At 41.3% G+C, this 288,358-nt stretch overlaps 4 protein-coding genes and 1 pseudogene across 5 annotated transcripts; 2 read left to right on the forward strand and 3 right to left on the reverse strand.

Annotated features, from left to right (window-relative positions):
- Nucleotides 1-6,629: 6,629 nt before the first annotated feature.
- On the reverse strand, nucleotides 6,630-17,615 carry FEM1B (fem-1 homolog B). Its single transcript, XM_068965669.1, has 2 exons — nucleotides 17,275-17,615; nucleotides 6,630-8,400 (listed from the first exon to the last, which is right to left on the reverse strand). The coding sequence occupies exons 1-2, from the start codon at nucleotides 17,520-17,522 to the stop codon at nucleotides 6,765-6,767; spliced, it is 1,884 nt and encodes a 627-aa protein (XP_068821770.1). The 5' UTR covers nucleotides 17,523-17,615; the 3' UTR covers nucleotides 6,630-6,764.
- A 39,566-nt stretch (nucleotides 17,616-57,181) lies between these two features.
- Nucleotides 57,182-72,547, forward strand: CLN6 (CLN6 transmembrane ER protein). The gene is made up of 7 exons (XM_068965927.1): nucleotides 57,182-57,304; nucleotides 63,351-63,465; nucleotides 66,938-67,036; nucleotides 68,269-68,457; nucleotides 68,735-68,790; nucleotides 70,218-70,340; nucleotides 72,143-72,547. The coding sequence occupies exons 1-7, from the start codon at nucleotides 57,222-57,224 to the stop codon at nucleotides 72,411-72,413; spliced, it is 936 nt and encodes a 311-aa protein (XP_068822028.1). The 5' UTR covers nucleotides 57,182-57,221; the 3' UTR covers nucleotides 72,414-72,547.
- An 8,421-nt stretch (nucleotides 72,548-80,968) lies between these two features.
- On the forward strand, nucleotides 80,969-90,233 carry CALML4 (calmodulin like 4). Of its 2 annotated transcripts, XM_068965945.1 has the most exons (5): nucleotides 80,969-81,035; nucleotides 81,130-81,160; nucleotides 85,462-85,602; nucleotides 87,162-87,350; nucleotides 89,995-90,233. In XM_068965945.1, exons 1-5 carry the CDS (start codon nucleotides 81,033-81,035, stop codon nucleotides 90,090-90,092), a joined length of 462 nt encoding a protein of 153 aa, XP_068822046.1. In that variant the 5' UTR covers nucleotides 80,969-81,032; the 3' UTR covers nucleotides 90,093-90,233. The 2 variants fall into 2 exon arrangements, with proteins under 2 accessions (XP_068822046.1, XP_068822047.1); XM_068965946.1 differs by lacking the exon at nucleotides 81,130-81,160 and having other exon boundaries at nucleotides 80,980-81,035.
- Nucleotides 90,234-96,293: 6,060 nt separating this feature from the next.
- On the reverse strand, nucleotides 96,294-222,001 carry PIAS1 (protein inhibitor of activated STAT 1). The gene is made up of 14 exons (XM_068964770.1): nucleotides 221,987-222,001; nucleotides 183,075-183,519; nucleotides 140,496-140,580; nucleotides 140,194-140,241; nucleotides 136,419-136,509; nucleotides 135,628-135,762; nucleotides 127,556-127,661; nucleotides 116,822-116,895; nucleotides 107,113-107,273; nucleotides 105,280-105,410; nucleotides 104,398-104,578; nucleotides 99,287-99,429; nucleotides 97,268-97,305; nucleotides 96,294-96,647 (listed from the first exon to the last, which is right to left on the reverse strand). Exons 2-14 carry the CDS (start codon nucleotides 183,514-183,516, stop codon nucleotides 96,354-96,356), a joined length of 1,929 nt encoding a protein of 642 aa, XP_068820871.1. The 5' UTR covers nucleotides 183,517-183,519; nucleotides 221,987-222,001; the 3' UTR covers nucleotides 96,294-96,353.
- Nucleotides 189,843-190,218, reverse strand: LOC138095666 (small ribosomal subunit protein eS25 pseudogene; annotated as a pseudogene).
- Nucleotides 222,002-288,358: the final 66,357 nt, after the last annotated feature.

Raw genomic sequence — 288,358 nt, forward strand, 5'->3', positions numbered from 1 at the left:
TGGGTCAAGAAGCTCCAAGCCTACCCAGGCTCTGACACCTGGTCCTTGCGAGACCTTGGATGAACAACTCACTTCTTTGTGAGCCTGTATCTTCAACTGTAAAGTGACAGAGTTGCCCTAAATGGTTTTTCAGACAGCTATAAAGGGACACCCTAAATCAAAATGTGAAAGCAAACAGTTGCAGAAAATGTGCTCTCATATCACCCTTTACTATTCTTCTGGTAATCCCAATGACTATATTAGGTAAAAGAAACAAATATGAGGTATGAATACTGGAAATGAGAAGGCAAAATTATCATTTACTTGTAAATTATGATTAGCATACCCAGGACATCCAAATGAAGCAACTGAAATAAATGTTTAAAAAGGGAAATCCATTAAAATGTCTATATCGAAACATTAACATTTACAAGTATATACAAAGGAAGAAAGGCTCCTATCTACATCATAAACAAAAAAACTAACAATATTTTCAAGACCTTCTAAAAATAAACTGCTAAAAAATTTTCTGGCTTGGGGACTTCCTTAGTGGTTCCACTGGTTAAGAACCCACCTTGCAATGCAAGGGACGTGGATCAATCCCTGGTGGGTTGATCCCAAATGCCAAAGAGCAACTAGGCTGGTGTGTGAAAACTAGCATTTGAGTGCCCTGACTTCTGAAGCCCACGCACTCTGGAGCACGCACACAACTAGGAAATCCATGTGCCACAGCGAAAAATCCTGCATGCCACAACAAAGATCGCTCAAGCCGCAACCGAGAGCTGACCGCCAAATTAAAAAACCTTCTCTGGTTAGAGAAAAAAAAAGACAAATGAAGAAACATCAGCCCCACGAAGATTACTTAACATTTACCAGGCACCTCAGTTTTAGGCACTACATTAAGAATATTAATTCTCCCATTTGCTCACTACAACTTAGATGATATTATTGTCCCAATGTAGAGAAACTGAGGCCAACATCGAAAAGCAACTTGCCTGAGGTCACAGAGCCCAGACAATACTCCTCAGGGTCCCACCCACCACACTGCCAGGGCAACACAGTAGAACAGAGAAGCCAAAAACAGATCCAATTACTTTATGGGCATTTGAATTTTTGATTCAAATCAGTGGAAAATAAAACAGCTCTTGGCTAGCTGGATCCTTAATCAAAATAAATTCCAGGTAGATAAAAAGATTTAAACCGAAGAACAAGAGGAGAGGAGGAGGGGAGGGGAGGGGGGGGGAGAGAGAGACGTGGGAGGGAAAAGCACTAGGAGAGAACATGGGTAAAAAAAGATGAATGAGCTTGGGATGGAGAAGACTCTGCAAGCAAGATACAAAACTCAGAACATGTAAAAACTACTATACTTAAAAACAAACTACAAGCTGTGACGTATGAGGGAAAACTTCCAATTTCTAACACACAGCAAGAAAAAGACCACAGCCCAAAAGCAAACAAATTTAAAAGGTCAGTAAATATATGTCAACCTCATTCATAATAACGGAACTCAAATCAAAACCATGAAATAATATTTTCCATTTCCATCACTTAGCAAAAGCTGAACGATGAGATAACGTCTGATGTCAATAAGGATGTAGGGAGATGGAAGGCAACTGGCTCACCTGTCAGGATTTTTAACACTCAGTTACTAAACCAGAAGTTCCAGAGCTAGAAATGAGTTTGTTCTATGAAAAAACAGTACACAAGGATGTTCACTGACTGAAATAGTATTCAGAATATCAATGAACTGAAAACCTAAAAATCCAACAGGAAGGCCTGGTTAAATAAATTTTAAGTTCATACATAGAATTAAATGCTATAAATTTGTTCTTTTAAAAAATCTATACATACCAAAATGAAAAAATGTCTTAAGATATACTCAATGAAAATGACAAAATGCAGAATAGTGTAGGAAAGTTAAAAGTCCATTTACATTTTTAAAAGCAGGAGAAAAAAACACATATATACACACAGAAAAATTCTGGGAAGCTACTCAAAAAACTAGTGAGTATCCTCTGAAGAGTCCAAATGCGAGGCAAAGAAAGATGAAATTTTTTTCTTTTTACTATTTGAATTTTTCTTAACTATCTGAATTTTTCCCCCATGTACAACTTTCACAACTTTTAAAAAAATGAATTTGACAAAATATCATCTCAACACTGAACAATAAAGACACACACTTCAAGGCAGTTTTTTTCAAACATTTACTGAACACAAACACCATTTTTTTCTTTTTACACAGCAATATTGTTAGTTTCAAATTAGCTGGGCTATTAAGACTATCAATTACTACGAAATTAAAAATGATTCTACATGTCAAACTCAAATAGAAAATGCCATGCAATATATAAATCACTAACAGACCTCCGGTGCAGTCAGCAAGTTTACTATGTTTATTAAAGTCACGTAAATGGTTTGACAAAAGTGCACAATAGGATGACATCACTGGTTTGTTATGAATCACAGTGAATTACTGGAATACAACAGCGTAATTCTTCTATGTGGAGGACTGCAGGATGAGGTGAGTGTTACAAAAGATAGGCTCTTTCACCATGTTAAGCCAGTCAGATTTTACTCCTCAGCTATGGACGTCTGAAAAGACTGGTTAGCAAAGCTAAGATTTTTCTCCCTCATCTTTTCTTCTCTACCAATTACTAAGCAACAACAAAAAAGGCCATGCACAAATTCTACAACACCTGATAAAAAACAGATACAAAACCTTGTTCATCACTTGGCAAAGCTTGTTATCTTCGCTCCTTCATTTTTTTGATTAGGCCACTCAACACGTGACTTACCCCTAAATGAAAAGCTGTTAAAAATTTAGCGAGTCTCACCCCTGCACACACATCAAGATACACTCCTCGTAACCATCAAGTCAGTGTTCCTTCCCTACACATTAACACAAACGAACACACCACAAACCTAGGACTAGACATTTACTTTACAGTTTTAAAAATTAATGTATCTATCGCCACTATCCACGTGGTATTTATTTCAGATCCCACATTTGGAGAAGATACTGTACTACCCAGCCCATCTGAAGATTTGGGCAAATCTGCCAGCAATGTATGAGAAAGCCCGGCAATGTGCCACACACATTAGGAGCTCTCTACCTTCCAGAGAGGGTATCCAGAGCAGGGCTGTGCATTTTCAGAGCAGGAGTAAACACACAGCTTAAAATCTTATGGACTAATAACTTTTCATAGAACAAAAGGCAGAGTTTTGTTTTAACCCATTTTAATGTTACAGTATAATCAGTGAGGAAAATGGAATAGTCATCGGTACACTGACACATCTGGCTAGCCTGAAAGGAATACTCAAGGTTTTTACAGAAAACCTACCTTAAAAGCAAGTCCTTTATACTTTTATCCATCTCCTCTCTAGTCCAATCACTGGCTGCTTCTAAAGCCAGCAGAGGAACCCAAGGCCCACTAGCTCACTCCTCACCCTGCCTCTTTCCCCGAGAAAGAACTGTTTCTGCTCGAATAACCAAAAGCAACCTTATTCCTAAAGCAGCTGCCTCAGCTGAGGTGGAGACTGGTGACAGGCTGTTGTTCCCTTGGGATCTAATTTTCAAAACCACTTGCCAAATGCAGAATTGATACTTAGGCAGCTGCTGACCCCCAATCACATTTTACTTCAAACAGTGCTAGCAGACCTAAGTTTCTCATAATTACCAAGTTACTAATCAACTATCAGTGTAATGAAATAAAACCCTTCCCAGAAATAAACAAGACCAAAGCTTGCTTTTTCATTGGCTGGTTGAAGTTCACACAGCAAAAAACCTTGTGGACTGTGGCCTGTGAGAAAGCAATCCAGGGTAGACGGAAAACAATGTTGTTTCAGAGCTCTTAGGCCAAAAATTTCCCCTTTATCAGTCTAAGGATGGATTTGTTGGCCCATTCCTTGAATTATACAGTTACCTAAATTCAAGAGATCGATTTTACCAATGCTTAAGTGCAAAACCCACCCAGGTTTCACATGGTTTGCCCAGGCATTCATCCACCTGGGTCTCTAATTCAAGTTTATATGACAATTATTAAGCAATAAGTTTTGATTGAATTTGTAATTTATCAAGGAAGATTTATAATCTAAAACACAATTCTACCAATAAACACAAAATGACAAAAGTGGCTAAAAAAACAGCAATAGCCCAGAGTTCTCAGAGAAGCTGAGACACAGAACTATCACCTTTCTTCCCTATTTATTTCCCTTTAAAAAAAGAAACTTAAGTTTGGGAAGGGTTTTGCTAAACACATTTTAAAATAATTCTATCAAAAACAAATTTAAAAAAAAAAAACAGGCATGTAGATCACTTGTTTCAAGAATGGTTTTATACAGGTGTTTCACAATACATATTTGGATTTGTTTTACAAGACAGAATTAGATCCTTAGCAATATAGTGAACAATGTACTGCTATAGAATAGTTTAAAAAAAAATCTGTTACCATTAGCAAAATTCATCATCTATCCCACTGTCTTCAAAGTCAACTTTGTCAGCATCTCAATCAGCAGTTTTACTCTCCCCAGCATTCGGTCCCCCCTTCTCAAAACACTGAGTACCATTATATTTTGTTGTCTGAATATGTACAGATAATCATTATTCTCATTTAATAAGTACGTAATACCTAAAATAGTTCTCATCCTGGGTAGCCAAAGGGATGAAATGTTTTATAAAACATGCAACATTATCTGATATTTTAAGTTCTGATGTTTAAAAATCATATGCATTAATAATGGAACCAAGTAAATACCAAGTATCACAGCTATTCCTCAGACTGTCAAGTAAGCAGGCCTTGAAGTCTGAAAAATACAGGGTCTGATCAGAGCTGCGAAAAAGGTGTGATTCACCCACCTGGAGGATGGGCCTTTTCTCTTTCAGGCCATGAGAGTTGCCAAGAGCAAGGTACACTAGCTCCTTGATTCACACCAGGAAGATCAAGGCCAGTAATTTTCAAATTAGGGATCAAATACCTCCCCTTAGACCATCTTAAAAACCTTTCTTGTAAAATTCCCAGGTCAGGAAAACAGAAGTAGATTACTATGGCAGAATTCACCATCAAAACATTCCTAACTGAAGCAAGGAGACACGCAAAGCATAACTACAGCAACAGTAAAAGTACCCTGCATTCTTGGGGGAATAGGTTTTAAAGTCCCCCATCCATTCCCTCCCATCCTTCAGAGTATCTCATTTCATGGGGTATCTCTATTTTATTTAAGGCCCTAGGTGCTGATTTTGGCTTGGTCACTCTCTTTTATACTGATCCAGCTGCAACCTTTTTCTTAGACTTCACAAAGCAATATCTATACATAAAATGTTAACTGAAATCTTGTTGTTAAATTTTATATTTGATGTTGCTACACCATTATAATGCTTTTCATTAAAGAAAAAAAGCTGCAGGTCTTCACTTACAGTACCATGCACTATGAGTAGCTAAGGCATTCATTTGGCACTAGAGAAAAAAATACAGATATAGCTAATTTTACTTATCATTTTTAACATTGAAAGAAATAGGTATGTACCCTTGAATTTCTGTGATGCTTAAAGATAATCACAGAATATTCTTTTAGTCTGACAGTCAAAATGTTGCCATTAAAACAAAACCAAAACCATAAAGACCTCTGTAAAACCTGTCGGAATAAGTTATTTTCTGGTTTCAAAATTTGCTGCCCTCAGAGAAATAACTTTCAAAATGGCAATGAGAATTATTTTCATCATCAAAAACATTGAGTCAATACCACTCTAGTGATTTTTCTACTTCTTATCACAGACTAAATGAAGAAAGTGAAAAAAATATCCCAGTTCCTTTTTACCTGTCATAAAAACCTTAGGGAGGCACAAATAATGCCCTCTGGAAAAGGAGTTTTCAATTTGAAAAGATACCACACAAGAAGAGAGGGAGAAGGGGACAAAAACAGAATGCATAACTAATCTGACAACTTGTTTCATAGGAGAAAACACAGCAATCATAATTTTTACATGTCTGTGAGCTGAATCAAATGTTGACTGCTGGAATTTAGATTAATCACATCAAAACAGAGATATCGATGCATTTTAGAATCCAAGCCCAAAGGCAAATAGTCCATCAATATTCTCTGAAAAGTTGCTTAAGATTACTATTTTGTATGTATCACGGAGCATAATTCAACAATTTCAATGGATTCAACTTTACGAATTATTAACTATTATTAAGTTAGCACATTTTTCAGATTAATCTGCAGCTATCCTTTTAAAAAATCCTCCCGATGTCATAATGTGTTGTATCATTTCCCATAAATAATGGAAGAGTGGAAACCACCTATCGCAGTTTGGCATGTGCAGAACATCTGGATATTTCATTACTTTTAATGCTTCTTTTAGTTGTTTTCCTTCATGAAATCCTCAAAACTGCTGCAAAGGGGAACACGCTGACACAGGCTTAACAGAAATGCTTTTCTAGGCAATTTTGGTAAAACATTTATCAACTTTAAATCATAAATGTCCCTTGTTATATAAACAAAATATTTTATATTCCTTAAAAAAAAAAGAAAAAAAATAGCTAAGTGACCAATATCCAAACACCTTAAGATTATAGTTACACTAAACAATGTGGCTTTGTTTAAAGTGTATTTGAAATCAATAACCACATGAGACAAGAAGACCAAATACAAAACTAAGGAAGGATACGTAGGGAGGAGGGGTAGTGGAAAGAAAAGTAGAATTTATGAACACATAATTCTATTGTCTGTGATTAAAGTCCTTTACTTTTTAGCACCACATTAAACGATTTTACATATCCAGTCACTTAATGAAATCCAACAAACTCTTCAAGAGTTCTGGGAATCTGGTCTTGGTAGTTAATGTCATTAGCCCGAACTGCCCGGGCAGCCAGGCACTTGAGACTCATCTTCATTTGAGTTTTAAGTAGTATTTCTGATACCCCAGTTGTACTTTTGTCTAGCGGAGTTTTATTCTGTTTATTTGTCATGTCAGTGTGAGCGCCAGCTTCAACTAGACTAATGATGATAGAGTGCAAGGTCAAAAAATCACTGATGGGCCTGTTGTACTGCACGATAATGTGAAGAGCACTGTTCCCTTCATTGTCCACAGCATTCACCTCAGCACCACAGTCCAGCAGGAGCTTTGTGACAAGCGCGTTTGGAAAGCTGCAAACGTCATTGGTGTGAAAATCATCAACCGGGGTATTTGAGTTGACAGCTAGATGCAGCAGGGTGAAACCTTCACGAGTTCTGGGGTCCAGGTGAATCAGGTTGTAGATCTGCTTGTTAATTCTGCACTGATCTTCTTCACTGCACTGTGTTTTGGTGGAGATGCACACTAAATACAGAAAGGTATAGAGGTTACATTCATAATTGTCCATAGCACTGTGGACATCAGCATCTGGAATATTTTTTACTCTGTTCATACTCTGTTCTATTTCCAACACACTGCATCTCAAAACACATTCTATGTCTGGGGCCTTCACAGTTTCATTTAAATGTATCATCTGTGAAAAAACTTGGGCAAATCGAAGAAGATCCTTATGGGTATTTCTGTTGCCTTTCTGTCTGAGGTGCAGGGCATGAAGCCACAACTTGATACACTGTTCGAATTCCATGTTATCTGCATAAACAGCTCCCCTGTAAATGATGGGATGGGAAACATCAATGTTGTCGGCACCTAAAATCCGTTCCCGAACTATAAGGCCTTCCATATGAAGAGCATCTCTGTCTTGCCGAATGGATTCCAGTTCCTGAGGATTTCTACATTCAGTTCTATTCCCATAAGCATGGATTGGTGGGAGAACCTCTTTCTCAAGAATGTTATCACCATCTTGAAACCTCTCCAACATAGCTAAATATAAATAGTGATATGTTTTCATGATGTCGTAGTTCTCGCGATCATTTGCAAAGGAGGCACCCAAGAGCTCCAAAGCTTCAATCCGACTTCTCCGGTCACAATCAGCATGAGAGAGCAATAGTTCGACAACATCAGCTTTACAGCTTTCAGCAGCTACTTTTAATGGCGTCATCCCATGGCCGTTCACCACTATAGCAGCACGCCATTTTATCAGCTCCTTCACAATATCTATGTGCCCAGCTTCAGCTGCAAAATGCAATGCTGTGGCTCCACAATGTGCTTTAGCATTCGGATCAGCACGTTGTTCTAAAAGATATCTGACCACGTCAGTGTGTCCCTTATAGGCCGCAATCATTAGGCAAGTGTTGTCATACTTGTTGGCAATGCTGATGTTGGCATTATTTTCGACCAAGTATTTCACAATGTCCAATCTGCCATCAAAGCATGCTGCCCGCAGGGGGGTTGAGTTAGTTACTGTGGTGTGGTTCACGTTGGCTCCATGACTGACTAGAAGCTTAACAACTTCAAAATGTCCCGCTCCTGCTGCACACCAAAGAGCAGTGGCACCATCGATGACATACCTGTTCATGAAAAGAGCAAACAGTTAGAAAATGGGGGTCACCTGCCCTAGCATAAATTTAAAGGATGGAATCATTTACACTGACCCCAAACCTCAGTCTACAGAGCATTAGTTAAACATTAGTTTTGGTGAAAATAAAATCAGGTAATTTAAGTAAAGCACTCAGCATAGTACTTGTACCTAGTATGAGCTCAATAAATGTGAGCGATTATTAGTATTTCCACAGTATAAAAACTTAAAGAAAAAATAAAAAGAGTCACTGATTTCCTACTAGCAGAAGTACATAAATTTCAGAAAACAGAGGAAATGTACAAAGCTTTGTAATTTCTTTACCACCAAGCTGATTCCCTGGCTCTTAAGAGGAGCACAGAATGTTCCTCCCTCCCAACACCCTCAGGTACCATAGTTTCTCTCAGTATATCAGTAAGAAAGCCACCACAATCTCTGTATTAATGTTGTTAGACACTGCGTCAAGAAAAGTATTTGAGCAGATAATTTTACCTAGGATTATCTAAACTACTAAGTATGTACATACTCTACTAAAGCAATGAAAATGAAATAATTACTGCTCCTTACAACACGAATGATACAACACAGGTCGAATTATATATCCTATGAAGTAAAAAAAGTACAATCTCCTTGGTAAAAAAAAAAAAAAAATCATAGTTCAACCCCAACTATCAATACTGTCTATCACTTCTGCTGAAAATAAAAGCCATACTTTATAAACATCCAAGCAATTACTTCTTTAGTTTCAAATAATGAAGCAAAATTTCTATAAGTAAAAGCATTCTCAGTAACAGCTACCTATATGGTTATCTATGGGGGGAGTGTAGGATTGATTCGGAAGGGGCTTAAAGCTACTAGCAATGTCCTATATTTTGAACTGGGTAGTGGCGACATGGGTGGATATTTAGGGGGAAAAAATTTATCAAATTGCATAAGAAAGATCTGTACATTTTACTGTATGGAAAACAGTCCTCAAAATAAATTTGAATACTTCTGAAGTTTCTTTTTAAATTTTCACTTTTAAAACGTCATTTAATTGTTAATTAATTTTTTAAACTAAAGAATCAATCAAGAGGGGGTTCCCTGGTCATCTAGTGGTAAAGAATGCACCTTGCAATGCAGGGGACACCGGTTAGATCCCACAAGGGATGCAGGAAGATTCCACAAGCTGCAGAGCAACAAAGCCTGCGCGCCACAACTGCTGAGCCTATGCTCTAGAGCCCAAGAGTCGTGACTGCTGAGCCCCAAACCACAGCGACCGAAGCCCGGGAAGCCTACCTGGAGCCCACACTCCCAATGAGAGAAGCCACTGCAATGAGAGGCCCGCCCACCACAACCAGAGAAAGCCCACTACAGCCATGAAGACCCAGCGGAGCCAAAAGAATAAAAATACACAAACAAATCTTAAAAAAGAATGAATCAAGAGAATGAGACATACATCAGTTGAAATGATTCGGTGGTTGCCAACTGTAGCTTTTGCAGACAATTTAGTTTAATTAAAATTCACTTATTACATCTTTATTGTCATGATTATAATCACAAAATTCAAAAATGTTTTCTTAAAAAAGAAAAAAAGTTTTCTTTCAGTCAAAAAAAAATACAATTTACAAAAGCACCAGAAAATACCAATGTCTAATAGTAAATCTAATGAAAAACGTACAAGACCTTTCATTCCTGAGATAAATCAAAGACTTAAAGAAATGAAGAAATAGTCCATGTTCATTGTTTTGGATATTCAAGAATGTTAAGATGTCAATTCTCCGCCAAAATAATCTACAGATTCAATGCAATCCAAATCAAAATCCCAGTAGGCATATGTGTGCGTGCATCCACATGTGTGTAGAGATTGGAAAGCCAACTCTAAAATGTACAGAGTAATACAAAGGAAGGACCCAGAACAGCCAAGATAATCTTGAAAGAAAAATAAAGTTGGAGGGCAAAATACAGTGAGATGGTGTGTCACTGGCACAAGGATAGATAAATACTAATCAAAAGAAAACAACCAAAAACCCCACCCTAGGAACAGATTCACATATACAGGAACACAGATTAATGACCAAAGGTCCACTGAAATTCAGGTATAAAGTATGGTCTTTTTAATAAATAGTGAAGAAGCAGCCACTAGACATCTGCTTGGAAAATAAGTAACCTTGACCCTACTCACAAAAATTTCAAAGTGGCAAAGACCTATAATATGTGAAACAAAACAATAAAAGCTTCTTGAAAAAAAAAAAAAGACTATCTTTATGACCTTGGGGTTGATGATTTCTTAAACATAATGCAAAAAAAAACCATAAAAGAAAAAAACTGATTAGACTTCAAAAAATTTAAAAAAAAATTTTTAAAGAAAGTGACCAGCAATCCACTCACTGGAGATATCTACAATCGATTATCTGATAAATCACTAAAAAAGCAAACAACTGCATTTTTTTAAAGAATGTGAAAAGACTGAAGAAGTATACTTCAAAAGTATATATCCAAACAACCAATAAACATATGAAAAGATGTTCAAGATAATTACTCAGCAAGGAAATGCAAATTAAAACCAGGAGTTACCAATACACATTCACTAGAACAGATGAAATTAATAATACTGACATGACAATACCAAGTATTGGCCAGGATGTGAAGTAACTGAAACCCCTCCTGTTGATGGAAATTTTTAGTGGGAATATAATCTGGTTCAACCACTTTGGTGGTTGACTGCTTGAGAAAGTATTAAACATACACCAACCCTATGAGCCAACAGTCCCACCCCTTGGTATATACTTAAGAGAAATGAACGCAAATTCCACCAGAAGACATATACAAACATGTTCATACCAACGCAATTTATAATAGTCAAATACTAAAAACAACCAAAATATCTGTCAACAGGATAAATAAACTGCCATACATTCATATAACATAATATTATAAGACATTTTAAAATACTTATACAATGCAACTCAGTGGGTGACTCTCATAGATACTGTCTTAAACAAAAAGAAGCCAGACAGAAAAAGAGTACACTGTATGACTCCATTTATAGGAAGTTCAAGTATAGGCAGAACTAATCTACAGAGATAGAAGTCAGAATAATCATTGCTTCTGGGAGGGGAAGGGAGAGGAAATGACTGAGAAAGGGCACAAGGGAAACTTTTAAAGTGACATCAATGTTCTGCCTATTGATCTAGAAAGTGATTACATGGATGTAAGCAAATTAAAGTTTTATAACATTTATACACTTAAGATTTATGCACCTTACTTGATATTATACCTTAACTAAAAATAGATATAATTTAAAAACAAAAGAGGCACAAGTCAATTTAAAGAAAGAGTTTAAACACAGAGTTAACAATGTCAATGTGTCAGGCACTGTACTAAGCAATAGAGCACATTTAATTCTCATTATAACCTTCTCCCAATAATCCTATAAGGTAGATAACCATTATTAAGCCCATTTTAAAGACATATAACTAAAAGGCTTACATGAGATTAAAAATACAAAAATCTTTGGAAACTATCAGTTCAGTTCAGTCGCTCAGTCGTGTCTGACTATATAATGCATCAAATGTGAGGAAAAAGTACATGTCATTGTTCAAACATGTTTCCATTTAAAAAGCTTTTTTCCCCCAATCTGCTTATTAATGTAATCTACCCAAAAAATTGATACATAGTTAAAACAGTTATATTTACATAGTTACAAAAGTTTCCTTGCACTTCTTAAATATAAAAAATTGTTACATGCCAGGAATAGGAACCAAAACTAAATAAAACTCAAGAACTGCTGTACTAAAATAAGCATTCACATGTATTATCTTTTGCAATAACCATATAAGATAAATAGGACCCCCATTTTAAAATGGAAAAAAAAAAGTGATTAAAAATTTTTTTTCTGGCCTCAAATTCCCCACTACTAATGACATAAGGGAGAAGGAAATGGCAACCCACTCCAGTACTCTTGCCTGGAAAATTCCATGGATGGAGGAGCCTGGTAAGCTACCATCCATGAGGTTGCAAAGAATCGGACACTACTGAGCGACTTCACTTTCTTTCTTTCTTTCTATAGTTCCTTTTGGAGAAGGAAATGGCAACCCACTCCAGTGTTCTTGCCTGGTAGGCTACAGTCTATAGGGTAGCAAAGCGTCAGATACAACTAAGCAACACACACACACACACACACACACTCACACTCTGACATAGGATTAAAAGTTAAATTACAAGTATACACTTCACTTGGGCTTCCCAGGTGGTTCAGTGGTAAAGAATCTGCCTGCAATGCGGAAGACGCAGTTTCCATCCTTGGGTCAGGAAGATCCCCTGGAGAAGGAAAATGGCAACCCACTCCACTATTCTTGCCTGGGAAATCCCATGAACAGAGGAGCCTGGTGGGCTTCAGCCCATGGAGTCGCAAAAGAGGTGAACACGACTTAGCAACTAAACAACAACGTCACTTGGTTTTTATAATCATTTAATACTTTTTTCCAATGTAATCTATTAATTTCCATTTTCCCTATGGTGATATGACAGAGCCTAGAAAAAGTTTCAATTATCTATTTTTATTGAGGCAATAAAAATTTTGAAATACTTAATGACAAAAATATTCACTGCAGAATGTCCTTCAGGAACATTACCCTTAGTAATTTTTAAATTTCTACACCTTAATCAGCATTAAAAAGATTAAAGGGACTAATAATCCTAATACTTATGACATTTTTTGTCCATAAAATACAGCTAAAGTTATAGCTGCATACTGCCTCAAAACAAAATACCAAAAATATTTACTTTCTATAAGTATTTCTAGAAAGTAAATAAAAATATAATCAAATGCCAATATTTACTTAATGAGTATGGGAAAAGCACTATAAAACACTGATCTTTCTGGTCTAAAATTACAAATTTTAGGGGGTCCCTCACAGCTCAGTCGGTAAAGAATCTGCCTACAATGCAGGAGACCCAGGTTCGATTCCTGGGTGGGGATGATCCCCTGGAGAAGGAAATGGCAACCCACTCCAGTATTCTTGCCTGGAGAATCCCATAGACAGAGGAGCCTGGCAGGCTATGGTCTATGGGGTCTCAACCGTCAGACACGACTAAGTGACTAAGCACACACACACACACACACACACACACGTATTTCATCTGAAAAATCAAGCAACATTAATCTGGCATTCGCCTTTTAAAATAAAATGTATAAAAATAACATTTCTGATCACAAACCTAAACTCATCTATTGTCTGGTTCAAGCATTTGAACTGAAAATAAAAATTCATTCAGTGTAAATGATCAACAGTTTATTTTAACCGAAGTCCTAAAATCATTTATTAGATCATATGTACTTCTTTGAAATATACACTGGAAATGACTTTCTAAATGAAGTCAAGTGACACTGTGCCCCTACGCCTTTCCTCTATCTGGACATTTAAAGATTTGTACTAGCACTGATTTTAAAAGAGCACTCGACAAAATTCCCAGAGGTCCTGTTCTCCTTCCTATCCATGTCAGCAAACTTCTTCTAGGACAAGAGTTCCCCACAAACTCTGGCACTGCGCAGTCAGGCCCTTAGAATATTCCAGCACAATATTCCAAGATCACGTGACGCCTCTCCTTTGTTCTGGTCCATTTTTGTAACACTCTTAACAGCTTCCCATTCTACAACTAAAGGTTCTTCTTTCATTTCTATTCATGTAACTTTTCTTCTTATCCCCTCATCTATGTCAACTTTAATCTTAACAGAGTAAGCCATAAGTAAAATAATCTCAAATGTTACTCCTAAAAATTAGTACAAGGACTCAAATACCAGGCTTAACCTAGGTGGGTGGCTCTTTCTCCCTTGAGGCTCTATTATGAATTCACTTTAGTTTTCAAGGTTTTATAGATGTTTTTAGGCAGAATATAGACTTTTTAAAAGAAGTTATTGTAATATCTGTGCATGTCTCTCTCTCACACACACAAAGGATTGTATCAAACCCATTATCATACAGGTGCTATTGCTTAAGACGAAGCTAAGAAGTGAGTTTTTTTTTAATATTAGGAAAACAACAGGATAAGTGATGAACAATCTGGCAAACATCTGTGAAGATGATACATAAATTACTAAAAATTAGGAAACACTAAGCTAAAGCCCACAGAGAACCTGTCTGTCCCTATCTGGCCATGGGTCTCAAGTGAAGGGTTGGCTAAGTACCTCTCAAAACCCAGTCCCTGAGGGGTGAGTGAGCTTCATATTAACACCTCATTCAGACTAACATTTTCACAATGTCTGGAATGAGTGTAAAGTGAAATCATGACATTTGCAAATAACACTTTCTTCCTCTACTTCTGAAATGCCTAAATGACTGGAACAAACTGCAAAATAATCTCAGAATGGTGTGAGTCGGCAGAAAGGTGGCCACAAATTTCAATTCTTCTGTTAATTAGTTTGTAAGCTCCTCGAAAGTAGAAACTTTGTATTTTTTTCTGTATCTTCCACAGTATGTGTGGGGCACAGTGCCAGGCCGATCACAGTCATTTAGTAAGTTTTAAAAAACTAAGCTACCTTGACAGAGCAGCTAATGAATCCATAATTGTAATAATACATAAACAAAAAAAGACAGATTGAAGAAGGCTCAGACAAAATGTCGAATGACAGAAATGTTTGCAATTCCAGTCTCACCAGTCTCTTGATATTTTACATGACAATCACCAAAATCTGGCCTCCACCTCACTCCAGTCTCCCACAATCTCTTTCTTGATTTCCCAGGCTTGAACCCCTCCCTGCAGCAGCACTGAAACACTTATTGCGAGTGCACCATGTTGCTGCTCCCCTTCTTTACTTTCTTTCTATCCTTTAAGACTGAGCTCAAACATCACCTCAGCTGTGAAAACTTCCCTGCTTCTCCCAGGCAAACCTGAGCACTTCCTCTTCCTGCATGCCCTCAGTAGTCCAAAAGATTCCTGTAACCCTAAATGGCATGGCAGCTATTACTCATTTTCGCCAATCTTTCCCCTACCCACTGCACCTTAATCCCTCCCACCCAGCGCCACCTGACTGTCTTCCTGGGAACCGTATGTTACTCATCTCTGCATACCCAATCCCTACTATAGAGCCTGGCACACAGTAGGTGTTCAAAATATGTTTGCTTACTAAACTTAATTTCACTGGTCAGTGCAAAATATGGGGCAAGATAAGCCACTATGAAGGCTCAATGCTACATTCCTTATCATTTCAGGTTCTCTTAATTGCCACCTCAAAATACATCTCTCTTTGACAGTTAAGAAAGATAAGCAAAGCTTTTTCAAATGCTTTAGAAAAAACTATTTTTTCTTGCCACTATTCTCTCCTCATCAAAACAGGCCTCAGCAATCTCCTTAGCAGCAGTGGATCCAGCAGCTGTTACTGCAGAGATTCATAGCTCAGTGGATGCTTGTGCTTATACAACTGGAATGGTGCTCGAAGTTCAGAGGTCATTCTACTTCACTCCTCCTCTGTGTATAGGAAAGGCTGTGGGAATGCAGAGAGTTACAAAAAGGACACAGAAGCCAGTAAAGGAAAACAAACAAGAATCAGGTTGCCATCTGTGGTTAATATGATAAAGACCAACTCCTTAATGTCTACAGAGGTGGTACTAGACATTAACCACCACTCATGGGCTATCATTTCAGTAAAATGTAATACTCTGAAATATTTCCCTCTAATCTGAAACAGAAGAAAAAGCTCTTCTTGTTCCAACTTAAAAAAAAAAAATCAATCAAAATTCAACAATGCCCTAGTCAACTCAAAGAATTGTTTTTTTCAATCAAGTTTTATCCAAGCAGTATTCAATTATCAAAACTAAAGATACGTATCTTTATACTTGGATCACATCTATCTCAAAAGAAGAAAACGCTAGAAGAGCTTACCTACTGGCACAAGTCAACAAAAACAAATGCAATCAATGAAGCAAAATCTTCATGAAGTTGTAATCTGTAAAACAGGTTATAACCATCCACACAGAAAAGATAAATGTCAAACCTGACAATTCTGCATTCAACAATATGACACCTCAAAATATGTACAATTCAACCTAAATGGCAAATTTTAACTATGACAATATGAATTTTTGAACTCCCCACGTGGAATAACAGCAAATTATCAAGCTTCCCCAGATGATGGGATAACAGTAATTTTACATGGCATCATCTTCTCCCACACCAGGTTCTATGCCATTTTCGCAGCCAACATGTCTCTTTCCCAGCAATGTGTAAGTCAGAATAGTGTCTGGGGATGTCTGGCTGCATGACAATCCCACAAGAGGCTGAAGCTGCTGCTGGTTCTAGGGGCTTCTTTTGACATTAAGGTCCCATAACCCACTAAAGGCTTTATCAGACACTCAAAGAGCTAAAATTGGGCGGTCAAATAATTCATCGGAGGTTTCCAACGTTAATTGCTGACCTTGTTAATTTCTGATTTCGGTTACAAGTCCAGTCCTGACACGGGGAAAACCTGAAACGCCGCTCCGTCCTCCATACTGCTTGTTCATACACTATCTAGAGAAGCACTGGTTTTTGCCTGCGTGCTCAGTCGTGTCCGACTATTTGCGACCCCATTCACTGAAGCCCGCCAGGCTCCTCTGTCTCTGGGATTTCCCAAGCAAGAATACTGGAGAATACCTATTAGATATTAAGACAGAGGGTGTGGCTATTTACCTATAGAGGGAATAAGGGGTAGAAGCGATAAGGATGGGCAGCAAAACATGGAATGGAGTATCCGCCCTAGAAGATGAAGTGGTTATTAATGCGGCAGGTCAGGAGATACAAAAATGGGAGAAGTGATACCTCCATGAAGTGAAAGAGTGGGACGGGAAGATCCATGAGGTGACAGGTTCGCACGCGTTAGAGGAGGCAGGAGCTGGGATGTACCTACCCGTCGAAGCGGACGGTGCCAGTCTGCTGAGTCTGCACCCGGTAATGTTCTAAAAGCAAGCGCACCACCTTAGCGTGCCCATTGCGAGCTGCGATGATGAGGGGCGTGGAGCGCTGCCCTCCCTGCTGGCTGACATAGCCAAGCAAATAGCGGATGTCGCTTTCAGACCGGTTGAGAAGCAAGGCGGCCAGAGTCAGAACCTTGCCCTCGCTGGCCGCCTTGTATACATAGCCAGCCAGGCCCTCCATGGCCGCCGCCAACTCCAACACCCGTTTGGTCGCCACTGCTGCTGCTGCCTTGCGCCCCCGGAGGCCGCGTTCGCCAGCGCTTGAAAACTGGGCCCTCACAGCCCATTCAACAGGGCGCCGCCGCCGCCGCCGCGCCCAGGCAGCAGCGCGGCCCGGGGAGGGCTGAGACGCAGAGGTGGCCGAATGCCGCGGGGGGCAGGTCTGCGATCCAGCCCGGGCAGGCAGGAGGGCGGTCAGGGCCGCCCCCAAGGCCCCAGGCGCCGGCCCTGGGCCGAGGGGATCTCCATGGCGGCCGCCGCCCCGGGCCTCAGGCCGGACCCCTCCTTCCTGCGGGCTGCGACAGGCGCGTGCCCGAGCTACGGGTCGCCGGTGAAATCCCAACAGGGCCGCGCGCGCCCCGGAGCGCGAAGGACGGCCGCGTTTCACCCGACCCGGCCCGGCAGGCCTAAGGCCTGAAACTGCCTCGTCCTCCCGCCTCCGCCCTCCGCCCTCCCCAGGAAACCCGCAGGCCCTAGCCCACTGGAGCTCAGAAACGCCAGACGCAGTCGAAGGTTTCAGAGGTCCACGCCTGGGAAGGCCCTCGGAGCGAGGGGGAACGCTGCGGCGCCAGCAGCCCCGGGGCTCGGGACAGGGAGGAAGGCGGGCCTCTGCAGACTGGGCCGAGAGGGGGAGGGAGCGACCAGGGGACGGCTAAGTGGGGTGTCTCTTCCAAAGCCTACCGGCTGGCAAACAAGGCCCAATGAAGAAAGGTTCTGCTACGCGAAGGCGGCCCGTACCCAGTTCGGCCCTGATGTCCTCATTGCCCTTGCTGCTCGGAGCTTCCAACTCGTCCCCATTAGGCCCTACGGGTCCCTAGCCTAGGAGTGGTACAGAGTGAGACCACTGAACCGTCACTACTGGGGGGTGAGGGGGCGCGACTCGGGGGCCCTTCCCTTTTTGCCATAGACCTTATGGGACCCTTCACCCGATTGGGGCCCGGGGAGGCGAGTACGCGGACCTGGCAGGGTCCACTTTGAGACCAGGGCTGTGTCTCTGAGTCCTAGAAATAAGGGAGGACTTCGGGTGTCGGCACGAGGCTTTGAGAAGGGACTGGAAGTCCGGCCTGTCCTCCCTGGAGAGGAGGATGAAGTGTGTTGAGAAGGGAACAAAAAAGGGCTCACGCTGGGACGGAAGGCAAGGGCTGTGTTCTCACAGACCAGGACTCTAATCCTGAGCCTGATGGAGCCTTCCATCAGGAGAAAACTAGTTTTCTCCCATATCTCACAAGATTGTTAGGATTTGAAAAGAGCATTCATCCAACGAATTTTAGAGGTCTGCTGTGTGCCAGGCTCTGCTTGGCTCTAGGGATTCCGTGATAGACCAGATGAACACAGTGCCTCTTCAGGGACTTTGTTGTTGTGGAGAAAACAGACAATAAAATAAACAAATAATAGGCAAGACTGGTTGAGTTTATATCACTATGATTTTGCTGTGAAGCAAGTAAAATAGAGTGATGGTGGGGTGGTGCTAATTCACTGCATGTGGTCGGAGAAGACCTCCATGACAGGTAAGGAGAAGGGATATTTTAGGCACAGCGAAAGCTAGTGCAAAAGCCAGGAGAGGGAACAGTCTTGGTGAGTTCAGAAACAAAGGTAAGAGTGGCTTCAGCCGAGTAGGCCATAGGAGAGCGACAGGAGATGAAAGCTGGGTGCAGGTCTTGTTAGGGCCCAATTACCCTTCTCAAATCTGATGGGGGCATTTGAGTAGTTTTAAACAGAAACGTGACAAGATATGGCTTATATTCTTTAAAAGATCAGTCTCTAGTAGGCAAGAGGCAAGGCAGGAAGGCCACTTAAGAGGAAAGGTCTGGGACTAGGATGGTAGGAGTGGAGGTGATGAAGCTGGTGGGGCAGTCCCAAAAAGTCCAAGTTCATTATGGAGGTCACTCCCTCCACACACACACAAAGGATAGTATCTACACCACTGCCCCTAAAACGCAAAGGACAATATCTAACATAGAGGAAGAGAAAATACATTTATTTCGTCCCAAGGGACCAGGCTGGGCTCAGTTCACATAAATTATTGCCTGTGAACCCCACTATTCCAGTCCTGGTTTGAAGGCCTCATCTCAGTTGCAGAGCTATTGCTGGGGGTTTGGGCCACTGCAGCACAACTTTACCTATTTTCAGATCTCTATACTTTTTTTTCCCATATTAGACAAAAACAACATTGGAAATCAGAGCTGAAGATAGGGTTCTACTAGTAAAGTCTCTGAAGAAGCTGGTGGAAAAGAAGAGGAAGCTGGTTGTTCTCATTCTGGGGCTTCAAGATTGGAAAAAAATTCCAGTTCTTGACAGGCTGACCCAGGCTTTTTGGCCTCTGGGCCAAATGTGGAGTGTGGGACCTGGGGGCTCCCTTCCAACTGATTTCATTCCCAGGCTCTGTATAGAAATACCAGACTCCTCCTATTCGCACCCCCTCTCTCTGTCTCCTTCCCTTCTTCCCTCTCTGTGTAGCCCTTTTCCCTGCATCATTCTTTTCAAACTCAACTTTTTGAAGGTGATTTAGATTCTTCCCTTTGGTTTCATTGTCTGAAGGAGACATGATTCATCCAACTATATATTCATTGCTGAATCAGAAACTTTCTTCTTCCTCTTCTTGCCTTTTTGAGATGAAGTAGGGTTCTTCCTTGGAAAAGGAAATGGCAACCCACTCCAGTGGTCTTGCCTGGAGAATCCCAGGGACAGGAGAGCCTGGTGGGCTGCCATCTATGGGGTCGCACAGAGTCGGACATGACTGAAGCGACTTAGCAGCAGCAGCAGGGTTCTTCCTGGTGCTAACACCTCACTTTGGTGGTATAACTGGATGAGTGCTAGGAGGGGTGACTAAACCGAGAGTCACGAGAAGGGCTCAGAACTTGCACTTTGGGGCCTCCACCCCAAGATGGGAATATCCTTCTGCTCCTCAGGAGCCTTCTTTGTTTATCACCATTGCCTAGTATAAAGTTCTGGGCTCACTGGGTTGCCCAATAGCCATTAACTGACTGGAGGCTATTTGGTTGCCTGTATTTACCTGGGCTTGGAGGATGATGTTTCTGTGGTCAGGTTGTGCAAATTGGAGAGAAGATGTATAAACACAACAAGGCTGTTTTTCCAAAGGCCAGTGCCCAGAAATAGCTCCTTGTTTTTCTGACCTATTCCCTTCCACTTTGACAGAAAACCACTGAGCAAATGATCAGTAATAAAATATAACTGAAAACAGTTGTATCCAGATGGGAGATTGATTTGCTAATGACAGCAAATTGCAGCCTTCTACCTGGACAAAAGACAGGACCAACCTCCAGTGCTTTGCTTTCTGGGGATTGGAGGTGACCTGTGAGTGGAATTAGCTGTACTTTCCATAGGAACATTCATTTTTCCAAGCCAGGTTGGCCCAGCCTACAGCTCCAAGTCAGTGGTGTTTCTCAGATTTTGTTTAAAGCGCATTCAAAATGTCGTTTTTCAAGCACCAGTAAAGACACTTGTTTTCGTCCTATAAGTCTCCCACATACTCTAATGGAAGAGGATAACTTTGGGTATTGAATAGATCTGGGTTGGACTGCCTTCTCTGTACATTAGCCATGGCCTTGGGCAAGTTTCTGCACTGTACAGTGGAGGTAATACTTTATTTGTAGGGCAGTGTGATGCTGATAAGCAAGCCCCTCCACCCATCCTCATCCTGTGAAGTAGCGCCTGTCAGTACACGTTTCTCTTCTCCCTAGCTCCCACCCTGGTCATACTTCTATTGTGCCATTAACTTGTTCAGGAAAGGACTTCCGGGACTTCCCTGGAAGTCTAGTGGTTTAGACACTGCCCTCCCATGACAGCAGAGGGCACAGGGTCCATTCCTGGTCACGGAGCTAAGATCCTGCATGCTGTGTGGCATAGCCAAAAAGAGAAAAAGGAATTTCCAGCCCATCTGCATTTTTCCTACAGGCATGTGTCTGTGTCTGGACACATGGAGAGCCCATATGCAAGGGGCTAGGGAGAAGGAAATGGCAACCCACTCCAGTGTTCTTGCCTGGAGAATCCCAGGGATGGGGGAGCCTGGTGGGCTGCCATCTAAGGAGTCGCACAGAGTTGGACACAACTGAAGCGACTTAGCAGCAGCAGCAGCAGCAGGGAGAGTAACTGACAAGAGGTTGGAAAGTCCAACAGAACCACCAAAGAAAGATGTCAGAAATCAATGACAAGCAAGAAACCACTGATGACCAGTCTCTATTAGCCCATTTTCAGAGGAAAATGTTGACCCACTGGCCTTTGTCTCCTTGTCCTCTCTCTTCCAGCCTTCCCCGAAAAGCAGATACAAAATTGTCAAAGACCTAATGTGGAGGAGAGAGGGCAGCTGGTCTGTGTCATTTCCCAACCCAGTTCACCCCTGCTGGTGTAAGTTTACCAGGAATGTAGACTGTAATAGGGGCTTCCCTGGTGGCTCAGATGATAAAGAAACTGCCTGCAATATGAGAGATCCAGGTTCAATCCCTGGGTAAGGAAGATTCCCTGGAAAAGGCAATGGCAACCCACTCTAGTATTCTGGCTAGAAAATTCCATTGGTAGAGTGAGTTTGGCAGGCTACAGTCCGTGGGGTTGCAAAGAGTAGGACAGGATGGAGAGACTTGACACTACTGCTACAGACTGCAGTAGACACAAGTCTTCTTTCTTCTAACCTCATTCCTCCCTGGATAGTGGTACCTCCCAGTCAGGTACCCTGGGATTATAATAACAGAAATAACAATGGTGAGCTCATGCTGCGTGCTTACTGTGTGCCAGGTATCACAGTAAATACCGTGTGCAGATTAGCATGTTAAAGTTGTGCAAGCCTCTGAGGGCCAGGCCACTGTTATCATCTTCATTCTTCAGGTGAAGCAACTGAGACTGCGATATTGTGTAACTTGCTCACGGCCTCGTAACTAGAGTGTGGTAGAATGTCAGGATTTGGATGTCAGCTGTTTGATCCCCACCCCCTGACCCTGCTACCAGCCTTCTGTTCCCTCTTTATCCCCACTGAGTGGCTCTCATCCCGCCTGTTCTCTGCAGCTAGGATCTCAGCTAGAGGTCCCCAAGGCTCTCTATGGTCCTAATCACTTTGCTAGAGCCTAGGTGCCAATGAGTTAATCTGATCATCCATTCTTTGCTAATGGGGGAATGCTAGCAGAAACTCTTCCCCACCTGGCCACCCCCCATATACCCTGGACATTCCTCACTCCTGCCAAGAACACAGGCCCATGTCCAAAGCAAGTGCTGTCTCATCCTAGAGACCATCTTTGTTTGCCCTGAGCTCTGTACCACTTTATACCTTTCCTGGGACCCTTATCTCTTTCGAATGATAACTCCTGTCTGTCTAGCACTTAATGGTCTACAACACTTTCCAATTTGCCTAGCCCAGCCCCCACTTCCTAGGCTTCTTAACCATTTTCTATAGCCCAGGTGACAAGAGAGCATGCACTTTAGCATCCAAGGTCCACCACTTGCTAGACAAGTTACTTATTGACTTCTTCACTCCATTTTCTTATTGTGAAATGGGAGAATAATAGTGCTTGTTTCTCGTTGTTGTGAGGGTTGAATGAAGTAAACACAGAGAGACACATAGAAAAACACACCAACACACATACACACACAGCAAGTAACTCATTAAGTGTTGGCTGTTGTTATCATTATTTCATTGAATCCCCAAACCCTGTTGGAAAAAAAATCAAAGCAAATCAGTTCTTGTCACCAGTTTAACTCAGCTCTCTAAGCTCTCTGCTAGCTCTGTCAAGCTCTGATTCTACCGTGAATCACGGTTATTTATGCACACAACTTAGTTCTATGATGTAGCTACTCTGAAGGCCCAGCCCTTATCAGAGGGCCTTGTATAGGCTGTCCCGCCAGGTTGGGAGTTAGCATGTAACAATAGTCCCTACCTCATCCAGGAGGTGGGAGGAACTAATGAGAAATTTCTGTAATATACTTTTTAGTATAGTGCCTGGCACTGAGTAAGCTCCTAATAAACCAGAGTCACTATTGTTCCATCTTACAGTGAGACTCCCAAACATGTTCCTTAAAAACATAGACTCTGCAACCATACTGTCTGGGTTCAACTTAGTGCTAATTCTATTAGACTCTAAGTTAATTAACCACCTGGGCCTCAGTTTCCTCATCTGTAAGATGGACATAATAACAGCATGTACCTAAATGAGGTTGTTCCATAGATCAAATGAGTTAATATAATAAACACACTTAGATGTGTGCCTGTCACATATTGGTATATGTGAGAGCTTTTCGTCACCATTTATAGATGAGGAGACCCAGGCTCAGAGACCTCAAGCAGTAGTGGAGCTGGGATCCAAATCTAACTGAGGCTGTCTGAGACCAGAGCCTCACTCTTACTATTAGGATATCTTGCTGCCCCAGATGATCCATGTATATTTTAACAGGAGCCTTCTCCTGTGGTGGAGATGTCAAGAGTGGAGGAGAATAAGCTGGCACCAGAGATCTCTGGGGTAAGGGAGACCACAGGATGTCCTCAAGTCAAGCCATAGAGGTGGCTTTTCCTCACCTGTGTCTGGCCATATGATTTTAGCGTTCTATCAAGTCTCAGACCCAGAAGGCCTAAAAATGGCACCACCCATGCAGACCTCTGACCCGGAATCTGCAGCAAAACTCTCATTATTGCACACTGATGTCACACTCAAAGATGGGCTCCTGACTTTTAACACAAAGAGGCCCTAGCCTTGAGGCATTTTCCATTTCTGAGGCATGATTCAGCCTAGGAGACAAGACCAGACAAACTTGTTCCAGAGGAAGGAGGCCTGGGTGGCGGATGGAGAGGGAGAAGAAAAACAAACAGAGCTTAGAGCTGAGCAAGTCTCACAGCTGCTGGGCTGCAGGGGGATGGAGCAGAAGCGAACAGAGGTAGCCTGCCTGCAGAGAACGGGGTGCCCACTGACCAATTCATCTTTCCTGAAGTCAAATGCATTGATTTAAATAGGAATCCAGCCCATGCTTCTAAAGCCCCAGAAAAACACTAATAACATTTCACAACTGTGAAGCACAATATGATTGCCAAAGCATTCCACATAAGTAAGCTCAATTTTAGCTGCTTGTTAAAATAATTTGCATTTCTTATTACAAAGCATCAAGTGCTTATTGAGGAATACTAGGAAATGTTTTTAAATGTAAATCTTAAAATGTCAAGTATGTATATATTGCACCACTAGTAATAACATTTTCAGTAAATTTCTAACTATTTTTTTCCGAGCCAATGTACATACAGCAGGCATTTAAACAAAATTGAGAAGTACTATGGAGTTTTTTGTTTTTGTTTTTTTAATTTATTCAGTCATGCCATGTGGCATGTGGGATCTTACCAGATCTGATCCCACAGACCAGAGATCAAACCCATGCCCCTTGCACTGGAAACACAGTCTTAACCACTGGACTGTCAGGGAAATCCCCGGAAAGCTTTAGATCTTTTCTTTTTCATGTAACGTAAAATCACAGGGATTTTCTAATGGTGCCAAACGGTTAGCTGTAACAATTCATAATGACTGCATTTATCAATATAGACGTGCCACGTTTGCGGTAGCCACACCCTAATTCCTGGACATCCCAGATATTTACAAAAGTTTAACTCTTTAAATAATACTGCTGTGAACATCTGTTTACTTACATTTTTGTCTATATATCTGATTATGTCCTAATAGTAACTTTCTAGTAATGAAATTACTAACTCCAAGGATTTTAATATTTTTGAGTACATATAGCCAAATTACTCTTGAGAAAAATGTATTCAGTTTACCCTCTGACCAGCACCGTGTGGCAATTACCTCTCACTCTCTGATTGAGCCAGTGAGTTAGGTAACAAGCATCTCACAAATGTGGAAGACTGGGATTCATACAACTGAAAGTCAAACTCTAGTGCCCTGGATTTGGTGCCGGGGATCTTCCCACTCTGCCTTCTAGACAAGATGAACTCTGAAAAAGATTTTCCTGAGTAACGGAGTTGTAGAAAATTTTATTTTTATATTCTCATTTATTGGTGAAAATATTTTTTTAAATCTTCAGTTTCTTGACCTTATTTGTGCCATGGGCCCCTTTGGCAGCCTAGTTAAACCCCTGGGGCTTCCCTGGCGGTTCACTTCTAATGCAGGGGGCAAGGGTTTGATCCCTGGTCAAGGAACCAAGATTTCACATGCTGCAGGGCACGGCCAAAGAGAAACAAAGGAAAAAGCCTACCACCCCCTTCTCAGAGTAATGTATGTATATGCATTTAACTCAATTATATTAAATATAAAAGCAAAATGGTGATGGAGTAATGCTCCTTTATGACAAGGAGCATTAATGACAGGATCTAGAACTACATGGAAGGAGAGGTAGCCCATCAGGCGTCCTGAGTGTTCCTGTACATTCTAGCTGAGTTTGCTCTTGGGATATCAGCAGCTTCAGTAGTGGGACACTTAGACAACAGAGTAGCTTATTCCCTGCTTTCTCAAGAACTGCTGGGCCTTGGTTCTCAATTCTTCTTATGTGACATAACTTACTACATGTGCTCCAGTCACCCAGCCCTCTACATTGCGCCGTGGGAATTAGCGCTGAGGGAAACTGCATAGACATGCTGACACCCTCCCTACCCCTTTTAATATGAATAATGAAATCTTACATCTGGGATCTACAAGTTTTGTGTCTTCGGTCCTTATCCAGGAAACTGTAGCAAGCTGGCTGAGCTTGTAGGGAGGGTAAAGTCTGAACGCCTTCACAATTCTGACCCTACCATTCCTTTCAAAGCAGAGTCGAGTGTAAATGATATGTTGAGGTGTATGCAACAGCTAGAAAGCAGATCAAGAATACGTGTAGTTTTTACTGGTGCAAAAGTCACTGTAGTTTATTGTATACATTCAGCTAAAGGTTTCTGAAAATGTCAGGTTTTTTTTTTTTTCCTCATTCAAGTTCACAGATTTTTAGAACTCTTGGCTGCTGCCAACACCTCAAAAGAAGACCAGAAAATCCTGTTGATCAAGCAAAGCAAGTCTAAGTTAATTTGATATTTACTGCAATAAGGGAGAGTAACACCTTGAAAGAGACTTGGTATAGTTACTAAGAGGATTTCAAGAAAGGGTGTTTACAGGGTGTGGAGGCCTGGGCTCAAGTGGTTTAAGGTGGTTTTTCAAAGCAAGAAACTGATGGGGATTGGGCACAGTTTATGATATTTAAGATAGCTTGGGATTTGCAGACACAGAGAAGCAGAGGTCTAGAAGCAAGTCTCCTTAAATAAACTTGGTCGTATATGTGAGCTCTTGGCCTGTGTGAGCGGTCTGTGGTCCTGACAGTCATCTGTCCTGTCCTAGATGAGGAAACTATTTGCCCAGATAAATTCATTTCTTGAAGCAAACAATTAATCTACTTATCCTCCTGCGTAAGAATTTCTCTGGGATTTCCCTGGTGGTCCAGTGGTTAAGCCTCAGTCCTTCCACAGCAGGAGGCACAGGATCAGTCCCTGGTCAGGTAAGCTAAGATTCTGCATACAGTGCAGCACAGTGGAAAAAAAAAAAAAACAAGAATTTCCTGATTTTTGAATTCAGTGATTTTGTAAATCCTTCATGCTGTCTTAGAACTGGAAGAAATATTCCATTTGGAGTTAGAATTGGAAGAGGATCATCTAATGGAGAAATCTTGGGCTTTGGAATCAGAAAAGCTTGGCTTTTAATCCCTGATTGATCAATCACTACTGGCGTTGTCATTCTTTTCATCATTTCCTTCATTAAAGAAATATGTATTAACCTCCTATGATGGGTTCTAATAAATTATCTAAGTTCTTGGAAGCTCAGTTTCCTCTTCAGTAAAATAAAGATTAAAGTAAAAAAATAAAAATAAAAAAGAACTTCCTGGAGCAGTTGAGTCAAGTTGACACGGGTGGTCTCAGTTCTTACTTGATAAATCGTGTCCAACTCTTTACGACCCCATGGATCATACAGTCCATGGAATTCTCTAGGCCAGAATGCTGGAGTGGGTAGCCTTTCCCTGCTCCAGAGGATCTTCCCAACCCAGGGATGGAAGCCAGGTCTCCCGCATTGCAGGGGGATTCTTTATCAGCTGAGCCACAAGGGAAGCCCTCCTGAATAAGACCAGCTTCTTAACTGAAATCCCCTTTCTCATGGAAGTGGAGGCCTATTTTTGCCTGTCTTTGCTGTCTGTCCTTTCCATACTGTGAGTTCACTGTGGGTGGGGGCTAAGTTTTAAACTCCTAGATGTAGGATTCATTTGTTTTCTCTATGTTTACCAAAAAAAAAAAAAAAAAAAAAAACCAACCCCACTCAAATACCTCTTTTAATACACAGGGGATTTACTTAGTGAGGAGTCCTTGTGCTGTACACTTTTCCATATATGTAAGAACTGAATAATTAAGGGTGTTTTTTTTTTTTTTTGGTAATACCCTTCTTTTGACCCTTATAGCTGTTGATTTTTTTTTTTTCCTTTTTACATCAAAATTCAAAAAAAGAGCTATTTGCACTCATTGTTTCTGATTCAGTTCAGTTCAGTTGATCAGTTGTGTCCGACACTTTGGGACCCCATTGACTTTTTTTTTTAATGAACTTTTTTATTTGGAAAATTTCAAACATAAAAGAGAGAATTGTAGAGTATGAATCATTCAGCGATCATCAGCTCATAATCAATCATGGTTCGTCCATACCCCATCCCACACACATTCCCATTGTATTATCTCGAACCAAATCTCAGACGTTGTTATCATTTCATCAACAATTATTTTAGTATATGGCTTTAAAATATAAGACTTCTTTAAATCTGAAAAAAATGTCCCATATTATCTAAAATATCATATTCTAAAACAACATAATAGCATAATATCTTAAAATCAACAATTAATTCCTTAACATTATTAAATATCCAATCAGGGTTCACATTCCCAACTGCCTCGTAAATGATAGAACATGTTTTTCTCATTTGAAACAGGATGTGAATAGGACCCATATATTGCATTTTGTTGCTATCTACCTTAAATTTAATTTAGAGATTTCCTATCCCTCCCCTCCTTTTTTCCTTTTTCTTTGTTTAATTTATTCATTGAAGAAATTATCACTTTTTCTGTAGAGTTTCCTACAGTCTGAATTTTGCCGGTTGCATCTCCTTGATATGTTAAGATATTCTTCCTATCCCTGTATTTTCTGTAACTTGTTGGCAGTTAAATCTGATGACTTGATCAGATTCAGGTTTGAATGTTTAGGCAAGAACAGTTGAGAGGTAGCATGGTGGTCTCCTGTTATAAAGCATAGATGGATGTCTAGTCATCTCTTTCTCATTTATCTCCATCTCTTTGTAACAATTGATGATTGTTGCCTTTAATTTCCTTAGTGCTTGCATGAGAATATTTTTTATAAACAGATACTTCCTCTTGTTCACTAGTTAGCTATCCTGGCATACAGTTTACATAGACAAGGCACGTCATTCTTGAGTCTTTCTTTTTGTTTTCATTTGTTGGTTTCAAAATAATGAATTGTTTCCCTCAGTTCAGTTCAGTTCAGTTCAGTTTAGTCTCTCAGTCATGTCCGACTCTTTATGATCCCATGAATCGCAGCACGCCAGGTCTCCCTGTCCATCACCATCTCCTGGAGTTCACGCAAATTCATGTCCATCGAGTCGGTGATGCCATCCAGCCATCTCATCCTCTGTCATCCCCTTTTCCTCCTGCCCCCAGTCCCTCCCAGCATCAGAGTCTTTTCCAATGAGTCAATTCTTCTCATGAGGTGGCCCAAGTACTGGAGTTTCAGCTTTAGCATCATTCCTTCCAAAGAAATCCCAGGGCTGATCTCCTTTAGAATGGACTGGTTGGATCTCCTTGCAGTCCAAGGGACTCTCAAGAGTCTTCTCCAACACCACAGTTCAAAAGCATCAATTCTGCGGCGCTCTGCCTTCTTCACAGTCCAACTCTCACATCCATACATGACCACAGGAAAAACCATAGCCTTGACTAGACGGACCTTAGGCGGCAAAGTAATGTCTCTGCTTTTGAATATGCTATCTAGGTTGGTCATAACTTTTCTTCCAAGGAGTAAGCGTCTTTTAATTTCATGGCTGCAATCACCATCTGCAGTGATTTTGGAGCCCCCCAAAATTAAGTCTGACACTGTTTCCACTGTTTCCCCATCTATTTCCCATGAAGTGATGGGACCGGATGCCGTGATCTTGGTTTTCTAAATGTTGAGCTTTAAGCCAACTTTTTCACTCTCCTCTTTCACTTTCATTAAGAGGTTTTTTAGTTCCTCTTCACTTTCTGTATCCTCCAAAAGTAAACATTTTGGGTTTCAGGGGAAGTTTATTGTATTACTACAAACTCATGGGTTTAAACATATTTCACATGTTTCTGTTCATTCTTATTAATGGAAAATTTTCAATCTAGCACATTGTGAAAGATCAAAAATTCTGAAAACATACAGAGTTGGTGAAGCTGTGAAAAATGGTACAACATCTGTGGACAGCAATTTAACAGTATTTAACAAATCATAAAAGGCACATTTCCTTTGACACAATGATTTTATTTTCCGGAACTTATCCTACAAATACACTCACACATATGCAAAGTGATGTATGTACCAAGTCTAAATAAACAAAAGCAGTGTTGTTTATTTTAGCAAAAACAAAGGTAAAGAGATACTTATGCAGAAAAATTAATAGCAGGATTATTTACAACAGCAAAAAGTGGAAGCAACCCAAATGCCTATTGCTGGATGAGTGGATAAATAAAATTTGGTATACACATACAATGGAATATTATTTAGTCTTAACAAGGAAGCAAATTTCTGACACACACTGCAATATGAATATATTGGTTGCACAGCAATGTACATTCTTGAAGCTAGGAGCTGATTAAAATGATTAATAAGATGGTAAATTCTGTGTTGGGTATTTTGCCACAATTAAAATTTTTAACTTAAAAATATAAAGTAAATGAAAATTTAAAATTATAATTATTAACATGGGTTTTACCTTTCACCTTTCTACTGTGCAATGCCAGTTTTAAATACAAATATCATAGTATTCGCACACGGAATTACACAATACAGAAATCACACAATTTGTGAGTTATGATTTGCCCCAGGGGTGTCTTGAACTGTCCAGAAGAGGTAAACGCTAGAAAGACAGAGGAAGATTAGAAAGAGGAAAGGAGTCCTCCCAATCCACCCCAAGCTCAGAGCCGAAGTACGCGGCGCTCCAGGGGCAAGCGGACACTCTCTCTCCAGGACGGCCCCGCAGGGCGCATCCCTCCCGCAGGCAGGCAGCAAAGAAGGCCGGCGCCGGGCTGTTGGGTCCAGCTCCTGCCAGCTGCTGACCGCGGCGCCGCGCCCTCGCCGGGCGAAGTCTAGCGACTTCAGGCCAGGTGTCTCTCCTTCCCCAGCGCCCGCCGCCCACATCGGGGCAGACAAGCGACTCCCAACGGTACGGAGACCTTAGCGTCGGTCACGCTCTCGCCCCTGGACCCGGGTGAGTGGGTGACCCTGGGCAGCCAGGCAGGGGAAGGGATGGCCACAGTTACAGCCCCGCCGCGTCTCACAGCCGCGCCCAGAACCCAGCCGGGGTCGGCAGGGGGCAGCAGGGCCAGGGACACGGAGGCCGCGGAAGGCAGGATGGCGCAGGAACCAGGGCTTCTAGCCCCTGGCGCATGCTCCATTGTTCTAGGAGATTTCCTTCTGAAATGTAAATTCTGAGATACAGTTAGAGGAGGGCATCGCACCCAACCCAGTCCAGTATTCTTGCCTAGAGAATCCCAAGGACCGAGCGCTGGCAGGCTACAGGGTCACAAAGGGTCAGAAACGACTGAAGTGACAGCACGTAAGGTACAATTAAGGTTATCAAGGCAGTGACGGCAGAGCCTTAAGTGAAATGCACGGCACTTCCCACCGTGGGACGCCCCTGTTCCACTGCACTGGCCCACACCCATGAAGCCGGCCCTGGTAAGTAGGGACCGCAAGTATTGTGACATCTAAAGCAGTGTTGTCCAGTAGAAATAAAACGTGAGCCGCACATGTGAGCCACATTATGTAATTTTAAATGTTCTAGTGTCCAATAAAAAAGGTAAAAAAAGACAGATGAAAGTAATTTTAATAATATATTTTATTTTCCCTAACATATCCAAAATAATACTGAGCAGGGCTCTGTGGGTCTCCTGGGCACAGGACTTTCTGTGTCCTCCGTTTCTTTGATTTTAGGAAACAGCTTTCATTCAGCCTCCATGACCTCCCCTGAGTTCCAGTCAGATTCAAGCAGCTGTTATTTAGGGAAGAGAAGGGATGCCAGACGGGGAGAAACAGTCAAGAGCACCCTTTGGGCAAGGTCCTAGTTTCCAATCAAGGAATACATACAAACAATTCATATAAAACTTCTCACTGTCTTCCCCAAGTGAGGACACATGGTTTGAGGGCTTTAGCCCACTGTGTCCCCCTTTGCCTGGCAAAGCAATAGAGTTATCCTTTTCTGCTTCACCTGAAACTGTCTGCAAGATTTGGTTTGGCACAAGTGTACAGAGAAGCTGAGCTTTTGGCATCAAAAAGTATTATCATCTCAACAAGTAATCATTATTAAAATTACTGAGGTTTTTTTTTCATATGAAGTCCTCAAAATTCAGTATATATTTTACACTTAGGGCACATCTCGTTGCTGCTGCTGCTGCTGCTGCTAAGTCGCTTCAGTCGTGTCCGACTCTGTGTGACCCCATAGACGGGAGCCCACGAGGCTCCCCCGTCCCTGGGATTCTCCAGGCAAGAACACTGGAGTGGGTTGCCATTTCCTTCTCCAATGCATGAAAGTGAAAAGTGAAAGTGAAGTCGCTCAGTTGTGTCGACTCTTAGCGACCCCATGGACTACAGCCTACCAGGCTCCTCCGTCCATGGGATTTTCCAGGCAAGGGTACTGGAGTGGGGTGCCATTGCCTTCTCCAGCACATCTCGTTACAAGACCTCAATCGCCACATGTGTCTAGTGGCTGATAGAGTGCACAGTGCAGGTCTAGAGCATGAAAAAGGAAGTGGCTGGCTGAAGACTCTGTGTAGTTGCCTCTGGGTGGCATAACATTAACTGCTAAAACAGAAATACCAACTTGTGTCAGTCACTTCCTGTGACTGGTGAAATTTGACAGCAGAATTCCTGTGAGTGATTTTGATGACTGTCATGAATATTGAGTCGCTATTTTAACACTGTTACTGAATTTAAAATATTCCTGTATATTACAGGACAGACATTCATTAAAACAGTGGTTCTAATGCTAATGCTACAAAACAACTCCTATTCGATAAATATTAGAAGGGGAAGTTAGATGTGTCAATTACCAAGTTGTCGTTTTAGTCAATAAGTGTGTCTGACTCTTTTGCGACCCCATGGACTGTAGCCCACCAGGCTCCTCTGTCCGTGGGCTTGCCCAGGCAAGAATCCTGGAGTGTTGCCATTTTCCTCTCCAGAGGCTCTTCCGTTAACCCAGGAATTGAACCGCAATTCCTGTATTAGCAAGCAAATTCCTTACCACTCAGCCACTAGGGAAGCCCCATTGCCAAGAGGGAAGCCAAATAACCAACCTTATGCTCCATTTGTTAATTTAGAAATGAATACTTTGGGAAATATTGGAAAGTTCTGAGACATAAAAATTAACATTTAAGAAGGTACACTTTTAAGTTTGCAAAAATGGCTACACAGGCAAAAAGGAAGGAAAAACAAAACCTGGCCACATAGTTGCAAGCTCCAGGTCAAAGTAATGTGCACCTGAGCTGCTCTGGTTGTGCCTGTAAACACTCAGAACAAAAAACCCTGTTTTATATTTTGCATGTGTTTCTATAGAAGGAATTGTGTGCTGCGAAAACTGTGTCATTAAGTAGGGTTTTATTTTCACTAGCCTTTCGCATTCAGGTAAAGAATCTCCCTGCAATGCAGGAGACCCAGGTTTGATCCCTGGGTCAGCAAGACCCCCTGGAGAAGGGAGTGGCTAACCACTCCAGTATTCTTGCCTGGAGAATTCCCCAGACAGAGGAACCTGGTGGGCTATAGTCCGTGGGTTCGCAAAGAGTCAGGACACCAGTGAGTGACAAACACTTTCACTTTCCCATTCAGAAGTTACAAAAGTTTACTGGCAGACTAGCCTGCCATATAGTGGTAAGAATAGGAAACTACAGGCCATGTTAAAAATATTTAATACGAAGTATTTGATATATGGAAATAATAAGTGCACCAGAAAATAAACACCTGGAAATGCACCATCCAACTTAAGAACTAGAACATTACCTATAATGTATCCATCCATTTGTATGCCTTTTTCCTATCTTATCCTGCCTCACCAGAGATAATACTGGCTTGACTTTGATGTTGACCATTTTCTTGGTTCCTTAAAAAAGGTTGTTTTATCATTTCTGTATGCATCCCTAAATGAAACATTGTCTAATTTGCTCATTTGAGCTTTATAAAAGTGGCATCATGATTTTATGTAGTTTTCAGCAACTTGCCTTTTTCATACATTTACTTGACCATGTTAGATGTATACCTGGAGTTGATTCACTGTGAAAAGAGACAGCTATTTATTTATCCATTTACCCATTCTCCTGTCAATGGACATTTCATAGCCTCCAATGTTTTACCATCTTAACAATACAGCAATGCATTTTTATGCATTTTTGAGAATTTCTTTGTAATATGTCTCGTTCAGTTTTACAAAATACATGTATGTAACCAAAGTGTCTTTCAGAGTTGTACCAATTTACACTCCATTTGTTGTATATAAAAGGTTCCATGATTTTCATCTTCAGCAGTACTTGGTGTTACTAAATGTCTTCATTGTTGCCGATGGAGTTATTGGCTGTGCTGGATCTTTGTTGCTGTGCAGGCTTTCCTTTGGTTCCCACCAGTGGGGGCTACTCTCTAGTCACGGCTGGGCCTCTCTTGTAGGGCACAGGATCCAGGACGCGTGGCTTCAGTAGTTGTGGTTCCCGGGTTCTTAGTCGCTGTGGCCCGCAGGCGTAGTTGCTCTGTGGCCTGTGGAACCTTCCCAGATCAGGGATCAAACCCATGTCTTCTGCATTGGCAAGCAGACTGTTCACCACTGAGCCATCAGGGAAGCCTGGAAAATCAGTTCTTATCATGGCATTGACTTGTATTTTCCTGGCTGTCAGTGAGGTCAAGCATAGTTTAATTTAAATGGGCGACTTATGTTTCCTTTTTCATAAAGTGCCTATTCACATCTTGCCCATGTTTAACTGGTTTGTCTTTTTCTTATTTTAAGCTTAAGATCTTAATCTGGAAATATATGTATGTGTGTGTGTGTAGATATATATATATATATATATATATATATATATATATATCAGTTTCTAGGTTTAGCAACTTTGGTGAATTGTATTTAACAAGTTTGGTTTGGTAAACTCTCTGATCAATTGTCGTAATTTATCCACAGATTCTTTGAGGGTTTTCTGTGTATACAATTATGTTAGCTGCAAATAATGACAGAGTTGTTTCCTTCTTTCTCCTATCTGCCTTGCCCCTGTCTTGTGGAGCAGAAGAGGTGATAGCAGACAGTTTTGTTTCATTCTACTCTTAAAGGAATGATGCTTTCAATGATTCACCATTATAAATGATGACTACTGTCTTCTTTTTCTTCTTTTTTTTTTTGCTTTTTGGCCATACTATGCGGTATGTGGGATCTTAGTTCCCTGCTGCTGCTATGTCACTTCAGTCGTGTCCTACTCTGTGCGACCCCATAGACGGCAGCCCACCAGGCTCCTCTGTCCCTGGGATTCTCCAGGGAAGAATACTGGAGTGGGTTGCCATTATCCTTCTCCAATGCATGGAAGTGAAAAGTGAAAGGGAAGTCACTCAGTCGTGCCCAACTCAATGACCCCATGGACTGCAGCCCACCAGGCTCCGCAGTCCATGGGATTTTCCAGGACTAGGGGTCAAACCTGTGTCTCCTGCAGTGGTGGCTTGGAGTCCCAACCACTGGACTGTCAGGGACGTCCCTCCTGTAGGCTTTTTTTTTTTTTTAAGATTACATTTTAATGTTAGGAAGTTTTGTTTTATTCCTGCTTTTCTAAGAGTTTCTTTGATCAAGAATGGATGTTAACGTTTACTGACTGCCTTTACTACATCTATTTAGATAATTATACAACTTCTCCTTTAACCCATTAATGTGATGAGTTAAAGTTATGGCCTTTAATGTTAAATGATCCAAATATTCTTGGGATAAATCCAGCTTAGTTATGATGAATTGCCCTTAATATAAGCTGTTGGACTTGATTTGCTAGTAGTTTGTTGATGATATTTCCGTCTATGTTCGTGAGGGATTCTGGTCTGAATTTTCTTTTTCATACAGTTCTTGATGGATTTTATTTCAAGGTTTTACTAACCTCATATGAGTTGAGGAGCAGTGCTTTATTTGATATTCTTTATGTGAAATTAGAATCATTTGTTCTGTGAAAATCTGCTAGGAATTGCCTGGAAAATGGCAAGGCTTGTTTTTTGTTGTTGTTTTTGTTTTTTAAGACATTGAAACTGATTTAATTTCCTTAATACTGTTGGAAACTCAAGCTTTCTTGTAACAGCTTTGATAAGTTGCATTTTTCTAGAAATGTTTCCCTTTTTAATAAGTTTTTAAATTCATTGATGTAATGTCCTTTGTAGTATGCTCATTTTACCTGTTTAGTCTCGTCTGTATTTGCAGCTTTCTTCAGTTCTCTGTTCCTATTATTACTTGTTTATGCATGCTGCTTACTACCCTCTTTTGTAATGAATCTTGCCAAAAGTTTGTCTGTTTTATCTGGCCTTGGCTTGTTGATCATCTCTATTGTATATTTGTTTCATTTCATAAATTTTTGCTCTTATCTTTATATCTACTCAAACTTTCTTTGTGTTTATTCTATTGGGTTTTTTTTTTTTCTCTTAGACTAGCTCATTAATTTTCAGCCTTTTTGATTGTAAATATCTAAAGCAATAAATTTCCCTGTTATTACCATTTTTGCTACACCCACCAGTTTTGATATCTACAATTTTCATCATGTACCATATAGTTGTTTCTATACAACTTTTAATTTCTATTATATCTTACTTGACTCATAAATTATATAGAAATGTACTTTCTAATTTTCAAAACTTAGAGGACGCTGTCATTTATCTTTCTGTTAAAGACTTTTAATTTAATTGCATAAGCTATATCCATGATCATAGGTCATAAAATGTGATTTATGTGAATCAAATTCTTTGAAATTTGTTGAAACCGGCTTTATGGCCTTTTATATAGTCAATTTTTGGAAATGTTCCATGTGCACTGGAAAAGAATGTCTGTTCCTTGATTGTTGGATGTAGAGTGATTTATAAAAATCCACTAAATCAAGTTGGTTGATTGTGTTATTCCAATCTTTTTTGACCCATTAGTAATTGAGAGCTCTGTATTGAAATCCCCCACTATGTTAGTGGATTAGTCAATTTCTGTCCATAGTTCTGTACATTTTATCTTGTGTGTGTATATTATTTTAGTAGGCACCCACAACTTTAGAACCATCATATTTTCCTGATGGATTAAACCTTGTATCATTAAACTGATAAATACATTTTTGCTTTATAGTCTATTTCATCTAATATCCATATAATCACACCAGCTTTCTTTTAATTAGCTTTTGCTTTTGTTCATCATTTTACGTTCATCCTTTCTCTGTCTTTTAATTTTAGGTGTGTCTAGATTTTTGAAAAAATCTAGATCTGAGCTCTCTTAACTGTCTGTCCCTTTTATACTTGTGGTCCCCCCTACCTTTTTTTTTTTTGATTGGCTGTTCTGGGTCTTCGCTGCTGTGCGAGGGCTTTCTCTAGCTGTGGAGAGCAGGGGCTATTCTGTAGCTGCAGTGGGTGGGCTCTCCGTGGCTTCTTCTGTTGCGGAGCACAGGCAGGCTCTAGAGCAGGTGGGCTTCAGTAGTTTTGGCTTAAGGGCTCCAGAGCTGGGGGGCAGTAGTTGTGGTGCACAGGCTTAGTTGCTTTGGGGGCATGTGGAATCTTCTCTGCGCGGGGATGGAACACTGTGCCCCCTGCGTTAGCAGGCAGATTCCCAACCACTGGACCGCCGGGGGAGTGCCCTACTTGCTATTACGGAAAATATTTCTACCATCTTAACGTTTATTTTTCATTTGTTCTCCTTTTCTAAATTTCTCCATTTTTTCCCCCCTAAACTGACTTTGTTTTATTCCTCTATTTTCTCCTCTACTGGTGTGGTGGTTATACTATCTCTGTTTTTAGTAATTACTCTTGAAATTTTACCAGGTACGTTTAACAAAGTCTAAAGTGATCAATACCCGAACCTTTCCAAGAAGAACTCTGAGCAATCTTCCTCCTCTTACCAGCCTTACCTCTCTTTCCCCACCTATAAATTATTATTGTCCAGTATTTGTGCCTGTCCTTTTCAACCCCACACATTACATGTCATCACCATCTTTCATTAGCAGTGTTTTGCAGTTATTTTAACTGCTATTTAACTGTTTATTTAAATAAATAGTTTATTTTACTGTTATCTGGGTTAGCAGTTATTTTCTCTCTGTACCTGGAAGATACCTTTCTGTCCTTTAGATTCACTGTTACTGTTACTGTCCGATTTGTGGTTTCTTTGTAGGCAGTCTTTCTTTTCTCTCTGGCTGCTTTTAACAATGTTGCCTGTAATGCTCTGTGCTTTCTCTGCAATATGTCCCTGTGCATGTCTTTTTTTAACCTGCTGGATGCATGTTCTTTTTCTCCTGTCCGTGTGTTGGTGTCTTTTATCAGATCTGGAAATTCTTAGCCATTAGCTTTTCAAACATTGCTTCTTCTTTATTCTCTCTATTCTCTCCTTCTGGGATTCTGATTGGATATATTTTAGACCGTCTCATTCCATCTGTTCTTTCCTTAACCTCTCACTGATATTCCTCATCTCCTTGACTCTCTGCGCTGCATTCTGGTCATTTTCTCAGATCTATCTTCCGGTTCATTAATTCATCGTCCAGCTATGCATAATCTGTTGTTCAGTCTGTCTATTGAGTTTTTAATCTCAGTGACTAAATTGTTAAGTTCTGTTTGCTCCCTTTTCAGATGTGTCTCTTCATTTTCAATAGTCTCTTTGCCTTGCTCATTTTAAAAAAATAACAGCTCTACTGAGATATAATTTGCAAATAGTAAGATTCACCCTTTGAAAGCGTACAATTCACATTCACAGAAGTTGTGAAATAATTACCATAAATTCTTGAAAAATTCGATCTCCCTGAAAAGAAACTCTATACTCATTAGCAATAACTGCCAGTTTCCTTCTACCCTTGTCTCCCAAAAATCACTAATCTATTTTCTTTCTCTTTGGATTTGCCTAGTGGAGACAATTCATATGAATGGAATCATACAACATATATATAACCTTCTATAACTGTTTTTTTTTAATCTAGCAAAACGTTTCCAATTTTCATCCATATTTTAGCAAATATCATTACTTTGTTCCTTCTTGTGGCTGAATAATATTCCACTATATGGGTCTACCATATTGTGTTTATTTATTTACCAGTTGATGGACATTTGGGTTGTTACTACTTTGGGAGTATTATGAGTAATGCTGCCATGAACATTTATGTACTTGTTTTTGCGTGAATATATATTTTCTTTTCTCTTGGTTATATACCAATATATCTAAGTTATGTAGTAGCTCTATTTAACAGTGTGAGAAGTTGCCAGAAGGTTTTCCCGTGGGGATGTGCAGTTTTCCAATCCCACTAGCAATGGGATTGTCTATTTTTGGGTGTGCTGGGTCTTGTTGCTCATGTGGGCTCTCTCTAGTTGTGGTGAGAAGGGGCTACTCTCAACCTGTGGTGCGTCAGCCTCTCATTGTTGTAGAGCACGGGCTCTAGAGCTCACAGGCTTCAGTAGTTGGTGGTGCGTGGCCTTAGTTGCCCTGCAGCATGTGGAATCTTCCCGAACCAGGGATCAAACCCATGTCCCCTACATTGGCAGGTGGATTCTTAAGCACCGGACCACCAAGGAAGTCCCCACCTTTTATTTCTTTAAACATTTCCCTTCTAGTTATTTATATCTTCTTCTATCTGAAAATTGCAGTATCTAAAAACCATAGAGATCTATTGATAAATGTGTTTATTTTGTCTTCTATTCATGGTAGCATATTTCCTTCTATATTTGATGGTATATTTCTGTGAAAATATAAGGTAGGGTTTTTCTTCTGTTCATTAGTTTATCCCCATCATCTAGAACTATGACTGATACATAACAGGAGCTCAACAAATCTGTTAAATGAACAAATGAGTCTTCAGGATCTAAGCAGGAAAGTAAACCCCAGAGAAGAATGCATTTGTTTCTGCTTAGTGCCAAGATCGGAGAAGGCAATGGCACCCCACTCCAGTACTCTTGCCTGGAAAGTCCCATGGACGGAGGAGCCTGGTGGGCTACAGTCCATGGGGTGGCGAAGAGTCGGACATGGCTGAGTGACTTCACTTTCACTTTCTACTTTCATGCATTGGAGAAGGAAATGGCAACCCACCCCAGTGTTCTTGCCTGGAGAATCCCAGGGACAGAAGAGCCTGGTGGGCTGCCATCTCTGGGGTCGCACAGAGTCAGACACGACTGAAGCGACTTAGCAGCAGCAGCAGCAGCAGCAGCAGTGCCAAGACACCTACAGACCCAGGGCTATGGTTAGCCTCTATCAGTCAGGCTCTCCTTGGAAAACAGAAGCCAAATACTCTATGTATTGTACCACCGAGTGTACCACCTTTGTCCAGTCAGAAAATGGAAACCACACAGTGATTTAAACAGAGTATGTTTAATATCAAGAGTTACTAAGCTAAGATTAAAGAGTAACTATAAGATATAAAAATAACTCTAATGCAGAGACTCCCCTGGTGGTCCAGTGGCTAGGACTCCACACGCCCAATGCACAGAGCCCAGGTTCCATCCCTGGTCGCGGAACTAAATCCCATAAACCACAACTAACAGTCGGCATGTCACAACTAAAGATCCTGTTGCTGGCCAAAATCTTGGCCTTCTCTGGCCACCAAAGCTGAATAAAAAACATATGGAGAGTTTGGAAGAAATAGAAAGGTGGCTTTAGTTCTCAGCAGGTGGAGAGGGGAACAGCGTAGGCTCAGGCCTCAAGAACTGACCCCTCCATGAGGAGTCTAGGGGCTTACATAAGGCAAGGGCTGGCTGTCAGGAGTCAGTGACAAGGAACAAAGATGATAGGATCTTGATTTCTTCCTCTTGCATTATTTCAAAGACAGTCATACGCAGGATACAGCATGATTGGGGCTGGTGCATGGGGATCACCCATAGAGATGTTATGGGGAGGGAGGTGGGAGGGGGTTTCATGTTTGGGAACACATGTAAGAATTAAAGATTTTAAAATTTAATTAAAAAAAAAAAAAAAAAAAAAAAAAAAACAAAGACAGTCATAGGCTGGTGTCAGTAACACAGTAATTGAGTCTGGCAGTTCCCTGTCTCTGTGGCCTTGTTTCTGATATGTAACTACAAGGGGAAGGGTGTTGTAAGGGTAAACACCAGATAGGGAATGTATTTAGCATAGAGTCAAAGCAAAAATTCTTAAAGAGTTGGGAACACCAGAATACCTTACCTGCCTCCTGAGAAACCTGTGTGCAGGTCAAGAAGTAACGGTTAGAATCGACCGTGGAACAACAGACTGGTTCAAAATTGGAAAAGGAGTATATCAAGGCTGTATGTTGTCACCCTGCTTATTTAACTTATGTGAAGAGTATGTCATGCAAACTGTTGGGCTGGATAAAGCACAAGCTGGAATCAAGATTGCTGGGGAAAATATCAGCAACCTCAGATATGCAGATGGCACCACCCTTACGGCAGAAAGCAAAGAGGAACTAAAGAGCCTCTTGATGAATGTGAAAGAGGAGAGTGAAAAAGCTGGTTAAAACTCAACATTCAAAAAACTAAGATCATGGCATCTGGTTCCATCACTTCATGGCAAATAGATGGGAAAACAGTGACAGATTTTATTTTCTTGGGCTCTAAAACCACTGTTGACGGTGACTGCAGTCATGAAATTAAAAGATGCTTACTCATTGGAAGAAAAGCTATGACAAACATAGACACTGTATTAAAAAGCAGAGCCTTTACTTTTCTGACAAAGGTCCATATAGTCAATGCTATGGTTTTTCCAGGTGTCACGTATGGATGTGAGAGTTGGACCCTAAAGAAGTCTGAGTGTCAAAGAACTGATGCTTTCAAACTGTAGTGTTGGAGAAGACTCTTGAGAAATCAAACCAGTCCATCCTAAAGGAAATCAACCCTGAATATTCATTGGAAGGACTGATGCCGAAGCCGAAGCTCCAATACTTTGGCCACCTGATGTGAAGAACTGACTTGAAAAGACCTTGATGCTGGGAAAGATTGAGGGCAGGAGGAAAAGGGGATGACGGAGGACGAGATGGTCGGATGACATCACTCACTCAATGGACATGAGTTTGAACAAACTGCAGGAGATGGTGAAGGACAGAGAAGCCTGACGTGCTGCAGTCAATCCATGGGGTTGCAAAGTCAGACATGACTGAGCGACTGAACAGCAACAAAGGAAAAAAATGTGACTTGTAGCTCCTGCAGAGTTAGAGGGGAGAAAGCAAACTTAGTTACAGACATTCAGAATTAGGAGCAGTTAAAGTGAAAAAAAAAAAAACAAACTAGGAATGTTCAGGCCTGCTCACTGTTCTCTTTATCGTCTTTGTTCTCAGGAAAGGGAAAGAGAAAAACTCATTCCTCTGTTTTCCTTTTCGCTGCAACAATCCCACATGCCATTAACGAAAATCAAAGATCCTGCCATAACTAAGACCTGGCACAGCCAAATAAATATATAAAATATTAAAAATATATAAGCAAAATAAAACAGGACCATTATTTTAAAAAGGGGGGAATATAGTGCTGAGAGAAAGTACCTAAGGAAGGACAAACTCGGAAGGGGAGCTCCCTTCCCAAAGCTGGGGTTCAGACCGCACTGGAGAAGATGTGGTTGCAGACCACTGTATGGCAGAGAAGTTTGAAAGGTAGCCTGGGCCAGATGGGCAGCCTGTCCTCAATGTCTGAAAAGGCAGAAGCAACCCAGTGAAGCACAGGTGAGCAGTGCCCAGGGCGCAGGCTGTCAGGCATGCAGGTGTGCAGAGGGAATTTAGCACCACTGTAGGAGGGAGGCCTGCAATCCACTGTCTGTGTCTGAGCGCCGTGGGAGGTGATCACCAGACCAAGCAGGAGCTGGGAGGTCACTGAGAGATTGTGTGTTCTTGGTGTGTGTGTGGGCAGCACATCACCCAAATCGCTCCCATCCATACCACCCTCCAATGTACAGCACCAGTACCAGAAGGAGAAACCTTTCCTCCTCCAGTGTCCTTCCAGTGCCATCTACTGAAAAACTGAACATCAGGCTCATCCATGATCACAGAACAGGTATTGAAAAGTAAATTTGGAACAAGAGAGAATAAAGTGATAGCTGGCATGCCAAGCATCTCAGTTTTGGATACAGGAAATCGGAGGTTTATTATAACCCTTGGAAGCCTTGGGGAAGCAAAGGTAAGGGGACCTTCAACTGCAGCTTCAGTCTGTAGCACCCCCGAGGGTGGTTCTCAGGCTTGCCTGAAGGCCACCCTAATCTCAAGAGCCTCTGGGAAGCGGCCCTCGCCCCCACCCCTCGCCCCCACCCCTCGCCCTCTCAGGCTGCAGCATGTTGCAGGGGAGCCTCAAGAAGCACATCCTGAAGCTACCACGAACTCATGCCTTTTCACGAGTCTACAACTCCCCTGGAGAACTGTGCCCTCCCTCGCACCTGCCTTCGGAATCTCTACCAATGGCCTCTCGCGTGCAGCCTCTGCGGAAGCAGAGGGTTCTGGGAAGTGTCGTTTCCGCTTCTCCTCAGTGAGGCAGAGAAAACCTCCGAGGTGGAAAGTGGAAGTGAAGTCGCTCAGTCTTGTCCGACTCCTTTCGGGCCTACCATGCTCCTCCGTCCATGGGATTTTCCAGGCAAGAGTACTGAAGTGGGTTGCCATTTCCTTCTCCAGAGAATCTTCCCGACCCAGGCATCGAACGCGGGTCTCCCGCACTGTAGGCAGATGCTTTACCATCTGAGCCACCGGGGAAATCCATAGAGGTGGAGCCAGTAACAAAAGAGGATCCCTTAAACTGAGCTAAGGTGGAATCCTGAGGCAGATCCCTTATGTTGCCACTGGCCCAGGGGCAAGCTTCCCAGAAGCAGCTAAAGTGGGCATTTGCCCTTAGGGCTGCCCAATCTTCGCTTTCTAACCAGTGCCCCTTCCTCCAGTCTCAGGCCCATGATTTTTGTGTGTTTAATTTTAGTGGTGAGGAAACGATGACTTCCTTCACTATCTGCAGAGCCAGCAATGCATTAAAATTTTTTTTTCTTTTTCAAGATCCAGTTGTTTTATAGGCAGGGATCCCTTCTAGGAATCAAGCCCATTACACCACCAAGAGGATCCAGGCTGCTTTTTATTTTTAAATATGTATTTATTTGACTGCCTCCGGTTTTTGTTGCAGCAAGCAGGATCTTTCATTGTGACTTGTGGCATGTGGGTGTTAAGTCACATCAGTCATGTTCAGTTCTTTGCAACCGCATGGACTGTAGCCTGCCAAGCTCCTCTCTTCATGGGATTTTCCTGGCAAGAATACTGGAGTGGGTTGCCATGCCCTTCTCTAGAGGATCTTCCCGACCCAGGGGTTGAACCCACATCCCCTGTATTGGAAAGTGGTTTCTTAATCACTGGACCACCAGGGAAGTCCCCAGGCTGCTTTTTAAAAGAATGATTCCAACTCAGCCAGGTTCTAAAGTCAGTGGAACAATTTTAATGCCACTGCTCACAATAGAAGAAACACTAAGAAATAAGTGATTCAAATTTGTGGCTCTATCACAGAGGCTTGTGAAGATCTGATGAAAGCTAGAGGCTCCACAATGTATTTGTATCCTCAAAACATGTTGCATACAATTTCAGGTGGTGCGAAGTCCCCTGAGGCCCATCTGTGGATCCTGTCCATGGAGAGTAAGAACTTGACAAAAGAGAAATAAGATCCATACAAAATGTTAGTCCAGCTTTTATAAAGAGGGCAAAGCAGTTGGCATTTTTCTCCCAGTGCGGTTCTAAACATTATAAAAGCATTTCTAACTATATGTTCACTGCTCACCATTTCTAGCATATTAGTTTTAAATCATATTAAAGGCATAAAGTTTTTCTTGTTGCGCAAGAAAATTTGCAGTGGAAGAGGGTTCCTTGTGTAATTAAGGTCTACAGTGGCTCTGTGGCTGTTTCATAAGGACTGAGCAGGGTTTTACTAGCAAGTTATTATAAAGATTTGTTTGTAATAACTTTACTTATTTTCATTTTAGATTTTCATCATTTAATTTATGTCCGAGCCTTAACCAGGAACAAATTCCCAACTCAAACCATGTTTTATGGGGAAAAGACACTTTAATGCCGTGGTCAATTTTTTTCAGGAATGCCCTGGGGAAAAAATTGGATTGTCTTGTTTCGTGTGTTTTAGCCTCGTCTCCCCACCCCGACCCTAAACCCCAACTACCTTATGGGTTACCCAGGGAAGGAAAGGCAAAGCTGGGAGACCTGGAATTCATCCTGGCTTCTGCTGGGTAACCTCATATCACATCTTCAAGTTTCTGTTGAATCATCTGTCAAAAAGTAATGACAGTACCCAGAGTGGGTGGGCAAGAACTGTAAGGTTGTGAGAAATATCGGTTCCATGTCCACTATTCCGGTACAGTTCAGCAAATGCTTATTGACTGATTGGGTAACTGAGAATTGGCTCTGGTTAGACATCCAGCTAAGAAAAGGGATCCCGCTTTGTCTGCTGGGTCTATTCAGCCTTATGCCTTGCCCATTGTTTGATGGAGGATATTGTAGCCAAACTAATGAATAATTAATTAAAAGTCGGGCAGCTAGGGCTTTTTGCTTTGGGTGGAAACTTAATTCCCAGACAATATATACATTATGTATAGACTGCCTGTACCTACCTCTGCATGTGGCACTCAGGCCAGAGCCCCGCACAGGAAGATGATGGAAAGACAGGGGAAGATGAGACATCGGATGGGGGTGAATTACCCAGTTTAGAACTTCCCTCTCACATCGCAGGGGTGAGGAGACTCCAGGCCATGGGAGCGAAGCGTACAACTTGATTTGTCATCAGGGTGATACTGTCGTGGTTACCTCTGCCGTTGTCCAGAAGGTAGTCTTTTTTGAGGCCTACTGCTAGGCACAGTGGGTTTCCCAGGAGGCCAGGTGGTGTAGTGGCGCAGAATCTGCCTGTCAGTGTAGGGGGCGCAAGAGACACGGGTTTGATCTCTGGGTCGGGAAGATCCCCTGGAGTAGCAAATGGCAACCCTTTCTAGTATTCTCGCTGGAGAATTCCATGGACAGAGCGTGCAGGGTTACAGTCCATGGATTCAGAAAGAGTAGAACATGACTTAGCGACTGAGGATGCATACATGCTAAGCTGAGCATCTGAAGCTTTTTAAGATTAAAGATCATTTGAAATGGTATTTCTATTTCCAGTTTGCAGTTTTTCCTTTTAAGATTTTTTTTTAATTTGCAACTGTTTTCAGTCTTTATTGAATTTGCTACGGTATTGCTTCTGTTTTATGTTTTGGTTTCCTAGCTGCGAGGCATGTGGAATCCTAGCTCCCTGACCAGGGATCAAACCCACACCTCCTGCACTGGAAGGCTAGGCCAATGCTGGACTGCCAGGGAAGACTCTGCTGTTTCTTATAAAGCTAAAGGTACATTTACCACTGAAGCCAGCAGTCCCATTCCTAGGTGTTTACCTAAGAGAAATAAGATAGTCCACACAAAGACTTGTATGTAAATGTTCTTAGCAGCTTTATCACAGTAGCCCCAAAGTGGAAACAACTCAAATGTCCCTCAAATGGATCAACAAACCATGGTACATCCAGACAATATCATTCTACTTGTTAATAAAAAGAACTGAATTCTTGAAATGTACCCAAATACAAATGAATCTCAAAAGCATCATACTGAGTGGGAAAATCCGGATAGAAAAAGCTAGATGGTTCCATTTATATGAAATTTAAGAAAATACAAAACTATGGTGACATAAAGACGATCAGTGGTTGTCGGGGTTGGTGATGGTAGAAGGGAGGGACTGAAACCAGGGCCTAGCCCATACCAATTGTACAGTAGATGTTATCAGTAGTTGTTAAGAGTGAAAGAAAAGGACCTGAGTTCCTTTCTGGTAGTGAACCCATGGACTCCCAAAGCAGGAAGCACCACATAAATTCTGGTTTTAGAAGCTCACATCAGCCTTTTCCACCATAGGCTCAAGAGCATGTCCTTAGAAATTCTTCTGAAGGAAGATTTTTGAGCCCACTGACCTGTTTTATAAAATAAGTCTAAGGTGAAACTTAAGTAAACTTTACTAATATTCACATAAGAGCCAGGATGTGGACAGTGGCAGGCCCTGGTACCCTCTCAGCTTTGCCCAGCTCTCAGTGGCAGATGCGGGGTCGGGGGGTGTGCGGCAGTGGGGAGGCTGAGAATAATTCAGCTCTGGGCTCCAACGGGGAGGCAGACTTCCAGACAAGGTTTGAGTTTACAACAAATGTAGAAAAGAATGATCTCTTCCATTAAGGCATGGAAGAGCACAGACTCTCTTATTTTAAGGCTTTTGCTGAAGCCCGAGGTAATGAACCACCCGCTTCTTCCCTGGCCTGTCTGGCCAGCGAGGGAGCAGCTGTGACTGCAGAGCATCCGGCCTCACTGATGGGTCCGGGGGAGGCACCTGCCTCAAGCTGGTCCAACCAGAACCTCCACGAGAGCTCAGCATTGGGCCCAGAAGAGTCCAGGCTGACTCTGCTTGCCTCCTGGATGGAAGCGAGGTGAACTTGGAAGTTGCTGGCTGAGGCCATTTGATGCCGACGCTCGTTAGGGCACAGGGAGCGCCAGTTTCAGAGAGAGAGAAAGGGGCGGAACAGAAGCAGAGTTGGAGGGAGGTGGCTTCCGGGGTTCTCTGAGCCCAGGTCCTGGTCTCATCTGTTCCCCAAGGCCCAGAGGCACCCTGGTACCTAGATTCCTTAAGATGCCCGTGCCCCTATAATATAGAATCGCTTTTTGCCTTTGACCTGGCCCCAGGTGTTTCTAGCAGTCACAGCCACACGAATCTTAATGAGATGGCCCTAGCGTCCGTCATGTGTGCGCAGTCTCGCCCCCACGGACTGTAGCCCGCTCAGCTCTTCAGTCAGTGGGATTCTCCAGGCAAAAAATACTGGAATGGGTGGCCATTTCCACCCCAGGGGATCTTCCCAGCCCAGGAATTGAACCTGCATCTCCCTTCATCTCCTACATTGGCAGGCGGATTCTTTACCACTGAACCACCTGGGAAGCTCATAGTTAGTCATACAGAGTGAAGTCAATCAGAAAGAGAAAAACAGATGTTGTATTACTAACACATATATGTGGAATCTAGAAAAATGGTGCAGGTGAAACCATTTGCAGGGCAGGAATAGAGATGCAGACGTAGGGAGGACAGGTGGACACAGTGAGGGAAGGAGAGAGTGGGACGAAGTGGGAGATTAGGATTGACATATATACATTCCCATCTGTAAAATAGGTAACTCGTGAGCATCTGCTATAAAGCACAGGAAGCCCAGCTCAGTGACCTGCGATGATCTAGAGGGGTCAGATGAGGGGGTGGGAGAAAGGTCAAAGAGGTGGGGGATACATATGAACATAGCTGATTCACTTCACTGTACAGCAGAAACTAACGCAAAATTGTAAAGCAATTATATTAAAAAATTTTTTAATGAAAATAATTGGAGGTAATAACCTCCTTCTGTCTCTTCCCCCAGTGTGGTCACCCTTCAAGCTTCCTTAAGGATGACTTCAGCCTGGAGGAGCGTGTCCTACAGGTGACACCAGCTGGTGGAGAAAGCCAGTCTCCATCTCCTGTGGTCCCTCTTCCCTAGGGGTCTGTCCTCATGCTGTAACCCCTGTCTCCCACGAGCAGATGTCCCTGAATCAGGCCTTTCCTGCCCGCCTTTCTCCCAGCATTACTGCACCTTTCCTGCCCCATTTCTCTCCGTCTGCCCTCCTGTGTCCCAGCTTCTGAGTTTAGAACTCCGTGTGTCATGCCTCCCAGGTGGTGGCTACAGTCTAACAGGGGACTTAAAAGCCTTCCTGAGAGATGATGAATATTAGCTGAACCTATTGTAATCATTTCATAATATGCTTTAATCAAACCATCATGCTGTGTGCCTGAACTTGCGCAGTGATGTATGTCAGTTATTTCTCAATAAAACCGAGTGGGGGAAGCCTTCGGGGTGGGGGTGGGGGGCAGAGTAGTGTGGGAAGATGTTTTGGGAAAAGAAATATTTTCAGAAGTCCTTATGTAAACTTGATAGAAAGATGAGGATCCGTCTCACCAGATTTGGAGTGAGAAGCCTAGAGTCTAGTCCTCTTTGCTTCTAACTCTGTGCGTCCTCAGTGGCAGGATGGCAGAATTGAATGAGAGCAAAGGCTTTGGGGAGCCTTGCGAGGGTGCCTCGATCATCGCCTTGGAACTGGCAGGGGGAAGAAAAACAGATGACACCTGGGGCCCTGTTTCTCTTCACTTAGGGTGGCCTCACTTCTATCTGTTTTATACACTGAACATCCTTCTCAAGTGTTACCTTATCTCCGGTTTCCAAAGAAGCAGATCTTGAGGCAGAAGTGTACGTGCCAACACTTTATGGGGGAGCGTGATGCTGAAGAGCCAGACCTGAGGGAAAAGCCAGGTGAGAAAGAGAAGTGGGAGAGGCCGGAGGGCTTGGCTGGCCCCCACACATCTCCCCTGATGCTCAATCTTGTGGGACCTTCTTCAAAGAAACTGTGTGAGGCTTAGGACAATCCACTCAGAAAGAGGAAGAGAAAGGAATTCATCAGCCAACCCTGCGCCGTATTGGCCAAAGGTTCACCCCATGGAGTGTCTGACACTCCTGTACTCTGAGGCCAGAGTTTGGGGGCGGGGCGGGGGTTGCCATCGGCTTGTGCTAGACTGAAACTAGTGGCAAGACCGGGAAGACAGGTGTGGCTGAGAGGGTCTTAGGTGAGGCATTAACGAGGAGCTCATGGGACTTCCCTGGTGGACTGGTGATTAAGACTTTGTGCTCCCAATGCAGGGGGCACAGGTCCTATCACTGGTTGGGGGAACTGAGATCCCATATGCCGTGCAGCACAGCCCCAAAATAAAAATAAATAAAAATTAAAAGGAGCTCATACTGCTCTTGTTGGAAAAGAGTGAAAACATCTGCTAAAATAAAAGTTGAAACCACTGGACCATTCCAAAGGACCTCCCCAGCTGCAAAATTCCTTAATGCTGTTCACTGAAATTGCAGCTGAGACCATTTGCCCCTCTGGTGGGCAGGAACCATGGCTCCAGAGAGTTGTAGGCAAGATCCCTGGAAATGTGTGCCGCTCAGAGCACAAGAACTGGTGCCAGCTTTGCTCTATCCCCCACCCCAGCCTCACTCCCCGTTTCCATGCAATTTGAGAGCTAACGCAGATGGTGTTTTCAAAGTCCTGATGGGACAGGAAAGGGAGAGGGGGCTGATAATCCCACCAGACTAGGGGAGTTTTCATTATGCTCATTCAGAAAGTCCTGGCCTCTCTGCCAGCTTGGACTCCCCTCCACTCAGGGGCAGTTGTCAGCCCCAGCCAGAAGGCAGATTTGTTGGTATTTAAGAGATTGGAGGATTAAGTGATCCAGAGAGGCCCCCACTGCACAACTTCATCCTCTGATGACTGGCCACCCACTTCTGGGTATTATTAAATGATAATTACATCACAGGCCACTGTATGTCCCTTCCTTCGGAGCCCAGCAGGCTCAAAAAGGCAGCAGAGAATGAGATTGGGGTCAGAGTGGGAAGCCTCAATCCTTCTTCTCTGGTGTAGGCAAAGAACAATCTGTAGATGGAAGATCAAACTCAAAATTAAATCTGGGATCCAGTCTGAGTGTTGTTGTTGGCTGACCTCAGATATACTGGCTTTCCCTGGTGCAAAGCAAGGACATCCTCTGCTTGTTGATGACATGGTGAGGAGCAAATGAGAGAAAGGGAGCTATAAATGTGCCCTTTAGTGAGGCTGGGGTGGGTGTTGGGGTGTGGCCTGCGGGCTGCTGGAGCCCAGAAGGAGTTGATGGGAAGTGGCCCAGATGCACGTACCAGCCATTGCCAAGATGGGATATCTGGGCTCTCATCAAAGGGATAAGGAATAAACCCAACAAAAGTCTCTCAAGAGAAGAGATAGAAAAGAAAATAGGACAGAAGATACATCATGGAGGCACACCTCAGGTCCAAAGACAGACTGTTGTACACAGCAAACCCACCAGTGCCAGGCTCTATGTTAAGCGCTTCATGTGCGTTGTTTCATTGAATCATCCATGCAGTGGTTGCAACAGGCTTGTTACAGATGAGTAAACTGAGGCTGAGAGAGGTTGAGCAGCTTACCCAAGGGTCATAGCTAGTTAGCAACGACACCAGGATTGAAATTCAGGCAGTCTGCCTTGTAAAGTATTCCCCAACCTTTTTTTTTTAATTGAAGTATATGATGATTACAATGTTGTGTTAGTTTCTGGTGTACAGCAAAGTGATTCAGTTATGTATATATGTACGTGTGTATATATAAAACATATATATACACAAGCATGTTCAGTCGTGTCCAACTCTTTGAGACCATGTTAAACTGTAGGCTTGCTAGACTCCTTTGTCCGTGGAATTTTCCAGGCAAGAATACTGGAGTAGGTTACTATTTCCTTTTCCAGGGGATCTTCCCGACCCAGCAATTGAACCCGTGTCTCTTGTGCCTCATGCATTGCAAGCGGATTCTTTATTGCTGAGCCACTGGGAATTTCTCATACATGTGTGTATACATATATATATATATTCTTTTTCATATTCTTTTCCGTTGTGATTTATTACAAGATGGTTGTTCTATTTTGTGTTCTTTTCTATTTCCTACTATGGTTAATATAGTTCCCTGTGCTGTACAGTAGGCCCTTGTTGTCTGTTCTCAGGCTTTGCCGTCTGTTCTCTTTTCTCACAGGGAAACTGTCTCCCCAGGCAGCCCCTAAGGTTCTAATTGTCATCTATATTCCTGTGACTCACAAATCTGTCTGTCCAGCTCCCAGGTCTGATCTAAGTTTCAGATCCATGGGTCCATCAGCCTTCTTAACCCACCTCAAGTTTAATGTGTCCAAGGATCAATTCTCATTTAGCCTAAACCTGCTCTAACCCACTTCCCAAGGGGCACCTCCACCATCCACCCTGCTGCAGAACCTGCCCACTGCCTGAGCTCTTCTCCCCTCACCCCTGACATCCAAGTCACAGCCTTGGTCCCTCCCACACAACTTTCTTTGTGTGTGTCTGTACCAGGTATTAGCTGCAGGATCTCCAGTCTTCATTGTAGCATGCTGGATCTTGAGTTGCAGCGTGGGGATCTAGTTCCCTGACCAGGAGTTGAACCCCAGCCCCCTGCATTGAGGGCACAGAGTCTTAGCTGCTGGACAACCAGGGAAATTCCCTCCCACACAAGTCTTGCTCTTACCAATTTTCTCCTTCCACTATGTAGCCAGTCCAGGACCCTCACTAGAACAACTGAGCCCCACATTCTCCATCTCCTGGTCTCTCATCCTGCCTCCTCGCATCCATCTGCCCTGCATGCTGGGAGGTCTAAAACTCACAGATGACAGTGCTCCCCTGCCTCATAGCTCTGAACTGCTGCCCACTGTTCCCAGGATAAAGGGTCTCCTCTTTAATTCTGTTGCCTTTCCCAGGTCAGCTCCTCTTGCTTTTCCTCCCTGCTGTCTGCTGTTTTCACTAAGCTACTTTCTGTTAGTCCAAACATTAGGGTCTCTCTGAATGCCAGGCCTCCTGGTGGGCTATTTCCTCTGCCTGGAACACTCTTCCCTTATGTGTTTGGTAGACTTCTGCTTGGACTTCATTGTTCGTTCAGAAGTTCCAAGTCAACTAGGATGTCCACCTGCAACCAAGTCCCTCTAACCGAGTTCATGATTAATATCTCTCTCCAAAACTTTATTCCCTTTCTCATCATCTCTGACCTCTGTCCTGTGCTAACTGAACACTAGTAAGCCAAAGTCAGATGATTGAAATTGCTGTTGATAGCATTGTTAATGTACTAAAGTTGCTATTAGAGATATCATCATTAACATAAAAACTCCTGTTGTTTCTCCAGGGCAAGGTGAGTTAACAGACGTCCCCCCCCTTTACTATGGGACCATCTGGTTGAAGAATCATAATCAGAGATACTTTGGCTCCTGAAACAACAATTAACGAATGTCGCAAGACAATGGTTAATCCCAGCCTCTTCATTCCTCCTCTTTAAAAACCCTAACTCATAGACTAAGGTGAGGTAGATCTGAGGTTTGTCTCCCACTCCCTTGCTTAGAACCTGCAATAAACGCTGTATTTTCCTTCACCAAGTGAACAACAAAAGAATTCTTGCCCACCATCAAGCCATCAGCCACTGCAGCTGCCCTCCAAGTGCACCCTTAGGGGCATTCCGGATGGAGAGAAACAAGATACTGGCCCTAGATAATTAAGATGCATCTCAAAGGTCAATGCGCCCAGACTCTTGCATCTTCCCACACACTAAAATCATTAACTTGAGATGTCTGTTTTTTGTGACTAGCAGTTATCTTCTGATGTTTGACTACATGTTTTGCAGCAAAAACTCCTATGTATCCTGGCTCCTAATGGCAGAAAGTGAAGAGGAACTAAAGAGCCTCTTGTTGAGGGTGAAAGAGGAGAGTGAAAAAGCTGGCTTTAAAACTCAACATTTAGAAAACTAAGATCATGGCATCTGGTCCCATCATTTCATGGCAAACAGCTGGGGAAAGAATGGAAACGGTGGCAGATTTTATTTCCTTGGGCTCCCAAATCACTGCAGCAGTGACGCTTGCCCCTTGGGAAAAGCTATGAGAAATCTAGACAGCATTCTAAAAAGTAGAGACATAACTTTGCTGACGAAAGTCTGTACAGTCAAAACTATGGTTTTTCTAGTAGCATGTATGGATGTGAGAGTTGTGATGTAGGAGATAGATGGGCTCCAGGTTAGATATTTACAGCTGGCCTCCTGTTTACATTTCATGGGGCACCAAGAAGTAGGCTTCAGGCTGGGTACTTAGAACTGTTAGCATTTTAGCATTTTCTGAGACAAGAGGTGGGTGGGCTCCAGTTAAGACATCAGACTTCTGTTTGCCCTCTGAAATGCAAGGAACAGCATAAACAGGGTAAATAGGCCAGTGTTTCTCTCTTGTAAGCACCTTCAGGTAATAGTCAGGGCAAGGACAAAAAGGAGCAAAACCCTGTTTCAGTAAAGGATTAAGGGATCTCCCTCCCCCACCTCTTTTGGGACAAGGGAGACACTACACCTGCTCAGAAAGGCTCCTTGTGGGCCAAAAGGCAGAGAATAACACCAGGCCATAATGAGTCTTGCTCCTCTCAGGAAATCCATCTTGGCTGAGGGGTGCCTGTGCGCCCAAGGGAGGGTCCCAAGGTAGGTCAGGTGAGGAAAAAGAAACCACATAATTGGCCTGAATGGAAACAAAGACCTGGAAGAACTGAGCTATATAACCTCTTTGCTTCATTCCTCCTCACAGGGAGGACACCCACACCCTTTCTCTCTGGGTGTGCATCTCTGCCTGTCTTCTGTTTTAACTAAACAAACCATTTCTCTGTGTGCTCTCCCACTTGCTGTTAGGCTGCATTTATAGTTCTTGCCTCTGTGATAAATGCATTTTTTCACTGGGGGCAAAGATCCAGGGAAAAATAGGTTCTAGGCTCTAGCCCTTGCAGGTCTGGTGGCTAGGATTCCTGGTTCTCATCCAGGCCACTCATGTTCAGTTCCTGGGCAGGGAATTAAGATCTCACTTCACACCACACTCACTGCTGTCTCGCCAAGATCAGCTGGACCATAAAGAAGGCTGAGTGCTGAAAAATTGATGCTTTTGAATTGTGGTGCTGCAGAAAACTGTTGAGACTCCCTTGGACAGCAAGAAGATCAAACCAGTCAGTCCTAAAGGAAATCAATCCTGAATATGATTGAAAGGACTGGTGCTGAAGCTGAAGCTTCAGTACTATGGCCACCTGATGTGAAGAGCCAACTTACTGGAAAAGACCCTGATGCTGGGGATGATTAAAGGCAAAAGGAGAAGGGGGCAGCAGAGGATAAGATGGTTAGATAGCATTACCAACTCAATGGACATGAATTTGAGCAAACATGGATTGCTGCAGTCCATGGGGTTGCAAAGAGTTGAACACGACTTAGCAACTGAACAGAACATCCTGGCTTCACCCTTATGTCTTTGGAACAATTCGTCAGAGCTATCTGAGAGGTTGTATACTGGTCAACAGCACTCAGTAATGTCCCCAAATAAAACATAATTCTCATCTTTTAGGTTGTGCTTTTTTTCAGCAACCACAACTCCTCAGTAAATTGGCTGTGCTCCACCTCAGCAAATGTTCAGTTCCCTAAGCTCTCCTCCAGAAGCCTTGTCTGACACCACCCCCTCCAAGTCTCCAACCTCACAGTATTCAGTATCTTCCCCACCTCCACCCCCCTCCCCCCACTTTCCAGTCCCCCTGTTACTGAAAGGTATGTGTGTGGGGTCTGGTTTCTTGCCAGTCAGAAGCCAAAAAACAGGCCAGATTGGTGGAAAGGAAAGTTTCTTTAATTCAGATGCCGGCAACTGGGGCGGGGAGGGGAGAGGACATTCATCCAAAGGCCGACTCCCCCCACCCCCCACCATAAGCAGGAGGTGAGAGTTTTTATAGACAGAGTGAGGAGGGACACTGCACTTTTGCCAACAAAGGTCCATCTAGTCAAAGCTATGACTTTTCCAGTAGGCATGTATGGATGTGAGAGTTGGACCATAAAGAAAGCTGAGCACTAAAGAATTGATGCTTTTGAACTTTGGTGTTGGAGAAGACTCTTGAGAGTCCCTTGGACTGCAAAGAGATCAAACCAGTCAATCCTCATGGAAATCAGTCCTGAATATTCATTGGAAGGACTGATGCTGAAGCTGGAGCTCCATTACTTTAGCTACCTGATGCAAAGAACTGACTCACTGAAAAAGACCCTGATGCTGGGAAAGACTGAAGGCAGGAGAAGGGGATGACAGAGGATGAGATGGACATGAGTTTGAGCAAGCTCCAGGAGTTGGTGATGGACAGGGAAGCCTGGCCTGCTGCAGTTCGTGGGGTCACAGAGTCAGACATGACTGAGTGACTGAACTGGCTGACTGAGGAGCAGGGCCTACACGCAGAAATAGCAAAGTCATCTCTGACAGTCATCTTCAAACTGGTCATCAGTGGTCTGACCAGTATCATCTTGATTGTTTTAGGTACAAGTAATCTTCAGTTCCAGGGTCCATTTGTTCCCATTTCTTTGTGGTCAGTTCTCGGAATTGTGGCAGCTCATGTCCTGGGTTCAGCCTGGTCATCACTAGTTAACCTCTCTACCTCGTGTTTTAGTATCTATAAGACAGCTCACAGAATATGGCTCCAAACATTACCTATAGCCCTGTAGAAGAAATTAAAGGTCCTTGACCATGCTTAATGAGAACATTATCTGGTCTCTTTTGACGGTTTTCCTTTGTTTCAGCATTTCTCGCTTCTGTGATTAAACTACAGTTTTCCACAGGCCAGAGGCAGGCAGAAGATACGGTGTGTGTGTTGGGGGGGAAGGGGGTCGGGGGGAAGGACCAGAAGAGCCTGCTCCGTTTCCTCCCCACCTAAGTCTTACTGGGGTACTGGTCATCCAGTCTCGATGATGAGGAACTGCTCAGGAGTTAGTACGTTTGAATGGAAGAGAAGGGAAGTAACTTTTATGAAGCCACAGAGTCCAAGAGAGTGACAAAGCCAGAATGGGAATCTTGAAAAGAATTCGCTCTTTCATGCGTGCTACCCTTATCCCACTGGTTTTTAATTCCCAGCGTCAAAGGCCACAGAGCTGACATTTTAAGGCGTGCTAGCCACTCCAGTGTTCTTGCCTGGAGAATCCCAGGGACTGGGGAGCCTTGTGGGCTGCCGTCTATGGGGTCGCACAGAGTCGGACACAACTGAAGCGACTTAGCAGCAGCAGCAGCAGCTTCCATCTGAGGAAGGTGGCTAACACAGCTGGAAGGGACATGAGCCCCTCCCCCAAAGCCTTCAGGTCCGCAAGGACAAGGGAAATCCAGTCTCGGCTCCTTCCCAAGAGAGTATTTAGGTCGAACTGGCCTTTCCCCACGCCCCTAGCCCACCCTAGACTACTATAGAGGTTTCGGGTAGCCTAGGCAGAGCCCTGCCCCGGGCCACACGCGGGAGCGCAGCAGATCCCAGCCCGAGTAGGCCCCACGCCGTGCGCCCTCCCTCCGCCCCTCCGCCGCGCCCGGCCCCGGCCGTGGGCCCCTCCTTCCCCGCCGGGAGCTCGCCCCGCCTCCCTCGCTCTGCGGCGCGTCTCCTGGTCCCGGCCCCCGCCGGCTCCACCCCCGGCCCGCGCCGCTGGGCCGGCGCTCTCCCTCCCGCCCGCCCCAGCCCGCCCCCGCGCTGGATGTTCGCTTTCGCAGCCTTCGGCCAGCGGAACCTGTTTGCAGCTACCGGCAGCGGGGCGAAGGGCCTGGCCGGAAGGTTAGCCATGGAGGCGGCGGCGCGGAGGCGGCACCCGGGAGCGGCGGGCGGCTCCGGCGCGCAGCCGGGCGCCTCCTTCCTGCAGGCCAGGTGGGCGCGCGCCGGCGGGCGGAGCGGAACCGCGGCCCCGCCACGTGATCGGGCGGGCGGGGGGTCGGGGCCGCGGGCCTCGGGCCGTGGACCCCGGACCCCGGGTGGGTCTTCCCAGCGCTACGCCTGCAGCTGTTTCCTCGCCCACTCGCTTGAGCAACGCCTCCGCGGCTTCCTGGGAGAGCCCTCGGGACCCAGGGAGTCTCAGCCACGGCGATCAGCGGCCCTCATGGCCCGGCTGGCTCCGGGACGATCGCTCATCTGGGATCCAAGAAACTCGGAATGGGGGCGGTGGCGGCAAGCCCAGAGGACACTGCTACTCACTAGGGCCCCCAAAGCGCCTGCAAGTCCCGGGCACCAACCCAAGTTCTCGGAGTCCTTCTAACCATGACTAGAATTTGGATTCTGGTGTTAACGGGAGGCTCACTCCTTGCTCCGAGGAACCCAGAATGTTGGCAATGCTAATAGAAGAGACAGCGAAGTGTGGAAACTCCCCTCCAGAGAAAGAACGAGGAAGGGCTTTACCGACACTGTTGCTGTTCCCTTCTCTCAGCAAGGGGAAGTTACTGATTTATGTATTGATAGTTGAGGTCAGGCACTTGGGGCGGAGGAAAAGGTACAGAAGCCGCCTTTTAATCTTCCACTTCACTCTGTCTTCATTCCGTTTTACAGGTCACAGACATTCATTGCATAGAGCAGGCATTCATTAAGCATCTCTGTGTGCCCCAGCGCTGTACCAGCGGTGGGTAAAGTGAAGCCCGGAGGGCCCCACAGTCCAGTAGGACCGGGGAGGAACAGAGGCCAGGAGTTGAGAGATCGACTTGGAGGGCTTCCTGGAGGAAGTGGCGCTTAAGCTGCATGTCAGAATACTCAGTAGGTGACAGAGGAATAAAGGCGATTTCAGCTCCTGGAAAGCTTGGGAAAGGCAAGCAGTGCAGTTTTGCTGGCACTTTCTGTGTGTACAGTGGCAAGACTGAAGGGCCTTTAATGGCAGCAGAACTGGGACCAGAGTGAGAGCGTAGAGTGCAAAAAAAATTTAAGGGGAAGCTCACTCTTGGGACACTAGTGCTCAGAAGTCCTCTATGGCCCACCTGTGCCTCCTTAAATGTTGTGTCCTACACGTCTCACTTGCCTCACCCTAGTTCCTGTCCTAAGTGGCCGGTTAGGGGTGCAGCTTTTGTTCTGTAGGGCACAGGGGAGCCATGGAAGGTTTTCCAGCACTAGTGTGCTCGGAGTCAGTTTTAGGAAGTTTGTGGTATGATTTGGGATAAGGGAGGAAATCTGAGAGACTCATCTGAGAGTAGCTCTTCCTGCTGCTAAAGCACATCTGGGTTCTGGATCCCCTACAAGGTGGGAGTCCTTGCCTTGAACCGTGGCAGTCCAGTTAGAGCCGTCTGTGAGCATCAGATGTGGTCACCACTTTACTTGCGCAGTGTCTTACTCAGGCTTTTCATATTTTGTTGTGTGCAAACCGAGACCTGGAGAGGTTACGTCATTTGCTGGCAAGAACCAGGGCTTAAACCTAGGGCTTGTGGTTTCTGTTCTTATTGCTCCACTCTGGCAGCTCAGGGGTGATGTCCCTCTCTACTCCTGCATGAGCTCCCCACCAACCAGGATGCTCCTGGGGATTGCATAAGGGGCTGGCTCTCTTCCAGGGTGTCTCTGCCCACCTCCCTGCCTTATTGCCCCCCTGTTCTCAGTCTCATTACTGCACAAGACAGTAGGCAGAATCACCCTGTCCACCTCCTAGGATGCTTGGATTTCCTCTGCTCCATCCAGGCTTTGCTTACACACCTCTAGTGACAAAGTGCTCACTCCCTTTTCCAGTTTTCACGTGCTCTGTTAACAGTTTTTTGTATGATAATCAAAGTAGTACATGCCCATGATTAAATAAAATTGCACAGACAGGCTTAGAGTAAAAAGCAGTGGTTCTTTTTCACCTCTCCCTAGTACCAGAGACAACCATGTTAGCTTCTTTTAGCTGTTTCTATCAGAATTAAATTCATATCTCTAAATAATAGTAACAAATACTACATACATACCACTTTCTGTGGACCAGGCCCTACTCTTAAGTTTTTGCGTTAAAAAATGTTTTTGCGTAATTTAATTCGACCACAACTTTTTTTTTCCCAACCACAACTCTTGAAGTAGGATATACTATTATCCCCCATTTTACAGATGAGAACACTGAGGCCCAGGAGGTAACTTGCTCATGATTTGGTTAGTGATAGAGCTGGGATATGAACCCAGGCAGGCTCCAGAGTCCACACACAAAAGCTACACTCAACTGCTATTTCTTGGTTTATCAATTTTTAGCCTCTGAAGCTAATGTTGACCTACTAATTATCCTGTTATGATTTGGTTTACTCATACCTCTTCCATCTTCACAAGACAGTTCTTTTTATGACCATTTTTAGTTTTGCTCTTTGTTACTTCTGTAGCCTTAGGAAATACGTGATACCATTATTTCTGTTTTGGTCAACTATAAAGCAGTATCTTTTTAAATAAAGTTTATTTATTTATTGAAGTATAGTTAATTTAAAATAAGGGCAGTATCTCTTGATTCCTTTTCAAAAGGATACTGTTAGACTCCTACCGTTAGTTTTAGCTTCTGTCATCTATAGTTTTACTTTCAAGTTGTCAAGGTTGACAGTATTTACCTGCTGTATTTTAACCATAATTTTCTTCCATGTTTTGTTTGTGAATTGACTCTAAACTTTGAAAGTCAGTATACAATGTTTTTATTCATTAAGCCATGTAAATATTGTTCCCTACAAAGTTCAGTAAGTTTAAAAGTTACATTTACTTTCTTATACTGCTTTTGTTTTTCCTGGAGTTTCAAATTGCCTTTCCTTTTTTGCTCTTTTTTTTTTTTTTGCTTTTGTTTTCTCATTTTTTGTTTAAAATTCTCATCATGTCAGGTTATTTCACCATTGTGCCTATAGAACCAAAATCAGTCCCTCTATAGTCCCCATTCATAGGTCCCTGCTTGACTGCACGGTGGCTGAGACACCTTCCTTTTCTGCCAGGCAGTCCTGCAGGTACTGCTGACTGCTTTGAATGTTTCATTTGCATGTTATGCGCTGTATGGTATGTACTCTCCAACTGTCGTGGTATCTGTTTTCCTAGATGGTAGGCTTGTAAAGCTGTGGAGGAGAGAAAAGGCCCTCCGTGTCTTGGGTTACCTGCCCTTGTGCTTCCATCGTTCTCAGCAGGAGTTTCTGATGATTGGGGCCTAGAGCTGGCAGTCTGGGGGCTCCGTGTCTGAGGAGTCAGGTACTTGGGTTAGCATGAGGATGCTCATCCCCAGGGCAGGGCTGGGGGAGAGGATGCCTTCCCTCTCCGTGATCTGCCTCGTGTGCTCAGAGTCCCAGCAAAGAAGACAGACGCTCACCAGTCTTGATTCCCAAACTGGGTGTCAGCCTTGCACCTGCCCTTTTTCTTTCTGCTCTTCTCAGCCAGGCTGGACTCATGGCAGGGATCCCTGTTGACTGAGGTGCCTCCTGAGGTGGAGGAGGAAACAGTCATCGAGCCCTGACTACATGCTTGGTATCCACAGCTTCCAGAGACTCACACTAAGTGCTTCCCGGACTTGCAAAACGCCTTTTATTTTCTCTACCGAACATCCTGCTCTGAAGGTTTCCAGAACAGAACACTGAGGACCTTTTTTTTTTTTCTTTAATGTTTATCTATTTATTTATTTGGCTGCACCAAGTCTTCATCGAGGCACACTGGATCTTCATCACGGCATGTGGGCTCTTTAGTTGTGGCATATAGGATCTCGTTCTCTGACCAGGGATTGAACCTGGGCCCCCTGCATTGGGAGCTCAGAGTCTTAGCCAGTAGACCACCAGGGAAGTCCCAACAGTGAAGACTATTTCCTTCTTCCTCATCGAAGCTCTTCAGGCCTGGAGGTTGTCCCTGCCTGCTTTTTGAGGCCTTGCCTTGATGGTCGTGAAGGGGAAGGGCACAGGGGGACTTGTGCACCAGTCACTCATTTCGTACTCTATCTAGACTGTCCTCACGGTTAGTTGTCTCTGAGTATCTGCCCAGTCTGAAGGCCCGGCAGCCCCTCCTTCTCTTCCTTCCACTAGTAAGCCAGGCATCTCAGCTCCCTGCAGCGCTTTTCTCACTCCCACCTCCAGGCCTTTGATGCTGCACTCTCGCCGCTTTCCTGCCAACAGGAATCCACCCATCCATGTTTCCAGGCTGCATTCCTTCCTGCAGGCTTTGCATGCTGCTCCAGGCCACACTAGTCCGTCTGTATCTTGATCTCCTGATATATTCTATAGCTGATAGTAATCAGCAGCAGAGTAGCAAACAACTTAGAGTATAGGTCTTGAATCCATATAGACCCTGGTTTGAATTCTGTGCGCTTCAGGACTCCTGGGTTGCGGAGTGACAGAAAGCCAGTGTGAACTGCAGCACCTTTAGCAAAAGAGAATGTCTGGGCTCTTGTGGCCAAACTGTTGCCTTGGGGATGCCTGGAACTGGGAATGTGAACCCTCTCGGGCCTTTTTCTCCTCTTTTTCCCTGCTCTTCTCTGCAGGGCCACTTCATTCTCATCTGACTGTCCCTTGAGGCTGGTACTTTGGCCACAGGCAGCCCCGGGCTCGCGGGCTCTCAGGAAGGTGCTCTTTTCAACTGTAGTTAGAAAAGTCCCACTGGGCCATCCTGGGTTTTTGGCCTTCCCTCTATCTCAGGGAACATCATCTTTTACCAGTAGGAGGAGGGAATGGGAAATAGTCTGACAGAGGAATAGTTGATGCAGCTTCTTATTAGGGCACGCAACCTTGGTTAAGCCTCAGTTTCCTCGTTTGTAAAATGGGAGGGTAAGAGTCTCCTGGTATTGCTGTGGGGCTTCATTGAGATGGTGCTGGTGACGCTTCTAGCATGGCACACAGTAAGTGGGCACTGAGCAGAGGGGGTGGACAGGAAGACTTAGCTGACCTGGACAAACCCACTCCACCCATCCATTCTGCCACCAGAGAATAATGAGATCCCCAACAGCTTGCCTTCCTGGGTCTGAGTTGCTCTAGCAACCCAGTGTGGACCATTCTTGGAATTGGCTGAAAAGGATCCCAGAAAATTACCGAAGCAATAGCAGTGCTGATAGAGGGAAACCTTCATGGCACCTCTAAGCTAATGTTTGATTAGCCGCTGAAATGAATGGGTAGGTGCCTGCTAAGTCACTTCAGTCATGTCTGACTCTTTGCCACCTCATGGACTGTATAGTCCACCAGGCTCCTCTGTCCATGGGATTCTCCAGAATATTGGAGTGGGTTACCGTTTCCTTCTGCAGGGGATCTTCCTCAACCAGGGATCAAACTCACATCTCGTCTTGGCAGGCAGATTCTTTACCACTGAGCCACCAGGGAAACCTATGACTTTAAGACTAGAGGTTAACAGCAGAAGCTCTGAAACGTAATCATTTGAGGCAACCCGCTCCCGGATTCTTGCCTGGAGAATCCCCATGGACAGAGGAGCCTGGTGGGCTACAGTCCATGGGGTCGCACAGAGTCAGACACAACTGACTACGCACAGCACAACAGCACTTAACGTCTTGGGCTCAGTTGTTTCACTTGTAAAATGGGGGTAATAGTGTAACCTCAGAGGGTTTCTGTGAGGATTAAGAGACTTAAATGAAATGGTACATGTAAACAGCTGGAGGAGTGCCTGGAATGTAGAAAGTGTTCAATAAAGCCTAGCTAGCATCATCCATCGCCATGTTTCATGCCTTTCAGCCATGTTTGCATCCTCTGCCCCATCCGATCTCCCCGTCACCTATAGACTTATAGGTGAGAGCCCAGTGTGATTGTATCTGTTGAGTATTTTCCTTCTTGAATCCTAGAGAGGCAACTGTCAGGGCAGACGGAGTCCGTCTCCGGATCCCTTCCCCCAGGCCCCAGTACTTCGAGCCAAACCTTTTCCTAGAACTTAATCATGTGTGTTTCCTCCTGCCCACAAATTCCTGTGGCTTGTCCTGGTGGGGAATCTTCCCATGGAGGAGAGGAGGGCTGACTGCTTTCGTTTACTTCTTTCCCAGGCACAGTTCCGTCAAGGCTGACGAGGCTGCTGGCACGGCTCCCTTCCACCTTGACCTCTGGTCCTACTTCACTCTGCAGAACTGGGTTCTGGACTTTGGCCGCCCCATAGCCATGGTGAGCGTGAAGCTGTGGATGGAACCCCCCGACTGGCAGTGTGGAGACAGTGTGGTCTGAATGATCAGAGTGACCTCAGACAAGCCCTTGCCCCTACCGGTACACTGTGAGAATGCGGTCCCTTAGTGCTGCGGCTGTACCCAGTGTGGCAGCTGCCAGAGTGGGGGATCCGAACAGCCGTACTGTGACCCCACCACCTGCCCCAGTATCTCGCATTCAGGGTGAACCGAAGCACCAATTCAGACAGTGGAGTATGGGAAAGGATCCCACCAGTCTTGCCCACAGCCTTGGGATAGAATTGTGTTTTCTGGAGGTGAAGAGTGTGGGCTGAGTGTGCATGTCATATGTGCCTTGAGCCTTGGGTAATTTTTAGTGTCGTCTGGTGAAACCGTCCCCTTCTCTCCAAGGCCACCCCATGCCCCAGCGTACAGTGGTGGCCTCTATGGAGATTAACACTGCAAGAGCACCAAAGCCCCTCACTTGATGAGCAGCTAGACAGCTAGATGGATAGACAGATAGGTAACAGAAGGCCAGGCATCACCATGTACTGAGGTGTTAATTTTTGCATATGGGTGGTAAAAACAACAATATCCAGCACTGAAGCTGACACCTTGTGCATGCTAGTGACATTGCAAAGTAGCAAAGTCCTTTGGGAAAGCAGATGGTCAAGGTGATAACTGGTACTTAGATAGTGCCTGGCAAGATACATTCCTGTCCTAAAGGAATAACAATAATTACAGTAAGCTAGAAGTAGCAGTTAAGATCTTTATGCGTTTAACCTTCTTTAATTCTCCCATCAGTGCTATTGTTAATCTCAGTTTTGTAGATGAGAAGACTTTGGACAGAGAGGGTAAATAGCTGGCTCGGGGTCACCCAGTCAGCAAGTGGAGGAGCCAGCATCTGCCACCCCTACCCAGGCACTCTGGCCCCAGAGCCCACCCCCTACTTCCATCATGATTATATTCAGAACCCTAATCTGTTCATCCTGCCTGGCTCAGTACGACCCTTTCCTAGAACCTGCCCTGAAGATGTAATCACAGACGAGAGCCCGTGCCAAAGGTGTTCACTGCAGTGTTGCTTACAATAGCCAAAACCTGGAAGGGACTTGAGTGTCCAGCAGTAGGGACTGGGTAAATCAGCTTTGCTCTATGCAGGATAGAGGATGCTGTCTGGGCAGTGAACAGGAATTGTGGGTACTATAGAGCATTCTGGAAGGTGTAAGGAGAAAACAGATGCCTGGGTGGCATGCATATGAGCTGCCTGCCAGTCAGTAACGGCCCAGACGATCTTATATACATGGGACCCAAGACTTCACGGGGATGAAGGAAAGCTGCTGGCAGTGGTTTCAGGGAGGAGGTATGGTGGGTGCTGAGTCTCCTTCCTGTAGGCTTTTGGTAAGGGTTACAAGCTGTTTTTTAAATGTAGGTGAAGAAAAGGGACTGACCCAGGAGTCAGGGCACCCAGTCAGGTTTGTAGGTGATTTGGGGCAAGTCTGTGTCATCTGTGGAGAAGGCAATGGCAACCCACTCCAATACTCTTGCCTGGAAAATCCCATGGGTGGAGGAGCCTGGTAGACTGCAGTCCATGGGATCGCTAAGAGTCAGACACAACTGAGCGACTTCACTTTCACTTTTCACTTTCCTGCATTGGAGAAGGAAATGGCAACCCACTCCAGTGTTCTTGCCTGGAGAATCTCAGGGACGGGGGAGCCTGGTGGGCTGCCGTCTATGGGGTTGCACAGAGTCGGACATGACTGAGTGACTTAGCAGCTGCAGCAGCAGCAGTATCATCTGGGCTTTGGTTCTCTCATCTGTAAGAAGACTGGTTGGACCAGCTGACCTGAGCCCCCTTGCAGCACGAAGGTTCCAGGGGACAAAGGAGCTGCCCATCAAACGGGTGTTCCAGGGAGAGGGGAGATGAGGCCAGGGTGGCTCATGGCTCCCCTCACTCACTAAGACTCAGCCTCATCTGGCCTAATAGGGCTCCCCAGTAGGGCAAATCACCTCCCGCCATCCTGCTTAGAGTCGCTGTGGCTGCTGTAAGCCTAAGTGGGCTCAGGAGGAGCATACATCTGACAAGGTCTAGTGTATACATGAGCTTTTCAGATGTATACATGATAGTCTCAAATTTTTAATAACTGCAAAATAAAACCTTTTACAAGCTATAAAAGTAGTATGTCATGGTTCTATAACGAGTGAGTTCATCCCCAGTAATATAAAGAAGTGTGAGACTCCCTTTGCAGTCCCACTTCTGACTGTTTGGGGTGCATCCTTCCACTCCTTTCTCTGCTCATGCAACACATGTGTACATCTCTTTTATCCCCTCTAACCAAAATAAGATTTTACTTTATACCTTAGTCTACAGCTTGCTTGTTTTACTTTAGACTGTTTCATGGATAGCTCTCCATGTCAGCACATATGAGGTGTCATCTCTGTTCATGGTTGCTTAACCTTCTGTAATAAAGAGGTGCTGTAGTGTATTCAAGTAGTCCTGCTTGGTTGAAGAGTTGGCCTATTTCTGATTCTTTGCTATCACCGAGTGTTTCGGCCAGCTGTATATCTTGCTGTAGATAAAGCTATAGAGATGCCCACACAGCAAGTAAGAAAGAGATTGAGACTCCTGTCTCCTGGGAGATTTATTTCTGCAGGTTGGTTTTATCCAGCACAACATTTTGTAATTAAAAGAGATAAACATTTAAAGTTTTGATTGAAATTTATGATCGTTACAGGTGTTCTCCATCAGTAGATTCTAGAGGTACAGTTTGGCAGAGCAGGGATTGGAAGTGTTGTGATCTTGTATAGGTGTTGTCACACTAACCCTGACAAGGCTGGACTCACTGGGGTAGACCAGTAGGAAGAACATGGGAAGTCCAGACAGAGGAATGGCCCTGGCCTGTCTCAGGGAAGGTAGGAAAGGAAGCACTGAAACTGCGTTTAGAGCTCACTTATTTTCTCGTTTGTTGCAGAAGGTATAGTTCCGACCTGATTTGGAAGTGGTCCATCTGCTCAGTGGACAGAGCGTTTTTCACACCTGGGTGGTCAGCATTTCTTGTCATCATTCTAAGGAGCCAGATCACTAAGGGTCCATGTAGACCATCTGGGCCACATTTCGTGTTACAGATGGGGAAACTGAGGCAGGAAGAAGGGAAGAACTTGCCCTGGGGTCACCCAGAAAGTTTCTGGCATGCTTGAGTCCCAAAGGATCTTCCAACTCCCAGGCTGGTGGGTACCAAGGGACCTTTACTTAGTATCCGCAGGAAGAGGGACACAGGATCAGACTCTGGGTTTGCACCTGCTATGTGACTGGGGACACGTCTACCTTCTCCGGGACTCAGTTTGTCTGGAAACACCTTCACCCCAGTGCTGCCAGGAGGATTCCAGGATATCACAGAAAGAGCACAGTGTGTGCAGAGGCAGTTCTGAGGGCCGCGTGGGTCAGGCCTTGTAAACTGCATTCTCCACTTGCTCCCCAGCTGGTGTTCCCTCTCGAGTGGTTTCCGCTCAACAAGCCCAGCGTGGGGGACTACTTCCACATGGCCTACAACATCATTACACCCTTCCTCCTGCTCAAGGTACTACCCCAGGCCCCTCCTCTCCCTCCCTGCCCTCGTTCCTTTCTCTGCTCTGCCGCTCAGCCCTGGGAGTGCCCTGAATCAGGCCGTCCCCTTGCCTGACTCTGGGGGCCGAAGGCTATGGCAGAGGGGATGTGTCAAGGGCCTGAGGGCCCCAGGGGAGGCAGGGCTGCCTCTGCCTGGGAGGGATGGAGCAGGCTTCCCCAGGGAGGGGCATGTGATTTGGGCCTCCACCTGATGTGCCTGGGGGTGAACTGGGAGAGACCTTCAGGCGGGAGTATCTGAAAAGAAGGCCGGGCTTGAGGAGCCATGTTTGGGGAGGCTGAGGCGGAAGGAGTGGCTGGCTTGCTCAGGAAGAGGTCAGGGACCAGTTGGGCAGGCAGGTGGGGGCCGGAGGCAGGAAGGGCAGCAATGGAGGGTGAACTCTCTCCTTCGGACCGAGAGCCCTGACTTTGAGGCGCCACTGGGAACAGAGAGATGTCTCCTAGAGGGCTCTCTGCTCTGCTGGCTTTGCATTTTGCCAAGTAAAGGCTCTTAAAACTACTGCTATTTACTATCCCCATCCTTGTGTTTTTAGAGACATTTCCGAACTTCCTTGGTGGCTCAGATGGTAAAGCGTCTGCCTATAATGCAGGAGACCTGGGTTCAGTCCCTGGGTCGGGAACATATCCTGGAGGAGGAAATGGCAACCCACTCCAGTATTCTTGCCTGGAAAATCCCATGGATGGAAGAGCCTGGTAGGCTACAGTCCATGGGGTCATAAAGAGTCGGACACAGCTGAGTGACTTCATTTTCTTTCTTTCACAGTAGGGAAGGTGTAATCTGAATTCGAAGGGGTCTTTAATTAAATAACTTAGTTTCAGAAACACCTGCCCCACATTTTTGTTTGCGTGGCTCAGTTGCTCAGAAATGGGAGCAGCCCAGCCTCAACAGTCCAGCCCAGTCACCCAGAAGTAGAATTAGGGGTGGTGGGAGGTCAGGGCCTGGCTTGCCTCTGTGGAAGGCCTGGCTGTCATCTCCAGCAAGGGTGCTCTTCCCCAGCACCTGCTGGGTTCACAGGCATGGTGTAAGATGATGGAGGCTGGACTGACTCCCCTAAAGGGAACCCGCGTGAGAGAGGCTTCCCGGCTGGTGGCACCCATCCCACTCCGGGTGTGAGGGGGGCAAGCAGAGGGCGTCTCCGGTGGTGATGGTGTCGGGGGTCATGCTGTGGGGCCTCCCTCTGACCTCAGCTCATCGAGCGGTGCCCCCGCACCTTGCCACGCTCCCTGATCTACGTTAGCATCATCACCTTCATCATGGGGGCCAGCATCCACCTGGTGGGCGACTCAGTGAACCACCGCCTGATCTTCAGTGGCTACCAGAACCATCTGTCGGTCCGTGAGAACCCCATCATCAAGAATCTCAAGCCAGAGACGCTGGTGAGCCCCCACCTCCGCTGTGCGGTCTGTCCTAGAGGCCAAAGACATTGCCGACCCATCACAGGTGCCCCAGAGAGAGCAGGTCGGCCCCCCACCCCCCCTCAACCCCCAGCCAGGATGCCCCCACCCAGCTCCCCTCCTCCCCATAGGGAGGGACTAGGGGCAGTTAAGGGAGACATGGGCAGGCAGGGCGAGGGTAGCGGGGGGCTGCGCGGCCCGACACCCTTCCTGAAGCCCCACCCTCTCTGCCCCCCGCCTGGCGTCTGCTGCCCCCCAGATCGACTCCTTTGAGCTGCTCTACTACTACGATGAGTACCTGGGCCACTCCATGTGGTGAGTGATGGGGCCCATGGCCCCGGCCAGCTCTGCCGCTGGCCATAGTGACGCTGAACAAGGGGCCCTGGGGTCTCCCAAGTGTCCCGCCCAGCCGCTGGAATGGCGCGCTCTTCCCCAGCAGGGGGCGCTGTCGCTCCTCTGGCTCCCGCCTCGCCGCCTTCCGTGTCCACCGGCCCGTAGTGTCCGTGGCGGCCACTAGAGGGCAGCGAGCGCCCGTCCGCCCAGGGCCGGGGCTGCAGCGCTGGTAAACAACTCCCCCCACCCTGGGGATGAGGATGAGGACCCAGAGGCAGGGAGGGAGCTGAGGAGGGCCGGCTGAACCAGGCTGGGGGCGAGGTGGGAGTAGGGTGCGCCGCCTCCTCCGAACTCCCCTTGGAGCTCCTTCCTCCCACCCCTTCACCCCACAGCGGAGGAAACCTCACAGATGTGGGCTCAGCCACAGGAGATGCGGGGCCAAGCTGCAGGCAGTCGTCTGTTCCAGAGCCCACTTTATCCCAGGATGAGCTGAGGCCGATGGGAGGGGCTTTGCCCATGGGCTGACAGCTAGTGCCAGAGCCACCCCTGGACGTGGGTGGCCCCACTCCCGAGTGAGGTGGGCTCACTCGTGTCACGCGGGCCCTGCATTGTCTTTCTGGGTTCTCTTTTGGGGCCTAGAAAGTCAGGGTGTCCTTGCACACACAGGCCTCTTGCCAGTTCTCCCTGGCCTGTGCCAGGAGACCCTTCCCATGGAAGGCTGGGGAAGGGAGGAGGAGAGATGAACAGGGGCCTGGAGAAATGAAAGGGCAGGACTCGGAGGGTGTGGGGGCCACTGAGGGGAAGGTGGGGAAGGAGATGAGTGGGGGTGGGAACAGAAAGGGGGTGTTGTGCGAGCTGGCACAGGCGTGTGGGGAGCAGCGTGTGTGTGTGGAGAGGAGAGAGGGTGGTACTTGGGTGAGCTTTGAGTGGAAGGGGGTGAGGCTGGGGGCTGAGTGTGAGTGAAGGAGCTTCACAGAGCTCCTGGGAGGCCCCCAGCAGGTGCTGTTCCTCCCCTCACCCCTTTTTTCCCCCCAGACTGGGACCTTGGGCCTCTCCCCCCTCAACCCTGCAGGGTGCACCCTTTCCCAGGGCAGTGAGGGGCTGGGGGCTGCTGGTCTTGGGGTGAGTGTGGGGCAGAGAGAGTGAGAGAGACATGCGTACACACGGGGAGTGAGTGAGGTGGCTGGGACAGTGTGGGAGGAGGTTGGCCCCACGCCCCTGCCCATGGCTCGGATCTGCAGGCCTCATCTTCCTTCCTAGACCCCCTGCCCGGGAGAGGCTGGGAGTGCCCTCACCCAAACGAAGTGAGACCGCACAGGGTGGTACAGGCAGACAGTCCTAGGACGGTCGGGAGGGGGGGCTGGCCGGCCGGGCGGCCAAGCAGCTGAGCACCGGCTTCCCTATTGCAGGTACGTCCCCTTCTTCCTTATCCTCTTCATGTACTTCAGCGGCTGCTTTACTCCCACCAAAGCTGAGAGCTCAATGCCAGGGGCAGCCCTGCTCCTGGTGGTGCCCAGCGGCCTGTACTACTGGTGAGTGGATGGCGGACCTGGAGTGGCAGGGAGGGGGCCCCCTAGTGATCCAGTCAGTGGCAATGTTCTTCTGACGCAGAGCTGCTGTGTGAGCCCTGTGAGCCTCCCTGTTGGGGTCCCTGCTCCCTCCTCTTCAGTGGGCACTGGGACAGTGCCTCCTGGTGGCCTCTCCGTGACCAGGAAGGCGGGCCTGAGTGTGGCCTCTCTACACTCAGAGAGTAACCTCAGGGCCCATAGAATCCACATCGCAGCATAATTTCTGTGTGTGCTTAGTTGCTGAGTCGTTCTAACTCTTTGTGCGCCCGTGGACTGCAGCCCACCAGGCTCCCCTGTCCATAGGATTCTCCCAGGCAGGAATACTGGGGTGGGTTGCCATTTCCTTCTCCAGGGGATTTTCCCAACCCAGGGATCGAACCTGCGTCTCTTGTGTCTTCTGCGTTGCAGGCGGATTCTTCACCCACTGAGCCATCGGGGACGCCCGGGGAGGGCTGTAGAGCGGAAGTCTGTAGAGCCTGGCAGGGTGGGAGGGGTGGGGGCTGAATGTCCCCCTCTGTGAAATGAGGGTGATAGCAGGCTGTCTCCCTTTTGGGACATGGTGAGAACCCAGAGGGAGAGAGAGGGGCTCGTAAACCATGAAGCCTCATGGAGACGACAAGGATACTTACGGGGGAATTCCATGGCTTCAGGGCTTCCCACCTGGTTTCCTCTTCCCATTCCAGAGGACCAGGCCTCAGCCAGGCTCTTCCCTCTCCTCTGTCACTTCTGCTCTGGAGACAGGCTCCCCAGGGATTGTGGGTGTCTTAGAAAGGGTGGGTGTCCTATCCCTTCTCTGGGGGGAAGCCTCCAGCCAAATGAAAAAGGCCTCCTCTCCTGGGGCCTTCTCCCCCACCTCCAGGGGCTGCCCCTGGCCAGCAGTGGGGGTTCATGAAGGTGAATCCACGTGCCCACTGAGGACAGGATTAGAAGGAATGGGTGACAACCACAGCTGGAGGGAAAGAGATGAGAAGTGAGAAGAAGTTCAGCCCATTCTTACCCATGGTGTGTCAATGCGGTGACAGCTACAGGGGGCCATTCACTGAACAATGTGCCTTTACAAGTACAGAGTTCTCATCAGTAACCTCGAGAGCTGGGGCCGTTTATGCCCCCTTTATAAGTAAGAAAACAAAGGCTCCAAGATGTCATGTAAATTCTCAAGGTGACCCAGCCACTCAGTTGCAGAGCTGTGCAGTTGCTTGAGTGGGATGGGTCAGCATGGAGGCAGGGGAGTGGATGAGATAACCTCTGGGAAGCCCTCCAGCAAGTGTTACTGCATTCTTGGCCATATGCCAGGTACTGCCCTGAGAGCTGGAGGGAACCCTGGGGAATGAGACTGTCCCAGCCTTCAAGGAGACAGTCATGACAACCCCATCACTGAAACTGCGTCCCCAAACTCAGATGCCTTTCGGAACTAAACTGCTGATAGAAATGTATCAAGTAGGCATCAAGTGAGGCAGTAGGGAGTGGTGGGGACTGTGGCAAGCTGCGGGACCATGCTGTCTCTGAGCAGCTGCTTTTTCCTTGTCAGTTACTGTCATGTGGGAATACAAACCTAACGTTAGCAGGGAAATCAGAACGCCACTGTTTTTGAAAAATAGTAATTCTAGAAGCCAAATCGGAATGCTGTGTACTGGCCATGGCTCGGAGCGGAGCCCCTCACTTGACGCGCTCTTCTGACCGGCTGGGAGGGCAGCCTGGCGCTTGGTAGAGGGCAGAACGCTGGGCAGGAGGGGCCCCCACCCCTCACTGCGTGCCTGCCTCCTCAGGTACCTGGTCACCGAGGGCCAGATCTTCATCCTCTTCATCTTCACCTCCTTTGCCATGCTGGCCCTCGTCCTGCACCAGAAGCGGAAGCGCCTCTTCCTCGACAGCAACGGCCTCTTCCTCTTCTACTCCTTCGCCCTCGCCCTCCTGCTCGTGGCGCTCTGGGTCACCTGGCTGTGGAATGACCCCGTCCTCAGGAAGAAGTACCCGGGCGTCATCTATGTCCCCGAGCCCTGGGCCTTCTACACCCTCCACGTCAGCAGCCGATACTGAGTCCTGGGCACAGGCCCCTGGTGCTCTGTGGGCGGGAGATGGATGGTTGAGAGTGTCGGGAGTGCGTGCGTGTGTGCACCCACTGGGGACGGACGGCCGAAGGTGTCTGAGTGTGCGGAGTGTGTGCCTGTGTGCACCCACGTGTGTAGCCCACAGCTGAGAGTGTGGGTGAGAGTATGCCTGGTGCCTGTGGATAGGGGGTGGGGTGGGGGTGGGGTGTGTGTGTGTGTGTGTGTGGTTAAGTTTCCATTCGGTTTAGCTTTTTTTCGTGATGGGATATAGTCTGAGGCAGTGTGTCCAGACCAAGAGCTGGCCCCGGCCTTCCCGTGCACGCTGGAGTCGGGCCTTCTCACTCTCACTGCCCAGGGCTGTCTCTTCCTCCTGGGTGTCTCCTGGTAGCCGCAGGGGAGAGGCCTGGGTGGGGCAGAGGTCCGGAGGGAACTTAGCCTGTCCCTACCACCCGGCTCACCCCTCAGACCACCTGACCCTGAGGCCAGGCCGCAGGGGTTCCGTGAACCTGCTGTGTACTCATTTGCAATGCACCCCCTTCCCTGGGCCATGTTTGCAGCAGACGGGCGGACAGGTCCCAAGTCGGCTGTGGGCTGGTTGCCGTCTCCTCTCAGGGCAGCCTTGGGAGGGGTGAATGGTTCCTCCTTGTCCCTGCCTTCTTCGACCCTGGGAGGGGTATGTGCACCCCAGATCCTCACCCCGCCGCAGGCTGCGTGGGGTTGGGAGCCAGAGCCAGCCCTCCCCCAACTGCCGGCCTGATCTTGGGGTCTGGCAGTGGTCGTTCCCAGCCACCTTCCTCTCCCGGGAACTCGGTCTCTGTCCCGCCTTCAGGATCGTGGCATCCGCTTTGTTCACCTGCCCAAGGTTTCTGAGCAGCCGCTGAAGGCAGAGTTCTCAGGTACTTGCACTCACTAGAGGCAGACATCGTGGGGCTCTCGTCAGCGTGTCTCAGCCTGAATCCACACCTGCCACCAGCGGCCCTGCTCCCAGGAAAGGGGGCCTTGTTCTGGCAAGACGCCCCCCACCCCAGCACCAGGGCCAGGCACACAGCCTCGCTTCCTGGCATTGCTGGCCTGCATGCTTGCGAGGGGCTCAGGGGGGCTACCTCGCCTCCCTGCCCTCCTCTCCTCTCCTGTGCTCCCAGGGACTCTGCTTCAAATCCTCCTTTTATGTAGGGGTCCCCCAGCCCCGTCAGTCCCTGTCAGCTGGCAGCATCAGGGGTGAGCAGTGTGAATAAAGGCAGTGTGGAGCCAAGCCCCACTGGCTGCTGCTGCTTCCTTGGGGTGTGAATTTGGGAGGCAGGAGGAGGAGGGACCCTGGAGCAGGGGAGTGGCTGGTCTGGGGCCTGGCAGGAGCCCTGGGCTGACCCCAAGGGCCTGCTCGGCCCTGTCTGGCTGAAAGCAGGTGCTGCCACTGCCCCCTGGCCATCTGTGCCACTCAGGATCCTGAGTTTGGGGGTCCCAGCTCTCTTTGGAGGAGGCTGAGGGTTGCGGGGCTGGGGCCGGCAGAGGGCATCTACAGATGGAGCCCCCAAGCCATGCTGCTAGCGCCTTCTATAAACTGAAGCAGAGAGGGTGTCCTTTGGGTGGAGGTGGGGGCAGGTTTTTGAGGGGCTGGCACTTAGCCTTGGGCAAGTCGCATGACTCCTGGAGGCCTCAGCCCTTAATCTTTGAGGGTCTCTGCCTCACCACCCAACCACCAGAAGCTTTATAGTCTCCTGTTCCTAGAACCCACAAGACATCTGCACTGGACAGGAGACACACAATCGTAGGCTGTACTGTGACGAGAAAAACAGCTTTTAAGGAAAGCAGCTTTGTTCTTCAGAGTTGCTGCTGAGGCATTTTACAGTGTGGTAACCCTCCTCACTGCACAAAAAGACTATACAAAAAAGATCTTCATGACCAAGATAACCATGATGGTGTGATCACTCACCTAGAGCCAGACATCCTGGAATGTGAAATCAAGTGAGCCTTAGAAAGCATCACTATGAACAAAGCTAGTGGAGGTGATGGAATTCCAGTGGAGCTATTTCAAATCCTGAAAGATGATGCTGTGAAAGTGCTGCACTCAATATGCCAGCCAATTTGGAAAACTCAGCAGTGGCCACAGGACTGGAAAAGGTCAGTGTTGATTCCAATCCCAAAGAAAGGCAATGCCAAAGAATGCTCAAACTACCTCACAATTGCACTCATCTCATATGCCAGTAAAGTTATGCTCAAAATTCTGCAAGCCAGGCTTCAGGAGTATGTGAACCGTGAACTTCCAGATGTTCAAGCTGGTTTTAGAAAAGACAGAGGAAACAGAGATCAAATTACCAACATCCACTGGATCATGGAAAAAGCAAGAGAGTTCCAGAAAAACATCTATTTCTGCTTTATTGACTATGCCAAAGCCTGTGACTGTGTGGATCACAATAAACTGTGGAAAATTCTGAGAGAGATGGGAATACCAGACCACCTGACCTGCCTCTTGAGAAACCTATATGCAGGTCAGGAAGCAACAGTTAGAACTGGACATGGAACAACAGACTGGTTCCAAATAGGGAAAGGAGTACGTTAAGACTGTATATTGTCACCCTGCTTATTTAACTTATATGCAGAGTACATCATGAGAAACGCTGGGCTGGAAGAAGCACAAGTTGGAATCAAGATTGCCGGGAGAAATATCAATAGCCTCAGTTATGCAGATGACACCACCCTTATGGCAGAAAGTGAAGAGGAGCTAAAAAGCCTCTTGATGAAAGTGAAAGAGGAGAGTGAAAAAGTTGGCTTAAAGCTCAACATTCAGAAAACTAAGATCATGGCATCTGGTCCCATCACTTCATGGGAAATAGATGGGGAAACAGTGGAAATAGTGTCAGACTATTTTTTTGGGCTCCAAAATCACTGCAGATGGTGATTGCAGCCATGAAATTAAAAAGACACTCCTTGGAAGGAAAGTTATGACCAACCTAGATAGCATATTGAAAAGCAGAGACATTATATTGCCTACAAAGGTCTGTCTAGTCAAGGCTATGGTTTTTCTAGTGGTCATGTATGGATGTAAAAGTTGGGCTGTGAAGAAAACTGAGCGCCAAAGAATTGATGCTTTTGAACTGTGGTGTTGGAGAAGACTCTTGAGAGTCCCTTGGACTGCAAGGAGATCCAACCAGTCCATCCTAAAGGAGATCAGTCCTGGATGTTCTTTGGAAGGAATGATGCTAAAGCTGAAACTCCAGTACTTGGGCCACTTCATGCGAAGAATTGACTCATTGGAAAAGACTCTGATGCTGGGAGGGATTGGGGGCAGGAGGAGAAGGGGACGACAGAGGATGAGATGGCTGGATGGTATCACTGACTCAATGGACATGGGTTTGAGTGAACTCCAGGAGATGGTGATGGACAGGGAGGCCTGGCGTGCTGCGATTCATGGGGTCGCAGAGAGTTGGACACGACTGAGTGACTGAACTGAACTGAACCCTCCTCACATCCAGAGTGTAGACGTGAGGACTGGAGTTCAGGATACCTGCAACAATTTCCTGCTTTGCTTTTCCCAGGCACTTTCTACACCCATGAGAGGTTAGTGACCTCTGCCCCCACCGCCTTGGGAGTAACAGATGCCTGCTGTCCTGCTCAATAGCTCCTGCTCAGGACCTGGGATGAGGTTGGCCCTTCTGGCTCGTCGGGCCCCCTGGCTTCCGGGATCTGAAATAATGAATTTTGTGATTTCATATTCTTGGTGGGGATGTATAGAAACTTATCTAGTTGCTAAGTTGTGTCCTACTCTGCAACCCCATGGACTGTAGCCTGTCAGGCTCTTCTGCCCATGGGATTTTCTGGGCAAGAATACTGGAGTGGGTAGCCATTTCCTTCTCCAAGGGACCCTCCAGGCGATCTTCCTGACCCAGAGATTGAACCCGCACCTCTTGCGTCTCCTGCGTTGGCAGGGAAGCCCAACTGCCTTCAATCAAAAGGACTCCATGGGTTTCACCCCCCCAGAGTGGGAGCTGGATGCTGAAGGTGCTGCCTGCCGCCCCCCCTCACTCAGCAGGTCACAATCTGCACAATCTTAATTCAGTAAGCCAGCTCCAGCCTTGGCCTCTCAAAGCACAAGGGCCCCCACGTCCCCAGTAACCTCAATTCTCCCCTACGTTGATTTCATGTTTCCTCCAAACCCTGTCCCAGGCCCGTTCTCCATACAAGGACTTAATGGATATCACCTAAGTGGGCACACATCTGATTGTGGAGTCTGAGGCTTACACAGTTTTGAGTATGCTTGATAAGAAAACTTCTAAAAAAGTGAATAAAATTAGATATGAAAGAATATTTAGAATGGAAAAGATATCAGCAAATTATTGGAGCCTTGGCGATTCCTATCCCTCTTGACGGAGATCTCTTTGGGAAGTTTCCTGAAAATGTTTCCCAAGAAATACAGGAGAGGTTGGCCTTGAGAGGCTCGGCACACTGATAGGTGGGTCTGGGGTGATTGTGCTGGTGGACAGCAGTGACTGGCCTGTATCCAACAGCATCTGGATAAATCCAGTGGAAACCACGAGAGGGCTTGCTGATGGCTGCACGCCCATATGGGGAAAGCGCTGCAATAGCGACCAAGGAAACCAGTTTATGGGCCATGAGACTCAGGAGCTGGCCTGTAAAAGATGACATAGACACTGGCATTTCCACCAGCCCTCCAGCCCTCCTCCCCTGCTGCCGGGCTAAGGGGAGGATGGATGGACTACTTAGCCAGCAAGTGAGACAGGAAATCTGCTCTCTGACATGTGAACTAGGAGGCTAACTTGAGCCTTCCACATTATAACTGAATATGCCAGGAGCAATGGACCCAGAGACTACGCCATGGTAACCCCAAAGCAACTAGTCAGCACCATCCAAGTCCAACTGTTTTTGTCCTGACCACAGGATCTGCTCCCAGTGGAACACAGTATACCATGGCCTGGGACTGGCAGGTAAGTTTCTGGTGGTGTGGGTTTGCCACTTCTTGGGGAATAGGATTAGAAAGGGTCTTACAGACTTCACCTGTCCTCCACTCAGCCCTACCTGAGACCACTACTGAGGTCACTAATCCAGGCCTCCCCTGGAGAAAGTCACCATTCTATGACCCCTACGATCTGTTAGACACCCCCTGCTCCAGGTTTCGGCGCCAGCTGTGGGGACTGCAAGCTGGGACGCCAACCACAGGCTGGGGTGGTGTGACCTCAGAACACTGTCGCTGCCTGTGTGTTGCTTCATGGCCACGATCTCCCCTGTACTGTGCCTGTTAAGCATCTTATGTTTCTCCCTAGCCTGAGCAGAGGGAATCTGTTTGGGGACCGGGTGACAGTGGTGGCCTCACCACTTTGTTGGTTTAAGGCTGCGCTGTCTGCGTTGCGCGCAGGTTTTCTCTGGTTGTGCAGAGTGGGGCGGCTCTCTAGTTGCAGAGCGTGGGCTTCCCACTGCAGCAGCTCCTCTCGGTGTGGAGCACAGGCTCTGGGCACACGGGCTGCAGCAGTTGCAGCACAGGGGCTAATTAGTTGTGACTCCCAGGCTCTGGAGTGTGCAGGCTTTGGTAGTTATGCTGCAGGGCTTGGTTGCTCCGAGACATGTGGGATCTTCTGGGACCAGGGACCAAACTCGTGTCCCCTGCCTTGGCAGGTGGACTTCCCACCATTGAGCCACCAGGGAAGTCCTGGCCTCACCACTGGCGAGTCTGACTGCAGGGCCTCCCTCCTCTGGACTTCCATGAAAAATTCACCCAAAGTTGGCTCACGTCTCAGGGAATTACTATCTAGCATTCTTTGTGTCTTACTCTTGACTGTGTGTGCACTCAGTCGTGTCCGACTCTGCGACCCCCTGGACTGTGGCCCGCCAGGCTCCTCTGTCCATGGGATTTCCCAGGCAAGAATACTGGAGTGGGTAGCCACTTCCTACTACAGGGGATCTTGTGGACCCAAGGATCGAACTGGTGTCTCTTGGGTCTTCTGTGTTGGTGGACAGATTCTTTACCACTGCACCACCTGGGAACTCTTGGTATTCTTCTAGCTACTGTTACACGGGGTTGCAAAAGAATCGAAAACAACTTAGAGACTAAACAGCAAAAACAACAATCTGTCATTATATTTGTGATCTGGGGTTGCAACGCACCTCTGCATACCTGACCCCAGGGATATCTCAGAAGAGGGGCAGGGCCAGGATTATAAGAGTCGTGCAGGATGTGTGGGTGTGTATGGCCAGGCCACTCAAGGTGGCTGTTCACTTGCTGTCTGTGTATCTCCTGCTCCACCAGTCCCTACTTCACACACAGGACTGTCCAGTCCTGTTCATCACAGGCCTTTTATCTGTGACTGTCCACACGCCTGCCCCTGCCCCCAGCTGGTTTCCCTGGTAACTGATGAGCCTTCTGAAGTCAATGCTCTCTATAACTGGTAGCCGCCTCCTCCTCCAGAGCAGCAGAAGGCGCGCCGTGTCCTGCCTGCTGTCTGCCGTCCACAGTGGGGTGTTGCTCCAGGATGTGGCTTCAGATCCGTAAGATTCCCCCATCTGATAAGTTGTTGTCTGTCTCTTGACTCTTTGGTCTCGAGGCTGGGCTACTATACGGCTTGCAGGACCTCGGGGTACAGCCCAACGGTCACATCTCCCCCAGGAGCCCCTTTCCAAACACAGGGTGATTCCAAGTGAGCCCGGGCCTGGCTCTGCAGGCTTCCCCTCAAGCATCCGCTCTGTGCCCCAGGCCCTGCCAAGGCCCCGCCTGATGTCCCCTCTCCTCTTCTTCCTGTAAGTCTCATAGAAACTCCCCTCCTTTCCTGCTCCCACCAGCCTTTCCTCAGCCCCAACTGGGAGGAGTCAGAAACCGCCAGCTAAAACTTTCTGGGTCTAGAAATGGGTGTGAAGTCAAGGAAAAGAGAACCTTTCACAAGAAAATGGTCAGGGGACAAAGACAGCCCCCCTGCCCTGATCCATGTAACTTCTACAGATTACCACCAGCTCCCTCTGCACGCATGCAGCCCTTTCCAGGCCCCCAGACCAGGAGCCCTAGTGCAGTGCACAACTGGTGTGGCCGTACCTGCCGCTCCCAACAGACTGGGTGGGCCCTGGAGTCGGGGCCCCAAAGGCAGGGCAGCCACCAGCCGTGGACACAGGATACAACAGGGATCTGGGAGAAGGAGGGGGAGAACCCAGCTGTGCCCAGCGCTGCAGCTCCATCCCCCGTTCACTTCCTCAGTGGGTGTGGGGAGGGGTGGGCTGGGGACAAACCACTGAGAAATGGGGAAAGTCAGCAGCTTCTGCTGGAAGGGGTGGGAAGTGCAGTGGGGAGTGGAGGGGAAGGAAGAAAAGAGGGAGCCTTCCTGACCAGGAAAGTCACTTAAGAGGTCTCCCTCTGAGTCCCCTGAGTTGCCTGTGGTGGGGCCAGAGACCCCAGCATGGGCACCTACCACACCCCCAGAAGAATGGGAAGGAACTGACTCATGCTGAAAATGGACCATCTGGCCATTAACTCTCAACACAAGGCCAGGATGCTGAGGCACAGAGCTGTGGAATGGGCACCGAGGTCTTCCTCAGAGGGGCCTTTCTCTCCTGTGTGTGGCATCCAGGGTTCTGGTGGAGGAGGTGGCTGTCACTGGGCTGTGGTGTCACGCAGGGTTTCCTTCCCATATTAAAAAGCAGAGACATTACTTTGTCAACAAAGGTCCGTCTAGTCAAGGCTATGTTTTTTTCCAGTAGTCATGTATGGATGTGAGAGTTGGACTGTGAAGAAAGCTGAGCGCCGAAGAATTGATGCTTTTGAACTGTGGTGTTGGAGAAGACTCTTGAGAGTCCCTTGGACTGCAAGGAGATCCAACCAGTTCACCTTAAAGGAGACCAGTCCTGGGTGTTCATTGGAATGACTGATGTTGAAGCTGAAGCTCCAATACTTTGGCCACCTGGTGCAAAGAGTTGACTCATTTGAAAAGACCCTGATGCTGGGAAAGATTGAGGGCAAGAGGAGAAGGGGATGACAGAGGATGAGCTGGTTGGATGGCATCACTAACTCAATGGACATGGGTTTGGGTGGACTCCAGGAGTTGGTGATGGACAGGGAGGCCTGGCGTGCTGTGGTTCATGGGGTCGCAGAGTCGGACACGACTGAGCGACTGAACTGAACTAATGAGGTGGTGTGTGACGTGCCTAAAGGGGATGTGCAAAAGTGCCCAACACCTAGGAGGAGACTCTATTTAGCCTCTAATGCAATCCTCAGAGAGAAATACCCCTGAAGGCAGGCCTGAGGGGACCCAGCGATCCCCTCTCTGGGTGACCCCTTCTTAGTGTCCACAGAGGGCTCCCAGGAAGGAACAGCGGCCCTTGTCCTCTGGCTACAGAATATCAGCTTCCTGGTGCAGGACCAAGTGCCGGCGAAGCCCTCGGGCAGCTCCCATCTCTCAGAATCCAGCCTGCCACCACCCCACAGCCAGGCATCCACAGAGCACAGGAGGCTGGAATCTGACCCCTGGCGGCGGGCCTGGTCTCCATGGCAGCCGGGGATTTATTACCGGGGCCTCCACCCGGCTGGGCGGACTTTCGACTTGAAGCCGGGAAGAAGGGGAACAGGAAGGCAGTTCTGGGAGCAGCGAGCCCACGGGTGGCAGCTGGAGGCCCCGAGATGGTGAGGATCTGTGTGGCCTGGTCAGGCTGCCCGGGGCTGGGGAGGCAGGGGGCTTTCATGGAGTCCCTTCCTGACTGTTCTCTCTCTGCTGCAGGCCAAGTTTCTTTCCCAGGACCAAATTAATGGTAGGTTTGGTTTGTTCTTTCATTAGCAACTCACAGCAAAATATGGGTCTCATTAGGTAATTTGCTCTGCTCATGTTTTGTTGGTGGGAGAGCTGGGCCCACCCACAAGCCAGGGGCTGACTGCTACCAGGAAGGGCCTGGTGGAGGGGCGGGGGATAAGGCTTGGAGGTAAGAACTGTCCGTAGTACAGTCAGTGTGATTTGCAAGAGGGCCTGACAGGAGGGGGAGCGCTTCGGTTCTCCTCCAGAACCTGATGGGGGCGGAGGGAGAAAGGGGCTGGTCGGAGAGACACCAACTGGTTGTGACTGAGAGCCCCAGCTGAAAAGGGGGCTTTGTAACTGGCTGAGAAAGAGAATAGGGCCCAGGGCTGTGCTCTCGGAAAGGGTGCTTTGTTTAGGCTGTGGGCCTCAGTCTCCCCATCTGTAAAGGGTGAAGGCCAGTGGAGGTGGCCTCAGAGATCCCTCTGCCCTGACGGCAAGCCTAGTGTTGGCATCTGGGGCACTTCATTCCGTGAATCCCCAAACCTGCCCCAGGCAGCTTCAGTTTCCCACAGTGCCTGGTTCTGTTTCCACGAGGCCAAGCCGACAGAGTTGGGTTACACAGAAGCCAGGGGCCAGACCCGGCTGGGGAGGCTCAGCTGAGCTCAAGCAGGGAGATGAACTGAGGGTTGGTTACCTGGGCAGGACTTGCAGAGTCCTGGTTACCAGCAGCGTCTATAAGGCAGAGAGGGTAGGTGGGTTGCAGGCGCCTCCACGTAGGCCCCTTGATATTCTTACCCCTCAGTGGGGTCCAGAGCAGGGACTTTTAAAATCCAAGGCCCAGGGTAAGGGCCTCTCCTACCCAGTCTTAAGACAAGGCTTGATGAGTCTCGGGGCTGGAATCCAGCTATCAGTGTTCCCCCACCAAACCCGGTGCTGGGGCTCACTGGCCCTCCCTCTGGGGCCTCTGAATCTCCCAGAAAGGAAGAAGGTACGTTTCCCTTTGTATCCTAAAGTCTGACACAAAGAAAGGGACCACAAACGTTCAGGAAAGAAAGACTGCTTGAATGGGAAGACCAGGGACCTTGGAGGCAGTGGACCTGGGCTCCAGTCACCTCTGAGCCTCGGTGGTCTCATCTGTGAAGTGGGAATAATGACACTGCCTCATCAGGCTCCTGTGAGCGAGAGAGAGCAGGTGGCAGGCACTCACCTGACTCTGTGCCTGGACGTCACCCAGATGTAAGCCGGGGCCAGCTTGCTCTTGCTAGCATGAGCTACGTGGTACACTTTTAGGAATTTTGTGAACCATTATTAAATAAAGGAAGATGAAAGAATGTCCCAGTCCCTTCGTCTATACAAAAGTTTTTTTAAAAGATAGCTCTGTTGCAATTAGGAGTGCTGAAGATTTGAAAGACTTGTTTAATGGATGTAATTTGCACAAAGGTGAGGAATAGTTTAACAGTAGATCACTCATCAGATGTAATGACAGTGTAGTCATTGGGAAAATAGTTGCCTTCATTGGCCTGCAGCTTACCTCACTTATGGTTAAATCAAAATTGTAGGTTGGCAATGGATACAAGAGCTGGCAGAAACTCACTTGTGATAATCAATTGGCTAGATGGGATTTATAATCAAAGTATTCTTACTACTTGTAAGTTGGATGCTATACATCCTTAAGTCTGTACCATGTACAGATGTCATCAGAGTCGGTTCCATTCCCAGCACATCCTGGGTCTGGGGAGGATTCTTTCTTGCCGTGGGGCATTTGCATTTTCAAAGGGAAAACTTAAAGGGGATTTTAATCCAGTTTATTTAACCCAATTTGTTCTTTCATTCAACAATTATGAGTCCTTTTTTTGTGCCAATTATGAGTCCTTTTTTTGTGCCAGCCCCGTTCTAGGGATTAAAAATACAGCAGTGCACAGCGGAGCCCCAAATCCTTGTGCTCACAGGGTTCACCTATGTGGGGAGGTGGGGACACAAAGGAAAGGAGTGAGCAGGACATTGGATGGCAGGCAGGCCTGGCAGGAGAAGGGCCTGGCAGGGAGAGCACGGAGGTGTAGAGGTCATGGAGGCGGGGCAGGAGTAGAGAGAGAAGAGCCCTACTGTTTCAGGGCTGGCCTCCAAGTCCAGAGGACCCCCCAGATCTTTAAAGCAGGAAGACACATTTTAGGTAACTGGGGAGGAGATGGGTCCCCCGTTGACTCTAGCCCTGCTGATACCAGGGGCCATGGGCCCCCTGGTGCAGAGTATGGGGGAGGCAGTTTGCCCCCTGTGGAGTCTGGTCCATCCCCGGTCCCAAGAGTGTGCTGTCCCCACCCGGCTACTGTCGGAAGGTGCTCAACTGTCATAGGATGGGGTCCCAGGAAGGTAGTGGGCCCACCTCTTGGGCAGAGGCAAACCCAGACGGAAGGTAAGCTCGGGTGGCCAAGACAGGTCCCCTGGAGCTGGGCGGGGGGCTGAGTTCAAGTCCTGCGTGCAGGGTGGCCCCCTGTCCCTGTCCCCACTGGCGCTGGGCCCTCTTAGAGGGATCGGGTTTCACAGGAACCAGTGAAGCCTTGCTTCCCTGGGCCACTCTGGGTCCTGCTGCTGGGTCCTGTTGGTGGTCTGCCCCTCCAAACCCAGGCTCTGGAAAGTTCTGAAAGGGCGGGAGGTTCCCCTTCAACCTCTCCACAGGCATAAAAGCAGATAATTGTCTCTAAACCCCCACCGCCTGGCCTGCCTTTGATTAGCAATGCCCCTGAAACCCTAGGCTGCTGGGAGTGGCCCTAATGAGGTAGCATGAAGGGGCCCTCGGCCTGGGCGTCCTCTGCCACCTCTCCCGCCCTCTGGTGGAGCTCCAGGGTAGCCTGGGCAGAGCTAGCTGCCCACTGCCCCCACTGCCAGGAGCCCTTGGCTGCTCCAGCCTTCCTCGCTCGCTCGTCTGTACCATGGGACTAGGGTCCCTCCCCACAGGGCCACAGTGAGGGTGACACAAGGGCCTGGGGGAAAGCGCTAGTAGTGGGAGCTGCTTTTGCTGGCTTTGTTACTATCCGCTCAGAAGCTGCTGGTCCAGGCCTCTGAGGAGCCAGCTGGCTGTGGGAAGTGTGCAGGGTGCTAGGGAACAGTGCAGGGCCCGGCATGCTCCCAGTGGGGCTCAAGCTGGAGCTCTACCTCATGGGTCCCGGGGGCTGCACAAGAGGGGCATTTGGCCAGTTCCACCCCCACCCTGTGGTCAGGGCCTCTGTGAGGACCCCTTATCTTCCCAAGCTCCTGGCTGGCCTCCCTGTACCTCCAGGGCTGGGGGGTCAGGGCAGATGCAGGTGGGGGCTGGTTCCACTGGGCTGGGGAGCTGTGGCTCTGCAGGCCACTTCACCTCCAGAGGGGAGAGAGGGTTCAAGGAGAGCAGTAAGGAAGATCTCCGCGGAGCTGGGAGGACGTCCGGGCAGTGCCTGTTGAAGTCTTGAGTGGGGCCTGGGCCTGTGTGAGAGCGCGGCTTGAGAGCTCAGCAGCCCGGAGACCGGCGGCTGCAGCAGTGGACTCAGAAGCTCCCAGTTGTGATGTCTGTCACCACGTATGATGGCCTCTCTGCCAGGCCTTCCCAGAGCGGGTTTCTGGTCCTCCAGCAAGCCCCAAGGCATTATTGTTCTGTTTCCCACCTAAGTTGTCATTTGCTGAGATCCCCTAGGAATTTGGTGCCCTGCTGTGGGCTCCTGGTCTCCCTGGGCTGGACCTGGAGCGAGATAGCGAGCAGGTTTTCCTGTGTGTGCTAAGTTGCCTCAGTCACATCCAACTCTGCCACCCCATGGACTGCAGCCCACCAGGCTCCTCTGTCCATGGGACTCTCCAGCAAGGATACTGGAGTGGGTTGCCATGCTCTTCTCCAGGGGATCCTCCCGACCCAGGGATCGAATCCACGTCTCATGTCTGCTGCACTGGCAGGCGGGTTCTTGACCACTGTGGTTTTAGTCAGTTGAGGACAGGAGCAGGGAGGGAGGCGGCAGAAGGGAGGTCAGGAGGGAAAGGGGATGGGGTTGACAGGATGAAAGGCAAGAAATGCAGGTAAACATACATTTCAGATAAACGACAAATACCTTTGTAAGCATGTTGTTGTTAAGTCCTGTCCGACTCTTTGTGACCTCATGGACTGAGGTTTATCTGAAACTCAATTTACCTTGACAGCCCTGGATTTTTTTTTTTTTTTGCTAGGTCTGGCCACTCTAGGAGGGGAGGCGGACTGGGAAGCAGGCAGAAGGAAGGGGAGGGGCAGAAAGTGGAGAGAGGATTGAGAAGTTGGGGGAGGGTGAAAAAGCGACCCTGATTCTCCCTTCTGGGCTGTGGCAGAGTACAAGGAATGCTTCTCCCTGTACGACAAGCAGCAGCGCGGGAAGATTAAAGCCACAGACCTGCTGATGGTGATGCGGTGCCTGGGGGCCAGCCCAACGCCTGGGGAGGTGCAGCGGCACCTGCAGACTCACAGGATAGGTGAGTGGGCCCGGCTGGGCCAGCTGCCACGGAAGGAGGAGTCTGGGTGAGTGGGTGGCCCTGAGCCCTATAGCTCTTGTCCCAGGGACACAGGCAGGCAGGCAGGTCGGGTGTGACCAGCTCAGAGGTTTGAGAGGTCCGTGTTAGCCAGAGCTCTCTGGCTGGGTGTGGAGGCACCTGGCCAGGTGTGCTCGTGGCAACAGGTGACGCCCCATCTCAGGGGACCGGGGGCTCTAGACATGTCACCACAGTTGTCGCAAACCTGCAGTCCAGACGGTGCTAAACGATCCCAAGGTTGTTTTGATGGAAGTGTCCCTTTACTTAGATGTGTCATGTGCTTAGCTCAGCAACACCATGAAGGAGGCACTATCCTAATCCAAGTTTTACAGATAAAGATCAAGATTCAGAGCCCAGCTGGTAACTTCCGAGCCCTTAAGCCAATGGTGGAATCAGATTGGAACCAGATTCTCATTTCTAAGACTGAGCTCCCCAAAATTGTTCAAAATGGGAATAAAACATAGAGGAAAACCCACCCCAAACGTTACCAAGTTGTCCTCTGCTGATGTCATTATGGGTGATTCTTCATTCCTCTTGTTTCCTGTTTTTGACGAAGAAAACATATACTAGTTTTACAACCAAACACGAGTTGCTTTTTGTTGGTGGTGGCAACTTTTTAAAAAAAAAAAAGATGGAGGAATGTCAGATGCCAGGATGGCTGTTTGCATCGATAGCTGGACACTCAGGAAGGAAAGAGGAAGGAACACTTGATCAACAGCCCAACTGGACCTCCGTTTCCCCATCTCTCAGTCGGGTTCCCACCCTCTGCTGGAGTTATCCCAAGGCCCCATCAGAGGGCGACTGCAGCGGCAATGGGAGCTTGTCCTGAGGCTGGGCTGGGGGTGGCCTCTGAAGGCCCCAAGCCTGGTGACGGGGAGCTCAGCCACCGAGAACCCCTGCTTCTGTCTTCAAAGCGTGCTGGTTTCCTTTGGTTTCCGTCTCCTTCAGACAGGAAGCTGTGGGCAGGGGCACTTCCGATTTCCTGCAGTTGGAGTCCAGCCTGGGCTGAGGGCCCCAGGCATGCCTGGAGGAGGGGTGTGGGCTGGGGTAGAGGCTGCAGTGAAGGGAAGGGCAAGTGAGGGAGGCTTGAGCCCCATCATCCACCTGTCTTTGTAGATGTGTTGCAGCGACTGTCAAAGGGGGAGGATAGACATTTTGGTGCACTTCCTCCAGTTCAGGGCAGGAGAGAAGCATCCAGAAGGGGTACAGGAAGCGGTGCTTCATCCTGGTCTTGTCACTGCTCTGAGCTTCTGTCTCTTTAGTGGGCAAAATGAGATGTCCAGGCACTGAGGGTTGTTGGAAAGATTAAATGAGGCATATCCATGGTGGGAACTCAGCAAGACAGGCTGCAGCCTCTTCCCCGTGAACACAGCCACCACCACGGTGCTTCCTGAGTTGGGTGGCTCTTGAGCTGGCCTTGAAGGCTTGGGCAGGAGGCCAGCTGACATCCCCAAGAGAAGCCTTTTCCTCCTTGCTAACTCTGCTGTTTGGGGGTTTCCTAGACAGAAATGGAGAGCTGGATTTCTTTACTTTCCTGACCATCATGCATATGCAGATAAAACAAGAGGACCCAAAAAAGGAAATTCTTTTGGCCATGTTGATGGCAGACAAGGAGAAGAAAGGCTACATCATGGCGTCTGAATTGCGGTCAAAACTCATGCAACTGGGGGAGAAGCTCACCCACAAAGAAGGTAATGGTCTGGGTCCCTATTTCCCAACAGTGGGAGGTGACTAAGGGGTTGGGGGCACACCAAAGTCCAAATCATGCCACCTCGGTTACGTAGGTATCGCATCTGATGGCATTTGGACGTTGGGACTAGATGCTGAGCTTGGCAAGGGTTGGGACTAGATGCTAAGCTTGGTGAACTCTGGACTGGAACCTGGAAAACTAGGGAACTGTGAGTGGCAGAAGTTAGCCAGGGTGAAGGGACAGTAAGGAAACCCAGTTAGGAGCTACTTGGGCATTACTCCATGTCTTCTAACTTACACTGTGGGCCTTCATGACTGCGACGCCTCTAGGATCACCAGTGTCCCTCTCATACCGATTAAAGAAACAGGTGCAGTGCACGGCCTGTGACGAGCAGAGCTAGGCGCTAGACGCAGGGCTAGCAGACACCGGGACCCCCACCCTCCGAACTCGCTCAGGCACTCCTCTCACCACAGCTGTCTTCTGAAGTTGCTGCTGCCACCAAGTTTCTAAATTGAGATGTTACTTTGCTCCCTTTTCTCATGAGTCAGCCAGCTCTGAGCTCTTCCAGAAGGAATGTCCTGTCTACCTTCCCTGTCTTCCTGCCTCAGAGCCAGATGAGGGGCTTGGGCCTTCTGGGAAAGCCGGATGTTCATGGTGAGGGTGACCCCAATGCTGAGCCCTTTGCAGATGTCCTCCCAGCCGGCCTGACAGGCCCCTGGGTCCAGCCACAGCGGCCATGCCAGGTTGCCACCCGAGTCCACACTCCCCAACCCCAGAGGCTGCAATTTCTGGGTAGGCCGCCGGGCTCACCTGTGATTGGGGCAGGAGGACACGGTCGGTGGACGAAAAAGGCTCCGGTAATGACGGGCCTTTAGCCTTTGGTGAAATCACAACAGACTTGAATCCTGGCTCCCCCTCCTTCTGGGGGAGCTCAGGTGAGTTTCTTAACCTCTCTCACCCTCCTCAGTTTCCTCGTTGGGAAATCAGGTTACACTAGGCAATCCCTCAGGACCCTGCAAGAGCTAACATTCTATAAAGCAGTCTGCTAAGATTTTATCTGCAGTCACAAAGGCACAGTGCAAAGGAAGTAAAAATAGCGCTAGAGAAGGCAGATGGAGCTTCCCCCGCTCTTCCAGGCTGCCAGCTATCACGATCCCGTCTTTCATCGTGGCTGTTTTAACGTGAACAGGGAATCACAGGCTATGCTTCCCTCCCGGGCTCCAAGGACACTACTCAGCCTTTTAAGGATTAGGTGGAGTGTTGGCAGAGAGGTCAGCAGGGGCCTTCATTTTTGCGGTTAATGATCCGTCTAAAACAATACTATGGTCCCCAAACTTAAACATCTCTCTCATTTGTTTAACCAGTAAAGAAACATTTCAAAGAAACTGGCAGTGTCTGCCAGAGACTGATGTCCTTTTCCTCTGGCTATGGGAGATAGAAAAGGTAATACTGGAAGTAAGACTCCTTTACCTTCAGTGATAGAAAGAAAAGTTGGTTTACTGCAGAAGCATCCTTGGAGCAGCTGAGACGGCTGTGAGGAGGCCTCCTTTGCAAACCGGTTCTCTGTGGTTTTTCAGGGAACTGCTATTCTAACCAGAAGGTACCATCAGATTCCAGCTGCCCCTCTTCTGGACAGCTGGAGGCTGCAGTGACCAGTACTGGACTTGTCCATTGGGACAGTTTTAACCAAGTGGTTGATGGGTAGACACTCCTCCATGAAATAAGATAAATTACAGTCTCAGTGTTCTACAAGTACTCAGAAGTACTATCAGCTCAAACGCAGTGCATAGCAATTACGATTTTGAGGAGGATGCTTAAGCAGGAAGTCACAGAATGCTTTTTCACTGTCCAGAGTTGTGTGGCGGCTGTCTGCGGCTGGCAAAGTTGAGACAGAGCAGTGAGAGAGTTTTTCAAGAGGGTGAGGAGGGTCCTGAGAAGCCACCATTGAAAAGTGTAAACTGAACTGGCTCTTCTTGTCAACTCCTGGGACAAGCTTGTATTTTATCCCAGGAATCCAGAACCAGTAAATGTACGTTTCTTTCTTTTTTCTGAGCAACATTAGAGAACAGTGGCAGTTTTTGTAGGCTTTGAGCTTGGACACAGTTGAATTTATTTTCTCTTATACTATCCCACCTCCAAAACACTTTCAGAAAGAGATGACAGTGGCAGATACCATTTGTCACCAAGCCCCCTCTTGGGGTGGGGGGATGTCATTTTGGAAGGCAGGCCATAGGCTGGGCTAGGGGCCCCAGGATGGAGCTGCAGGGGTGTCTGTTATGGAGGGCGTCTGAGAGGGCGGGCGGTAGAAGGTAAAATCCATGCCAACACTTTCTGGAAATACTGGCACAGGAGCCAGATATTTTCTGAAGGAAAAAAAAGGTACAAGGTGGTTTCATTGACTGAATCCTTACCAGTACACCCATTATCCTGGGCCCTGCAGAAAGCCAGATGAACTCAGAACTGATTCCATGGTCTCCAAGGGGGAGGGAGTGGGTTGTCCTTTTCTGTTCACTGGCTACTTCCTCACCTATGGAAGCAGTCAACTGGAGGTTCAGGGAAGACCTCTGGGGAGGCTCAACCCCCAGCTGGATGCCTTATCATATGACACTGAAGCCAAACTGAGAAATTACTGTGATTTATCGCAGTGGAGGATCTCTTCAGGGAAGCAGATATCGAACCGAATGGCAAAGTGAAGTATGACGAGTTCATCCAGAAGCTCACCATTCCTGTGCGGGACTACTGAACGAGGAGGCGAGAGAGCCGCCCCTGGGCCTAAGCACTCAGACTGTGGGTTTTGGAAAAGAAAGTGTTTCTTACACTTGCGGGAGATGGCAAACACAGCAAGATGACAAACCTAAGCCCAGCAAGAGGACAAGGAAACAAAATTATTCCAGCCACGGTATTAGCATGTCTTTAATAAAACTTTGTACTGTTTTAACGACTACCATTAGTCTAGCCCTTTATAGCCTGTGGTTTAGAGGTGGGCCAGGGGTCTAGTCCCAACACTGCCATTTCCCAGCCAGGTGATTCTGGGCAAATCATTTCACCCCTCAAAGTGAGGGATCCTCACTAAAGTGGATTCTTGCTTCTTACCTCACAGAGCCTATTGAGAATGGGCTTTGCTTTCGCAAACTGTAGAACACTATGTAATCCTGGGTTGCCATGATTGTGCTTTTCCTAAAAAGGGCAATTTACAGGAAGACCAATATTCTGTATCTGGGTGCTGGAACCATCTTCCACATTTTCAAGATAAAGCTAGCTGGGAAACAGCAACAAGCAGAGAGCTCAAACAAACTACGGCAACATTTCTTGCAGCACCATGGGGTCATGTGTAAATTCTCATTCCCAGTGCATACTAATGTAGTCCTGGATATTCATTCATAAGCAGAGTATACAGCAGGTTAGAACAAGGCAGCATCAGCCAAATGTTGGGAAGAAGGATCTGACTACAGCCGACCAAAGGGGACCAGGTGTGACGAGCTGCATTCACTGCAGCCTTGCAGACCCCGAGAAGACTCATGGTGGTGCTTCTCTCAGCATTTTGAGTTCTTCCCTGGCCCATTATCAGAGGGGTTCATGGGACTAGGATGGGTTTGCTTAAGTGGGTCAGACTGATGATGGCTTCAACCTGTTTCCTCAGGACTAGAGGCAAGTAGTAAGGGGATGGAACAGACCACAGCCGTGACACAGCAGGAGCCCTGCAAACTGTTCCAGGGGTACTGGTCCTGCCGGGAGCTTTTCTAGCGCAAGTGGCTTTTTAAGTTAGTTATGAGTCAGCACAGTCCTAAAAAGGGCTGGAGTCACACATCAGCATGTTCAGAGGGGAGCCAGGCGGAACTCAAAGTACAGAGATTTTCATCCTTATATGTATCAAAATTGTGCTCTCTGGGCTGTGGCTTTTGCTAATGGTGCCTTAGTGGCTAACGCAAAAGAACACCAAATTAAGAGGGAGGTGTGTCTCTGGGGAGGTTTACACAGGACACAAGTTTGAGGGCGAGGCACAAGGGAAACTTCAGGGGACAAAGCAGTCACAGTCAGTGTAACTATCTCAGTAAGGATGCGTGGCTTCAGACCAAATGGAGGTCCTGAGAGAGAGTCACTTTTGTTTTCCCAACAGTGTAACTGCCCATTAAGTGATCAGGAATGCCTAGGAGCTGGAGAGAAGGGTTATATGGGGGCAGGCAGTTATGTGCCCCCCACCCACCCACCCTAAACACCAAGTAGGTGAACTTGTGATTGTCTAGCTGGGGATCTCAGGCTCATACAGTACAAGGGCAGATCCAGGTTTTGTGAGATCTGAGGGTTATACAATTCGGCAGCCTTCCAGAATAATACAAGAGAAGTACAGAATTACTAAGAGCTGCTCCCAGGACCCTGGAAGAGGCCAGAGCAAGTGAGGGGCTCTTGTGCTTAAACTTCATTACCTTCATGGTAAATTCATCTGAGGCTGGTTAGATGCTGGCACACCGTGGAGAACTGCTGTATTTCACTTTCAGGCAAGGCTCAAGGGTCAAGCTCCACATCAACTGTTAACCCCTCATGGACATGAGGAAGTTAGTCTTGCATAGCCAACCTGGAATGCCAAGGATTAGACAGTAGATACCTGGGATTTAGATGGACAGGAAAAGGAAGTTCTGGGCTATAATAGTAAATGAGGGTCCAGTCCCTCAAAGCTTGGCCTTTATACGCTACTGGGTGGTACTCATATGGCTTCCAGGCAAGTTTTATGAATCTCATTTGTCTAACAGCAATCTGAAGTATAACTTCCCAAAGACACCTAAGTGGTATGTACTGGCCATTAGAACCTGGGGCTCATGTCCACTGACTCTGTGTTCTAAGGGTGTTCAGTGGGTAGGATACCAAGATTCTGGGATGTGTTCTAATTTAAAAATATACCCCAGATAAGGCTCTCACAAGGACCCCATGCCTGGGTTTCATGCTCATTCCTGACATTGGTTTACCTAGTGCCTAGTATGGTTTGCAAAAAGGCCACAGTGCTCTTAACAGTCAAACTGCAAATTAATTAAACAGATTTAAAACTAAACCAATGCTGTGGTTCACTACAAAGCTAGCCACATTTCAGTAAGAAAGGGGGGGAATGACAGCTGTATATTCATGACTTACCTCAAAGCATGTTGCAAGAGAATAAACTACTTGTCATGCTTTGAAATCTCTGCATCAAAGGGGCTATGGAAGCACAAAGCACTGTCACTTTTTCTCACAGGGACTGTCCCCTTGTATACCCAGCAGTGTACTTTACAGAAGACAAATTAACTGAAGGTTTTTCTTTTATTACATCTAAAGAGCTCTACATAAACAGGTAACATTCAATAGGTAAACAATTTTTTTTTTCCAATGCATGTAATAAATATTTTCACTTGGTACTTTTATACAAACTGACATTGGTCTACTATACATTTTTAAAAGCCATTTTACTGGTTTGGCATGCGGTATGGAAATTCTAAGAGAGAAAGTTTTAAGGCAATGAATCACAGATTTAAGTTCATGGAATTTATGGTAACTTTTATATCTGTTTATATACATTTTTCCCCTTTGTTAATTAAACAGTTAACAGCAGCACACTCTGGAACCACCAGCTAGTCTCCCTCCCTCTTTCTGAAATCTAAGCTTTGTGTTTTCTTTTAATTAAAAAAACAGAATCCAACATGTATTGAAAAAACAAAATTCTTACTAACATCTTACTAAAATAATTTCAAATGTGCTTTAAAGTCCTAAAGATCTTGAAGTGTTTTATGTGTTTAAAATTGTTTAAAAACAATGTTCTTTCTACAATTAGTAATTTAAAATTGGGATATATTTCCATTCAGTTTCAGACATTTGACTCAAAGAAATATCTGCCAAGAAATCACATTTCTCAGAAGCTTAAGTATATCTTTTCTAAGTCAGTAATAGAGAATTGTGATAATGTCTAAATTAACAGTAGAAAAATTTTAATGCTCAAAATAAATTAGTCAACCAAGCGTGGCATGGTTAAGGTCCAGATAGTTTTAAAAACGTGTTCAGTAATGCCCACAAAGTAATTAAAAGCCACTTCAACCCTGCTAGTCAAACAGCTATTATACTAAAGGTGTGTGTGCGTATACACACACCCCCACAGTTCTGTACAGAAACACAAACATAGGCACACCTATTATGAGTGACCAAGGCAAGGGGGATGGTGGTAACTCGACTAAAGATTCTGAGAATCGTCATTTGTCCACAGACAGCATGTCAGTGTTAGCACTATGCCAGGGTAGGGGGTCGGGGTCGGGGCGCGTGGTAGTGATAGTTGGCTAGGGAAAAAAGAAACAACTGTGCTTAAAAAAAACACAAAACTTAGAAGATAAAGATGCAGTGCATTACTCCACTAATAATTACTATGGATCATAAAAGTCTGATTGATTAACATCGGCCATGAGACCAACAGAGTAACAGCTACTGCTACTGCAACATTTGAGAAAGTTAACAACTGAAGGGAACAAACTGCTTAGAGTGGAATGAACTAAAATAAAAAGACAACTGAATGGTTAGTTGCTCCTGTGGAGACGACCAAAGCTACTAGACAGACATTTATTTCTCCCTGTTACCTGTTCTTCCCTTAGATTGGTATAACGCAAGACACTGAGGGAAAATAACTCTCTCCAAAACTGGGCTGAAGAAAGTAGAGGGACGGGTTTTCAACTGGATCATTCAAACAGTTCGTAATTCAGCATCATACACAAAGTTATTGATCAGAATTCTGAGACCACTAACAACGACAAAAAAAGAAAAAAACAAAACTATTCATTTTATCTTAGGTAGCTGAATTAATAGAAACATTTCCTATTACAATGTGAAATAAGAAGCAACTCCCTACAATTTAAGTAATTTCTATCCCAATCTGAATTAGACACAAATTATAATACTATTAGATATTAGCCTAAGTTAACATGGCAATGAGAGTTCTAAAGTGTTTACTCACCATAACACCAGATTCGTTTAAAAACTTAACTATTTCCTGTTTTAACTGACAATGAATTTTTTTTTTTATTGCAAGTTGTTTAGTGACTATAACTCAGCCATGTATGTGTGGAATACACATGCGTAGGGAAGACTATATAACTCACTTGTTACTCACACACACTTGTCTATAAATACATATATACACACACACATATACATATCAATACCAACTTGTTTTTCAAAATTCAAGTCAACAATTTGGTGGCAGAGAGATGCTGTAAAAACAGGTATTTTTAGATGCCACACAGTCATGTGAGCCATTAATTTTATCATACAATTGAAGACATAGCCATCTTGAATTCTAACTGGATTAAAGTAGGTCAATTTGTTACCACTGCAAGGTTTAAAATATGACAATTTTATACACAAAGGTGGTCCTTCATCAACTCTGAGAACAACTCTGAGAATATTAACAGTTGTGATATAAAAATCCAGTTTGGAAAACTGGTAATCATTATGCCCTTTCTTTATCTTTTCTGTTAAACCTGCTAAACCTTTCAATCAGATAAAAAATATTTTTGACACCTTCAGATATTACCTGAAGAACGTTAATACCTTCTCTGACGAGGATTTTGGAACACAAGTAGAATCACTTTTTCCTTCCCTCCAACCCTCACTCATTTCCTGAAAAACAGTTTTCAATATATTTACATGTTCCATTATTAGTAAGGATAGATCAGACTGATCCATGAATTCTTAAAAGAATCTGACTTTCCTATGTCATGCTTGTATTTAAAAAGTGAAGAAAAAAAAATAAACAAGATTACTAGGCTAAAATTAAGTACAGTTAGAACCAGAGAATGAAAATGAATAAGGATTAAGCCCATTTTGAATTTCAATTATTTATCAGATGATAGATTTCTACAGACAGACATGTATGGTGCACTCTATTTTCTGAAGAGAATTTACTTTTAAGGATAATTGACTGTCTGTCTTTCTTTTTTGAGGTGATGTAGCCTTACCTCTGTCAGCTGCACATGATACCCAACAGGGATTTCTATGCTATTTTTACTTCCTACTTTGGTATGATGATCTTACAGGAAAATTTGTTACCCTGTGGCCAAAATAGCAGGTGTTCACAGACTTGGTTTAAATACATAATACTGGCAATCCAAATTTAGAATAAAGAACTAGACTAAGCCTACTCCTTACCCAGACAGCTTTACTCCAATCTCTGAAACATATTCTCAGGGGGCATCTAGCAATTAAGAGAGAATATGTGATGGAGAACATGCAATTGGGACAGTTGATAAAGACGCTCATATGTGAATTCAAGACCTTCAAAGCACTTTGAAAGAAGCAGGCAACTGGTTTATCAACTGAATGCAAACTCGGGAGAAGGAACAGTAATGACAGAGAAATACACACAGACACACACACTGAACACACACACCTACAAGCTATGTCCTGAAAATACACAGGGAATGCAGAGCGACAGATGAGATTTATAACTTAAGGCTGAATAAAATATGCACACAAAGAGAATCCAAGTCTGTCATTTTTAGAAAATGGAAATTAAAACTATCCCCCCCCCAGCCCCCTCCCCACAACAAAGAAAAGCCCACAATTTAAAACTTCATACATGCAATTCCTTTTCTGTTATTGCAAATAAAATAATGCCATTGAACTAAAATAAAACCAAAACCATAGGACAAACGATGAAAAAAAATCTTCAGAATCCAGAAAAAATGAACCGAAGGTGGTTTGTGGGTACTTGTTTTTTTTTTTTTCTTTTTTTTCTTTTCTTTCCTTTTTTTTGTTTTTTTTTTTACAAGTGTTTTTTTTTCAGACAGGCAGTCTTAGATTTATATACAAAAGTAAAACTGAAAATATAGTTTTGTTCTCTGTACATTTCTTTTAATTTTTTCCCTAAAAAAAGGAAAAAAAAACACGCTTGTGTACTTTTCTAAACAGAATAAGGTAAAACATAGCACAAAGTTCTCTTCTTTCTGCCAAGTTCCTTTAATCTGGGGTGGGGATGGGAGCAGCAGGGGCGTGGGGATCAGTCCAATGAAATAATGTCTGGTATGATGCCAAAGATGGCTGCTGTGTCCGTGCTGCTCCTATTTGCGACAGTGTGGCCATGGCTCTCCCTTAGGCTGTTGGAGGACACAAGGCTGCTGTTACTGCCACTACTGCTTCCGTTGGTGGTTGGCAGAGAAGTACTGCCTCCTGCACTTAACTGATCGAGAAACATCTGTGAGGAGGCATACGGAAAAAACCGAGACGAGTGTAAGAGGTCTTGATCATCTGAAACTGCTGCTGCTGCAGCAGCAAGGAGGGAGGTGTTATAATGCTAGGGAGGAGGAAAAAAAGACAGAAAATAAAGTTAATTATTGTCATAAATTAATAAACTCTCTTCTCTCAGCAGAACAAAGTCCTAAATTTAACATATTCTAAGTACCTGGTGTTTCTGAAATATTCAGTAAAACATTTTGCAAAATCAAATGGTGTTATATAATGATCACATCATTGACCTTTTTTATTTTAATTTTTATTAGCACATCACTGAGGCATTTTTGTATCTGAAACTGGGGATGGGGATCAAAATATTGGTTTTTGTTTTAATCTGTACTGCAAGCAATTCTCATAATGCTATTCTTGAAGAGGCATATGCAGGAAAGAGGACAGACTACGTCCCCTCCTGGAGATATCTGGCTAAGAAATTTGTCATTCAATATGACCCACTGCCCTGTTTCTTTATAAAAAGTACTGGAAAACAGACACTGTACTTAATATATTCAGGCACAGTTGAAAGAAAGGGACTTTTATTTAAATTTTTAAAACCTTAAGAATAATGAGTATAACAACTCGGAATTTTCTAAGGGAATTTATGTTCTTTCTCTTAGCTACATATTATACTTTTAAGCATTTTAATGTAGAATTAAAAGAACAATTTTTTTTCATATAACATACCTGATTGTCTCCTGATAAGAAAGGAAAGAAATCTATCCCTGCAGAAGAAAAAATTATTTTAGTTGGGGAGGAAAAAAAAAAAAGAGCCTCCCAAATGCCCCAACACTACAAAAATAAAGACAATATCTTAAAAGCGAATTCTAAATTCATTTAGCATTTTATTTAAACATGAAGAGTTGAGCTGAATATTTTAGATCTCTCCCATCTCTAGATTATAAAGCCTGGAGTCCAAGTTTCAGCAATGGTGTGCACTCCCGGTGACGCCATCTACGGGACTTGGGCCACTGCTGCCCCATTCAGATCCAAACACCAACCCCTTAAACTGACTGAGCACTTTGCACCAAACGCTCTCACTGGCTCCCATGAAGTTACCTTTCAATCTAACCTACTCCACACAAGGACCTCACGAGGTATGCAATTCTATTCGGTCTCATTTTGCGGATGAGAAAGTTTGAAGTTAAAAGACGTTAAGCAAGTTGGAAGACAGATTGGCTTCCTCAAATTCCTTCACTTCCCACTGTCTGTACTGGATTCTAACTCAGAGACTAGTGACACAAGAGGGGAAGAGACCCAAGGGAGTGTCTCGCTGGCGTGGAGGACCAGCTCTCATCCCTGGCTGCAGGGAAGTCACTGTAAGCTGGCCCCTTCCAATTCACATTCTTGTCCACATTGCCCAGTGTGTAATGTGATGAAGAGCAAGTAAACCAATGTGAATAAAATCCCTCAGTATGATATCTAAACTTGAAGAAAAGTACAACACACAGATGTAGATAAAAATATGACAATACAAATACTTTAGGGATACCTCCAAAGTATGGCAGGTATCCCACTCCATTATTCTTGCTTGGAAAATCCCATGGACAGAGGAGCCTGGCAGGCTATAGTCCATGGGGTCACAAGAGTCAGACCTGACTTAGTGACTAAACTACCACCACTACCACTATCTACACTAGAACAGATTATACCATAAGGATCTGAAAATGTATAGAACTTTGGTTCTTGACAGAGAGTTTGGCAATGGGCAGTGAGAAACAGGGTTACACTGACTAACAGAGTAGCTACTAACCACCTAATGTGGCTATTTAATTTACTAAGATTAAATAAAATGAAAAACTCAGTTCTTCAGTCACACTAGCCACATTTAAGTGCTCAGTAACCACATGTAGCTCAGCAGCTACTGTACTGGCCAGATTACATCCCCCTAGTTGCAGAAGGTTCTATTGCACAGAGCTGAAACATGGTTTTCACAACATTCACTAAGAATTCACTCAAATATCTCAGCTCCCAAGAATCCTTGCCAGTGACCCTGAATTTTACTGTAGAGAAGGGATGGAGAGAAACTTCCACTCTGTGTTTTTGTATTATATTTTCTACAATGAGAAAATATGGCTTTCTGTAATTTAAAAAATGTTCTTAGATTATGTGGCTAATATACAAAATTATTAAATTGCAAAGATACATGACAACAGTAATTCTTTTTGATAATATAAATGACTATTATGAACTCAAAATACATTGTAGAAATGATTATAATGACATTTCAAATTACTTTCAAAAAGAAGAAACCGGGTTCACCAGAACAAAAATTAAAACTTTCCAATGTTTCAATTCTGCATTGTCTAAAAGATAACACATCATAGCTACCCACAATGTGTGCTGCCTTATAACCAGATTCAGGGAACAAAAATAATTTTCATTAATATAAAAATTCAAAGCAACATAAGCAACATCCTGGAAAACATTCAAAAGCCAATTGCCGACTACTCTGAAGTACAAAAAACCCAGAGATTATTTCTTTATTTTTACCACTGGTAGTGAAACACTGGCTATTGATGAAGGTACTAATAGGAAACAGAGTCTGTATTTATTTACGTCTGGAGTATACATTTCTCCCACCTTCCTAGATTCCAACCTCCTCTATCCCTGATCTTTCAATCTTTCTTAAACTTATCCAGAAGAAGACTATATAGATCAAAGGCATTTATAATGCTATATGGCAACACAGAATGGGTAACTCACCTTGTAAGTCATAAGGCATGGGTGTCATGTGGAAAGGATGTCTGTAGTCTTGGATGAGGGATGTGTTAATATAGCTTGTGTCTACAGCAGGGAGGCTTGGGGTACGGGACACTGGAGATGCTTGATGTGGAAGACTCAGTATGCTAGAAGAAGAAAAGGTTTGCAAAATTTTCATGAGTCAGTTGAACTTAAGTTTAATAAAAGGGCAGAATTTCACAATGAGTCCCAGTTTTTGTGCTGAAAATAACAACAAAAGCAAAACAATATATAATTTAGACTACCATGATTATTAAGAAATAATTTGTATACTTAATAGCAGCTTTCAGAGGCTATAAGGAAAAGAGATGGATGCAATGGTATCCAACATTCATAAATCACATGTTGTCTTCGGAACACCATCTACACTCTTAGAATGCAGGCCGAAGGCATAGTTGAGCCACTTCAATGAAATCTAAGTGAAAAGTATAGCAGACAAAATTCTAAAACCTTTAAAAAATAAGTACTAGGGTGTTGGCAAGTAAAAGAATAGGTAAATCCTCGCAAAGAAAACACATCTAACAAGACTAGGGGAATGAAGCAATCTGAGCAGTGAAGAGTTAACAGCTGGCCCTCAGACTTGTAAGATTTATGAGACTAAAAACTAGGTACTGTTTATCTTGGAATACCTAATGCCCAGCACAGTCACGAGGAATGCTGTTTGCATAAAAGGTCTGCTGAATGAATGAAGGCAGCAAGACAAGGAGTAGAGATCCTCCAAAATGAACAGGTGATGGAGTGTTTTTAAAGGGAGGACAGTAGAAATGGAAAAAGAGAAAAGAACAAAGAGGGATTCGGGGAGAATAGAGGGAAATGTTTAAGTAGCTGAGTAGTTAAGTACTTTTTCTTTACCAAAAATTAATGAAAAGCAAAAAGGGGGATGTAATAAAGGAAAAAGAAAAGGGAGAATTAAAATGATTTTGAAAAGAAAAAGGATTCTCATAGTCCTGTGTGAAATCATAAGGGCCATAAGGGCCATATGCTATCCCAAACATATAAGAGACCATCAGATATGTTATAGAAAACAGAGAGACAGACAGAGGCTGTCTTTTGCATTTAAAAGTTCATGTAAAGTGCTGGGGGTATGGAGATGCAATTTCAATGGTAGAGAATATCTCTAACGATGCCAAGCAAGGCTGGATTTCCAGGAACAGCGTTCTAGTTATGATGCGCTACCTTGTTTTTATGAATGGGATATGAAGTATAAAATATACTCTCATCCATCTCATAAAATTGTTTTGTCTAATGGAAACTTAATTAAACTTCTTACATCTACAGAAAGTACCATTTTCCATTAGCTATTTCCTCTGACAATACTCAAGGGATTATAAAGGATTACGAGAGAGACAAAAGCAGTTGAAACGCTAGTCTTTGAAAAACATCTTGGTATACCAAACAGCAAAGGAAATTTCTGGAGGAATACTAAACACTCAGTGGCTGAAGACGGCAAAATATTTTACATTTACTAATGTTTGCCTCTTTCTACTTCCTGGCTGGCTCTTTTTCTTCCAATTTTGTGACTGTATTCTAAAATGATTTCCACCTTCACACTGCACAATAACATATCCAATATGCTGGGTTTAGGTTTCTATTTATAGGCTAGTCATTACTGAAAAATGGGCACTGGTATTGAATATGGTGTTATCCTACTAAAAAAAAAATCATAAGCTTTCAGGTAGCTTGTTTTTAAATCTGAAAATAGAGAAAGGTTTGGCATTTGCAAATACTCTATCTGGGTTCAATTAGTCACTGGGAAGCTCAAGAAGTAGTTAATGCATCTAATGTAATTTCCCAAACATAATAAACAAGCTATTTTTGGAGAAACAGCACAGCAAATATTCAAAGAAGAAATATTAGATTTCTAAACACTCAAAAAACATTTCCTTTAAGGAAAAATGTTTACCTATATATGACTACTATCAATATCCTTAAGAGTAGAACTTATGTATATATAATGATGCACTTAATCCATGAAATATTTATACATCCAGATTTATGAAATAAATTTTAATAGTGCTAAAATGGCATTTAAAGTAATAAAATAATAACGTGTTTTTGGTCATACTGGAGGGCTATGGTCCATGCAGTCTCAAAGAGTCGGGTATGACTAAGCAACTAAGCACATGTTAAATATAATATAGTCACACCATTTAAAAATATGTATTTAAGTATAAATTAGCCCACTAGGCTCCTCTGTCCATGGAATTCTCCAGGCAAGAATACTGGAGTAAGCTGCCATTCCCTTCTCCAGGGGATCTTCCTGATAGAGGGATTGAACCCTGGTCTCCTGCACTGTAGGCATCTGAGCCACCAGGGAAGCCCCGTAAGTATATATATTAAATATAAAATCTAAAATAAAATCAGAAATCAAAATTCGATATTTGTTCTAACTATGCTGCTTTCGATAATCTGACTCCCCACAACACCCCCAGATTTTAAAAAGAAGCTGGTGTAATAACAAGGTCAGGCTTGTTGGCTAACAGCTGTCAAGGTAGCCTGCATCAATGGTGAATGTTTACAAAGCAGAATATAAAGTAGAATTAGTGTTTAAATACCCATTTCATTTAGAATAATGATACTGCTTTTAATATCTTTATTCCCACCAGTATGACGAGATAAGCTACTCTAGAGTGAAACATCTACCTGTGTAACATGTTTAGTTGTATTATAAAGATTCCTGAAATAGCCAAAGTCCTTTAACAAGAGAGGAGCTACATTTATAACAACTGTACTCTTTTAATGTTGAAATTTCAACTTTCCTGTAACTACAAATATACTCAAACAGAAGATCTTTTCATTTCATGAAATATCAAGCCTGAAAATAATCTGACTGCAAGCATCAAAGTACCTGTTCTTGGTCTGGTGTTAACTTTCCCTCTTAAACCTTGAAATCTGTATCAATGCTTTCTGCAGACTTTCCTCCTCTCACTTAAATTCTTCCTTCAGGCACTAGTGTGTTGGAATATTTTCTAAATAGCTCCTATTCAATTACATCAGGCCACATAACTCTCCTGATATATACCTAAAAGGGGTCACATCTATTTCTAGATTTACCTTTTGTGTGCTACAACTGTGCCTCAGCAACACAAGACGTCCTTTGCTGAGAATCTCTGAAGTGTCTCAAGAGACCAACAGTCTGTTTAAGAGTATGGCTATAGAGTCCGCTACTTATTTTACCATCCTCTTCAAAATGTTAAACTCTTTAAGGGTGGGACTGTACTAACTCACTGTATTACCACTTATGTTTAGCACAGGGTGTTTTACATAACGCAGATAACAACGTTTCATGAAGTGAACTGAGGCATAACCAAGGTACATTATTATTGACGTGAGACTAATGGGAAGTATGGGAAATGAGCCTGCAAAATAGAAAGCACTGTGTACTCCAGCATAAGTCTTGGACCACTTTCATTGCCAGTCTTGCACATCCTGAGGCAGGTTTAAAGCATTTACCTGGTACTTCTCTGCATTTTGCTTAACACACTCAACTTAGGGTTAATTTCACAGCATACACTTTCTAGTTTGAGTAAATATTTAAAATCCTATGACCAGCATTAGGATCACCTGAGAACTCATTAGGGCTCAGACGGTAAAAAAAAATCTGCCTGCAATGCAGGAGACCCAAGATCAATCCCAAACATTTTCTGTTCCTATTCCTGAATCAGACATGGAGGTACAGGAGAACAATGTGTTTTAATAAGCCCTTCAGGTGATTCCGATGCATATTCAAGTTTGAGAAACACTGTACTAGAACCATCTTTTGGTATGATGAATGTCATATCCAAGTGACCCCTTCAAGGCATTATTCCAGCCCCTTAAGAAAAGCAAGAGTTCCAGAAAAACATCTATTTCTGCTTTATTGACTATGCCAAAGCCTGTGACTGTGTGGATCACAATAAACTGTGGAAAATTCTGAGAGAGGTGGGAATACCAGACCACCTGACCTGCCTCTTGAGAAACCTATATGCAGGTCAGGAAGCAACAGTTAGAACTGGACATGGAACAACAGACTGGTTCCAAATAGGAAAAGGAGTACGTCAAGGCTGTATATTGTTGCTCTACTTATTTAGCTTATATGCAGAGTACATCATGAGAAACGCTGGGCTGGAGGAAGCACAAGCTGCAAGTAAGATTGCTGGGAGAAATATCAATAACCTCAGATATGCAGATGACACCACCCTTATGGCAGAAAGTGAAGAAAAACTAAAGAGCCTCTTGATGAAAGTGAAAGAGGAGAGTGAAAAAGTTGGCTTAAAGCTCAACATTCAGAAAACTAAGATCATGGCATCTGGTCCCATCACTTCATGGGAAATAGATGGGCAAACAGTGGAAACAGTGGCTATTTTTTTGGGCTCCAAAATCACTGCAGATGGTGATTGCAGCCATGAAATTAAAAGACACTTACTCCTTGGAAGGAAAGTTATGACCAACCTAGACAGCATATTAAAAAACAGAGACATTACTTTGTCAACAAAAGTCCATCTAGTCAAGGCTATGGTTTTTCCAGTGGTCACGTATGGATGTGAGAGTTGGACTATAAAGAAAGCTGAGAGCGGAAGAATCGATGCTTTTGAACGGTGGTGTTGGAGAAGTTGAGAGTCCCCTGGACTGCAAGGAGATCCAACCAGTCCATCCTAAAGGAGATCAGTCCTGGGTCTTCATTGGTAGGACTGATGTTGAGGCTAAAACTCCAATATTTTGGCCACCTGATGCAAAGAGCTGACTCACTGGAAAAGACCCCGATGCTGGGAAAGATTGGGGGCAGGAGAAGGGGATGACAGAGGATGAGATGGTTAGATGGCATCACTAACTCAATGGACATGGGTCTGAGTGGACTCTGGGAGTTGGTGATGGATAGGGAGGCCTGGCGTGCTGCAGTTCATGGGGTCACAAAGAGTTGGACATGACTTAGCAATTGAACTGAACTGAAGAAATAAATACACTGAGAACAATCCAACTCATTCTCTGTACTGTTTACAATCGTACATTACCATTTTATTTGGCAGATCTTTTAATCCTATTTTCAAAATTAACTGTCACAATGACTTTTTTTATAAAAAGATCTCAGCACTTACCCTTTATTATTTAGTGGCGATGTTGGAGATAGGGAAGGACAGGTTCTCTTGGCAGATGGCTCTTCCTCTTCTTCATCTGATGAACTGTCTATAGTTAGATCAATCACCTCTACTTTCTTACTTTTATTTGAGGACTGGTGATGAGAAGCCACTTGGTGCTCTAATGTGGAGCTTAAGCATCCTAGGAGGGAATAATTGAAACACAAGGCAAAAAAAAGGCCTGTGATATCTCTTATTTTTTCCTCAGCCTATGGATTAGTCTATCAGTTATAGTTTAGACTTCACCAGTTATATTGCTGGGGCCTAAGAAGAAAAAAGCAATAGTGGCTCTGTTCCTCTAAGCTCAAGACTACTAGTATAGATTGTCAAGGATTTTTTTTTTTAAACAATTCTGAGTTAGAAGAATCAAAATGTTACATCCGCCTCACAATAAAAACAGTCTGAGAGCAAATTCACATATTATACATTTACCTGTACATTACCTGATACACAGAGAATGTTATGGTAACACTTTAGCTTCCTTACAGCAAAAATATACTAGAAGCTAGAGAAAAATGCAAATGAAAAAAGAACATTCACTAACCTATATCAAGTCTGTTAAAAATTTAAAAGGATACCATGTCAAAAGCATGACTTTACAAAAAAAAAGCTTATTAAGTTATGTTACTCTGAAACCTCATACACAAAAATATAAAACCCTGCAAAAGGTGAATTTAAAAAGAGCTTCACTACTTCTGAACATTTAATCAATAATTTAATAAGAGTTATTGTGCTATCCATAAATTACTGAATATTCTTTAAAAAAGTTGAGTTTTAATATTGAAAACCAGGCTTTAAAAGAGCAAGGAGACTGCACCATCCTTTTGGAAAACTAACACTCACCATCAACTCCATTGTAAGAGGCAGAAACTTCCTGTACTTCCTTTTTTGATCTCATAGGTGCCCAAGAGCCGTCCTCCTTAAATTGTATTTCATCACAATCTGTACAGTACTTTAGGATTTCCATAAACAAGCTATAAAAAACAATTTGTCCTTTGAATATCACATTCTAAATTAAGACCTATTAGAATTACTGTTCAAAAACATTCAGACCTATTTTTTGTACAAGTATATAAATGAGAAAGTACAAGGTATTATTTGTTCTTAAAATCTAGGGCTAAATAGGAAAATAGTTACTTATTATTATGGTAGGTTTATGCAAGAAAATATTACATAACTGAAAAATGAGGTTTCCATAGATTTAAAAAAAATAACATGGGGGGGGTGTATGTTCACAGCAAGTGGGAAGAGGACAAAGAAAGAAAACTCTGTATTTCAAAGACAAAATTCTGTGTGTGAGTGGTATATAAATAGTGGTTATTTCTGAGAGGTAACATGGAAGATATTTATTCTTTTTCTTTAAACTTTTCAACATAATCCAAATTGCCTACAATAAGCACATCTTATTCGATAACTGTAGAAATACATGTAAAAATATGTACTGAAAGATAGAACTCCTTGATAAATACCATGCGGATACTAAAAAACGAGACTTGCCAAAATGTGTAACATGAATGATCAAATTCTTAGGTTATGTTAAACGAAACCAAAGGATAAAAAATACTGATATTGTATAATCACAATTATGGGAAAATAAAAATTAGAAAATAATACATCTTTTTATTTTCCTGCGTTTTCCAATTTTTCTTTAGGAGTGTGGATATTATAATAAGAAAGAAAAATCCCAACTGATGGGGGCATCTAAAGTTATGTAATATACAGAGTTGGTAAAATATTATTCAATTTATTAGTGATCACTGACATCTCTGAAAAATTCAACATAAAACATCTAAGTTACACGTTTACTTCCCCTCATATGACTGGTTTGGCATCTTGCAAGCTCTGGGTTACACCTGTGTTGCTGAATGTATTCCATTCCTTATGTTATACCTTCTGGCTCCTTTGTTTCCTCAAATACTATAGATAAGATACATTCAGCATTTTGCTAGAGCGCACAGGAAATATCAAGAATATATTTTTTTTCTTTTCACAATTTATTTTTGTTCAGAGGGAAAAAGGGAAAAAAAAGGAGGCTAGACAATAGGAGAAAATTTAAAAAGATATTTGAAGATGTGTGGAAGGACAGATAAAACACTGGAATGTCAGGAAAAAAAGAAATAACTGTTGTGATGCTGTAGATGGAGAAGAAAGACAAAGACAAGTATTTTAGGGGAAACAGAAACAAAGAAAGCTGCTATTCAGTGTGTTGATCACTTTTAGGAGCCCACACAGCAGGGAGTAGACCCATATAGTAAATGAAGCACCAGAAAATCTTCAAAAACAGCCCAACTTTTGGTCAGCTTAGGTGAACCAGAGTTTCACAATTCTTTCATTCTTCCCCTAGAAAGGTCTGCATGTCTAGGGACAGATGGATTCATGTTAGGAAAAGATGTAAGCTATACCCTGCTCAGAACCACTGGTCCTTTAAAATGGTAAATGTCAGGAGGCACTGACAGTGAGGCATGTATCTTTAAAACAAGAAGACATAGTTAAAAAGGGAAAATGTTCACAATATTAATTTCTTAGAAAAAATATAATTTCTACAGTCATGAATATCCTACAAATATATAACTCAGAAACCACTATCTATAGAATTTTAATCCCAAACCTGATGGGTAACAAAACTGTAATAGATGGTTACTATGAAGTACAAGGAAAAACTTTCAAGTGACATACCCATCAATAATAAGGTGTTCATATGGGGCCTTCTTATCACACACAGGACAAACCCAAGTTGGTTTTTTCTCATTCATCTGAATATAAAGAGTTGCATCAAAACACTGCAGATGAGAACATGTAAGGGCCCGACATGGAATTGTCAGCCGCATTTTACCAAGCTTTAAAAGAGGGAGACAAAAGTTAAATATTAGACAACCATTGTTAAAAGTTTTTCCTGAAACAAGCACAATGTGCATGTATTCTGATTTAAAGCATATTGTGTCTACTTTCAACACACTTCCTGTGAAACATCTACAGGTTAAAAATTACTATTATTTCTTTGGATATTAAAATATAGAGACTATGGAAAATCTACAGCAGAGGTTATTTACCCTCAATTCACAGCTTACAGATCCACTTTTAGGGGAAAGGACCATGAATCCCTTGAAATTACACACAAAAATCTTACAAGTGTGTGCATTTTTCCAGAGAATGCTAAGTTGCTTCAGTCGTGTCCGACTCTGTGCGACCCCACAGACGGCAGCCCATCAGGCCCCACTGTCCCTGGGATTCTCCAGGCAAGAACACTGGAGTGGGTTGCCATTTCCTTCTCCAATGCATCAAAGTGAAAAGTGAAAGTGAAGTCGCTCAGTCGTGTCCAACTCTTAGCAACCTCATGGACTGCAGCCTACCAGGCTCCTCCATCCATGGGATTTTCCAGGCAAGAGTACTGGAGTGGGGTGCCATTGCCTTCTCCTTTCCAGAGAATGCTTTTACCAAATTCTTAGGGTAGTCCCGAATCCAGAAAAGAACCACTTTACCAGGTACTGGGAAAGGAAAAATGAATGCCTTACTAAATGCTCAAGATACAATCAACCTGATCTCTGAATGAGAGTAATTCACAGGTCAAAACAGAATAAGCACTCCCGTGTTTGGCATAACTGCCAAATGGCAGCTCTGAGCAAAGCCAGTTGTTCGCACTCTCTTCCCTCACTGGGTACCATCACAGGCAATTCAGCAAACACCTCTGGACCTCTAGCATCTCTGTTATGTTATGAGACTTGCTCTTCTTGCCCTGCAAACAGTGGTTCTGCTGACACAGGTCGAGTCTGTCCTATGAACAATGAGATCTGCTTCATTTGGTCTGAACTGCTAGCTTTGGCCCAAAGCAGAAAAGCTGTCCCAAGACCTGCCCAGGGAGCTACCATATCACCACCTCCTTGCATGGAGGACACTTCATACAGTTCAGCCAGATAACCACTGCAGGGTCCCCAGAGGTCACAGTGCCCATATAGTATAGAAGTCACCTACTCTCAATTACCATATTTGTTTTCACTAAACATTAGGAAAAGATTTTCACACATACTTGCGAGCTTGAAAAATATAAAGGTTTGAAAAGTATAAAAGTTAAATAGGAAAAAAAAAAAAGATTCTTGGCTTTGAATTTCAGGGAAATGTGCAATTTCCTAGTCTACCAAGGAAACTGTCATTTGGGGTCCTAAATTATTGTTCTGGCACCAGTGACTTACTGTGCCTCTAGGAAAGGCGCTTAACCCTTGCTGGGCCTCTCTTTCTATCTCTGATAGAACATGTTTCCCCCTTACTTCAACAGGATGTAGTGATGAAGAACAAACAAGGACCCAGAATGTGCCATCACCTTGAGAAAGGAGAAATGCCAGTGTATAGTATCAGAAGTATGAACAGGATACAGAGAAGGATACAGAGAAAACTGACAGTTTCCTCCTCTGTGCTCCCACCTCCACCCTGCATATGATCACACTATTTATTTATGTGTTTCTCCTCCAAGAAACACATCTGGCTCATCTCTTTATCTTCAGCACTAGGAAATGTACCTGCTACATAAACAGCAGGAAGATGGTCCTGTGTACTGATGAGGCTTCAGGTGTGCATGCTGGATAGTTTCTAGGAGGCACCATTCACTTAGGCTGTGAATTTTGGATGTTATTTAGTCTCTCTGAGCCTTAGCTTTATAAAATGGGGATAAAAATAGCATCTATACCATAAGACTGGGGGTCTAAATTATATTCATTGTACAGGGTCTAACACATAGTAAGTACTCAATATATGCCCCCCATTATTAATTAAAGTACAGAAACACATTTACTTGAAATCACTTTATGAGCTAGTAGGAGACCCAATCAAACCTCAGCCTAGTCAGTGTTCTCTTCTATGCTCACACAGTATTAAACGATTCCGTTACTTCCCTTCTACACTTCTATTTAATTTTTATGATTTGATTTACCTAAGTACCTGATGAAAAGGCATACACATAAACAGAACTAGCTCTCATAACAAAAAAATCACCTATGCCAAGACATACCACATTAATCTAGAAATATTTTCCCAAAACAATCTAGTTGGTGGTGCTAAATTAAATTTTTATGTCTAAAGTTCAGGCCTTAACTTATCTGGGAGGTGCAAATTTCTACTGAGTAGGTATATTTACCACTGCCTTAAAACTAAGTAGAGAGATCCTAGATGAATACAGCGATCACAGACGTGGTTCAGGTAATTCCATAACTAGTAGGCTACTTCTGACAGTTTATGAAGACAGTGGATAAGAAGATAAGATACAAAGACTGTTACAGAATCCAAGCAAAGGCTGTAGAACTTATACTCTGAAAAGCAATTATTCTCCAAAGACCATCATCTCACATACCTTTAGCCCTAAATTCCCAGCTGTCAGTTCATCTTTTCATTGGGAGAGCAACTCTCAAGCCCTTATGATCAGCCACACTGACAAGTTTACCTACAGAATTTTTAAGGAACACTGCTACATGAATGGCACAGGAAGGACATGTATAAACAGGTACAAGAAAGAAGTTCAATTTGAAATGCATTTTATTAGCTGTCACACAAATGTCTTGTTTCAAAGAATTACAGAGTAATTGTTACGTGATAACTCTCATATTCCTGACTTTTAAAAACAATCACTAAATTCTAAATACTTATCTAAGAGTGGACACTGAATTCTCTAACTTCAGAGAGGAAGCTGAGCTTTGAACATTTTCATCTTGTAATTATAAACCCCTTTTCCCTATATGGGATGGGATGGATATTTGCATCATTTGCAAATAAATACTTTGAAAACAACTCCCAAATAAGTTTTCTAAAGCCACTAATCTTATTATAACATAATAGTAATTGAGGATACTGCAAGAAAAAAAGAAATACCCTACTTAGATATAAGTTCAAACCAGCTTATACCAAAAGGACTCTAAAAAACATCAACAATATATGTACTTTTCCCTTGTAAAAAAGAAAACAACAGTGTGAAATTGGGACTTTTACAACTTTTTCATCATTATCATAAGTATTTCATGAATAAATCTTCAAAGAGTTTCTTTTTCCTTTTCTTCTATCAACTCCAAGTGATTTGCATTTGAGTTTACAGGTCTAGGGAGTACCTCACAAAGCAGGTTCACAAATATTCTTCCAGTTCTATTTTTAATAAATCAGAACTAAAAAATTCCCAAAGAACAAAAGCATTTTTAATTATTTTCATTGCCTTTAGCTAAACAGCACACAAACAGAAACTCATTTATTTTGAGCTGTGTATATCACAACAGGGCAATTCAAATGCACAGTCAGACATCATATTTACATATTTCAAAGAGAACAAATCTCTTTTATTATTCTATAAATTTGATATATAGATGAGTTGTCATTAAAAAGTTTTACTTTTTAGAGTAAAAACCTACCTAAAATATAAGCATTACTGTTCCAGGATAATTGTAAAGGCATTGTTTCTTAGGTCAAATAGAAATCCATAAAAGTATTATAATTATGGATTATATATAGAGAGAGTTGTTTTTCCTACAATCTGAATTTTGAAAGTGTAAGTCAATTTAAAATGAATTGCTATAGTTGCTGAAAATAAAAAAGGGGATATGGAAAGAAAAACTTAAAGTTGGCTCATTAAATTAAGAGGTACAAGGAGCAAAACATGATTAGCATTTTGTAATAATACAAAGATCACCTGAACTATGAAATTCAAAACTAGTTCTATAAATAAGAACATCAAGATTTATATTGTAGTGCTTTTTTATACAAATAAATGCTTCATCTAAATGTTAAATATAAATATCATATATATTAGCACAACTGTAAACACTCTTAAAATGAGAATGCAAAAAAACAAGACCCTTTCCAGTGATTTAAATGGAAAATGAAGCTTATGCACATTCCTAAATTTCTCATATTCTCTAAACTGGTATTTTATAATGGACTGGGGTGGCAATAAATCATGTCAAAGGGGAGGGTGGATAAATAGGTGTTTGGAAGAAAGAGGGTATGATAGGTATACAACTTAAAAAAACTGTCTTCTTACCCTTCACTAACCTGGACTGTGAACCATTTTTCTAAATGTTAAAAAATACCACATTCCTTTACACCATAGTCTATTATAACGTCTGATCAACTTAAGAACCCATCCCAGGTCCCTCCAGTCAATAACTTTTATTGTACAAAAAAATTTAACATTAAATCTACCATCTTACCCATCTTAAAGTGTACAATTCAATAATACTATGTTCACACTACTGTACGACACATCTCTAGAACTTTTTCATCTAGCACCACTGAAACCCTCCCCCCAGCCCATAGTAACTGTCTTTCTATTTTCTGTTTCCATGATTTTCACTACTTTAGATACTTCATGAGTGGAATCATATGGTATTTATGCTTCTGTCATTAGTTTATTTTGCTTATTGTAATATTATCAAGGTTTATCCACCTTGTAGCATATGACAGGATTTCCTTTTTTTCATGTTGCATACATAATATATCATATTTTATTTGTTCACCTCTTGATGGACATTTGGGTTCCCTCCACCTCTTGGCTACTGTGAATAACACTGTGATGAATGTGGTTATGCAAATTATTTCTTGGAGATCTTACTTTGAATTCTTTTAGATATATGAATTGATGGATCACATATTCATTTTAACTTTTTGAGGTACCTCCATACTGTTTTCCATAATGGCTACAGCATTTTATATTCCCATCAAGAGTGCACAAGGGTTCCAGTATCTGTGGCACACTTACTGACACTTGTTATCTTCTGTTTTTTTCGATTGGAGCTATCCTGATGGGCATGAAGTGACTATCTCATCTGTGCTTTTGATATGCATTTCCTTAATCATTAGCAGTGTTGAACATCTTTCTCTGTGCTGTTGGCCATCTATGTATCTTCTTTGGAGAAAGGTCTATTCAAGTCCTTTGCTTATTTTTAATCAGGTTTTTTTTTTTTTTTTCTGTTGGGTTGCTTGCCAAATTCAACTGAAGCTTTTCTCCCATGTTTCTTTTCGGAATGGAACAATTAAGGGTATTACAGTTTAGATCTTAAATCCACTGTGAGTTAATTTTGAGGGTTCAACTTCATTATTCTGCATGTGAATATCCAGTTTTCCCAATGCCATTTCTTTAGAGACTTTTTCCTATTATGCAGTATTGGCATTCCTAGGTATTTGATCATATATGCTATAAGAATTTGTTTTGGGGCCACTGGTCTATATCATCTATTAATATCATTATGTCAATACTATACCATCTTAATTACTACTTCTTTCTAGCATGTTTTGAAATTAGGGAATGGAAGAGCTCAAACTCTGTTGTCATTAAAGTTGCTTTGGTTACTCAAAGTCCCTTGAGATTCCATAGAAATTTTAGGATTTTTTTTTCTTAATTTCTGTAAAACATGTCAATGGGATTTGATAGGAACAACAATGAATCTGTAGCTCACTTTGGTAGTATGGACATTTTAACAATGTTAAGTTTTCTAGTCCATAATTACAGGATGTTCGTTTATTTCTATTTTCTCTGAATTTTTGCAATGTTTTATAGTTTTCAATCTCCTTGGTTGAGTTTATTCCTAAATATTTTACCCTTTTTGATGGTATAGTAAATGGGAGGCTCAGACGGTAAAGCGTCTGCCTACAATGCGGGAGACCCAGGTTTGATTCCTGGGTTGGGAAGATCCCCTGGAGAAGGAAATGGCAACCCACTCCAGCACTCTTGCCTGGAAAATCCCATGGATGGCAGAGCCTGGTGGGCTACAGTCATGGGGTCACAAACAGTCGGATACGACTGAGCGACTTCACTTTCTTTCTTTCTTTGTTTCCTTTTCAGTTTGGTCACCTAGTTCCTTTTCAGAAAGACAACTAACTAACTTTTTAAAGTTCTAGTTATTTATTTTTGGCTGTGCTGGGTCTTCGCTGCTGCACAGGCTTTCTCTAGCTGGGGTGAGTGGGGGCTGCTCTTTGCTGCAGCATGCGGGGTTTCCATTGCTGTTGCTTCTCTTGTGGAGCACTGGCTCTCGGGCGCACAGGCTTCAGTAGTTGTGGCTCCAGGTGCTAGAGCACGGGCTCGACAGCTGCGGCACACAGGCCGAGTTGCTCTGCAGCATGTAGGATCTTCCTGGATCAGGAATCCAACCTGTGTCTCCTACACTGGCAGGTGGATTCTGTCCACTGAGCCACCAGGGAAGCCCAAAAGGCCACTAACATTTGACTGCTATTTTGTGTCGATTTTGACTATAACTTTGTTAGTTCTAACACATTTTTTGTTGGTTTGAGGAATCTTAGGGGGAGTTTACATAAAAGATCATGTCATCTGAAAACAGAAGTTATTTCACTGTTCCTTTCCAATCTACCACCAGCCCAATTGTTCTGGCTAGAACTTCCAGTACTATATTGAATAGCAGTGGTGCAAATGTCCATCCTTGTCTTGTTCTTTACCTTGGAGGAACAGCTTTCAAGAAGTCTTTCCACACTGAGTATAATGCTCATTGTGGGCTTTTCATATGTTGAGGAAGCATCTTTCTATTTCTAGTTTGCTGAGTATTTTTATCATGAAAGGGTGTTGAATTTTATTAAATGCTTTTGTAATTTTTTTCTATACTGATTGAGATGTGGGTTTTGTTCTTCATTTTGTTAATGTCTCTATTACAATGATTTATTTTTGTATGCTGAACCAGTCTTACAATTCCAGCTATCAATTCCACTTGGTCTGGTGTATGATTATTCTAATGCACTGGTGAATTCAGTTTGCTAGAATTTTGTTGAAAGTTTTTGTTCCATCAGGGATACTGGTATGCAGTTTTCTAGTTTGTTTGTTTCATTTTGTCTTGTCTTGTGTCTTTGTGTGGTTTTGGGGATCGGAAGGAAATGGCAACCCACTCCAGTGTTCTTGCCTGGAGAATCCCAGGGACAGGGGAGCCTGGTGGGCTGCCATCCATGGGGTCGCACAGAGTCAGACACGACTGAAGTGACTTAGCAGCAGCAACACTATCCTCAAAGAATGAGTTTGGGAAAAGGCTTGGTGTTAATTCTTTAAACGTTTGGTAGGATTCTCCACTGAAGTCAAGGGGTCCCAGGCTTTACTTTGTTGGGAGGTTTTTCATTGTTCCTTCAATCTCCTCACTAGTTACAAGTCTGTTCAGATTTCTCCATGATTCAGTCTTGATAGGTCATATGCTTGCAGGAATTTATCTATTTCTTCTAGGTTATCTAATTTGTTGGCATAACAGTCTCATAATCCTTTTAATTTCTGTGACATCTGTTATAATGTCTCTTCTTTCATTTCTAATTTGAGCTATCTGAATCTTTCCTCTTTTTTTCTTAGTTTAGCTAAGGGCTTGTCAATTTTGTTGATCTTTCAAAAACCAACTCTTAGTCTTGTGATTTTTTTTGGACTCTTTTTCTCGTCTCTATTTCATTTATCTCCTTTCTAATCTGTATTTCTTTCTGTGTGCTGACTTCGGCTTTAGTTTGTTTTTCTAGTTTCTTGAGGTACAAGATTAGGTTGTTGATTTGAGTTCTTTCTTTTTCAATGTAAGCATTTACTGCTGTAAACTTTCCTCCTCCTACTCTTCTGCTGCATCTTGTAAATTTTGGTATACCGTATTTTTATTTTCGTCTTCAAATATTTTCTAAATTCCCTGTGACCTCTTCTTTTGATTCATCGGTTGAGAATGTATTATTAAATTTCCACGTTTGTGGATTTTCCTGTTTTTTTCCTGTTACTGATTCCTGGTTTCATCACATTGTGATCAAAGAAGATACTGTATATGATTTTAATCTTAGATTTGTTAGGACTTGTTTTGTAGCCTAACCCATGCTCTATCTTACAGAGTGTTCTGTGTGCCCTTGAGAAGAATGTATATTCTTCTTTGTTGGGTGCAGCATATCTGTTAGGTCCAACTGGTATACAGTGTTGATTAAGCTCTTTGCTTACTTACTGATCTTCTGTCTGGTTGTTCTATCAATAACCAAAAGTAGGGTATCAAAGTCTACTACTATTAATATTATTGTGTTGCTGTCTATTTCTCCCTTCAGTTCTCTCAACTACTGAATCATATACGTGGGAAAGAATTTAAAATAATTATACAGGGACTTCCCTGGCAGTCCAGGGGTTAAAACTCTGCCTTTTCAGTGCAGGGGGGCACAGGTTTGATCCCTGGTTGGGGAACCATGTGGCATGGCAAAAAAAAAAAACAAAAAACCCAAAACCCAAACAAACAGGAAAATCCTGGAGTCAAAATATTTTCCCTATAAAAATGACTGGCCATAGTAAGGGAAAAAAAAGATAGAAGGTTATATACAAAATAATAGGTTTGGTGGTTTTTCTTAATTTCACTGTATTTTTTTTACAGATGCTTAATAGTGAAGAGCAGTTCTCTTAACAAAAGTTTTTTTTTTTTTTAAGCTATGCAACATATTGTATTATAAACTAATTCTTGAGCTACAGACTTTTTCATTACTTTTTGTGTTGAGGTGTATTTTTCACTTGTGTTGAGGTTTTATAAATTATAAGAGACTAAGATATAAGACAAATAAAACAATTTTTGTTTAAGAATAAATTAATCTTAGATTAGTAGGATCTCAGTATTAAAAGCCTTCAATATCAGACTTGCCTGAACAATCCCAGCAAATGAGGAAATAGCTGAGTCCTCTTATTTTTCATATTTTCTCCCCAATTTAAATATGATTACAAAAGGCAATCAAAATGTAACTTACTTTTAGATTTTCACGTATTTTTGTATGAAAGCATCATTCAACTACCATTCCTACTACTGGTAGACCTAATATCAAATTAGTTAAAAAGCAAACCTTAACAACGCATTTTTGGAAACATTCACTACCAGTTTTCACTTAGGTATTATATTTATTTTATACAAATGAATGAAACTGATCTCATTTTCTGGTTTAAAAATATGTCTAGTTGATTTTTATATGCATACCAATTCAATTATTCAGTAATAATTCAATAATTATTCAATTATTATTAAACAATAGTTTTAAATTCTTGTTATAGTCATTGCTGACAAAGTGGTTAAGCTAAATGTATGAGTAATCATGGCCAGATTTTTATTCAGAAGCATACTATTTAATAAAATGAAATTTCAATAAATACATTGAAATGATAAACATGCCTCATTTGGAGATTTTACACTTAAGTCTGAGAGACAGTCATCTAATAACCATAATCAATATTTAAATATAACTAAGAGTAGAAAAATTTTATAGACACAAACTTGTTTACATTTCAAATCCTAACACTACATAATATCTTTTACTTTTCATAAACTCTTAACAAGTGGGTATGTTTCAAGGTAACAGAATTTGTTAAATACTAGAAATACTTAATAAAAAAAAGAAAATGTGTATTAAACCTCCTGGAGAGCAAATATTAGTTAGCACTTACTGGACATAGTAGAGAAACCCTCAGGCTGGTTGTAGCTATTTCACTGTCTGGATCTGCAGTCAACTTCTCTTTAACTGACATTCATCAAAGAAAAAACAAACAAAAGAAGTTTATTAAAGATGTATCATTGATGCAACACAAGAAAAAGAATGAGGAATTTTAAAAAATGGCACTAAAGAATAATCTGCTCAATTATTTTCCAATCAACTGAATGAAAAAAACAATTTTATAGTTTATAATCTCTACAATAAGCAAAGGAAGGAAAATGACCGTATACCTATCTATAGACTAACTACATTTCCTGTAAGCTTCCTATTTCTCACCGACAAAACAGAAGTTGCACTGCACTAACATAAAGGGAATTTATACAGTTTACCATAGTCAACTGATGGCAGACCCTTCTTTTGTAACTCTAAGAAACTGGATAAATATCTTCTTCCTTTTAAACTATGACAATATTATTTTAAAAGAAACTAATAAAAACTACAAAACATGTATAAATTTTTACAAAGCTCAGATAATAAAAATATTTACTGTAATTCTAATTTCATACTGTAAAAAGAAAAAAGTTCAACTGCCTTTTTAAAAACCATATAATTATTTGAGTTTTATATTTATTTACCCATAACCTGATTAGTTACACTATCTTGGGCAAGTCAATCCTCCTCTCTGAGATTAACTTCTTGGAAAATAACAACCCACACTAAATAATCTCTAAGTCTTCTCAGTTCAAATTTCCTGTGGTTCTTAAGAGAGGCAGCACTGGTAATTTTACTTTTAAAGCTATTCTGTTACTCTTGGTCAGTCTAATACAACAAGGATCTTTATACTTCTCATCTGCAAACCAGCAACATTCAGGTTACTTCTGAAAACCCTAGAACTTCAATTAAACTTTAACACAAAGTGAGCCAGGATATACCTAAATGTAATATTCAAATAATTTTAGAAACTGTTTCACAGTAACTTTAAAGTGTATTTGTGTAAGGGGGACCAAGCGGAGTAGTTGTGGACATAGTTAATCACAGAATTTCAGACCTGAGGCACAACTGATTGTGACCAGACAACTGACTGACAGATGGGTAGAAGCACAGATATGCATAAATACACAGAGAGAAGAAAAGGGAAAAGTACTTGGATAAAGAATTTCAGAACAGATGTCTATTGAACTAATAGCCATTTATAAGAATTAAGAATCCTGCCTTTATTAAGCTTGATGAGCGTATAGTCTGGATTTTTTTTGAAGTGGTCCAAATCTTAGATACTCTATACAACTGTCTCCATAAACTAACTAGTGGATCTCAACTAAGATGCACGTCAGAACTACCTACAGAGCTTTCTAATTTATAATTGCCCAATGAATCAAAATAGAGAAGAGGGATACAAATGAGTAGTTTTTTAATAAAAAGTTCCAGATGTGATTCTGATGACATACTAAAAAGTAATTTTATGGCCTGGAAATTCTGAAAATTTAATGTCTACTTAACTTGTAGGCTATCACATCTAAAAAGGCATACAATCCATGGATTTTGTCTGGAAAATAGTTATCATATCACTTATGCTAATTAATTATATAAGTAAACTATGAAAAACATGCTTTTGCCATTATAGACCCAATCTTAATCCTTTCTTAAGATACATTTAATGAATAGTATCTGCTTAAAGGTGACAACTGCCATATGATAAATGTGATTACTAACCATTTTACAACCACCCCTCTTAATACCCACACAGCAAGACAAACAGCAATGGGAACAGTAACTGACTTTAGGTTTTGTCTATATGAAGTTCAGTGTTAGTACTCTGAAAAGAAATGAAAAAGGAGAGGCAACCTGAGGCAGTGGTTCAGAGCAAAGAATCTAGAGCCAGCCTAGATTATAATTCAGCCTTAGTCACTTTTCTGTGCCTCAGTTTCATCATGCTGTAAATGAGAACAATACTAATAGCTCATAGCATTGTTTTAAGAATTAAATGAGTTAATACAAACAAATGCTTTAAAATAACATTATTCTCAATAAATATTAGCTATTGTGTGGATGGGGAGGGAGGTGGGAGGGAGGGAAAAAATATTAGCTATTGCAACAAAATAAAATATGATTTGCATGTTCATTTTCTTTCAGAGCTGAAAGATTTTTCTGAAATTATTTTAGAATCAGTTTGTCACTTTCTTTTACAAAAAGCTTTGCTTTTTCACCTTTGCCATTATAGATTCAATCAATCCTTTCATGTAGAGATACTTTTTGAGGATCTTGATTGAATTGAATTTAACCTACAGATCAAACTGGAGAGAAATGACATCTCTCCAGTAACAATACTGAGTGTTCTGACCCATTAACATGATGTATCTCTCCGATATTCAAGTCCTGTTTTAGTTACTCTTACCAGTGTTTTATAGTTTTCAGCATACAAATCTTGCACATATTTTGCATAATATATCCCTAAGTACTTCATTTTTTTGATGTTACAATGTTTATAAACTGACCATATAAATTCACACATTAGCTCAAGTAGCTTTTTCTTGGGGAGATTCTTTGGGATTTTTTCCCCTACACAATGATGTCATCTTCAAATAAAGACAATAATTATTATTCATTTCTAATCGGTTTCTTTTTTCTTGCATTATTGTGCTGGCTAGGATCTCAAGGGCAATGCTGAACAGACGTATTAAGAAAGATATTCTTGCCTTATTTTCAATCTTAGGGGTGAAGTTTTTACCATTTAATATGATATTAGCTAAAGGCTTCTTATAAAATACCCTTTCATACATTAAACAACCCCCTTGTCTCTACTTTGCTGAATTTAATCATGAATGGATATTGAAAAAGTGACCAAAGCTTTTACTGAATCTATGGTGATGATCATATGATTTGTTTTCTGTTTAGTTTGCTGAGGTGAATTATAATGACAGATTTTTAAAAACACTTAATGACCCTAATATTCCTGTAAAAACTATTTGATCACTATCCATTACCTTTTTATATACTATATTTAGTCAAAACAATTCTGAAAAAGAAAAAGGTAGAGGACTACCCGATTTCAAGAATTACTATCAAGCTTTAATTAGTAAGACTGTGCTATTGGTATAAAGATAGACAAATAGGTCAATGGAAGATAATGAGGGAGTCCAGAAATAAATTTATATACCTATCATCAATTGGTTTTTGACAAAGGTGCCAAGGTAATTAAATGGAGGAAAAATTAGTATTTTTGACAAATGTTATGGAACAACTGGGTATCTATATGGGAAGAAAATGAACCTATAAGTTTACCTTAATTTCTGATAAAGTGTAGGGACTTCCCTGGTGATCTAGTGGTTAAGAATCCACCTGCTAACGCAGGGGGCCTGGGTTTGATCCCTGGTCTGGGAAGAGCCCACATGTGCCATGAGTCTGTGCTCTACAAGAGAAGCCACTGCAATGAGAAGCCCATGCACTGCAACTAGAGAGCAGCCCCTGCTCGCTGCACCTACAGAAAGCCTGCACGCAGCAACAAAGACCCAGCACGGCCAAAAATAATGTAAAACAAACTGCAGACCTAAACTAAAACAATAAAACTTCTAGAAGTATAATGTTTGTGAACTTGGATTTGGCAAAGATTTCATAGTATACAAAAAGCATAAACTATAAAAGAAATGGGAAAAATTTGAAGAGACATCTCATCAAAGAAGCTGGAAGGATGGATGGCAAATAGGCACATGAAAAGATGTTTAACAGCATTAGTCATTAGAAAAGCACAAATTAAAACCACAAATGACATATCACCTACACAGTAATCAGAACAGCAAAATCAAAGCAGCCTGACAATACCTACTGCTAGTGAGAATGGGGAAAAACTAAAAATTTCAAATCTTTTTGGACAGAATGCAAAAATGGAACATGCACTTCGTAAGAAACTGCCAATCTCTTTTCCATACATTTATCATGTGACCCAGCAATCCTAGTCCTGAGTACTTACCCAACAGAAATGAAAACATATGTTCACAAAACTGAGATATTCATATGCAAAATGTAAATGTTTCCAGAAACTTTATTCATAACGAAAAACTGGGAACGATCTAAATGTCCATCAACTGACAAATGGATAAAGAAATTACAGTACCAATAAATGGAACATTACTCAGTAATAAAGAGCTCAAACTACACAAATGAACCTAAAAGGATTATACTATGTGAAAGAAATCAGAAATGAAAGGCAGGGGGTGGGATGAATTGGGATTAACATATATACACTATTGATATTATATATAAAATAGAGAACTAATGAGAATCAATTGCATAGCTCAGGGAACTCTACTCAATGCTTTGTGATGATTTAAATAGGAAGGAAATAAAAAAAAGGGGGGGATGTATGTATATGTATAGTTGTCTTACTTCGTTGTACACTAGAAACTAATTCAACACTGTAAAGCAATTATACTTCAATAAAGTGTGCGTGTGTTAGTCGCTCAGTCGTGTCCGACTCTTTGCGACCCCATGGACTGTAGCCCACCAGGCTCCTCTGCCCGTGGGATTCTCCAAGAAAGAATACTGGAGTGGGTTGCCATTCCCGTTTCCAGGGGATCTTCCCAACCCAGGGATTGAACCCAGGTCTCCTGCATGGCAGGCAGATTCTTTACCATCTGAACAACCAGGGCAGCCTTCAATAAAAAATAATTTTTAAAAAAAAGGCTACATGTTGTGGGATTTCAAATATCTGAAATTCTGGAAAGGGAAAAACTACAGAGACAGAAATCATATTAATGGTTATGGGAAGTAGGGGAGAAGAAATGAGAGGAACTGTGAAGGTCCATAGAGGAACTTTCTGGGGTGAAGAATGTTACATGTTTTCATTGTAACATGTGGTTCATGATTGCATATGCCTGTCAAACTCAGAATGTACACTTAAAAAGGTTAATTTTTACTGCTTGTAAACTTTGATAAATACAACCAAAATATTGAAGAAGAAAGATAGGGGATGGGAATCACTATGTTAAATTTCAGAAGAAAGTATGGAGGAAAGACTAAGTAAAGTATTCATCGTTTGTGGGCATGGGAGTGAAAGATAAAAACAAGACATGATATTTATCCTGCTGCATCAACCAACATGTGATAAGTCTTCCAGGAGTTCAAGTTTTCTTGTGTCACTGTGAGCTGCAGCAGTAACAGTATTTCCTTTATGACCCATAACAAAGTTACAGTTAGCCACATTAAAAATTAATCTTTGAAAATCCCTGTTGTCTTGTGCTATGAGAGTTGGCCACTAGTCACATGTGGTTATATTTAAATTTAACCAAATGTAAAATTCAGTTCCTCAGCTGCAGTACCACGTTTCAAGTGCTCAGCACAGACATGGCACTGGTGGCTACCACACGGGACAGGACAGTGCTGATGCAGAGCATTTCCATCATCACAGATGGTTCTATTAGTGCTGTTATAGGTTTAAAAAAAAATTCTATCCCTTTTAGACTTTTAAAGCTGGAAACAACTGAACATATTAACCACGTCCAACATGTCCATTTTATAAACAAGAAAACAAGAGGCACAGAGATGTGACCTTTCACTCACGATCTCTTCTCATCAGTTTACTTAACAGAAGTCTTAGGGTCTACTATGTGCCAGACCCTGAGCTAAGCATTAGGAATTCAAAGAAAGATAAGATTAAATTCCTGCCTAAAGGAATTCATAGTCTAGATGGGAGCAAAGATACTTAGTTGAGAACATCTCTAATGCACTGTAATGGAAACTGGCTGAAACTCAATGCATTAACTCTGGGGGTTCTGAGATGCCTCTGGGAAAAAGTGAAACATGCAGGACAACTAGAATCAGGCAAAGGAGGTAACAGAGAAGTTCGAGTCACAGAGAACAATACTGACACAGCACTGAGGAAAAGAAAGAATTCATTATTTCTGGAATATAAAGAATGAGAGAGGAGTGAATACACATGACAACCGAAAGTAATAAACAGATGCCACACCAAGGAAAGCTATACGTTTCCATCATCCTAACAAAGTTGGTTTTAATTTTTAAATTTCTATTTATTCTTGGCTGTGCCGAGTCTTTGTTGCTGCCCCAGCTTTTCTTTGGTTGTGGTGTATGGGCTTCTCTTGTTGAGGAGCACAGGCTCTAGGTGTGCAGGCTTTAGTGGTTGTGGCGTCCAGGCTTAGCTGCCCCACGGCATGTGGGATCCTCCCACTTGGCTTTGAACCCATGTCTCCTGCATTGGCAGGTGGATTCTTTACCACTGAGCCAGGAGGGAAGCCCTCAAAGTTAGTTTTTATTCCATTGGTGTTAGCAAGCCATGGATTGCAAAAAAACAGATAAGGCTGCTGCTGCTGCTGCTGCTAACTCGCTTTAGTCGTGTCCGACTCTGCGTGACCCCATAGACGGCAGCCCACCAGGCTCCCCTGTCCCTGGGATTCTCCAGGCAAGAACACTGGAGTGGGTTGCCATTTCCTTCTTCAATGCATCAAAGTGAAGTTGCTCAGCTATGTCCGACTCTTTGTGACCCCATGGACTGCAGCCCACCAGGCTCCTCTGTCCATGGCATTTTCCAGGCAAGAGTGCTGGAGTGGGGTGCCATTGCCTTCTCCAGGTAAGGTTAAGTCATATTAATCATTTAGATTGCTATCAGAAGAGAGATAGGAAAAGGGGGCGCCAAGAAAGAAAAGGAATAAATAATTCAAGAATAGGTTTTTCAAATAAACTTAGGATATAAGAGCTTAAATGAGGTCAGTGATGGTAGGGAGAGAAAATTTGACAAGAGTTGAGAAATATTTAGGGTTTATGTCTGATAGAACTTGTGAGTTTTCACTCCTCGAATTAAAGGAAACAGTGGTATGTTTCAGTGAAGACAGCTACATGTATCTACACTTGAAATTCAGGGGAAGGCCTGGAATGAAAATATTTGTTTGGGAGTTGGTGCTAACTTAAACCACAAAGGTGAATGTGATAATCTCTAGCAAAAAGTATGTAGAGAAGTGGACCAAGGACAAAAACCCAGGGAAAACAAACATTTAGGATGCTTCCCTTAAGAGAATCCATTGAAGGCAAATGACTGAGAAGAGAGACAAGAATTTCAAGGGGAAAGTTGTTAGCACGAAATGTAGCAAAAATACCTAAGTTATACATTGAAAAAACAAACTTTAAATTCGGCAATCAGATTGTCACTTGTGATATCTGCAAGAGTAGTTTCAGGGGGATGATGGGAGTTAAAAGTTCACAATGGTTTGCAGTGAGGAGGTAGAAAGGGAAGTGTCGACTACTCTTTGAGGAAACTAGGATGAGAATAGGAGGAACACAGGTTCCTAGAGAGTACCTTGCTTTTGTATTATTTAAAGGATGAAAAAGACTTGACAGTGAAGGTTGACAGAAAGACCCGGTGGAGAGGAAGGAACTGAAAATATAGGACAGAGAGCAGACAAGTGAGCAGAAGGGCCTCATAATACTGTTTGTGAGCATCTCCATCTGAATGCCTCACAGGTATCTAAAATGTCAAAAGTCCAAGGATGGACTCTGATCTTGCTCCTGCAACCTGATCTTTTCAACGCTGTTTTCCATCTGAGTAAATGGCACTATCATGTAAGCTGGTGCTTAGCAAGAAACCCAGAACTCCTTCATTTCTTTTTCTTCGCTCCCCACACATAATCACCATTCTCCCCTTCAACGTCTCTCAAAACATCAACTTCTATTTTCATCATTATTACTCCAGTTTAAGACAACATCTCTGTACAACTGGGTTTCTAACGGGCTCACTTATATCAGCTTAGCCCCCCTCAGTTCAGTCTAAGTGATCTTTTCATTGCCCATATCCGGTCATACTGCTCTGCTTAAAAATCCTTTAAGGGTTTCCTGTCATTACCTTTATATCACCTGTAAGAACTCACTCCATGGCTATCTCTCTGGCCACTTTCCTCCTTTGCCCTCTCCACTCCAACCCCCCTAGCCTTGTCTCTTGATACATTCTCCTCCTATCTTGGGGTTTAATTCCTCCTCATCCTTATCATCTTGCCTTAAACATCATAGCACCAGAGGACTATGTTATCCTGCTGTCACCTCCAGGGTTCCCTGTCTTTCTTCTTTAAGACACATGTCACAACTGTAATTCATTAGTGATTTGTGCAATCATTTAATTTTGTCTTTCCCATCAGACTGCAAACTTCTCAAGGATGCAGAAACAGCATATGTTTTGCTTAATACCATGTTCTCCTGTGCCTGGGACACAGTAGACTCTTAAACAATTTCTTGAATGAGATGAATGAATCAATAGATTAATATTGGGCAGGAAAAGGGACATTTCCTCCTGAGATTGAAGAGAATAAATAAGGATAAGTACGAATAAAGTTACGGTGACATTAAGGAAGAAATGGACAATTTAGAGACGTCATATAGCACCAGTTTTCTTACACTGACAGTGTGTTGAAAGAGAGGGAATATTGTTTAAGCATGGCCAAGGTTTAAAATGTCTGCTCAGGAGAAAAAGAAGCGGAGACAGGAGCCTGACCAAGAATTAGTAAAGGACTCTTGTGATAGTTATGAATGGAAAACTCTACATGAAGGTGGAAACCACAATACAAAAATCTACTAAATCAAATGAACCAGAGAGTGGATTTCTCTGTGAAAAGCCTAAATACTATTGACTTTATTTCAGGAATAATGTCCGATTTATTTCTGCCAGTAGAATTTATTGATGAGAATGACTTAAAATGAACATATTTGGAGGTAATTAGAGCCTTCAAAATATCTGAGATATCCACCAACATTTTCTTCTGTCAAGTTGTTTCACAGAATCTTTTAATTACATAATTAATGTGCCAGGAAAGTTACTTCTTTAGAGATAGCATAAAGGCAAACAATCTGTTCTTCAGTCAATCACATGTTTTACTGGTAGGATCCAGTGAATGTTTTGTTGGTTCCCCAGGCCAATTAAGATAAGACACAAAGTGTGATAAAAATTCTACCCAATCTCCTACTATTCTCCACTTCCAGGATGCATCAGAGATGAAATAAGCAGCTTTTGAGTTAAGTAGCTTTTCCTGCTTAACAGTGGCTAACAGTGGTTTGTGCCGGTAAAGAAAGTAACTCTAGGCTCACGTTTCCACTCCCCCTCCAGGTGGTGCTACAGCTACAAGTGGAGAAGAGTTTACGCTTGAACAAAGAGAGCTTGCCTTATTATTACTGTTGTGCCACTTAATAGCTTCATCAGCTTTTAGCTTTATTTCCTGGTCTGACCTTTTCCACACAGGCTCCCATAATTTAATAATACTTTCTGACTAAATGAGAGTCTAATATTATGTGGCAAAATACCAAGATTCTCAAGAGAATGACCAGGAATGGAGTGTGAAAAAAGAAAAATTCTTCATGTTCCTTCAAAGCAGGTGTCGGTCCCTTCTCTACTTTTAGGGTCTCTACTATCTCCCTGGCCTTGGCAAATGGTGCTTCCACTCCCTTAGACATCAGCCAGACCACTAGCTCTCCACTGTCTATCAAGGAATGCCAAAAGAGGCATTAGCTACCAGTGTGCTCCTCTTGACTCAGAATATTTGCATTTTTAAAAGAGCCTCTTTTAAATAGAAAAATCCTTCAATGAACTCTGAAGGGTATACTGATATTCAGAAGTAGTGGGATCGTTTACTCTGGTATGAAAACAGGTTAGAACAAAAATAAAAGCCATGCCACAAGGGGAAAGCAAGAGGAAAGGTGGTCTTACTGCTTTAGTTTTTTTCTATCAGAATGTTCCTAACTACAAATCTGATAGGGGCTCATTAATCAACTCACATCAAGAATGTCCTTAAAGGGTAGCCGTCTAACCTTCATCTGTAAAAGTTTTATTTTCCAAGTGCCCATCTCCAGATACCCACAAATTCATTTATGAAGAATCTATCTCTTATAAAGAAGAGAATAAAGGAAGAACTTAGTTTACTTCTTTGGAAAGGCCATCAACCTCTGGGCTTAACCCTCACTGAGGCCAGAATAGTCTAGTTGCACCTTTCTACCTCTCAAATTCAACAGAACAAAAGGATCGATCCTTTCCACCAAAGAATGCAGACTTTGGAGGAGTGTTAGATTATCACGTGGTATAAACTTCTCGTTACAGATGAGGAACGAGCAATTCAGAGGAGGTAGACTGACTTTCCAAGGCCACATAGTTGACTAAAAGCAGAACTTATTTCATCATTTTATCTACCACCCCACTGACTTTCCTTTTACTTTGTTAATGAAGGGATGCTGTCATCACATATCCTTGGACGTTTTTCCTAGATAAACCTTAAATACACAATAATTGTTGTAAAATATATGCCAAGATTTTCTTTCCATCTTCTAGAATTCCTGAACATTTATTTTTAATGAAGCTTTGGCAAAATATTCTGTGTTCATATACTGATGTTACAAAGTTAATTTTAACATCAATAAAATATAAATTATACAATATAGGTCATGACAAAGATATTAAAACTTTTTTTTTGGCCATGCCATGCAGTATGTGGGATCTTAGTTCCTCAACCAGGGACAGAACCCATGTCCTCTGTAGTGGAGGCATGCAGTCTTAACCACTGGACTGCCAAGGAATTTCCTAAAACTACTGTTAAGTCTTGAATTACTCTAGCTCACAAAACAAGGTTTTCAGTGTTTTAATCCACTCTGACAAGCTCTAGTTAAAAAAAAAAAAACAACCCTAAAATTTCTTGAGTTGAGAAAACACTATTCTAACTTTTACCAAAACAGTTCAGCTGCATAAATAAAACAAGATTATCATACGTACTTAAAGCTCTAGAATGATCCGGGTTCCTTATTCCCTTTGCTCGTAACCTCTGAAGAAGAACTGTTGAGGACAACTGTTTTACAAGATACACTGCCATGGAATAGTTCTGGAAAAAAAAAAAAAAACGATGTAGAAAACAAACAACATATGTAAGTAAACAGATACATCTACTTTAACCCCAAAATGATAGAGAAAGAAAATTAACACCTGTTAAAACACCTACTGTGTGCCAAACACTATCTCAGGTGTTTTCATGAATGGTAATTCATTTAATCTTAACCAAAAAGCTGCCAAGGAAAGTGAAGTGTACAGAAGTAAAAGAATTTGCCCTAATTTTGCAACTTTCAAGAGATAAAGCCAGATCTGTTATGCTTCTGTATTACCTGACTACCTATGATTGAAGCTAACCATTTTAGGCACTTTTGAAAAAGAATATTATTTAAAATAAATATAAACCAAGGCCAGTAAGATGCCAAAGTCATCATAAACCATATTTAGTAAAGGTAGCTATTCAAAAAATTACAAATTACAAATGGTAATTTATACCATTGAATCTCTCTCTATGCTTTTAACTAGTTCTTGAAAAGACCCTACTTCGGCTATTACCACAAGAAGCAGAGGGAATACTAAATATTCCAAGAGAAGCTACTGGTTTGGCAAGTGAACAGATGAATATCCATGACCAGCAGAGGGATTACCCAGAGATGGAAGCAGGAGAAAGGGAACAAAGAAAAAGTTGATTAACAAGGCAAAGGAAAGGGTACATGACTGGATAAAAGGAATAAAAGAGGGCTGAAGCTTATGAAGGGTAAGAGAGGTAAATGAGGAGGCCCACTTCCCACTTGGTATTGGAATCAAGAAGGAGATCAAGAGACTGCGAAAGAAGCAAAAGGAAAAATAATTATTGCCATCTTCTACTTATTAGCTATACAGAGCTTTGTATGCACTCTTAATGTATACTATCCACTTCATTTAAACCTCAAAGAAGGCCTGTAAGAGATATGTAGGGCAAGTACTTTTCTAAGTAAAGGACTGATGCAATGGAAGCACACAAAATATTCTTTATTTAAATTTTAAAAATGTATGTAACCTGCTCATGATCATGCTCCCGCTTGGTGACAAAGGTGGCACTAGAAATCAAGAGGAGAGTAGGGATATCAAGACAAAGGACTCAAGGCCAAGGCCAGAGTGGCTCTCTATAGATCTTAACTTCACACACCATTTGATTTGACCCTCCTAACCTAGTCCAACGTACACTCCAACTTTCATTTACGTCCACTCTCTGGAAAACACAGTCCCCTCTTTTGGCAAGAGGAGAATATATACTATAATACACTCTGGAAGGTCACATTTTCATTTATAGTTCAGAAACTTATTGGTGCTCACATATTATACATTTTCCGGGGGCAGGGTTGGGGGGAGTACAAAATAAGCTAATGTGAGAAGGATAAATTAGGAGTCTTGGATTAACATATACACACTTCTGCAATGCAGGAGACCCTGGTTCAATTCCTGGGTTGAGAAGATCCCCTGGAGAAGGGATAGACTACCCACTCCAGTATTCTTGGGCTTTCCTGGTAGCTAAGACTATAAAGAATCTGCCTGCAAAGCGGGAGACCTGGGTTCAATCCCTGGGTTGGGAAGATCCCCTAGAGAAGGGCATGGCAAACCACTCCAGTATTCCTGCCTGGAGAATACCCACAGACAGAGAAGCCTGGCAGGCTGCAGTCTATGGGGTCACAGAGTTGGATGTGACTGAGTAACTAAGCACAGCATGTATATAAAATATATAATCAACAAGGACCTACTAAATAGCACAGGGAACTCTGTTCAATATTCTGTAATAACATAAATGGAAAAGAATCTGAAAAAGAATGGATATATATACATGTAAAACTGAATCACTTTGCTGTACACCTGAAACTAATACAACATTGTAAATCAACTATACCTCCATATAAAATAAAAGTTAAATTTAAAAAATTAACAGCTAATTTACTTTCATTAGACGTTTCCCTGGTGGCTCAGACAGTAAAGAATCTGCCTGCAATGCAGGAGACCCAGGTTCAATCCCTGGGACAGGAAGATCCCCTGGAGAAGGGAATGGCTACTCACTCCAGTATTCTTGGCTGGAGAATTCCAAGGACAGAGGAGTATGGCGGGCTACAGTCCATGGGGTTGCAAAGAGTCAGACATGACTGAGCAACTAACATAATTAAACACAATTATTTTTAATAGTCTTTCTAAAATTTCATTTATTTATTTATGGCTGTGCTGGGTCTTTGTCCCTGTAAGCAGGCTTTATCTCTGGTTGTGGCGAGTGGGGGCTACTCTCTAGCTGCAGTGCCTGGGCTTCTTGTCGAGGTGGCTTCTCTTATTGCAGAGCATGGCTCTAGGGTGTGTGGGCTTCAGCAGTTGCGACTCCGGGCTCCAGAGCACAGGCCCAATAGTTGTGGCTCACCAGGAATCAAATCCGTGTCTCCCGCATTGGCAGGTGGATTCTTTACCACTAAGCCACCAGGCAAGTCCCAAATCTTCTGATTTATTAATGAGAAGCAAATAAAACTTGCCAAAATTTTAGACTGACAACAAACATACCAATCTAATATAAAACTAAAACGCTTCTTTTGGAAAAAAAAAATCCTACTCATCTTTATTATTTGATTAATGCTTCAAGTATGACAGAAACTGAAGAAATGTTAATTAACACTGTGAAATCATCTACTGACAGCTTGAGTATTCAGCATCACCTAAGGTTTTATATAGATTTTTAAGGAGAGAGCAAGTAGAAACCACAGGTACAAGTGAAAATGTATGTTCACTCTAGCTGAAACACATAACAAGCAAAAAAAGCAAAGAGATGGTCAGCTGTTAAAAAACACATGTATTGATAATATAGAATTAAATTTTATATCACATGAAAGATTCAGCAGCAACTCCCTACTCCAAAAAAAACCAAAAAAAAAAAAAAAAACACCACCTTCATAGTGGTATAGTATCTCTTCTAGGTGGATGGTATCATACTATTCCAGCTACCCCTTCAAAGTGCTATCTAACTCCAACTACTGAAATACACTGTACTACACTAATGCTTTTGTCAAATGCTCTTTCAAAGGGTCTTCAAATTGTCTAATGAGTTCATAGGACATTTTCTTCATTATTAAGATATGATACACACATTAAGTATTAGTATTTACACAAGTATCTAAACTTCTCTACAATGACAGTTTAATAAATGCTAGATGCAGTGATTACTCTGAGGTAGGATGAGAAGTTATAGTTCACTTATTTCCTTCAAGCACTGTAGTAGCTTTTTCTAATTTTTTAATTGACTTATAACATTGCATAAGTTTTAAAGTGCACAACATGTTGACTGCAGAGTTAAAAAATATTGGAAGATGGTTACCATCACTATGGGCTTGCTCAGTTGCTCAGACAGTAAAGAATCTGCCTTTAATGCAGGAGACCAGGGTTCGATCCCTGGGTCAGGAAGATCCCCTGGAGAAGGGAATGGCAACCCACTCCAGTATTCTTGCCTGGAGAATTTCATGGATGGAAGAGCCTGGTGGGCTATAGTCCATGGGGTCACAAAGAGTCAGACATGACTGAGTGACTAACATTTCCATTCACCATTCACCACCTCACCGCATTTATTTCCTTTGAAGACATAACAGTAACATTTCTCAATAAAAACTTAATAATATAGAAATTAATCCCTCAAACAGTAAGAGATCCTACATGTACTGTTTAGAGTATCTTCATGAGCTGAGTAAAACTAGTGATCAAAAACCAAACTAAGAAGTTACTATAGTGCTATATTATCAGCAACCACATTTCCCTCCTCTCCCCCAGTTTCAGATTTTTTCACGGTTCATAGTAAACACCCTGGTGTTTATACACTTCCCAGGCAGGTTATACTCTCACACAGACAAACCCAAAATACCTGCAATACCTTCTTTAAAAAGGAGGAAAAAACAAGGAGCCCAAGGTATACCAGAAAAAGATCATTTTAAAGGATTGAAACCTAATAGTGACATATTGATTAGGTAAAGGAAAGAAGATGACCGTGATAGATGTCAAAAAGGATTTTGATAAAATATAAAAATTTACTGGATATTTCTCTCAAAAATATCCAGTAAAAAAGAGGATCATAGGATTATGTTATTAATGCAATTAAGTTCTATCAAGAATTAATGGTCATTATAATACTTAATGCTGTGACACATCTTCTCATTCATATAAAGAACAAGTCAAGTATGTCTATTAGTGTTCACATTATTTAACATTGTTCTGAAGGCTGTAGACAGTACAACAGAACAAGAAGAAGAAATTATGGCATAAGTATTAGGATTATCATTATTTATATAATGATACTTCTCAGACTCAAGACTGCTGGTCTGGAAACACTAAAACCCACTAAAACGTTATCAGAACCCACTAAAAAGTTATCAGAACCAATATAGGAATAGTAAATATTCAACAATAACTAGGTTTTAAATAAGTCAAAAATAAAATTTTAGAAAATACAATAGAAAAAGAACTATTTACAGAAGCAGTAATAATAATAAACAAGAATCAAAACAATATGAAAGATTTATGAGAAGAAATCTATTAAATTACAGGAACATGAAAGAAGATTCGAATAAATGGAGAAACACGGTTCCTGAAATAAGGACACTGAATATTGTAAATAAGTTAATCCTCTCTAAGTTAACACACAAATTTTAAGCAAGCTCATTCACTTCCAGAAAGATTTTGGGGAATAATGCAAGGGAATATGTCTTATTCTCTGTAATTACTTTTCCAACATTTCACTCTTCTCAAGGCCCTGATTTCTTCTCTCATTCTCAGCGGCTTCTCTCACTTCCTATTTCACAGACATACCCGAAGTCATCAGATCAGAGCTTAACTCATCTCTCCAGTAATAATCTCTCTCTTTCTCATACACACACACACACACTTCTTTTATTCCACTAAATAAAGAAGCTGTCCCTCTTAGCTACAATGAGTTATTGTGAAATTTACTACTGATTATTCTTTCTTCCTCTTGTATATTTAACTTCTTCCTCTCAAGACGATACTTGCCATCATCCTTTATACATGTTTAACACTCTCCCATTAAAGCAAACAAACAACTGTCATCTCACATTTCCCTCCAGCTTACCTGTAACTATTTCCAAAGCCACACTTCTACAACTCACGATCTCCATGGCCTCCCTTGCACCTGGTCACAATCTGGCTTCTCCTCCCACTATCTGCCAGAGCAGCTTATGCTCTATTTTTAATCCAAAAGGTATTTTTTTAGACTTCAAAAAATACTTATTTCTCAACACCTGTTCAATACTGCTTATCCTCTCCTCCTTTTTTGAAATTCTTCCCTTGGTTTCTCATATTCACCCTCGATTCTGTCACATCTCTGGTACTATTTCCCCATGCCCTCTTCAGGTTCATTCTCTTCTACCCAGTATTAAATGTTATCTAGTTCCTCAAGAATAAGTCTTCAATGCTCTCTTCTTCTTACTTGACACATTTTCCCTGAACAAAGTCAGCCTGCTTTTATGGCTCCAATAATCACCAATATGCAGATAATACTTTTTTTTCCCTCTAGCCCAAACTCTTTTCTGAGCCCATATGCCCACCTATCCAGAATATCTTAAAGGCATCTCAAACGCTAGCCATTCTCGCTCCTTTTCAGTTTCTTAAAACAACTGGCTCTGGGGTCAGGCCAGAAGAGTGGCCTAGGTGTTTGCCCACCCCACTAGAGGTGCTGAGTGCAGGGGGCATGCTCAGCACCCTGCTTTTGCTTGCAACACCCTGTTTTTGCTCCTGGTTCTTCAGAAGTGGCCGTGGGGTTTTTTTGGTCTTTTCATATTGTTTATCCAGAATTTGCCCCAACTGCACATGTCCGACCCCTCAACACACCCCTACCCTCACCCTGTGTAAGGCACAAACTTATCTCCCCTTAGGGAGAAAGGAAACAAGGGAACCTGTTGTTTGTTCTTGCTCCTCCTTGCTGCAGCAGGGGACCCAATAAAGTCTTGCCTGAAAAAAAAAAAAAAAGAACTAGGCTCACACCTGCCAGTGGGCTACTCTGAAGACCATTTGCTCTGAATCTTTCACCAAACTGATTCCTTCTACCCTTCTCTCAACTCTTAGCTCAGTCATTACATCCTCAGGGAAGCCCTGCCTGACCTCTCTCTAGTTCAAAGTGCCCGAATATACTCTAATATCACCATGCACCTCTTCTTTATATTTGCTGTGACACCGTTCACATTTTTGCGTGTAAACTGGATTCTGGCTCCAAGTCAGGGCTTTTTTTTCTCACTATGTTACTGACAGTTTTCAGTATCGTACATGGAATATAGCATAAATTCTGTAAACTTCAAATGAATTTGTGAATATACAAACTCATATAAAATTTTAATAATCAAAAATATTCTAAAATTGTGCCAGAAAAAGAATGCTAGGCTAAAAAACAATACAGCAAAGTGCAGAAACACACACAGGATAAATAAAACTCAAATATATAACAATGGTTACTTCAGAACTAGCATTTGTCTAGTTAATGGCGTTAGAACTGGCTATTTAAAAAATTAAATTTTTATTTCACATGTAAATTTACAATGGATTAAATATGTAAAGATAAAACAAGAAATCTCAGAAGTCGAGAAAAAATAAACAAATATTTATGTAAGATTGGGAAGGGCAGATAAACTAAATCCAACAGAGGCTGAGTGGAAAGACTATAAAGAAACAAAACTATGCAACTAGAGATTATCATACTAAGGGAAGTAAGTCAAAAAGAGAAAGAATTGCCATATGGTATCATTTATATGTGGAATCTAAAATATGACACAAACCAACTTATCTATGAAACAAACAGAATCAAGGACATAGAAAATAAACTGGTGGTTACCAAGGGGAACGGAGATGGGAGAGGGTAGGAGCAGGAGTTTGGGATTTACAGATGCAAACCAGTATATACAGAATGGACAGACAATAAGATCCTACTGAATAGCACAGTGAACTACATTCAATAACCTGTGATAAGCCACAATGGAAAAGAATATGAATAAGAATGTAAATATACATATCTATATATAACTGAGTCATATATCCTTGATGTATAGCTGTAATTAACACAACACTGTAATTCAAGTATACTTCAGTAAAAAATAAATTAAAAGAAAAAAAGAAACAAACTGGTTAAAATTTGGCTCCATAATAATTTAAATCTTCTACACATTAAATAATCACATAAATGAAAAGGCAATAAACTACAAACAAACATTTGCAGCATGTGAAAGGTTAAATCAGTAATGTAAGAACTCATAAACAATAAAAATAAGAAAAACAGCAACAGAGAAACAGATGTTGATGTATTTTTAAAATGTGAATAATCACAAATAAATTTGTTCAATCTCACTAATAATAAAAGGAGTACTAATTAAAGCAATCTAATACCACTATTTACCTATAAAAATTAGTAGAGATTTCAAAGAAAATAAAACCCAAGTGTTATCAGTCAACAGGCATATGAAAAAACACTGAAAGTCAGAGAATAAATTTGTACAACATCTTTTGGTAAGGCAATCTGCCAGTGAACACAAAATTTCTTTAAATTCTGATGGTCTTTGATTCAGCAATTCCACTTCAGGGAATTTACTCTAAAGAAAGTACTATGTATGCATGCAAAGTTAGAGCTATTAGGATAGTCTTCAAAATGTTCTTTGAAGTAAACAATCAAATAAATAAATGTTTAACAATAGGGAATAGGCTAAACTATAGATACTTGTATTGAAATATGATGTAGCTGTTTCATACAGATGAACGTGAAATGACATAGGAAGATGTTTATGAAAATACTTAGTGAAAGTTATCGTTATAAAATATTGAATATTACAAGATCCCATTTTTAAAATGGGAACATGTTGAAAATTCATTGTGAGACAAAAATAAATCCTTTGGTAACTCATTTTATACCCATTTTATTTATATATAAGCTCAAGTAGCCACAGAGCTTAACCCTTCCTTATAAAACAAAAGTCTGGAAGAAACAAAAATTTACTCACTCTTCCAATTTCTGCAGTCCAAGAAACAACAATGGTGTTTGGTACAGTTGTAGACAATCGGACAAGTGAGGTGATATTAATTGGTCGGCTGGGTCGCTTTGGTTCCACACCATTTTTAGTAGGTGGAAGATAACCCTAAGGATGAAATATAACATTTCTATTTATTACTTCCACAACCATTTCAACTTCCATTCCTTAAAAAAAACAACACCCTACAAACTACATATTAGAAAATATGAGTATTTCCATTTAAAAGTGGAGAAGCAAACATTTGTAAGAGTTTTCTGTACATGTCTCTAAACTACCCTACAGTCTCATTAAAGTAAACCTGAGAAAAATATTGGTGATAGAACTTAAAAATCTCTAAAAATTTAAGAATCATGTTGAATTCATAAACAACTTGGATAAACACATAAGGACTATTTTAAAGGTGAGCAACAATAGCCCCCACTCCTTCATTAAATGCACAGCAGTCTTCAAATCTCCCACCTACCACAAGGTTTCAGACACAAGAATACATCTGAGGTTTGATGAAACAATCTCTTCATCCCAAAATTAAATAAAATACTAAAAGCTACCACACCCAACTCCAAGTCCTAGACTATGTCTCCATAGCTAATGTCACAGCTGTTAATTGGACATAGTTGGTACAAGTGTTTCACTCAGTCACATGAATATACATCCAAAATAAAGACGTTTTCTTAATGAAAAACTATGATTAACAACAGCTGTGATGACTTATTTGCTAGCTATGTTGGCAACGCACTGGAAAAATAGCTTTTAGGACTTACTGGAAGGCTGCAAGGTTTTGTATTCACTTTCACACAAAGATTGGGTGGGAAGTGATCTTCTTGTGGACAACTGGTTTCTGATAAACAGAACCTAAACAATAAAGAACAAATTTAACTTCCTTTATTAAAAGATGATCTCACTGATATTTTTGTTCCATAGCTAACCTAAAAGATGGGCAAACTTAACAGCAACAACTATTAAAACTAGACATTTCATATTACGAATAAATGCATTTAAATAGGATCAAAATAAATAATTTTGTCCATGTAGAGTTTCAGTAGTCACAACTACTAACCTGTAGTTGTCCTCATAATATTTCCAGTCATTTGTTCAAGCATGCTGGCGGGGGTAGGGGTTGGGGGGTTGAGGTGGGGTGCTCTGGGGTTGAATACATTTAAGAAATTTTGGAGAGTAACATGGAACCTTATATTACCATATGTAAAACAGATAGCCAATGGGAATTTGCTGTATGACTCAGGGAACTCAAATCAGGGCTCTGTAACAACCTAGAGGGGTGGGGTGGGGAGGGGGTTCAGGAGGGAGGGGACATGTATATGCCTATGGATGATTCATGTTGATATTTGGCAGAAAACAATGAAATTCGGTAAAAGCACTCATTCTTCAATGGAAAAAATTCAATTAAGTTTTCTCTGTACAGAACATCTCAAAGCTAATAAGGACTGTAAATTTTTAAGAGGGAAATGTATGTGTGTGTGCTCAGTCGTGTCTGACTCTTTGCAACCCTATGGATGGTAGCCCGCCAGGCTCCTCTGTCCATGGGATTCTCTAGGCAAGAATAACTGGAGTGGGTTGCCATTTTCTCCTCCAGGGGATCTTCTCAATCCAGAGGTTGAAGCTGTATCTCCTGCACTGGCAGGCAGATTCTTTATCACTGTGCCACCTGGGAAGCCCGATATAACACATGGTATTTCCCAAACTTATTTGTCTATAATACATTTTTTTGGTTCTCAGCAGAATATACTGAAAATGCTAGAAGTCAAGCTCCAGGATCAAGTTTTGTCCACCAAGTTCAAGTGTTCCATTAGTTCCTGAAAACTGAGGATGTTGAATAACAACATTATTTGTATTATATCCACATGTTTAGAATACTATTTAGAAACTCACAAAAATATTTACTTCTAAATTAAATGCGTAATCTTTCAGGAAAAACCAAGACAGCTACATAATTTGTACACTCTCAATCTTTTCATTCTATTTTTTTTTTTTTTTAATTTGGCTGCACCAGGTCTTAGTTGTGGTATGTGGGATCTAGTTCCCTGACCAAGTACCGAACTGGGCCCTCTGCACTGGGAACGTAAAGGCTTAGCCCCAGGACCACCAGGGAAGTTCCTTACTCTATTCATTCTTACATAGATTGAGAAATAGATTAATCTGCTATTTAAGACAACAATTCTCAATTACTTCCTTGTTCCCAATCCCACCTTTACAGAATGTTTACAGAACTTTTTGAGTTATATGTTAAGTATGCTATCTCTGAATTCTATGAAATATTCATTGTTTTTACACAAGTTTTACACAAGAAGCACAAGTATCTTCTCTCAGTAATCTGCCTGCCATGGAATTTGTGTGAGGGAAGGTCCACAAATGGGACAATTTTCTATATAAAATTTTATGGGTACATACATGGTCATCTTTAAGCAGGGACAATCTATAGTTTCCATTACATTCTCAAAGAGGTTAGAGAGTCATAGAAAGGTTTAGAATTACCAACCTACAAAGATTTTCTCAAAATATACTTAGCACACAGATATCAACACCCACAAGATCATCTCTAACCCCAGCAGAACCTTCTATGATAGGCCAGTTCTTCACACAGCAAAAGTCAGAGGATGCTCCAGTTTCAAATCAATTATACCAACGCTGTGGGAAATCAGAAACGTGGACCTGGCTGCCTGAAACCACCGAAAACCAAAATCCATGTGACAAGTTGACCCCTATTCAACTATGTGAAAAGTGAAAATCTAAATCATTCTTACAAACCAAAGGTTTTTTAAAAAAGGAACAATAGCAGAAAGCTTCTATACAAATGCTCAGGGAGGTGGAGAGGGGAAACAGATAAATGAAAACAGATTAGGAATCTAATAGAGAAAATACTGATCTTAATTCTGACCAAACTGTTTTTCATGTTTTAGATAAAGACTTATAATTAGGATAGTAGAAGGTATACGCTCCAAACTTAATACCCTGGGATTGCTGTGGGGGATGGGCAGTGTAAGGATGAAAACAATTTAGCAAAACACAAAGAACCACATAATAATTCCCCAGTATAATACAAAATACAAAACTTTTTCCATTAAGTTCCGGAGATAATTTGAATTTAAAATAGCTAAGCCACTCCAGTATTCTTGTGCCTCCCTGGTTGCTCAGACAGTAAAGATTCTGCCTGCAATGCAGGACACCTGGGTTTCATCCCTGGACTGGGAAGATCCCCTGGAGAAGAGAATGGCTACCCACTTCAGTATCCTTGCCTGGAGAATTCTATGGACAGAGGAGCCTGGCAGGCTACAGTCCATGGCGTCTCAAAGAGTTGGACATGAATGAGCAACTTTCACTTCAGAAGCCATTTTTAACCATCACAATTCCCTTAGAATCTCTGAGTTGATCTTAGAAAGAAAGAAAACCTTCCTTTGGAATGAGATCAATACCTCTTGCTGCTTTAAAGAATGCATGTATGGTAATGCTAAGGATAGCAGGTGGATCTTCTGTTCTAGAACTATGGTTTGCAAATTTAGTCTTGGGATATTCTCCTCAAACGAAAACTAACCCAGAAGTCAAACATGTAAAAGCAGGCCAAAGCAGCCCTACTTTGGTTCAGAGTGTGTATGTGTGTGTGTCAGGTAAGAGAGTTGGGGTGGGGGAGAAAGTGGAATGATAGCCAGAGAGTAGACCCCAAATGGTGGCTTCAAGCAACAGTCTGAAAACCACTGTTTTAAAAGACAAAGTCACATACCAATATGAACAAAATGTAAATTGAGGCAGGAAGTAAAAACTATTACAGCAATATGTAATTATTTATGAAGGCATCAAATTTTAGCCCTTCATTCAGTCATCATCATCATCTGCCCCTGACAGAGGATAAAGCACCTTTCACACAGAAACACCTTTGTCAGTGCCTTCCAAAACCAAGACCTCAATCTCTCCTTTGCTTTCTCAGTTTTCATCACACTATTTCTAAGTCTAGATCAGAGGTTTTCACGTTATTCCATGAAGAACTGAGCTGGTTCTTTAATCTCTTTTCTGATCTCTTAGTATGTATATAATCTGTACATACAACTTAGTATTTGATTTTGAGACTGGGCTATGTGTTTGACTTATCCTTCCTACTTTATAGGGAAAATAGCTTCCGGAGGAAAACAATCGTCTTTATTTTCTCTTCTATCTCTATCACAACAAGAACAGTGTGGGGCACTTAGGTCTACACTACAATAGTCACTGAGTAAAAAGAACAGCATAAGATGGTTTATGTAAGCAATGAGAGAGACATTAACATAAAAGATGTCTTAGATACTCTTAGAAGAAATGGGCTAAGAAAAGAAACTGAATATGGGACAGTACCACGTTGGAAAATTTTCATTTTGCTTTTCAAATTTATCAAGAGATGTCTCACACAGAATCTAAATTAGAGAGTATTTAAAAGTTAATGGCTTAAATATAGGACACAGAAAATACCTATTGAAAATTAGAAAGATTTTAAAAATCTTTAAGAAATATTGACTTTTAAACTTTGAATATATACTGTAGTCAATACTTTACCTTAACTGGACCTGCACTGTGAAGTCACATTTGGTCCCAGAAATATCCCTAGAAAAGACATGGTAAGAACTAAAATTATTTTAAAGACATACACAGGAAAGCTGATTCAAAGACACAGCTAACTCCAGAACGTATATCAGAAATATTAACAGTTCTTATGGTAACTAACACTCTAATAATTTTTTCAGTACTAATACTTGCATGACAATAATACTCACTCCTGAATATACTGTTTCAAAAAGTCACTTATTACAGACAAAACTACAAGGTCAAACTACAAGTTACACTCAAAGACAACTTACATGGAACTACTGATCTGCTGCACTTGTTGTGGTGTCAAGGCAAATGCAAAACAGGTTTCTCGAAAGCGCTGACTGTTGTCTGATGCTAAAGAAGAAAAGAATTATATTTTTTAATTACCTTCAAAATCATCAATATGGAACACAATAGCAAACAGAACAAAAACTGTAACCATTCACAAGCCTTTAATTAACTAGGATGGATGCTAGCTTTTAGATAACAAGTCAATTATGGCATTTGAAAAATAAGATATGTGCTAAGTGTCTGATCATAGACCTCTGCATCTAAAAAGGACATGTATAAAAACATGCTGATATTAATTTTAGTTAAAACAATACAAAGCCATTTAAAGATATATGTTTTTTGAGCTAAGTAACAAATATATACATACACCTTGAGATCTGCATGGGTGAGACAACAGTTGGACTTGAAGGCAAATTAAGAATTTTATCAACCCCCCCAACTAACTATACCACAAAATTTTTATAAAATAAATATCATATATGATTTGTCCTATCCTTAGATGAACAGACCTCAAAATATGCCTGTGGTTACTATCTCAAAGGAGGAAAGAAGTTACAAGAAGAAGGGAAAGAAGGGAATAGAGAGAAGAGGAAGGAAGGAGAGGTGAGGAAAGAAAAGAATATATTTTGAAATCAGTGGTAAATATCTTTCTTGTTTGCTATATTTCTGCACTAAATGATTGTTGAATGAAGGAAAGACTGAAAATGAAGGAATAGCAAATTAAATTATTTAAACTGTCCTTTTCCAGGATAATTTTCTAGAACAAATGGATCACTTTCAATACCAAAGGATTCCCAGTCTGCGGGCCACTTTAACTGGTGCAGAAAAAGTAGCTGAAGTTAGCCATTTCTTACCTGCAAGCAACACTTCCTCCAAAACTACCACCAAACACAAATGTCCAAAAAAGCTGCACAAATGAATGAGAAAGGAATCCAAAAGAGTACTGTTGGATCTACAATTTCAAGTCAATGACCAACCTACACAGCATATTGAAAAGCAGAGACATTACTTTGCCAACAAAGGTCCGTCTAGTCAAGGCTATGGTTTTTCCAGTGGTCATGTATGGATGTGAGAGTTGGATTGTGAAGAAGGCTGAGCGCCCAAGAATTGATGCTTCTGAACTGTGGTATTGGAGAAGACTCTTGAGAGTCCCTTGGGCAGCAAGGAGGTCCAACCAGTCCATTCTGAAGGAGATCGGTCTTGGGTGTTCTCTGGAAGGAATGATGCTAAGGCTGAAAGTCCAGTACTTTGGCCACCTCATGCGAAGAGTTGACTCATTGGAAAAGACTGATGCTGGGAGGGATTGGGGGCAGGAGGAGAAGGGGACAACAGAGGATGAGATGGCTGGATGGCATCACCGACTCGATGGACATGAGTTTGATTGAACTCCAGGAGTTGGTGATGGACAGGGAGGCCTGGCGTGCTGTGATTCACGGGGTTGCAAAGAGTCGGACACGACTGAGCAACTGAACTGAACTGAACTGATAGGAGTATCTCTTCACGTCTACATTTGTATTTCTGCTTTCTGTGATCTGGGAAGTTTTTTTTCTTAAAAATTAATTATTTTCATCAGAGGCTAATTACTTTAAAATATTGTGGTGGTTTTTGCCACACATTAACATGAATCAGCCAGGGGTATACATGTGTCCTCCATCCTGAACCCCTCTCCCAACTCCCTCCCCATCCCATCCCTCTGGGTCATCCCAGTGCACCGGCCCTGAGCGCCCTGTCTCATGCATTGAATCTGGACTGGCGATCTATTTCACATATGGTAATATACATGTTTCAATGCTATTCTCTCAAATCATTCCCCACTTACCTTCTCCCATAAAGTCCAAAAGTTTGTTCTTTACATTTGTGTCTCTTTTGCTGTTGCGCGTATAGGGTCATCGTCATCATCTTTCTAAATTCCATATACATGCATTAGTATACTGTATTGGTGTTTTTCTGACTTATTTCACTCTGTATAATAGGCTCCAGTTTCATCCACCTCATTAGAACTGATTCAAATGCATTCTTTTTAATAGCTGATTAATACTTCATTGTGTATATGTACCACAGCTTTCTTATCCATTCATCTGCTGATGGACATCTAGGTTGCTTCCATGTCCTGGCTATTATAAACAGTGCTGCGATGAACATTGGGGTACACGTGTCTCTTTCACTTCTGGTTTCCTCGGCGTGTATGACCAGCAGTGGCATTGCTGGGTTGTATGGCAGTTCTGTTTCCAGTTTTTTAAGGAATCTCCACACTGTTCTCCATAGTGGCTGTACTAGTTTGTATTCTCACCAAAGGTGTAAGAGGGTTCCCTTTTCACCACACCCTGTCCAGCATTTATTGCTTGTAGACTTTTGGATCGCAGCCATTCAGACCGGCATGAGATGGCACCTCATTGTGGTTTTGATTTGCATTTCTCTGATAATGAGTGATGTTGAGCATCTTTTCAAGTGTTTGTTAGCCATCTGTATGTCTTCTTTGGAGAAATGTCTGTTTAGTTCTTTGGTCCATTTTTTGATTGGGTTGCTTATTTTTTTGCATGAGCTGCTTGTATATTTTTGAGATTAACTCTTTGTCCATTGCTTCATTTGCTATTATTTTCTCCCATTCTGAAGGCTGTCTTTTCACCTTGCTTATAGTTTCCTTTGTTGTACAAATGCTTTTAAGTTTAATTAGGTCCCATTTGTTTATTTTTTGCTTTTATTTCCATTACTCTGGGAGGTGGGTCATAGAAGATCCTGCTGTGATTTATGTCAGGGAGTGTTTTGCCTATGTTGGCAAAGTTTTTTCTTAAAGACTCTATCCGCAAGAAACAGTTAAGATAACCAGAAAGCTATCTTAATTATGAAATATCAACTTGGCAAAAAGCAGATAACCAAGGACCAGAATGTAGAAAAGCAAACAGTTTCCTCTTTCAGGCAATGAAAGTAACTTCTTTGTTTCTGACTTAGGATATGTCTCTCTCAAAATTTTAGTCCAGTAGGCTTGGCCTGATTTAGATTTCTGGCTCTGTTGTAAAACAGTACTAAAATAAGTTTCCAAGTATCAAAAATAATATTATTCTCTAGGCAAAATTTCAGATTCTTTTAGAATATATGAGTACAGTAAGTTCTGGACACACACACACAGACTTAGAAAAGATAGAACTAAAATAACGAGGTTGCTTTTTGAGCCACACATAGAAATCAGGTTTATTTCTTAATAGTAACCCCTTTATATCCTCTTATATATATATTAATAGTAGACTGAACTGTTCACAGGATTATTAACTGGCTACCTGGAAAACCATCTTTCATACTATTTGATTTTCAGGTTTAATTTTGTTATGAATGCCAGTGAATTTATAGTTTTGGTCTTAGGTAACAGACCATTCAAAATTTCTTCTAAAAGTTAATTAAGCTATCATTATTCCTTTCAGAAAAATTCAGGCCAAACAGAATCATGGAATCTTATACTGAAAAGTAAGCCTTACCAATCATCCAAAACAATGACCTCCAATGTTGAGGATACGCATCTAGGAGATGCATAGGTTTTCCATAAAATCTAATTCACAAAAATATCTAAAATTTTATGTCAAATCTTGTATCATGCTAAATTATTTTTCTGAAAGGGTACAAATGATCAAATGAGCTTGCAGACCACTGATCTAAATTCAAATTCTAAATTCAAATTTAGGAATTCAACATTCCTTCCCATTCTTCCATTTATATACTTTGAAACATTTTAGAGATGAGGGAAGAGTGGTCATTACTCTTGTCAGACAGAAGATGACTAGTGATGTACAGTGTAATTATAAGAAAGCTTGCAGCCAAACAGAGTAGCAAGTATAGTGGGAGAGAGATGAGATCACACAGACATGGATTTGAAACAGGTTTTACCACTTATTTGCCATGTGACCTTAGGTACAGTTTTCTCCAATACTTCAACATACACAAACACAAAAACCCTCATAGGATTATTTTAAATATAAATATAAATGAGGTAAGATATTTAAAAAGCACCAATTTCCTTTTCTGTCTCCCTTTCTCCTTATGACCTTACACTGAATCAAAACATAATGCTCTAACTCCCACCCACTGATGTCATATAGTATAGCCAGTTACAGGCACTCTTCAAATATTTTAGATAGCAGTAATGTGCCCCGCTCTCTCCATTGACTATTTCCACTGTATTTCAGGCAAGATTTCAGAATTACTCACCATTCTGATCTTTCTCCTCCAGACATACACCAGACTATCACACTTTTTAAAGTGACAGCACTGAACACACTCTTTGTCATAGCATATATTATTTTTCCCAAATATTTGCTGCCCCTCTGTACTGACCCCTTCCCCAAAGGAGGATTATGACACAGTGTCACTGTTGCCTTGGTCAATGAAATATGAGTGGAAGTGTACCACTTCAGAGCAGATCTTTAAGACCTGTCCACATCTTTCCTTCTAGTCTACCTTGATTCTAAAGTGGAGAGAACACAGAGCAGAGCCACAGTCAATTCACAGATAATAAGTAGCGTAAGTGAAAAATAAATCTTAGTTGTTTGCCGCTGAAATTTATGATTGCTTTTAAAAGCTGACTGACATTATTCCAAATGTCACTTGACAAGAACAATATTTCTATCAACAACTGCAATATACTATTAATCCACACAACCACCATAAACAAAGCTTTTCTCAGATTTAGAAATTGAGGTTCTGAGTAGTTATGTAACTGTCAAGGCCTCATACTAGGTAAGGAGAACCCAAATTAGAACTCAGATCTACACACTTCCAAAGCCCATGCTCTTCTCATAACATAGGACTATTAGCTTCCCGATCTAAGTACTGTACTTCTATTAAGTACAGACTAGCATTATATTTGATCACAGAAAACAGGAAGTTTCCCACTATACCCTCATAACTGCTTGTCATTTCTACATATTTCTTACCACTTAAATTATACATATAATTTGAAAGCTTGCTTTAAAAAAACTACTCATCACATTTTCAATTATAATCTCTATTACCATATTTAATTATTGCATTGTATTCTATCTATGGGGTATATGAAAACTGTAATTACTCGTTTGATTAGCCATTTAGGTTTCTTTAAGTTTTCATTATTTGAAAACAACTCTGTATACAGGATTTATAAGTTCGCTTTTTGGAAAGAGGGGTGTAGTTATTATTTTCTTTGGATCAATTCCCAGATGTAGGTTTTCTGGGTCAAAAGGTATTGAGATCTTTTAAAATGAATTTTATCACAAGAGTAGTTTTCAAATGCTTGTAACACTATATATATATAGTGTATATATATAGTGTATATATATAGTGTATATATATATAGTGTGTGTGTATATATATGTATATATATATATACACACACATATATGTGTGTGTATACATATATATATACACACACACTATATGAAAGACCATTACCAATTTGTGCATCTACTTATTGCATTTTACTCTGGCCTGCCTGGGAGTTGCTGTTAATTTAATGGGTAGGTCTGTGTAACTCCTTAGTAGTTTAAATTGTATCAAAAATGTTTTTCCTGTTTTCAACTTCCTATTTAGTTAATTGCCCAATCTTGTCCTATGCCTATTTTTACATTTGCATAGAGTTTCATATATTAAAAAAATATTAACCTTGGAAATTTGCTGAAAATATTTCCCCTTGTCTGTTATATTTTTTCATTTTGGCAATATTTTTGGATAATTCAAAGTTAAGTTTTATGTCATCTTATCTGTCAATCACTTCCTTTGTTAATTTGTGTTGTTTCCCTCCTTAGGTTCATTCAGTACACAATTCATTTCTTTGGCTTGTTGTTTCCATGTAATTATCAATCCATCTGGAACATATTTTAATATGTAATATTTTTTAAAATATAAATTTTTGTTTCTCCAAATTGCTTAGTTATACTAACACTATTTATTAAATAATCTTTCTACCTTATGGATATGTGTGCTTCCTTTATCACATATTAAATCCTTATATCCAACATGTTCCATTTCCAGGCTATTTTCTCATTGGTCTTCTTTATCCTGGTGCTGGCACCCTATGTTTTTAACTGTTACAGTTTCACTATGTTTTGATATCTTCTATTAGGTTTCTCTCCATTTATTCTTTTTTCAGAACTTTAACATCAACTCAAATGTTTTATCAAGATGAACTTCTGAATCCTTTTGTCATGATTCTCAAAGTTCAATGGTATTTTGAGTAAAATTATACCCATGACTTATTTTAAGAGCTGATATCTTTATATCTTTAATCTTTCTATGCTGGAGTACTGTACCTGTGTCCATTTATTCATATCCTTATGGTTTTACCATTTTTATCATCGGATTCCCAGGTAAAGAATATGCCTGCCAATGCAGGAGGTACAGGTTCAACCCCTGGGTCAATAAGATCCCCTGGAGGAGGGATAGCAACCCACTCCAGTATTATCACTGGGAAAATCCCACGGACAGAGAAATCTGGCGGGCTACAGTCCATGGGGCCACAAAGAGTCGGACACAACTGAGCACACATGAATGCATTTTTATCATAAAAATTAGTCACATAGTTTCCATTAAGATTATTCTTACACAAACTATCAATCAATAGGAGAATGACTAGGCATTCATGTAACAGAACACTCTAACAAAAAAAAAAAAAAGAGAGAGGACAATCAACACCAGAAGCTACTTTCTTTTGAAGATCAATAAAACTGATAAACCTCTAGCAATACTACTAAGGAAAAGAAGAAAAGACACAAATAAGAATAAAAAACATGAAGTGACATCACTACAGAGTTTATAGATAATAAAAACATATAAAAGAATATCACGAACACCTTTCAGACTAGAACTGACAACTTTAAAACTCTTGCCCCTAAATTAAAAAGAGAATATTTCTCAACTCATTCCATGAAGAGAGTATTACTAAAGTACCAAAACAAGACAAATACATTGAAAGAAAACTACCACTGTTGCTTCTCATGAACATAAATACAAACATTCATGACACAACTTTAGCAAATCAAATCCAATCATATTAAAGTTAAAAAATGACTATATGACTATACTACATGACTATGTTTAAAAAAGGGTAACATATCATAACCAACAGAGACTTATCCCAAGAATGCAGGGTTGGTTCAACATTCAAGTCACTAGGTTAACAAACTAAAGAAGAAACAACATAATACCATTTCAATAGATATAGAAAAAGCATCTGACAAAAATTCAACATTCTTGATTTTTAAAAAAACTTACAGCAAACCAAGTATAAAAGTGAACTTTCTCAACCCAATAAATGATTTCTATGAAAAATCTATAGTCAACATTATACTTAAAGATGAAAGACTAAAGAATTAGAAACAAGGCAATGATATCCATTTATCAGTTCTATTCAGCAATATACTGGCAATTCTTGTCAGTGCAATAAAGCAAGAAAAAGAAATAAAAAACATCAGGATTGGAAAGTAACTAAAATCATCTATCCACAGACAATATGATGATCTATGTAGAAAATCTCACAGAACCTACCAAAAGGTATTAGAATAAGTGAGTTCAGTAAGGTAACAATAAAATATAAAAACCTGTGTTATTTCTCTAAATTAGCAGCAAACAGTAAGAAATTGAAATTTTAAAAACACATTTATAGTAGCATCCCCTCAAAATGAAATACTTAGGGGTAAATCTGACAAAAGAGGCGCTAGACCTGTGCAGTGAAAAACGCTAAATAATGCTCAGAAAAATTAAGGACCAAAACAAATGAAGAGACAGTGTTTATGGATCAGAAGACTCAATTCTGTTAAGATATCAGTTGTTTCAAACTGATCTACAGATTCAATGTAATCTAATCAAAATCCTAGCTAGTTTTTGCTGTTTTTTTTCTTTTAAAGAAATTGACACGGTGCTTCTAAACTTCACATGGAAATGCAAAATACCTAGAAGAGTTAAAACAACTCTGAAAAAGAACAAAGCTAGAGGACTAACCGGAGAAGGCAATGGCAGCCCACTCCAGTACTCTTGCTTGCCTGGAAAATCATTTCCATGGGCAGAGGAGCCTGGTGAGCTTCAGTCCATGGGGTCGCTAAGAGTCGGAAATGATTGGGAGACTTCACTTTCTCTTTTCACTTTGATGCACTGGAGAAGGAAATGGCAACCCACTCCAGTGTTCTTGCCTGGAGAATCCCGGGAACAGGGGAGCCTGGAGGGCTGCCATCTATGGGGTCGCACAGAATCAGACATGACTGAAGCGACTTAGCAGCAGCAGCAGCAGAGGACTAACACCACTTGATTTCAAAACTTATCATAAAGATACAGTAAGACACTGTAAGACACTGTGATGCTGGTGTTAAGATTAAAAAAACAGATCTATGGAGCAGAGTAGAGAATCTTGAAATATACCCACATATATATGAACAACTGATTTTTGACAAAGGCACAAAGGCAATTTAGTTGGAAAAGAATAGTCTTTTCAATGAATGGTTGCCAGAACAACTGGAAAACCATATGCAGTGGGGGGAAAAGTGCTTTGAATCATACAGCACACCATATGTAAAAATTAACACAAAGTAGATCATAAATAACAACAGAGAAAATGGTAGAGTAGGAAGCTCCAGGAGTTACCCCCTCCTCCAAAACAACCATTAAGCTGGAGAAATTTTTTTAAAAGATCAGAATTAATGATTTCAGAACTTTAAACCTGATCAGACACTTCAGAGCGACCAGGAGGAATGCCTGATGAAGAGACTGTCGAATATGTTGAGAGGGCTATGTGAGAGATCTAGCAATCATCCCCTATTCCTCGGCCCCACCATAGCTGTAGGGACTGTGACTTGCCATCTATTACAAGACTTAAAGAGGTGTACACACTTTTCACACCTTAGGAGGGGGCAGGGTGAGAGCGTTATTGGCTATTTGTAGAAATCTCTGTCAGATCACAGGCTGACTGAAGAGAAATGGCAGAGAAACTTCACAGACCACACCAAAGGAATACAGCTAGCTCCAGCTTATCCCTGAGGGTCACTAAGTTGCTGACAACCTCTTTGAACTCTGCGTCCACCTTCTCAAATCCATGAAAATCATCAACAAACTGTGGGAAAAGGTTCTTCCAAATTCCATTCATGATGACAGCTGAAACCTCAGGCCGAGCAAAGTCAATGGGATTTATGGCCTTGTAGATGTTATATTCCTTCCAAAATTGTTGCAAGACTGTTCCTGATTCATCTCTCGCCTTTACTGCCTGATGAAAACTGTGACACAAATAGTATTTCTTGTTAAGTCCCTGGTTCATGCTGAGACGTAGTACTTGGTGGCAGATGCACCTCTTTGACGTTGGCGTGAAAGTCATCCATGAACAGGGCCTGGAGCACTGTTGAGCAGCAAAAGAATTTTGAATGGGACATCCTTCTCCAGGCAATATTTCTCTACCTCCAGGATAAAGTGGTGGAAAAAGCAGTCCTGGAAAATGGCCTGTGCACCCAGGCTTTGGGGTTACTCTTTCATACAACAGGAAGAGAGTCCTTCGCTATGTTTTTAAGGGTTCTTGGGTTCTCTGTACGATAAACCAAGAAAGGCTTCAGCTTCACATAGCTGCAACCATTGCCACCAAACAAGAGTTAGCCTATCCTTTGCTGCTATATAGCATGGCATCAACTTTCCCTACTTACTGATATAACTTTGGTCTGGATCCTCTTCCAGTATAGTCCTGTCTCATCCACATAAAAAGACCTGTTCAGGTAAATACTTGCCTTCACCAATAATAGCTTTTAGGGTTTCAGGAAATTCCCAGGCAGCTACCGTATCTGCAACGGCTGCCTCACCACTTACTTTTACACTGTGAAGGCTGGCTCTAGCCTTTAACTGGTGAAATCAGCCATGTTGTTCACTTGGTAAGTCATGTCCGAATCTTTGCAACCCCATGGACTGCAGCACACCAGGGTTCCCTGTCTTTCCCAGCCATGGATGGCATTAAAAGATGCACCCTCTGATTTCTCACCATGTTTTTACTTCAAGTCTTCATAAAGACTTTGAGCTTTCATTAACTCAGCATTAAGCTGAGCTGGAACTCAGTACTAAGGCTGATCTTGCATTCACACACTGAGAAGTTTCTCTATCTCCTCCATTGCTTTTCCATGCTTCTTCAATATTATTGTCAAGATCACCAGCACAGCAGACTTCACATGTTCCATGATCTTCTCCATGTTCTTTAGAATTGGGCCTATGCTTGAATGATTCATGTTATAGGAACAAGTGATATCTACCATCTTTTTACTTCACTGCACTCAATTATTTTCATTTTTGTTTCCCTTGTTATCACCTGGTACTTCTGAGCACTATCAGCTACATCACCACTGCTTTTACACTTGCTTCTGGACATCCTGGGCTTGATATAAAGATACGTACTACTGTATTCTATACAGTAAAGTACATAAAAACACAACAGTTTGTAGAGGAAGCACGCACTTGACAACGTATGCCAGACACGTGAACTAACTTACGTGACTGGACATGCAAACGTACATTCTCATCTTTGAAAGTTCACAACTTGAGGTTCATATGTAGGGGACTTACTGTACACAAAACCAGAACCACTTCAAACTGACTAGGATGGCTATAATTAAAAACAAAACAGAAAATAACAAGAGTTGGTGAGGATACGGAAAAACTGGAACCCTTCATACACTGATGCAGATGCTCTGGAAAACAATCTGGCAGCTCCCCCAAGAGTAAACCACAGAATTATCATAAGATTCAGTAACTCCACTTTTACGTATATACTACAGCAAAGAAATGAAAACAAGGACTCAGACACCCAAATGCCAGTGTCCATGACAGCTTTATTCACAATAGCCAAAAGGTAAAACGGTGTCCATCAACAGATGAATGGATAAACAAAATGTGGTTTATCTGTACCACAGAATATATTATTCAGCCATTAAAAGGATAAACTTCTGACACATGCTACAACATGGATGAACCTTGAAAATACTAAGTTGAAATAAGGCAGACACAAAAGGGTAAATATTATATGATTCCATGTATGTATCTAGATTAGGCAAATTGATAGAGATCCAAAGTAGATTAGGGGTTCCTAGTGGGTGTAGGGAAGGAGGAATGGGAAATTACTGCTCAATGGCTACAAAATTACTGCTCAATGGCTACAAAATTACTGCTCAGGGTGATATAAATTTGGAAATGTAGTTATAATCATTGAACAACATTGTAAATATAATGAAACACACTGAATTATATACTTTAAAAATGATAAAATGACAAATTTAATTTATATTATATACATTGTGTGTGCTCAGTTGTGTCCGAATCTTGGCGACGCCATGGACTGCAGTCCACCAGCCTCCGTCCATGAAATTTGTCAGGCAAGAATATTGGAATGGGTTGCTATTTCCTATTCCAGGGGATCATCCTGACCCAGGGATCCAACCTGCGTCTCTTGTGTCTCCTGAATCGCCAGGTGGATTTCTTTACCTCTGTACCACCTGGGAAAGCCCTATATTATTACAATAAAAAGATTAACAGGTCCTAGACCTAAATGAAAAACCTAAAACTACAAAATATATAGAAGAACACATAAAAGAAAATTTTTTGTGATCTTGGATTAAGTAAAGGCTTCTATTTTTTAGAATGTATTTTATTGTAGTTGATTTACACGTTGTTTTAATTTTGGCTGTACAGCAAAATGATTTAGTTATACATATATGTACTTATTTTTCATATTCTTTTCCCTTATGGTTTATCACAGGACACTTTATTCCCTGTGCTATTCAGTAAGACCTTTTTTTTTTTAAGCCATTCTATGTATAATAGTTTGCAGCTGCTAATCCCAAAGTCCCAGTCCAGGAGTAAGTTGAGAGTACAGATTTCTTTAGAGATACAGTCCCAAAGTACAATGTTTTTTTTAACTGATGAACTGAACTTCATAAAAATTAAGAACTTATGCTCTTGGAAAGACACTGTTAAAAAGAAATGAAAAGAGAAGCCACAGACTGGGAGAAAATATTTAAAACTCACATAACCATTAAGACTTGCAGCCAGAATATATAAAGAACTCTACATAAAGTCACCAACAAAAAAGCAAACAACATAACAAAATTTACAATGTGAAAAGATCTAAACAGACGCCTCACCAAAGAAGATAAATATATGGATGACAAAAAAGCACATTAAAAGATGTTCAACATCCTTAGTCTGTGGGAAATGCAAATTAAAACCACAATGAGACACACACCTATTAGAATGTCTAAAGATCTTTAAAATGATAACATCAAGTGTTGACAAGGATGGAGAGCAACTGCAAAGTTCATATGCTGTAGGTGAGAATATAAAATGAACTAATACTTAAAAAAAAAGTTGAGCAGTTGCTTACTAAGTTAAATCTGTATCCACTAACCCACTCGTTCCACTAAGTAATTTATCCAAGAAAAATATAAGCATATAATCATTTGAGCCTAAATTCTGAGCCCAAATTTTTATAGCAGCTTTCTCATCAGCCAAAAATTAGAAACAACTCAAATATCTATCAATGGGTGAATGAATAGTGTTATATCCACACAATGAAATACCACTCAGCAATAAAAAGCAATAAACTATCAATACAACATAGATAAACCTTAGAATATAATCTTGAATAAGAAAAAAATCAGACCTCACTACCCACTTCAAAAAAAAAAAGATTATATATTTCACGATACCACTTATAAAAGTTTAGAAAATGCAAACTGATCTATACTGACAAAAAACATCTAATCTAGGAGCTGGGTGGGAATGGAAGGGGCAGCAGGGAGGAATTACTAATGGGATGAGAAAACTTTGGGGAGTGATAGATATGTTCATTATTTTTATTATGGTGGTAATTTCACATAGTTAAAATGTATTATATTGTACCTTTCAAGTATGTGTAGTTTATGGCACGTCAAGGATACTTACATAAAGTTGTTTAAAAAAAATAGTAACTAAAGCAAAATGATGCACACACACACCCACATGCAAAAAAAGGGCAGATGGTGAGGGGGTAAGAACAACAGAGCCATAGAGAACCTGTACCAAATTTAAGGCTCAAGTCAAGGAATAAATGCCCAGAAATTCAGAAAGAAAAACAGAAGGAAATGTCGTCCTTGATATCGAAGGAAGACAGGATTTCAAAGTGATAATGTTAAATGCTCAGAAGTCAGGATAAGAATTCAGAATTAGACTTAACTAGCAACTCATAGGTGATCTTGGCTGGACCTGTTTCAGTGGAATGTGACTGCAACAAATTCAGGTATGAATGGTTACTGATTTTAATACTTAAATATGAGATGTTTGTTTTCATAACTGCAATAAGAAATTAATATCTCAGATTTCTGAACTAATTATCATTGTTTTGAATTATTATAAGCAATCTTGAAGACCTCCCAAGTTCTATAAATTGAAATTTTGCTAAGAGTGTTTAATATGAGCATTTTCAGGATGTAGGATGAGTGTCCTGGGTAATAACTCAGCCTCTCAATGTGGCCTAAATTGTTGTATACTTGCCAGTAGCTCTTGTAGACAGTAAAAAGAGTCATTCAGATTTCCACCTTTTCTATACACCGATTTAGAGAAAGGATGAAATGTTCTAGTGGAATTACCTACAAAGATCGTGAAGGATATCTCTTGAGGATATTAAGGGCATACTATACTCAAAGGAAAAGATTTTCAATAATCTCCCCGTAAGTATTAACTTCTGTTTCAATTGTGAGAAAGAAAAGCATTGCTCATAATAAGCAGAATATAATTATCATTCAATATATAAAATGTGCAGAGAAAAGGTTAGGGTTTTAGAAACTTCATTTTTTAAAACATTGATCTATAGAACGATGAACTAAAAACAGAAAGAAGACTCATGTGGCAATTTACATAAACACATGGAAGGTAAAACCTAGATACATAAAATAAACAGTTATTGAGATTCTGATGATAGAAACACTGAGCTAATCTAAGTGGTTGTACTTTCAACTGCTCTAAAAATATTCGTTATTCCACCTCACCAGCAGAAAGAAAAGCTAAAAATAGTCATCTTTCTGTTATAGAGTATTTCTCACTGTCTTGGGGAAAGTGAAACTTATCTACAAACATCAGTCATAAAATCTTTAATGAGCATATTGGTTTACTTCAAAAACAAAAACAAAAACCTGGACAACTGGGTAATTTTTAAAAATATACCTGAAATTACATAATTTTATCATTAGGCTGCTAACTACCATTAAAACATAAGATTGCAAAAATCTGTTCCCCAATAAAAGGCATATAACAAATCATCAACAAACTTACTATCTATCTTTAATATGGGAAATACTTTAAGCAAACAAAATATAAAGATCTAAGAACATAGTCATAAAATATTAAGGTAAAAAAGGCCAAGATATAAACTCGAAATGTACAGCATAAGTAGAATTTATATATACAGATAAATATATATGCATTGAAAGATCAAAAGAGGCAGCAAAACTGATTACTTTGTAACTTAAAATTTTTTCCATATTGAGTATGTATTGCTTTTATAATAATTTGTTTTATCTTACCTAGAAACCAATATAATATCATACATACACATTAAACATACAGCTATGATGTTTTATTGCAAGATTTTAAGAATTCTAGGGTGACAAGCATTTCACAACAAAATTTGACTAAAGTTCTTTAGGGGGGACAACAAAAGCTAGACATGAATTTTTCCACTTACATAGAACAAAAAGCACTAAGAAGTGGGAAAGAACATTGGAACACGCAATTCTAATGGACTCTAGCTGTGTAAAACCCTTTGCTTTCATTTTATCACATCCTAATTGTAGGTTCCTAATAAATTCATTTTCAGTAAGCTTACTATGCTTTTCACCGTCTTTCTCCTCTGGAATTTAACTCTACCTGTCCTATTTGTCTTTATAATTTCTCAGTTTACTGAATTAGTTAGCTGGTCTCCTGCAAGACTTAGATCCAATGAGCCTATAGAGACCCCTGAATAACTTTAGAACTAAAAGTATGGTAAATATTATATCTGGTCTATCTATTCTTTCACAGGTGACAGGCCATCAGGTCCATTTAAGTCCAGTGGGGTTTAAGAAAAAAGACTGGGTCAAACCAAGCCAGTCAGCTATGAACCAAGTTTGACGCTCAATGTTTAAATGCAAAAACAGAAAAAGGAAGAAGTCTATAATTGGAAAGGTGGGTTTTTTCTTTCGCAAAAGTTTTTCATTTTCTTCTTTTTCTGATGTTGGGAATACAACCAATCTAATTTAGGAAAGTTTGGCCACCTCATGCGAAGAGTTGACTCATTGGAAAAGACCCTGATGTTGGGAGGGATTGGAGGCAGGAGGAGAAGGGGACGACAGAAGATGAGATGGCTGGATGGCATCACCGACTCGATGGATGTGAGTTTGAATAAATTCCAGGAGTTGGTGACGGACAGGGAGGCCTGATGTGCTGCAATTCATGAGGTCGCAAAGAGTCAGACATGACTGAGCAACTGAACTGAACTGGTTAGGAAAAAAAACAAAATTCTGCTACTTGAGAGCTAAAATACATTTGGAATACATTCTTCCAAGCATTCAGATGCTGCATCTGAAGCTCCAATACTTTGGTCACCTGATGCAAACACCTGACTCATTGGAAAAGACCCTGATGCTGGAAAAGACTGAAGGTAGAAGGGGGCAACAGAGGATGAGATGGTTGGATGACATCACTGATTCCATGGACATGAACTTGGACAAACTCCGGGAGAAGACAGGGGACAGGGAAGCCTGGCATGCTGCAGTCCATGGGGTCAAGAAGAGTTGCACATGACTTGGCAACTGAATAAGAACAAGCATTTCATTGTTGTGTGTATGTACATTCAAGAGTGTAATATACACAATGTTTTCCATAAAAATTGCTCTAAATACTTTTCGCAGTTAAAAATGTATAATAAAAATCTTTCCAGGTCAACAAACCTTCTGTCACGGTATGCCAGCACACAGAAATGTGGTAATTTAACCAATCACCCATTGTTAGGATATTTCAGTTGCTTTCAGTTTTCCCCTTCAGGTTGTTTCCAATTTTTCCCTTTTGCAAACTACTCCTTGATGAATCCTTTCCTCTTCCATGTTGAGTGTGTATACACATTTGTGTGATCTTTATTTCCTTAGGACATACTCTCTTAGAAAAGGAAGGGGTGGGTCAAAAGATATACATATTTTTAAAGCTTTTGTACAACTGCCCAAACTACTTCCAGAAATGCTGTTCACTTGCATAAGTAAGTGGTATATGAGAGTTCCCTGCCAACACTGGGCACTAGATGAAAAACATCTTATTGTCTTTAATTTGCATTTCTTTGGCTGCTCTAAGCTGAATACTTTTCATACCCTTTTTGGCTTTATGTTATGAGCCACTCTTTCGATGCCTCAAACCTGAGAAATGATTTGCTTTTACTGTCATAATGGTCACTGACGACCTAGATAACAGTGGTTTCTGTAGCATGGGTTAAGTGAAAATCTACTTGGAAAGGATTCATGATAGAAAAGGGAGGAAAGAAATCAAGAGACAGTGAATTGAAACACTGCTGGCAAGGAATTTTGTGGTTAAGGAAAAGAAAATGGGGGTATTGCGGGAGGGAAATTAGGAGAACAGTAGTTTGTTTTTTAAGATTGGAAAGTTAGCACAAAATTGTATATTAAAGGAATGATATGGTACGTAGGAAAAAAAAAACACTGATGACATAGGAGAGAGAAGGAAGAATTAATGAGCAATGTCCTTGAATAAGGAAGTGAATGGGATCTAAAGGACAAGTGTTAAGACTGGTCTTAGTTCAGAGATCAAAGAATTATCACATACACAGCATAGGGGCAGAGATGCAGGTAGGTGTGTATAAGTTACTTGTGATGGTGGGAACTTTTAGCAGTTAATTTTTGACTGGTTCCTTTTTCCTGGTAAAGAAGAAATAAGTGAAATCATCAGCAAAGAGAGTGGAAGAATAGCTGTGTGAGAGAAAATAGTGTGTTGTGCGAGAATAAGATTAAACAGTCATCTAGCGTGGATCAACTAGGTAACACTGTCTGACGGCTGGTTAAAACTAAGCACTTCTGTCCACACACAAATTATTTATAACAGTCTTTCATATATCAAAGATTTATAATATGATCATATGTAGTAAATATCTTCCCTTGGTTTATTTTGCTATTTAATGTAATAAAAAAAAATTTTGAGTCCTCACAATTAATGCTTTTTTCCTGAAGAAAAACTCCTTCCTAACTCCAATATTATTTAAATATTTTTATGCCACGTAATGCATATTTATTCATTTATTTAAATGCAACCTATATTCCTCTCTGACCTCACTACAGTTTCATTTTTAAGCATTTAAACCTTTAAACCATTTTGATATTATTCTGACAAGTTGGAAGGTAGGAATTTTAATTTTAGCGGTTAATTAGGTAATTCTGAACAATTTAATATCCAATTTATGCCACTAATTAGAAATTTCACTTTTATGTTGTTTTAAAGTTATATTTCTACTTCATTAACTACTTATTCAGGCATCAATTCCACAGCTTTAATTACTATACCTCTGCCATTCCTATAGGCAGTAAATTTTTAATGTCATATGCCATATGCCTCTTTTTCAAAATTCCTCTATTCTTATTTCTTCTAAATTATACTAGACATTTCAGTCATGTTACCTACCACAACTACTTTCTCTCTTAGCTGAACCTTCCCAGCCCAGGCCTTCTACCAGGAAAGCAGCTTTAGGCTGTTGTCTATACTGGACAGTCATTGACAGCAACAGGGAGCATAATTTTCCCAGGGGTAGCCTATCCACTGGCAAACCATAAAATGACTATGCCTGAAGGAATTCATCCATTAGCAACATATTAACTAAAATCAATTCAAACTAGCTTCTTTCAGGATTTGGAGTGTGGACACAGAAAATCTCCAAAAGCTACCTGCTGTGAGAGGCAAACAAAATAGATGCTTAGAAAGAAGAGGTGCCACAGAAGGAGAGAATAAACGTAAGCATACAAAGTACATTATCATTAACTTTCTATTCTGGTTTTAATTCTTATAAAGCCTCACAATAAACCTTTCTGAGGTGGCCTGAAGTATTACCCTTTGCTGCAATCAAAAAAACTACAACACAAAGGAAAGCTGAAAGTCATTCGATAAAGCACTCTTTCTCTTCCCTTCACTCCCTTCTCTATTAAATTGGATTTATAAGTACAACTACACTAAATTTATTGAGAACAGACATCTTTCAAAGGACTGTGTTTTTCTATATAAAGTCTTCGTGGAGTCATAAACATTTTTCCTTCTAACAAATCCTGTAAATTTGATGAGTATTCCTTTATATTTTTTTTCTTGCTGTTGTTGCATGAGATTTTGCTTCAATTTTCTAACTAGTTTTTTTTTCCTAACTAGTTCTTGTGTGGGCCATGAGAATATACCATGAGCTGTTCTTGAGGGAAAAGGGTTCCATGTTCAAAGAATTTTGGGAATTGTTGCATAAAACATATCTTACTTAGAGATTCATAGAGTACATTATTATATTTAAAACCCCAAGAAATTCTGCAATAACAAAGTTTTACAAAATTTAAGTTTCCAAAATTAATGGGAGACAGTCACAGAACGCCTACTGACATGCCACGGAACCAGTATCTAACAACCACATTTTGTAAAACAGTACTACAAAAGCTAGTAGACATTTCTTGTATTCAGCAGCTTCCATTCCCCCAAAAGATATTTTTATTTGTGACTTTCTTCCAGTCTCAGAATGGAGCATATGATCAAAGTCTAGGCTGAAAGTACACTGCATTCCCCTGCAGGGTTGATCGGTCAAGGGTGGGACATGGCATTTAAAGTAGTTAAATCATACTGAACCTCATGACTTTTTCCTGGGAATACTGGGACAAAGACTTTTTCTCTTTTGGGCTAGATTTGAATCTGGAAGGATTCCAGGAACTGCTGGGAACTACATAATGACTAAAAAAAAGGAAACCAACAGCAAGGAAGCAAGCGTCACAAAATAACATGAAACAGATTTGTTACACAAACATTCGTTCAACAATATTTATTGAGCATATGCTGTGAAAGTGCTGCACTCAATATGCCAGCAAGTTTGGAAAACTCAGCAGTGGCCACAGGACTGGAAAAGGTCAGTTTTCATTCCAATTCCAAAGAAAGGCAATGCCAAAGAATGCTTAAACTACCGCACATTTGCACTCATCTCACGTGCTAGTAAAGTAATGCTCAAAATCTCCAAGCTAGACTTCAGCAATATGTGAACCGTGAACTCCCTGATGTTCAAGCTGGGTTTAGAAAAGGCAGAGGAACCAGAGATCAAATTGCCAACATCCGTTGGATCATGGAAAAAGCAAGAGAGTTCCAGAAAAACATCTATTTCTGCTTTATTGACTATGCCAAAGCCTGTGACTGTGTGGATCACAATAAACTGTGGAAAATTCTTCAAGAGATGGGAATACCAGACCACCTAACCTGCTTCTTGAGAAATCTGTATGCAGGTCAGGAAGCAACAGTTAGAACTGGACATGGAACAACAGACTGGTTCCAAATAGGAAAAGGAGTACGTCAAGGCTGTGTATTGTCACCCTGCTTATTTAACTTCTATGCAGAGTACATCATGAGAAACGCTGGACTGGAAGAAACACAAGCTGGAATCAAGATTGCCGGGGGAAATATCAATAACCTCAGATACGCAGATGACACCACCCTTATGGCAGAAAGTGAAGAGGAACTAAAAAGCCTCTTGATGAAAGTGAAAGAGGAGAGTGAAAAAGTTGGCTTAAAGCTCAACATTCAGAGAACGAAGATCATGGCATCTGGTCCCATCACTTCATGGGAAATAGATGGGGAAACAGTAGAAACAGTGTCAGACTTTATTTTTTGGGGCTCCAAAATCACTGAAGATGGTGACTGCAGCCATGAAATTAAAAGACGCTTACTCCTTGGAAGAAAAGTTATGACCAACCTAGATAGTATATTCAAAAGCAGAGACATTACTTTGCCGACTAAGGTCCGTCTAGTCAAGGCTATGGTTTTTCCTGTGGTCATATATGGATGTGAGAGTTGGACTGTGAAGAAGGCTGAGCGCTGAAGAACTGATGCTTTTGAACTGTGGTGTTGGAGAAGACTCTTGAGGGTCCCTTGGACTGCAAGGAGATCCAACCAGTCCATTCTGAAGGAGATCAGCCCTGGGATTTCTTTGGAAGGAATGATGCTAAAGCTGAAGCTCCAGTACTTTGGACACCTCATGAAAAGAGTTGACTCATTGGAAAAGACTCTGATTCTGGGAGGGATTGGGGGCAGGAGGAGAAGGGGACGACCGAGGATGAGATGGCTGGGTGGCATCACGGACTCGATGGACGTGGCTCTGGGTGAACTCCAGGAGATGGTGATGGACAGGGAGGCCTGGCGTGCTGCGATTCACGGGGTTGCAAAGAGTCAGACACGACTGAGCGACTGAACTGAACTGAACATGTACAAGACGTTATGCTAGGTGCTTGGGATAATTAATGAAGAAGAAACCAAAATCTCTGCCCTTATTGCACTTATATTCTAATAGGAAAAGAAAGATAATAAATGGCATCATAATGAAGTATGTCAAAAAGTGGTAAACATTATGAAAAAATACAACAGGGTAACAGAGATTAGAAAGAATGAGATGGAATTTTAAATAGGGTAGTCTGGGTAAGTCATTTAAAAATATTAATAACTTGGCTTAAAGGAACCGAAGGAGACAGCCATGTGAATATCTTGGTAACAGCATTCCAGGTGAAAAAAACACCCATGCCAAGGCCCAGGATAAGAGCATACAGTACACCTGAAGAATAGCAGGAAAGTCACTGTAGTTAGAGCCAAATTAAACAGAATACTAGTAAATGATGATACCAGATGGGTAAGAAGAAACAACTAGATCATAAGGATCCTGGAGTTTACTTCCCTGGTAGTTCAGCTGGTAAAGAATTTACCTGCAATGCAGGAGACCCTGGTTCAATTCCTGGGTTGGGATGATCCCCTGGAGAAGGGAAAGGCTACCCACTCCAGTACTCTGGCCTGGAGAATTCCATGGACTGTATAGTCCATGGGGTCACAAAGAGTCGGACACAACTGAATCACTTTCACTTACTTACTTACACTATAATGAAAAAAAAGAATCCAGGATGACTCTAAAGATTTTAGCCTGAGCATCTAGGCAGATTGAAGGTTCCTTTAACCAAGATGACTGTGGATCAAATTTGTTTTAAAAGAAAGAACAAAAAATCATTGCTGGACATATTAAGGTTGAGATACACATCTGAATAGTAATTTTATATGGGCAGTTGGATAAGACTCGAACTCAGAAAACTTGGCTATGGATACAAACTTAGAATCATTTATGTTTAGTTACTATTTAAAGCCTTGAGACTAGATAGAATTATCAAGGAAGTGTAGATAGCAAAGAGGTCTGGGATAAGAAAAGTACAGAAGACATACAGATGGCCAAGAGGCACAAGATGTTCAATATCACTAACTACTGCTGCTGCTGCTACTGCTAAGTCACTTCAGTCGTGTCCGACTCTGTGTGACTCATAGACAGCAGCCCACCAGGCTCCCCCATCCCTGGGATTCTCCAGGCAAGAAGGGCAAATCAAAACTACACTGAGGCGTCACCTTACACAGGTGAGAATGGCTATCATCAAAAAACAATCAATGCTGGAGAGGGTATGGAGAAAAGGAAACCCGCCTACACTGTTGGTGGGAATGTAAATTGGTGCAGCCACTATGCAGAACAGTAGGGAGGTTCCTTAAAAAACTAAAAACAGAGCTACCATACGATCCCTGGTGGATCCTATAGGCTTCCCTGGTGGCTCAGATGATAAAGAATCCACCTGTAATGCAGGAGATCTGGGTTCAATCCATGGGTTGGGAAGATTTTATAGAGGAGGGCATGGCAACCCAATCCAGTATTCTTGCCTGGAGAATGCCCATGGACAGAAGGGCCTGGTAGGCTACCATCCATGGGATCACAGAGTCAGACACGACTGAGTGACTAAGCACACCATGTGATCCGGCAATCCTACCCTTAGGCATTTATCCACAGAAAACCATAATCTGAGAAGATACATGCACCCCAATGCTCACTGCAGCACTATTTACAACAGCCAAGACATGGAAGCAACCCAAATGCCCGTCAACAGAATACGGATAAAGACAATGTGGTACAGATACACAATGGAATGTATCTCAGCCATAAAAATGAATCAAATAATGCCACTTGCAACAACATGGATGGAACTAGAGATTATCATACTAATACGTGAAGACAGGGAAAGACAAATAAATGATGTCGCTTATACGTGGAATCTTAAAAAAAAAAAAAAAGGTACAAATGAACCTATTTACATAACGTAAATTGAGTCCCAGGTATAGAAAACTTATGGTTACCAAATGGAAGGGGGAGGGGGGAGGAGGGGATAAATTGAGAGATTGGAACTGATATATACACTACTGCAGACAAAAGATGACTAATAAGAACCTACTGTGTAGCACAGAGAACTCTATTCGTTACTCTGTGGTGACCTACACGGGAATGGCATCTAGAAGAGAGTAAATGTATGTATATACATATGGCTGATTCACTTTGCTATACAGCAGAAACTAGCACAACATTGTAAACCAACTATACTCCAGTTTAAAAAAAATTAAAGAAAACGAAAACAGGTGTAAGAAGAAATGACCAGCAAGACAAAAGGAAAACCAAGAAACAGAGTTGTGTCCTAGACCGCTCCGTTCAGTGCTGCAAGCGGGAGAGCTTGATTAACTGAGTCACATGCTGCCAACAGTTAAGTAAGCTGGGGACTGAGAATGAACTATGCACGGCTTTGGCATCAAAATCTTCCTGACAAAGAAAGTTTCAATGGAGTGACTGGTACAAAAGCATTACTGGAGTGCACTTACAGGAGAATGGAAAAAGAGGAATTGGAGAGAGAGACTACAGAAGACTTGTTCAAGGAATTCTGCCATAATGAGGAGCAAGGCAATGGAGGTAGAAGCTGACTAGCGAAGTAGAGGGTTAAGAAAAGCATCATGCTGATGGCACTGAGCTGAGCATCAAGCCTCGTCTTCTTTGGTTATATAAACTAATGGATTAGTTTTAAAATTTATGCCAGGTTTAGGTGGATTTTTTGTATCACTTGTAGTAAGAATACTGATTTTTTTCATAATAACTTTTTAATTCACTCTCACGCTGAACTCTTAATTAGTTCTAACTGCTCCAAACAGCTAATTTTCTACTAGTTTTCCTGTGTAAGAATTCTTGCATATATATTAAAAACAGAGTTCTTGCATACAAGTAGCTAGAAGTTTCCAGTTACACCAGAAAAGGAAATTACTTTAAATAATCTTTCAGTAACTATCTGATAGTACAGACTGAAACACAATGACTGTACACTTTGCTGTTTTCTTAACTGTATTTTCTCCAGTAAATATAAGCCTTAAGTATTTACCATGAACTATTTTTCTTGTTTATAAATGTTAGCCACCTTATTTGTCATCATACATTACTATTAGTTGTATACTTGTATTCAGGTACAGTTAACAGTCATTTTCAAAGTCATTCTATACCATCCTTTCATAAATGAAGTAGAAGGGCAAAATGTTAAAATCTGAGTAGCAACCTATATTCATAAGCCCAGAGAAGGTTCCAAAGACTATAATTATCTAGTGTAAATATTAGACATTTAGTAACATTTACCCGTAACTGATTTTCAGTTCAGTTCAGTCGCTCAGTCGTGTCTGACTCTTTGCAACCCCGTGAATCACAGCATGCCAGGCCTCTCTGTCCATCACCAACTCCTGGAGTTCACCCAGACTCACATCCATCGAGTCCATGATACCATCCAGCCATCGCATCCTCTGTCGTACCCTTCTCCTCCTGCCCCCAATCCCTCCCAGCATCAGAGTCTTTTCCAATGAGTCAACTCTTCACATGAGGTGTCCAAAGTACTGGAGTTTCAGCTTTAGCGTCATTCCCTCCTAAGAAATCCCAGGGCTGATCTCCTTCAGAATGGACTGGTTGGATCTCCTTGCAGTCCAAGGGACTCTCAAGAGTCTTCTCCAACACCACAGTTCAAAAGCATCAGTTCTTCGGTGCTCAGCCTTCTTCACAGTGCAACTCTCACATCCATTATTTACAACCAAGTAGAAATTCCAGGCATTTGGGTAAATATTGATTTATACTCTTGAAATATATTGCTGAAGAGAACTCAGTCTTACAAACTATTATGTTTACTTTCCTGCAGGAAGAAATGGAATTTCCTTCTGATAAGGATTAAGAAAATTCATCTGGTGGAGGTGGTGGCAAGTGAGCCCAATATCCAAGCATATTTGCCATGAACAGTGATCAGACGGAAACCAGCTATAAGTCATTGGATAATTTCTAACAAATACTTAAACTACAAAAAGCAAACAAGTACATTTCCTTCCTGGAGAAAGAAATGGCAACCCACTCCAGTATTCTCGCCTGGAGAGTTCTATGGACAGAGGAGCCTAGTGGGCTACAGTCAATGGGGTTGTGAAGAGTGGGACATGACTGAGTAATTAACACAATTATCACTAAACATGTACAAATAGCTGTCACTACCCTGGACTCCCATTCCTAAGCAGAGAACCTATGGGTTCAAACATGGAAATATCATGATATCAAGATTAATGGAGTTGATTGAGAAGAATGCTCAAAGCAAAGTGGGCATCTTAGATTCAGCTCTTTGCTCAAAAACCTCTGCTCTCCTAAGGTGCCAAATAATCAAAAATAATGCCAGAGATTCTGTCTGACTACAGTCTCCAGTTAAGCAGAAGAGTGTTTCCCTAGGTAAGTCTCTGCCTCTCCTAACAAGAGCACCTCACTAAGCTCATTATGATGCTAATGTTTTAAAGATCCAGTAAAAATTTTTCACAGAACATGACTCAAAACATAAGCCAATTTCATCTCTGTTCAACCAATGAAACAGCAATCCGATCCAATGCTGGAAGAAAGTTTACTGTGCTGAATATCTACTTAAATATGGCACACTATTGTAACAGAGAATTTCAGGAACTCTCAGTAGTCAGGCTAATAATCCACTGACTTGTAGAACCAATTCCCTTCACTCTATAGATGAGACTGTTTTCTTATTTTACAGACTTTGGAAAGAAAATGAAGGCGTCTTGTGGAAATTAATAAGAGGTACATCTGCAGGCCTGGAAAAAATGCCATAGTAAGGAGCTAAAAAGAGTAGACACCCAAGAAGAAGGCAGAAGGAGGTGGGCGAAGCATGAAGAAAGACAAATGGGAAGATGCCAAAAAAACCTTACTTGCCACTGAAATTTGGTCTGTGCCAGTTTTGCACATGGGTTAAGAGAACAGTTTCTTCCTGCTCCTCAAGTTGACCTTCCTCTACCTCAAAACCATTCAGAAAATCCAGAAGGTCTAGAAGCAAAGGTTATTCTCTTCATGGGCACAGAAACAGGTGTTTAACCATCATTTTTAAGCTTGGAGGAGAAAAGGGGATGCAAATAGTTTAATATTTCTAAAGTAAACATTTTCATTTCTCCTACTCTTTTGAACTCTGGGTGCAAATGAGTGCATTCTCTTACACATATTCTTGTATGCAAATATCTATGTATGCAAATTAAGAATATTAAAATAAATCAGCTGGAAAAATAAGTATCACCTTTAATTGAATCAGTATCTAAACTGTTGTTTGCTTACAGCAGAAAAAGTATGCTCTGCAATGACCTTCAGTTGAAGAACTGAATGAGACTGATAATTATCACTTTTTAAAGGGTAAAATGGTTAACAGTGTGAATGATTTTTTAGGTATCAAAAAAATTAAGTGTCTATCCTCTAATTTTATATAGCAAATCTAATACATGTAGGGCAATAAGAGATATAACAAACTATTATTAAGAACTATAGTTTCATTTTATAAAAGTTAAAACACATCTCAGAAGTTACTCTAAAAGCACAAGGGGGTCAAAAGAGATGCAATGCTAGACGGGAGCAAGTAGAAGCAAGCTGCAGACACAGAAAGGCTGATATAGATTACTCATTAGGTAGTAAAAGCTCCAGCACTTTAATTCTAGTCACACCAAGTGTCATTCTCTATTAACAGTCTTTTGATTTAGCAAATCCAGGTCTTATGGTGGGAAGGTAAGAATTAATATGAAAAAAAAAAATCACATATAGAAATACAATCTTGGTTTTAAATTTACTTCAAAAGCACACCAAAATCTATACAAAGCATAAGAAAATTACACTCGAACACATAAAAGATAAACACAAACACATGACCTGCTTTACTTTATCGAAAAGTAACTATGGGATGAATTCTAGAGAAATTTCAATCTTAAGCAGAAATACAAGTTATACCATCAAGGCTATTAGTTAAAGAATAATGTGTTATTTCTATTAAAAAGGAAGTTAATTCACATCCTAAGTGAACTTGAAAATATGAATTTCTTAATCTGCTATATGGATAAAACTGCAATTTGATATGCTAAATACTGTTATAGCTCACCTCATTTGGTTGCACTTTAACTCAATTCACAATATATTTGTCAGATTTTCTAGTCCCCAGTCCGCCTACTTTGGAGTTGAAAAACTCCTTGTTAGCTTTTAGATTCTATAGAGACCTCTCAAAATAATCTGAAATAAAGCGCTAAAGTGAATGTCTATTTCTCCATTCGACAGCAATTCTCTTATAACTATAATTATTGAATCTATTAAGATTTCTACTCTTATCATGCAATGAGGAAAATGCTTCTGTCAATGACTGTCATGTAAACTTCAACTGTTAATATAAACTTTGAAGAAATAGCCATCGACATACTTCTGATAAAATAAATCAATGAATAAGTTAACAAAGTGGGGGAAAGAAGAAAAACACATTGATTACACTGAAAAATTAACAAAGCTGTTAAGAAAACTTAGATTTAAAAGTGTCTGGTAAACTAAAATTGGCTTCCCTAGTGGTTCAGTGGTAAAGAATCCACTTGCCAATGCAGGTTCAATCCCTGAGTCAGGAAGATTCCCTGGAGGAGGAAATGGCAGCTCACTCTAGTATTCTTGCCTGGGAAATCCCATGGACAGAGGAGCCTGGCACACTACAGCCCACAAGGGTGCAAAAGAGTCTGACATGACTTAGCAACTAAACAACAAAAACAGAACTTTAAATAGTAACTACTTAAGGAAACAAAGATGGCAAAACAAAGACCAAATATAACAGTGTGTGCATGCTAAGTTGCTTCAGTTGTGTATGACTCTTTGCAACACTAGAGACCACAACCAGCCAGGCTCCTCTTCTATGAGATTCTCTGGGCAAGAATACTGGAGTGAGTCACTATTCCCTTCTCCAGTGGATCTTCCCAACCCAGGAACTGAACATGCATCTCCTGCACTGGTAGGCAGATTCTTTACCACTGAGCCATCTGGGAAGCTGCTAAAAAGCCAGCTGCTGCTGCTAAGTTGCTTCAGTCGTGTCCGACTCTATGCGACCCCATAGACTGGACTATGCAGCCCACCAGGCTCCGCTGTCCCTTGGATTCTCCAGGCAAGAACACTGGAGTGGGTTGCCATTTCCTTCTCCAATACATGAAAGTGAAAAGTGAAAGTACTTGTTATTTACAAGAGGAAAAATTGCCTCAAGGAGATACCACTTCATACCCACTAGGTTGGTTATAACCAAAAAGACAATAACAAGTGCTAGCAAGATGTCGGAGAAGGTGATGGCACCCCACTCCAGTACTCCTGCCTGGAAAATCTCATGGGCGGATGAGCCTGGTAGGCTGCAGTCCATGCGGTCGAGAAGAGTCGGACATGACTGAGAGACTTCACTTTCACTTTTCACTTTCATGCACTAGAGAAGGAAATGGCAACCCACTCGTGTTCTTGTCTGGAGAATCCCAGGGACGGGGGAGCCTGGTGGGCTGCTGTCTATGGGGTCGCACAGAGTCAGACACGACTGAAGCGACTTAGTAGCAGCAGCAAGAATGTGAAGAAACAGGAACCCTCATATATCACTGGTGAGACTGTAAAATGGTACAACTCCCTTGGAAAACCGTCTGGCAGTTACTCAAAGGTTAGACAGAGTCACCCAGTATTTCCACTTCTAAATATATAACCAAAAAAACTGGCAACATATGTCCATATAAAAACATGTATATGAATATTCATAAGCTTTATTCATAATACTGAAAAAACAGAAACAACCAAAATGTCCATCAACTGATGAATTTTTAAAATGTGGTACAATGAAATACTATTTTGCTATAAAAAAGAATCAAGTACTGAAACATGCTATAACATGAATGAACCTTGAAAACATTATCCAAAATAGGCAAATCCATAAAGACAGAAACTGCATTAGTAGTTCCAGGGACTGGGGAGTTGGGACTGGAGAGTGACTGATAATGAGCATAAAGTCTCTTTTCAGGGTGATGAAAATCTTCCAACACTGACAGTGGTGATGGTTGCACGACTCTGTGAACATACTGAAACCAATGAATTGTACACTTTAAAAGAGTAAATTTTATAGTAAATTCAATCCTAAAGGAAATCAGTCCTGAATATGCATTGGAAGAACTGATGCTGAACCTGAAACTCCAATAGTTTGGCCACTTGATGTGAAGAACTGACTCATTTGAAAAGACCCTGATGCTGGGAAAAGTTGAAAGTAGGAGAAGGGGACAACAAAGGATGAGATGGTTGGATGGCATTACCGACTTGATGAAAATGAGTTTGTGTAAGCTCTGAGAGCTAGTGATGGACAGGGAAGCCTGGTGTGCTGCAGTCCATAGGGTCACAAAAAGTCGGACATGACTGAGCAACTGAATTGACTGATGTATCAATAAAGCCGCTATTTAAAACACAAAGAACATTCTAAAATAAAATGCCACAAAAGGTTGAAAAAACAAAAAAACACAGCTTTTATCAGGCAAATAGTAATAAAAAGGAATCTTAAAAAAAGTAACAACACAAAACAAGGTAATCTTATGAGGAAAAGTCTAAAAGCAGGGGGAGGGGGAACAGTTTAATTCCAGACTTTCCCCCTCAGATTAAAACACAAAGGATGGTCATTCTCACCACCATTATTCAACAGTGTATTGTAATCCCAAAATGTGCAATAAGATAACAGCATATAAGGTACTAAAAGAAGAAATAAAACTGTCTCTGTTACCAGATGACACTGTAGCCATATATAGAAAATTCCAAAAATTGAAAAAAAAAGCCTTCTTAGAACTAAGTAATGAGCTCAACAAGGTCACAAGATAGAAAATCAAGAACAAAAAGTCAAGCGTACCTGTATATACTAACAACCACCATGAAAAATCAAAATTTAAATTATAATACAACCTGTAATCACTCAACAGAGTGAAATACTTAGATAGGGCTCTAATAAACAAGTGCAAGACTTGTATACTGAAAACTGCAAACAAAATGCTGATGAACAAAATAAAAGAAAAATTAAATGCAAAGACATTCATATATTGAAAGACTCAACGGATAAACTGTATATTATCCCTAAGTTGATATAGAAGTATAACTCGATTTCCATCAAAATCTCAGCAGGTTTTTTTTTTTTTTGGTAGAGAGAGACAAGACCACTTTTAAAATTTATATGGAAAGGCAAAGAAACTAGAATAGCTACAAAACTTTTAAAACAAAACAATAAAGTTAGAGAAATCACTCTGCTCAATTTTATGAGACTATATATCTATGGTAACCAAGATCACGTGATATAAGTGAGAGACAGAAAACAGATCAGTGGAACAGAGCAAAGAACTCAGAAACAGACCCAAATAAGTATGGACAGTGATTTTTGACAAAGGTGAAAAAGCAGTTCAATGGAGGAAGGATACGGCTTTAAAACACATGATACCGCAGTAATCAGAAATCTGTAGACGAACCTCACCTTATATAAAAAGGTAACAACAAATGGAGCACAGATTAAATGTAAAACATAAAAATATAAACCTTTTAGAAAAAAACCATAGGAGAAAATCTTTCAGACATATCTAGAGTTAAGCAAAGAGTTTTAGACTTTACATCAAAAGCATGATCTATAAAAGAAAAAAAAATTCAATTTTGCTCTGTATAATACTCGATCAAGAAGATAAAAAACTACAAAACAGGAGAAAATATTGGCAAACCACATATTCAACAAAGGACTAGTATCTAGAATATATAAAGAACTTTGAAAGCTCAATAATGAAAAAACAAACAAATACTCAATTAGAAAATGGATAAAAAATATGGAGAAAATTCACTAAAGAGAATACTCAGATACCAAATAAGCAAATAAAAAGATGTTCAATATTATTAGCCATTAAGCCAAATTAAAATCATAAGCTATCACTACACATCTACCAGAAAGGCAAAAGAAAAAAACAACCACCACCACCACATGATGTAAAAGACTCAGAGAAACTGGATCACTTATACGCAGCCAGCAGAAATGCAAAATGGTATAGTTATTGTTTGTGCTTTCAGAGAGTCTGCGTTTCCCTCAGTCCTATGGAAGTTCTGTAAACAAACCCTGCTGTCCTTCAAAGTCAGATTCCTTGGGGATTCCTAGTCCTTTTGCAGGATCCCCAGGTTGGAAAGTCTGATGTGGGGCCTAGAATCTTTGCAACAGTGGGACTTCTCTGGTATTACTGTTCTTAAGTTGGTGGGTCACCCACTCGGCGGGTATGGGATTTGATTTTAACGTGATTGTTTCCTTTAGAAGAAAAGTTATGATCAACCTAGACAGTGTATTTAAAAGCAGAGACATCACTTTTCTGACAAAGGTCCATATAGCCAAAGCTATGGTCTTTCCAGTAATCATATATGGATGTGAGAGTTGAACCATAGTGAAGGTTGAGCACCAAAGAATTGATGCTTTCGAACTGTGGTGCTGAACAAGACTCTTGAGAGTTTCACAGACAGCAAGGAGTTCAAACCAGTCAACCCTAAAAGAAATCAGTCCTGAATATTCATTGGAAGGACTGATGCTGAAGCTGAAGCTCCAATACTTTGGCCACCTGATGTGAAAAACTGACTCACTGGAAAAGACCCTGATGCTGGGAAAGGTTGAGGGCGGGAGAAGAAGGGGACAACAGAGGATGAGATGGTTGGATGACATCACCGATTCAAAGGACATGAGTTTGAGCAAGCTCCAGGAGATAGTGAAGGACAAGAAAGCCTGGCATGCTGTAGTCCATGGGGTTGCAAAGAGTCAAACACGACTTAGTGACTGAACAACATAGTAACTGTGGGAAATAATTTTGCAGTTCCTTTTAAAACTGGAAATGAACTTACCATATGGCTCATCAATTGAATACTTGGGCATCTATCTTAAAGAAAGGAAAATTTATTTCCACAAAGAAACCCATATATAAAGGGTAATAGCAATTTTATGCAAAATAGCCAAAACACTGGAAACTATCTAAAATGTCTTTCAGTGCATAAAATGGCTAAATAACAGAATACCATGCAACACACTACTTCCCAGAAATAAAACAGAACTACTGATATACACAACAACTTGGATAAACCTCAAAGAAATTATGCCGAGTGAAGAAAGCCAATCTTTAAAGGATATAAGGCATGATTTTTTTAATATTGGTGAAATAATTTAGAGACAGAGCACTGATTAGTGGTTGTCAGGGACTAGGCATGGGGGAGGAGGGTAGTGAGGCTATGAAAGGGTAGAAATAGGCAGTCAGGTGGACTTGGCGGTAGTTACATGAAGCTACCATGTGATGTGATGTTCAAGCTGGTTTTAGGAAAGGCAGAGGAACCAGAGATCAAATTGCCAACATCCGTTGGATTATCGAAAAAGCAAGAGAGTTCCAGAAAAATATATATTTCTGCTTTATTGCCTATGCCAAACCCTTTGACTGTGTGGATCACAATAAACTGTGGAAAATTCTGAAAGAGATGGGAATACCAGACCACCTGACCTGCCTCTTGAGAATCCTGTATGCAGGTCAGGAAGCAACAATTAGAATTGGACATGGAACAACAAACTGGTTCCAAATAGGAAAAGGAGTACATCAAGGCTGTATATTGTCACCCTGCTTATTTAACTTCTATGCAGAGTACATCATGAAAAACGCTGGGATGGATGAAGCACAAGCTGGAATCAAGATTGCTGGGATAAGTATCAATAACCTCAGATATACAGATGACACTACCCTTGTGGCAGAAAGCAAAGAAGAACTAAAGACCCTCTTGATGAAAGTGAAAGAGAGTGAAAAAGTTGGCTTAAAGCTCAACATTCAGAAAATGAAGATCATGGCATCTGGTCCCATCACTTCATGTCAAACAGATGGGGAAACAGTGGAAACAGTGATAGACTATCTTGGGGGGGCTCCAAAATCACTGCAGATGGTGACTGGAGCCATGAAATTAAAAGACGCTTACTCCTTGGAAGAAAAGTTAGGACCAACATAGACAGTATATTCAAAAGGAGAGACATGTGTATACCTGTGGCAGATCCATGTTGATGTATGGCAAAACCAATACAATATTGTAAAGTAATTATCCTTAAATTAAAAAAAAATTATACTGTCAAAAAAAAAAAAAAAAGGCAGAGACATTACTTTGCCAACAAAGGTCCGTCTAGCCAAGGCTATGGTTTTTCCAGTAGTCATGTATGGATGTGAGAGTTGGACGGTAAAGAAAGCTGAGCGCTGAAGAATTGATGCTTCTGAACTGTGATGCTGGAGAAGACTCTTGAGAGTCCCTTGCATGCCAAATAGATCCAAGCAGTCCATCCTAAAGGGAATCAGTCCTGAATATTCTTTGGAAGGACTGACGCTAAAGCTGAAACTCCAATACTTTGGCCACCTCATTCGAAGAGTTGACTCATTGGAAAAGACCCTGATGCTGGGGGGGACTGGGGGCAGGAGGAGAAGGGGATGACAGAGGATGAGATGGCTGGATGGCATCACTGACTCGATGGACGTGAGTCTGAGTGAACTCCGGGAGTTGGTGATGGACAGGGAGGCCTGGTGTGCTGCAGTCCATGGGGTCACAAAGACTCAGCAACTGAATTGACTGAATAATGTGATAAAGTTGCAGAGAGGTATACACACAAAAATGAATGCATATATAACCAATATAATTTGAATAAGCCCTGGGAGTTGTACCAATGTTAATTTTCTAGTTATTAAGATATTGCACTGCAGCTAGAACAGAAGCTAACAATGGGGAGGCTGGGTGAAGGGTAGACAGGATGATCCTTACTGTGTACTTCTTTGTAATTTTCTATGATCAATGATTATTTCAAAATCAATTTAAAAAATAAACACAAGCTATAACTTGGAAAAAAATATTTACAAATCATGTATCTAAGGACTAGTATCTAGAATACATATATGGCAACTCTCAAAATTCAACACTATATAAACAAACAATTAAATTAAAAAATGTGAAACTCTTTGACATATATCACAGCAAGATCCTCTTTGACTCACCTCCCAGAGTAATGGAAATAAAAACAAAAGCAAACAAAAGGGACTTAATTAAACTTAAAAGCTTTGGCACAGCAAAGGAAAGAATAAATAGGATTAAAAGACAAAGCCAGAATGGGAGAAAATAACTGCAAATGAAACAACTGACAAAGGATTAATCTCCAAAATATATAAGCAGCTTGTGCAGCTCAATACCAGAAAAACAAACCAATCAAAAACTGGGTGGAAGACCTAAACAGACCTTTCTCCAAAGACATACAGATGGCTAACAAACACATGAAACGATGCTCAACATCGCTCATTATTAGAGAAATGCAAATCAAAACTACAATGAGGTATCACCTCACAGTGGTCAGAATAGCCATCATTAAAAAATTCTACAAACAATAAATGCTGGAGAGGATGTGGAGAAAAGGGAACCTTTTTGCACTGTTGGGAATGTAAAGTGATACAGCCACTATGAAGAAGAGTATGGAGATTCTTTAAAAAACTAGGAACAGAACTACTGTACCACTCAACAGTCCCACTACTGGGCACACTAAGTAAGTAAGTGAAGTCGCTCAGTCGTGTCCGACTCTGTGACCCCGTGGACTGTAGCCTACCAGGCTTCTCCGTCCATGGGATTCTCCAGCCAAGAATACTGGAGTGGGGCATGGACCCTGAGAAAACCATAACTGAAAGAGACCTAAGTACCCCCAATGTTCACTGCAGCACTTTGTACAACAGCTAGGACATGGAAGCAACCAAGATGTTTATCAATAGATGACTGGATACAGAAACTGGTATATATATACAATGGCTATTACTCATCTATAAAAAGGAACACATTTGTGTCAGTCCTAATGAGCTGGATGAACCTAGAGCCTATTACACAGAGTGAAGTCAGTCAGAAAGAGTAAGACAAATATTGTATATTAACTCATGTGTATGGAATCTAGAAAGATGGTCCTGATGAACCTACTTGCAGGGCAGCAGGGGAGACACAGAAATAGAAAAGAGACTTGTGGACATAGTGGGCCAAGGAGAGGGTGGGACGAATGGAGAGGAGCAAGGACAGATATACATGACCATATGTAAAACAGACAGGCAGTGGGAATTGGCTGGGTAACACAGGGAGCTCAACCCAGTGCTCTGTGACAGCCTAGAGGGGTGGGATGGGGTGGGAGGTGGGAGGGGGGCTCAGGAAGGAGGGGACATATGCATATCTGTGGCTGATTCATTCTGATGTATGGCAGAAATCAGCACAATATTGTAAAGCAATTATCCTCCAATTAGAAAAATAAGGAAAACAATGTGAAAGACATGCACAAATATTTCAGCAAATACACATGGAAAGATGTTCAACATCATCATTAGCTATTAGGGAAAGAAATTAGAATACAATGAGATATCACTACATACATAATTAAACACTGAAAATAAAAAGCAACAATAACATATAAGCTGGCAAGGATGAAGAGAAACTGCATCTCTCATATATTGCCAGTGGAAGCAAAAAATGGTATGCACACTCAGGAAAACAGTTTGGTGTTTCTTCAAAAAACTAAACACATACTTAGGACTCAGAAAACTCACTACTGGGTATGTACTTAGGAAAAAAAGAGGAAACTTAAATCCATACAAAAATCTATGTATGAAAAAGAAAAAAGAAAAACTGCACATCAGTGCTTATAACATTATTTGTAGTAGACAAAAATTGAGGAAAACCATAACACCCTTCAACAGGTAAAAAGGTAGAGAAACTGACACATGCATACCATGAACCGCTACTGAGCAATGAAAAGGAATGGAACGCAAGTTCCCAACACAAATCATCAACAAAGTCAAAAGATATCCAATAGAAAAAACACCTGTGAATTATATCACAAAGTGCTAAATTCTTTAATTTTACAGACCAAAGAAAAACCAATGTTTTTTAAGTCCTTGAATTTAATGACTAAACTTTTAATATGTTGACTGCTTGACAATTTTTCTTTGGTTCTGTATTTTCTCATTTCTCAGATTAAGCTTATTCTTTGAAACAAAATGTTACTTTCTTTAAGATTTTTTTTTTAATGAGACCATTTTTTAAGGTCTTTACTTTATTTGTTACAATATTGCCTCTGTCTTTCGTTTTGGTTGTTTGGCTGCCAGGCATTTGGGATCTGAGCTCCCCGACAAGGGATCGAACCTGCACCCCCTGCATTTGAAAGGCGAAGACTTAACCACTAGACCGCCAGGGAAGTCCCACAGACGCCATGGAAGTCCCATAAACCAATTTTTAAATGAGCAAAGTTCACACAACAGTTCAAAGAGAAAGAAATATAACCATCTCAAACAAACTTAATCCTCACTCTTAAGAGATGCAAGTAAAAACTTCAATGTGTTACAGATACTCACCTAATCTGAAGTGTTCAAAAAGTTTAGTAACAGAGTATTGCTGAGGCATAGGGAAAAAAAATATTCTCTACATAGCCACTAGCATTATGAATCGGCAAAAACCTTTTCTGGAGGGAAATTTGGCAACATCTATCAAAATTTTAAACACACATTCTACTTCTAGGAATTTATCTTATAAAAATATTGGATATATTTGGACATGTGCATAGGGATATATACCCCAGAACAATCTGTGTAATACAGCTTTTTTGTGTAATACAGTTTTTAATAGCAGAAAAGTAAATGTCAATCAACAGAAGAATATTTAATAAAACACAGTCCAATAAACTGCACACTAAGCAGATGCTAAAAAAAGAATGAGGCAAATATGAGGACAAAAACTTTCTGGAAAGACATAAAAAGAACTGAAAGCAACACCTGTGGTTGAAATAAAATTAGGAGAGAGACTTCCTTTTCACTATAAACTCTTTGGTAACTTTTGACTTTTATATTAAGTAAAAATGCATTAAAAATGTATTTTGAGTAAAATTTAAATATAATAAATAGACCAAGAGACTAACAGTTTCATTTTGATAAAACAGAAATAGACTCACAGACACAGAAAACGAACTTATGGTTGCCAGGGTAGGGGAAGGGGGTTTAAATTAGGAGTTTGGGAATAAAATATATATACTTCTATACATAAAATATATAAGCAACAAGGACCCACTGTATAGCATAGGGAACTATACTCAATATTTTGTAATAAACTACAATTAAAAAGAATATATATATTTATATACAAAGCTGAATCACTTTACTACATACTTGAAACTATTATAAATATTTTAATAAAAAGTTTAAAAAATAAAGTTGCATTACTTAATGGACACTAGTGTATGGTAATACTATTGTATACAACAACAAATGTAACTAAAATGCATAAGAAATAAATTAGTCAAATTTGCCAAAGTTTAAAATAAATATTCTCTACATCTTTTAGAAAAGAAAAGAGAAGAAACCAGTGCTGCCAAATTAGGAAGACAAGTTTCTAGGGAAGAAATCCGCCTACAGAAGGAATTAGTGCTTTTGATTTCCTAAATTTCAAGTACAGAAGAGCACAGCTTGTGTTGAATTGTTAGAAGGCAAATTTTCTAAAAGCAGAGTAAATCATAAACCTTTGAATGCCCTTTTCAATGCTTATCAGAGCCTGCGTCCTTGAATTTGCATCAGCTGATCTTCAGGCACTGGCTATTAGGCATGTCAGAGAAGGCAAATTCAATTATAAAAAATGAGAGGAGAAGGAAACTGTGAAACCTAATCCAATGCCAGAGGAGCCCTTGGCAGAAAACACTGGTAACCAATGTTATTAAGATGTAGCAGAAACCCTACCCGCACTGCACAAAACAAGATGGATCATTTTAACTATTTAGGAATGCTGACACCATCTGCTGTCTTGTTTCCTAAGGCAAAAAATCAAGTGTGTGTGTATGTGTGTGTGTAATTGGATGAATAAATATATATTAATTCAAATATTTTCTATAAATTATTCACACATCTTCCCAAGTCTAAAATAACTGTAATTTCCTTTATGCAAATGTTCTACTTTAAAAAGGAAACAGAATGACCTAGCTTTCTAAAATATTGAGACTATAAACCCTATACACTTAGGCTGTTGAACTTTCCTAGGAGTATCAATACACTGTTCCACATCGAAGTAGAACTACTCGTAATAGAACTCAGGAAAATCAAATACACATTGAGAAGATATGTGGTGTTTTAGACCTGTGGTGTTTAATGAAAAAGACTGACAAACATTAAAACCTATACAGAAGCTACCTTCCAAGACTTACGAAAAGAGTGAGGGAGGGATAAATTGGGAGACTGGGATTGGCATATACACACTACTATATATAAAACAGATAATAATTAAAGATTTTAAAATTAAAAAAAAAAAAAAGAACCTACTGTATAGCACAGGGAACTCTACTCAATTCTCTGTCATGACCTATATGAAAAAAGAATTTTAAAACAGAGTGGATATATGTATATGTATAACTGATTCACTTTATTGTACAGCAGAAACTAACACTTTGTAAATCAACTGTACTTCAATAAAAAATAATTTTAAAAAAGACTTAAAAAGAAAAAAGTGACTTGCTTCATGACAAACTGAAGAATGACATTCATATGATCAATTAAAATGTGTTTCAGATTCTTTGCAAAAAAACATTAGCAAAGACTTTATTTATTGTATTTAAATAAAGTGGAGTGCTAATAAGTATTTACTGTGGTTACTACATAAAAGGTTCTTTTGAGAGTATACAGATGAATATACCAGAGTTGATTTTGAGGAATAAATACCAAAATTTTATTAAGAGCACGCAAGAAAGTGAAATTGATTTGGATGGGAAAGAACAGACAGGTATGTAAGGGGGATGGACGTCATGGAAAGTTTAATGGAAAAGGCTTTTCAAAGCACCTGAAATAGGCCTCATAGAACAAATAGGTTTTAATACTGACAGACAAAAATACACAGTAAATTAAGCGTTTTACTTTATAACCACCTTTACCTCATCTCCCAATTCTTCCAGTTACTATGAACAATCAAAGAGTTCTCTTTAATATGTGTTCCAAAATGAAGGAAGACCTTAAAATTACTTACTGTTAAAGAAATAAAATGATTATAAAAATGGATAAAAATTATCTAATAAAGTAGGGGAATGCCAAAACTATTGTTTTTAGTTAGAAACATGAACCACGCATACAATAAAAACATTCAACTTACACTGGAACCTCGTAAACTGTCTAAATTTAGTGCTTACAGATAAAACGGAAGGGGAAAAATGAAAAATTAAATTTATTCATCACATTCTGGACTCAAATGATCATGATGAATTAGCTAAGTACAGGTCAAAATTAAATTCTTAAGAGTTTGTAATGATTTTAAATGTATGTAGGTTGAGAAAGAAAGAATGCTGCAAGGCATTTAATTTTTCAGAAAATAGTTTTCTAGATTCAAAACAAACAACCTACTAGCAAAAGCCATCCTTTAGAAAACGAAATTCTACAATGAGGTAGTCACTTCAATTAATGAAGTACAGAGAAAGTCTTTTAACAATGTCAAAAATATTACAGATTCTTTTTTTTCAATAGTTTCTGTTAGTTAGCAGGGCTTTAAAATATGTTTATTCTAAACTCTTGCAGATTACTCAGAATCTTTTTTCAATCTTTTCAGAGTCTCTGAGTATTTCCATCCCACAAATACTGGATCAATAAACTTCCACAAATCACTTTCTGGCGAGCTTCCTATGTATAACCAAGTTGTTTTATTTTATTTCTATGATAAGAGTGAGAAACTAGAAATCTATTTACATCCCACTAAGCAATTTTATACCACCTATCATTTTGTGTGTATATCAAAAATAATGGATTTATTCATGAAGACAGGCTTCCCTGGTGGCTCAGATGGTAAAGAACATGCCTGCAATGCAAGAGAGCTGGGTTCAATCCCTGGGTCAGGAAGATCCCCTGGGAGAAGGGAATGGCAACCCATTCCAGTATTCTTGCCTGGACAATGCCACGGACAGAGGATCCTAGTGGGCTACAGTCCATTGGGTCGCAAAGAGTCAGACACGACTGAGCAACTAACGCACACATTCATAAAGTCTGGTGTTCTATTAATACGAAGTCATCACAAACAATGAGTTGGTGAATACTGAACCACTGCTCCTAGGAGAAACACAGGGTTAAGTTCCTATAAGCCTCTGATCACAACATTTTCAACAACTGATCAATATCTAACCTTGTTTTCTGTGTGTTTCTATTTAAAGACACAGTATTTGATATATATTGATAATTCATTAACACTAAGTTCACTGCCAACAGCATTGTAATTCATGCCTGAGCGAAACTGTACATGTCTATTTTCTCCATAATGCACATCACAGCCTTTTTGCATTTCAGAATATTATAGATAAAACTTCAGCACTATGTTTGGGGGCCATTTTAAACGATGTGATCACCAACAAAAAGCACCGAAATGCAAAATCTGTAGCATTAAGTAGAGTGCAAAGAGGACATTTGTTTATGAGAGCAGAAAACAAGAAGACAAGAACCACCTAGTCAACCACAGGTTGAATGCTCCCATCAGCAAACTCAAGTTTTCTGCAGCTCTGTGCATGTCTCTAAATGGCTATGCAACTGTTGCAAGAAGTGATTTTGAATTTACAAGCAAATTTGAGATAGCACACATTCACTCACCAGAATGTGCAAATAATGAGGCTCAAAAACACAAAGAAAGTTCAACTAAATAAACCTTATGGGAAATATGTTAGCACTTCAGTCAATTTTGTAAATGCAAGGGTTTACTTATTGGATTTCAAGAATGGGTAAAACTTTATGACACGTTCTTAAACTGTTACATGAAAACACTCCATTAAAGCATTCTATAACTTTTCAGATGAAGCGTAAAGAGAGAAATAGTATTTAAAATTCACTGACTACTCTTAAAAAAGTCATTAAGAAGAAAATATTATATAGAAAGATAGCAAAAGCTATCTGTAGCTTTAATGTAACTTCTTATGAACTATCTCCTTCTAATATCTTTTTAGGGGAAAACCGGATGTTTACCTGTTATTTTTACACACTAAAAAGTTCATAAGGATAAAGTATCCTGAAGTAATAAAACAAGATATTAAGCTACAAAGGCATAAAAAATTAATGTAGACAATTAGAAGTGAGCATATAACATATACACTTAAGCAAAGTACCTCAGTTAAATATCAATAATTTAAATGCTCAATTTTATTTATTTAAAAGATTATTCAATATAACCATAATGTATATCCAGTTTGCATTTCTACTTGTCATAACAAAATTTAACAGACATGTATGTAAACATCAACTATTCACTCTGGTACCTGAAATTCATATTAGTGAAACTGAAAACAAGATATGCTAATTATTAACCATGTTTTTGGCAGCGAAAAACTAGAAGATAAGTCTTTTAATAAAGGACTTATTTAGAACACAGAATTAACAGTCTTTAATAAGAAATGAGCTACTATATATACACATGCTCACATATGCACACATACACATTATATACACATGTGTATGTATATACATGTGATGTGAAAGTCGCTCAATTGTGTTCGACTCTTTGCGATCCCATGGACTATACAGTCCGTGGAATTCTCCAGGCCAGAATACTGGAGTGGGTAGCCTTTCCCTTCTCCAGGGGATCTTCCCAACCCAGGGATCGAACCCAGGTCTCCCACATTGCAGGCGGATTTTTTACCAGCTGAGCCACAAGGGAAGCCCATGTGTATATATGGCCTCCAACAAAAATGGGAAGATGAACAAGGAGAAATGTCTATACCATATTAGTAAGACAAAGAGAGGAACAAACAAGTCACAGAATACTATGTACAATATGATATAATGTGCTTATCTATGCATACACACTCAACTGCTAATGAGGAACGGAATTTGGCACTTTCACTTTTTATAATGAGCGTGTATAAGTTTTAGAAGTTTACAGCAGGTTCTCAACAAGTGTTTCCTTATTAATGGCTATTTTACAAATGTGATAAAATTCATGTTGTTTGAAAATGACTCCTATAATCTTAATTTATTCATGTATTCTGCTAAATATAATTTAAAACAAACATTTCCTAGTTCAAGAATTTCTGTAAATGTTCTCAAAATTCAACACTCACCAATCCCCCAAACTGAAATGTTTACTGATTTGTAACAGGGATTGACAAATTTTTTCTGTAAAAGCCAGACAGTAAATATCTTAAGGTTTTGCAGACACGCATGGTCTCTGGTGCATATTCTTCGTCTTTGTTTTCACTTTACAACCCTTTAGGAATATCATAATAAAAAAGTTCTTAGCTCAGATCCACCAAAACAGGCTGCAGGCAGGATTTGCCTTTCCAGCCACAGTTTGACAATCACTGATTTTTAACAACAAACCAGCATCTGGAAGTCTGATATTTTAAATGTATTACACTGAATGTATCAGAGATCCCAACAGAGTCAGTTTTCTTTTACCTTAAATAAAGTAAGGGAGCATACAGCAATTAAAACTTCTAGTTGATTAATACATGGAATTCTATTAATATATTAGACACTGACCAAATAATGGCAAAACATAGTACATGAAATTTCAAGTGTTTATTAGTATTATATAACCATGATCATGTGTGCACCTGTAAAACACACATATTCACTTGAAAAAGTCAACTGAAATTGAAATACTACACATCAAAGCTCACATCTCCTTTTATAATAATTTAAACCATTTACTCATTTAAATCATCAAAAATATCAAGTCATTTTAGATGTCATCAACCCTTAAAAATTAAAAACAATTCAGAGACTGACAGTAATTACTGGGCTTTGATTTTGTAAAGGTTACTATAAAATATTAATCAACAATCTAAAATATTATACTTTTAAAAACATTTATATTTTTGGAAAGTTTTTAACATTCACGGTGTCAGCACCCATCCCTGAAGACCTGAATATACTTTTTTCCTGTCTAAAAGACAGCTTATATACATTTGATTTTGTCTAAAACTGAAAGATTCTTATTACCATCTGGATGCTACTACCAAATATAAAATTCATTATGAATGATAATCTGGGTTACATTCAAACTCAAAAGTGAAAATGTATCCTCCAATAGTAACCAAATAACCATTACAGAATAATCTTACCTAGACTGGTGGGTTTTATCAGTTCATCCAGTAAATCATAAAATGGTAATTTTTGAAGTTTTATATCCGGATGGACTGGGTGAAGAGCTGATGTAAGATGTGGGAGTTCCAGTTCATGTTTAGGTCCCAGAAGAGAAACAGGGAGTAACGGTGATGATGCAGGGTGACCATCATAAGTGAGTTGTGGAATGGTAGATGGAGACAAAGTTGCTGGCATAGGACTTGAATGTACGTTGGGGATGGACAAGTCCGCAGGCGTCATGATTTTCTGGGGGAACCTCCGCCTATAGAGTTCTTTAATTTTCATTTGTACAGCAGGACTGCAGCCAGCCTTTAGCAAATGCAGGGCTTTTGTGAGAAGTTCGTGTTTGCGTCCGTGCTTGTTTCTCCCAGCGTAGCCCAACAGTACTTGGAGTTCAGAAACTCTAAGGCTCATAACCATTTGCTTAGAGACAAAACAAAATGTGAAACATTAGTATTCCAATAACATAATTTACAACATTAAATGATACTTTATTATAACATTTTATCCTTATGTTTTGTTTACAAAGGTCAGTTCCGTTACAGTCAATTCTAGTTATTTCACACTTAAAATCTAACCACTTAAAGTAAGTAAACAAATAAAATTAAAATTAATGTTCATAAATCCACTAACTTCTACCTAGGGTTATGAAAGCTGTAAAATAAAGCAGACATGAGGTAAAACTACATCTCACCTCACTTTACTGTTATAATGAAAAAGTCAGGTCTTTACCAAGCACTTACTAAGTCTCCAAGAGAGTACTGAGTGCTATGTGGATGGCAAAAGATAATGAGCCCTCAAGAAAATTTGTTTTCTTGGGGAAAATTCTATATATACATGTGAAAGACATAAACAATCCACCTCAAGCACCAGATGTAGGCATGATACAAATATTGTAACATTATAGACAATATTGTATTCTATACTAATTTGGGGATTTATAGGGCTTAAACTATACCTTTTTTGCCCCATTATATACCAGATACATATGATATTTTCATATGGGTTGTCATTAAATCTTTATACCACCACAAGGTGTTACCCTTCCTGCTTTACATGTGAAGAAACTAGTTAAGAAAGGTTAAATAATTTACCTAAGGCCACTTAGCCACTATAATAAATATCAACCAGATTCAAACCCAGATACGTGTAATTTTAAATCCCATGATCTTTCATTAAACCATTAGGATGAAACTGGAAATATACTATTGACTCTATTGGCAAAGCTAGGCTAAAGCGTCCAGAAATTGGGAATTCACCGTCAGTCCAGGGATTAGGACTCTGCTTTCACTGCTGAGGGCCTGGGTTCAATCCCTCATGTGGAAACTAAGATCCCATAAGTACAGCTAAAAAGTCCAGGAATTTAATCCACATGTCAAAATCCATAAGCCTGTAGTAAAGAAATCTAACTTTGTTTAACTCTCTGTTCCCAAATTTCTTTCTCCTTTTCCCCCAACTTTTAATACTAAGAGACCACCAACAGGAAATATCAATGTATACCAATTCTCTCATTTTAAAGTTGAGGAAAATGAAACTCAAAGGAAAATATGACCCAAGATCTTAACAGCTATCAACAGCAGAATCCTGACTTCACCATCACTGACAGAAGGTGTCAGGGTGAAAGACACATGTAAGCTCACCATCTGCTCTCTATTTTCCCAACTGTTTTGTACACTGGTGCATGTGTGCTCCGTCGCATCTGACTCTGCAACCCCATGGGCTGTAGCCCACCAGGCTCCTCTGTCCATGGGAGTGCCCAGGTAAGAAAACTGGAGTGGGGTGCCATTTCTTCCTCTAGGAGATCTTTTCAACCCAGGGACTGAACCCGTGTCTGTGTCTCCTGCATTCTCAGGCGGATTCCTTACCACTGAGCCATCAGGGAGGCCTCATCCCAAATACCAGTAACACAAAAGCTAAACTGGCTTTCCTAATTTATGACCACTCCCTGAAATGACATACATTTCAAGCCAATCATCTAGAAGTTACCTACATATTACAAAACAATCAAGAAAAACAGAAAAACAAGCGTATAAAGAGCTTTAAATGCAATACAGGTGGTTAATCAAAAAACTATGAGCCCTTCCCCTACCTTCTCTGGCCTGGTTTCCTCAAAGCTCAGCTTTTGTCATCCTTGCCTTTTAGGCCTGGCAGAACTAAATGATTCTCTTTTCACTACCCTCACAGGTCATTTTTCTTATCTTTATTTTGGCACTCATTTTGCTGTACTACAATTTTATTTTTATACAAACAATTCCATGATCAGACTGAGGGCCTCTATGGTACAAGGTCATGTTACCTTCAGCTTCTAACACTAAGGCCCAACAATAATGCCTTGACAATGAATGATGAACAAAATTAGAAAGTCATACCGAAACAAACGGCGGAGATGGATTCTACAGGGATAAGTTATACATATAACTAAAAAATAACTCCAAACAAACTCCCAAGTTCTTATGTTCATACAAAGATATAATGTAGACCTTAAAAACAAATTTTACCCCAAATCCTATAAATATATCTTTCTTTAGATTGCTATCAGAGGTTAAATAATTACTATAATGTCAATTTCTCCCTACTATTTAACCTGTCCTAAGAGTATAAAATAGTTTTAAAGATTTTTTTATCACTTATTTTAAAAGGAACAGAGATTTCAACAGAAAAGCACTGTATTAGTTAAGTAAGCTTCCGCTCTTAGAGAATAACATGAATTATGCTTCAAAGATTATAGGTTAAAAATAAATTTAAGTTGACATTGGTTAAATATATTTCATTTTGCAGAGAAAGCACAAGAAAGTTTTCAAAACAGAATGTCTTTCTATTTCAATTCGATTCCATTCTCCCAAGTCAAACACAAACAAAAATCAACATTCATGGGTTACCATAAACTTCTCACAACTTTTGTCCTAACTCTGTGGATGTAAGGATTTAAATGCAGCACAGATGGATTATTGCTCTATTTCTATGGGAGAGTACATTGACAACTCACATAAAATTAAATCTTCTGATTGATCATCTAAAGAAAAAAGTTAATGACATAGGTATAATTTTTGGTTTTGTTATCACAGGATGCATAATTAATCATAATTACTGTCCTCATTTTACACATGGAAAAACTGAGCCCTAGAAAGGTTAAGAAATTTGTTGAATGTTACACAACTACTTCAACTCCAAACTTACTTTTATACGATGCTACTGTCTTTTAGAGGAAAACAAACCACATGCCTTTTAGTTAGGAAAAAAGATCAACTTATTTAATATTCAATCTCAACTTTAAGCTTCAACATTTTAGCCTTAAAAAAAATTGGTGGTTAAGATAAAAGAAAACTTCTGGATTCAAATTAACCACTGCACCTTATAATCAGATATAGTGAAAGATGAGGCTCTATCGCTACTACTGGAGCAGCTTCTGCATAATCTTAAGGTCTGTAATTAGCATGCAGTATTTAAAAAATCAAGTAAAAGAGGGTGGGAAACACAAATATCTGAAGTTATATATTACTCAAACCAAAAAGTTCAGAGAAGTATGGAACAGTCAATTCACAGTGTACAGTGTTGACAACAGAGGTAAACTAAACACATCTGAAATGTTGAAATGCAGCGTATTTGAATCTTTCATGTGTTTAAAATCCCCATTTGTTAGCACTATAACAAAATGAATATTTATAACTAAGGATAACATCAACCACTGCTACTACTAGAAATCACTGCCTTCTCGGATAGCACTGTGCTAACTCTACATGCCCAAATGATAGTTTTCAGAATCCTAAGGAATTTAGAATGTCTGAGAAATGTACCTATTCTGTATAGAAAGCATTCTGTGAGGGACATCTTTCTAAAATGAATCTTTTTAATCAGATAGAAATACATACAGTTTTAAAAGTCAAAATTTTAGAAGGAAAACATGTCCCTTGCCCTGCCACCATTTTTCACATCCTTAAGGCAACCATTTTCAAGTCTTTTTAGCTGTTTCTTCTGGCATTTCCCCCCCTATTTCTACTATATAGTAAGTCTTTTAGAGTTATTTAAAATAACTAATATTTTAAATTTAAAAATTGTTTCCTATTAAAAGGTAACGATTTAGACCTGTTACATCTCCTCTACCTCCATCTTTCTTTTTTAAAATATTTATTCATTTATTTGGCTCTTCTGGGTCTTAGTTGCGGGCGGCATGCAAAATCTTTTTTGCTTTTTTTTAACTTGCAGCATGCAAGATTTTTAGTTGCAGAATACAAACTCTTAGTTGTGGCATGTGGGATCTAGCTCCCCGACCAGGGATGGAATTCGGGCCCCCTGCACTGGGAGCGCAGTCTTAACCTCTGGACCAGCAGGGAAGTCCCTACCTCCACCTCTCCATCATCATTTTTGGTTGAATCAATTGCTGGTGTTTACATTATTACTATGGCTGTAAATAATATTCACAGATGAGCCAAAAGTACATCATGATTACTGTTTATTTTTTGTATGACCTTACTTCTAGTTAACAACTGTACCATTTTTGTATTTGCTTAATTTTCTATGAAGTAATAGTTAATTCATCTGCAAACTGCTAAAGTGCAACTTTCCTGTCAACATATTCAACTCTATCAGGTAAATCTCTGTTTTAATTTCCTCCTTCAAAATATACTTCCTAAAACCCTCCATTAAGTTCCAATTTGAACTGCTTGATCTCCTGGTCTGGCACGAAACTGTGGTGATGGAATTTCCCTCTAACTTATCCTGGGAATTCCCTTGTCACTTGTGTTGGACCTCGTTTCCTTGATCTCACTTCTTCCTTTCTGGATTTTCTCTTTTTAGTGGGGTATTTCCCCCAGTAACTTCCTGAAAAGAGGGCATGGGAAGTACATTTTTTAAAAATCCCTTGTACTGTCTAAAAATATCTTCATTTACTCATACTTAACAAGTGAGCTTGGCTCAGTACAGAATTCCAGACGAGAACGTATGTTGCGTCAGAATTTTGTAAGGCTTTCCTCATCATCTTGTTAAGAAACCTGACATCTTTCTGATGGGCAATCTTTCAGTCATCTATATAGCCCTCACAGAAGTTTCTCATGGTTTTGTTTTTAACTGTATGAACTGACCACGGCTAAATTTTTACATTTAGCGATGTATGTCCATCCTTCAGTCCTGGGAAGATTTCTTACAGCAATCTTCCTTTGACTTCGTTCTCTTCTATGTCTGTTATTTAGATTATGGCCTTCCTAAACTGTCTAATTCTCTTTTGCGCTATTTTGTTTTTCCTCTTGCATTTACATCTCTTGTCTTTAGCTCTATCTTCTGGGAGATTTCCTACACTTTATCTTCTAACTCTTCTTTTAAAATTTTAATTTCTATGAGTTGTTTTCTGTTTGCTGCACATACCTTTTCTATTCCTTCTACATCTTGTTCTTATTTTACATGAATTTAGTATCTTCTTTTCTCTTGAGGATATAAATAAATTGGGTGTTTGACATTGCTGTTTTCTTCAGCTGCCTGCATTGTCTCTATAATTTGAGTTCTTTCTTACTATTTTCTCTGGTCTCTGCCTCTCAGGCTCGATGTTCTCCTTGAGCAGGAAAAAATCTCTAGCTGTACATTTATATCTAACAGTAAGTGTGTGCTCAGTCACTTCAGTTGTGTCCCACTCTGTGCAACCCTATGGACTGTAGCCCACCAGGCTCCTCTGTAAATGGGATTCTCCAAGAAAAGAAAACTGGAGTGAGTTGCCATGCCCTCCTCCAGGGGATCTTCCCAACCCAGGGATCAAACTTGCAGCGTCTCCTGCGTCTTCTGCCATCGCAGGCGGATTCTTTACCACTGAGCCACCCAGGAAGCCTCATATCTACTAGTAAGATGACAAAGATGATCAGATGAACTGTGTGAGCGACCAGACCAGGATACTTCACTCCAGGATGATCAGGCAGGAAACTTGGCTATCATGAGGATTCCTTTTTTTCCTTTGATCTGATCAATTTTGGCAGAAAGGAATTGCTCAACCTCCTGGTTTGGCAGTATAAGACTGGCTTCCAGTGTTCTCAGAACACAGTAGGGGAATGGGGAGGGAGGAAGAAGAGGTCCTTACCATTCAATAAGAACACATTTCAACTTAATCTCTTCTCAGATATTTAAGATTTTACACACACAGACACACACATTAGACTGTGTGTGCCTGTATAAGAACACTAGTTCGACCACAGAGGAAGGGACCATACACTGAGAAAGATAAATAATCAAGCAATAGTAATAAGTATTGTAGACTCAGTGCTTTTTGAGATTAAATAAAAAGTGCCAATGTTACTTTCTCATTAGCTATGACCCTATGTTATTAAAGGTCATAACTAAATTCTGAATAAGAATCAGGTACTTCCTTTTGAACCACCTAATTACCCTTGTTCACACATTCCCAGTGCAGTATTTTAAAGGATTAGTCATGAAGCAGACCCTGTATTACGAATCTTTATCTGTTATCAATTTGTAACTAATCATAAAGCAAAACGAATTCTAAAGGTAGACAAAAGAGGAATTTAATAATGTTCTAGTATTTCATTTATACTTTTGCTTTCTGTCCACCAAAAAAAAACACCAATTATCGAAAATACTATGCATAAAGATGGTACAGTACACCAAAAATATTTTATTCATTTTTTTCAAAGTTGGATTCTTCTTTCAGTGGAACTGACTTTGGGGTCATTTCTAATCCTTTCCTTTTTTTTTTTTTTAATTATTTAATAAAGTTTTATTTTTCAAAATGTACAGCTGGTGGGACCTGTTCATGCATCTTCACCAGCAGCTGGGGCATCTCCACCCTTGGTGTTTCTGGTGTAAATCACTTGAGCTCTGTGCTTTGAAACCAGTTTAATAAGTCCTTTACTAAGGAGTTCCTGAAGGGCTGCTCTGGCCAGGGAACCACGAATCTTCAGTCTCTGAGACCACAGCTGGAGTTATAAGCTTATAGTTGGGAACTTCTTTACAGAGTTTGTCATATGCTGCTTTGTCAAACAAGACTAGGTTATTGAGCTTGTCCCGAACTTTGCCTTTGGACCACTTCTTCTTTTTGGCCTTGCCCCCAGATTTGTTCACTGGATCTTTCTCTTTCTTGGCCGACTTTCCGGCATCTTTCTTCTTCTTGTCGTCCTTGGGCGGCATAGCGAAGCCCGGAGAGCAGCTGCAACCACTGCCGCCTCGCTAAGATGTCGGACAAAAAGGCTAATCCTTTCCATTTGAAATAGTTAAAAAACAGTTGTTAGATTAGCAATTTGTCAGCAATGTCCAGTTCAACCAGAAAACCTAGTTAGACAGTTGCTACTAAAGGAGCTAGTTAGGTTGGTTACATACTTCTCCGTAATCTTGTTCCACCCAACTTCTCATCTTTTATTGATTTCTTAATATAAGATGACCGAAAAATGACCTGCTGATTATCTTTCCTCTTCTGGTATCTTCCATCACATGGGTTGCATTTAGCTCCGATATAATGACGAAACATGAAGATTCCATTCTCCTTCAAGCAAAGTACAAACCTAACATTCTGTTGAAATGGCATACCATGGCTTTGATTTTTGATAATTTAAACATCATTCCCATTTCTGTACTACCACAAAATCGATACCTATGTCCTTTAAAAGCTCCTTCTAGATGATAACTTGAATACTAAAAATAAACTCAAACCAAAACAGTTTAAAATTTGGATAAAATATTACTTTTATAATAAAAAAGTTTAGCTTAATTTAAAAATCAAGAATTTAAACTTCTTATGCACAGGTAGGAAAAACAAAACTTCACATAAAAAGTTGCTCTGTACACAGCTGTCTAACAAACACTTTCTGGATTCATGAATGAGCCTTAAATGAGTTGTAGAAAGGGAATATAGGAACAAACAAGGAACACAAAGAGATAAGCTATTCTTCAGAGACAGGAGCATATAATCATATTAATTCAATTCTCCAAAGTAACAACACCTACTATGTGCTAAGTACAAATACAACATAATATGGTACTCGTATATGTAGAATTTGGATTCTAGTACTGACTTGGCCACTAATTTACTGAATCACAATTTTCCAGGGTCTATATTCTCATTTTAAAAAAAGAGATTGACTAGAGCTTCTCAAAGTTTCCTCAAATCCTCAAAATTCTGTAATACTATCACTCTACTAAGGGTTCCCTCATAGCTCGGTTGGTAAAGAATCCGCCTGCAATACAGGAGACCCCGGTTCGATTCCTAGGTAGGAAAGATCCTCTGGAGAAGGGATAGGCTACCCACTCCAGTGTTCTTGGGCTTCCCTTGTGGCTCAGCTGGTAAAGAATCCACCTGCAACGCGGGAGACTTGGGTTCAATCCCTGGGTTGGGAAGATCCCCTGGAGAAGGGAAAGGCTACCCATTCCAGTATTCTGGCCTAGAGAATTCCATTGCACTCTATCTGAAAGTTAAGCGGAAAAGGAGGAAGAGATAAATGTTAACAAAACAGGACTTCCTTGGCAGTCCAGTGGTTAAAACCCAAGCTTCCAACTGCAAGGAGCAGTGAGTGATATAATCCAGATAAAAGTCTGACTAGTCTTAGTATTATCTATCTTATTATGAACACAGCTATTTCTACCAGTGCAACCTAATAAGGCATTTTAGGCTGACTGGATTATTTTCTTTAGGCAAATGGAAGGATGTTTTATGTTATGCTTTTTTTTCAGCAGGGGCAGGGAGTCACATCCACATCATATTGTCACTCATATTAAGATTGAGGTTAACTAAAACCTTTATTCAATTCTTTTCACATGAAATGCTACTAGGTTCAGTCAGTTCAGTCGCTCAGTCGTGTCCGACTCTCTGTGACCCCATGAATCGCAGCACGCCAGGCCTCCCTGTCCATCACCATCTCCCAGAGTTTACTCAGACTCATGTCCATCAAGTCAGTGATGCCACCCAGCCATCTCATCCTCGGTCATCCCCTTCTCCTCCTGCCCCCAATCCCTCCCAGCATCAAAGTCTTTTCCAATGAGTCAACTCTTCGCATGAGGTGGCCAAAGTACTGGAGTTTCAGCTTTAGCATCATTCCTTCCAAAGAAATCCCAGGGCTGATCTCCTTCAGAATGGACTGGTTGGATCTCCTTGCAGTCCAAGGGACTCTCAAGATTCTTCTCCAATACCACAGTTCAAAAGCATCAATTCTTCAGCGCTAAGCCTTCTTCACAGTCCAACTCTCACATCCATACATGACCACTGGAAAAACCATAGCCTTGACTAGACAGATCTTAGTCGGCAAAGTAATGTCTCTGCTTTTGAATATACTATCTAGGTTGGTCATAACTTTTCTTCCAAGGAGTAAGCATCTTTTAATTTCATGGCTGCAGTCACCATCTGCAGTGATTTTGGAGCCCAGAAAAATAAAGTCTGACACTGTTTCCACTGTTTCCACTGTTTCTTCATCTATTTCCCATGAAGTGATGGGACCGGATGCCATGATCTTGGTTTTCTGAATGTTGAGCTTTAAGCCAACTTTTCACTCTCCTCTTTCACTTTCATTAAGAGGCTTTTTAGTTTCTCTTCACTTTCTGCCATAAGGGTGGTATCATCTGCATATCTGAGGTGACTGATATTTCTCCCGGCAATCTTGATTCCAGCATGTGCTTCTTCCAGCCCAGCGTTTCTCATGATGTACTCTGCATAGAAGTTAAATAAGCAGGGTGACAATATAAAGCCTTGACGCACTCCTTTTCCTATTTGGAACCAGTCTGTTGTTCCATGTCCAGTTCTAACTGTTGCTTCCTGATCTGCATACAGATTTCTCAAGAGGCAGGTCAGGTGGTCTGGAATTCCCATCTCTTGAAGAATCTTCCACAGTTTATTGTGATCCACACAGTCAAAGGCTTTGGCATAGTCAATAAAGCTGAAACAGATGTTTTTCTGGAACTCTCTTGCTTTTTCCATGATCCAGCAGATGTTGGCAATTTGATCTCTGGTTCCTCTGCCTTTTCTAAAACCAGCTTGAACATCAGGAAGTTCACGGTTCACATATTGTTGAAGCCTGGTTTGGAGAATTTTGAGCATTACTTTACTAGTATGTGAGATGAGTGCAATTGTGCGGTAGTTTGAGCATTATTTCGCATGCCTTTCTTTGGAATTGGAATGAAAACTGACCTTTTCCAGTCCTGTGGCCACTGCTGAGTTTTCCAAATTGGCTGGCATATTGAGTGCAGCACTTTCACAGCATCATCTTTCAGGATTTGAAATAGCTCCGCTGGAATTCCATCACCTCCACTAGCTTTGTTCGTAGTGATGCCCACTTGACTTCACATTCCAGGATGTCTGGCTCTAGATGAATGATCACACCATCGTGATTATACGGGCTGTGAAGATCTTTTTTGTACAGTTCTTCTGTGTATTCTTGCCATCTCCTTAATATCTTCTGCTTCTGTTAGGTCCATACCATTTCTGTCCTTTTTCGAGCCCATCTTTGCATGAAATGTTCCCTTGGTATCTCTAATTTTCTTGAAGAGATCTCTAGTCTTTCCCATTCTGTTCTTTTCTTCTATTTCTTTGCATTGATTGCTGAAGAAGGCTTTCTTATCTCTTCTTGCTATTCTTTGGAACTCTGCATTCAGATGCTTGTATCTTTCCTTTTCTCCTTGGCTTTTCACTTCTCTTCTTTTCACAGCTATTTGTAAGGCCTCCCCAGACAGCCATTTTGCTTTTTTGCATTTCTTTTCCATGGAGATGGTCTTGATCCCTGTCTCCTGTACAATGGCACAAACCTCATTCCATAGTTCATCAGGCACTCTATCAGATCTAGGCCCTTAAATCTATTTCTCACTTCCACTGTATAATCATAAGGGATTTGATTTAGGTCATACCTAAATGGTCTAGTGGTTTTCCCTACTTCTTCAATTTAAGTCTGAATTTGGCAATAAGGAGTTCATGATCTGAGCCACAGTCAGCTCCTGGTCTTGTTTTTGTTGACTGTATAGAGCTTCTCCATCTTTGGCTGCAAAGAATACAATCAATCTGATTTCGGTGTTGACCATCTGGTGATGTCCATGTGTAGAATCTTCTCTTGTGTTTTTGGAAGAGGGTGTTTGCTATGACCAGTGCATTTTCTTGGTAAAACTCTATTAGTCTTTGCCCTGCTTCATTCTGCATTCCAAGGCCAAATTTGCCTGTTACTCCAGGTGTTTCTTGACTTCCTACTTTTGCATTCCAGTCTGCTGTAATGAAAAGGACATCTTTTTTGGGTGTTAGTTCTACAAGGTCTTGTAGGTCTTCATACAACCGTTCAACTTCAGCTTCTTCAGCATTACTGGTTGGGGCATAGACTTGGATTACTGTGATATTGAATGGTTTGCCTTGGAAACAAACAGAGATCATTCTGTCATTTTTGAGATTGCATCCCAGTACTGCATTTCGGACTCTTTTGCTGACCATGATGGCTACTCCATTTCTTCTGAGGTATTATAATGGTCATCCGAGTTAAATTCACCCATTCCAGTCCATTTTAGTTCGCTGATTCCTAGAATGTCGACGTTCACTCTTGCCATCTTGTTTGACCACTTCCAATTTGCCTTGATTCATGGACCTGACATTTCAGGTTCCTATGCAATATTGCTCTTTACAGTATCGGACCTTGTTTCTATGACCAGTCACATCCACAGCTGGGTACTGTTTTTGCTTTGGCTTCATCCCTTCTTTCTGTCTGGAGTTATTTCTCCACTGATCTCCAGTAGCATATTTGCCACCTACTGACCTGGGGAGTTCCTCATTCAGTATCCTATTATTTTGCCTTTTCATACTGTTCATGGGGTTCTCAAGGCAAGAATACTGAAGTGGTTTGCCATTCCCTTCTCCAGTGGACCACATTCTGTCAGACCTCTCCACCATGACCCGCCTGTCTTGGGTTGCCCCGTGGGCATGGCTTGGTTTCATTGAGTTAGATAAGGCTGTGGTCCTAGCGTGATTAGATTGACTAGTTTTCTGTGAGTATGGTTTCAGTGTGTCTGCCCTCTGATGCCCTCTTGCAACACCTACCATCTTACTTGGGTTTCTCTTACCTTGGGCTTGGGTATCTCTTCACGGATGCTCCTAGTAGCAAAGCTACTAAGTTAAACCCCCTCATCTAATTTTTTTTAATTTAAAAATAGAACTTTATATATAGTACTGTTAAACTTCCTTTTTTTCATGTTTTGTTCATCATTCCAGCCTTTCAAAATGCTGTTTAAGAATCACACCCTGCAGTCTCAACTGTAGTGCTTATCACACAGGGTTACTTGATTTTCTAGTCTACGTCCTCCCTAGACTTTGAAATTTTCAAGGTCACTTTACTCCACATGACCTATGCTAAGTACGGTGGATGATATCCAGTAAATACACTGGAGATGACGGTGATGATGAATTAATTCCTCTTGATTCTGTCATCTAACATATTCTTCCCAGTTTTGTGTCACTGACAAAATCTGAGAGTTTTGCTTTCTTAAATAGTCATACAGATCACCCTTAAAACTTGAGATATAACAGGGTCAAAGCTATAGAGGCCAATGGCACATGGTAAGAAATTCCCCTTCAGATGACAAAAGTTAAAGATTACGAATAAGATTGTTCAACTACTTAGGAGACAGACGATTATTTTCCCCAGGATTCTCCAATTTTAAGGTAATTATTCAATAAACATTGTCCATGGTGCACAAGAAAATAATTCAGGTTATTAAATACCAGTCTCATAGCTCTCAGAGAAAAACAAGCTTAGAAAAAAAGATATCCATCTTTTGGGGAGAGGGATGCCACACATCTTGTGGGATCTTAGTTAGTCCCCCACACAGGGACTGGACTCAGGCCCTAGCAATGAAAGCCCCGAACCTATCCACTGGATCACCAGAGAATTCTCATAAATGTTGCTTTTTATTTTTAAAATTTCTATTTCATTTTGGTTTATTATAGGATATCGATTATAGTCCCCTATGCTGCACAGCAGGATCTTGTTGTCTCTCTTATAAACAGTAGTTCATATCTGCTAATCCACAACTCCTAGTTTATCCCCCTCACTCCCTTTCCCCATTGGTAAACGTAAGTTATATCTGTGAGTGTGATTCTGTCTTGTAAATTTATTTGTGTCATATTTTAGATTCCACATGTAAGTAATATCAAATAGTATTTGTCTTTCCCTGCCTGCCTTATGCACAGAGTATGATAATATCTAGGTCCATCCATGTTGTTGCAAATGGGCATTATTTCATTTTTATGGTTGAGTAGTATTTCATTGTGTATATATACCACATCTTTATCCATTCATTTGTTGACAGACATTTAAGCTGCTTCCATGTCTTGACTACTGTAAACAGTGCTGGTATGAACACTGAGGTGCATTATATAAATGTCCTTAAAAATCCCAGGAATGACTGCTCACAAACTACTAAGAAATACTGGAGAAAAAAATAGGTTGCATGGAAAAGCCAAGTCCTACAGTGACAGCTTGTCTAAGTATTCTTTTAAATCCTATCAGAAACCTATTAATGATAATACCCCTTTCTTTTCTACATAAATAGAATACTTTCACCAGATTATTCTACGAGTTACAGCTAAGAGAAACAACAGAAACATCCTTTACTGCAGGGTAATATTGCTAATAAAGCAAAATTGCTAAAGTATTACAAAACTTATACAGATCATTATCTTCAGAACAGATCAGTATGATAAATATTTACATGCAAAGCTTCTATAATAGTGAAAGCAAGTTTAAGAAAATGCTCACATTTTCTTTGGAGAAATTCCATTAATGTATATAAAAATGCATTTCAAGGTTAGACCATGAAAACATACTATATACTCTTCCTGAAATTTAGGGAGGGGGGACGATCAGCTACTCACAAGCCTCTGATGTAAAAAAATCTAACAGCATCCATATTTACATATCCAGAACATTAAACAAATAAAAAAAAGTGGGGGGAGGGGAGCAAACCAATGCCAATTTTACTGTCAAGGAAGAAGTAATTTTTTTAAGCATAAAATTAGGAAAAAAATTTAATTCACATGTCCAAAGGTCAAAAAAACTAGCCAGCAAAAGAAAGAAATGTACTACAATTATGCTAAAAGAATAATTTACCTTTTATTAGAAAGTAAAATATATACATATATTATGAGCTTATCATAATCAAACAAAAATAAAAACTCCATACCATTCCTTAAACACATAACTAATCAAATTCCAGAACATTTCTCCATATAGTCAAAGCAATAATATTCTTTAAAGTGCAAGTTCAATTCTTTCCTTCCTAAATCTACAAGGGCGTAATTTTCCATTCAAAGATCAAAAATAGAGATTCTTTGACAGAGAAGAAACAATACCTATAGCTGCATCCTAAGTCTAAAATGATTTAAAAAAAGAAAGAAAGAAAGAAATTAGCTAGGCATATTGCCTAGCCTGGAAGAAACAACACTGAAAAGGCCTTTTAAAAATCTGTTCAATAAAGTAGTATTCAACCCTCAAAGTTCCCCTAAAACAGCAATGTTTTTCAGGGAAATGTAACTGAAGTTTTATATGTATTTTATATATATATATAAATCATATATATATATAAAATACATATATAATAATTGTGAATATTACAATGTGTTGATTCCAGCCCTTCCTTTCCCCATTTCACCCACAAGTCTGTTCTCTATGTCTGTGAGTTTGTTCGTTTTCTATTAGGTTGGTGCAAAAGTAATTACAGTTTCGAACCCTGAATTTTAAATCATTATAATTAACCTCAAACATATCTTTATTAATGAAAAATAGGAACCATTACAATCAATACATTTTTGCCAATAAGAAATAAATTTGTTTCCTGTAGCATAAAAATCTGTGCTTTGGTATTCAAGGAACACTTGTAAAGTATTTTCTGCATCCTGCTGGTTGTGAAAGCATTTTCCCTCCAAAAAAGTTGTCAGGATGCTTGAAGAAGTGGTAGGCAGTTGGCGAGAGGTTGGGTGAACACGGCAGATGAGGCAAAACTTTGTAGCCCAATGCATTCAACTTCTGAGTCACTGGTTGTGCAAAGTGCAGTCAGGCACTGTCACAGAGAAGAACTGGGCCCCTTCTGTTGACCAATGCTGGCAGCAGGCACTGCAGTCTTCAGTGCATCACATCAACCTGCTGAGCATACTTCTCATACGTCATGGTTGCACTGGGATTCAGAAAGCTGCAGTGGATCAGACCAGCACTGAAACACCGAACAGTGACCATGAATCTTTTTGGGGGGCAAGTTTGGCTTTGGGAAGTGCTTTGGAGCTTCCTCTGAGTCCAACCACTGAGGTGGTTGTTGCTGGTTGTTGTATAAAATTCACTTTTTGTCACATGTCACAATCCAATCAAGAAATGGTTCACTGTTGTTGCACAGTATAAGAGAAAATGACACTTCAAAATGACATTTTTTTGATTTGTGGTCAGCTAATGAGGTGATGCTAAAGCTGAAACTCCAGTACTCTGGCCACCTCATGCGAAGAGTTGACTCATTGGAAAAGACCCTGATGCTGGGAGGGATTGGGGGCAGGAGGAGAAGGGGACGACAGAGGATGAGCTGGCTGGATGGCATCACTGACTCGATGGATGTGAGTCTGGGTGAACTCCAGGAGTTGGTGATGGACAGGGAGGCCTGGCGTGCTGCGATTCATGGGGTCTCAAAGAGTCGGACACGACTGAGCGACTGAACTGAACTGAACAGAATGAGGCACCCACTTACTGAGCCTTTCCGCCTTTCCAATTTGCTTCAAATGCCAAGTGACCATACAGTAGTCAACGCTGAGTTCTTGGGCAACTTCTCCCATTAGTTGTAAGAGGATTAGCTTTGAGGATCCTCTCAGTTGGTTGTTGTCAACTTCTGATGGCCAGTCACCGTGCTCCTCATTTTCAAGGCTCTAGTCTCCTTTGTAAAACTTCTTTAGCCACCACTGCACTGTTAAGTTCATTCGCAGTTTCTGGGCCAAATGCATTCTTGATCTTGCAGGTTTTCTCCGCTGCTTTATGACCCATTTTGAACTCAAACAAGAAAATCGCTAGAATTTGCTTTTTGTCTAACATCATTTCCATAATCTAAAATACAAATAAAATAAACAGCAAGTAATAATTCATTAACAAAATACATAAAGCAAGAAATGCAGATTAAAATGATGTTTAACATAGCCACAATTAAAAATGTATTCCAATATCAAATGGCAAAGTTCAACAATGTGAAACTGAAATTGCTTTTGCACCAACCTAACAGAAAGGCTCATTTGTGTCACCTTTTAGATTCCACATATAAGTGACAATCACACAGTATTTGTCTCTCTCTGACTGACTTAGTATAATAACCTCTAGATCCATTCAGTTTGCTACAAATGGCATTACTTCATTCTCTTTTATGGCTGAGTAGTATTCCACTGTTTGTATGAACCACGTCTTCTTTATCCATTCATCTGTCGATGGACATTTAGGGTGCTTCCATGTCTTGGCTATTGTGAAGAGTGCTGCTATGAACATAGGGGTGCATGTATCTTTCTGAATTAGTTTTGTCCAGATACATGCACAGGTGTGGAATTGTTGGATCATATGGTAATTCTATTTTTAATTTTCTGAGGAACCTTCATACTGCACCAACTTACATTCCCACCAACAGTGTAGAAGGGTTCCCGTTTCTCAACATCCTCTCCATCATTTGTTATATGTAGACCTTTTAATGATGGCTATTCTGACCAGTGTGAGGTCGTACACCTCATGGTAGTTTTGATTTGCATCTCTCTAATAACTGGCAGGGCTACCCTTGTGGCTCAGTGGTAAAGAATCTGCCTGCCAAGCAGGAGACACAGGTTTGATCCTTGGGTCAGGAAGATACCCTGGAGAAGAAAATGGCAACTCACTTCAGTATTCTTGCCTAAGAAATACCATGAACAGAGCAGCCTGGCAAGCTACAGTCCACTGGGGTCACAAAAGAGTTGGAGACGACTTAACAACTAAACAACAATTAGCAATGACAAGCATCTTTTCATGTGCCTCTTGGCCACCTGTATGTCTTCTTTGGAGAAATGTCTGTTTAGGTCTTATGCCCATTTTTCAGCTGAGTTGTTAAGAGTTGTCTGTGTATTCCAGAAATTAAGCCCTTGTTGGTCATATCACTTGCAAATATTTTCTCCCATTCCAACAGGCTGTCTTTTTGTTTTGTTTGTGGCTTCGTTTGCTGTGCAAGGGCTTTAAGTTTGATTAGGTCCCATTTGTATATTTTTGTTTTCGTTTCTATTGCCTTGAGACTGACCAAAGAAAATATTGGTATGATTTATGTCAAAGAATGCTTTGCCTATCATCTCTTCTGGGAGTTTTATAGTGTTTTATCTTATACTCAAGTCTTTAATCCATTTTGAGTTTATTTTTCTGTGTGGTGTGACGATGTGTTCTAACTTCACTAATTTAAATGCAGCTGTCCAACTTTCCCAGTACCACTTGCTGAAGAGACTGCCTTTTCCCTCCATCTTATATTCTTGCCTCCTTTGTTGAAGATTAATTGAACGTAAGTGTGTGGGTTTACTTCTGGGCTATCTTGTTCCACTGATCCATATGTCTGTTTTTGTACCAGCAGCACACTATTTTGATTACTGTAGCATTGTCTGAAGTCTGGAAGGGTTATGTCTCCTGTTTATTCTTTTTCCTCAGGATTGCTTCCACAATTCTGGTTCTTTTACAGTTCCCTATTTAGGATTACTTGTTCTAGTTCTGTGAAAAATGTCATGGGTAATTTGAAGGAGACTGTGTTAAATCTACATGTTGCTTTGGGCAGTATAGCCATTTTAACAATATTAATTCTTCTAGTCCAAAAACATGGGATATTGTTCCATTTCTCTGAATCATCTTCAATTTCCTTTATTAATGTTCTATAGTTCTCATCATAAAAGTCTTTCACCTCCTTGGTCAGGTTTATTCCTGGGTGTGTGTGTGTGTGTGTCTGTGTGTGTCTGTGTGTGTGTCTCTGTGTGTATGTGTGTGTCTGTGTGTGTGTGTCTGTGTGTGTGTCTGTGTCTGTGTGTGTGTGTGTCTGTGTGTGTGTGTGTCTGTGTCTGTGTGTCTGTGTCTGTGTGTCTGTGTGTGTCTGTGTGTGATTTTAAAACTTTTTTTTTTAAAAAAAAACAACCCAATCAAAACATGGGAAGAAGATCTAAATAGACACTTCTCCAAAGAAGACATACCGATGACCATGAGGCAAATGTAAAGACATTCAACATCACTATTAGAGAAATGCAAATCAAAGCTACCATGAGGTACTCTGGTACCAGTGAGAATGGGTCACACCAGTCAGAATGGCTGAATGGACATCATCAAAAAATTTACAAATAACAAATACTTAGAGAGGCCGTGGAGAAAAGGAAATTCTCCTACACTGTTGGTGGGAATGTAAGTTGGTGCAGCCATCATGGAAAACAGTATGGAGGTTCCTCAGAAACTAAAAACAGAATTACCATATGATCCAACAATCACACTCCTGGGCATATATCCAGAGAAAAACATGGTTCAAAGGGATACACGAATGCCAAAGTTCACTGCTGTTTGCAATACCCAAGACATGGAAGCAAACTAGATATCCACTGACAGATGAATGGATGAAGAAGATGTACATTTACACAATGGAATATCACCTAGTCGTTAAAAAGAATAATATGCCATTTGCAGCAACATGGATTGACCTACAGATTATAATACTAAGTAAGTCAAACAGAGAAAGACATATCATATGATATCACTTAAATACAGAATCCTTTTTTCTTAAAGTTACAAATGAATTTATTTACAAAACAGAAACAGACTCACAGACTTAGAGAACAAACTTACAGTTACCTGGAGAGGAACAGATTGGCAGTTCGGAACTGATAAGTACACAATGCTATATTTAAAACAGATAACCAACAAGGACCTACTGAATAGCACAGGGAACTCTGCTCAATACTCTGTAGGAACTTACAGGGAAAGTATTTTAAAAAGAACACATACATGTGTATACATGTGTATGTGAAACACTTTGCTGTACATCTGAAATTAATACAACACTGTTAATGAACTATACTCTGAAATAAAATTAAAAATTTTTAATAAAATTTTAAAGTTTTTTTTTTTTACAGTCTCTTTCTGATATTTCATTGTTAAAGAAATGCAACTGATTTCTGTATGTGCATCTTGTATCCTGTTACCTTGCTGAATTCATTTATCAGTTCTAGTGTTTCTATGTGGAGTCTTTTGGGTTTTCTATATATAGTATGCCATCTACATATAATGACAATTTTATGAGGTTATTTCTTTTAAACTTCAAATTTTACTTACTGTAATAAAGCTAGCTGCCCAGACATGAAAAATCAAAAATCCTAAATAAAACTTAAAACTAGAAACAATCTGATTGGGTTTCACATTAAAAAGATCCAATTTAAATGACAGGGTACTCCAAGTTACCATTTTCCAAACCAGGTTCATAGGGTTAATAGATAGTCAAAGTAATATGGTATTGTGGCAAAACCAATTAAGGAAATTCAAGATTCTGTAATTCCTCACCACGCCCTACCTTCTCAAATAATATTTACACATATAAAGGTCCTAAGAAGTCCTGCAGAAAGAAGTATGTTAACTTTGTATCCAACATTTTGCAAAGTTACCTGGCCACTAAACTCTTCATTATTATTGTTCAATCACTGTCATCTCATTTCCTAGTACCTCACAAAAAAAGAATTTTAGAAAAACCAATATGATCTTCAAATTTTCCACTGTACACCTGTTGTTATAGCAACATTATTAAAAGCAGCCCCTTCCACTCTTTAAAGTGTCCCACTCTGGATGATAAATTATATGGTCACCCTAGAATTAATACTCTAAAACTAAACACATACTTTAAAGCATGTGAACTACCTTTACCAAATGCCAAATTAACAGGGCCATGTTACTACATGCAGTTAAAATGTTATATAGATGATGATTAATCTTGATCTCTTTTTCTCAAACTTCTAAAAAAATTCTCCACTAGCAATCATACATATTTTCAAAATACTCTGGACTACTGAATTCTCACTAAATGAACTCACAAACCAGATGTAGACAGTGAAAGATATCTGTAATTGCATAATTTTTAAAAAGTGTCTATTATATATAATTGTAAGGAAAGGAAAACTCTTGAAGACATTACAGCATGTCCACACAGAAGTTTTATGTTTTAAAAGGTATTTTAAAAAATTATTTCAGTTGTCAATTTTGAGAGGTCCTCAGAATTCTTGACTCTATTTTCACTCACTCCAATCTTCCTAGATGACCTCAATCATCTCATAACATTTTGAGGTTAACAATCCCCAAATCTTCATTTCTAGCCTAGCCTTTGTCTTCTGAATTACAGTGTTAAACACTTCTATGTCCCAGAAGTAGTCAGCTCAACACGTCTAAACCTAACAAATCAAACTTCTCTCAAACCACTTAACCAGTTATCCAAGCCAGAAAACTTCTATGCCACCTTCTCCCTCACTCACATCTATTTTCCAAGTCACATCAATCCTACCACTTTAAATGTCTATTACCACTTTAATTCGGACTACCATGATTCTTTTCCTAGATGTCTGTAAGAAATTCAACTGTTCTCCTCGTCTCCAATATTATCTTTTCAAGTCATTCTTCACACTAGAGGTCTTTCTAAAATAGAAAGATGATCGTGTCACTCTTGAGCTTAAATCTTTCATGATTAGCCACTAGACTAAGGATAAAGGGCAAATTTCTCAGCATAGCCTAAGAGATCCTTCATGATCCAGTCTTGGACACTGCCACTAAGAGCCCTGTTAACCAGCTTTCCATCCTCCAGGACTTGCATACACATGCTGTTCTTCAATAACTCCTCTCCCCTCTCCCATCCCAATCTTCTTCTAGTTAATTTCAACTCATTCAGATCACACCTTGGAAGTCATCAACTTTGGGATACTTTCCACAGGCTATCCTCAATATTAGTAAATTTACCTTCTTATGTGCTTTACAATTTAACCCAACACAGTTCTCAGGCCAAAATGTAGAGAAGCCCTATTTACTAGTCTACTTTCTAGCAAACCATAAGCTCAGTCTATACAAACTGTGTTTTGTTCACTGTCAATGAATATGAGTAACAATGTTCCGGCATCTCGATTATTATAAACCATATTGGCAGTGTAAGCCTATTAGAAATTATATGTATTCTCTCTCACAAATAAGGACATTATATAATTCTGCTCAGCGCCTACACAGCATGTTATTGCTATTTAAACAGTAACTTACTTAATTTGGACAGGTAAAGATTTTGTTCTTAATCCTACAAAAATGGGGGTGTTACAGAAACTTCTCCAGTTGCAGAAACGTAGGGTTAAGAAAGAGACTGACATATAATCAAAAAGGTCATCTGACTAAAACTGAAAAGGGAAATTAAGATATGAGGCCAATTTAGGGGTTGTTAATATCAGCATGAAACTATGAGAGTCTCAAATAATGAGGGTGATAGCAGGGAAGGAAAGGAAGGCACAACATTTAAAATATTTGACAAGACTTGAAGTGAAGGATGTAGCTCAGATGGCTCAGAAATACACATAGGGAAGGCTTCCCTGAGCACCCAGACTAGGTCAGGTCTCCCTGCTACATGTGCTTATAGAATTTTGTTCTTTTCCTTTACAGAATTTAGTACAGTTTCAGACTCATAATTTCAACATGAAAAGTTCTGATAATAATCTGGCTCCAGCTTCCCACAATTTGCATCACTCTGTTATACAGAAATCCAGACACGGATCTACTGGGTGTTCCATAAACATACCTCAATGTCTCTCATTACCTTTTTTCACGCTGTTCCCTCTGCTTGAAACAATCTCCCTGTAATCAAAAACTTTTGAGAAGTCTCCTCTTTTGAGGACCAGTTTAAAATAAGCTTGGCCAGAAGTGACTAGTCTTCCTCTCATGAATATACTGTTCACTATTTACAGAGTTATTCTTTTATAGCTTTATATTACAGTTGTTCTAGACATTTGTCTCCTCCACAAGAAAGGCAAAACTCCCTGAAGTTAGCTATGGGGTAGGGGTGCAGAGGTGGTGTGAAAAGGCTGAACAGAAAGAAACTGCAAGCACAAACAGCAGCAGAAGAGAAAGTACCAGGAATTCAACAAAATTAAGTCTAAGAATAATACCCACGCCCTCTCCTAAAGAAGTCTTATACTGGGTACTACAGACTACAGCCTTTCCTCCTGCTCTTCATGTTAGTTATTGGTAATCTTATTTCTAGAAATCAATGTCCCAAAGAAATACAATGTAAGGGACAATGGTTAGCCACACATGGAATTTAAAATTTTCCACCAATCACTTTTTAAAAAGTAAAGAGAAAAAGGTAAAATTCATTGTATATTTTGCTTAACACAGTATATATCCAAAGTAGTATCATTCAAACATATAATCAATACAAAACAATTGATATATATTCCTTTATTTTCATGCTATGTCTTCAAAATCTAGTGTATCTTTTTCTTACAGCCACATCTCAAATGCTCAATAGCCACAAATATAATAAATAAACCACAATGGAAAAAAATATGAAAAAGAATATACATACATACACATATATGTGTGTGTATAACTGAATCACTTTGCTGTACAGCAGAAATTTATAAATGAACTATACTTCAATAACATTTTTTAAAAGCAAAAAAGAAAAAAAGTAACTAAACAATGCAGCTCTAAAATAATATCCCTGTCATTCACTGGCTCCAAACCAATACCCTGGGCTGTATCTGACTCTTCCTCATTACTCTCCAACCTCACACACTTACTTCCATGGCCTCACCTTAGATCTTTGCACCAAAACCTGTACCACCTTCAAAAATTACCAATTCAAATACTCCCCTCTCCAACTACCACCTATTCTTACGTGCTTAAGCACCTTCCCTCCAACAACTCAACTTTATCATGACCTCCAGTTAAGTGATGTTTATCACTCTCTATCCCTTCAGCTTAGATTCCTTTAATTTTTTGGTGGGGGGCGGGGCATGGTATAGCATTAAACATTCCTGTGCAAAATCCCCTTCCCCACTTTATGCCTGCTACACTCTACTTGTTCTAACTTTTACAACTCAGGCCGACAGAAGAATGCAGGCACACAGGCAAAGAGATGAGACAATACACTCATAATCATCCATCTCAATGGGTATAGGCATCCTACTAAATTTTCCAGTAACCAGCAAACTTCCCACAGAAAGATAACTTTCATATCTTTCCCTTGCTCCTCTCATATCTCCCTTCCCCCAATACCACCTTTAGGAAGCATAGCACTAATGCCAGTCACTCAGTCATGTCTGACTCTTTCTGACCCTTGGATTACAGCCCACCAAGCTCCTCTGTCCATGGAATTCTCCAGGCAAGAATACTGGAGTGCATAGCCATTCCCTTCTCCAAGGGATCTTCCCAACCCAGGGATTGAACCTCATTCTCCTGCACTGCAGGCAGATTCTTTACTGTCTGAGCTGGCAGGGAAGCCCACTTAGGAAGCCTGCATAAAACCAATGACTTTCTCTAACAATGTTATTTGGTATATTTGATATATATTTTTTAAAAAACTTGGAAAATTAAACAGCATTTTTTGCTAATCATAAAAATTTAGATTCATGTAAGTGCAGGAGAACAAAATTATCTTTCATGTAATATATGGAAACCATATATAACCATGTAACAATATAAACCATATATAACCATATAACCAGAATACCAGAATATAAGTTTCATGAGGGCAAAGAATCTATTTCATTCCCAACCTACTATTGAGCATCCAACCTAAGTATCTGGCACATAAACCAGCCTTCATTTTTATTGATGGAATAAATAAGAACCTTGCTGTAAGCAACTGTGATATGAAAGACCAAACTTGAAACAGGCAGAAGGAAGGGGGAGGAGAGAGTGTTTATTTTTTTCAAGATTTAACACAGAGTATCTATAGCTCAGAAAAGGCGTAATTATTTTTACTTTACATAAGACTTTTAAAAGTGTATCAAACAAAACAATGGACAAAAGTCAAATATAATTTTTAATGGTTTAGCATGTGTGTGTGCTAAATCGCTTCAGTCATGTCTGACTCTTTATGACCCTGTGGACTGTAGCCCACCAGGCTCCTCTGTCCATGGGATTCCCAGGCAAGAGTACTGGAGTGAGCTGCCTTGCCCTTCTCCAGAGGATCTTCCCTACCCAGGGATCCAACCCATGTCTCTTACGTCTCCTGTACTGGCAGGCGGGTTCTCTACCACTAGGGCCACCCAGCAAACCCTTTAATGTTTTATCCTTGAACGTTTTACGCGTCCACTAAAAAGCTAGATTTCTCCTATAACTGATTTAATGTCTTCATAAACAATACCACAAACACATATAAATCTAAGCACTTCTTAAGACTTAACCAAGTGTGGATCACTGTGGCCATTAACCAAAGCCCTCTTCTCTTCCCCAAACATTATTGAGCATAATTAGTAGATTCCATGGGCATGAATATCTGCCACAGTTACATATATTTTCAAAATGAGGTCTCCAAAACTTTACTCTCCACTTGTGGAATCCTCCTCTTCAAAAAATGCTATGTCACATTTAGAAATTTATAAAATTGTGATATAATAGTTTAATTAAAAGCAATGGCTTAAAAACAACCTTACAAGTAAATAATACACAAAACTATTATTTGACTACTAGTTTTGATTTTTAAAGTAAAACATATTAATAAAGCTGCATGGAGGAAGTGGGGAGGAAACAGGATGTGGTTGCACAAAAGAAAGCCTCAAAGTTTTGGAATACTCTGTTATGTTTGGTGTTTGTTTTATTAGTCATCTATAAGTTACACATTGCTCTACAAAGTTATACATATTATTCTGCATACATATTTATTTTTCTAAAGCAACCTAGCTTTCTCTCCGAAAAGAACACAATTCCTATTAACACTCAATATAAATCCTAATTGAACACTAGCAAATATTTAAGAATGGTCAAATATTTTGTATCATAAGCTTTGCAGCAAGTTTACAATGTCTTTCAGTTAAATACAAAGTGACCATACACAAATATCTATCATACTCCCTCCCTAAAAGGAAGCATTGGAAGGACTGATAATACTTTGGCCACCGGATGCAAAGAGCCGACTCATTAGAAAAAATCCTGAGGCTAGCAAAGATTGAAAGCAGGAGGAGAAGGGGATGACAGAGGACAAGACAGTTGGATGGCATCACCGACTCAATGGACATGAGTTAGAGTAAACTCCAGGAGATGGTGAAGGACAGGGAGGCCTGGCATGCTCCAGTCCATGGGGTCACAAAGTGCTGGACACGACTGAGTGACTGAACAACAAAAAGGAAGCATAAAGAATAAAGGAAGAAAAAAAAATTCATTCACAAGCTCAAGGAACAATAATTGCTCTGCGCCACCAAGTACTTCAGCACAATGAACGAAAAAATACCCACACAAAGTTTACATATCATGAAGTTTGAGCACATATCATAAAGATCCTAAAACTTCCAGACAGGACACTTGCAAAGGTTCAAGAACTGAAAAATCACTCTTTACTCCATACAATACGGAAATCATCTTTAGCTTATGAGAGTAAAGAAGAGAAAGTATCTATTCAGAATTATATCATACTTCAAACTGGAGTTTCAATCAACTGATAAAACAAGTGTTTAATTTTCTGAAAAGCTAAGATTTGTTAAAGATTTAACAGAAACTGAGTAAAATCATTAATTTCAATGTTCGCTTATTTAAATTTCTCCTGCTCCTAAAGATTTTGACTACTTTAACTTAGTTTGGCAAAAAAAAAGAAAAAAAAAGCCAAAACAATACTTTTTAAAAACCATGGGGCAGGAAGGGTTGTGGGCAGGGGCAGACAGCTGGACAAAAGAGACACAGGAATCTAAAAGCCTGTATACATAAATTTTTCAAAATAAAAAGCTATTTTTATTAATCAAAATCATTCACATGTGAAAGGTGAGGAGAAACAATTAACTTTCTTAACTGTCAAGAACGCAGAGATTCAAAGTTAAGTAAAAGGTAGAGAACAATTATGCACAGCTCTACGGCCTGTCTTAAGCAGATAATTTACACGAGATAGTATGTGTCCATCTCCATTATCCTGATTCCTTTCCGTCAAGAATTATGTCTTAATTATCTTTGTATACTGATGATTAACACGGCACCATGCACACAATATACACTCAAACATTTACTGAATAAATGAGTATAAGAAAAGGCCTAACTATATAGAAAGTAAAACATTCTCTTCAGTACTACATTTTTAAAGAGACATAGAAGACTATAAAAAGGAAAATAGTAAAGGATCAGTTTTTAAATAAAATGAAAAAATTATTTTCATATTAACGAGGTATAATTATGTGTGTCCCGTGTGCTTACTTCTTCAAATACTCTATAAAGAAACTGAAAGTGAAGTCGCTCAGTCATGTTTGACTCTTTGCGACCCTAAGGACTGTGGCCCACCAGGCTCCTCTGTCCATGGGATTTTCCAGGCAAGAATACTGGAAAGGGGTGCCATTTCCTTCTCCAGGGATTGAATCCCGGTCTCCCACATTGCAGGCAGATTCTTTACCCTCTAAGTCACCAGGGAATCCCCTTCAAATACTCTAAACTCATAGCTAATTAATAAGAGCTTGCTCTTCATATCAATATCCTTTTCCCCATTAACTTTATTCACAGAATCACTTTCAATAGAGGACAAACTCCCTGAATTCCAACAGTATTCACAGTATCCTCACCACCACCCTCACTATATGCACACAGACACACATCACCTTCAGACTCCATTTCTTCAAATGGGTTATGCAATCAGGATGACAGATGTCTGAACAACCAAAAAATCATCACTTTTAACAAAGCTACAAAGAAAACTGAAATCTATATGCAAAACAAAATGTCCAGTATCACCCTCCACACTTTGCAGAATCACCTGTTAAAATCAGCAGTTTCCAGAGAATAACTCCGTACAGTCTGAAGTGTTTGCCTATAAGAAAACATGTTCTAAGCAACTAATCAACCTGTAAGCAGCAAAATTCAACCTACACAATAATTATAACACATTAATAGTTTATATACAAATACGACTAATTACAAGTGAGTCTTACCTATATACTTTCCACTGGGCGTGGCAGAGTTGCCACTTATAAAAACTTAAAAATACTTGCCACATATACCAAGAAGTAACTTTTTAAAAGTAGTATGAAATTAAGGGTTATTAATTTCAATCATTCACCCTTCCCAATAGTCTCAAATATAGCTGGCCTGACCATCTAAAGAGTGCAAATTAACGGCAATTCCAAAATTCATGTTCTTTGCTCTAATTATGATCAATTCAAAATACTTTAGAAAAGATCTTTCACCTTTAAGATGCTACTTTATTTTTACGTCATATATTAAAATAATGTTTGTGACAAAAATCCTCCTTTTCCAATCTTAGTTTGACATCTTGCAGAAAGATGCTTGCGATACAGAGGCTTAAGTTTTTCAAACAACTTTAAAGAAGAGTAGAAAGTGAAAAGCATTCAGTCCTGTAAACTCTAGGTCCCACTTTCATACAACAGAGAAAGGGAGAAAACAAAATAGGTCAAATGCAAATCAACCATCTTCTATATATGTGGTAAGAGCTAATAATGGGGCTTTCCAGGTTGTACAATGGTAAAGAATGCAAAAGTGATGAGTGTTCCATTCCTGGGTTGAGAAGATCCCCTGGAGTAGGAAATGACAGCCCACTCCAGTATTCTTGCCTGGGAAATCCCATGGACAGAGGAGCCTGGTGGGCTACAGTTCATGAGGTTGCAAAGAATCAGACACAACTCAGCACGTATGCATGCAAGAGCTAATAAGATCTGCTAAAGAGGAAATTATCCATTAAAATTAGGCTAGAGGACACCTGTATGGATTTTTCATTTATTCAAGCTATTTCCATCTCCCACTATAGAAAAAAAAAATGGCAATAAAGGGTTGAGACATAACCTTGAAAAAATAAAAAATCACACAATTCCCACACCATTACTAACTGAAAGTATTGGAGCACATTTATTCAGTTCAGTTCAGTTGCTCAGTCGTGTCCGACTCTGCCACTCCATGGACTGCAGCATGCCAGCCTTCCCTGTCCATCACCAACTCCCGGAGCCTACTCAAACTCACATCCATTGAGTCGGTGATGCCAATCAATGCAATGGAAACCATTACTGCTTAGCATTTTTACTACAGAGACACAGGATACAATTAAACAGCTTTGCTTAGCAAACTGGCCTTGAAAATGGATCACTGTTATCTATAAGTAAAACTTTTTTCTTTTAAATTATAAAAAATACCATGGATAAGATGAGAATGATATTCCCATTTTAAGCTACACTGTGTATCTTACAGAAGAGTGTTCAGGGTCTCAAAAGTTTTGACTCTCTGGGTTTTTTAATAGTCTTGAAAATAGAGGATTCCCCCCTCCAAAAAATACTCTGCTGATTAAATCTATTCATGTTTACTGTATTAGAAGTTAAAACTGGAATTGCTGTCTAACAGATATAATTTTAGTTTTATAAAACGTTCTGGATGTTGGTTGTATAACAACGTAAATATATTTAATAGTTTTAAACTGTATACACTTAAAAGTGGATAAGAAGTAAATTCAAGTTATACATATATTACCATAACTTAAAACTTCTAAAGAAAAACAAATTAAAACAGAAAATTTTGAAAGATTTATTGTCATTCAAAATACATTGCTTATTAAATCAAAATATTAAACTATTCAAAAACAAAAAAGCAAAAATAGTCTTTATTTGACATTTTTGCAAAGCTCTTTAACGTTTGGTTTAATAAAGACAGATTCATTTTCATATCCACTTTCATATCCAATCTACATTAGGTTGTTCTGACTGGAGTACATGAAGAAAATTCAGCCACATGCAGATATGTAGTGAGAAAAGATGCAATATTTCAATAGCTCTCCCAGGTAACTGGGGCTTCCCTGGTAGCTGAAACAGTAAAGAACCTGCCTGCAATGTGCGAGACCTGGGTTTGATTCCTGGATTCAGAAGATCCTCTGGTGCAGGAAATGGCAACCCACTCCAGTATTTGTGATTGAAAAATTCCATGGACAGAGAAACCTGGCAGGCTACAGTCCATGGGGTTGCAAAGAGTGGGGTACGACAAAGTGACTTTTTTTCCCCCAGATATGGATATTCTTTCATCCTTCACCAAAACTCAACAAGTGGCAGTTTCTTAAAGGCTGCTCCAATATGGAATGTGAATCAATGAACACTTCCTACTCTTATGTACTGAAATCCATTGATCTATCTTACATTTCCAATGGATCATTTTACCATTATGTAATACCATGCATTGATTATTTAGAAAATAATAGTTGAGAGTCCTGCCAATGTTGATTTTGACCCTTTTACTATACAACTTCGCTATATGACATTCATTAATAGCACCACTGATCTTATCCCCCCAAAAAAGTCAAGTATTGGGAAACTATCAAGTTCAAAGTGCTAAACACAAGTCTTCCAAAATTCTATTTTCACTTGAGAGCCAGAATTTTATCATTAGCAACAAATACTGTTAGTGTGTCTTGTGGTGCAAACTCACTTGATTTAGTTTTGAGAAAATGTCTGCCAAATACCCAAGTCTTTGTACTCTGTCAACCATTCTTTCAAATAAAACGGTATCCCATTTAAAAAGCAGCTAGTTCAGCATGCATCTCAAACAACTGTACTAGTTCTTTTTCTTGAATTAACCATCAGCTTTGGTGTTTAGTATAAGCAGTTTACAGGACTTTCATCACACAAAATATACTTTAAAATGTGCTCAAGGATTGAGACATAATAAAATTAAGTTTTACTGCTTCATCATCTTAATTCCAAGTACATGATGATGTCCCAAACTAGTACAGTTTAATACTACTGCCTTAATTCACACAATTTTACCCACCACTGATTATGCAAATGTCAATGTAGCTAATGGGCTTCCCTGATGTCTCAGATGGTAAAGAATCTGCCTGCAATGTAGGAGACCTGGGTTCAATCCTTGGGTCAAGAAGATCCCCCGGAGAAGGGAATGACTACCCACTCCAGTATTCTTACCTGGAGAATCCCCATGGACAGAGAAGCCTGGCAGGCTACAATCCATGGGGTCACAAAGAGTCGGACATGATGGAATGACTACCATTTTCAACATAGCAAATAATGCCTTACTTTTACTGAGAAAAGTTTTGACCTGGAGGATCCCCAAAAAGAGTCTGGAGAACTAACAGAGGTCTGGGAAACAGACTTTGAGAACCACTGTAATAGCTGATGCATCACTTGGGTGATTAAGAAACAAATATTTTTGGTACATATCCCTCTGTAAGAGTGTTTAAATACACATTTACACGGTAATGGGCTTCCCAGGGGGTGCTAGTGGTAAAGAACCTGCCTGCCAATGCAGCAGAAGTAAGAGACAAAAGTTCAATCCCTGGGTTGGGAAGATCCTCTGGAGGAGGAGGGCATAACAATCCACTCCAGTATTCTTGCCTGGAGAATCCTATGGACAAAGGAGCCTGGCAGGTTATGGGCCAAAGAGTCACAATGACATGACTGAAGCGACTTAATAGTAGCAGTTACACGACAACATTCTCAAACCAACTGGTATCTAGCACTTCATTCACAGTCATAACTCAAACATATAATGAATGACAGAATATGACAGATACTTCCTAAATAAATAACAAATAATTACCAAATACCTACCATGTTAGACTCTGAGCTAGGTGCTTCTACATTCCCTTTTAGGGGTAACTCACAGAAGCCCACAGACCAGACTGATAATTTTAATATATGAGAAAAATATTTACCCTGAACTATTTCAGATCTTATTTTTTTAGATTACACTTATGTGGCTACAAGAAAAAGTCTTAAAATTCACCATAAAGCATAAGATAGCATGTTTAAATTCTATTTTAAGCAGTATGCCATGAAGCTAAAAACAGGCTTGCTCACATTCAAAAACCCAAATACAAAATGAATTGCTTTGGCTGTGTACTGCTAGCACGCCATAAAGAGCCTACATTCCATTTCTCCTCAAGCCAAACAACCCTTACCTGCTACAATTTTCATTCCTATTTTTATGGGAACCTCAAATATAACTTAACTGGAGTTACATTAAACACTGTCAACTATTAAAAAAATTCAGCAAAACCATCAAGACTAGTTAAGAATTTTTAGACATATACACTGATAAATCCACAAGCTAAACCTCGACAAATATACATATGAAATATCTGCACTGTAAAAAAGAGAGAAACATTCTCACTTTGGAACATGCAATGGAAAGAGCTTCAACATAGTATACTGTTAAGTGAAAAAGGCAAGGCAAAGGATACAATGTATAATAAGATTATGTATAGCAATGTATGTACATTCATTTAATAAATACTGAGTTCTATGTCCCTGATGTGATTCAAACCTAGACATATACAATAAATTACAAATGCTATACAGACACAATTAAATGTCCACACACAGAAAAATGAATACACAAACAGCTACATATGATTCCATTTATATGAAGTGTTCAATATAGGCAAATTTATAGGGCAGAAAGCAGATAAGCAGTTGCCTGAGGGTAAGTGAGTTGTGGGCAACAGGGGTGATAGCCAAAGAATGCAAGATTTCTTGGAAGGGGAAGGGGAAAATATCCTGAAATTGGTTGCAGTAATAGTTACACAACTTTGTGAATATATTAATATTAAAGTACCACTTAATTGTGCACATAAATGGATGAAATGCATGGTATGTGAATTATACCTCAATAAAGCTTATGTTTCCACCTCAAAAAATAGGATACCAAAGCGGTTACAAGGGGCGAAGGGTGGGTGGGGTGAAAATGAGGACTTAAAATTTTACTCACTGCTGTATCATGACAATGAGAAATGTATTCATTTATTATCTATATAACTTAAAGAAATGTGAAAGGTAAACCTAAAACAGCTTTCCAAGACAGCATATTAAAACAGAGACACTACTTTACCAACAAAGGTCCGTCTAGTCAAGGCTATGGTTTTTCTAATGGTCATGTATGGATGTGAGAGTTGGACTGTGAAGAAAGCTGAGCGCCGAAGAATTGACGCTTTTGAACTGTGGTGTTGGAGAAGACTCTTGACAGTCCCTTGGACTGCAAGGAGATACAACCAGTCCAACCTAAAGGAGATCAGTCCTAAATATTCACTGGAACGACTGATGCTAAAACTGAGATTCCAATACTTTGGCCACCTGATGCAAAGAATCGACTCACTGGAAAAGACTCCAATGCTGGAAAGATTGAAGGCGGGAGAAAAGGGGATGACAGAAGATGAGATGGTTGAATGGCATCACCGATGTGATGGACAAGAAGAGTTTGAGTAGGCTCCAGGAATTGGTGATGGACAGGGAGGCCTGGTGTGCTACAGTGCCTGGGGTCGCAAAGAGTCAGACACAGCTGAGTGACTGAACTGAACTGAACTGAAAACAGTCTTCATAAGTTATTCTGGATTCATCTACGAAGCAGCCATGAAAAAAAGTGTGACAATATGACCCTATCTCAGAACACTGACAACTTAAGACTGTTATATAAATATATGCATCTGCCCCCTCACTAACAGAAACAAATCTTGAATGCAATTTGACAAATATATCTTAGGCACCTACTGTGTCCGTGTCCACAGGGTAGGGATAAGGGAAAATGGAGTGGGATACGAAGCAGAACACTGGTCAACAACAAAAAAGCAAACTAGCTCCAGCTTTAAGTAAAAGACTTTTGCTACACAGTGGAGGAGGCAAAACACGCACACAAAATGTACTGCGGTCAGCCTAGAAAATCTTGAATACCAAACTGAGAGCTAAAACTTTATCCTGTTTTCAGTGAAAAGCCAGTGGAGTGACAGGATGAAAGGAGTGTTTGGGGAAAACTGACCTTTGGGCAACCAAAGGGGGAAAGTAAAAGAAGAGAAGAATAGCAGGAAAGGTAAGAAAGAGATGAAGTTTCTAAAAACAGGAACATGTACAACAGTCCTAAGAAAGTTATTGATATTTCAAAGTTACCAGCTAATGTTCAAAGGGTTTGTTTCGTTTCTTGATCTAAGGTGAAGCAGAAAAGGAAAAAAGGATTTCTTCATTTTGATGAATTTCAGAAGTTCATGACTAAGAATGAAGTTTTACCCGAAAATTCTGAGGGGAGGGGAGACTTAGGGAGTTTTTTTCATGTGCTACCATGAAACGAAGAGTAGACATAATCAAAACCAATAAGAGTTCCACAATTTTTAACATGGAAAAGGAAGTAGTAGTCACAAAGTCACAAACGCTTTGTAGCAAGAGTAGCAAAAAATGCATAATAATTATCACTATTTCTTAAATTGTAGCAAAGGAAAACTTAATATTTTTAAATTTCTCTATCGCCTATCTCCAAAAAATCTTAGTGATACAATTTGTTACATAAATGCTGAAGATTTAGGTGAGGACGGAATTTAACATGTCAAAATTTAGAGTCTGATCAATTTCATATGTTTAATTTCATTAGCTGCTCCTTCCACAGTGCAGTACTTTTCAGATACTGCACAAGTAATATTTTCAACTCAATTCACATGCTTTTATTAACTGATTTAACCCATAAGGTTCTTTAAGACAGGATAAATGTTTCCACTGCCAAAGGAACCTCCTCGCTCTAACAGCCTCCCCGAAACAATGTCACCTACCAATTTTATACTATGGCAACACTTTGCTTTGAGATTAAAAATACAGCTAAAGCAAATATTCTCAAACTCTATTTCTATTTTCATAATCTATTTCATACTTTATCAAACGTTCTGATTCAGAACATTTATATAATGCTGACTTAATCTATCTCTGCCATCATTTTATAACCTTATCTGGCAGATTTACAGGAACAGAAATAAGAAAGGTATAGACAATGAACAAATCAAAAATTACTTTTCACTGAACACTTCACCTAATCAAAACACTATTTGCACTGTTCCTGAAGCACAAAAAATGGTCTGTAGAATACATACGTTTAGTTAGAATAAAACACTGGCAAACTTTTGTATCAAGCTGTTTGTCAAGTCACTGTTTAAAAAAGCAAAAAGTAGAAGTAACACAATTGTCCAATGATAGGGTGTGTGTGTGTTCGTCAACGAGTCGTGTCCGACTCTTTGCAACCCTATGGACTGTAGACCACCTATGGAATTATCCAGGCAAGAATACTGGAGTGGGTTGCCATTTCCTTCTCCAGGAGATCTTCCTAACCCAGGGATCAAACCCGGGTCTCCTTTACTGCAGGCAGATTCTTTACCATCTGAGCCACCAGAGAAGTCCAATGATAGGGTATCAGCTGAATAAAAGACAATGTTACCTCTCAAATGATCAGAGAGACCTCTACTGACTACCCTGGAAAGACAACCCATGAAAACAGCAGATTACAAATAAAAGAGTATGAGCTCTCTTTTGTGTTGAATATACATATGCATCTGCTCTAAGAGAGAAAGTCTAAATGGATACCCAGATGCTAACCATGATATTTCTAAGTACTGCGATTACAGGTGCTGTTTATTTTTGTGCTTACTTTTCAGTATTCTCTGAAGTTTTCTCAAGTAAAATGATATCTATAAGAATTAATGCCTGTGATTCCAACTAACAAACTCCGAACTCTTCCCTGCAAAAAGCCCAAGAAATATCCAAAAATACCTTGGCACAGAGCAAGAGGGAAAGTATTAGCAACAACATAACTAGAATTCTTTGTGAGCGAGGCACCCTCAAGGGTTCCAGGACTGACATGGCTCAAATCCCTGCCACTTTCATTTGTATGACCTTGGACTAGTCATTTACCCTTTCTTGGCATACTTTATCAATAAAAGGGAGATACTACCTGCCTTTCCTATCTCAAAGAACTGATGGAAAAATAAAGTGAGATAATGTGATACATTATGAACTGCGAAGTACCATATAAGGTATTATTCAAATACATATATTAAAAAACAAAACAAAACCAAGGTACTTGATGCCACAGCAGAATACACTACAACCAATTCTATGACGTAATGACCAGCAGTTTTGTTTTTTAAGACTATATCTCACTATAAACACTGCAGTTTTTCAGAAACTTAGACAATTCTTCCCATCCCTACTACAACTCTAAGCCATTTTCTTTTCTTATCCCTAGTTACAAGCAAGAAAGGGTACAAATTACCCTGAACTCAAAAGCCTTTGCAAGAACCCTGGAGTAGCACGTTGATGGAGTTCACCGGGAGAAACCCAAGGTTAATCAGCTATGGACTCACGACTAAGCACTACTGCAATCAACAGGGATTACAAGAGACTCTTTGAAGAGAAAGACAATATGATCACCCAGGAGAAAACAGCAGAGGAATAGGAGATATTCAAAACTATTATATGAAATACTTAAAAACCAGAGTGTCTTACAAATTGTTTTTAAATGCTGTTCATAAAAATGGTGATTTAAAACAAAAACCATCCAAATGTGGCACTTCAGCAAGGCAAGTTATGGAGATTCAAATCAAACTCATGAACAAACTGTCAGATTTATTTGCTTCCATCTAAAATAAAAGCAGACAAATTACACCACAAAGACCAAAATTAAATGGCTAGTTCTTGAAAATAGAGAGGCAGAATACAACAACATAATTTACTGACAGGCTTGTATAGATACTACCTTTAAAGGTATGGTTTTTAAAGTATGATTTCTCTTCCCCTTGAATTCCATTATTTACTTCACTAAATGATAATTAATTTCTTCCTTTCCACTGTTCCTCCTGAGGTAAGATGGCAATATAACCCAATTTGACTTTTAAAAAAATTACAAATATTTTTTGCATTAAATACTTTAAGAGAAGCTGCATGAAGCTGTCAGATTAACTTCAAAGATCATCTGGCCATCACACCCTCCTGCTTTTAAGCTCCTAAAGATAATAAAATGCTCACTCTCTACATTCTTACAAATGTCATTTATGGGTATTCCCCTAATGAAAAATTAAACCTTCCATAAACAAATGAGTACAGAGAATTTTTTGATATGTATGACTCATAATCTAATTTTTATTGGCAGTATCTATAACTGTTGCAGCTTCCACTTGCAGGAGATACAGATCTATCCATTTTTCCCATCTGATCCTGCAGATTTGTTATAGATTTAAAAGGACTCACTAAAATGGGTCATGAGGAAAAACATTTACAACCCACATTTCTTTTTGCTATAGACTGTATTCATAATTAAGATAACAAATCACTGTATTTACTCTAAGCCTCACAGTTGGAAATCCATTGGAATACTGTGTTGTCACCTAACACTTAAAAAAAAAATCTGACTTTTTCTTAATTTTTACTCTGACTTTTCATTCCTTATTAGGAATAAATGCTATCTACCTCCAAAAACCACACACACAAAACCACTTAGAAAATATAATTTCCAAAAGTATCATCCAAAGCTTACTGCAGAGAAAATTATATATACACATTCTCAAATAACTACTGTAGGCGTTCCTAAGATCATCTCCTCCCCTTAAAAAAAAAACAGCAAATGTAACCACAATCAAATGTAAACAAAATATTTAACACAGCTATCACCAACTAAGCAATTTATCACAGCTCTTCAAAGTACTTGGTACACACAATGACAGACCAGTATGTCAAGAGCAGTTATTACAATTTGAAGGAAAAAACACTGTACAACAGAACATAATAGGGAAAACTCCTTTAGAAAAACTCAAGTAGATTCTGGAGAGAGCAAAACAGGAGACCAGTTTTAGAAAAATAATGTTTCCCCCCATGTGTTTAGCATTTATCTGATGCAGGCTCATTTTTGTAAAGAGAAACTTTACCTAACAAGACTCACACCAGGGATCTGATCTATCCCCAAAGGCACTTTCTTAAAATGAGAAAGAACAAAGGAGGAAATCTCCCAGCATGTGCTTTCCATACCAGTTTCTTTGGACAGCATCAAGAGTGACAACATAGCCAGCACAGGCTTTTCAGCTTTACTCTGTAGTCCACGTATAACAGAACTGATTAGCTACCATTCAGAAGGATTCCTAACAAAATAAATACTATAATGCAAAGATCACAGCGACATAGTGACTACATTTTACAACTACAGAAAACATGTACCTTAAAGTTGTATACTTATTTTAAGAGTTAACTACCTCCAAATATTCAAATTCCTGGGGCTTTTTCATTTAAGTCAATAGTTTGAAACTAGAAAAAACGAAACCACCCATTCTAGATTTGCTCTCCCTTAATTTGCAATTAGAAGTAAATTAAAAGGAATAACGCTCAAAGGCAGACTCTAAATATACAAATTTTGTAATGTTAACACTTAAAAATTATTCGGAAAAACGATCTCTCGGCGAAGCTTTCCACTGAAAAACTCTCCAGAAACAAACCTGGCGCTTTCCTGTTCTAGGAGTTATCGTTTCATTGTAACAGAGATAATTCTTTAAATAATTTTTACTGATTAGGAAAAGACGACTCTCCCCCCCCAGGATTTATAACTATATATCCCAATCTCCACTCTGACAGCGATGTCAGTTCTCTGGGTAAGGATACAACCAGCTAGCTGCTCGGTTCACACGTAGGAAACCACAGAGAAGGGAATATCGCGTTCAGAGCCTCGAAATAATACGCGTTAGTTAAAAACTGCTTGCTACTAAACCAAAATTATTCAAGCGGAGCCCCATTTGTCACAATCCAATCACAAGGGTTCCACCCCCCTCCCCCAACTGCTTGTGTAGTGGTATATCTGCTTCGGTAAAGAAGCCATCATCAGGTAAAGAAGATTGGGGTGGGAGAAAAAGCGGGGAAAAGGGGGCACCCTTTCATCCAATTTCGCGAGGCGTGAGTAATTGGTACAGTTGAGAGGAACGGAGGAACGTTCTATTTAATTGGAGGTTGAAGTAGGATGAGGGGACAATTTCGTTCAAATCAACATGGCCAGCAAGATGTCCCTACAAACAAAAGGCAACGGGGGGATATAAACACGAACCATTCACCTCCATCAGCTATAGCATCGCCATCATGGTGTGTGCAGAGACCCCCTAAGACTCCTCTCACCGTCCACACCAAGCCAAAAGGAAGAGATGGAAAAGAAGGGAGAGTAGCTGCTTCCCACCACCTACCATTGCTTCCAAATACACACCCTTCGAGGGGGTTTCTCCCCGCGGTGGCCCGGAATCAGAGAGAAAGAGTACCGTCCCGCCCAGGCAGACTCCCCCGCTACCCAGCAGTCGAACCTCAACGCCAGCCTGGGGTTCACTAAACTTTACTGGAGCTTCTCCCCTACATCCCCACTCCATCGCCCCAGGATCGCGCTGCCCACAAACGGGCACCCCGGGCGCCTCCTGACAGGCGGGTAACCGGGGAGAGCCGAGTCCGGGGCGGGGGCGGCAGGGAGCCACGGAGGGGCGGGGCGGCCAGAGCCAAGTTCCCGGGGGTCTGAGGAGAGCGCCTGACAGCAGCCCGGGACTGCAAAGGAGGAAGAGGAAGCAGCGGCAGGGAGGTTTCCCAATCCCCCCAACATGAACACCCATCCCCTGCCCCCGCTCCTCACGGGGGGCGGGGAGGCTGCCTGGAAGGTGAGGAAGCCGAGCCCCAGAGACAGCCGCGGCCCCCACCTCCGGACTCCCGATCTCTTCCCCCGCCACCCCCGCCAGAGGCGCCCACAACAATAACACGCCGGGGACGACCCGTCAGCGCCCCCGAGGCACCCGGGGCCCGCGGCCCGCCGCTGCCGGGCCCCCTCAACTGGGGCCAGGCGCGCCGATCCTCTCTACAACTCCAGGCCCATGTGGAGTCAAGCCCGAGCGGCCCCCCAGGGTCGGACCCATCCCCCCCGGCACAAGCGGCGCCGTCTCCGCGGCCGAATATTAGAAGTGAATTCGAGCTGCGCTTTACCTTTAGTTCCGCACTGTCCGCCATCTTGCGTCTGTCAGCGCAAGCGCAGTGAACCTCGCCGGGGGCCGCCGCTAGGCCCGCCCCTCTAGCCAGCCTGGCCCCGCCCCGGCCCGTCCCCTCTCTCCCCTCCACCTCCCCGGCCCGCCCCGGGCCTCCGCCCCGCTCCGGGCGCTCGCAGCCCCGCCCCGGGCACGTACAGCTGCGAGACGGGCACGTACCATTTAAATAATGGCGCCAAGCGAGGAGGTTTGACAGTTACTCCCCCCCTTTCTCCCCGCCCTCACGTCCTTGCCCCGCTGGCGCCTCCAGGGAAAGGCCGAGGCTGGAGGGCTACTGGCCTGAGCCCCGCCCCTCCGCGGCCTGTGGAACCCTTCTGCAAAGTTTCTATACCTGCAGCCACAGCAAACAGTAATGCCCCTCTCCCCTAATCAGCAAGTCCTTTTCAGCACCTGCTACCTGCGAGGCTTCACGTGGGCTGCAAATAACAATCCGTTACATTTAAAGGATCACTTGAAGCATTTCCAGGTTTATTAGCTCAGATCCTCATCATGAAGCAGTGAGGTAGGCAGGGAAGAGATTACAGTTTTTTGTGGTTTATATGTTCAGACATAAAAGCTTAGATAGCAAAAGTGACTTACCCAAATTAGTACTTAAAAGAGGTTGAGGACGTTCATTCAGTAACTTATTTATTTTCACAAATATTTATTTAGCGACTATGTACCAGCCCTGCTTATAAGGGCTATATATGTGTACTTTGGGAAATTAAATATAATACAACAAAGTCCCTGTCTCTCTGTAGTTCTCTAACATGGGAAACAGACAACTGAACCAATAAAGATACGATTACAAATGGTGATGAGTACTAAAAATGAAGAAATTGTCCATTGAGAGAAAAGGGGGTTGGAAGGAGATGTACTTAATCCTGCAAGGGTTTTCTCCATGAAATTGACATTTAAGAAGTGTTGAAAGAATTATTTCACACCTTTCCCTCTCTACTAAAATCCTCCTCCTAAACTCCACTTGTTGCTGCTAAACTTTGTGTCACACCTGATGGAAAAGATATCATATGTCTTCTCAGCATTAAAACTACTCTTATAGGTGTGGCAACATTTGGGTTACTATAAGTTTTCCTGTGCCTATGAAAGCCAGTCCCTCCACCAGGAAACTGACTTTTTTCCCCTCCCGTGTTCCTCCTACAATTACCATGCCCTCCAGCATCATTAATTCCCCGCCCATTAAATTATTTCTATATCCAAATAAACATACTGAAACTCCTCCCATCTAAAATAAACCTCCTTGACTCCAAAAGTTCCTCCAGAACTGCCCAATTTCTCAGTTCTCTTTACTGCATAAATTCACAGGTTTTTGAAGAGCTCTCTACAGTGCTCTTTCCCACTTCCTCACTTCACATTTTCTTCTCCGCCTACTCTGATCCAGCTTGGACTTCCCTCATCAACATCACTTATCAAGATTACTAATGATCTCCAGGTTTCCAAAGCCAATTGCCAATTCTCTATTCTTATCTAAATTGATATCCCAGCAGATTCAAACAGTTGACAAGCTTCTTTTCTTTTGAAACACTTTTCCACCTGAACTCCCCTCAATATCTTATTTTCTTGATTTTCTGTTCCCTCCCTGAGCCTCCTTTTCAAAATCATTTGTTGTTTTTTCCCTCTTTTTCTCAATGTTGCGGTGCTCCAGGGTTCAGCCCTTATCCTCTTCTCTTTAATTTTACTCTCCCCAGGTGATCTCGTTGACTCTTAAGTCTAAATCTGTGATGACACTCAGATTTCTCTCCAGCCCAGATACTCCACCAAAACCCAGATTCAGAAATTCAACTGGTTACTTAAAATATGATTGATCAGAGATGTATTAATATGTCTTTTGTTACCCAAAGTTATTGACCAGAGCTGTATCGATATGTTTTTAGAAAATGAGACAATTAACATCACAGTGTTAGAGTTTAAAGTTGATCAAGTGTTCATTATACAACTTATGATCGCCGTTATCAATCACATTTTACTCCATTAGGTTTTTGTTCCAACCTGTGTATATTTATAAATGCAGGTTTATTACCATAACATTTTCAAAAATGATGCATTGCAAAATTTTGAGCGAAGATAAATTTTTCTGATTGTCCAAGTGACATATATACTAGTGTCTCAGAAGAGGATAGCTCTTCAGAATATAGTTCTGATTCAGGCCCTGTGAATATTAGACCAGCGTAAAGACAAAATACCTGAGTGATTGATTCTGATATGGAAAGTGAAACTCACAGAGCTGAGGAAGACTTTACAGGTGTGTCAGATGTAATTATTAAGTGTAATAAGCCATAAATTTATATAACAGAATTGATTTTGACCAGCCAAAATAAAAATCACTGGCCATAGTTGTTAGTTTCTGCAAAAATCCGTCAATCAATAACGAGTTAATACTTTCACCTCATGACTCATGGTCTTCTCAGATCCGTAGGAAAAGGCCTTGATCTTACCCCCAATCCTGGCCTTTTTCCAGTGTTCTTAGTGGATGGCAGTATCACCTACCCAGACATTCAAGCGAAAAATGTGGAAGTCACCCTTGGTTTTGCTGCTTCATTTACCTCTCACATCCAATCCATCAGTCAGTCCAGTTGACCCTATGTCTAAAATATATCCCAAGCCCATCCATTTCACTGTCTCCCCTATCACCCTACTCCTGCTGCTGCTGCTGCTAAGTCACTTCAGTCAGCCCACCAGGCTTCCCCGTCCCTGGGATTTTCCAGGCAAGAACACTGGAGTGGGTTGCCATTTCCTTCTCCAATGCATCAAAGTGAAAAGTCAAAGTGAAGTCGCTCAGTCGTGTCCGACTGTGCGAACCCATAGACAGCAGCCCACCAGGCTCCTCTGTCCATGGGATTTTCCAGGCAAGAGTACTGGAGTGGGGTGCCTGTGCCTTCTCCGTCACCCTACTCCAGGCTGCCATAATTTCACAAAAGGACTGCTGGAAAGCTACTCAACTGATAGGACCACAGACTTTTTTGATCCTAGGGACTTTTGCCTTCTAGGTACTGTGGTATAATAACAGATAAAATTTGATTTTGTCCCTGGTTCCTGGAGGGCTTCCCTGGTGGCTCCAATACGTGAGACCGGGATTCAATCCCTGGGTCAGGAAGATCCCCTGGAGAAGGGAATGGCAACCCACTCCAGTATTCTTGCCTGGAGAATCCGGTGGGCAGAGGAGCCTGACGGGCTACAGTCCACAGGATTGCAAAGAGTCGGGATCGTAGAGTCGGACACCACTGAAACATGCACATTGGTTCCTGACACACAGCTCCTAAAATCCTTATTTCCTGAGTGATAGAATTGCCTTTTGTTAATCATAACAAGCCCCTTTCCATCACACCTGAGTTTATGTTACAGAGGTGACTCAGGGTGGGGCTCCTGGGTAGCTTCAGGATGGGATTTGGTCATTAGAAAGTCAAATGTGATCAGAGGGAGGACAGTGAAAACCTGGAGGCCCTGGAAGGTGAGGTGGGGTGCCTAAAGAAGATATGAGAGCTGTGTATCCCCTCCTCTCATACCTTGCCCTAGGCATCTCTTCCATCTGGCTGTTCCTGCGTTGTTTTCTTTATAATGAAATGGTGAAAAGTGAGTGTTAGTCACACAGTCGTGTCTAACTCTTTGCAACGCCATGGTCTGTAGCCCGCCAGGCTCCTTTCTCCACGGGATTCTCCAGGCCAGAATACTGGAGTGGGTTGCCACTCCCTTCTCCAAGGGATCTTCCTGACCCAAGAATCAAACCTGAGTCTCCTGCATTGCAGATAGATTCTTGTAGTCGGGGCTTCCCTGATAGTTCCGTTGGTAAAGAATCGAATCCACCCCACAGTGCGGGAGACCTGGGTTCGATTCCTGGGTTGGGAAGATCCCCTGGAGAAGGGAAAGGCTACCCACTCTAGTATTCTGGCCTGGAGAATTCCATGGACTGTCCATGACCATGGGATTTGTGTCGGATACGACTGAGCGAGTTTCGCTTTCTTTACCATCTGATCCACCAGGAAAAGCCATAATAAACTGGTGTATGTAAGTGTTTTCCTGAGTTCTGAGTCATTTCAGGGAATTATCAAAACTGAGGAGGGGATTGCAGGAATCCTCAAATATGGTCAGTCAGAAGTATGAGTGGCCTGTGAAACTGGCAACTGGCTTCTGAAATAGGTGCAGTCTTGTGGAACGGAGCACTTAATCTGTGGGGTCTGATCTTGCTCCTGTTGTTGTTGCTCAGTTGCTCAGTCATGTCCAACTCTTTGTGACCCCGTGGACTGCAGCGTGCTAGGCTTCCCTGTCCTTCACCATCTCCCAGAGTTTGCTCAAATTCATGTCCATTTGCTCAAACTCATGTCCATTGAGTTGGTGATGCCCTCCTACCATTTTATCCTCTGTTGTCCCCTTCTCCTTCTGCCTTCAATCTTTCCCAGCATCAGGGTCTTACTCCTGTCTTTAATGTCAAAATTTATTGTTGGATACCCAGTTGGTGCTGGAGAATTAATGTGGAAAGACACCACCATATTTGGTGTCAGAAAGAACCTCAGAGACCCCTTCTTCCACAAAAAAACTTTAAAAGTATATTTTACATCTGTATTAGTATAAAGACTACTTAATCCAACCAGAGTATATTTATTTTTTCTTCTGTTTTTAAAGATTTAAAACATTTTTGTGAGACCCTAAAACTATTGTGGGTCTCACTCAACACTTAACCCCAAATAAATCATAGACCTAAATATGAGTTAAAACTATAAAACTCGTCAGAATAAAACTGAAATAAATCTCAATGGCTTTGGGTTAGGCATAGTTTCCTTAGATAGGGATCACACATACGTTGTTAATAGGAATAGTATGCATGCATGCATGCTAAGTCAGTTCAGTGTGTTGACTCTTTGCAACCCCAGGGACTATAGCCCACCAGGCTCCTCTGTCCATGGGGACTCTCTAGACAAGATTACTGGAGTGGGTTGCCATTTCTGCTTGCAAAATAGTTTAGCAGTTCCTTTGAAAACTAAAAACAGACTTACAGACAACAGTTGTGTCCTTGGGCAGTTTTCACAGAGGTTGTGCAGGAGGTTGTACCAGAATGTTCATAGCAGCTGTATAAGAGCACCAAACTAGAAATTATCCAAATATCCTTTAATGAGTACATGGCCAAATGAACTGATACATACATACCATGAAATGCTGAAACTGTACACATCAGATGGGATTTGCTCACAGTCAAAGTTCAGATTGGGTCTTGAACCCATGGACTGGGACTCAAACCCACTGTCTTTTAATTAAAAGCACTCACCTGGACTTATGTAAGCTCAGGTTCTTTATGTCTTAGAGAAATAGGAATTTAGCAAGAGGCTAAGTGATAGGCAACAAAGTAGACATTAATATAGGATGCTTATAAGGGATATGGGTTTGCCTGATAGCTCAGTTGGTAAAGAATCCACCTGCAATGCAGGAGACCCCGGTTCAATTCCTGGGTTGGGGAGATCTGCTGGAGAAGAGATAGGCTACCCACTCCAGTATTCTGGCCTGGAGAATTCCACGGACTGTATAGTCCATAGGATCACAAAGAGTCAGACACGACTGAGAGACTTTCACTTTCTTTCTCTAATCTTCTATAAGGGATATAAGCCAGCAGACAAGGGTGAAAGAAAGTGAAGTCACTCAGTCATGTCTGACTCTTTGTGACTACATGGACTGTAGCCTATCAGGCTTTTCTGTCCATGGGATTTTCCAGGCAAGAGTATGGAGTGGGTTGCCATTTCCTTCTCCAGGGGATCTTCCCAACCCAGGGATCAAACCCAGGTCTCCTGCATTGCAGGCAGACACTTTACCATCTGAGCCACAAGGGTGGGAAAGCAGATTTATTTAGAGAGATACACTCTCCTTAGAATGTGGGCAGTCTTAGAAGGTGAGAAGCCCTGGGAGATACACATTTAACAGTCAAAATGCAGTCAGTCTCAAAAGGCGAATGGACCCAAACATGGGAGATGTTTAGTTTTTATGGGCTTGGTAATTTCATAGGCTAATGAGTGGGAGGATTATTCCAGCTATTTGGGAAAAGAGATGGAAATTTCCAGAAACTGGGCTACAGCCTACTCCTTAACCTTTTATGATTGGCCTCAGAACTGTCACAGCATCTGTACCGTATGCCTGTCATTTAGCACACTAATGTATTACAGTGAGGGTCAAGGTCTACTGGAAGTTGAATCTTCCACCATCTTGGGCCTAGTAGGTTCTTACCAGTTTTGGTCTTATCCATAACATCTATGTCATTCTTTAAAAAGTTGTATCTTCCCCTCTTCCTTCCCAGCTCAATACTACTCAGCAATTTAAAAATATACATATTGATACTCAACAGCTTAGATAAACTTCATGGAAATTATGCTGAGTGAAAAACACAATCCCAAAAGAATTACATGAATTATTGCTTGATTCCACTTATGTAGCATTAATGAAATATCTCATAGCTCAGTTGCGTCTGATTTTGCGACCCCATGGATGGTAGCCCACCAGATTCCTCTGTTCATGGAATTCTCCAGGCAAGAATACTGGAGTGGGTAGCCATCCCCTTCTCCAGGGGCTCTTCCGGACCCAGGGATCACATCCAGGTCTTCTGCGTTGCAGTTGGATTCTTTACCATCGAGCTACCAGGTGATGAAATAATGTAATTACAGAGAAGGAGAAGAGATTAGTGGTTGCCAGGAATTAGGGATAGAGGGAGAAAATAGTTCCTTCAAGTGTCAGCTTCTTGGTTTTTATATTGTACTATACTTCCATGAGATGTTATTAATAACTTTGGGGGAGAATAGGAAAAGGATGTATGTAACTTCCCTGCATGTTTCCTTGCAATCTTCTGTTAATCTACTTCAAAATAAAAGTACATATATTTTTTCATACATATGTATACATATGTTTGAACAGTGTGTGTGTATATATATATTTGAAAAGTGTATATATATTTTTGTATTAACATATAAATATCTGGAGACTGCCTGGAGGTTCAGTGGTTATATATCTGCCTTCAAATGCAGGGACACAGGCTCAGTCCCTGTTTGGGAAACTAACATTCCACATGCGGTGGGGGTACTAAGCCTATGTGCCACAACTAGAGAGCCCGTATGCTATAACTACTGATGCCCTCATGCTTTAGAGCCCAAGCTCCACAACAACGGAAGACCATGTGCTGTAACTAGAGAGAAGCCCCTGGGTACCACACGGAAGAACCAGTGCAGCCAAAAATAAAAATAAATAAAATGAATGGGAACTTATTTAAAAATATATATATCGAAATTTGTGGAGAGAGGAACAGCAACAAAATACAGAGTAGATAGTAGATTTGTGTTTGATATCACAAATCATTGAAAAAACAAACAGAAGGTATCACACCAACTTTATCAGAATTCTGGAAAACAGTCAAAGATTTACAGCAACCAACCAAATGCTTAACTTTTTTTTTTAAGGCAACTTAAAAATGGTAAGAAAACTTTTTGACATTTTTACTTGCCCCTTCCCTACTCCCTCCCTGACTCTGCACCAGACAGAAGCCCACATTTCCAGGGAAGAGCCCTGATCCCTGGTATCACTGTGTTTGTCTATTCCAATCTGTCTGGGGGCTAGCTGAAGGACTAATTCAAGGCCCTTGTCTTCATCTTGCCAGCGCTGGAACCCAAAGCAGTGGTCATTGCTTGAAAACACTTTAAAGTGAATAAATAACCTACAACGGCCTGGGGCCAAAGATTACAGCTGGTACACAAAAGACCTTCTAAAGCCTGGAAGTAAAAGCTGGAGAGAGAAATTTTCTGGGAAGTAAGAGCACTCAAATTCAAAAGTGCTTATGCACACTGGGGTATTTAGAAAGCTAAACAAGATGCATGCTCAGGAAAGACCAGGGAAGATCCTAAAATCCTACCACTAGCTGATCTATATGCTCAGTGTAACCAGGAAGTAACAGGCTGAGGAAGAATTTCAAGTGGCCTGGCTAAGTGTTAAAGGAATACTCCCGCAAGAGCCAGTTGCAAAAATTGGGAAAGGTATTTGTTTAAGTGCTCAGTGTTCAAGGAAATCTCAGTAAAAGCACTGGCTGAAAGTAAGCTGAAGCTTCAAAAATCAAGACCAGCAAATCCTGGGCAAGGGAGAGAGATTAATCTCCAAAGATAACCTGTTATAATATTCAAATATCCAGTTTTCAACAACAACAAAAAAATCACAAAAAGTACAAAGAAACAGGAAAAAATGGCCCATTCAAAAAAAAAAATTGACAAAAACTATCCCTGATGAAGCTCAGACATTGGTACTATTCAGATTAGATTGAAAAATCACTAAAATATGTACAGAAAAGAAAAGAAGGGAATCAGAATATAATCCTACATAAAAATCAACCAAAAAAATTGTCAGGGCAGTAATGGGGGAATGAAAAGTGTATAAACCATACAGAAGATAGTTAAATGACAGAAGAAAGACCTTTCTAATCAATAATTATTTTAAATATAAATGATTAAGCTCTTCAATGTGAATCTCTTGGTTAAATTTATTCTTAAGAATTTTATTCATTTTAATATTATTAAAAATGAAATTATTTTCTTACTTTCCTTTTTAAATTGTTCATAGTGTACAGAAAAAAAACTAATTTTTGTGTGTTGATTTTGTATTTCATACCATTACTGAATTTAACTCCTAGGTGGCAACTTTTGTGTCATAAAAAAATTAACCAAGCAAATAAACTTGGAAGGAAATCATAGCCATGTGTGCCAATATAAGAAAAACTTGAAGGTTGAAAATCAGTTATATAAGTTTCCATCCCAGGCAGCTATTAAGAGAATAACAAATCAAACTCAAGCTAGCAGTAAGCAAATAATGAGAGCAGAGATAAAATTTAAAATAAAAATAAGTCAGCAAAGCCTAAAGTTGGCTATTTGAAAATTTTAATCAAATTGATAATAAAATGAAATAAAAATAATACATAAAATTAAATTTCTCCTAATAAAACTTATCAAGAAGAAGAAAAAAGAAAGAAATTATCATCATCACGATATTGATTCCACACGAAAGGCAAACAAGCCTATGTGTGCCAGTACTGACAGAAGCCCTTTTTAGAAATTATGATCATCATGAATGAACTAAGGGTCGCCCACTACAGAGCCTATAGACACTATAAAAGATAATGAATACAGTGAACAGTCTGACTCAAATACAGCTGATGATTTAAGCAAAATGATCAAACTCCATAAAACCTACAACTTGCCAAAACTGACTCATAGCCAAGAAAACGAGAACAGTTCTACATCCATTTAAAAAGTTGAATCTATTATCTAAAACTTTCTTACAAAGAAAACACCAGACACACATGATTTCACCAGTGAATTTGCTAGACGATTAAGGAAGAAATAACAGCCAATTTTAGTCTTCTCAAGAACAGAAAAAGATATAACATTCTCAACTCTTTACAAGGCCAGGACCATGAAACCAAAACCTGACAAGGATATTACAAGACAGGAAAAGTAAGGAACACTCTGTTTCATTCCCATAGGGGTGAAAAATCTTAAGCAAAATATGAGCAAATTTAATCCAACTCTCTCTCTCTCTCTCTCTCTCTCTCTCTATATATATATATATATATATATACACACACATACATGTAATGGAATATAACCAAGGGGAGCTTATTCTAGGAACACAAAAAAACTGTTTAATATTTGAAAACAAACCATTTAAATTTGTCACATTAGCAAAAAGAAAAAAATGATATGATCACATTGATAGATATAAGAAAATCATTTAATAAAATTTAATACTCATTCATGATACTACTTCAATAAACTAGTAATAGGAGGAAACTCCTTTATATCATTATAAGTATTTACCAAAAACCCACAAAAAAACATAATTAATGGTGAAACAGTGAAAGTATTTCTTTTGATAATTGGAATGAGACAAGATGATAACATAAATAGAAGGGGAAAATCAGAATTAGAAAAGAAGTAATAAAACTGTCATTCACAGAGAACATGATGGTGCATGGAGAAAATCTCAAAGAATTCTTACAAAAATTATTGGATAGTAGAATTTATTAATAAGTGAATTTCACTGGATGGGATGTGAGCTAACAAAAATCAATTACATTTCTATGTCAGCAATAAATAAATAGAAGATGTAATTCAGAAAAATATGTCAATTACATTTTAAAAATAACAAAAAAATATATTTGAACACATCTTACAAAAAAAAAGACCTCTACACAGAAAGCTATTAAACTTTTGATGAAATTAAAGACCTAAATTAACAGAGATTATGCTCTTCATAGATTTGAATACTCAATATTGTAAAGATATCAGTTCTTCCTATATTGATATGTATTTAATTGGGATATATTCAATGTAACTGTAATCAAAATCCTAGTAGATTTGTTACAGATACTAATAAACTGATTCCAATATTTATAGAAATGTGATGATTCAGAAAAAGGAAATGCAGTCTCGAAGGAAACAACCTAAGTGGAGGCCTCACACTACCGGATATCAATATATATTATAAACGTAGAGTGGTTAAATCATCATAACACTGGCACAAGGAGAGAGAAATAGACCAAGGAACAGAAGAAATAGTTCAGAGACACTTGGAAAAAGCACACTGTTTTCAGAAAAAGACTACAGGTCATTGGATATCATTTAACAAAAAATGACTCATGACCCTTACCTCAAATCATACACTGAAAGCAATTACAGACAAATTATAAATCTAAATGTGAAACGTAAAATAATATCTTCTGTAAATTAACATAGAAAAATATCTTTAAGGCCCTAAGGTAGGAAGAGATTTCTTAAATGAGATACAAAAAGTGCCAACCACAAAGGAAAACTTGAATAAATTGGAGTATATAAAATCAAAACTTCTCTTTGTCATAAGACACGATGAGGAGATGGACTTCCCTGGTGGTACACTGGAGAAGAATCTGCCTGCCAATGCAGGGGACATGAATTCAGTCCCTAGTATGGGAGAATTCCACAAGCCACAGAGCAACTGAGCCTGTGCTCGGGAACACACAAGCCGCAACTGCTGAGCCTCCTTCCTGCAACTACTGAGCCTGCTTCCTGCAACTACTGAGCCTGCTTCCTGCAACTACTGAGCCTGCTTCCTGCAACTACTGAGCCTGCTTCCTGCAACTACTGAAGCCTGAGCACCTCAAGGCTGTGCTCTGCAACGAGAGCCCCACGCATGACAACGAAGAGTAGGCCCTGCTGGCCGCAACTAGAGAAAGCCCACACACAGCAACAAACACCCAGCACAGCCAAAAATACGTATGCTAATTAATTTAAAATTTTTTTAATTGAAAGATAATTGCTTTACAGAATTTTGTGGTTTTCTGTCATAGATCAACAAGAATCAGCTATAGGTACAACCATGTCCCCTCCCTCCCAGACCTCCCTCCCATCTCCCTCCCAGACCTCCCTCCCATCTCCTTCCCCATCCCACCCTTCAGCCGGTCAGAGCCCCTGTTTGAGTTCCCTAAGTAATACAGCAAATTCCCATTGGGTATCTATTTTACATATAGTATTGCAAATTTTTATGTTACTCCCACCATACATCTCCCCTTCTCCCTCCTCTCCTCCCACTGTGTCCATAGGTCTATTCTCCATGTCTGTTTCTCCACTGCTGCCCTGAAAATAAATTCATCAGTGCCATCTCTTCAGAGTCCACATATATGTGTCAGTATACGATACTTACATTTCTCTTTCTTACTTACTTCACTCTGTATAATGGGCTCTAGTTTCATCCACCTCATTAGAACAGATTCAAATGTGTTCCTTTTTATGGCTGAGTAGTATTCCATTGTATATATGTACCCCAGCTTCTTTATTCAATCATCTATTGATGGGCATCTAGGTTGCTTTCATGTTCTGGCTATTGTAAATAGTGCTGCAGTGAACATTGGGGTACATGTGTCTTTTTCACATGTTTTGATTTCCTCAGGGTATATGCCTAGGAGTGGGATTGCTGGGTCATATGGTGGTTTTATTCTTAGCTTTTCAAGTAGTCTCCATACTGTCATCCATAGAGGCTGTATCAATTTACATTCCCACCAGCAATGCAAGAGTGTTCCGTTTTCTCCACACCCTCACCAGGATTTATTGTTTGTAGACTTTTTGATGAGGGCCATTCTGACTGGTGTGAGGTGATGTCTCATTGTAGTTTGATTTGCATTTCTTTAATAATGACTGACGTTGAGCATCTTTTCATGTGCTTGTTAGCCATCTGTATGTCTTCTTTGGAGAAATGTCTCTTCAGGTCCCTTTCCCACCTTATGATTGGGTTGTTTGTTTTTCTAGTATTGAGTTGTATGAGCTGCTTGTATATTTTGGAAATTAATTCTTTATCAGTTGTTTCCTTTGCTATTATTTTCTCCCATTCTGAGGGTAGTCTTTTCACCTTGTTTATGGTTTCTTTTGCTATGCAACAGCTGTTAAGTTTAATTAGGTCCCACTTGTTTATTTTTGTTTTTATTTCCATTACTCTAGGAGGTGGGTCCTAGAAGAGAGAGAAAAGGCAAGCCACTAGTGGGAGACCATATTAAAATACATGTATCCAACAAAAGAGATCTTCTATAATATTATACAAGAAGCTTATAAATATTCAAAGCAATTCAACAAAATAAAAAGCAGACAACCCAATAGAGCAAATAGACAAGAGGGTTGAATTGGCACTTCACTAAAGAGCATATTCTAAACGGCCAATAGATACAGAAAAAAATGCTCAACTTCATCAGTCATTAGGAAAACACTTATTAAACCCATAGTATAGCAAATTTAGGAAAAGGAAGAAATAGACTTATCTATGGGGTTGCGCAGAGTTGGACACGACTGAAGCGACTTAGCAGCAGCAGCAGCAGCTTAAATGTTACTCCCTCTGAGATGCCTTCTTATCCAAGACAGTACATGGTGGTGTTTATTTCACCTATAGTCAACATTTACCTTATTTTTGGCTGACCCACATCTAAGTCACTTCTATTATACTAGACCTCACAGAGGGAATCCCCCATGGTGGGAGTTTTTATGGGAAGCAAGTGTCCAGAGCTAGCCACCCACAGTGGAAGCCAGGAGCCGAGGGAGAACAGCTTCACAGGAGTGGGACAGGAGTGTGAATCAAACCCAGTAGAACAAAAGCTTGCTGTTGGTTCCCTGGTTCTCTGTTGAGACCTAGACACAAGGGCAGAGACCTAGCAACCCCAGCTATCTGCAGCATCACCTTTTCAGTGGTTTCTGATATTCTGTCTCTGGACCTCTCAGGGTTCTAGTTCGCTTTCCAAGTCTACTTACCCAGACTCCCTTTGATTCAAAGTTTCCAATTACCTTCTAATAACTACCCCCACCCCCCACTTTTTTTTAACCTAAGTGGATTTGCTTGCTTACAATCAAGGATCCTGTCTGATGTGTCTCTCTCATTCATTTTCTTCATTATAGCTATCACAATGTATAATTATTTTATCTATTTGTCTTCTTGGTGTTGACCTATACCTAACAGTAAGCCTCAGGAAGTCAGGGTTAGTATCTACCTTGTTTTCCACTGTACCTTTTATACTTGAATAGGAACTGACATATAACAAGAACTCAGTAAGTGCTAGCTGAATGAATGAATGCCTCCTTTGCTTACTTACCTGCTGTATTGTCTGTTTCTTCACAGACAAGGGATTTTCAGCAGCCATCCCCTCTGTAATGTTTAATTCAACATATTTTCTGTTGAAGCATTTTCATCCAATGATTAAGAAGCCTGCATTAAGGGAGCCTAGCTTCAAGATAGATCAAGGATCTAATTTCAGGATAAATGATTAGAAAGTTGCCTCATGTTGCTACTTCTCGAATATGCCCAGATATTTATGTTAACCTTTTAGTTGCTAAACAATAGTTCACTTTTCTGTCTAACTAACATTCTTCCATTCCGCAAAGGAGTTTATCATAACCTGATGAATATCCACCGTCTCAGCGAACTAAACTAAGTCATTTAAAATTTTTGAATAAAAGCAAAATAAGGATTTTGTTTTGAATAAGAGCTTTTAAAATTTCTCTGAATTGACTCTCTTGTAAAACACATTATTAACCAGGAGTTTCAGTCTTTAATAGAATTGCAGAATGAAATATAAGGTAAGGAAGAAGGATAGACTAAGGAGATAGCCAAATTATAACTTATTTTGAGTGAGGGTGGTATAGTGGAAGGAAGTCAGTCTTAAGGATTGGGTGTTTTTATTTAGCTTTAAAGCAAAATTACATTTTTTTGAAGGTGGGCTCAGAATATGGTGACCCATCCTCAGAACCATAAAAATAGAGTAGTCCTTCTTGGAGTTGAAAAATGGGACCCAGTGATGTGGATAATGAGAGGTTGTTATTGTTACCTATAGTCCATTTCACCACAGTAGACCCTCAAAACAAAAATACCTGTGATAGCCACTAAGTTTGTTTGCAAATATCCAAGTGTTAGGAGGAGGGAGATGTGTCTCTTCTAGGCAGAGCCACGGATCGGTGCCATATTCCCGCTCCCTGCTGTGATGATTGTAGAAGCAGATGCTGAAGGGGATCTTCCATCAGCTAAGGCTCCTGGGCGACTTCACCAAACAGTCGGCCCTGCTAACCCACACTGGATATATAGCATGGGCAAGAAATAAACTTTCCTTGTATTCAGTGATCAAGATTTGGAGTTTGTTACTACAGCTTAATCCTGACCTCATGCCTAATATGAGATGCTGCCAGAACAAAAACCTGTGAAGTGTCATTGGCAGTGACAAGGATGATGAGTCATGTTATCCAATGGTGAAACATTTGGTAAAAGCTGTTGCCTGAAATTACTTGGAAGGTAAATTATGTACCTAATGAAGCTGTAGATCTAGAAGAAGCAATTAAAAACCATAATGTTAACCGTATGTTTTGGCCGTTTTTGACAAGTTATTACAGAGAGAGAGAAAGGGAGGGAGGGGCTGAGTGGTTTGCAAGCAGGAATGAAAGACAAAAGAAAGAGTCCAGGAATTCAGAGATCTGCAGAGTTGGAAGACTGCTTCTACTCACAAATGAAAGATCAAGCAACGAAAACCCAGTGTTATAGTAAGAGTCTATTCAAGGCTGCTGCCCTCATATCCACATTTAAAACCTCTCCAAGGACTAAACTGCGAGAATAAAGGTCCAATCAGAATGGGACTTTGGGGTTGATTCCCTTCAGAAAAAGTGAGTGAGACTATTTGGATTTTTGGTTTTGTGAGTTTTTTCGTTGTTGATTTGTTTTTGGCTCCTGTGCACAGGCTTTCCTTAGTTCTGGTGAGTGTAGGCTACTCTCCAGCCAGCTGCAGTGCTCAGGCTTCTCATTGCAGAAAGATGGCTTCTCTTGCTGCAGAGCAGGGGCTCTAGACACGTGGGCTTCAGTAGCTGTGGTGCAGGGGCTTAGTTATCTTGCGGCATGTGGGATCTTCCCAGAGTAAGGATCAAATCCATGTCCCCTGCATTGGTAGGTAGATTCTTAACCACTGGACCTCCAGGGAAGTCTATGAATGTGAATATTTGGATTGTGGGAAAGGCTTTTGGTGGCTGAAATGTGGATTATAGTAATCCTCGTGGCTGTTTATAAATATTTTGGTTTTCTTCTCCTAAGCATATGGTAGGATTGTACTTCCTCTTTCAATCTGAAATTAATCCTGACCATGTGATTGAATTTGGCTGATAGTATGTGAAAGGAAATCACAGATGGCATTTGGGGGCAGAAGCTTTTTTTTTGTTTTGGCAGCATGGGGGATCTTAGTTCCCCAACTAGGGATCAAACCCGTGCCTCTGCAGTAGAAGTTTGGAGTCCTAAGCACTAGACCACCAGGGAGACTCAGGGCAGAAACTTTAAGAGCCAGTGCTGACCCATCATTTCCTCTTCCTCTTCTTCCTCTGCGTTGGTGTTTATAGAAGCACATCTTGAGATTCAGTCTCCTTTAGCATGGGTCCTTGAGTGATCACAAGCCATACAGCTTTTCGCCGACCTAACATGTAATATAAGCGGCAATACTTCTACTGATTTACTTCACTGAGATTTTAGATTGTTTTTTTCCTTCTTATCACAGCACCCCTAATTTATCCTGACCAATGCAGTGAGCAGTGTGCTTAATCTCTGTAGGAGGAAAACATCAAGCAAGAAAGGAAATCCACAGCCAGAAACTAAAAAAAAAAAAAAAAAGCCATATTGGTCTATGTACTAATTTTAACTTTTGTGTGGTAAAAGATGCCACAAAGAAATCATATGCTAGAAAAAAACATTTGTAATACATATAAAAAGGATTAATATTCACTATCTTCAAAGACCATTAATCAACTGATTAAAAAACTACCCAACAGAAGCAACAGGCAAAGGATATGACGAAGTTGAGGTGGACATTTTTTGTTTCCTTCTCCAGCAGTTTTTCTTTCTGTCGAAAACATAGATTTTCCTTTGGAGGAACTGCTCCTCTCACATTCTCAGGCATGTGATTGGGTAGGTCTGACCACACCCACAGCTCCAGTAGACTCCAGACTGGATTGAGTCACATGCCAAACCCTGGACTAATCACTGGAATTGGGAATGACTGGATAAATGTTGGCATTTCCACTAGATATTACTGAGCAGCTTTCAAAAAATGAGATTGTTCTAGTATGCTTATTTGGAAAGATGAGCATAATATATATTGATAGTTTGATGAAACAACCAAGTTTTCAAGTAATGTGTATAATATGATCACATTTTTTTTTCTAAACAAAAAGAGGAACGCCTGTAATATATGTGAATAAATCTTTGTATGAGCACAGAGAAAAGTGTATAGCATGCAGATAATATCATTAACACTGTGTGCTTGTTGTTAGACTCTTGTCCCAGGTCCAGAAACTTTTCATTCTGCTTTGTGATGCCAGGCCTGAAACGCCACAAACTACAGTTGCCAGCTACTGTCACCCTCTGTTAATACGGGGTGCAGGAGGGAGACTGGAAAGTTGAAGGAGGGACTTCCAGTTTGCCTCCTGAGGGCTTCCTGTAAAAGTAAGCCCAGTAGTTTTTCACACTGGCAGCAACCGTTGGTTCCAGTTCTCACTACTTTCCACAACCCCAGAATGAGCTTCATGATGCCCCTTTGGAGCATTGGTCCCCTAGTGTCTACTCCTCAAGAGGTCTGGGTCCCAGATCTTCTAGTGTCTGAGTTCAAACACCTCTGGCTAATTCCCTTTGTTCTCCAGCCCTAGGGGTGGGGAGCCATTTCCTACAGCTTCTCTGTTATCTCAAAGCCCCCTTTTGCCTCCTCAGCCTTCCAGTATCTGTTTAAGTCAATGGTATTGGATTGCTATTGCTGCTCCAGTATGTTACCACAAACCTAGTGGCTTAAATCAATACACATTTATTATCTATCTTACAGTTCTGGAGGTCAGAAATTCAAAATGGGTTTCACTGGGTTAAAATGAAGGCATCAACAAAATTCTGTAAAGCAGTTATCCTTCAATTAAAAAATAAATAAGAAATCAAGGTATCAGCATGCCTTCATTCCTTCCAGAGGGGTTAGGAAAGAGTCTATTGCCCTGCCTTTTCCATATTCTAGAAGCTGCCTGTATACTTTGGCTTAAGGCTCCACCTTCACAGACAGCAGTATAGCATCTTCACCTCTCTCTCTGACTCTCCTGCCTCCCTCGATTCCTTTGAAGGACCCTTGCAATTACATTGGATGCACACTGGTAATCCATGATAATGTCCCTTTCTCAAGATCTGTAACCTTATCATTATCCACAAGTCCCCTTAGCCAAACCTTCATGACAGCAGGAACTTTGCTTTGTGAAGTACAAAGAAGGCATATTATGCATATTTTTTGCACAAAGGAATAGATTTAGTTCTGTAGTTAATTATTTAGTAGAAAATGTCACTAGAAAATTGAAATATGTGCTTGGATCTCTTTGGTCAGTGGGACACCTGTACACAGGTTTTGATGTTCTGTATATGACCTACATGAATCATATGATTCCCAACCTTGGAGTAATGCACTTTCCTCAAAGGGCTTTCTTTCCCTAATAGTGACAGATTCTGGAGACTAGGATATGGACATCATTGGGGGCTAGTATTCTTCATACTACCCCAATCTCCTGCATCAGGGGATTTGTAAACTTTTACTGTGAAGGACCAGACAGTAAACATTTTAGGCTCTGCAGGCCATACTGTGTCTGTAACAACTACTCAACTCTGCTGTTGTAGAAGGAAAGCAGCCATAGATGATTGAAAAACAGATGAGCATGGCTATGTTCCAATAAAACTTTATTTACAAAAATAGATAGGGTGGGATTTGGCCAACAATTATACTTGAATGAATTATGGGCCCTAGCATGGCAACTCCATCCTGGATTAAAGTACTCTGTTAAAGTACCCATGTATTTTTCTGTTTTCTGACTAATTCAGTTTAATTATGTCAGAAGGGTAAAATTGAAAAGAGAGTGAGGAGATTATTGAAATTTCTGTATATATCTCTATATTCTTTGACTTTTCACAATTAGAATATACTACTTTTATGACAAAAACATCAAACAGCCAATAAGCAAAAAAGTGTCTACTATATATCTAAATATAAAAATATGTTCTTCATAGTAGCAAAATATTGAAAATAACCTAAATGGCCAACCAGTGCCTGAATTGGTTGGATAAATTACATACTCATACAATAGGCAGTGCAATGGTTCCCCATTTCACTCACAGCAAAAATAAAAATCTTCACAACAGCCTACAAGGCCCTATACTTATCTATTTACTACATTTCTTTTTTTTTGAAATGTCTGTCTTCTCTTACTAAAATGTAAATTACATAAGATTGAGGATTTTTCTCACTTCTGCCCAGGACCATACTTTTCAGATAGTTAGATATTCAATTACTATTTTTGGTATAAAAGAATAATAAAATACTTTGCAACCATTACAAATGATTTTGTAGAATGAAATTTCCACATTTAATCATGTAGGCAAATGTTCAAAATACATGAAGTGGGAATATCCCATTGTAAAACAATATGTACCCTATAATCCAATTTTCAAAAGGTGTGTTTATACATGGGAAAAAATATGGATAAGTCTACTTTAACATAATACCAGTGGTCATCTCAGAGCATGGAGTTTTAGGTACTATTTATTTAAATTTTTATTTCCTTCTATCTTTTAAAGGTTTTATGTATAACATACATGTTATATGATATATATTTTTTTTTCAAGATACTATTATGTCTTTGAGAAGAACCAACAGCAGTCCTGACCACAGTAAGAATTGTCCAAGACTTAGCCAGCTATTTTTCAAAGCCTATGGCAAACAGCAACCTTTCCATCAATCCCCTCTTCCCCCGACTCCAGGTAAATGTCACTCCACCTCCTCTGCATGCCCTACACACTTTATTGACAGTTCAGAGGCTCTCATATAAAAACCCTCCCACCCAGAATAGAAGCATCTGTGGGCAGGAGTCCCATTTTAGGTTGAGAATTAGTCTTGGTTTGTAATAAGAGTACTAACTCTTTTAAAAATTGTATTTATTTATCCATCTTTTGGAAGCTCTGAGTATTTGTTGCTTCTGCTCAAGTTTTCTCTAGTTGCAGGAAGTGGGGGCTACTCCCTGTCGAGGTGTGAGGGCCTCTCATTGCAGTGGCTTCTCTCGTTGTGGAACACAGGCTGTAGGCACATGAGCTTCAGTAGTTGCCGCACACAGGCTCAGTAGTTGAGGCTCGCAAGCTCTAAAGTGCAGGCTCAGTAGTTGTGGCACACAGGATTTAGTTGCTCCACGGCATGTGGAACCTTCCCAGATCAGGGATTGAAACCATGTCCCCTGCACTGGCAGGTGGATTCTTATCCACTATGCCACCAGGGAAGTCTGAGTGATAGCTTTGAAGTCATTAAGACCTGCTGCTGCTGCTGCTGCTAAGTCGCTTCAGTCGTGTCTGACTCTGTGCAACCCCATAGATGGCAGCCCTCCAGGCTCCCCCGTTCCTGGGATTCTCCAGGCAAGAATACTGGAGTGGGTTGCCATTTCCTTCTCCAATGCATGAAAGTGAAAATTGAAACTGAAGTCGCTCAGTCGAGTCCAACTCCTAGCCACCCCATGGACTGCAGCCTACCAGGCTCCTCTGTCCATGGGATTTGCCAGGCAAGAGTACTGGAGCAGGGTGCCATTGCCTTCTCCATCATTAAGACCTACTTGATCTCAAGCAAGTTTCTTGAGTTCTTGGAGTCTCAGTACTCTCATCTGCAATTTGGGATAATAAGGCCCACATGAGAGGACTGTAGCAGTATGATTGTTAAGAACTAGGACTTTGGAGTTGAACATGGCTTCATATCCAAGCTCTACAACTCATATGCTTTGAATCCTTAGGCAAGTCACTTTATCTCTGAGCCTGAATCTCCTCCTCTATATAGATCATTTCAGTACATATGTCAGAGGTTGGTGGAAGATAAATGAGAGTGTAATCGCTATGACCTCACTGATCCAAGAATCAGCATCACCTTTCCTCTCGCTGACGGCAATGGCCTCCTCAGGTCTCCATGCTTCTCCCTCCAGTCCCTTCTCAACACTGCAGCCAGGGTGCTCCAACTGAATCTCAATTATTATACATTCTGTTTTTCCTTGTCAGTGAGGGTCAGAAAACCAAGGCTTACTAGATCTGATAGACAGAGTGAACTACGGACGGAGGTTCATGACATTGTACAGAAGGCAGGGATCAAGACCATCACTGAGAAAAAGAAATGCAAAAAAGCAAAATGGCTGTCTGAGGAGGCCTTACAAATAGCTGTGAAAAGAAGAGAAGCCAAAAGCAAAGGAGAAAAGGAAAAATATACCCATTTGAATGCAGAGTTCCAACGAATAGCAAGGAGAGATAAGAAAGCCTTCTTCAGTGGTCAGTGCAAAGAAATAAAACAATAGAATGGGAAAGACTAGAAATCTCTTCAAGAAAATCAGAGATACCAAGGGAACATTTCATGCAAAGATGGGCTCGATAAAGGACAGAAATGGTACGGACCTAACAGAAGCAGAAGATATTAAGAAGAGGTGGCAAGAATACACAGAAGAACTGTACAAAAAGGATCTTCACGACCCAGATAATCACGATGGTGTGATCACTCAGCTAGAGCCAGACATCCTGGAATGCAAAGTCAAATGGGACTTAGGAAGCATCACTACGAACAAAGCTAGTGGAGGTGATGGCATTCCAGTTGAGCTATTTCAAATCCTGAAAGATGATGCTGTGAAAGTGCTGCACTCAATATGCCAGCAAATTTGGAAAACTCAGCAGTGGCCACAGGACTGGAGAAGGTCAGTTTTCATTCCAGTCCCAAAGAAAGGCAATGCCATATAATGCTAGAATTACTGCACAATTGCACTCATCTCACACGCTTGTAAAGTAATGCTCAAAATTCTCCAAGCTAGGCTTCAACAATATGCTTCACGACTGAGCAACTGAACTGAACTGAACTGATGGGACTGGATACCATGATCTTTGTTTTCTGAATGTTGAGCTTTAAGCCAACTTTTTCACTCTCCTCTTTCACTTTCATCAAGAAGCTCTTTAGTTCTTCTTCACTTTCTGCCATTAGGGTAGTGTCATCTGCATATCTGAGGTTATTGATATTTCTCCCAGCAATCTTGATCCCAGCTTGTGCTTCCTCCAGCCCAGTGTTTCTCATGATGTACTCTGCATATAAGTTAAATAGGCAGGGTGACAATATACAGCCTTGATGTACAATATACAGCCTTGATGTACTCCTTTCCCTGTTTGGACCAGTCTGTTGTTCCATGTCCAGTTCTAACTGTTGCTTCCTGACCTGCATACAGGTTTCTCAAGAGGCAGGTCAGGTGGTCTGGTATTCCCATCTCTTGAAGAATTTTCCACAGTTCATTATGATCCACACAGTCAAAGGCTTTGGCATAATGAATAAAGCAGAAATAGATGTTTTTCTGGAACTCTCTTGCTTTTTTGATGATCCAGCAGATGTTGGCAATTTGATCTCTGGTTCCTCTGCCTTTTCTAAAATCAGCTTGAACATCTGGAAGTTCACGGTTCACGTATTGCTAAAGCCTGGCTTGGAGAATTTTGAGCATTACTTTACTAGCGTGTGAGATGAATGCATCTGTATGGTAGTTTTAGCATTCTTTGGCATTGCTTTTCTTTGGGATTGGAATGAAAACTGACCTTTTCCAGTCATCCAGTCCCATTACATCATGGCAAATAGATGGAGAAACAGTGGAAACAGTGGCAGACTTTATCTTTGGGAGCTCCCAAAATACTGCAGATGGTGACTAAAGCCATGAAATTAAAAGATACTTCCTCCTTGGGAGAAAAGTTATGACCAACCTAGATAGCATGTTGGAGAAGGAAATGGCAACCCACTCCAGTATTCTTGCCCGGAGAATCCCAGGGACAGAAGAGCCTGGTGGGCTGCCATCCATGGGGTCGCACAGAGTTGGACACGACTGAAACAACTTAGCAGCAGCAGCAGCAAACGGCATATTAAAAAGCAGAGACATTACTTTGTCAACAAAGGTCCATCTAGTCAAGGCTACGGTTTTTCCAGTAGTCATGCACGAATGTGAGAGTTGGACTATAAAGAAAGCTGAATGCCAAAGAATTGATGCTTTTGAATTGTGGTGTTGGAGAAGACTCTTGAGAGTCCCTTGGACTGCAAAGAGATCCAACCAGTCAATTCTAAAGGAAATCAGTCCCGAACATTCATTGGAAGACTGATGTTGAAGCTGAAGCTCCAATACTTTGGCCACCTGATGCGAAGAGCTGACTCACTTGAAAAGACCCTGATGCTGGGGAAGATTGAAGGCGGGAGGAGAAGGGGACAACAGAGGATGAGAGAGTTGGATGGCATCACTGACTCAATGGACGTGAGTTTGAGTAGTTTCCAGGAGTTGGTGATGGACAGGGAGGCCTGGTGTGCTGCAGCCCATGGGGTCGCAAAGAGTTGGACACGACTAAGTGACTGAACTGACCTGAACAGGCCAAATACAGTCCATAAGCTCAGAACGGTTTTCACCTTCTCCAATTGTTGGGGGGAAAAAAATCAAAAGAGGAATAATATTTTGTGACACATGAAAATTTTACAAAATTCCAACAGAGTATACATAAAGAGAGTTTTCTTGAATCACAGCTACATTCATTTGTTTACACAGTGTGTCTGCATGGTCCAGTGGCAGCTTTTTGAGTAGTTGTGAGAGAGATCGCATGGCCAGCAAAGGCAAAAATTAAAATTTTTACTAACCGGCCCTTTCCAGAAAAAGTTGACCAATCCCTGACTTAAAACACAGATTAACAAAACAAAACAAACTATAAACACCCTGATGGCTTCCATCTCACTCAAATGTCACTTTCTCAGGGAGACCACTTGAACCACCTGTTTAATATTAAATACAGGTACCTCCCTAAGTGGGCACTCCTGATCACCCTCTCCCCATTCTATTCTTTTCCACAGTAACTGTCATCTTCAAACACTCCATTTTCAGTTTACTTATTACATCCGTGAGCCTGCTGCTCCTACCAGAATGAAATCTTCTCTAGGGCAGGGATTTTTGTACATTCATGGCTCCCAGCATTTACGCCTAAAACAAGTGTGTTGAATAAATAAGTAAAAACATAAAGCATTAAGTAGGGCTTCCCAGGTTGTGCAGTGGTAAAGAATCTGCCTGCCAAGTCAGGAGATGCAAGAGATGCAGATTCAGTCCCTGGTCTGGGAGGATCCACTGGAGGAGGAAATGGCAACCCACTCTAGTTGCTTGCCTGGAAAATTTCATGGACAGAGGACACACACACAAAGCACTGAGTGCTGTGCCTAGACCATAGCAAGTGTGTCGAAGCACTTATTGTTTTTATTACTATTGATTGATTAGAAGTATGCATACAAGGGCCTAATGTAAAACAAACTTGTAACAGATTTTAATTTCCTTCCGTTCCCTTTATACCTCTTACAGTACTTTGAAAAATGTCTTACCATACTAAGCACTCACTATTCTGATGACTTTCCACTCATCCCTGTACCCCTACCTATCAAGGCAAATACTGGGCCTCTAATGAAAAACCAGAGGAACCAGAAATCAAATTGCCAACATCCACTGGATCATGGAAAAAGCAAGAGAGTTCCAGAAAAACATCTATTTCTGCTTTATTGATTATGCCAAAGCCTTTGTGTGGATCACAATAAACTGTGGAAAATTCTTCAAGAGATGGGAATACCAGACCACCTGACCTGCCTCTTGAGAAACCTATATGCAGGTCAGGAAGCAACAGTTAGAACTGGACATGGAACAACAGACTGGTTCCAAATAGGAAAAGGAGTATGTCAAGGCTATATATTGTCACCCTGCTTATTTAACTTTTATGCAGAGTACATCATGAGAAACGCTGGGCTGGAAGAAGCATGAGCTGGAATCGAGTTTGCCGGGAGAAATATCAATAACCTCAGATATGCAGATGACACCACCCTTATGGCAGAAAGTGAAGAGGAACTAAAAAGCTTCTTGATGAAAGTGAAAGAGGAGAGTGAAAAAGTTGGCTTAAAGCTCAACATTCAGAAAACAAAGATCATGGCATCTGGTCCCATCACTTCATGGGAAATAGATGGGGAAACAGTGTCAGATTTTATTTTGGGGGGCTCCAAAATCACTGAAGATGGTGACTGCAGCCATGAAATTAAAAGATGCTTACTCTTTGGAAGAAAAGTTATGACCAACCTAGAGAGCATATTCAAAAGCTGAGACATATACTTTGCCAACAAAGGTCTGTCTAGTCAAGGCTATGGTTTTTCCTGTGGTCATGTATGGATGTGAGAGTTGGACTGTGAAGAGGGCTGAGCACCAAGGAATTGATGCTTTTGAACTGTGGTGTTGGAGAAGACTCTTGAGAGTCCCTTGGACTTCAAGGAGCTCCAACCAGTCCATTCTAAAGGAGATCAGCTCTGGGTGTTCTTTGGAAGGAATGATGATAAAGCTGAAACTCCAGTACTTGGGCCACCTCATGTGAAGAGTTGACTCATTGGAAAAGACTCTGATCCTGGGAGGGATTGGGGGCAGGAGGAGAAGGGGACGACAGAGGATGAGGTGGCTGGATGGCATCACAGACTCGATGGACGTGAGTCTGAGTGAACTCCAGAAGATAGTGATGGACAGGGAGGCCTGGCATGCTGCGATTTATGGGGTCTCAAAGAGTCGGACACGACTGGGCGACTGAACTGAACTGAGCTGAATCCTTTTCCACCTCCCAATATTCAGCCCTGTGGCTCTGTGACCAGGGGGAAAGTGTACCCTACCTTACCAGATCTGCCTGAACCACTGTGGATGGTGCTGTGCACAACTCTGGCACCAATCTGGGAAAGGCTATTCAAAAGCAAAACACTTAGGAGGTACAGATGCTTGTCCCCAAGATAAAACCATGATAAAGTCTTCAGGGTTTGCAAATAACCTGGCTGTGTAAGTACCATGGCTTGGCTTTGTTTAAATAAGAGTGTTAGAGGAACATGTTCAGGACTATTTAAATTCAGATTATGTAGCTCCTAAGGAATTCAAAATATAAGGGCAAACACTTAAATGACTTTAAAGGTAAGCAAGATAGGAAACTGTATAACCTATATAGCTCCACTCCTGGTTCTGGGGATCAAGACATTCTCTCTGGAATATTCAGGGAAAATAAATAAAGATCAGGGGGTGGGGGAGATGAAGTCTATCTGTAGGTGTACAGCGAAGTCATGCCTCTTGGATTTTCTGAAGTGAAAGTTGCTCAGTCATGTCCGACTCTTTGTGACCCCATGGACTACACAGTCTGTGTAATTCTCCAGGCCAAAATACTGGAGTGGGTAGCCTTTCCCTTGTCCAGCGGATCTTCCCAACCCAGGAATTGAACCGGGTCTCTGGCTTTGCAGGCAGATTCTTTACCAACTGCGCTATCTGGGGCATGCTAAATATCAAATTTTCTGCATTGTCAGACAGTGTATCTTGGATTTTTATTTCTGAGAATGTGGCCACCATTTTAATCCATTTAGATTATCTATTCCAACACCCTTATTTTACAAAGAAGAACATGAGGCCCGGAGAGAGACTACCAATGGTAGGCATAGTTCCTGGTACATAGGTACTAACTAAATATTTACCCATTACTATCCAAGATGGTGGAGCAGAAGGACGTGTACTCATCTTCTCCTGCGAGAACTCCAAAATTACAACTCACTGCTGAACCACCATCAACAGAAGAATGTTGGATCCCACCAAAAAAAGATATCCCACATCCAAGGGCAAAGGAGAAGCCCCAACAAGGTGGTAGGAGGGCTGAAATTGTGTTTAGAATCAAACCCCATACCCACCAGAGATGCTCAGAGGGCTCAAACAGAACCTTATACATACCAGGAGAACCCACAGAGACTGAGCCAGATGTGCCTTTGAGTGTTTGAATGTCTCCTACAGAGGTACAGGTCAACAGTGGTCTGCCACAGGGGCAGGGGCTCTGGGTGCAGCATACCTGGATATGGCATAAGCCCTCTTGCAGGAGGTCACCATTAACTGCATCACAGAGCCACCAGAATTTACACAGGACTGGGGAAACAGACTCTTGGAGGGCACAAACAAAACCTCGTGCGCATCAGGACCCAAGAGAAAGGAGCAGTGACCCCACAAGAGACTGCCCCAGACTTGCCCATGAGTGTCCAGGAGTCTCCAGGGGAGGCGTGGGTCAGCGGTGGCCTGCTACAGGGTCGGGTGCACTGAGTGCGTTCAAGGGCCCTTTTCAAGGAGGTCACCATTATCTTCATTACCTCCATCATAGTTTGGCCTGAAGTCAAACTAAATCTGGGCCTAATCTGACTAAATCTGGGCCAATGACTTGATTAAAATTAGTAACTTGCAGAGGTAGAAGGCCTCCTTAGGCCCTCTCAGCTGGAGACCATCAAGTCTGCAATGTGCGGCCTCAACTCCAACAGGTCCCAGGCCAATACTGACCACCGTGGACAGAGCGTTAGCCACCACAGTACTTCAGGCTGGGGGTTTGAGATTAAGTGAGCTTCTGCATCCTTGCTGGGGCTTCTGGGCTACAGTTATACATTTCTCTAACACCTGTCTCACTGGTACCACATGATGCCATTCTTATGGGCCCTTCTGAGAAACCTGTCTTGTTCTGAGTCAGTCAACTCTGCAACCTATGTCCCCATCTGGTTAGACAGAGGCTAAGGCCCATGTCAATGGTAGCCACGTTTATAGACTGGACACAAGGGAAGTCCGGAGGGTGCCAGGCATGAGAACTCTGGCAAACCGGCACATTCTCTCTAGCAGAGTGACCAGCGGACCCACCAGCAGTACTCTCTAGAGGACAAAGAGAAGATGTAAGGGGTGCTGTGACAGGTCACCACATTCCCCCTTTAGGAATGAGGCCCTCATTTTCCCCACTGCAGGCACTATTGGCTATTCACAACCCATTCCTCTCCTAGACTTGCTCTCAGCCAAATTATACCCCTTCACCAGGAGCAGCCAGTATCTAATATCCTGTGGGAGCGGACAAAGGTCTGGCCCCATGGGCTCAATGGGAAGCATCTCTGAGAGACTTTTCCAGCTCCAGAGTTCCCCATGGGGTGGCTGGGGCCATTGTATTGACTACATCAGTCTCACTTCTCCCTTGTCTCTTTTTTCTCGTGGGTTTTGATCATTAGCGTTCTTCCCAATAATCTTCTTGCATACAAATATCCATCACAGAGTCTTTTCCTAGGGAATCCTAGGACAGAAGGGAAAGCAGACAGTGCAACAGAACCTAGATGTATTCAGAGGAGACAGTAAGCAAAAGGCATGACCATGTCCTTACAGAAAACCATTCAGAAGTCAGGAGCTACAGGTAAAAGGAGAGAAGTCCAGAAAGCTCAAATCACTTTCCCAATACATTGTTAACATCGTTCGAAGTAACCCGAGTTGTCTCCTTTCCTTCTCACTGGAAAGACACTTAGGACCACACTCAGCTGGGTAACTGCCTGGTGTCCTTATTGTTTCTCCACTTTCTGCCTTGACTCTGGGACCATGTGGCCAGGACACTCTGCCCACATTTGTCAGCCTCTCCCTTTGAGGAACTGGCCAGTATTCTCTAAACCCCCAACTTCTAGCTACCGTCTTGTTCTGAATCAACTGATGACCCAGAACAAAGGTGCTTCCGCCTGTCTGACTCTGAGTATGGCATGTCCCTTTGGAAACTGTCTTGGACTGCTGCCAGTCCCCTGGGGGCTAGTCTGATGGCGGAGTCATTCTCTGTAGCTCCATGCCTTCTGGCTCTGGCTCCCCTTCTCTCTCCATTACCCCATGATGTTGAGGGTACAGCCAAGTACACTCAGGTTCCATAATCTCCTTTTCCTTTTTGGCTTTAGTTTCACCTCTAAGAAAATACAGACATGGCTTATTACAATTTGAGATTTTTTTCCCCTTACGTCTTGCTTTCTTGGTCTGCATGTTTCATCCTTTAGCAAGAGACCTTCTTAAGATTTAAAAATTCACTAGGTCAGAACTAAGGGTTATGGAGAACAACTAACTGGTAGAATAAAGTGTTCATAGTGAGCTTGAAATATTAGTTCAAATATTTCTTGTCATAATATAAAAGTTGATAGATTATAAAGTTACTTTTAAAATGGATTTACTTATTTATTTATTTTAAAAATAGTAGTATGCAAAGTTTTAGGGCTTTCCTGGTGGCTGAGTGGTAAAGAATTTGCCTACCAATGTAGGAGATGTGGGTTCCATGCCTGGAGCAGGAAGATCCCTTCAGAAGGAAATGGCAACCCAATCCAGTATTATTGCCTGGGAAATTATTGCCATGGGGTCGCAAAAGAGTTGGATATGACTTGGCGACTAAATAACAACAACAATGCAAAATATTAAATGTACACAAAAGAAATCTTATGATGAAACTTCATGTACCCACCATCCAGCCTCATCTATCTACAATGCACATACTTATTTCTACTGTGTTCAGCTGAGTGAGTGCAGTCAATAGATGATTGAATCAACTTATTTACTTGTATGTAACTCAAGGTCAACCTAAAATGACAACTACTAATCACTTCGTTTGATTGATCTGTGCATTCCATGACTTCCACATTAAATTGGTTGCAAAAATGAATGATTCTTCTTCCCATCTCTCAACTTTATCACCTTCTCTCTCCACCCTATTTCTATAGTTTAGGGACCTCAGTCATCTCTTGACTATGTAACTAGATTTTATATTTTGAGATTTTAATGTTGTCAGTACCCTTCCCCACACCACCCCCCAATTTGTTCCTCTGTATTCCTCACATTCAAGCAGAGGGTCAGCTCTCAACTCAGATAGCTTGAGAAAGATCTGATGCAAAGCAGAAGGCAGAAGTAGGCAAAGCTTTCTCACTTTCATTTCCCTAAAACCCAAGCAGTTTGAGAGAAAATTAGAGGGTTTGCAAAGGAAAGAAAGGAAGAAGTCTTTTTGCAGGTATAGATAGTATCTAGGGGCAAAAATAGAGTTCCTTGGTAGAGGAGGTCCCTGATCCACAGGGAGCCTGGTTCTGATTCCTGGGAGGTAGCCAGTACCCAGGGAGGAGTGGCTTCTGGCTGCATCTAGGGTGGGTGACTATAATCAGACTCACAAAAGATGCCCAAATCCCCAGTGTGGCACAAAGACAGCAGAGAATTCCTGGGGCTAAAGGGCCCATGTGGGTAGGACCAATGGTTGTCTCAGTGGTACCACACATCTGATGGGAGCACATTGCCACCCACCCCCACCTCAGCACTGAGGGAGACTCTGGAGCTGTGTGAAACCAGCCCTGTTAGTGAAGCAGGGAAGAACTCAGTTTCAAGTCTCAGTGGGATGCCCACTGAATCAGTTAAGTAACTTGCCCAACTGCTAACACATGGCAGAACTGATATTTAAGGCCAAGTCTGTTAGCTTTACTCCAACCCCCCACCTTGCCTTCCAGTTACTCTACAGCAGGGTCCCCAACCTTCAGGATGTAATGCCTGATGATCTGAGGTAGAGTTATGTCATAATCATAGAAATAAAGTACACAATAAATGTAATGTACTTGAATCATCCTGAAACCATCCTTCCCACCCTGGTCTATGGGGAAAATATGATTATAGAAATTCAGCACCTTTACACCTCCATCAGCTTCCTGAGGAGTGACTGATATCCTTTTGCCCCAGAGACATGAGGGCACCTCAGACACCCTTTCAGCTGACTTCTCTCCTGAGGGGACTGTGAGGGTGAAGGAGCTGAGGCCAGCACAGCCTCAGACTCTCTAAGGCTCACTGAGCCACGTGACGATGCCTGGCCTCAGGTTCATCTGTGAGACGGAGCTACAAGATCAGCATCATAGGGTTCCTGGTGAGCAGGAGATAAGATAATGAGAGGAAATGTACTATAACATGTGTCTGATATTATTAGGAATAATATCAGGAAGAACAATAATAACTAGTATTTTCATACCTAATAACCATGCCCCAAAGCCTGCTGGACCTTCATTTTTTAAAAAATTTAATTTTATTTTATTTTATTTGGAGGCTAATTACTTTATAATATTGTGGTGGTTTTACCATACATTCAGGTGAATCAGCCATGGGTGTACATGTGTTCCCCATCCTGACCCTCCCTCCCACCTCCCTCCCCAGTTCTGTTCCTGCATCTCAACTTATGCAGAGCCTGCTTCCCTTTCTTGGACATCTTGCCTCACTCTCCTTTTGCAAACTCCTTTTTTTTAGTGAATAATTCTATTTTATCTTTTCTATTGTTTGGCTGCACCACACGGTGTAAAGGATCTTAGATTCCCTACCAGGGATTGAACCTGTGCCCCCTGCATTTGGAAGCTCAGAGTTTTAACCACTGGACCACCAGGGAAGTCTGCAAACTCCTGTTGATCTGGTCTCACTGTAAAACGTCACCTTCTCTGAAGGCTCTCCCTGAACCTCACCCCACCCAAAAGCCTAAGTGACTCACCCCTTCTCTGGGCAGTCCCTACCTGCATGTGTTGCCCCTTTAGTGCTGCAGTTACCCCACTTGCCAGCCCATCAGCCCACTCCTCTTCCACTGCAGCCTCCCTTCTCCAGCTAAACTAGCAAATTCCTGGAGAGTGGGGGCTGTCTTGTTTATTGAATTTCTAAGGTGCAGATAGCACAGGGCCTCACACAAAATAGATGCTCAAGGTTTCAAAATCTGCTGAAGGAAGGTACAAATATGCCCTCTGAGTCATCAAACACAGAGATTCATTTGTGGCCCCAGTGGCTTCAGTGCCAACCATGTCTTACTATAATTGAATTTCCTAAAAATTGGTAATACAAACAAAGTTTAAACATAACATAGCTAGTCAACAGCCACCCATAAGGACAACGTAAGTTGCTCCTTGAAGGGCTTGATAATTTTTTGGCTTGCCTAAGAAAGTTCAAGAGACTTTTACTGAAAACATTCTCTGACATAAACCATACCAATGTTTTCTTAGGTCAGTCTCTCAAGGCAATAGAAATAAGAGCAAAAATAAACAAATGGAACCTAATCAAACTTACAAGCTTATGCAGAGCAAAGGAAACCATACATAAAATGAAAAGACAACCTAAGGAATGGGAAAAAATATTTGTAAACGCTGCAACTAAGGGCTTAATTTCCAAAATATACAAATAGCTCATACAATTCAACAACAGAAAACCCCAAAAAACCCAATCAAAAAATGGGCAAAAGACTTAAATAGACTTTTCTCCAAAGAATACATATAGGTGGCCAATAGATGTTAAGTATTGCTAATTATTAGAGAAATGCAAAGTAAATCAAAACTACAATGAGATACCACCTCCTACTGTTCAGAATGACCATCATTAAAAGTTTACAGATAACAAATGCTGGAGAGGGTGTGGTAATTTGGCACAGCCACTATGGAAAACAGTATGGAAGTTCTTCAAAAAACTAAAACAGAATTACCATAGGATCCAGCAATCCCATTCCTGGGTATATATACAGATAAAACTGTAATTCAAAGGGATACATACCCCTATGTTCATAGCAGCACTATTCACAGTTGCAAAGATGAGGAAATTACCTAACTGTTCACTGACAGAGGACTGTAATGTATATATATCACAACTTCTTTATATACACACACATACCTACATACAATGGAGGTACCTACCTACATACAATGGAATAATACTCAGCCATAAAAAAGAATGAAATAATGCCATTTGCAGCACTATGAACAGAACTAGAGATTATCACACTCAGTTCAGTTCAGTCACTCAGCCGTGTCCAACTCTTCGTAACCCCATGGGCTGCAGCACGCCACGCCTCTCTGTCCATCACCAACTCCCAGAGTTTACTCAAACTCATTGAGTCAGTGATGCCATCCAACCATCTCATCCTCTGTCATCCCCTTCTCCTCCTGACTTCAATCTTTCCCAGCATCAGGGTCTTTTCAAGTGAGTCAGCTCTTCGCATCAGGTGGCCAAAGTATTGGAGTTTCAGCTTCAACATCAGTCCTTCCAATGAACACCCAGGACTGATTTCTTTAGAACTGACTGGTTGGATCTCCTTGCAGTCCAAGGGACTCTCAAGAGTCTTCTCCAACACCACAGTGCAAAGGCATCAGTTCTTCGGTGTTCAGCTTTCTTCATAGTCCAACTCTCACATTCATACATGACTACTGGAAAAACCATAGCCTTGACTAGATGGACCTTTGTTGGCAAAATAATGTCTCTGCTTTGTAATATGCTGTCTAGTTTGGTCATAACTTTCCTTCCAAGGAGTAAGCGTTTTTTAATTTCATGGCTGTAGTCACCATCTACAGTGAATTTGGAGCCCCCACAAATAAAGTCTGCCACTGTTTCTGCTGTTTCCCCATCTATTTGTGATGAAGTGATGGGACTGGATACCGTGATCTTAGTTTTTGGAATGCTAAGCTTTAAGCCAACTTTTTCACTCTCTTCTTTCACTTTCATCAAGAGACTCTTTAGTTCTTCTTCACTTTCTGCCATAAGGGTGGTGTCATCTGCATATCTGAGGTTATTGGTATTTCTCCCAGGAATCTTGATTCCAGCTTGTGCTTCCTCCAGCCCAGCATTTCTCATGATGTACTCTGCATATAAGTTAAATAAGCAGGGTGACAATATAGAGCCTTGATGTACCCCTTTTCCTATTTGGAACCAGTCTGTTGTTCCATGTCCAGTTCTAACTGTTGCTTCCTGACCTGCATACAGATTTCTCAAGAGGAAGGTCAGGTGGCCTGGTATTCCCATCTCCTGAAGAATTTTCCACAGTTTATTTGATCCACACAGTCAAAGGCTTTGGCGTAGGCAATAAAGCAGAAATAGATGTTTCTCTGGAACTCTCTCGCTTTTTTGATGATCCAGCAGATGTTGGCAATTTGATCTCTGGTTCCTCTGCCTTTTCTAAACCCAGCTTGAACATCTGGATGTTCACGGTTCACGTATTGTTAAAGTCTGGCTTGAAGAATTTTGAGCATTACTTTACTAGCGTGTGAGATGAAGGCAATTGTGCAGTAGTTTGCTCATTTTTTGGCATTGCCTTTCTTATCATACTAAGTAAAGTAAATAAGAAAGAGGACAAATACCATATGATATCACCTCAAATTGCCAACATCTGTTGCATTATAGAAAAGGCAAGCAAATTCCAAAAAAATCTACTTCTGCTTCATTGACTATGCTAAAGCCTTTGACTATGTGGATCACAAACTGTGGAAAATTCTTAAAGAGATGGGAATACCTGTCTCCTAAGGTACCTGTGTGCAGATCAAGAAACAACAGTTAGAACAAGATATGGAACAACTGACTGGTTCCAAATTAGGAAAGGAGTATGTCAAGGCCATCTTTAGTCATCTTCCTTATTTAACTTCTATGCAGAGTACATCATGAGAAATGCTGGACTAGATGAAGCACAAGCTGGAATCAAGATTGCCAAGAGAAATATCAACAACCTCAAATATGCAGATGATACCACCCTTATGGCAGAAAGTGAAGAGGAACTAAAGAGCCTCTTGATGAGGGTGAAAGAGGAGAGTGAAAAAGCTGGCTTAAAGAGAATCTGGTCCCATCACTTCATGGCAAATAGATGGGGAGACAGTGGAAACTGTGACAGATTTTATTTTCTTGAGTTCCAAAATCACTGCAGATGATGACTGCAGTCATGAAATTAAAAGATGCTTGCTCCTTGGAAGAAAAGCTATGACAAATCTAAACAGCATATTAAAAAGCAGAGATATCACTTTGCCAACAAAGGGTCTCTATAGTCAAAGCTATGGTTTTTCCAGTTATCATGTATGGATGTGAGAGTTGGACCATAAAGAAGGCTGAGCACCAAAAAATTGATGCTTTTGAACTGTGGTCTTGGAGAAGACTCTTGAGAGTCCTTTGGACTGCAAGGAGATCTAACCAGTCCATCCTAAAGGAAATCAATCCTGAATATTCATTGGAAGGACTGATGCTGAAGCTGAAGCTCCAATACTTTGGCCATCTGATGTGAAGAAGAGACTCATTTGAAAAGACCCTGATGCTGGGAAAGATTGGGGGAAGGAGGAGAAGAGGGTAACAGAGGATGAGATGGTTGGATGGCATCACTGACTCAAAGGATATGAGTTCGAGCAAGCTCTGGGAGATCGTGAAGGACCATCTGGCATGCTGCAGTCCATGCGGTCTCAAAGTGTTGGACACAACTTAGCAACTGAACAATAACAACACGTGGAGTTGCTGGGCTGCACTCCATAGGCCTACAGGGCCTGTGCTTGCTCAACCTCAAGACTGAAGAAAGAACCTGGAGTCAGTAACAGAGACATCAATGGTTTAAAGGATGGGGGAGTTTACATGTCTGGAGCAAGGTCCTGGAGTGACACCCCACCATGTGTGGAGCACAGCAGGGAGGACATGGCGGTCTCTGCTCCCAAGGGGAAGGAGAGATCACCAGTTACAGGGGAACTGATACCAGGTGGGCTCATTAGTCACCAGAGAAACCAGTAGAGGAGCAAGCGCTTACTGCCCCACTGATGAGAACAATGCCTAGCTGGTAGCTGCGGCAAGTACATAGGAAGGTTAGTCTAGTGGGTGAGATAGAGGTGAAGCAGGCACTGGTTGGGCAAGGGATGTACAGAGGAGCCTGGTGAACTACAGTCCATGGGGTCGTATAGTGTTAGATAGGACTGAGCAACTAACACACACTCATACCCCCACACACTGTGTAACATAGGGAACTATATTCAATATCCTGAGTTAAATCATGATGGAAAAGAATATTTTTTAAATGTATATATGTGTGTAAGTGAATCACTTTGCTGTATGGCAGAAATGAACACAACATTGTAAATCAACTATACTTCAATTTAAAAAAGTATTTAAGCCTAAAAAACAGAAACACTTGCTGAGTAATTGGTCAACACCAATTATATAACCTTCCTTGGCCAGTGTGAGGACAGAATTCACTGCATAAATTCTTACTGCTTAGCACAAGCTGAAGTGTGTTCTATGTTTCGTAAATTATGGGAATTGGGAACAAGCTTTTTCCTCTTAAAAAAATATCAAATTCTAGTATATTAAGGCCTGATGCCAAGAACTATGAGATTGTTGGGATAATCTAAGGTCTAGATTCTAGATAGCCCTGCCTTCAATTGTTTACAGTCTAATGCTAGGAGATTTTAATAAACAGTGCACCACTCCTATCTTAACCTTGGCTTCTGCTTAAGTCCACAGATTTGTGCTGTCTTCTATACCCGAACTGGTCAATGAAAAGTTAATGACCTAAGAAGTCTGCCAAGCCCTAAACCAACAACTGTCCCAAATATTGACTAGACTGACTGATCAGCCTCGGACAATTCACAATGAATGATGGAGGGGGTGATTCGCAGTGAAAGATGGGGATTCAATCTTACAGCAAACAGTACTAGATTAAATTGTCTCCCATAATACCATTGCAAACAGCTAGGCTGTCAAAATTATGAATTGCCACTTAGGCTAATATATTTTGTTTGCCTCTCGCCAAGAGTCATGACTGAGTGACTGAACAACAACAACATTTTGTTTGCCTGATGCCCTCTGGAGCTGTTTATGTCTCTGCAAAGATGACGGATGTATGTGATATCTTAGTTTGGAGTGAGAACAATGAGGTCTTCTTCAAGTTTTGGAATAGACTTCCCATGTGTTGCTAATAGTAAAGAACCTGCCTGCCAATGCAGGAGATGTGGGTTACATCCCTGGGTCAGGAAGATCCCCCATAAAAGGCAATGGCAATCCACTCCAGTATTCTTGCCTGGGAAATCCCATGAACAGAAGATCCTGCGGGGTTACAGTCCATGGGGTCACAAAGAGTCAGGCATGACTGAAGCTACTTAGCATGCACGCATGCATGCTTCTTATGTATAAGTTTTGTATACCAGGTCTCAGGACAGCTGTCATCTTTTACAACACCCCGTGAACTCTAAGTACAAATGATGCATTTACTCCTAAGGAAAAAAATGGACATAGAGATGTATTTTTTTTCCTGTCTGGCTTCCATATCTCCCTTAGCCTTGAAGAAACTTCAAGGGATGCAAGGCTGGATATCTTGGGCAAGCAGAGCAAATGAGCATCTTCCCTGGGACTCTAGAACCAAAACTATTAAAGAGATTCCATTTTCAGTGGGATTGGTTTATAGATAGGACCTACAAACGCAGAATCTGAGAGTGATGACTTCTGCCACGTGGCCTGTGGACCAAAGAAAGTCAAAATGCAGTCAGGAAAAAGCAAGATGGAGAGGATGCAAAATGAAAGAGAATGTTCTGGCACCAATCCATGTTCTTTTCTGAGATTTGGTTACTTATTGGGATTTTATGAGACTCTTCTGCATCCTCATAATAAATCTCTTTTTGCTTAACTTGGTGCAAATTTTCTTCTATCACCAATTTGTCATTATCAATTATATTTGGCTTAATATATTAGTCAGAATATTCAAAACTAATACACTATTTTGTGGTAAACATAAACTGCAATAAGAATTTGAGCACATGTAATACAATGGTGCTAGAACATTGTCAAGAAATTCTTGTGAAATGAATTGAGACCAGTGATTTCCTGGTAAATGCTTACTGATGGGCTTTGTTTGTGGGTAGGTGGGAGGGGTAGGCCCTAATTTGTAGCTTTTGCCAATTTCCAAGGTGTAAATACTCTCAAGATATCAATGTGAAGTCAGCACATACAGAGTTAGAAGTAGCGTACTATTATATAGTATTTCTACAATATACATGCAAGAGATGTAAACTAGCTCAAAAGCATTGCTAATAGTAACATGTAGTAAAATAATTAGTAAATGATGAGGATTTAATAAAGATTTGTCACTTTTGTTTTAAATAGAATGTACTTAATACATTCCAATACATTTATGCTATTTAATTTTAATAATGGCTATTTAATAACTGAAAGTCCTATAAATTTGACCATCTGCTTCTGCAAACTGGTACAAACTGACTCTAGCACACCACTGATTAACATGAATGTTTGTTGGTCAAATTCTCATACAGATTTATTACCCCGACTAAGGTCCGTCTAGTCAAGGCTATGGTTTTTCCAGTGGTCATGTATGGATATGAGAGTTGGACTGTGAAGAAGGCTGAGCGCCGAAGAATTGATGCTTTCGAACTGTGGTGTTGGAGAAGACTCTTGAGAGTCCCTTGGACTGCAAGGAGATCCAACCAGTCCATTCTGAAGGAGATCAGCCCTGGGATTTCTTTGGAAGGAATGATGCTAAAGCTGAAACTCCAATACTTTGGCCACCTCATGCGAAGAGTTGACTCATTGGAAAAGACTCTGATGCTGGGAGGGATTGGGGGCAGGAGGAGGGGACGACAGAGGAAGAGATGGCTGGATGGCATCACTGACTCAATGGACGTGAGTCTGAGTGAACTCCGAGAGTTGGTGATGGACAGGGAGGCCTGGCGTGCTGCGATTCATGGGGTCGCAAAGAGTTGGACATGACCGAGTGACTGAACTGAACTAATGTAATTGTTAGGGGAACCACTGACTGAAACCACCCACCCTGGCCTGGCCTGATTGTAACCACTTGCAGGAGTTAATCTTACAATAGGAGGTCCTGGTAAGGAACTTGAAACTAACAAGTTACCAACAACCAGAAGAGTTTGGGAAAGGTCGAAAGGAGAGAGGAGACTCCATATGTCCTGCTAATCTGCCAGAATCCTTCTTGCTGGAATCCATCTAGGCTGCTGCTGCAGGTACAAGCTGAGCATGTCCTTGCTGAGCCACATACAAGCCATCAGGAAGGACTCTGAGTCAGAATGACAGGCCTAAGACAACCTGGAAACTAAACCCATTACCATAATATCCGAGACTGTGAGCCACGTGTCCGAGCAATTCTCATTTCCCTTACCCTACAGCTTCCCACCAGGGTTGTTGTTGTTGCTGTCGCTTAGGCAGTCCAACTCTTTGCGACCCCATGGATAGCAGCACGCCAGACTTCCCTGTCCTTCACCATCTCCCGGAGCTTGCTCAAACTCATGTCCATTGAATCAGTGATGCCATCCAACTATCTCGTCCTCTGTCATCCCCTTCTCCTCCTGCCTTCAATCTTTCCCAGCATCAGGGTCTTTTCTAATGAATTGGCTCTTCGCATCAGGTGGCCAATGCATTGGAGCTTCAGCATCCATCCTTCCAATGAATATTCAGGGTTGATTTCCTTTAGGATTGACTGGCTGGATCTCCTTGCAGTCCAAGGGACTCTTAAGAGTCTTCTCCAACACCACAGTTCAAGAGCGTCAGTTCTTTGGTGCTCAGCCTTCTCTACCACCTGTGTGTCCTTTCCCAATAAAGTCTCTTGCCTTGTCAGCACGTGTGTCTCCTCAGTCAATTCATTTCTGTTAGACAAGAACCCACTGTTAGGTCCTGGAAGGGGTCCACCTTCCTGCAACATAATAACTGATACAGAGTAATCTCACCTAATCCTTACATTCCTATGGCTTGACATGACAAATATATTGTTTTGTTGTTTCTAAGTAAGAACTTTCTCATTTCCCCTGAAAGCTGTGCTAATTGTTTACCCATCCTTCTTTCTAAATAAATGATGCCCTACCCTTTCCAAGCCCTTATCCCCCACCCCTAAGCTTAAGCTACGAGCCATCTCCTCAGGGACATCAGGTTATTAATTGCAGTCAGCGCATCCAAACCTGAACTCATTATTTTCTGCCTGAACTTGCTCTTCCTCCCCACTCTTCACCTATTTAACCTAACGACAAAGAACTATTTGTTCCCTATCTCATTTAATATCTCAAATTCTCTCTGTTTACCAAGGTGGAACCCTGAATGCAGTGTCTCCCAACCTAGGCTACATTCAAAAATACCTGTACCTGAGTCCCATGGGCAGGGATTCAGACTTAATTGGTCTGAGGTGTGGCCTGGGCATTGTGGGAGGAGAGGCTTAAAAGATTCCCAGGTGATTCTGATGTTCAGCCAAATTGCAAACCACTGCTTTACTGTCATCCTTACCTACTCTCTCCTAGAATTTATTAAATTGGCTGCAAAAACCAGTGAATTCTGTCTCCAAAATGTCTCTTAATCCCATTGCAAATCTTCATTTCTACTCTTCTTACTCCTTCATTCCCTCACCTGGACTACCATAATTGCTTCTTGACCCATCTCCCCACAGTCAGTCCCTCCTCCTCTCAAACATCCTCTTGGACTTATCAGAGGGATCTTTCCCAAACACAGGTCTGGTCCTGTCTTAACACCCACTGAAAATCCATTATAGTGGCAAGCATTTGCACAACAATATTTGGATGCAAGAAATATTGAGTCTCATTATCTCTCTCAATCAAATTAAACTGACTTTGAGCATCCATTTTCCAGAAGAGCAGCTTATTATTGAGGATCTTCTTTCCTAGAATTATACAAGAATCCCAGGAGGCCCTAACAAGCCAGAAAATACGTGGAAAGGCCATCAAGGTACATCCTGGTCACTCGCTGCTGAGGTGCTATTTACCCAATTTATAAACCAAGTCCATCCTCTTTGAGTCAAGCAGGTCACAAAGATCTTTCATCCAGACTTCCAGGCCCTAGTTTGTAGGATCTGGCCTCCTAGTGCTGTGCTAGGTCGCTCAGTCATTTCCGACTCTTTGCAACCCCATGGACTATAGCCCTCCAGGCGCCTCTGTCCATGGGGATTCCCCAGGTAGAATACTGGAGTGGGTTGCCATGCCCTCCTCCAGGGGATCTTCCCAATCCCGTGACTGAACCCAGGTGTCCCACATTGCAAGCAGATTCTTTACTGTCTGAGCAACCAGGGAAGCCTAAGAATACTGGAGTGGGTAGCCTATCCCTTCTCCAGGGGATCTTCCTGACCCAAAAATCAAACTGGGGTCTCCTCCACTGTAGGCAGATTCTTTATCAGCTGAGTTACCAGGGAAGCCCCTGGCCTCCCTGGGCCAGCCTCAGTCTGGGGCACTGGGTACCAGTGGTTGCTCTAGAGTTTATCACCCACGAACCCTCTATCCCAGAACACTCAGTCCCTTCCTTGCCTCCTCAACCCTGGAAGACTTCCTTGTTCTAGAGGAACAAGCTTCAGAGTTCAACACAAAGTCCTGTTTTCTGAAGGGCACGTGGCCTGGCAGGCCTGCCTCCACTTGGCATAGAGGAGAATCCTGGCCCTGGCCTGGTCTAAGCAGGTCATATCCCCGGGCCCAGAAATAGTGTGGGGCCAACATCACCAGCACAGATAGTTATGACTCTTCCTTTTCTAGGCTTTTGTTGTGGACTCACCCACTGTCTTATCAACACATTCCTCTTTTACTTAACCCTATGGAGTTGCAAAATAATAGAAGGAAGGAGTGATTCATCAATGATTAATCAACCTATTGTTGGTCACATTCTTACAGAATCTAGCATCAGCCCAAAAAGAGTTCATGGGATCTGGGAGTTTGAGAAGCATGCATCTGTTCAGTTGGTCCCTCAGCATCTTCTTGGCCACTTCTAGTCACTCTCCCTGGGTATGCAGGGAACATAGTGAATTACCTGTAGTTCACCAACCAGGTAGCTCTTGTGGCTTCCGTAAGTTTGCTTATGCCGGTCTCGTCTCTAACACCTCCCCCTTCTTTTCTATCCTGGTGAACTCCTACTCTTTAACACTCACTTCTGTTGCAGGAAGGGGGACCCAAGAGTAGGCTCTTGTCTAACATTCAGAAATGGATTATCTGAGGAGGCACACATGCTGACAAAGCAAGAGACTCTTTTGGGAAAGTGTGCTCTGGTGGAGAGCAGAAGCATAAGGAAATCCGGGAGAACTGCTCTGGCACACGGCTTGCAGTCTTGGGTTTTATGGTGATGGGGTTAGTTTCCAGGTTCTCTCTGGCCAGTCACTCTGACTTGGTCCTTCCTGGTGGCGCACACGTGGCTCAGCCAAGATGGATTCCAGCAAGAAGGATTCTGGGGAGTTGGCAGGATGTGTGGACTGGTATCTCCTCTCTCCTTTGGACCTTTCCCGAATTCTTCCAATTAGTGGTAGCTTTTTTATTAGTTAATAACTAATTAGTTATTGGTTCCATGTTTCTTACCAGGAACTTCTATTGTTTAGATAACTCATGCAAGTGGCTACTATCTTGCCTGGCCAGGGTGCGCAATTTCAGTCAGAGTTTTTCCTAACACTTCAATGTCATCTTCTCTGAAACTCTTGCAAAAGCATCTCACAAACACTTGAGATATACCTTCATCTTAGGCCCCATCACATTACTATCATTAATACTATACATGCTGGGACTTTCCTGGTGGGCCAGTGGCTAAGATGCCATTCTCCCAGTGCAGGGGGGCTTGGGTTCGATCCCTGGTCAGGGAACTAGATCCCACATGCTGCAACTAAGATCCAGCACAGCCAAAAAAAAAAAAAGAACTCTACACGTTACTTCCTGTGATAGTGAATATCTTATGGATAGAAACTGTGTTTTCCTTTAGCACTTTTCACAAGTCAGGCATATGTTACATGGATTCTAACTTCCTAGAGTGTTAGAGCTATAAAGGAACCTTTTGGATGGCATGACCAACTCAATGGACATGAGTCTGAGCCAAAGTCTGGAAGACAGTGAAGGACAAGGAAGCCTGGTGTGCTGCAGTTCATGGGGTCTCAAAGAGTTGGACATGATTTAGCAACTGAACAACAAAGGAAACTTGGAGATCATCTAATCCAGTGGTTTTCAAACTCTAGTTCTGCAATCCCTCTTCAAACAGAATCTTACATGGAAATGATATTTAGATAGGTGAGAACAGAGAAGCTCGAGTTAAAGCAGACGAGATGCTGGTACCAAGAGAGAAGCCTATGGACCCACCTCCACAGGTCAAAAATTGAAAATTCTCAGGCCTTGCTCAGTGCCTTCATTTTACTGATGAGACAATCGTGGTCAGGGAACATTACTATTTCATAAAAATCTACTTTACCCTATATCCTTAGAACGTTGTTGCTTTACTCTCTCCAATCTTCTAGAATCATCACAGCCTGACAAGAATAATCAATGACCCATTTTTAAAGCCTTTGTGGGGTAAACGATTTCCTTTGCCATATCTTATGCATACTATTAGCCAATTCTTCAAGGAAGGTGTTTACAGGCAAGTTATTACTATGGCAGGATTGCAGAAACATGTATAGCAATTATCTGGTTTTTTTTTTTTTTTTTTTTTGCTTAAAAAATTTTCCCCTATAATATTGTGTGGGTGTTTGTAAAATTAACAGGCTTGAGTCCATGCCATGTAGCTCTGCCAGTGTGCTTCAGTGAGCAGTTCCAACCTGCAAAAATACTCTTACAGGCTGAAGATACTCAGGAAGTATCTGTAGTCTACATGACAAGATCTAGTTTGGTTTTTGTTGTTGTTTTTACATTTTCCAGGAAGTAGACTAAAGCACTCCCTCCCTCTAAAAGCCACAGAGCTTTGAGATGCAACGTTGAGGGTAGAGGCATTTGCTTATTCTTAAGCAGGCCTTGGGTACTTTTAAATGACAAGGGAAGTCATTGGAAATGCTCAGGGTCAGATCACAATTGCCTTAGGAGAAATGCATACCGTGAATTCCCACAGAAAGGGTATCATCAATGCCATCAGATTCACAGCTCTTTAAATCAGAACTTTTGTCTCCTTTCCACAGTCACCACCCTAAAACAGGTCTCACCATCTCTTGGATGTATCATTGCTTTATATACATATATATATAATTTACTTTTTATTTATTTTTGGCTGTGCTGCGTCATTGTTGCCGCATGGATCTTTTCTCTAGTTGCAGCAACCGAGGGCTACTCTTCATTATCACATGTGGGCTTCTTGATATGGAAGCTTGTGGAGCACATCTTCTAGAGCACTCCGGCTTCAGTAGCTGAGGCATGTGGGCTCAACAGTTGCAGTTCCTGGGCTCTAGGGCACAGGCTCAATAGTTGTGGCACACAGGCTTAGTTGCTCCTCAGCATGTGGGATTTTCCTAGACCAGGGATTGAACCCATGTCTCTTCCATTGGCAGGTGGATTCTTCACCACTGAGTCACCAGGGAAGCCCCTAGGCTATTTCAAATCCTAAAAGATGATGCTGTTAAAGGGCTGCATTCGATATGTCAGCAAATATGGAAAACTCAGCAGTGGTCACAGAACTGGAAAAGGTCACTTTTCATTTCAATCCCAAAGAAAGGCAATGTCAAAGAATGTTCAAACTACCACACAATTGCACTCATCTCACATGCTAGCAAAGTAATGCTCAAAATTCTCCAAGCTAGGCTTCAACAGTATGTGAACCGAGAACTTCCAGATGTTCAAGCTGGATTTGGAAAAGGCAGAGGAACCAGAGATCAAATTGTCATTAACTCCTGGATCACTGAAAAAGCAAGAAAATTCCAGAAAAACATCTACTTCTGCTTCATTGACTATGGTAAAGCCTTTGACTGTGTGGATCACAACAAACTGGAAAATTCTGAAAGAGATGGAAACACCAGACTACCTTATGTGCCTCCTGAGAAACCTGTCTGCAGATCAAGAAGCAACAGTTAGAACTGGACATGGAACACCTGACTGGTTCCAAATTGGGAAAGGAGTACATCAAGGCTGTATATTGTCACCCTGCTTATTTAACTTATATGCAGAGCACATCATGAGAAATGCTGGGCTGGATGAAGCTCAAGTTGGAAACAATATTGCTGGGAGAAATATCAATAACCTCAGATATGCAGATGATACCACACTAATGACAGAAAGTGAAGAGGAACTAAAGAGCCTCTTGATGAAAGTGAAAGTGGAGAGTGAGAAAGTTGGCTTAACACTCAACATTCTGAAAACTAAGATCATGGCATCTGGTCCCATCACTTCATATCAAATAGATGGATAAACAATGGAAACAGTGAAAGACTTTATTTTCTTGGGCTCCAAAATCACTGCAGATGGTAACTGTACTCATGAAATTAAAAGACACTTGCTCCTTGGAAGAAAAGCTATGACAAACCTTGACAGCCTATTAAAAAACAGAGACATTACTTTGCTGACAAAGGTCCATATAGTCAAAGCTATGGTTTTTCTAGTCGTCATGTATGGATGTGAGAGTTGGACCATAAAGAAGGCTGAGCGCCGAAGAATTGATGCTTTTGAACTGTGGTGTTGGAGAAGACTCTTGAGAGTCCCTTGGACTGCAAGGAGATCCAACCAGTCCATCCTAAAGGAAATCAGTCCTGAATATTCATTGGAAGGACTGATGCTGAAGCTCCAATACTTTGGCCACTTGATCCCAAGGACTGACTCATTAGAAAAGACCCTGATGTTGGGAAAGACTGAAGGTGGGAGGAGAAGGGGATGACAGAGGACAAGATGGTTGGATGGTATCACTCACTCAATGAACATGAGTTTGAACAAGCTCCAAGAGATGGTGAAGGACTGGGAAGCCTGGCGTGCTGCAGTCAACGGGGTTGCAAAAAGTCAGACACAACTGAGCAACTGAACAATAACCACCATTGCTGTTTCCCTCTGACAAATGTCTCTGTCTTCAGTTTCAACCCCTTGGACCCAGCTTTTGAGCTGCTGCTAGAGAGGAATTTTGCAAATACATTTGTGTCCTTGGGAAGGGGTGGTGGCCAAAAGGAGCTTCTGGGATGCTGATGTGGTTCTGTGTCCTGATTTGAGTTCTTGGTTACATGGATGTGTTCACTCATTCATGATTTGCATATGTTTCTGTCTTTGTGTATTACTCTTATCTTGGCAGGTTTATTTAAACTGTTAGACTGTGCTCCAAGGACACGTCTTTCATTATCTTTGTGTCCTGGTATCCAGCACATGTGGGTTATTCTACACATTAGTGTTGAATGCTATAGGCATAAATAATCAAATGAAGAAATAGGACTGAAGAGCCGAATGGCAAGGGCCATAGAATCTTTCCTAGGGCTGGATGATTACCTACACTAAAATGGAATTATGAAAATTGGGGGAGTGGGTGGAGTAAAGGGCAGGTCGGAAAGTTGTTTGTAAGTGTTGTGTTTAGACAGGAGGAAGGTCAGAGTGAAGTGAGGCAGTTATAGGATACCAGCCAACAGAAGCCAGACTGGCATCCCCATGTCTTGGTCCACTTCAGGGTATAACTCCTTCTTCCTCTTTTTTAAAAAAATATTTATTTATGTGTTTGGCTATGCTAGGTCTTAGTTGCAGGTTGCAGCCTGGGGGACATAGTTGCCTGAGCAGGGATTGAACATGGGTCTCCTGCATCAGGAGGGTGGAGTCTTAGCCATTGAACCACCAGGGAAGTCCCCAACTCTCCTTGACATCCCTCTTCTGAGACTGCCGTCCTCCCGAACACGAAACTCTTCCTATGTTCTCTGTTTTTTGTCCCCTCAACCTTCAGTTTGCTGCCAAGATATATGTTTCTCAAATCAACCCTTCTTCCGTTCTGATCACTGGCCTCTTTATTAAGATGCTCCTGGCTCTAAGAGTTCCTACCTGGTCTCCCAATTAGGACTTTTTGTGGCATGGAGCCGATATTGAAAATGGACTGATTTTTTAAAAATAGAAAATAAAAAAGGCTTGTGGGGGAAGATTCATCAAAAGATTACAGGGATGACCTCTGGAACCTCAAAAAAGAAACACTAGAGTTCAGTTCAGCTCAGTCGCTCAGTCGTGTCCGACTCTTTGCGACCCCATGAATCGTAGCACGCCAGGCCTCCCTGTCCATCACCAACTCCCAGAGTTCACTCAGACTCGCGTCCATCGAGTCAGTGATGCCATCCAGCCGTCTCATTTGCTTTGGCTCCATAGGGACAAGAAAAGCACCAAGGCTCGTTCGCTGCCTCTTTCACTGTACTTCTTGGTAATTTTCGTCTATGCCTCTCTCTCCTTTTCCTCAGACCTCATCAGGGAAATCATGATCAGTGGACCCACAACTGAGGTTTTCCATCTGCTTCCAAGAGACCACTTCAGACAGGAATGCGAATGTCTTAGACTCAATACCAAATCTCCATGCAAGGGACTCCTGGGGCAGGCCTCTGCCTTGGGACCACTTAGCTGTGTTCTGGGGACCTCGTCCAACTGTGATATAGACTGTTCATGATCAAGCACCATTGCCATGAAGAAGGGGCATGGCCATTCCCAGAGAAGAGGACCTGGACAAGCAATCCAATGATGAATTTACACCTTTGTCCCTGACTCTGCCTGGCCATATTGTCACAGGGCTATCCTTCCCAAAGGAGACCTCTGAGTAAGTCAGTTTCACTTCGCAACTTGACCTCAGCTGCAAGGTTACCTCACCTGTGGTCACAGCCCACAGTGGTCTATAGCTGCCCGACAGTGAAGCCAAATGAAGTAGGGGTCTATAGGCCTGGGTATCGCAACCTGACCTGGGACAGCACTGCCAGGCACTACTCCTGGCAGAATTTCCCACCCAAGTGGCTGAGGCTTTGTCAAGCTGGCATTGCAATTCTACTTCTTCCCCATCCTTCCTGTGTCCCGTTCCAGCCTTCCATGGATGTTGCACTCTCAGTGTTTGCTTCCAGGGGAACCAAGCTTCAACAGTTGAACGATCTTTCTGTCCATCTAGATTGCCCATTTCCCTCCATCTCTTCCTGCCTCAATTTGTCCTACTCTTCGGATGTCATCTCTTCTCAGAAGCCTTGCCTAGCTGCCCCAATCAGACATACTCCCACCATTCAGTAATCTGTCACCACCTTAGATGGTGTATCTCTTTTATTGAAATTGTCTGCTTCTCCCCAGTATTGTAGCTTTTTGTGAGCCTTTCCACCACCACCGCCCATCCCCACAATACACACTAATCAGTGAGCTCTTGGAATGAGAGGCCCATTTTTACCCTTTTTTTCTCTCTTTCTCCAATGCTCTGCTCAGGACATGGTCAATCCTCAGTGAGGGATTATTATTATTATTAATTTATTAGACTGCATCATGTCTTAGTTGCAGGGTGCAGGATCTTTGCTGTGGCTTAGAGGAGTTGTGGCACACAGGAAGCAGAGATAAGGGGCTCAGTAGTTTTGGGCTGTGGGTTTAGTTGCCATGTGGCAGGTGAGATCTTAGTTTCCCAACCCCCTGCACTGGCAGATGGATTCTTAACCCCTGGACCATCAGGCAAGTCCTCATCAGTGAGGGGTTATTAATGTTCTGAAACACTTGGGAGAATCAGGCAGTAAATGAATATAAACCACCAAAACTCTTTAAAAAATTCTTTTTCTTGAACAAGATAGGATAAATTTTAACATACCAAATGTTTGCAAAACTGTTTAATCTTCACTGCTAGTCTGTAAGCTTCTACACAACAGAGACTATGTTTTACCAATGTATGCATATCCCTCCCGAGCAAATTTTAGTAAGATAGAGGCTAAACCCACCAGGTCTGCAGCTCATTAGACCTGGGGTTACATCTTGTCTCTGCATTTACTTCCTGCACACCCTTGAGCAATTCACTTCATTCATTTAACACTTAATTTTTTACCTGTAAAATGGGAAATACCTGTAAAACATAAGGTTGTCAAGGGACTAACTGAGATAACTATATGAAGCATAGGGTCTGGGTTGGGTAAGGGTGTGATAACAACTAGTTAATTTTATTTGTTAGTAAAAGGTATTCTATAATGTTTACTAAATGAATGGGTGAGTACAAAGAAAGGAGGAGGAAGAAAATAACTTGGAGAAAATCTTTGTAAATATTTTGCTAAAAGTAAAGACCATGAGTCAAAGGATGAAATGCCAAGTCTTGTGAATTTTTTAAAAACTGATTAATTTTTGGTCATGCTAGGTCCTCGCTGCTTTGTGTGGGCTTTCTCTAGCGGTGGTGGTGAGCGGGGCGGTGGAGGAGGCGGGCTACTCTTTGTGGTGGTACACGGGCTCCCCACTGCAGCGGCTTCTCTGGTTGTGGAGTGTGGGCTCTAGGCGCCTAGGCTTCAGTAGTCACAGCTTGAGGGCTCTAGAGCGTAGGCTTAGTAGCTGTGGTGCACGGGCTTAGATGCCCCACAGCATGTGGAATCTTCCTGGGCCAGGGATTGAACCTATCCCTTTCATTGGCAGGTGGGTTCTTATCCATTGTGCTACTAGGGAAGTCCCAAGTCCTGTGAATTTCATAACTCTTTCATCCTGCTTATAAAAGAGTGTTTGCCCATGCGCATAGTAGGCACTCAATAAATGGAACTCTTCCAGAGAGCAAAATGGGCAGGAGATCAACGATACAGGTCCGTTTTAGACTAAAGCAACTGCTCTCAAATCATTTGATTTTAGGATTGCTTTACGCTCTTAAAAATTATCAAGGATCCTAAGAACTTTTATGTGGGCTACATCTGTCGCTCTGCACAGTTTTAAAAATGAAAACCAAGAACATTTTAGATATTGTTTTATTCTTTGAAAAATAACAGTAACAAGCATGTTATTGTTACATTGTGATATAACATGTTACATGTTAACATGAATAATACCGTCTGTGAAAAATAGCTGTATTTTCTACACAAAAAAATGGTGAGAAGGGTGGCATTTGCAAATACCTTTGATGTCTGGCTACCAGAAGACAGCTGGGTTCTCATATCTGCTTCAGCGTTCAATATGTGATATGTTGTTTTGGTTGAAGTACACGTAGAAACTCTAGTCTCACACAGCTATGCAGATGGAGAAGGGAGGAGTACTTTAAAAGCCTTTTCAGATAATTGTGAATATTCCTTTTTGCTACCACTCTAAAACTCATGAAATTTAACTTTATTAAATCAAATAAGTTCCTTAAAGGTTAGCTGCAATGTGGATTATGAAACCACATAACAAACATTTCCCCCTCTATTATATTAAAATCCATGTACTTTGGATCATTTTACTCATGTGTGATTTTGTAACATTATGTTTTGCTCATTTGGAAAATATTGGCTCACTGAGTTGTACAGAACTTCCACATGTTGACATAGTTCAGTATATAATATCAAAAAATAACATTTGTTAATATTGTTACTAATCCCATCAGAAAAGTCTTTAAGTATTGGTAAGCTGTCAAGTTCTCAATGGCAAATATAGGTTTTCCAAACTTCTAGTTTTCAGTTCAAAACCTGAATTTTATCATTGGCAACAAATGCTATCAGTTGTTTACCTTAAAGTGACTGGCTTATTTTGTTTATATTAATATTTAAGAGACTGTCTACTAAATAATTATCTTAATAAACATCTTTGTCAATCTTCTTTCAAGTAAAAACACTATCTCAGGGAGAAAAAAAAGCAGGGGATTCAATTTTCATTTCAGAGCAATCACACTTCTTAAGACAACCATGGTTTTTCAGTATTTAGTAGAAATGCTTCACTTGTACTTTTCCACATGCATGCATGTTCAGTCATGTCCAACTCTTTGCGACCCCATGCACCCCACGCGCCAAGCTCCTCTGTTCATGGGATTCTCCAGGCAAGAATACTGGAGTGCACTGCCACTTCCTATTCCAGGGGATCTTCCTGACCCAGGGATCCAACCCACGTCCCCTGCGTCTCCCACATTGGCAGGCAGATTCTTTACCACTGAGCCAGGATAGTATTAAAATACAGGTACTCAGAGGTCAAGATATAGTATAAGAAATACTTTCACAGCTTCGTTAAGGTCACTGTTAAGTGAATCTGGCTTTTTTTCAAACTTGAGAGTCCAGACTGATTAAAAATGCCACACCTACCAGTACAATTTGGTGCTGCTGCCTCAATTCATGCTAAAGTGCCAGCAATTGCGCCCATCACTGCTTTTGCATCATCACATCATTGCTTTCGCACCATCAGTGCAGATGTTAACCTGTGGAAAAAGCCAATAATATCTTGTTATTACTATGAAAGTAGTCTTGACAGAGCTTCTGGAATGGTCTTGAGGATCAACAAGGGTCCACAAACCACACTCTGTAATGGTTGGGCTAGAAATTGAGAAAGCAGTGTCATAATTCAAAGGTTCATGGCCTAGAGGAGGGACTTGGGAAACTACAAGGACTTTTGAAGACAGTGTCTCTGGATAAGACCCCCAGGATTGGCAGATTTTATAACTAAAGTTTTGGTTATCTTTGTTCTTATGTTCTCTAGGGAGAGCCCACACTTCTGTTGCTCGTACCTGAGGAGGGCTGCTCCCGACACTAGTTCTTGTCACACTCCCATTGAGGGCAGGCGTGGATTTTTTTGGCCATGCACTGCAGGATCTTAGTTTCGCAAACAGGGATTGAACCTGCCCCCTGCACTGGAAGTACAGAATCTTAACCACTGGACCATCAGGGAAGTCCCTACACCCCAGTTTTTAAAAAACCCTGAAGGGCTGTGACTTGCAATCCTCTGCCCTTTACTTTAGTAAAGTAAGTCAGAGAGAGAAAGACAAATACCATATGATATCACTTATATGTGGAATCTAAAATATGATACAAATGAACTTATCTGTGGAACAGAAACAGACTCACAGATCTGGAAAACAGATAAGTGGTTGCTAAGGAGTGGGAGGAAGGATGGATCAGGAGTTTGCGACTAGTAGATGCAAACTATTATATACAGGATTGATAAACAGCAAGGTCATACTATGCGGCCCAGGGAGATACTATTCAATATCCTGTGATAAACCATAATGGAAAACAATGTGAAAAAGAATGTATATATGTACACAACTGAATCACTTTGTATATACTAGAAATTAACATTGTAAAGTAACTATACTTCAGTAAAATAAAATAAAATTAACAATTTAAGTGATACGAAAGTACTGTGTCACAGTTTAACCACGCTTTTTGTTCATTCTTAGTGATACATAAAATGATGGGTGTATCCTATAATTGAGGTATATTAGATTTGATGAACTATGATGGCAGTATTTGCATTTAGGTATATCTGAGGTTTTGAAACATAGCCCTTGTGAATGCAGAAATTCTAATGTATTTGTTCCTTGTTCCTGTCCTTATTGTTTTCTTCCCAACACAAACATCTGCAGATGCATCACAAAAGATAAAAACAATTTAGAAATGAAAGTTACCCATAAACTTGGGCGCTAGACATATCACTATAAACACAATAGTGTATATTCTTCCAAAAATAAACTAAAATTTACTTTTAAAAGAATGTGTATATGTAAGTTATGAAGGATAAAACTAATAACCATGAACCCATCTCCCCTGTTAAGAATTATAATATTCCAAGAGCATTGCATTTTCTTGTATATACCTTCCCAAGCCCATTCCCCAGTGCTGTCCCCCAACCCCAAGGAAACTGATTTTGTTTATTTCTCTTGTTTTCAGTATGATTATACTGTATATGTGTGAATTCCTATACAGTGCTTTCTGTTTTCTTGCCTTTGAATTTTAAGAAAAATAGTATTATTCTGTACATATTCTTCTGCAACATGTTTTCTGCACTCAACATTATATTTAGGAGATTCATCCATATCAATGCATATAATTCAGTTTCTCAACCTTGACACTGTTGATAGGTTGGACTGGATAATTTTTTGTTGTAGAGGGCTGTCCAGTGCATGTTAGAGCCTGACACATAGTAGCTTCTCAGTAAATCTTCTTTCTCTTGTGGCAAATACAGAAACTTGTACACCAAGGTGTTCACTAATAATATTTGTTGAATGAATGAATTAAGCCTTTACTTTTCTGGGGGATCTTCTTAGGGCTTCTGCTACCCTAGCTTGTTACTCTTGGCTTGGTTCTTTCCCTTAAGTTTTTTTTCCTTTTGGCTGTGCTGGGTTTTAGTTACGGCACAGGAACTCTTACTTGTGGCCTGTGGTATTTAGTTCCCTGACCAGGGATCGAACCTGGGCTTCCTGCATTGGGAGTGCAGAGTCTTAGCTACTGGACTTCCCTGTGGGAAGTCACAAGCAACCATGAGAAAACGTGACCCATTCAAAGAAGGTGGCTTCTGGTCAGTTCCATCTGAGTGTCAAAGGCCAGAATCTTCTGATTTTCTAGAGACTCCCCAAATTCCAGATTTTTATGGATATCTTCTGATATTTAAACATTGGTAACAGATTCAAATTTTTTTCCTATCACAGAGGACAAATTAGATATGCCTAAGGTTTGCTTTGGCCTGCAGGCAGCCAGTTTGCAGCCTTTGCTCAGGCAAGCCACCAAAGTCCTGCTATCAAATTACCTCGGAGGTAATGCTCTTGGCCTTGAGAACAGAACCTTCACACAGGGTCCTGGGACCCTTTCTGCTGGATCTTGCCAGACCAAACACTCAGGGAAGGGGAAGGAAGCCAACATCTATAGATGCACCAGACACCCACTCTTTCCCTCACTTGCTACAGCAGCCCTGTGAGGTAGGTGTAATCGTTATCTCCATGTTGACGGAAACAGATCAGAATTATTACACAACTTGCTAAAGTTCCACTTTGCTACTAAGTTGTAGGCTTTGAACCCAGGACTATCGGACTAGACCATAAACTCCTAAAGAGAAGGGAGAAACATGTACCCTATTTCTCTGTGTACCCTTCCTAACAGAGGTCTGGGCATGTAGTCAGTGCTCAGTAGGCTGATTGGTGATCAATTAATTGGTGGGGAAAGACACGCTTATTGCCTCATCTTCTCCACACTTACACAAGAAATTTGAGATTTGATCCTCCACCAAGAGAGAAAAACACCACACATGTAATAAACTGAATTATCTGAACTGAGTTCTTATCTGAATTAGCATCATAGAAATACAGAAGAAATGCAGAGTAAGTATTTAAAAGAATAGAATTGTGATTATCTACCAGCTTTTCATAAGCTCTTGCCATTCTCCCTGCTTCTCATCTCCCTCCACCAAAAGAACGTTTTTGTGGTTAAAAAAAAAGTCTCCGATTATCCTTTCATGAGCATATTCTGAATGGGATTCCATACACTAAATTAGTGTGAGTGGCTGGTGATGATGACAAGGATACCTCAGCTTGGAACAGTGATTAATTCTCTATGTTAGTGTTTCACAATATGGAGCTCAAGTTACAAACTTAATTCAGTGAAAAAACATGACAGGCATTTATAGTCAAAATACTTGTTGAAAGACTCCCCACCTATAGAAACATACAGGATAGCTCCAGGGTGTATATGATCATTTTCCTAAAATTTTGGCAAGAAGCTGTTAGGAGCCCTGATAAGGCTGGCAATATGTAAGAACATTTCCTTCTCTTAATGGCACCCAGCCAGCTTCTGACAGCCCTTGCCAGCTTCCCAGAACTGCAAATGGCTTGGGGGTGATTTTATCTTGACTTTATTATCCTAACTCACAACCTATAGAAGTAATAAAAAAGGAAACACAACAGATGAAATGTGTGAAATGTGAAGAAATAGCAATGAGCCATGACCAATTTAGGATGAAGTTCAAAATACATAACCAAGCAACAGACTTAATCTAAATTCAAGCAGTAGGTAGTAAGGTGGACAAGCCCCAAAGAAAGTAGTGGCATTAGAAAACTACAAGGAAATTAACTAAAATATTCCTTTGACTCCAAGTGGGGCCAGACAGGTAGAGATTCTGTTTCCTCTCTCTCAGGAGGCTTGAAATGGAAGTCAGGGATGAGAAAAGATCATTTTCTATGTAGTTCACGGTGCTCAGATATCATTTGTAGTTTATAAGAGACGGGGTATAATTTATTCATGTATTCATTTAAAAAATGTCTCAAAAGATGCATGCATCCTAATGTTCATAGCAGCAATTTTACAATAGCTGAGATATGGAAGCCACCTAAGTGCCCATGAACAGATGAATGGATAAAGAAGATGTGGGAGTTATATATATGTGTGTGTGTGTGTGTGTGTGTGTGTATGTGTGTGTATGTGTGTGTCTGTGCTGTGCTTAGTCGCTCAGTTGTATCTGACTCTTTGCAACCCCATGGACTGTAGCCTGCCAGGCATATATATATATATATGTGTATATATATATATATACACACATACACATATATGTATAGATGGCATATATACATATATATATACACAGGTACTCAGCCAGAAAAGAAGAATGAAATTATGCCATTTGCAACAATATGAATGGACCTGGAGGGTATTCTGCTTAGGGAAATAAGTCAAAGAAAGACAAATACTGTATGATATCACGGATATGTGGAATCTGAAAAATAAAATAAAGTAGTAAATATAACAAAAAAGAAACAGACTCTCAGATACAGAGAACAAACTAGTGACTACCAGTGGAGAAAGAGAAGGAGGAGGGGCAAAAGAGAGGCAGGAGATTAAGAGGTACAAACTATACATATAAAATAAATGAGCAACAAGGATATATTGTACAGCACAAGGAATATAGCCCAATATTTTATAATTACTATAAATGGAGTATAACCTTTAAAATTTGTGATTCACTAGGTTGTGCAGCTGAAACTTGTATAATATTGTAAAACAACCATACCTCACTAAAAAAAAAAAAACTCTGAAGGGAAAAAAATATGTTTTGACATCTACCCTATCGTATTTCTGCCTTCAAATCCCTCACAGTCCAGGGAAGGGCTCAGTCGTAGTGAAATGAAATGATACAAGATGAGATGATAAATTACAGATAAAAAAAAGTGACACACACAGAGGAAGGAGCAGTCTGACTCCTCCCTTGGGACGGAAACAGGAGTAGGAGCTGAGAACCTGAGGCTGGGGCAGGGAATTCCCCATCATGGGTTGTTGTGCCACCAAAACCAGAGGGTTGAACCAAGTCCAGAGTCCATGCAGCAAGCCAAAGTCCCAAGTCGAAATAAAAGTCCTGGGGTGGACAAGGCAAAGGGCTCAGTCCTGGAGCATAGAGCTCAAGCTCTGGAGAAGCAGAGAGGCCAGACTGACCACAACTGGCAGGTATTGGCACCCCCCACCCCCACCCGCTGCTGCTCCAAAGTTCCCCATCCCTCCCATGGGACCTCCCCAAGGTCCAGAAACCAGTGGGTTCAAATGACCCACCAGGGGCCCCCATGATGGAGCTGCATGCTAGGCCTTTTTCTATTTTGATAGCTTTCACTTACTTGTCAGGGGAGTGATATGCAGGTGGATCAGCCCAGTTTGATGGTTTAAGATTCAATGAAAGGAATATCTTGCTTTTTGGAGGCGAAAAGGAGAAGTTTTCTCAGACATGTTGATAGTAGGCAGGTGTTGAGCTGATGGAAATGGGAAGTGAGTGAGTGTGTGGACAAAGGCAGGAAGCATGTGAGGAGCTGGGTTCTGGGCTCCAGGGGCCATGGGTACCAATGAGCATGTGCCGGTGGAAGTGAGCCATGTTGGGAAGCCTTGGGCGCAGGCTTTGGGGCTTAGACTTTATCCTCCAGCCAAAGAGAAGACCTTCTTTTCAATGAAAAAGAGGTGACTCTGGACCCAGGAGCTCTCACTGCCTTACTAGATGGGTCTGAACACTTGCTGTCACCACGCCATTTTCTGTGTCCCAGAGAACAAGCCACTGGGAAACAGGCGTAAGCTGTGTGCTACTCTGCCACTGCCTCTGCTGCTAAGGCTGCAGGTGTCTCAGTCACAGGGAAGGGTGCTCGAGCTAGGACCCAGAGGTGTGCAGACATCAGCTCTACCGGGTGACCACACCCAGGGGGCCTCAGGAGGTGAGCAGTGCCCCTTTCCCAAGTGCTGGGACACAACCATTTCCCTGGACCTCAATCTTTGGCCTCTCAGGCTCCCAGGGGCTGGACAGTCTGTTTTTACAGATCCAAGAGGTAAGTTTGCACAGGACTTTGGAGAAGCAAATGGCTACCCACTCCAGTATTCTTGCCTGGAGAATGCCATGGATGGAGGAGCCTGGTGGGCTACAGTCCACGGGGTCTCAAAGAGTCAGACACAACTGAGCGACTTCACTTTCACTTTCACTTTTGGTGGCAAATAATACATATTCTACAATGAAAGAATGTTACTTACTAGGGACACAGCTCATCTGTCCCTGGTCTGTGCCTTTGGGCAATAGCTGAATTGTACAGAAAGTATAAATGTCATCTGAGAATCCAACAGACATTCTTTCCTTTCCACCTATGTAAAAATTTACCTGTAGCCCCACTTCAGGTTGCTCAAAGTTTCAGGGACTCAGAGGGACCGTGTCAACCAACTCCATGGCAGCTTGCTATGGCTGGGGGTGGGTATGGGGACTGATGCTCAGACAGGGTAAGTTTCACAGTTTGTGAAGTTGAGATTCAAACCCAGACTTGCCAGAAGCCCTAGCCAATGCTCTTTTCACTGGCTCACACTCTGTCTCCTCCCAGGGAAGAAAGGTAAGGCCAGAGTGAGGGCTGCTATTTCCAAGGGCCTGAGATTTGTCAGTGTGATTTGAGTTTAATACTTTTATATTGCACTCATCTCACACACTAGTAAAGTAATGCTCAAATTTCTCCAAGCCAGGCATCAGCAATATGTGAACCGTGAACTTCCAGATGTTCAAGCTGGGTTTAGAAAAGGCAGAGGAACCAGAGATCAAATTGCCAACATCTGCTGGATCATCAAAAAAGCAAGAAAGTTCCAGAAAAACATCTATTTCTGCTTTTATTGACTATGCCAAAGCCTTTGACTGTGTAGATCACAATAAACTGTGGAAAATTCTTCAAGAAATGGGAATACCAGACCACCTGACCTGCCTCTTGAGAAACCTATATGCAGGTCAGGAAGCAACAGTTAGAACTGGACATGGAACAACAGACTGGTTCCAAATAGGAAAAGGATTACGTCAAGGCTGTATATTGTCACCCTGCTTATTTAACTTCTATGCAGAGCACATCATGAGAACTGCTGGGCTGGAAGAAGCACAAGCTGGAATTGAGATTGCTGGGAGAAATATCAATCACCTCAGATATGCAGATGACACCACCCTACTGGCAGAAAGTTCAGTTCAGTTCAGTTCAGTCGCTCAGTCGTGTCCAACTCTTTGTGACCCCATGAATTGCAGCACGCCAGGCCTCCCTGTCCAACACCAACTCCCGGAGTTCACCCAGACTCACGTCCATCGAGTCAGTGATGCCATCCAGCCATCTCTTCCTCTGTCGTCCCCTTCTCCTCCTGCCCCCAATCCCTCCCAGCATCAGAGTCTTTTCCAATGAGTCAACTCTTTGCATGAGGTGGCCAAAGTACTGGAGTTTCAGCTTTAGCATCATTCCTTCCAAAGAAATCCCAGGGCTGATCTCCTTCAGAATGGACTGGTTGGGTCTCCTTGCAGTCCAAGGGACTCTCAAGAGTCTTCTCCAACACCACAGTTCAAAAGCATCAATTCTTCAGCGCTCAGCCTTCTTTACAGAAAAACCATAGCCTTGACTAGATGGACCTTAGTCAGCAAGGTAATGTCTCTGCTTTTGAATATGCTATCTAGGTCAGTCATAACTTTTCTTCCAAGGAGTAAGCATCTTTTGATTTCATGGCTGCAGTCACCATCTGCAGTGATTTTGGAGCCCCAAAAAATAAAGTCTGACACTGTTTCCACTGTTTCCCCATCTATTTCCCATGAAGTGATGGGCCCAGATGCCATGATCTTTGTTTTCTGAATGTTGAGCTTTAAGCCAACTTTTTCACTCTCCTCTTTCACTTTCATCAAGAAGCTTTTTAGTTCCTCTTCACTTTCTGCCATAAGGGTGGTATCATCTGCATATCTGAGGTTATTGATATCTTGATTCCAATGTTTCTTCCAGTCCAACGTTTCTCATGATGTACTCTGCATAGAAGTTAAATAAGCAGGGTGACAATATACAGCCTTGACGCACTCCTTTTCCTATTTGGAACCAGTCTGTTATTCCATGTCCAGTTCTAACTGTTGCTTCCTGACCTGCATGCAGAAAGTGAAGAGGAACTAAAAGCCTCTTGATGAAAGTGAAAGAGGAGAGTGAAAAAGTTGGCTTAAATCTCAACATTCAAAAAACTAAGATCATGGCATCTGGTCCCATCACTCGTGGGAAATATATGGGGAGCAGTGTCAGACCTTATTTTCTGGGGCTCCAAAATTACTGCACTTGGTGATTGCAGCCATGAAATTAAAAGACGCTTACTCCTTGGAAGAAAAGTTATGACCGACCTAGATAGCATATTCAAAAGCAGAGACATTACTTTGCCAACAAAGTTTTGTCTAGTCAAAGCTATGGTTTTTCCAGTGGTCATGTATGGATGTGAGAGTTGGACTGTGAAGAAAACTGAGCACAGAATTGATGCTTTTGAACTGTGGTATTGGAGAAGACTCTTGAGAGTCCCTTGGACTGCAAGGAGATCCAACCAGTCCATTCTAAAGGAGATCAGTCCTGGGTGTTCTTTGGAAGGACTGATGCTAAAGCTGAAACTCCAGTACTTTGGCCACCTCATGCAAAGAGTTGACTCATTGGAAAAGACCCTGATGCTGGGAGGGATTGGGCGCAGGAAGAGAAGGGGATGACAGAGGATGAGATGGCTAGATTGCATCACCGACTCGATGAACATGAGTTGGGGTGAACTCCGGGGGTTGGCGATGCACAGGGAGGCCTGGCATGCTGCAATTCATGGGGTCGCAAAGAGTCAGACACGACTGAGCGACTGAAATGAACTGAACTGAACTGAAATGAATACTCTTATAACTCGAATTATTCTGACTGGGCCTGAAAGACAACATCTAATGAAGGTGAAAAGTGTGGGAAGGGAGGGTTCAAAATAATATTTTGCATTTCTAGGACTCTATTTTCCCAAGCATTTTACACTTTCCACTGCACTGAATCACCCAGCCCTCCTGTGAGGGAGCTGGAGCAGTTGTTATGGCTGGCTCCTTCTGAAGGCTGGGGCAGAGATCAGGCAGGCTGCTCCAGATTTCAGTGGCTCCCCTTTCCTGGGGCTACAAGTGCTCCAGGGTGTATTAGAAAAGAAGGCATTGAACGGCAGGGACCCTCTAGTGCCAGTCACTCCTCTCTGCTTGTTGAGGCCTCCTCCTGGGAGATTTTCATGGTCCCCTTGAGAGCAAGCTCCTTGCTCCAAATGGGAGGGGTAGGCCACTCTGACCCTCCTGCCCCCTCCCTTTATTCTCCAAGGCATCATCAGGCTAAATTAGTGGGGAGGGGAGGGTAACTAGGGACAATCTCAATGTAGCAATGGAAAAAATTTTAAGCATGCATGCTAAATATGATTTTTCCCCCCATAGATTGAGAGCGAGTGCCAAGAATTGAAACCAAGAAGTTTGGGGCCAAGAAGTCATCCCAGGTATGTCTGTGATGCCACAAGCCCCCAGAGCTGCCACACTGCACAGCTCAGTCCTACCTGGGGCTTTGCCAGTCCCTAATCCTGTGCCCCAGCCTCACACTTCTCTGAGAAAGCTTCTTCCTTTTCACTTCTGCCTTGCAGATCTGACCTGCAAACCTCTCTGCTCTGCCTCACAAATCTGCTCCCACTTTTTAGGAAACCCCAACTTTAAACCCCAGGACTTGATCTCACTATAAACCATTCCCTACCCCAGCAGTATCATTGCTTAAGTATGAGTTATTCAGTCTGGAAAAACAGCCAGAAGGGCTGTGGGACAGACCACAGAGAGTAGCGGCACTCTGTTCCATAAAATCGTCAGAGGCTGGGGAGGGCCTCACCAGGTTCCTCTAGAATCTGTCCCCTCAAATCCCAACTATCACCACCCTGTGAGAGTCAGGCAGGCGTCTTTATTTTTCTCATTCACCCCCCTTATGGCAGAAAGTGAAGAAGTAAAGAGCCTCTTGATGGAAGTGAAAGAGGAGAGTGAAAAAGTTGGCTTAAAGCTCAACATTCAGAAAACAAAGATCATGGCATCTGGGCCCATCACTTCATGGGAAATAGATGGGGAAACAGTGGAAATAGTGGCAGACTTTATTTTTGAGCTCCAAAATCACTGCAGATGGTGATTGCAGCCATGAAATTAAAAGACGCTTACTCCTTGGAAGGAAAGTTATGACCAACCTAGATAGCATATTCAAAAGCAGAGACATTACTTTGCCAACAAAGGTCTGTCTAGTCAAGGCTATGGTTTTTCCAGTATGGTCATATATGGATGTGAGAGTTGGACTGTGAAGAAAGCTGAGCACCGAAGAATTGATGCTTTTGAACTGTGGTGTTGGAGAAGACTCTTGAGAGTCCCTTGGACTGCAAGGAGATCCAACCAGTCCATTCTGAAAGAGATCAGCCCTGGGATTTCTTTGGAGGGAATGATGCTGAAACTGAAACTCCAGTACTTTGGCTACCTCATGCGAAGAGTTGACTCATTGGAAAAGACTCTAATGCTGGGAGGGATTGGGAGCAGGAGGAAAAGGGGATGACAGAGGAAGAGATGGCTGGATGGCATCACTGACTCGATGGACGTGAGTTTGAGTAAACTCTGGGAGATGGTGATGGACAGGGAGGCCTGGCGTGCTGCGATTCATGGGGTCACAGAGAGTCAGACACAACTGAGCAACTGAACTGAACTTTAGATCAGATACACACTCATCTCTAATGGACAGAGTTTTCAGTCTAAATCCCTAAAGCTAAATAAAGTCTGCAAATATCTAGTTGGTGAGTGCTATGTTTTCAAAAATGTTTGAAAATTTGAACTCCTCAAAGTAGGGCATGCCTCCTCAATTAGCCACAGTCCCCACTGTTCTCCAGTACCCTACTCACAGGCTGATTCACTCATATGCATTATCTGTGTTGCCCCTATATGTGTCTGTATTTGCTACTATTCTTCCAAACCCACAAGGAAGAGAAATATTTTCCTAATTGTCCCTGAGTATACAAACCTGCCTCACCTTCAGTGGAGCTGGTACTGCATATTATTACCACCTTATGCTTAATCTTTTCCTTAAACTCCCTTCTACCTTTCAAACAAGCTTTCTTGGGCATTGTGAGAGAGGTTCAAGAGGGAGGGAACATAAGTATACCTATGGCTGATTCATGTTGATGTTTGACAGAAACCAACACAATATTGTAGAGCAATTATCCTTCAAAAAACAAACAAAAACAAACTTTCTTGGCTCTGCTGGCATTTTAAAATTCCATTACTGGGGACTTCCCTGGTGGTCCAGTGGTTAAGTCTCTGCCTTCTGATGCAGGAGGCACAGGTTCCATCCATAGTCAGGGAACTAAGATCCCACATGCTGAGCTGCTTGTGCCTTAAAGGTTGCTCTTCTAATTATACAAACACATGTTGGAAGTTTTGAAACTATCTCTGGCGTTGGAGCAGGATGGTGGGAAAGAGCAGGCAACAGCCTAGCCCTATCACAAGCCAAGCAGGAGAGAGGTCCTGACCTGCCTCTCGGACTGGCCTTCAACTGCAGTGCTCTTTTCAGCATGAGCAAAAGGAGTTGCCCGGAATCAACTAAGACTTGGGAGAGGAAAGGAGCAGCTGAGAGCATCAGATTCAGGTCAGGTTAACTGGAGGTCCCAACTGTTGCCACATGAGCTACTCTCCATCCCACACACTCATTCCCACAGTCTGGCAGACATGATTAAACAATCTCAGCACTGTGTCCCACCAGGCGGGCTACTCCCCCATGAGTCTACCCATCCCTCACTCTGGGCAGCCGGCACAGCCTGAGCAAAGCCGACAATTGTGATGAAACCTACTTCCTACCTTTTGATTGCGCTGGATGGCTAACCAAAAGACCAAGACTCTGGTGTCAACCCTGCCATTGACACTGTTTCTTCATCTGATAAATGAAGTGGTTGGGCAGTTGATTGACTGACTTGCAACCTCATGTCAAGGCTAAGTGAGTGGGATGATGATTTAGGTGAGGAGGGCTGGAAGACTGCAAAAAAGGAAAGGATCCCTGTGGGTGAGGGGCCCTGAGTGGGTCTCTAACTTAGAAGAATTCATGCAAAGCTGATGGCCACATTTACAGAGACAGGAGGGGCTTCCAAGCAGGCATAATCAGCAATGGCATGGAGGTAAGAATGTACTGAACAGGAGACAGCCCATAATTAGCAATGATCTCATGAATCCCTGTGCTAGATATATGCAATCACTCACTCAATAAGCCTTTCCTCCATCCTACCATGTGTTGGGTGTCGTGCTAGGTGCTGAGGTCCTGTGGTGAACAGAAGACATACACAGAGTGACTGGTGCTGTAGGCTGCCTCCTTACCCCTAGTTGTGCGTGTTCAGTCGCTCACTCACATCCGACTCTTTGCAACCCCACGGACTGTAGCCAGCCTGGGCTCCTCTGGCCATGGGATTTTTCAAGCAAGAATACTGGCGTGGGTTGCCATTTCCTTCTCCAACCTTACCCATAGTGAAGCAACAACAGGACTGAATCCAGCTTGCCCTCTGGCCCTTCCACACAGGCAAGGAGATACATTTCAATGATTGAGTATAACCAAATCACCCAACTGCTTTCAGCATTTCTGAAGGTAAGTGAGGTGCCCCATGTAAAAGGCACTTTGTAAACTGTAAAATCCTCCATGGAAGTTGTCCATAAATCTTGACTGGGATAATAACAATTGAACGAGATGCTGATGATAGATTTTAGGCAAGGGCCCTCAAGTGGGAGAAAACCCCTGGAAACCAACTCATCAAGGTAAAGCTGACACTGACCCGTGCTTCCTGACCGTCCCACCTTCAGTGTTTTGACCCAGTTTAGGCTTCCCTTTAAAAGCTCATAGAAATATTTCCTCACTATAATTACGGGCGAGGCTCAGGATCTCTGTCGTAAGAAGGGCTGGTAGAAAAGGGACAATTAACCAAGGCACATAATTGAAGGGTAGATAAATATATCCGGTGGCAATGAGGCCCCTTCCTATTGGATACTATTCCCAGTATCCAAGGGCAAAGATAGGAATGTGCTTCATTTAGACCAGAGGATGCTGAGCACTTTATTATTAAAGGCTTCTATCAAGAAGTGAGGTGCATGTGGATGTGGGGGATGGAGACTTTCGGGCGCCTCCTGCGTGGACGGAGCCGACATGCTCCCTTTCCTACCCAGGAGGCTTTCCGTGCTGCTGGCAGTGGCTCCTTTTTAAAAGTCTGCTAATCATGAGATTGGAGGGCACGCTTGGGAGAGACAGTGTGACTCCTGTCACTAAGCAGAACAATGCAAAGTTCAAAAATAGTAGTATCTGCTAGTGGAAAACCAATAAACATATAATTTCCAGGTAATTACTATCATATAATTAGCTCTCTGCTTTTATATGCCCCAGCGGAAGTTGGGTTGGGGAGCAACTGTAACACAGCTTAATAATCATGGTACATTCCAACAGCAAAATGAAGACTTTTTTTTTTCTCCCAAAGAGCACCAACAGGGACTTCCCTGGTGGCCCAGTGGTTAAGAATTCACCTCCCAATACAGGGGACCTGGGTTCGATCCCTGGTCTGGGAAGATCACAAGTGCCATGGGGCAACTAAGCCCACACACCGCAACTGCTGAGCCTGTGAGCTGCAACTAGAGAAAGGAGCCCATGCCACAACGAAGAGACCACAGTGAAAGACCCTGTATGCCACAGTGAAGATGCTGTGTGCGGCAACTAAGATCCAACACAGCAGGTGAGTAAATACATAGATTTTTTAAAAAGAGCACCAAGACTGGTTGATCCTGGGCCCAGTTCACATGGACTAGTGAGCCAGGTTCTTAGGTGGCATAAAATGAGCTCTGGGCTCCAAGTCTGAAGAGCAGGTTTTCATTCCCGCTCTGTCTAATCACCTTGTACGACTCCTCCTCCAGCACTTGGTATCCTTGTAATTGGTAAAATGATGGTGTTGGACTAACTCATGCATTCTCATCGCACTCAAAAGGGTGAACATTGGTTCTGGAGGTGAAACAGTCTTAGATATTGCAATGGCTGGTGGCCCTCCAAAGCTCAACCCTATCTGGCAAAATCTTATTTCTTAGAGCTCACTTGTTTTCTCTCATCAGGTTTTCTTTGGTATTGACATTAGGGTCACAGAAGATACACAAAGTGCATGCAGGATCAGTACTGCAAAACTACAGGGGATGGACTGAAGACTTTCTCTTCATCCTTCAGTCCATCACAAAGTCCTGTCATAAGAGATGTTTCATGGGTGCCTATTGGCTCCTATTCACTGCCTCCTGGATGTTGTTTGTGTTTATTTCTCAGTGACTTTGTGTGTGACTTGGGCTTTCATAATGAAATAAAAAGTTGTATTTTACTATATTTCATTTGCTAAGTTATTCAATCCATCAATAATTATGTCAAGTGCTGAAAAGGAGAAATGTCAACAATATCTGAAAGGATATCTAGCTAAGCATGCGTGCATGCACAGTGCATAAATGGATATATATCTGTGGTATTGAAATTTCATGCAAGCAGTGGATAGGGTTAAAAAAAATATAAAAACACCCTTGGAAAGGTAATAATAGGCTGAGAACACTGCACTAGATATTTCTAAGAGTCCTTCCAGCTATGAGATTCTGTAAGTCCATGGTTAACAAGTGTCCTCTGAGTTGTTCCCCACCCAGCACAGCAAAGTTACTTATTGTCTGGTGAATTGAGAAGGTTTCTTAACCCCTCTGAACCTTGGATTTCTCATTTGGAAAGAGGACACGCATACATGCCTCAATAGGTATCCGCATCTTCCTTCTAGGGGAACAGAAATAGACTAGATTGAGCAGCATCTTCCTTGTTGTTGTTTAGTCACTAAATCATGTCTGACTTTTGTGACCCCGTGGATTGTAGCCCGCCAGGCTGCTCTGTTCATGGAATTATCCAGTCAAGAATAACTGGAGTGGGTGCTATTTCCTTTTCCAGGGGATCTTCACAACCCAGGGATCAAACCCACGTCTCCTGCATTGACATGTGGATTCTTTCTCACTGAGCCACCAGGGAAGTCCAGAGTCTTCATTTGTGTTCTAAAAGCTGAGCCTGAGACAAGAACTTAAGTACAGGTATGTTTGGGGAGATGATCCGAGGACGCAGGAGTGATGGAAATTGGGGTAGTGAGACAGAAAGGGTGAAAAATCAGTAAAGTATGTGAGTTGGTTACTGCTGTGGGCAGGTGGGCCTGAATCCTGCTGGTAAATCTCTTAAGAATAATCTAGAACACATCTCACAATTGTTCCTTTGAAAGATGAGAGGCTGGGACATTTGAGCATTGATTTTAATCCTCCATAGCAGAGGATTATCCCTGGGGATGTTGACTCCTCTGCACTTTCAGGCTGCCCTGCACTTAGGCTGAGTGAACCTCTGCAGCTTTGGAAAAAGATTTGAGGCAGGACATAAAAAGATACTCACTATTGCTAATTGTTAGAGAAATGCAAATCACAGCTACAATGAGATACCACCTCACTTAAACCAGTCACAATGGCCATCATCAAGAAGTCTACAAATAACTGAAGAAAGTGTGAAAAAAGGGAACCCTCCTGAACTATTGGGAGGAATATACATTGGTACAGCCACTAAGGGGAATGGCACTGAGGTTCCTCAAGAAACTAAAAACAGAGCTGCCATATGATCCAGCAATCCCACTCCTGGGTATATATCTAGACAAAACTATAATTCAAAAAGATACATGCACTCTTATGCTCATAGTATCACTATTCACAATAGGTATGACATGGTAAAAACCTAAATGTCCACTGACGGATGAATGGATAAAGAATATGTGGTACATGTATACACAATGGACTGCTGCTGCTGCTAAGTCACTTCAGTCATGTCCGACTCTGTGAGACCCCATAGACGGCAGCCCACCAGGCTCCCCCGTCCCTGGGATTCCCCAGGCAAAAACACTGCAGTGGGTTGCCATTTCCTTCTCCATCCCATGAGAGTGAAAAGTAAAAGTGAAGTTGCTCAGTCATGTCCAACTCTTAGCAACCCCACGGACTGCAGCCTACCAGGCTCCTCCGTCCATGGGATATTCCAGGCAAGAGTACTGGAGTGGGGTACTCAGCCATAAAAAGAGAAAAATAATGCCATTTTCAGCAACATGGATGGATCTAGGGATTATCATACTAAGTGAAGTAAGTCAGAAGAAAGAGAAAGACAAACACCATGTGATATCACTTATATATGGAATCTAAAATAGGACACAAACGAACTTATCG

This window comes from Capricornis sumatraensis, chromosome 2, assembly GCF_032405125.1.
Source record: "Capricornis sumatraensis isolate serow.1 chromosome 2, serow.2, whole genome shotgun sequence".
Classification (NCBI taxonomy): domain Eukaryota; kingdom Metazoa; phylum Chordata; class Mammalia; order Artiodactyla; family Bovidae; genus Capricornis; species Capricornis sumatraensis.

Excerpts from the sequence above, each read along its gene's own strand:
- FEM1B (XM_068965669.1), bottom strand. The coding sequence starts at position 17,522 with ATGGAGGGCCTGGCTGGCTATGTATACAAGGCGGCCAGCGAGGGCAAG. Across the intron at positions 8,401-17,274 it reads GGCACCGTCCGCTTCGACGG|GTATGTCATCGATGGTGCCA; the intron begins GTAGGTACATCC and ends TTTCATGAACAG.
- CLN6 (XM_068965927.1), top strand. The coding sequence starts at position 57,222 with ATGGAGGCGGCGGCGCGGAGGCGGCACCCGGGAGCGGCGGGCGGCTCC. Across the intron at positions 63,466-66,937 it reads TTGGCCGCCCCATAGCCATG|CTGGTGTTCCCTCTCGAGTG; the intron begins GTGAGCGTGAAG and ends CTTGCTCCCCAG. Across the intron at positions 68,458-68,734 it reads ATCTCAAGCCAGAGACGCTG|ATCGACTCCTTTGAGCTGCT; the intron begins GTGAGCCCCCAC and ends GCTGCCCCCCAG.
- CALML4 (XM_068965945.1), top strand. Across the intron at positions 81,161-85,461 it reads TTCCCAGGACCAAATTAATG|AGTACAAGGAATGCTTCTCC; the intron begins GTAGGTTTGGTT and ends GGGCTGTGGCAG. Across the intron at positions 85,603-87,161 it reads CCTGCAGACTCACAGGATAG|ACAGAAATGGAGAGCTGGAT; the intron begins GTGAGTGGGCCC and ends GGGGTTTCCTAG.
- PIAS1 (XM_068964770.1), bottom strand. The coding sequence starts at position 183,516 with ATGGTTATGAGCCTTAGAGTTTCTGAACTCCAAGTACTGTTGGGCTAC. Across the intron at positions 116,896-127,555 it reads GGATCATTCTAGAGCTTTAA|TTAAAGAGAAGTTGACTGCA; the intron begins GTACGTATGATA and ends GATGAATGTCAG. Across the intron at positions 107,274-116,821 it reads GGGTTTCTCTACTATGTCCA|CTTGGTAAAATGCGGCTGAC; the intron begins GTAAGTGCTAAC and ends CCTCTTTTAAAG.